Here is a 288,358-nt window from a genome sequence, read left to right as displayed (position 1 = left end):
TCTATTTTTTTGATAGTTTAGAAAAGAGTCTTAGTAGCCAAAACCTTACAACTAATAAGGGTTGCACAAAGTTTTCATTTAACGCGACTTAAGCTGTGGGTGTCAGCTAGTCAGTCATAAAATGAACATCATTTTATTTTTAATGTAAGTGTATTACCAAACCAACACGTTAATGGACCGAACATTGACGTAATTTAGAGTGATATGCAGCCCCTATATATGACCCTGTATATGTAAATTGACCGCTGTCTCCCAAAACTAAAGATAAAATTAATTACCCTAATTGACGAGGGTTGCGATATTTATACTAAATTATTAAAGTAGTGATAGGAAATTGTTTTGGAGCTTCAACGGTTAGATCTGTGGTGTGGGAGTAAATTAACAGCGGCTTTGAACTATGCGGTCGATTTGATCACATTGTCCAATTATTTACAATTAAACCTGTAGCTTTGAGTGGCGTAAACAATTTATATGACTGGTGTAAACAAGAAATAGAATGTATTGATTTCTAAGATAGAGCTATTTTTGGAATACAATATTTTCACATAATATAAAATATATAAATATTATTATAGATTTTAAAAATGTAGTAATTGTAAGGTTAGGATGTCACAGATAGTAGGTACGTAAATGCATCTATTGTTTACAGAGATGTTACAAAATCTTCTTATTCCGGTTTATTACGCTTTTTAACTTAATATAATTTATCCATCTCTACCATAGAACCATGTATCTGTAAATAACGCATGTTACTGTTTATAGTGCTACCTATCGCTAATCTATTCGAGTGTGAATACTTCATAATAACGCGATCCGATCGCACGTAACTCGAAAAATGCAATAAACTCCCTTGTACCTGCACATAAACATAGTTATTTACGATATGAGCTTCAATATCACACGTCGATCGGAAGTCACGTGATGTGTGACATTATAATGACAGTAAATAAATAAAAATACTTTATTTTACACACAGATGAAGTTGACAGAAAGACATAAAAAACAGCACAAGTTTACATGATTCTAGTAAAGTCTTGAATTTATTTTTTAAGCTATTGCATAGCTTCTATCGCGGGTCTTGAGCGCGGGGACTGAATCCAGAAATTCCGTAACGAAAAAACCTCACGCTCCCCACTCCGACGGGCGCGGAGGTGTGGCTTGAAGGCATAGCATGCAATAGCTTTACCGCGGCAGTCCCCGAGTGCCACACGTCTTTTTTTGTATCCGATCTCCTTTATAAAAAAATCTACACGTTTCATGTGTATGATTAATTGATTAGTATATAGGTTTAAATGCATTTAAAACGTTTTCAATCTCATCAAATGAAATAGCAGTAGAGTAATAAAATTGAAAGGGTGTAAATAATAGAAAAATCAATACCGTATCTAATATTCCTCATTGTCACTCAGGAATAGCTTATTTTTCTTTAAGTTTATCCATAATAAACAAGACAAATTAAATCTTTCCTTTTCAATGTGAAAAGGTACGGTCTATATTATTCTAAGAAATGTGAATAGTATCTAATAGCATGGATGAAAAGAATCTCGTAGAATGAAGGAATATAGCGATCTTCCACGTGTTAAGGATTATTATCATTTGAGTTCTTGATAAATAACAAATCCTTTTTAAATCAACGTTTTAAAACATCTACAGTAAATGTGGTAAGAGACTGGCTCTTCGCCTAACCAGCAAAATATGATTGCAATGAATACATCCATACTTTAATATTATAAATGCGAAAGTAACTCTGTCTGTCTGTCTGTTACTCAATCACGCCTAAACTACTGAACCAATTTTCATGAAATTTGGTATGGAGATATTAAGATACCCGAGAAAGGACATAGGCTACTTTTTTTCCCGGGAAAATGACGCAATCCCGGAAATCCCACGCGAACGGGAACTATGCCGGTTTTTCATTGACTGCAGCGCGGGCGAAGCCGCGGGCGGAAACCTAGTACTTTATAAATGTAGGTGTAGGTTAGCTGGTTAAACGACATATTTCTAAAAACTTTCTGAGAATTTACTCACAGTATGTGTGATAATTTTTTCCTTTTATAAGAAATTTTATCTCTCCCTAAGAAAACTGAGGATATATTATGCCGTACGATACGAAGCAGGTAAGTTGAATCAGTTATGTTAAAACTGTATGACTCATATTATGTTCTCAATCTATTCTGTCAAATAATTGTAGGTATAATAACAATCCTAATATTATTATTCGAACTAACAGATCTTAATAATTCGATTTCTAATATATCTTAAAACAAACTGGTATCATATTTGCCTGAAATTTAATATTAACGTCGATGTTAACTCAGTAAACATTTCGAAAAGCGTACGCTATTCTCAAAACATTAGACTACTAAGCTAACTAGTAAAATATGCAAATTCGATCGAACGATAAAGATTTACTCAATGAAATGAGACGGTTAGTTCCGTTTTTTGACTGAAAATAAATTCAGAAAGTTTTTAAGTTAAAGCTTCACCGGAATTATAATTGAAATCTCGTTTGAGCTTCAAATTTAGTGGTTTTCCTTTCCTTTTTACGATCCCCGTGAAAAAGGAACACGATATATATTTTAGTCTTGGGAATAAATATTGTTTTTAAGGATTTAAACATTAGATTCAAATCGGTATTTTACACGATACGGTGAACTTTGTGCTATGTTACAAATAGGCTATATTAGCGCATGTAAATTGTCTTTGTCTTGGTGCAGTTCTTGTTGTTTCTTTATAATTATTCTCAAAGAATATTGTGAAATTACCAGTACTAAATTTTATATTTATATTTTTTGTTTCACATGATGATGACATGAACATAATTACTGTACCTTTCCATTCCTCAACAGCTATTTTGTAAATCCTTTAAAATACTTCAAAGTTCACGGATAAATAAAAAAGAGGCACTAAAAATATACAATTTTTACCCATTTCTCGTTTTGTTGTAGGTACCTACCTGTTTTCCATCTTATACACGTTTGAAATAAGGAAAACGTCCCATGAAATGATCATTATTTTCTTCCAAACCTGACAAGCGAAATGGAGTGCTGTTGACACTCGACACGGCTAGGGCTATGTTTTACTCAAAAATTACTTATGATTTTTGAATTATTGAGTTAATTTTCAGGAAAATTATATAGGTACTTAAGCAATATACCTACACTATTCTGCTAGTATCTTAAGGTGATTGCAACGATCTGTTCCCAGCCAATATCCCGCTAGATGGCGCTGAATTCTACATTTCTAGTTTATTTGAGTTTTTGCGTAATTGGAATAGTCATCAAACCTAGGAATAGTCATGGCGGTTACTGAATATTATATTTTATTGAAATATGTTATATCATTGCCTTAAAATCCACCCAATTCGGTAAAATTATGCGTTTTAACATCTGTCATTGCATACAGGGTCGTTTACACACACAGACGTATACAAAAATGATAAAGATTTAACTCTAGATGGCGTGAATGTAAAGCGCGTCACACACGGTGAAGATACTACCTATAATATTTTATCTAATCTAGTAATATTTTATATTACAGTATCTTAAGGTATCCGGTATCAGCGTTCTGACCATCATTTTTCTTTTTTCGCTGTAGAACCGCCATCCTGTTACAAATGACCCACAAAGGAGAATGACCACGGGTGGTATCGGTAAAATTTTAGTTGTGCCACGTATTCGTTATATTGTTAATTCCTATTTGTATTTATAATGATCATATGTATCAATATTAAGTCTTAATTAAACCGGATAAATTGAAATAATAGTAAAAGTAAAAGTTTTTCTTTTGAAACATGTATGACTACGTATGGAATCGGTAAATACTAGTTGTGTCACGTGTTCGTGATATTGTTAATTCCTATTTGTATTTATAATGATCATATTTATCACTATTAAGTTGTAATTATACCGAATAAATAGAAATAAAAGTAAAAGTTTTGTTTTGACACATACCTATATCTATCTCTCTTGCAAACGTCATATGTCATAGTTTCTATTTGAAATGTCAAATGAATGTGTTCGACGCATTGTTCGATGTTATTTTGAAATAATGTTTAAATTACGATTTACTTTTCACATTTGTCTTGTAAATTAAAATATTACCTATGTAATAAATGTAAAACTTAACGTTCATCGTTAGTTTAAACTCGATTAAGTAGTTTTTTGAAGTGTTGAATAAAACTATTGTTTTATTTTTATTGTCGCGAACTGCGGCTTATTTACATAAAAACTTTAATCATATCTAAAAGTACTAACATCAAGCTTTAAATTGAGCTATATTTCATCTTGACACAATAAGTTTGATTGCGATACCAAGTGCCATAGTCACTTGGGCAATCTCCTGTGGTTTTCATTTTTCTGTATGGGTAGACAAAACTTCAAAACGCCACCTGCTACGGTTTATATTATTATGAACGATTAGCTTTCCGCCCGCATTTTCAAAAAAAAACCCGTATAGTTCCCGTTCCCGTGGGGTTTCCGGGATAAAACCTATTCAATGTGTCCAAGTTACGTTCTATATGTGTGCTAAATTTCATTGTAATCGGTTCAGTAGTATTTGCGTGAAACACACACATACACATCCTCACAAACTTTCGCATTAGTAGGAAGTAGGATTGTTATAAAAATAAAAGTTATATTTGTTGGCGTAAACTATTTTATTGTAATTTTGGGAAATAAATAATGTCAAAATTGATTACCTACAATAAAACGCAGTTTTATTTTATTACCTACATTACACTATTGTTTTTTTTTATCAAAACATGTATTTGAAGTAGCAAATATGATATTATGCTGATCCAAGCATTTTCACTCAAAACTAATATCACTAATGATTTGTAAAAGTAAATTATTTCAAAATACATTTCATAACCAACAAGTAAGAATAATTATTCATACAACAACAAATCAAAAACACTATTTACTATGGAAAAAAAACCAGGAAGGTGAAAAACATATTTACGATTTCGATGCACTCGACTTTTAGTAAAATAATAGGTAAAAATATTATTATGGTTTTGATCACAGACATATCTGTGGTTTTGATTTTAGCTACTAGTATCAGAAAGCTGCGTGTTCAATGCACGTAGGGGTCCCACAACTGTGGAGGAAGGAAGGTAGAATACCTCCATCGAATAAGTGAAGTTTCTCGACATACTCGATTTGCCGGCCGGCCTCAATGAAGATTGTCCGAAAGTTGTATATGTGCTCTGTAACGAAAAAATTTCGCTAGCGCGATTCAGAGTGAGGTGTCGTACAATTTACCTAATGAAGTTTTTCATCTTTTTATTTTACTGCAAATACAAAATAAAAATTAAACAATGGTAATGTAAATTCTAAACAAACTACTACCAAAATACAATTAGAACAAAAATCATTTGACTTGTTTATTTCACCCAGAGGCCAGAGGCGGCTCGTGACAAAATTGTATAGGTGTTCACTTGAAATAAAACAACGAAAATACAATAGCGTTCGGGATGATTTATTACAAAAAAATGAGCACCACATTTTATAAATGTCTATAACACTAAAAATTACAAAGTACAGGCTATTTCAAAACGAATTCAATGACTAGGTATCAATAATTAGTAAATCACCGAATTTGCATTCGCGAGCGTAGGTATCCATAGTGTTTGTCACTGACGGTCACTGACCTCTATAACTTATAGTTATAGAGGTCAGTGGTGTTTGTTGTGTAAACATGTATGTATTTGAGTAGTTAGTAGCATATTATATTCTGAATTTCTGATCCATGCCTATTCACTCAAAACTAATAACACTAATGATTTGTAACAGTAAATTATTTCAATAGGTAGGTATTTGAACATTTCCCAACAAGACGTAAGAATAATTATTCGTAGGTATACAAGATACAATAACAAATCTAATACACTATTTATTATTTTATTATTTACTAGCGGTCCGCCCCGGCTTCGCCCGTGGTACATGTTTACGTTTTCTCTCCATAAGAAGTAATAGCTAGAGAGCTAGCGCAAAGCTACCTGTATGTATTTGACCAGACCTGGATTTTTGTGTGTTGATTCCCCTATACCTCCTATACATGAGATGAGGAGTCACTAAGCCCAGAGTGGTGGACGGGGCGCGCGCTTAGGTAAGACAGGTGGAAATTTTTGGCGAACTTTGAAACCATTTGACCACGTCTGCCATTTTGATATTTGAAAATAGATTATTATTACTATCGGAAAATAACAATGGCAGACCATTATCACGCGGATAACATTCTGGCAGACACTTATGAAAGTGCTGAAAAAAATACAATTTTGAAAGTATTTGACCAGATCTGCCATTATATATACATATATTTTATTTATTAGGGTCTTAAAAACTTATTTTCGAAACGGCAGACATTTTCATTGCGTACAGACTTCAGCAGACAACAAAACTTTACAGACTTCAGCAGTCAACAAGACTTAGCTTCTACATGGTCAGATGTATATATGTATTACGTTCCCTGACCTTACATCAATGATTTACTTTATTAATAGGCCAGTAGAAATCGACACTAAAAAACCCTAAATTCGCAAAGCACGATGTAGATTTGAATTTTTGGTATGTTGTTTGGATCAGTTAGGGTGATGTAAATCCCAATTTGCAACTTCGAAAAAGTTGTGCTCGCTGCGCACCACGTGATAAACTGCGAAAATTTTGGACTTTTTTCACTTTTTGCTCTAAAAGTCATAAACTATGCGTTTCCGACAAGTATGATTCGATACATAAATTAAGGTTATTAAATTTGCAACAATTTAAGCCTAACCGCAGCTCTCTAAACCTTATAACGACTAAACTGTGGCCATTCGAAGATGGTTCATTTTTCCGGAAATATTGAAATTTTTAGTTTTGCTCCCGTTTGAAGCAAAATATTGGCAAAAACCGCTCGTTCTATGAGAAGTTCGTATAATAAAGTTGTAGTGCATTTAATTTTCTTTCATAAGAGCATAGAACAAAGTCTGTGAGACAAATAGTTCACTCACAATATCTGAAAAACAAAAAGAAGGTAGAAATAGATTTTTAAAGAATTGAAACTGAGGGCATATAAAATCATAAAAAGGATAATACTTTTTCATTTGCAGGATAGGTAATTAACAAAATTACAAAGATAATTAAATTTGCAACAATTTAAGCCTAACCGCAGCTCTCTAAACCTTATAACAACTAAGCTGTGGCCTTTCAAAGATAGTCAGTTTTCCCGAAATTTTCAAATTTTTAGTTTTGCTCCCGTTTGAACCAAAATATTGGCAAAACCGCTAGTTCTATGAGAAGGTCATAAAATAAAGTTGTAGAAAATTTAATTTTGTTAATTACCTATCCTGCAAATGAAAAAGTATTATCCTTTTTATGATTTTATATGCCCTCAGTTTCAATTCATTAAAAATCTATTTCTACCTTCTTTTTGTTTTTCAGATATTGTGAGTGAACTATTTGTCTCACAGACTTTGTTCTATGCTCTAATAAAAGAAAATTAAATGCACTACAACTTTATTATACGACTTTCTCATAGAACGAGCGGTTTTTGCCAATATTTTGGTTCAAACGGGAGCAAAACTAAAAATTTGAAATTTTCGGGAAAAACTGACTATCTTTGAAAGGCCACAGCTTAGTTGTTATAAGGTTTAGAGAGCTGCGGTTTGGCTTAAATTGTTGCAAATTTAATTAGCTTTGTAATTTTGTTAATTACCTATACTGCAAATGAAAAAGTATTATCCTTTTTATGATTTTATATGCCCTCAGTTTTAATTCTTTAAAAATCTATTTCTACCTTCTTTTTGTTTTTCAGATATTGTGAGTGAATTATTTGTCTCACAGACTTTGTTCTATGCTCTAATGAAAGAAAATTAAATGCACTACAACTTTATTATACGATCTTCTCATAGAACGAGCGGTTTTTGCCAATATTTTGCTTCAAACGGGAGCAAAACTAAAAATTTCAATATTTCGGGAAAAATGAACCATCTTCGAATGGCCACAGTTTAGTCGCTATAAGATTTAGAGAGCTTTAATTAGGCTTAAATTGTTTCAAATTTAATAACCTTAATTTACGTACTGAATGATACTTGTCGGAAACGCATAGTTTATGACTTTTAGAGCAAAAAGTGAAAAAAGTCCAAAATTTTCGCAGTTTATTATTTGCGTATAATCTTTTTTCCTACTTTCCCAAATTTTGTAATTTTGTTAATTACCTATCCTGCAAATAAAAAAGTATTATTCTTTTTATGATTTTATATGCTCTCAGTTTCAATTCTTTAAAAATCTATTTCTACCTTCTTTTTGTTTTTCAGATATTGTGTGTGAAATATTTGTCTCACAGACTTTGTTCTATGCTCTTATGAAAGAAAATTAAATGCACTACAACTTTATTATACGAACTTCTCATAGAACGAGCAGTTTTTGCCAATATTTTGCTTCAAACGGGAGCAAAACTAAAAATTTCAATATTTCCGGAAAAATGAACCATCTTCGAATGGCCACAGTTTAGTCGTTATAAGGTTTAGAGAGCTGCGGTTAGGCTTAAATTGTTGCAAATTTAATAACCTTAATTTATGTACTGAATCATACTTGTCGGAAACGCATAGTTTATGACTTTTAGAGCAAAAAGTGAAAAAAGTCCAAAATTTTCGCAGTTTATCACGTGGTCGGTGGTGCGCAGCGAGCACAACTTTTTCGAAGTTGCAAATTGGGATTTACATCACCCTAACTGATCCAAACAACATACCAAAAATTCAAATCTACATCGTGCTTTGCGAATTTAATGTTAATTTCCACTGGCCTATAATGTTTTTATGGTCATTTACATTTAATTTTGAAAACTATGGAATAAAATTTATAAATTTGATGATACAAAACTAAATATACATTTGTAAAGAATCTCAAATATAAAGTTGTGTTGCAAATAACAAATCATCATTTAAATATTTAGTTTATTTCTTTATTTAAGAAACAATTAACAATTACAAAACAACATAAAAAAACACGCATGCATTTATTGAAATGTTCATTCATCATCACTATCGTATGGCGTTGTGTGACTCGTCTTCATAATCCATTGAATCGGATTCTGTAAAAGTAAAACGTAAATTATATAATAAAAGAAATGAGTCATTATAAACTTACCTAGTAAGGCAATGCCTTTGATGTCGCACGATGCCGCCGCGCCGCCAGTGTAGGTACTTCTGCTGCTACATGAAAATATGCTAGGGTTGCAACAAATGGGAAATAAAACAATTGTGATTATTACTATTATGATGTAATCATTTATTCATATTATGTACATTCAAAACAATTGCTATTATTAAATCTGATGTAATTATTTTTTCATAAATATATAATTATTATTAATTACATAATATATTGCACTGTGAAATATTTACGTATCACTTTATTTTTGATGTTCTTAATTGTCTTTTATAAAATTTAAGTGACGCATTCGCATTGGGATCAACAATCCGATAAGAAAAGAATGGAGACAACATATACATAGCTTTGATTTCAATTCTACAGATACAAAATATACAATCTATCTAAAATGATACAACGGATGTTTCCTGCGTTTTCTCGTCAAAATACCGAAACAACGTAATTATTGTATAGTAGTTGGGCGTGAAAGTAAAAAAACAAATGAAAAGTGTTTTCCATATGATTATTTATTAAATTTACGCGATTAAGAATAATTTCAACGATACAATTTAGTAACCGAGAATTCAGAGGATTAAAGAAAATACCTGCCTGATCATTTTATCAAACTCTAAAAGAATTATGGTTATTTCGCATCACTCGGTTTATTAGTTTGGTAATAATTATTAAAGGTAGTTACAACCCTAGCCATTGAGTCGAACGGTAGGCAACACAATATCGACTTTGTGCGGGTACATATGGTATTATTCGACCAAGCCAACTAGACGCTCGGGTGGAATGCGGCCTCCCCGCCCGCTTACCGCCGCAGGTACCGCGTTCGCCCTAGTACGGTTCGCAGCATCGACGCATTCGTACGTTTCGCATCGCTAGTTATTTCTGTACTTTTTATTATTAATCGTTAAAGCTTGTTGTTGACTGTTAAGTTTTTCGTTGTTATTTGTTTAAGTTTTTACTGTGTTGTTATTCATAGACAGCCCTCGAAATGGGGAAAAATAAGACTATTCATAGCGGAGAGCGAACAGTGATATTATTAATATTTTTTTTTTGCTATCTGTACCCGAGACATGGGCGGGTGACGTCACAGTTGAAAAGGGTCTAGTTGGCTTGGTCACGTAGTACATTTCTTCTTGCTGTGAAGCGTAATTATTATTATTAAGATTTTTTAGGCTATTTTGAATCAGCTGTTCTAATTTAATTCTAGAAATTTATTAAAACGTGATTTTTTTAAAAGTATATTATGAGTTTATAAATACCTCAACCAATAGTTATTGTGTCCTATCCTCATTTCTTTATATCTTGGTAGTTAACTAAAGTGTTAAATTTACATAACCTCAACAACAACATTTACACTGCCACTGCACTAAAACTAAACTAACTAGCTCTCTAGCTATAAGAACCATCCTCGTACTTCAAGGGATATAATAAAAAAAGAATTATCGAAATCGGTTCAGCCGTTCTCGAGTTATGCGCTTACCAACACATTTTGCGATTCATTTTTATATTAGACTAGCGGTCCGCCCCGGCTTCGCCCGTGGTACATAATATTTACGTTTTCTCTACATAAAAACCATCCTCGTACTTCAAGGAACATAATAAAAAAAGAATTATCGAAATCGGTTCAGCCGTTCTCGAGTTATGCGCTTACCAACACATTTTGCGATTCATTTTTATATATAAGATAAGATTATGTGAAAATAACCAGGAAGGTGAAAAACATATTTACGAAAACATAGTAACATAATATGGCTGTCGCTACAATAATTATATTTCAATTTTATCTTTTTATACCTAGTAGAACTGGCCGACGAATAAAAAAAATCGTATTAGAATAAATACAATAAATTACGGAACAAAAAAAGGATTGTATAACTGAATTAGGTATGTTTGTTTCTGGGCGCACCGTTTTCGACGACGCGACGCGCGACGTAAGCGTATAGGTATAGGTACCTACTTTGCTAAAACAAACTAATAAAATTGTGTGTCTGTCTGAAAATTCGGAAAAGCATATTTTGCAAGTTTGTAATTACTTTGATAGTTTACCGATTTATAATAATTGTAATTGTAATTGTATAATATATAATTTGCAATGTGGTGAAATTTCATAAAAATCACGGGCCAATTTTTTGTTTTGAATCCCACCGAAAATATAATTGCGTTATTAGAATAATTAATTACTATACCTACCCACGATCAATTATTACAATATAGTCTCAAATGCATACTAGAGAAATATTGCAATTTGATTCAATTAAAATGCATAGCATACAAAAATAAATTCACAACACAAGAAATTCCGCGCGCAAATCATAGCGCGTGTCAATGAAATCAAGAATGTTTTATATCAAGCCGACGCGGACGACGACGCGACGCCGAACAAAAGTACCTACGACGGACGACCACGCTTCGAGTTGCCAAACAACATGAGTAATAAATTGTTTACAAAAAAAACAAGTTTTCCATTTTTCTGTATGAGTAGACAGAACTTCAAAACGCCACCTGCTACGGTTTATATTATGAACGATTGTTATAAAAATAAAAGTTATATTTGTTGGTGTAAACTATTTTATTGATCAATAATTTTGGAATTTAAAATTGTCAACATTGATTACAATAAAACGCAGTTTTATTTTATTACACTATTGTTTTTTTTATCAAAACATGTATTTGAAGTACCATATAATATTATGCTGATCCAAGCATTTTCACTCAAAACTTATATCACTAATGATTTGTAAAAGTAAATTATTTCAATATACATTTCATAACCAACATGTAAGAATAATTATTATTATTCCTACCTACAACAACAAACCTAAAACACTATTTACTATGGGAAAATAACCAGGAAGGTGAAAAACATTATATTTTTATTTACGATTTCGACGCACTCGACTTTTAGTAAAATATAGTAGGTAAACATAATATTATGGTTTTGATTTTTGCTACTAGTATAAGAAAACTGCGTGTTCAAACTACTTGTTTGTCTGTCTGAAAATTCGGAAGTACTTTGGTAGTTTACCGATTTATAATAATATTGTATATATCGTTGTTTAAAAAATATTCAAACACAATAAAATATGATATACTGATTTATCACTGGTTTCAGTGATGAACTGATGAGTCAATTATAGCCACTATACTTTCGTCATACGTGTGTATGATTGATGTGATTTGCAACGTGGTGATATTTCAGAAAAATCACGGGTCAAATTGTCCCACCGAAAATATAACTGCGTTATAAGAATAACTATACCTACGATAAATTATACATAATACAATATAGTCTCAAATGCATACTAGTGAAATATTTTATTTGAATCAATAAAATAAAAAAATAAATAAAAAATAATAATAATACAAAAATAAATTCACAACACAAGAAAATCCGCGCGCAAATCATAGCGCGTGACAATGAAATCAAGAACTTTCGAGCCGACGCGGACGACGAAGGAGCCTAACAAAAGTACCTACAATCATAGGCGGCTCGTGACAAAATTGTATGGCCGTGTTCACTTGAAATAAAACAACGAAAATAGGTACCTACAATAGCGTTAGCAGTACAAAAAAAATGAGCACCACATTATAAATGTCTATTTATACACTAAAAATTATAGAGTATTTCAAAACGAATTCAATTATTATTTAGCAATAATTAGAAAATCCCCGAATTTGCATTCGTGATCGTATTCATAGTGTTTGTCTACACTAATATTATAAAGAGGAAAACTTTGTTTGTTTGTTTGATTGTAATGAATAGGCTCATAAACTACTGGACATTTTACCAATGTTTGCAAGTTTGTGATTACTTTGATAGTTTACCGATTTATAATAATTGTATACTTATATCATTGTTTAAAAATATTCAAACACAATATGATATAGGTACTGATTTATCACTGGTTTCAGTGATGAACTGATGAGTCAATGTTAGCCACAATACTAATCACTTTCGTCATACATGTGTATGAACTATGATTGATGTGATTTGCAATGTGGTGAAATTTCATAAAAATCACGGGCCAATTTTTTGTTTTGAATCCCACCGAAAATACATATATTACTAATTGCGTTATTAGAATAATTAATTACTATACCCACGATCAATTATTACAATTTACAATATAGTCTCAAATGCATACTAGAGAAACATTGCAATTTGAATCAATTAAAATGCATAGCATACAAAAATAAATTCACAACACAAGAAATTCCGCGCGCAAATCATAGCGCGTGTCAATGAAATCAAGAATGTAATTTTATATCAAGCCGACGAGCGACGACGCCGAACTAAAGTACCTACAGTACCATTTACCTTCAGTGTACAATACAGTTTACAGACCTACGACGGACGAACAATAATGAGTAATAAATAAAAAAAAACATAGTTTTATTTTATTTTATTGTTATTTTCTTTGAACGATTGGAAATGAAATTTCTCAATTTTTACACAGAACTTTGATTTATTAGAATTATGCTCATTATGCATAAGATAACGAACGCGAATGCACGACATCTAGCGCGTCAATGTCTAAACATCGCCTTTCGTTTAGACATTGACGCGCTAGATCTGTAATAAGTATGTAGTCTATGCGCTAGATGTCGTGCTTTATGTCGTGTTTCGCTTGGCAAATGTCACGCACACTACTGTAGAAGTGTCAAATTTTTCCGGTATTTTACTGTTGTTTTTCTAAGTAAATATTGTAAATTATTGATTAAAAAGGTCGAACGCGCACACATTTCATTATAGAGAAGTGATAAAATGATTAGTTTTAAAGAAATAGTGTCTGTGTTAAGTGTTTAGAGGTAATCAAAAATGTATGGAGGGACGGTCGGAACATCAACCTTAATAAAGTACAACATAGTAAGTTTAATTATGATAAAATTAAATTTATATTTCCTTCTCCATAGATACTGCTTTCCGAATCGGTGGTAAATGTTAAAAAACGATTCAAAAGTGCTTTTATAAGAAGTCTAATTGAAATAATAAATGTTTGAGTTTTTAAGTTTTAACTGCTCCTAAATACCGAATTTATATATAAGTTTAAATTCGATTTCCAATAATATCTTAGGAGATATCGCATTTTTTAAATTACAAAAGTTTTAAGACCACGTGAACTAAGCCGCGGATGAAAGCTATATAAAGAAGAAGAAGCTATAATAGCTAAAAATTAAACGCTTAACTGAAAGTGGTCGATATAAGATAAGAAACCACAATCATTAATTAAATTCGGAGATTTGTACACTTGAAGTGGGATTGAGCTCTACAAAGAGAAATGGACGACATTGTAGGCTAAGGAATCTTCCGGACGGCTTGAATAGGTATTTAGGATAGATAGGTAACGATATAACAATCTAAAGTATTGTTTAATTGATCTCGATACATTACGATTTTCAAGTATCTGTTGAAAATCGAGAATCTGAGTGTTTATGTGAACCGTTAAATTATAATATTATAATATTTGCGTAGAACTACCAAAGTGTTGATGAAGGTACCTATATGTATTTTATACATCATATTTTCACATCAAAAGAAAAGAGAAGTTCAAATAACACAACATATTACTTATGTACATATTATAATATTCACAAAAATTGTATATTATAAAATGCGTACACTAACCCCGCACTGAAATAAAATATTCCGCTCGAATTCAATTCCGATGTTTATATACAAAGATGGCTTTACAATATTGAAGAAAAGGTATTCCGTCGAAGCTTTTTCAAGCATCCGATACTTAGGGAACAATGTGCTTAAAAGGGATCTTATAAAAGGACGCCCTTACAATATTTTTGACCACGTAACTAGAAAAAAAATTATGATTCTTCAGTTTTGTCAAGAACCTCGTGTGATTCAGATGGACACGTATTATCTTGAATTTATGGCCGATAAAAGGACTAATTGTGCGTATAAATTCTCATTACGACTTCAGCTCTTTGGGCTAAGGAAAAAACGATTCGTTTACAAAAAAGAATGGAAGGACAGTAATTTAATGGCTTACTTCTTAACCGTTGCTTTTAGTTAACCAACCTTCAAATAAATAAGTTCCTTATTTACATTTAATACCAAACAATTAACAAACCGTTATTAGACTATTCACATTGTAGAGTCCTATAGAAATATGTTTATTCATATTTTATTGGTAGCTATCCAACTTTACGTACAATTTGATCGCGTTTATGAAAGTAATTCAATTTATAAGCTGTCAAATTAAAGCGAAGCGTTTCATATTGGTAACATATGACGGATACCTACTGTGATTCTAAAAACAACATTTTGTGATATAATTTAAAATAATAATGTGAATAAAAGTATCCAATGAAAGCATTGTTTTGTGTTTGAATAAACGCCAGTATTACGCATATATTTATTTTATACAAGCATTTGATGTCCATAAGATTTTCAAAGGTGAAAAGAGTTTTTTCTTTTGATTCGTTCGCGATCTTGTTGTAAATATGTAGAAATAGAAATGAAATATTATGCATGATGATTTTGACGATAATCTAAAATTTATGGTAGTTCTGTCGTCATTTTTGTTTTAATATAAATCGTAAGTTGCATGAACGCACATCTACGTTCACAAATGTATAATTTTAGTTTTCAAAACGATATCATTATTATTTGTGCGATCAATGAGGAATCAATTATTTTTTAATTCCTAATTATAAATTCTAAATGAACTAACGTATCATGTAGATTGTAGAATGTAGATATTACCTCTAATATTAGAATACCAGTTTCATTGACCTGAAAGGGCAAAATGATATGTTATGTACAAGTAGGCACAAAATTAAGTATTTATATAACATCAAAATATCGAAAATAGTAGACGCTGAACGCGGTTGCTCTGCGCCTAATCTTTCTCCATCACGTAGGATTATGAGAGTTATGAATAGAGTGCAACTGTATTTGCACGCATACATACGCTCATAATATCGTTTTGCAGGTGACTAGTATATGTAGATTGGCCGCTGTGACACGACATCTATTTATACGCTATATTAACATGCAGCGGGTCGTCTTCTCTTACGTACTTAGATATTTCATCCGCGTATTAAAGCGATAGAATCTATATTAACGTTATTTTCGAATCGCCGAATGCATTTTGTTTATTATACAAAGTATATATTATATATAGCAATACGACCAATGAAGTGTAACTGAAAGTCGTTAGAATGATACAGTAGAATTTTAATCACATAGATTCTAGTTATAATACAATAATTTATTGGGATTATAAACTTTGGACATATTGTCAGCTTTACCAGTTCAGGTATTTATGACTTTGCTGCTTTTATAAAAGTTGGAGTAAAGTTAGAGTACTGAGGAACTTCCATAGAACCCCTGTTTTAAACTATTGAAAGAAGCTTATGAAGGTAAAGCTGAAAGACGAGGTATTTTTAATTCTATGTTACATTTTTCGCTCAAACACATTGTTTTCTTCAGCCATTATTTTTTATTGACACATTTAATCGCATTATTTTTACTTAATTCTTCATTAATTAGGTACCTAGTGCTCAGTAGTATATACCTAATACCTATAGATTACTTACGAAAACAGGGAAATACATATAATCGTATATAGTACTTCATAAACAGTACGTATACTTAAAATACTCACGTATAGAATCTAAAAATGTACCTACAATTTGTAACCCACATGTTACGACGGCAAAGCTATTTATTCGCCTATATTAAATAAAAACAATGCGTTCACGCGTGATATATGGCACATCTGCTAAGCTACATTTTTTGTTTATTTTGAAAGTATTAGTGTTGTTTTGCTACGATGCCCAGTAAGAGACTATCGGATTATTATGAAAAGCTTTTAAATCTGCTGAAACCGCGCGGGATTCAGCAGTGATTTATAGACACTTTACTATCTAAATTCATGAACACTACTCTTGTTTACTTGTTACTTAATAACGCTTTATTATACTTCTTTCTGTTTTAAAGTTAATAAGACAATAAAAAATAAACTTATTTCAGCAATTTGATGATTTTGTGTATTCTTTAAATAAAATTTTATATTCTGAGATAAGAAATTAATAGGTTTAGTAATTACTATGTAGTTGGGTTTTTATATTAAAAAATAAAATTTAGAAGAAAAAGTAATAACAGATTTTAATATCGTTTTATTAATTTACTCTATTAGACTATACATACATTTCAAAAGTTTAAAAACAAGATGAATCAATTTAAAATAAATTATAAATTTTTTGATATTTAAGATGAATCTATACTAATATTATAAGGAGAAAAGGTTTGTATGTATGTATGTATGTATGTATGGTTTTCACGCATAAACTACTGGACCGATTTTGATGAAATTTGGCACAGATAATCTTTAGACCCTGAGAAAGAACATAGGCTACCTTTTATTGCGAAATATATACCACGGGCGAAGCCGGGGCGGACCGCTAGTAATATTATAAAAACTTACCAAAAGTTAACTATTTTCCATAATGTTTTACTTATAAACTCTGAGGGATATTTTTTTCAGTAATAAAACTACGAATAATCATGTAAGTTATTAAAATTATTTCTTATTAAAGACACGTTTTCTTTGTGCTCTAAATGCTGTGTAAACCATTTAAGCCATTATTAATTCTATAACTATTCGTCTCTTTCATTTGGAAGTAATTTATCAAAAAAATTAAAAAGAGACATCAACAAAGAGTGTAATAAAATATCGTTACTCATAAAATAATAAATTTTATTAGGGTGGGATCGAAGTTTAAGAAACAATCATAAAATTCATACGAAAGCCATTGAGAATAATTCATTTCACTCAAATTTAGTTCCAATATTTCTATTTCTTCAAAACCTTAAAGATGACAAGAAAAGTTATTATATTTAGATTTTTAAGTAAGTTTTTTGATGAGCTTTGTTTTCTTTTCTTTTATTAGTTTTTATTAAAATTTTATTCACTATTTACGTATTTTATTAAATTCTTGGATATTTGTGTATTTCTATTATTTATAATAGCAAACAAATTTATAAATACTAGATTATTATGCTACTATTATATTAATTGTATAACGGTTTTCAAAACATATTTTTAAAATAATATTCTAAAAAATCCATCCAGTATTTTAAAAATCAGTAACCAATCATTCATCTTAATCTGTGTACTAGTCTTATTACTCTAGTAGGCCCAAAAATATCAATATCAAAGTTACTTGTGAACTAAGTCGCAAAGTGCTACGGAATTCGTAGCTACACTGTAGACGTGGCTACAGCACTAAACTTGCTAGAGTATTCATTTAACAAAAACAATAGAAATGGGTGCATTTCTATTGTTTTTATTTTTGGTTCTGCTATCTATGTGGTATTATGTTAATTTACTTTTTAATTCACTTGGACCACTCTATGAGAAGTATTACTAAAATAAACTAATTTCTATTGTGAAATCCACTTGTTTACTCATCACAAGCCACAAAATCCCTTTAAAACTACAGCTATACTATATATAATCTCTCTAATACAAAATCATGAAAATTATAATAAACTGTAACATACATAATATACATTATATGTATAAAATGAGACGTAAAAATGTGAATCGAGCAAAAGCTTAATAGCGCCTAGTAAAGCATATACGCTGCCTATGAACATTGAAAACGTGCTAACGACATCATACCTGGAATTACAACATAATATGGTATAAAAGGATATATCGCGGTATACAGGGATAAACCATATCGTAGTCAGCTTTTAATAATAAGAATCAATAGGAGCACTAAATGTGTATCATCATCATTTCATTTATTTATTTATATCAGGCAGCATTGCCCATATATTGTTAGTACTACTTATTCTAGTGTTAGTAAAACTACATATTATACTTATTTTTAGATTTCATTATCAGCCCATGTTTGTCCACTGCTGGACATATGCCTCAGTCATGACACGTCACTAAATGTGTATGTGTATAATGAAAAATGATAGTCTAGATGTTTATTAATTAGGGAGGGGGACATCCGGTACGTCTTAATAGATAGGTGTGTAAAGTTTGAATTAAAAAGTGGATCAAAATCGACTCTGAAGGATGTATGTAAGCATAAAATAATATAAGCGTGTTAAAGAGAAGGTACAATCTATAAACTTTAAACATATTAGCATATATGCTTAAGATCTTTAATTTAGATATAAAATTAATTATTGTATGCTTATGTTGACATAAAACACCATGACATGGTTACTGAAACGCACGTATCGTGCCAGATAAAAGGCAAAAGTGAAATGAACCAGAAATAAAAACCATAAAGGATACGCCCAAGCACTTACGGCTTTACCCTTTCTAGGAAATCGAAATTTTATCTAACGATTGACAGTTCATGTTTCCAAAGAAAAATTGTAACAACCGGCACCTACAAGAAAAGAAAAATAATAATACAGAGTCAAACAAAACATTTTTTTCCTTAACGAAATTGAAATTATTTGATTCATTAAAGATACAAATACACTGAGTTATTTCTTATTTGTTCTTTGTATATTTCCTTTGGCAGTAGTCAAATGAAATCAAAGCGAAACGCGAATAATGTAAGAGAGAAGGTATTTGAAGTTAATGTAACAAAATATAACACGACTTTGCGCATTTCAATTCGATTAGGGATTTGATTCTCAGTACGGAAGCTAAAAATAAAATGTAACTAATGGAAAAATATTGAACTGTTTCTTGCTATGTTTTGAAAAAAAAAATATTTTGCGTTATTGTCACACAAAATCGGTTGTTGTTTTTAGGTCATGTTTATATGAGGTAGGGTATTTGTTAAAAAACTATCAAGATTATTTAACAAAAAAGTAATAATGAATTAAGTAATACTTTAATCCTATACTTTAATCCTATAGATAAGGTGTAGATATGTGTATCATCTGTCTAACTGGTTTTGATCTACTGAAAAGTTTGTAACCAGTGTAAAAAAACTGTTAAAATAAACAAATAAGTTATTTAAACTCAGAATATCACCAACATAAAGCTCACGTTTCAATTATCTCAAGGTTCATAACTCGCGTATAAATCCAATAAAAAAAGAAAAAAAATGTTTTTGCAATTTACCAGATAGAACGGTGCCATAAATAGAGTATTACTGCATTTGAGTAAATTTCTAAAGCGTCTTCAACCGGCCACTCCTAATCCGGCTTAGAAAATCTTTTGCTATTTAAAAATAAATCTGAAAGCTTAAACTATAGTGAAGAATTTTGAATAGTTCTTATGAAATAGTTTACTTGCAATTTTCCCCGATTAAAACCACAGAATTGTATCTATTTTGTTTACAATGAAAACCACAAAGCTCAGACAAATGTAAGCATAATTGCCTGATATAAAATGTATTACATCGAATATTCTATGAATGTTGATTAAATACGGAGTTTGTAAGTATGCAATATAGTGGAATATCGTAACAATGGCTATATTTTCATAGTTTTTATGTTATATACGTATAGCCGATATCCTTGTTTCGTCAATTGGGTCATGCTCGAAGGTTGCTTCCCTTTAATATCGCGGAAATAACGCTTATATAATATTACCTACAGGGTGCAACCTTGTTCCTTTCCATTCAATTTAAAGGGAAATCAATGGGCAATGGTACTGACAGATCTTATTATCGTCTTATTTTTTCTGTACCAAGAAGAATGTGTCCTTCACTCAAAATTGAGGTTTTAAATAAATAAAAAGGATAATAGAAAGCAAAACAGTTTGTACGTTATAGTCTTGTTATAGTCAATAAAAACTTTATTATTTCTGCTAAAGCTTTTATATCGTTTCTCATAAATAGGTATTATATCGTAGGCATTAATCTTGAGCTTATTTTGGAAACCGTGCAAGCTTATTTTACTTTCCGACGTTACACTTTCCTTTGATGGCTAGATTCACAGTGCTGTTATTTTTTTCCTGCAAAGAAAAAAGTGCTGGAACAATTTCAATGATACAACTAATTTATGTTGTCTTGACTTGTTTTGATACGAAAAAAAATTGTTTGGCTAAATGGATTATTGGTACTTTATACTTTCTGACATGTGGACGTTTGATAAGAGACGATAATTTTACATAAACACAAACTAAACTTTTCTTTCATTATTTATGTTTAACAAATTAAATTACAACTAACGCACATTTACACAATATTAATAGTTTTTAAACCTTTATAAGGATTTAAAATATATGAATACAGAATAAAAGCTTTACTTTTCAAGGATAAAACAATCCTTCATAAACTGTAAAAGCAATGTCAATAAGGATGAATGTATAATTAATGTACGACGCTATTTAAAAGTAAATATGGCGATGAAGGAGCCACTATGAAATAATATTTTATGTGGGTACAGATACAAAAGAGCATATTGTGCCGAGCACACATGTCAGAAGTGAAACTTCTTTGGCTAGATACAAAGATACCAAAATCGTCGATTTACTCCATGACGCGGGCATGATGCGACCTTGAAAGTTTACTCTTAAAAGTTTCAGTTCAATAAAACATTTAAAACAAATGCAACCCTTTCCGCAATCAATTTAACTGGCAAAATCATTAGATTTATTTATTTGCTAAGAACCCGTTTATTATTCACAGTATTAACTAATCCAATTATTAATTGTTATTATAATCGGATTCTGCTAACGAAATCATTGAGCTATCAGCTAGCTAAATGTCATCTTATTGTGAAATCGAATCAAATGAACGTACAATCAAATATTATGACTACAATTATCTAATTTACATTGCATATGACATGCCAGTAAAATAAATTACTTACTACATACCGCGGTTTTGATTGCATGATATTTGATATACCTATCCCTGATAAAAAGCATACCGCACATCAATCTTTCCCATGAAACGTAAAGGATTTAGAAACCACCAAACATGTTCACATTAAAAATGATAACAGGGTTTCAACAAAGCTTTTTATTATTTTATTATGCAGATCGCTTCCACAACTTTCATACGAGGCTTGAAAGCCTTTTATTAACCCTAAGAAATAATTTAACAACAAAAGTTTCAAATACAATGTTTCTGAAAGCAAGAACGTATCTCGACAAACGGAATTAATTAATTAGTGCTCAGTATTACAAATTAATTCAAGAGTTTATTCAATTGAGAATAGGTGAAAATGATAGCGCGGCGTTCCCGAAGCAACTGTTAAGAACTCAGTTCGACTGTGGCTAGCGAGCGGTGTGAAAGGGCGGGAGAGATTTCCCGTTACATGAACAATATTGGATCGTAAAATCTAAAAGTGGATCTTGGTGATGTGAACTCTGTAAAAATCTTGTTGGATCCGCTATGAATGTGAGTTTGTATCATTGTTATATCTAGTCTGATAGTGTAATTATAGTTAAGATTGTTTAAAATGTATTGTTATGAGGTGATAATTACGGAGATTTAGATTTAATCAATCACGTAAGAAAAATATTTAACGTTATTTACAAAAGTTAGCATGATTATTTGGCTAATTACGAGCTAATTATTTAAATTTAATACTCCCTGGATAGTTTAATCACTGGATTTTGGAAACCATATTACCAGTACAAAAAATTTCTGCTTTTTTAACGACAATAATTAATGATTGTTGTTGGTCGTCAAGCTAGCTTCAAAGAAAGTGTGACCGTAGCGACATTGGGATTTGTTTATTGTAATGTGTTTATTTTTAGTTATGTTTACGTCATATCCGTTGACCACAACTATTTTATAAATCCATTGAGTACGTAATTTTTTTGTTATTTACCTACCTAGATATTTTCTTGCCTTGATAAAATAAAAGTATTTTATTGACTTTGAACATAATAAAATTATTTCATAACCTGCTGTATATTCCAATACATCGCACATAATAAATTATACTACCTACGACGAAATTCATTTCTCTTTGATGTGGAATTATGATGTGATTTTTGGGATACGTGAATTATATTGTTCGCAATGAAATTCTTTTGATATTTAAATTTATTTATAATGTAAAATTTTAGAAACATTGGAGGTTAATTTACTTTTTCCACGTTATTTATACTTACCTATTAATTACATCTTGCACGTTATATTTTACCCATACAAAACATTGTTTAAATTTAATCTAGCATACCATATGTTTTTAATGTCATATCATCACGAAGGAGGTAAACAAAAGATATAATTTACCATAAAAACAGACGGAGCCGCGGCGGGGCGTAAGGCTAGTTTCACAATCTTGCCTCGTGAAAGTGATATGGCAATTAATTATGGTTCCCGGCAATCTTCAATATTAATAAATCAGAATCCGAGTATATTGTATGGATACTTCCTTGGCACAAAGAATCGTCCCTGTTTTCAATTGAAATAATTTATTACAAATTTAATTTAATATGTAATGAATTTCTTATTTTGTGCACACATACAATAAAGTTAAAATATTTTATTATATTCTCGCGTATATTTAACGTTATCCCTGATAGCCGTTTCTCATACATATTTCAAACCTCGTTTCGATCCCAAAATGTTTGTTTTTTGTCACAATCCGAAGCCTGATGGCCTTTCCTAAGGTTTAGTCATCTGTAGCAAATTTAAAGGTTCAGTGGCTTAGCCGTGAAAACGTGTTCACATTAAAATTGATAGAAAGAAAGTTACTTTCACATAGATTCACCGATAGTTTATGAGTAAAAATAATTAATAATATTCATAACTAGAATAATAGAGCTTTACTCCTGATGAGGCATAAATGTACAGAATTATTTATCTGTATTTTCCTTCTGTTATTTTAATGAATATATTTTCATATTTAATTAATCGTTGATTAATAAACTAAGACGCCTGACGCAGTCGTTATTTCATCATGTTACTTCCTTCTTCCTTTCAGTTTATATTCGACACTATTACCACAGTATTACCATATTTCCTATAGGAAATAATATTGTAATACTGTGGTATTAGTGTATTACCACAGATCCTACTTATAATATTATAAATGGGAAAGTTTGTGTGGATGTGTATGTGTGTGTTTGTTACTACGGAAAGCTAGTAATATTATATAGCTATCGTACTAATACTAGATACACTTCGCTTGATATTTTTATTTTCCTGTTGTGAGTGTAGCGTTTAGCGAGTTAACATGATATAAATTGTATTGCTCTGTACGTGATTCTATTTGTAATCTTATATTTGTGTTATGTCATATATTTTATGAGGTATATTTAGAACTTCGCAAAGGTTTTTTTGGTATAAATAGGCAGCCTTGCTACGAGCAACCACTCGTATTCGACCTTAGTGAACTGTTATGTTTAGATTATATAGGTGCACATATATACAAGTACGAGGGTGGTTCTTATGAATGAAAAAAACATAAACATGTACGGCGGACCGCTAGTATTATATAAAAATGCTTCATAACTACTTATACGATGACTAGCTATAAAACTATTTCTTAAATATAATTTTGATATATGAAGATGGAGTACTTCTTGTTGGTGAAATATACCTACCTAGAAAGGGGTGAAATAATGTATGGAAATTTGTATCGCCAAAGGTTGTCGCGTGATAACAAAAAGTACAAAGGTAGTATGTTATGTAAAGACAAATGAAAAAATAATTGAAATTTAAGATGTTAGGTAATATTAGTAATAATATTATTTTATAGGTAATATTTATTGGCACGTAATGATATTAACTAATCGCTATCAAAAATCATAGTGATATTTTTTATCCATTATCACACTTGTCCGCTTGATAAAGAGCACTCCGAATTAAAACCACTCGTGTAAACATAGATTATCCCCGCTGAACACGAAGACAAAACAATTAAATGTGTCAGTGTCACCTGGCAGGAATCAGTTAAAAGTATTATAATATGAGAAATGAGAGCTCGCCATACAAACCATGTAACAAAAACATCGAATTTTCATTGAATAAAAACAATCGCCCCTGGTGGTATTATTATCCATACTAATATTATAAATGCGAAAGTAACTCTGTCTGTCTGTCTGTTACTCAATCACTGATTACTGCGGATGCTTTTGGACGTTTGTTTCTTTCTGTCAAGAAGCAGAATTTGTGCCAAAAATCGGGTTAATCAATACGAACTATACAATATATAATTTATTAGCAAAGTTCTAGATACACAGCACAAAAAAGTTTGATAAAATCTCCATATATAACGAAGCACTGGAACCACTGGAATATATAACGAAACATTTATTGTTTGTTTTCTTATAATCTATTACTTACACCAAATTTAATAACTGTCTCATCACCAACCAAATATGTGAACTTATATTTATAATAATTGAATTATAAACACATGTTTAATATCAAAAGAAGACTATCGTGTGGGTACGTTGTCTAGACAATAACTTTAGACTATTATCAAACATTCGTATCTCATTAAAAATACACGAATAAAATAATAAAATTATACTTTAACGATTCTTACCAATTACGCAGTAATTGAAGATGGTATAAAAGAGATTTATGACCGTCTAAATACTCAGTTTATGCGTACTAAAATATAGATTTGCGAAAATAGAAACCGCCAAGAAATACGATTACCAAACAAGGCAGCGTCAGACTAATCCAGGTTAATTTATTAGTGGTATCATAGCAAGCACATAAAAAGAGCCTATTGTTTTACGACATAAGTACTTTGTTTAGTACGTTCTGAAAATTTGTAATAAACGCAGTTGACTTTTGAATACATAACACGGTCTATAAACTTTAATATTACGTGTGTAAATAAGATTTGTTGTCACAAAATATTATAAAGATACATAGACATTCACGCATTGGTAGATATATTCAGTATGATTTGATGATAATCTATAATATAAAAATGAATCGCAAAATGTGTTGGTAAGCGCATAACTCGAGAACGGCTGAACCGATTTCGATAATTCTTTTTTTATTATATTCCTTGAAGTACGAGGATGGTTCTTATGTAGAGAAAACGTAAACATATACCACGGGCGAAGCCGGGGCGGACCGCTAGTCTAATATATAAAAATGAATCGCAAAATGTGTTGGTAAGCGCATAACTCGAGAACGGCTGAACCGATTTCGATAATTCTTTTTTTATTAAATTCCTTGAAGTACGAGGATGGTTCTTATGTAGAGAAAACGTAAATATTATGTACCACGGGCGAAGCCGGGGCGGACCGCTAGTTTAATATATAAATTAAAATTTGTATTGTAACCTCTTGTATTCTCCGGATTTTCGACCTTTTAAAATACCTATATTATTACAATGTACAATTCATAGGTTCATAGAATTTATTGTTATTCTGATATTTGATATGAGTCAGGTAAACAGTTACTTTACAATTTCAGAATTACGATTTAATCTAGCAATTTAATTTAAGGTGATGAATTAATTTTTCTAACATTTACGGCCCTTTTCAAACCTTCGTAATTTTTATATTATTAAAGTTGTCGTGATGAAAATTCTTGACAAGAAAGTTCAATAGTAACACAATACGTCTACCGTTTTAGAAACATGATTCCATGATATTTTCTCGATAGAAAAAAAATACAAAGTTCTCATTGTTATTTTTTTATAATCTCTGGCATCTTCAAAATAACAAACGTAAAGTTACGACTTTTTGGATATTAACTATAAAATATACAACCTATACGTCTACCGATATAGAATTTTGAAATATGCGATGGTTTTGAAATAAACAAGAAATACTTGAAATTAGCGCGCGACCAGCCAATATAGCGAGAGCCGCCCTGTACCTTCCTACCCCGATCGCTGCACGAGTCATTCCCGCTACGGCCGTCACACGGGGAACTTGTGTCGCTCGCGCAATCGTAAAAAAGGGTGACAACACGATAAGACAAAATGAGACAAATGGGGACAATAAAGAAAATAAGAAGAAGAAACATAAAGGTTGGAGAAAAAAGAATGCTTACAATTGGAACAAATTAATGAAGAAGTTGGTTTTATTTTAAATTTGATGATAATTGTATTATAGACGATGTTTGATATGTACCCCTGTTTTAAGTACATAACGAATGTGTAAGATTTTTTTCATTTATAGCATAGATAATCTTTTCAGAAATCCGGAATCCAGAAGGAAAATAAACCCACTGATTGTTCACAATGTGAACCCACTCCTTCGTAAGTACCTTTATTCAGTCAAAAATGTATGTTATCAACGTTCTACTGGTTTTATCGCATGATTCCATTTTTAGCAAAAAGCAACAAAGTGCAAAGAAATAAAAAATCATGGTGAACTTAGTGGAAGTATGGCGGACGTGATATGGAACAGGAGCTCATTGGAGTAGTATTATATTTAAAAAAAATACGAAAAAATTTCAAGAATTACATTTCTTAGTAGGTGGTAGATAAGTATGTTGTATAAAGAATTTGATGTTGATATTTATTTCATTTATACTTACTACACCTGTGCGGGAAATTGCTTAGTACTAAAACAGGTTTATATTCATATTTACATAGTAATGTGAGTTTTAATTTCGAAAAATTTTGTGTAAGTATATTAAATTGAGTTCCTGGGTGATCTGGAAACACAATTGGGCCCGGAAGATGGCGCTGCAGTCACTCCTCCTAATCACATGAACCGATTTGGATGAATATTTGTGTGCACATTTCATTGTTGTGGGATGATTGGTTGATTCGTTTTCACATTAGCTAATATTATGTATTTTTGTTGTAAACTTAATTTAATGTTTATAATACATTATTATTGGTATAAATAAGCCAGTGTTCGTCTCACATTGCTGTACCTGCCTATCTACCCTACCAGGGCCTAACTTTGTTCTGGCTATTTTATTTTGATTATTTGTAATGAATAATTACAATTATAATAGAGTGCAAAAAATAAATACATGCGTCAATATATTTTGTGTTTTTTTTAAAACAATTTTTCTATTTAAAAAAATATCATTCCGACCGCGGCTTTGCCCGCTTGGAATTAGGTTATATCGTGAATCCTGTTTTATCCCACAGAAGTGTTCAGTTCGGATAAAAAGTATCCTATGTGTAAATCCAGGCAATTAGCTATATTTTATCAAAATTGGTAATGTAGTCTTGACGTGATTAAGTAACAACTAACAAAAAAAAATACAAATTAACATCCAAAGTTTCGCATCAGTTTTACTGTATTAGTGATATCTTCCACTCTTGACTTTGACTGAGAAGAATTAGGGTTTATAACTTCTTTCAGAAATAGTACCTTTCATTTCTGGGCATGATGTAATATCTACGTCAGCATCAAATTCTATCTAAATCAATTCAGTAGTCCGCGTTATTGATTACCATTTTATTTTTTCAGAGTAACAATATTTTTTGTCATTTTAAAGATTATTTATAACCTGTATTATTTTGTAATAAAGTAAACATTACGAAATAATAATAATTATTAATAATGTCTAAGTAGTTGTTGGAAAGAAGATTATTTGTTTATAAGCAAGAAAATAAAACCAATAAATCAACAATTGAATAAATGTATAACAATATTATAACTGTATGACGACTCCATACATGTTTGTCCCGAGTCGGCCAGCGGCAGCGCGGCGAGTTTGCAAGAATGACTTCGCGCACACCCGCGTTCGCGATAGCGAGCTATTAGACTCAGCCCGCCAAGCAGTGGATTTTTTTTTGTGTATCGTCTTAAACTGAAGATGAAAAATAATATTCTATTTGTTTAGACATGACCCTTAATAAAATATATTAAGTATATAAGTATACTATTTGTCCCAAACAATGTATGATAGAACATTTCTAAACAATAAGGGAACGATGTGGATTCGATGTTTCGAAAATCTGAAGAAACAATACTAAAGCTCTGTTATGATTGTATGTTTTGTCTATTTATTCTGAAACATATTACCTATACCTAAATAAACTAAACTTACGAGCCTACATATTTATTAACTAAAGTATATATATAACATTAGAATTATGATAACCTATTAGATTAATGTACCTTAAACGTTTCGAATTGCTGGCTTGGAAAATTAACCAGTAATGAGTTTCTAAGATTCTTTTGACGAAAAAGTAATCCTATTGATCGAGTAATTTCTGGCCTAATAGAAAAAACATATCCAAATGTTTTGAAAATCGGTTCCAAAGCATAGCTAGAAAATATATTTACTTATTCGGATATATGTACATACTTACATAATATGAATGGTATATAAAATAATAAAAGTGATTACGATTATGAACAAACACATTTTTTTTTGTAAATAGCCTTCTCAAAATCATTCATAAAAGTTACAATCCCCGTATAACATAAACCCCGATTTTGCTTTTGACAGAACGACGTCTGTCGTGTCATCTAGTAAAAAATAAAAGCGAAAGGCGAAAGCTTTCCGTGCAATTATTTTTAAAATGCAAATAAATTGATCGACGTTAACTAACAGGCGCCTCGGTGTAAACGGTAGGTATATTTTTATCCCCAATGTTAGATTTGTGTTAAAAAAATAACAAATTCATGGACCACAGGTATTGGCTAGATTTTAGGAAGATTTTAGGTATGAAGTTTCATGTCAAATATTTTTTACAGCTAGTCAGTAAATAACCACCACCAGAAGTAACATCGATTATTTTACTAGCAATTTGTTTTGTTTCTCTTCTTCGATATAAATGTTGATTTATTTTCTAGCTTTAAAAGGAATAAATTTAGTTATGAGTCGTTAATTTGTTTACAGTTTAATATCTATATTATATAATATTAATATTATAAAGCTGAAAAGTTTGTTTGTTTGTTTGTTTGAACGCGCTAATCTCGGGAACTACTGCTCCGATTTGAAAAATTCTTTCGGTGTTAGATAGCTCATTTATCGAGGAAGGCTACAGGCTATATATCATCACGTTACGACCTACAGGAGTGGAGCCACGGGAGTGAAACCGCGCAGAGCAGCTAGTTTCATAATATGTCTACATAAGTAGAAGCGTAAATAATATGATCTTGCGAAATTTTAATCGAGAAAATAATAATGATATTCAATAGTCTTATGAAATAAATAAAGCTTCTTCTTTGATTATAAATTGTATAAATTTGTTGAATAAAGATATTTCTAGAATGGCTATTGACACGGCAAATTGTATTTATATAATGAAAATGTCTGTCACAGGTGAGGAAGTTTGCTCTCCAATCAGTAATCTAATTTTAATCCTTATAGTCTGTTGCTTTAGGTTGATTTTATTTAATTTTCCATTGAAGATATTGAAATATCTGAAAGGCGACAGATTTTAAAAATAATCAAATATAAATCCTTTTTACTTTCAACTAATGTTTACTAATAAATTATAATTTAAACGATATAAAAATAGGTACATTGAGCAAAGTTTGTTACTACGTGAGTTTGTTTATAGGAACTAATATGTCACGTTAGACTATAATATAATATTCTATATTTTATTTATACTAATATTGAAGTTTAAGTACGGAACCGACTTTGGACTTTCAGTAATACAAGATTTCAATAGTATTATGGGCCAAATTAAAATAATTTGGATGGAAATAGCCTGGTTGAGTCGCCATTAGCACATTAAACTTAGTGAGATTGGAGTAGGCAGATTTATTTAACATCTGTTGCATTGATTGGTTCTTTAAACGGCCTTCAAACCCTGCCATTTATTAGTCTCAACTCAGACATCTAAATCTAATATAAAGCTCACGTTTCCCGTGTTATCTCGGTAGTGGTGTTCTATGATTCGGTATAAATATTAGTTTAAGTACCTGGTTTTTGCCGAAAGGTGTGCCTATTAAGTAATTATAAAAGCTTCGAACAAAGCTGTAAAAAATTTAGTTTCTGCGAATTTTACTGAAAAAATTTACAGATGGTTTGACCGCATATAATTTTTAGAAGGCATAAAATTACACGAATAGAAGCCGTCAGTTCGATCCAATTTCTAGGAAAAAGACCTCGCCCGGCAAAAAGAACAAACGCTTATAACAATCGAATAATATTTATAGAGTAATGATTGAAGCGTAAAATTGTAAAATTTGAATTTGAATTGACGAAACAGAAAATTTATTTCGAGTAGATAGAAAACATACATACACACACCCACACACATGTACACACACATACACTTACGCACCCGCTCCTTCACAGCCTTTCTTAAGGCTTATACATTTATAATTAAGAACCTTATCATTAAGGATACATTATAAAAAGGTCAGAGTGGGTTTAGCGAGTGCTGTATTACAGGCCATGGCTTATAGTTCGGCAGCTAAAGCTTTCATTAGGTTTAGCCATTTTTTTGGATAAGTTCTTATAGATTTAAATAAAAGTAGGTAACTCAAAAACACTATATGTATACTTTGGGAGGCAATAAGCAATAAAATATTATTATTTTTTTACGTTTATTATTTACTAGCGACCCGCCCCGGCTTCGCACGGGTGCAATGCTGATACTAAATACACTACAGAAAAATTGTGAACGTTGTATAGGTATAAAAATATAGCGGCCCCTGTGAGCGGCCCGCTCCGGCATCGCACGGGTATAAAATACCTACATAGCCGGGCGGCCGCAAACGCTACGTCCCGCAATTGCACGCCTCATAAGCGAAGCGTTGAGGTGGGTACTACTGTCACTTCGCGCAAAACATCTGATTTTTCAAACTTAAAATGTCTTTATGTATCATACATTGCACTTGTAAGATAATACATACACACACATATTAAGAAAAAACACTATTTTTAACATTCATGATATTTTTGATGTCATTTTTGTTATTTAAACTAGTTAAAAAACAGTTTAAAAAAGTTCTGTCTTGGACGTCCGTGTGTCTGTATGTGCGGAGGATTTTCTTGTTAACACGATAGCGACCGAAATACTTTACTAATCGAGTCTTTTTTTTTCTCTTACGCTTGAGTATGCTCAGGAATAGAACCCTTTCATTTTTCAGGGTCTGATTCGATGTGGTTTAATTGTTATTAAATAAACAAAAATAATAATTAATAAATAATTATTAAAAAAAATTATGAGGCGTGCACTTTTGGATTTTCCAAATTTTTTTTAAATCTGTAATATCTTCGAAAATATTCACTTAAATCATACGGTGTAAAGGGCCATTTAGATCTATATTAAATGAACAATGTATTCCAGGTATTTAATTGGTTAAGGATTAATGCTGTATTGGTTAAAATCGCTTCGAAAATTAGCCATTATTTGTCGTAAAAAGTAAATGACAAAAAAAGTTATTGTGGGTTATCCATAAGAGATAGACATATACCATCGCGGACTTTTCTGTAGACCTTTTCAATGTGTACAATACTTAGTACATTATTTTGATAAAACTCGTAGGGTTCAGCCTGCGTTTGCAATGTAAGCGGAAAAAATGTAATTATTTACGACATCACATTAGAAACCTCAAAAATAACAGTACTTCTCCACTATTTAATGGATGTTATTATACATATAAACCTTCCTCTTGAATCACTCTATCTATTAAAAAAAACCGCATCAAAATCCGTTGCGTAGTTCCAAAGATTTAAGCGTACAAAGGGACATAGGGACATAGGGACATAGGGACAGGGAAAGCGACTTTGTTTTATACTATGTAGTGATAGTGATTTTTATTGATATGCCGAATACAGATAAGAGTACCGTAGCCTACTTTTTGGTATGTAAACCCAAATCCCACTGAGCCATTGAAATAACAAGTCCAATCATAACATATTTACACATTAATTCAACATGTTTTTATATGTATGTATACATTTTTGAATAATTCATGTGGTATATAAAGTGAGCGGGATTTATCTTTCATTTGATCTGTGACATGAAAAATTACAACTTCCTACGACATTCTCCTGACTCATATACCGGATTGTATACGTCATAAAAGTTAGATTTATGTATCTATATCATTTAACAGCTATTTAAAATATAACAGCGTTTGTGATTCATGAAAATGATCCATCATATTGTCGTGAGCTGAAAGCTCAAACTATTAGGATATTATTTAATTCGTTTATCATAAAACAAAGCATATTGTTACAATATTTAAATTTACATAACATACGGTCGAATCTCTTTTACAAGTATTTTAAAAAAAATATGTACGTAGTCTCGTTTATAAAGTGTAAAAAATTGCTCAGTGATAAAATATACAACATCTGAACAGCGAAGCTTTCATGCGAGATTAAATCTAACGTTTCCTTATTGAGTTTCCGATACAGATGTAATGTATTTTAACGTCTGATATTTGCACTTCAATGCCTGTTTTATTTTATTAAGATGTTCGAATAGTACAACGTAATTATAATGATGAGAGTATACCGTATAGTGTAGGTATGGCATTCATTTCCTTCTTCGACCAATCGTGATTTCAAATTATAGATTATATTTAATAGAATTATTATACATATACTTTGTCTGATTTTATATCATAGAGAAGTTATTTCAGAGCAAGCTTGGTTACATTTTTTTTTATAAAACATGCTCTTTAACTATTTTTATCATAACAAAGTCTAAATTAATTACGTTTTTATCTACGCGGCTCGCAGTCACGTTATTTCGTGGGAGTAAATTTGATTTCCCCTAATATCACTTATAATTTTATTCATGTTAATGTTGTTCCCAAAAATAGTGCTTAGTGCTTATACGAAACACATACAGATAACATTATAAATTCAATTACGCTCCTACGAGCGGCAGCATATAGCTCGTACATAAATCTTGTTACAATATTAAGATGATGCTTTCTTTGCAGCTCCTCGGAGATATTCACTCGAAACCAGTGATTCTTGCTCAAACATGTTCTTCATACCAAAGGAAGCTATGAATACTTATTGAGACTCGAGAAAATGGCTTTCGAAGAAAGCGCGACATCCAACATCACACAAGCCTTGACTAATTTGTTTGAGGAAATGTTGTTTGCGACCGAGAGCACGGATGGGAATAAGACTATTAATATGTCACAATTTCTCTCTGCTCTGAAGGAACGCTCAACGAAAAGTCACCACGAGTCTATTGATTTCGGCACATTGGTTAAATTAGTGGACGGATGGCGCTCGAAATTGAACTTGACAAAGGCCGCAGAACCGAGCTGTAATTATTGTGATGGCAACCTACGCGACTTGATCCTGGCATACAATAGCATACATGGATACATCAGTCTCATTGTAAGTATTATTTCATCTGCTGTCAATGTACCTACATTATTGAAATATAATATATTATTGTTTGGCGCGACGTCCTGTTTTACTGAAAATGCAATGATATATTTTCCATTGTTTTCTAAATGCGCAAACATATCAAAATGTTATTTCTATAAATACGTTTGTGAATCTACTATTATTTAACTTTAGGTGAATGTAACAACTGCGTTTTAACTTGTTTAACGTTATGATACTTTAATATCTTTGTCAGACGAGTTTTATAACTCTATTTAACTTAATGCTTCTGTTACGACCTATGAAAAATTAACTTTTAGTTGCGATGGAATGAAAGAAATAAAACCTAAAGCGAGAAAACTTTTAAGTGCAATTTTTCCATTTCAATTATTGCAGGGAAAATTACGTAAATTTTGATGTAATCAATATCTTGTCAACAACATGCGAGACCATGATTAGTTAAGTGTCAGGTCCTCTTACATTTTTTTTCCAAATTAAAGAGGTGTGTCCGTTCGTCAATGATAATGCAATGTCAATTTATCGATGGGTTTGTTCACCAATTTATTTTTTAATCAATCAATGACACTCTTCATTAACGTTTTGATGTTATCTAAACGTGTATAACTAAATTAACCTTACTCGTAGACGTACCTTATTCGAAAAATGAACTTCAATAAAATAATAGTAGGTAACTTTGTAAAATAGACGTTTTGCTGTGGAACATTTATTAAGAAGCTCATTGGTTTCTAGTATCTAAATAAAACAATCGCATCCACACAATAACTTTAAGATGGTTTATTAATAAAACTAGTGGTTAGGGAGCCAGGTGCAAATTTGGTTAATTATTTCCTCTCAAGAGAAAATTCGTCAGACGCATCAGAGTATAGTATTATAAAGCCTCGTGAACGTCAGCTGGCGCTCGGTTGGGGGGGGTGAGCGGTTGTAGCCTCCCACGCACGTAGGAAAAAAAAATACATTCAGTCATTTCCTCTCAGCTAAAAATTTGTCAAATTGTAGCTAACCCAATATCTCAACGAAAAAAAATAATCAGCTGGTTACAACGTGGTGTATTGTACGTCAGCTGGTGTCTCGAACATGAAAAAAGAACAATTATTTTCCGTGATTTCCTCTCAAACAAAAATTTACCTGATGATAGCTTATATGTAACTGTGGATAAATATATAAGTCAGCTGGCTGTATCTTGGTGGAAAAACCGTCAGCTGATACTTTGAAAGTTATTACATATAGGAGTTAGACAGAAGCATCTATTGCCAATTTATATGCATCAGCTGACTAGGTTTTCCTCAACTTATTGCTAGCTGATTTTTTAACCGACTTCAAAAAAAGGAGGAGGTTATCAATTCGGCCGGTATGTTTTTTTTTTATGTATGTTCACCGTTTACTCCGAGGTTTCTGAAACGATTGACGTGATTCTTTTTTTTTTGTTTGATGCGGAATGGTGTAGAATTGGTCCCATAAAAATTCGGATTCGGATTTATTCGGATAGGCCCAGTAGTTTTTATTTTATGAGCATTTTTGTCTAATCTCGATGACTTAATTGAAATGAAGCAAGTAAATTTGATTCACTTCCTGGTAACCGATTGAGCTGAAATTTTGTATACGTATGTAAATTGGATAGCGATGAAACATTATCATGATATAGAGCTGATTTGATGATGGAATCGGAAGGTGGCCATAGGAACTCGGTAATATATTGACTCAACTTTAGGTATCGAGTTTGGGCTCGTTGGATTCGTGTTGAAAAATACACTAAAAAGTATTAAATAAAAATAACTACGTTAATCATTGATCTTTTTTAGACGATTAAATCCGTACATATGGCAAACAAACTCTTCATTTAACATTTATTAACATTTACGAGAAATTATTTCAATCTGAATTTACGTTGACGTCCTGCAAAACTTACATCGTTGGTATTTATCGACTCTGATAAGTGATAATGAATCGGAAAGAGAGGAAAGTGACTCAAGCCAGAGCGAAAACGAATATATCATATTGTTCTCATTATCATTTTTTATCAAGTTTATATAATAAATATTATTTATCGAGTAACTAGTTCATTTATTGCTAATTGATTATTTAATTATTTAAATATTTAAATATATAAAATTATTTGATTACATACTTATTCGTTTCAAAAATATTGATACTGAATGTTTATTTCAACTTAAGTCTTATATTGAAGCGCAATGTCGAATAATTAAAGATACGTCATTTCCTCTCAGATGATAATTTGTGAGCTGATTGTTAATATACTGATGCGATAAATAAAAAAAATCAGCTAGCAATAAGTTGAGGAAAACCTAGTCAGCTGATGCATATAAATTGGCAATAGATGCTTCTGTCTAACTCCTATATGTAATAACTTTCAAAGTATCAGCTGACGGTTTTTCCACCAAGATACAGCCAGCTGACTTATATATTTATCCACAGTTACATATAAGCTATCATCAGGTAAATTTTTGTTTGAGAGGAAATCACGGAAAATAATTGTTCTTTTTTCATGTTCGAGACACCAGCTGACGTACAATACACCACGTTGTAACCAGCTGATTATTTTTTTTCGTTGAGATATTGGGTTAGCTACAATTTGACAAATTTTTAGCTGAGAGGAAATGACTGAATATATTTTTTTTTCCTACGTGCGTGGGAGGCTACAGCCGCTCATCCCCCCAACCGAGCTCCAGCTGACGTTCACGAGGCTTCATAATACTATACTTTGATGCATTTTACAAATTACCGCTTGAGAGGAACTTGGTCATAAAATCTGCTGCTGGCTCCCGGGCCATAGTAATACACGTACTAACAAACAAGTAACATAATTATACCAAAAAAAAAACTATAAATTCAATGAGGCTTGACATAATTAATCTATTGAGGATATACCGAGCGAAGATCTGAATATAAATGTTTATGTTTGTAAAGACTTTAAATTATTATTTAACAAGGATCATAAAATAAATTACAGACGGGATCAGAACAAGGCGTGACCGCAACTTGATATATTCCTGAGAGAAGTTTATATCACAGTTGACAGATATATACTACGTACATACAGTTAGGAAACTAAGCCCCTGCGATGAAATTATGACGTATAGCTATAGGGCTGTTACCTTTTTGATATTTAACCGACTTCAAAAATAAATGAGGAGGTTATCAATTCGGCCTGTATATTTCTGTATGCTTTTTTTTCACAGTCGATTTTGTGGTAATTTTGAGATTAAAACTCGTTAAAATACAAAAATGGTGTAGCCTAAATATGAATTTACAAGAAGAAACAATCCGAATTAATACACCTTGTAAAAGTAAATACCTTTTTATCAGTGCTATATTTCGAAATCTTGTTTTGTTATGGACGCCGAAGGTTATATTTTAATGTACCTAAATTATTTATAATGCTTGATATTTGTATTATACATATTCATCATATTCAATAATTATTTTAAACCAGAATTTACAATACTTGTATGTAGGTATACCTACTTAATTATTTTTAAAACGATAAATTAAATTAAATTAAAAAACACAAAATATACAGAAATAAATTAAAATTATTATTATACGAGCATAGAACCTCCACCTTTTTGTTTTAGGATGAAAAAGAAAATAGTTTGACAGGCTTAGTGCTTGACAAAGTGGTGATGCCACGTATCGATAAAAATACAATAATTACATATCTGTGGTGTTTGGTATATACCTCGTAAGTGCAAAAATGGCCATTTTTTGTTTTTTGGCCATCTATACTGATAAAAACGTCCTCTTTCGTTTGGTCTATGTCACATAAGCCTATTGATAGTAGAAATACCTTAAATAGGTTGTATCAAAACCACTTAAGTACAAAAAAAATATTTTTATTTGATACAAATATATTAATATAACTTAACATAGACTTGTAAAACGAATACTCAATCAACGAACGGCCATTTACAACGTAAGAGCACTTAACATAATTAGACCAAACTTGAATAATTATTATCATCACTTAACTTATTTGTACCAAATCAAATAAAATTATTTGTGAACTTAACAGGTCTTCTCTGAGTTCTCCCTTACTTAAATATAACGTTATTTGGCACATAATTTAAATCTTCAGACATTAGGTCTCAAGCCTATTATCTATAAAGAAACATGCATGTGATGCAAGATCTCTTAGACTTAGTGTGTTCAGAAACGTTTACCAATCTTTAAATCGATTTAAAGATTGGTAAACGTTTAAAAAGCCAAATAACGATACCTACATGCACTAGGTTTGATTCTTTGTCTCTTCAAATTCATTCTTTCATGTCAGATTAGAATAGATTTAGAAAAATCGGAGCATAAGGCAACATTTCACTATGAAACTAAAAGATAAAAGCTGTTTGTTTACAGATTCCAAATTTAACTGCATCTGTAGCCTTTTATAAAAGAAACTTTGGACTTTTAATTTAAAAATCCGCAAAGTTACTACTAAACGAACATTCCATTATGTTATGTATGAAGGAATAGCTCAAAGAGGTGTGGATGAAATCGCATCATGCTTATGGCATTTTATTAACCGTTTGGCAGAAGAAGTACCTAGAGTAGCTTATTTTATATTCAGTGTTTTCCAGGTCAAAAACGGTATAATATCTTGCCTGTTAAGCAGATATTGAAAGATTCATTCAAAAAAGAAACAGCACCATCTCCGTTCCCCGAGATAAATGAAAATGACCAGCAATCGCCATGATGTAAAATTAATTAATGAATCTGACTTCTTTTCATTTTCGAAACTATTGACTACCTACTCATTTTATCAAAAGAAATACTGCAACAGACAAAACTACATTTGGTTAGAACTGTATTTTCTGGTTGATGTATGAAAAGTCTAATGACGTAGATTTTAAATACTCTTTGATTGAAAATGAAGAGTTTCTGTATTTCTGGTTTAAGAAAAGATAGAATTCTCCGAAGTGGCTTTGCCATTGCCCTCTAATGAGCCTATCAATATCGATGCTCTGAAATTCAAAGATATCTTCGATCTCCTGCCAATAAGTGATCCAATTTATGATGGTTATTTCAAATCATTGTCTCATGGTCCGACTAGAAACAATCTTATGACTTTCAGTGACAGTGATGACGATTGACGACTATGAATGAATGTTGTAGTGGTACGTTTTACAAACAAATTTTATTTGACTGGATCCAGCTCGTAACTATTTGCAGGGTAAAGACATCTTCTCACAAGGAGAAGACATGAGCAGTAATCACCACGCTTGCTCACTGCTGGTTGGTGATTTCAGACCAAAATCCCGGTTGCCATCACGATGTTTTCCTGTTATTAGAAATGATGATGTTTTCTTGTTATAGAAGATATATCTCTGGTTATTAGAGAATCTACTTATGCATCCCAAAAAGACACATTGGTACATGTCGGTTGATGGGATCGATCCCGCAGCATCTAGCACGGCAGGCAAGCGAACTACCGTGACTTCTGAACCACACACACACACACACACTACTTTTAGGATTTTACTTTGTAGAGAGAGTATCAGAGAATTGCATATTGCACGAAAATCACAATATTTCCTGGCTTTTTTATGAGTACTTATTTGTGGCAAATCACACTCCTATTCGTTTTTGTTTTTATATATGGTTAAATCTATTTGTATGGAAAACGTTTCCCCATAATATTTGTTTTTTAATGTCTGTTTATGTCTCCGTCGAAAAAAAAAAAGAAAATTCCTTTCCATTAATGTAAAAATAGGAATAAATACTAATTAAGAGTACAAAAAAATATGCTCTAATCCACTTAAGTACACACGTTTTAGACATTTTCACATCATTTTCACATTTTTTCTTTTGGTACAAACATGTTAAGTAACAATTACTCTTGAACTAGAACATTTTTTTTATTTTTTTTATAAGTGTTCAAAACTTGAACATAATAGACATTTAAATATCATAAATTTGTTTTACTCAAGTGTTTATTCCGATCTGTAGCAACAGGGTAGCAACCGTGAAAACTTTCAAACGCTCATACCCAAAAATCACCATTTTGCACTTAAGTGGTACGTACCAAATACCACAGATATAATATCTACATATCTTTTATGTGATTATGTTTTAACATTTTGGTGAAATATATTATTTCAGTTTAATTTAAACACGTGCTTATAGATGAAGTTGATTTCGGCGATCATTTAAAAAATGCCACGTACTAATTGCGCAGTATTCGGCTGCTTGAATTCAACTATACCAATTATACCACCAGATGATTTTGTTCAATATGTCGAGAAAATGGATAACATTTTCGTTGCTGCTTTAAGAGATAACACATAAACTGTAAAGTGGCTGAATAGGCCAGTAGAAATCGACACTAAAAAACCCTAAATTCGCAAAGCACGATGTAGTTCTGAATTTTTGGTATGTTGTTTGGATCAGTTAGGGTGATGTAAATCCCAATTTGCAACTTCGAAAAAGTTGTGCTCGCTGCGCACCACGTGATAAACTGCGAAAATTTTGGACTTTTTTCACCTTTTGCTCTAAAAGTCATAAACTATGGGTTTCCGACAAGTATCATTCAGTACATAAATTAAGGTTATTAAATTTGCAACAATTTAAGCCTAATTACAGCTCTCTAAACCTCATAACGACTAAACTGTGGCCATTCGAAGATGGTTCATTTTTCCCGAAATATTGAAATTTTTAGTTTTGCTCCCGTTTGAAGCAAAATATTGGCAAAAACCGCTCGTTCGTGCTCTATTAAAAGAAAATTAAATTTTCTACAACTTTATTTTATGACCTTCTCATAGAACGAGCGGTTTTGCCAATATTTTGCTTCAAACGGGAGCAAAACTAAGAATTTGAAAATTTCGGGAAAAACTGACTATCTTTGAAAGGCCACAGCTTAGTTGTTATAAGGTTTAGAGAGCTGCGGTTAGGCTTAAATTGTTGCAAATTCAATTAGCTTTGTAATTTTGTTAATTACCTATCCTGCAAATGAAAAAGTATTATCCTTTTTATGATTTTATATGCCCTCAGTTTCAATTCTTTAAAAATCTATTTCTACCTTCTTTTTGTTTTTCAGATATTGTGAGTGAACTATTTATCTCACAGACTTTGTTCTATGCTCTAATGAAAGAAAATTAAATGCACTACAAATTTATAATACGACTTTCTCATAGAACGAGCGGTTTTTGCCAATATTTTGCTTCAAACGGGAGCAAAACTAAAAATTTGAAATTTTCGGGAAAAACTGACTATCTTTGAAAGGCCACAGCTTAGTTGTTATAAGGTTTAGAGAGCTGTGGTTAGGCTTAAATTGTTGCAAATTCAATTAGCTTTGTAATTTTGTTAATGACCTATCCTGCAAATGAAAAAGTATTATCCTTTTTATGATTTTATATGCCCTCAGTTTCAATTCTTTAAAAATCTATTTCTACCTTCTTTTTGTTTTTCAGATATTGTGAGTGAACTATTTGTCTCACAGACTTTGTTCTATGCTCTAATGAAAGAAAATTAAATGCACTACAACTTTATTATACGAACTTACCATAGAACGAGCGGTTTTTGCCAATATTTTGCTTCAAACGGGAGCAAAACTAAAAATTTCAATATTTCGGGAAAAATGAACCATCTTCGAATGGCCACAGTTTAGTCGCTATAAGATTTAGAGAGCTGTAATTAGGCTTAAATTGTTGCAAATTTAATTAGCTTTGTAATTTTGTTAATTACCTATCCTGCAAATGAAAAAGTATTATCCTTTTTATGATTTTATATGCCCTCAGTTTCAATTCTATAAAAATCTATTTCTACCTTCTTTTTGTTTTTCAGATATTGTGAGTGAACTATTTGTCTCACAGACTTTGTTCTATGCTCTAATGAAAGAAAATTAAATGCACTACAACTTTATTATACGAACTTCCCATAGAACGAGCGGTTTTTGCCAATATTTTGCTTCAAACGGGAGCAAAACTAAAAATTTCAATATTTCGGGAAAAATGAACCATCTTCGAATGGCCACAGTTTAGTCGTTATGAGGTTTAGAGAGCTGTAATTAGGCTTAAATTGTTGCAAATTTAATAACCTTAATTTATGTACTGAATGATACTTGTCGGAAACGCATAGTTTATGACTTTTAGAGCAAAAAGTGAAAAAAGTCCAAAATTTTCGCAGTTTATCACGTGGTGCGCAGCGAGCACAACTTTTTCGAAGTTTCAAATTGGGATTTACATCACCCTAACTGATCCAAACAACATACCAAAAATTCAGAACTACATCGTGCTTTGCGAATTTAATGTTAATTTCCACTGGCCTAGAATTAATTTACAACGAATTAAACATAATCAGTTACTTAAAAAAACTGTTCATAGGATTGAGAATATTTTACATTATAAAATTTAACAATAAATTCCGAATTAGTCGTAGACCGTAGTAGACGAAAGTATATTAGTTTTTTTTTTTCGAATAAAGGCATATTTATGTAATGGTTATTTTAATATCTATACATATAATAAAATCGTAGGAAAGTCAAAACTGTAGATTGAATATTTTTTTAAAAGAATACTTGGGACAATAGATACCGAAGCCAAAAATATAGTTAGGCTACAAACTGAAACAATCGATATCTGGGGGCACGGCAGTGCCCCCGCCAAGTCGAGCAAAAAAAAAGCGGCACGGCCGTACCATCCTTTTCTCGAAGCAATTCGGGCCTTTTTCGACCCCCTATAATTCGGTTGTGGATAAAGCAAGAAACCTGAATCTTCAGTAACTAATCCGGCATTGTATAAACACGGAATATTTAAAATTTCAGTCAATTTGAACCAGTAGTTTAAGAATGACAACTTGTTAAAGTTTCTAAATTTTGTCACTCACTGACTCACCGATCATCAAAAGTCCAAGGCACTTCTAGCAGACTTAGAAGCTTCATATTTGGAATACATATAGAGTTTAGTGTCTTAATCATGGGAAAACTTAAATATTTTGTAATTTCGGTCCAGTTTTCCAAATACACCAACTGCATCAATAACTTTGTAATCCCATATAAATATATGGGATTACAAAGTTATTTATGCAGTTGGTGGTTGGTGGTGGTTATAAATTTAATAGGTGTAGATAGGTACCTACCATATGAGGCAAGGGAGGGGGTATAGGGTGGGTAAGGGTGTGTTTAGCCCATGAAACTGAACAACATTATTACTTGTAAAATGGTCGACGTAATGAAAAACACATGATTGGACATGTCTTGAAGTACGAAAATCTAATAAAACAATATATTATAATTTAAATCTGTTATATATAAATTGTTGGCGCGACTAGCCTCCTTACAGACAGACTGGCCTCTATTTTACTCTATGACTGACAAGCAAAATATACGCCAAAATGACAGAACAATGAAATGTGAATGCCTTCGAGCGAGCGGCAGCCGCACGCATACGTGCGAGCGCCCTCATGCTGTTCGGATGTGCCTCGAAACCTAACCTATAAGTTTGCGATTTTCATTTATAATTTCGATTGATAAATTACATTTACGACTAAAAGGCTTGCTCATTAGTTTACTGATATTATTTGCTTACGATTGGGATGTTGTTTGGTTAATTTTAAGGAACTTACATAAATACCTTAGTCTTCAAATATAATTACTTAATAGTGTCGGTCGGAGGAAGACTACATATAAAAATAAGAAAATATCATAAGACCTTTAATTTTGAATTTCCGCGTTCGTTTTCTCGCGGAAATTCAACACCTTGTGGCCGAGCCCAACATCATTGGCCAGACAAAGGCGCAACGCCTCCGATGGCTCGGTCACGTTTTAAGAATGGGGGATGATCGGGCCGTGAAAAAGGCATATCTGGGCATTCCAACTGGCCGACGCCCCGTGGGCCGTCCCAGATATCGATGGAGCGACGCAACAGAAGCCGATCTACGCAATCTGGAGGCCGTCAATTGGCAAGAAACTGCGCGCGATCGAGGAAAGTGGCGTGAACTCGTGTCGGAAGCCAAGACTCTGTTTGGGTCGCAGAGCTAGTTAAGTTTTTTAAGTAAGTTTTTTTTTATAAGACCTTTAACAAAATTCGTTAGAAGTAGATGGTATCAAAAAGAAAGGCTCTACAAAAAGAAGTGAGATCCCATCAAAAACATCCTGTAAAAACCCAAGTCTCGCAGCTCAGTCTTTCTACCGTCAAAAGTTGTGAGATCCATGTAATACCAAGTCGGTTAATCTATTTAGTGTCTACTTGAAGGACCTTCTGTCTTAAGTTATTACATAAGTTATTATCATGCCAATATTAAAAATATTTAACGTTTTAAACAAATAGATCGACTTGGACATCGCATGAAAACAAAATGAATATTACAATATTATATTAGATTCTTTAGTCTCTCGCGCCTCACGCGATTGAAACTCTCGTTCCTGTTGGTCGCTGGCCCGTCGTGCTGTGTAGTGTGATACATACTAATAATCAAATCAAGCGATGTCCAAGTCGATCTATTTGTTTAAAACGTTAAATATTTTTAATATTGGCATGATAATAACTTATGTAATAACTTAAGACAGAAAGTCCTTCAAGTAGACACTAAATAGATTAACCGACTTGGTATTACATGGATCTCACAACTTTTGACGGTAGAAAGACTGAGCTGCGAGACTTGGGTTTTTTACAGGATGTTTTTGATGGGATTTATTTAACGTGAAGTCATTGACATCACTTTTCTATACTATGTATCTTTGTCATTTAAAATCTGTGGATGTGTCATCCGCTACTATCGATCCCCCTGAATACCCTCGTAAACACGCTTGATGGGGGGGGAGCCATTTCGAACATTTTGTATGAAGTTTCCTTACTGTATGTATCTGTATATTGTGTTTATATTTTGTTACAGTTTTGTATCTAATTTAAGCAAACTTTCCTTGCTATGTATTTTACGTGAATAATAAATAGCAATCTTTTATCGAGTGTAGGTACGTCCAATTTAATCGATTAAGCTGTTCCAGAAATTGCGGGAAAACATAATGACAATAAGAAAAAAGTTTATTTGTATCTCAATAACGTGTAAATATCTTAGTAGGTACAACAAACGGTTGCGAATTTATTTTCAGGCCAGCTCTTCTTTAATCAGTATACGGTATGTAAAATACATCTGCCCCTTTGAGACTTCAATCTTAATCAAGCTTTTTGGGTTCTTTTAGTTTGATATTCTTTAGATTTTTACAGTAATAGACACTTGCCTTGTTTAAATTATTTTATTTATTCTGCTAACTTTCTCTCCATGGAATATTATTAATTAGGTATAATTTATTATATATAACAGGCTTATAGTTAGTATGTTAAAAGGCAGGAAAAATACATGCGTACTAGTATTAATATAAATAAGTCATATTTATAATTCATAGTGAAATATGAAATAGATGAATTCTTTTCGGAGTAGTTTCCGAAATTATTTTTTACTAGATAATATTGTAACTTGAAAAACTAACTTTTTTATAGCTATTTATCTATTAATATCTTTTTATACTCGAATGTAAAGTACTAATATTTGATAAGAAACTTAGGTCACGTAGCCACAAATGATTATTAGGGTAATTAGGACAGTCTATAAATATATATGGTGATGATACCGGACCCACGCGAAAGTGCTTGCGTCAATTTCAACGCGTCAACTGAAAACATTACCTAAATCTTATATATAATAATAAAAAGTAAAAAAACTAAAACCCAACTACGACAAAAAACGACGCTGAAAAAGTATAAAACAAGATTTTCAGAATTCCACTATGTAGAGATAAATTTTCATGTTTGGAAAGGCGTAGTCACACGTTACATATATCTACCGTAGCACTTTGACAACGTGTGACTACGCCTTTCCAAACATGAAAATTTATCTCTACATAGTGGAATTCTGAAAATCTTGTTTTATACTTTTTCAGCGTCGTTTTTTGTCGTAGTTGGGTTTTAGTTTTTTTACTTTTTATTATTTGTACTATTTTGGTGTTAAAGTGTATTTGTGGCGCATAATATTAACAAAAGTTAAATTGATGAACTAATAAAGAAGCTATCAACGAAAAGATGTGAATTATATGCAATCAGCCCATGAATACAGGTAAAGTCACAAGCAAATGCTAATAATATATATATATTCAAAATGTGCAAGTAAAAAGCTTTCAAATGATACCAAACACGGCATATTTATCTTAACTTTATTTTTTTACTCTGTATGTTTTGTCCGCTAGAGGGCGCCACATTAGATTTTGTGAAACCCCATATAGCCTATAACCAGCGGACAATTAAGACGCTTCTAATGATATGTCATTTGTCGAATTCTGATAAGTAGTTTAGAAGTTACGAGGGAACAGATGAACATACATACATACATACATACATACATAGCCTGTCAAAATCATAACCCTCCTTTTGCTTTGCCGTAGTCGGGTAAAAATGAATCGCAAAATGTGTTGGTAAGCGCATAACTCGAGAACGGCTGAACCGATTTCGATAATTCTTTTTTTATTATATTCCTTGAAGTACGAGGATGGTTCTTATGTAGAGAAAACGTAAACATGTACCACGGGCGAAGCCGGGGCGGACCGCTAGTTGTAAATATAGTTAATGTTCACACATTATTCTTAATTGCAAATAGTTGTAACTTTCTACTAATTATGAAAAGCTTTTTAACTTGTTTTCAGCTTCAAAACAGAAGGCAAGGATGTGCCAAGAAAATCCAATTTCCAAATGATATTTTAAACTTTTCCCTGAATTTTGATGCAGTTATTATCTTGTTTGCGATACTTTAAGGGTGTTTCTGCTCGTTCAACTTTTGTACCTTTTATAACCTTTTTTATACCTTATGATATTAAAAAATACAATCATAATGTATGTAGGTATGAATATTATAATAATATGCCAAATATTTTGAAGAAGAAAATTATTGAATTGAGTACGGTCCGTGATGTTGAAAGAGGAGGAGGAGGAATATAAAGAATAAGAAAATAAGACGTTAGAAAACTTGATTTGTAACTGTCAAAAATTGATTTCGAATTTTTTGGTTAGTCTTAGATCTTTTCCTTTGTATGGATATAAAAGAAAGCGGAAAAATATTATAAGGACAAAAAATAATTTAAAGGAAAGAATTAAGAGGAAGAAAGGAATGATGTATAAAAGAGCTCAGGTTCTTTTTTTAAGAAAAATATTAATATTTACGAAATAATTAACGAAATACTTAACTAAAAGCATCCTTTGTAGAAGTAGGTAAAGTAAATAAAGGCTGTAAACACGGCACACATCCACATGTGGCTCTTAACAAGTTTTCAAGAGCAACAATATCAAATAACATCAATTAAGCTCGTTAATGCTTCCCTTCCGATTATTTGCTGATGAATTTCGAGTTATTGATCTACTTTTGTTATTTACTTTCAATTTATTTTACATAAGTATTGAGTACGATGTTTGTTTACATTTTAACGTTGGTCGCATAATATATCGCGTTTGAAATAACATTATCTCTTTTACAAAATACATCATCGTACATGTTCTTTTTTATGGTTGCCTGGAAGAGATTGCTTTAAACAATAAGGCCGCTTATTGTACACTTACTATGTTCATGGTTTCCACGTTAATCTGTTGTTACTACTGGTACAATGAAGTATCTTCAATAAATAAAATCATTTGTAAATCATTTGATAACTTTTCTGCATTCATTTGTTATTGTTTCGTGTCAAAATGAATAATGGTTTGATAAATTAATGTAACAGGAAATAATTATAATCATTTGTCTATGATCTCGATGCTCGGCTGATCGACGGATTGACATCGCCGCTCTCATATTTTTAATAGTCACGTTAGACTGACTGTGATTTATGATCAACTGCTTAGTCAGCTATTTTTTCCCCTATTTGCAACTCTTGCTTCCCATGAAGTTATTTTAAGCTTCTATGAACTTGCCTTAAAAAGAGTCTCCGATCTCTATCAAAATTAGAGAAACAATTTGTGTAGTAAACTTACCTTAAAGTTTATCAACTCGTACTTACCTTCTTTACCATTACTATTTTTGTTATTATTCCTATAATATCAAGAATGCTAGTAATCGCTTTTGACATGAAGTGATCGGTATGAAACCTTTGCCCAAAGTTTGGGATTGATAATTTAAGCCAATTTCATACAAAATTACAAAACGATGGCTACAGTCATCATCCGTGTGATTGAGTTATCTAAACTATTCAAACGTCTTGAGAATCTTCTCATTTACAACACCAGGGGGATGATACTGTCCCAATGAGCGATGGTGTTTGATGCGACCACAAAACGGCTTTACTGTTAAGACGGTCCCCAATCAAGACACAAGTCCTCGGTGTAAACTACAATCAACTGTAAAGTTCTATAATTGGATTTAGTCACAGCCACCACTTTGACAGACGCTAATGCGCATTAAATTTGCTGACGCACGCCCTTATTAGAATACCTTCGTCTAGACAAAAACACAAAAATATCGTAAAATATCTTAAACATCTAGATTACCATTCTCATTACCGGGCGATGCGATGCTGATAAATATCTTGTACATTCGTGTTTGGCGCAGCGAATTTCCTCTGATATTTTAAGTAGATAACGAATAAAATGTTTTTACGATGTAAATTTTTATTCGGATAGGTATATAAAATTGTATCATGGAACGAGAGAAAATTAACGGCGACTATACATTTCAGTTTAGATTAAGTAATTGAATTTCGCGCTTCCAAAAAGGTAAATTAGATAGACGTATTTGTTACGCTGCTATGTGTGTATTTTACATCAAAAAGCTCTTATTTGTTTTAAATATGGATTACTTCACACTAAAACTTTACCCTGTACCTGAAATATAAATTTAATACAAAGTTTATAATTTATAATTAGGTACAACATCTAAAATTTCTTTGAAGATTACACGCTTCAGTCGTAAATAATTCGAAGACCCTTTTGCTTTTCTTCTTTCATTCTGACTTGCTAATATATATCTATTAAAAATAAAGAGTTCATATTCAAGCTCAAATAACTTCTATTACTTAGTATAACTCTTTTATTTTATTTCTCGTTATCGATATGTTTCTTTTTTAGAATATTTTGCACCATTTTTATGATGGATATCAAGCCAAAATAGTATAGGATTAAAAAAATAACTTAGTTAATACAAAAACTAAGATAGCACTTCACGGAAAATATAATATAACTATAATATATTTTCATTGAGTGGCCTACATACACGAGTAGGAACTAGTGCAATAAGACTAAAACTATGTTAAACTCGTGTTCAGGTCGGATCGAATACAGTTCAGTGTGGAATTTCAATGATGAGATACATAGCTCTAATAATGTATCCCTAAATTGTGGCTGACGGACATAAAGAGCCATTACGAGTATGTAGATATTCCAGTGAAGCCTCTAAATTACGGCAAATATTTATATTTGTAAATCTATAATAATTAATAGGGCTTATAAGAAACGCGAAACAGAAATACTATTATTATCAATGATTTTTGGTGTCCATTAAACTTTTTTTAAATGTTGGTATGTTCTAACATAATTGTATAAAATGCTAATAAATGTAAATATAAAAGTAAATTATGGATGCAATCAAACGAGAATAGTACGTAGTTAGTACCTAATTAACAAACTGCTTCTTTTTGGTAGCGCTAAAATAATGTAGATAACTTTGAGCAATCGACATATAAAGTATAGAAACCTACTCTAAGTGTGGCAAAATTTCTTATTCCTTTAGTTCATTAGTAAACTTAGTTCGACTAACTTATACTATTGTTTTATTACAGTTCAGAAATAATTTCAGGCTAATAAAATATGTGAATATTATAATGAGCAAGAGACCGTTTGTTGATAACAAATTTCACACCACAAGAGATTAAATAAATATCGATATGACAGTATACAAATATTTTGAAGATACATTATTTTCTGATACAAGCATGAAATAATATTATAATTTTGTTACGTAATTTAAAATGTATCGAAGTTGTTTTACCATCATGAATATATTAATATGAATGGACTCAGAGATTGTTTATCTAAACTTTCAACGTAGCTGTGCTACGCCACACGATCTGGCTACGGCGTAACAGCCTGTAGTTCATACTTTACCATGAAATTTAATTGACCTAATAATTACGCATTCATTATACATGCAATTACAAAATAAGAGCTTATTACTGTGAAAATAAAGTGTATAATACTTTGGCAGGTTTGTTTCTTCGGTTCACTAGCAAACGCGTTGAACGTAGCGGTGCTGACTCGGCGCGACCTCGCTGCAGCGCCGATCAACAGATTGTTGAAGTGGCTGGCCGTGGCTGATGTGTTCGTTATGATGGAGTATGTGCCCTTCGCGATTTATAGATATTTGGTAAGTACTAATAGTATTCTGAAATGTATGCGGATAACATTTTGTGAGTCGAAGGTAGTGCAAATGTGTATGTAGTTTGATTTTAAACAAATTCACAGTATAGAGATGATTGTTTAACTATATTGTTTTAAAATGAACGCTTAAAACATAATAAATAAGCAGAATCAGAAGAAATACAATATAACATTACATGTAGACTGTAGATCCACATAAATGGCAATAGACTAATCTATTGGGTTTAGAGTTCAATCATTATATATGACGGAAGAAGGGCCCAAAGGCTATTTTTAAAAAGAGTGACGTCAGCAATTCTGACGTCACCATCATCAGAGCAGACGCTCATACTCGAAGTAGAACGCCTGTAGGTATTTTTACTGCCTTTTTAATTCACGTTGAAATTACTAATTTTAGAGAGAGCTCCGAACGCTCCAACGGCCGGCGAGTGAATGTGCTCTGTGCCGTCGGTCGCTCGTATTTAAAGCAAACAATGACTCACAAGAATTAGTTTGAGTGTTGCCACTCGAATTTTTACAATGAATTTTCATCAGTTTTAACAAACATTAATTATTTCGTTAATTTAATTATTTCATTAGTGGTTGATTAATGAATCAACCACTTATTTAAAAAGATCAAAGTAAACTTTAGCTAGTTATAATTATTTAGTAGTTTGAGGGTAGTCGTTTATCGTCGTTGCGCCGACACGGCCATACTGACAGGCGGTGCGCGCTCTGCACCAGCCTCGTTGTAAATGTCTCGTTGTAAAAGCAGGTCACTAATGCGCTGGACTGACCAAGTGAAATCTGCTATAGGAATTTGTGTATCAGACTGCACCAGACAGTCTAGTAACAGGAAGACATGGCGGGAGATCGTGCGGAAAGCTGTTTCCGCCTCCACTACCAATGTGGATGTCTCAACGTGACCACGACCACTCTGCCAAGAGTGAATCGACAAAGAAAAAGAGAACGATTCTCGGCGTATTTTGTGTCGGTTCTCGGAGAGTCTCGAAGGTTCTCGTAGATTTCTCGGAGGTTCTCGTAGATTTTAAGTCTAACACGGCCATACTGACAATCGTACGTCCTCGTACGCCTTTTCTCGTATTACAACACTACGGGAGTTCATCTCGGGATTTCAAAAACACACTGCCTCGGCCACACTGACTTTTCAGAATACTGAACACTCCACATGACAGACACAGTCCGTTCGCGTATCATGTGATCAACACCTACTCATTTGTGATATAGGCAGATTCTCGAAGGTTCTCGTAGATTTCTCGGAGGTTCTCGTAGATTTATGATTATCACAAAGAGAGGCGCAGCTCAGATAACACACACAATTCCTTCGATGAACTACACTCCCGTTACAATTATCCACGTAACAAACTTTTACTTTACACAACGCACGAAAAAACACAAACGCCAGTATGCCGTTACAAAACTACGTAAACGTTAACATTTAAAAATAGAGAGCTTGAATTCTATCCAACTTCTGATGACGGAAGAAGGGCCCAAAGGCTATTTTTAAAAAGAGTGACGTCAGCAATTCTGACGTCACCATCATCAGAGCAGACGCTCATACTCGAAGTAGAACGCCTGTAGGTATTTTTACTGCCTTTTTAATTCACGTTGAAATTACTAATTTTAGAGAGAGCTCCGAACGCTCCAACGGCCGGCGAGTGAATGTGCTCTGTGCCGTCGGTCGCTCGTATTTAAAGCAAACAATGACTCACAAGAATTAGTTTGAGTGTTGCCACTCGAATTTTTACAATGAATTTTCATCAGTTTTAACAAACATTAATTATTTCGTTAATTTAATTATTTCATTAGTGGTTGATTAATGAATCAACCACTTATTTAAAAAGATCAAAGTAAACTTTAGCTAGTTATAATTATTTAGTAGTTTGAGGGTAGTCGTTTATCGTCGTTGCGCCGACATATAGAGTCTGGTACGACAATATCAGCAATGTATTGTCAGTATTGTCAATATTGAAATCCTTTACCTACAGTGTAAGAACAAATAATGTATTTAAATTAAATTACCCGACCCTCGTTTCACTATCTCCCGTCTAGACGATATCCTTTAAAGTTCTTAAAACATTGACAATAAATCAAAAGGTTCTATCGATCATATTTATCGGTAGTCATAAGCGTTGCTTTTAGTAAAACAAACTGTAGAATTTGAGAAAAGTACTGCACCATAAACAATAATGCGAAGTGAGATATCTATTATAGGTCTAGACGCTAGATAAATAGCTACCGATTCCATTTGATTTATGTATCAAGAAGTTTTTTAATAAATACACAAAGTTCATGTTACAGCGTGCTGTAATAACAAACTCATGCGCTCTCAGATTTAAAGCAAATATTTATGTTGTTTGATTTTAATGCAGTTGTATTCATTTACTGCAGGTATTGGTATTTATTTCTGAATGAGGTTCGCATCTTTATTGCTTAATATAATAGAATAACTCAAATTATACAATTAAAGAATACTTAGGTAAAAATATATGTCATTGGAAAAGACAATTTAAGTTTCACATTTCTATTTTGCTCACTGTTAATAAAATAATAAAATCGATATCAGTTTACTTATAACAACAACTGTTTACTGATAAACTCATTAGTTAGACATCTGTTATTAGTACTTAGTTATTATAAATAAAATAATTTACATCATAAAATCTAAACCTAAATTACTGTATTATTATAACATTAGCTAAACCGCCAATTGCTTACTATAATATCCTGCTTTTGTCAAACGTTGTATGTGAAATAAAGAATTTATTAATAAATAAATAAACCATTAATCAATTGCAATCAATGGTTTCCATAAACTCGATATTTTCGATAGATATTACCCGGGCAACGTGAGATGCCGTACAAGTGGGCGGCATATCTCCTGTTCCACATGCATTTCGCACAGATTTTTCACACGGCGTCCATTTGTCTGACACTCTCGCTCGCTATCTGGAGATACGTGGCTATAAAGTAAGTGAATGTTTGATGGGCACGATCTGTAACTAAATTTGGATTTAGTTTATTCTTTTAGAATTTTAAAGTTTGTTTTCTACATGTGTTTCAAATTGGGTTCTGTTTAAGCTTAGCTCGAGGGTATTGATTTTGTGCATTTTTACGTTAGGATACATTGTAATTGATAATCTTTCTACAATTCATAAACATAAAATAAATAGAAATACTATTTTTACACTTCTCGAATTTGTGAAAATACTTTGAAAGCAAACAACCATTAACTTCCATTATTTGAATTTTAATCAAAAATGTGGGATTGATTCACTTAAAAATCCTTAATACATTCGTCTGAGTTTATTTTATGTAGATAAGTACTACGATTTACCGTCAATCGGCTTACTTAACATTTTACATAACATTAAAGTGGTCTAAAGATAACATACGATTTCTATTTATCTTTTGTCCTTTTTCCTGCTTATCTCTTTGAAATAGAACTGTGTATACGCCTACTCATAAGTATTACAGAATAAACTGAATGAAATTGTATCTACAAAAGGGTCTATCCTTTTCAATTCCATTCAACTATTTTTATATTTATAGAATCGCCACTTCCTGGAAAATTGATGAAAAAGATTTCATTAATTGAGTCGAGACACTTAAAACAAAGAACAACATGACTAAAAGTTAAGCATTTGTTTAACTCATAAATAAGAATTTAATATTTTGACCCTTAAAATGTAATAGGAAAACAAAATAACAAACATCTTATTTAAAATTAATTAAACGTGTTAGATAACTCAACTTTGAGATTGAGAGGAAATCTGGAGAAGAAGGAAAAAAATCGCGATATCCTTCAACCGCCAATTAAAACGAAATTCAGTTAGTCAACAGAACGATTTTACAGATTAATAATTAAGTTAATAATGATGTTGAGGATTAACTATCCCAAAAAACTGACTGACTGCAGTCTGCATGCTTTTATAGATTACTAGAGGTCCGCCCCGGCTTCGCCCGTGGTACATATTTCGCAATAAAAGGTAGCCTTTCTCGGGTATCAAAATATCTCCATGCGAAATTTCATGCAAATTGGTTCAGTAGTTTAGGCGTGATTGAGTAACAGACAGACAGAGTTACTTTCGCATTTATAATATTAGTACGGATTATAATCATGCCAGTGGCAAAAAATTAATACTGCTATAACAAAGGCATAGTTATAATAAAACAATCAAACAATTATCTTAATAATCAATCAGACACTCGTTTAATTATCTCAACAATACATCAAATAATAAGAAATAATAGATTAAGTTCTAAATTAAAATATGACCAAGCCATTTCTCGAATTCTCTCCGTCGGAGATCAGATTTGTAAGTTTTATGATATTGTGATGTTATTTATTTGTAATATTGTGGCGGGAAAATTTAATAAATGTTTCGATTCAACTTGTTAATTGTATTAAATTTCACGTTTCTATTACGAAAAATTTGATACAAAACCATTGATTCATTTAATTTCATTTCAATTAATTTTGTTTGGGAGATTGCTCAGAAGTATCTTTATAAGCAGATTTATGTATTATTTTATAGATTTGTATTATATTATTTTATAGATTTGTATGATATGTTATATTTGTTTAAATTTTGTATGTTACAATATTTCCTATCAGGTATTCGGACAGGAGTCATGTGCTGTGTACAGAGCGGCGATGTAGCACAGCTATCCTCAGCAGCTTCATATTACCGCCCCTTCTATGTATCCCCACATTCCTGGTGAGTACTTCGTGAGGAAAAATTTACAATTTACAAACGTTCTTTTAATTTGATTAATTGGATTGTGTCATTTGTTTCCAATAAATCAGATTTCCTTGTACCAAAATAATTAATGAGCACATTCTTGGGACTGTGTGAAAATATTACGATTACAAAGAACGGTTCAATTATTTATTTCCTCATTAGTATTTTCATGTCTACCAATTTATTTTTTTGAAATGATTGATCGTTCGGACCCAACGTCCGGACCCGTCAACTTTTTAAAAATAAATTAATCTTCTTAAAGATTAATTTTGTCTCATTGTCCTATTTTTCCGATATCCATTGATGTACGTATTGAACTGTCAATTTTCATGGAATTCGTGTAAAAAATTTTCATATCTACATTCGTTTTAATTGGTAAATCTGTCGTTGTTTAGTCGGTATTGTCAAATCCTTTCTGGTTGAATTGGTACTAGGAAGTAATGTGACTATTTTACTGTTAGCTCGGGATTGCCCGGCACGTAAATTAATTCTGAATAGCGCCAGGATAAAAGGAAGTTCGTGTCTTCGATTACGAGGACATATAACTACTTTTGGCGGCCCAATTTACAAAGTTAAATTTAGTAATAATTGAGAATTAGCACCGCTACCAGGAAGACGGAAAACAATTAATCGTGTTTAAATTAATTCATCGTTTTATATCTATTAAATTAATTCTTATTTTTTTTTAAATAATATATTTCCGATGTTTATATTTGTTTTAAGGTATAGAACAATTAATGTATTATTTACCACTAAGTTAATTACTAGGTTCATAATAATACAACGATGAACTAGAGTTCTATTGGAATTATACAAATATGATATAAGTAATAATATGCAATTTATATTCAACAGGTATTCGATATTCACACAGCGGTTGTGCTAGAACCAAATGGTCCCATGATACTTTATCACGTAGATTCCGATGAAGAAGGTCAATTATTCAAGATAAACTTCTGGGTGCATGCCGTCGTTATCAAATTGCTACCCTGCTGTATTCTGACGGTCATTAGCATCTGGCTAATAAGAGAGGTCTACAACGCCAATGAGCATCAAAAGAGGATACGTATAAACAATGCATGCGCTAATGAAAAGTCTATAAAACGTCAGTGCAAAGGCGACAAGAGAACAAATAGAACCACGAAAATGCTAGTGGCTGTACTGCTTTTGTTCCTCGTGACGGAGCTACCTCAAGCGATTCTGGGTCTTATGAGCGGGGCTTTAGGACGATGTTTCTTCAAACGGTGCTACGATCTGTTTGGCGAGCTGATGGATGCATTGGCGCTACTGAACGGGGCCATTAACTTTGTTCTGTATTGTTCAATGTCGAGGCAGTTCCGAATGACTTTTCGTCAGTTGATGTGGCGGGCGCATTTACACAGGTGGCCGCCACCGCAGCCCTCTCACTCGGATGGATTGAATACGTATGTATATTTCGTATTATAGCTTTACAACATTTCAAGAGTAGCAATACTCAATATAAGTACCAATGATGGTCAAAATATCGGCATAATAAATTGATTTTCATTTTTCAACTAATTACCATTAGCTTTTTTATAATCACTGCCATTAGCCATTAGCTTTTTTATAATCACTGTAGGTACAATATATTTTCAGTGTAGGTAATTCATCAAGCTGGACTATGGTCCATGTAATATAATAATATAAAACCTACTCTACTGTGAACTACCTATATACAATGAATAAGTTTGTTTCAAACAATCATATTTACTGTGTGAATAAGTAATACCTACATGGTGATAAATAATTAACGACGACAAAAGCCGATGCGTATATTATGTAGCTTTATTCTGTGTTGAATTATTGTTGGAATTTCATAGAATAGTCCGCGACCCTAGTAATCATTGTACTGGTTCAACTGTTATTTGTTCATGCTTCAGTAGTTTTCATGTTATACCAAAACACTAAATTTATTATTTTTTACAATTAAACGTTTTGCTTTTACAAACAATTCGGGATAAGCAGCTCAACACAATAAAACACATAAAACAGTGGCTAAATAAGATTTTTCCTAAGGTTAGGTGGGGAAATAATATGTTATATTAATATTTTCTCCTTCACTATTTAAAGTTATTTAGTTTTAAATTTCAAATTATGTTTAATTTAAACACTAAAGTCCTAACAATTTTATTTAACATTGAAAACGATAAATTTAATGTTCACATAAAGGAAATGAATCACACTTTATTAATTAATCTCCAGTTTGCTAATCTTCAAAAGCTGTTTACATCTTCCAAAAAGTGATTGGCATCCAAAAGACTGAATTCGTAGTACTGTTTACTAAAGATTGTTTTCGGACGGGTAACAGAAACAAACAACCGGTTGTTTATGGTAATAACAGTTTTAGTTTATTATAATTTAGCGAACGATATTGTCAATACAGTGACTTGTTTATTTTTCAGAGCGAAAACTTCGGTTCCGTGAGAGAAGATCGTACAAGAGAAACATGCATACGTCTTGCAGCAATTTGTCTAAATAACTGTATATAATTTGAGATAGGGTATCTTAAAATTCGTCCTATAAGTATTTAATACGTTTAGAAAATAATCTGCTATTAGATCTCACGTAATATATACATAAGACGTTAAATAATTCAGTTTTATATAACTTTTGCTAAACACTTCAAAGAGGCCTAATGAAGCTTATTACGCTTACAGAGAAAGCTTTTAATATTTCAATTTCAATAACAAACAATATAATAATTGATATAAGATATTCCCTTTGATGTTTCCTCTGAGATCTAAGGTTTTTATTATTTATTTGGCACTACAATATACATACATACAATAAACTATTATGTATTAGGATGGTATTAGGTTATATTGTTTTTTAATATCAATTATAATTTTAAAATTTAACTTTAATCATGGAACCGAATTAGAAATATTGGTATTTTAAGATCCTTAAATACTACTTATTCCTACTCTTATTGTTTCTTATTGTCACAATTATTACTTCTTTTATGAGTAGTATCAATAAACCAGGAGTGGCAGATTTGGGAAAGCACTGATACATACATATTACATACCCTGAAAATAAATGTGACTTTTTCTCAACGAATTAACCTTTATTATTATTCTATTATTAATGGGAGAATAAGCAATTATTGTGAACGGTTATCAAAGAGCGCGTATTCAGTTAAGCGGTCAGCAACCACAAATACAATTACAAATACCGCAGCATGCTCAGTTGCCCCTTTACAAACAATGAAGTGGTTTAACAATGTAATTACCGATGTATTTAATATAATACATAAGTAATTGTATCACTTAATAGGCCTATTCAGTTGTTCCATAACTGTAAACAAATATAATCGTGATATTAAATGATTACGTATAAATGTAAACGGGTAAATATTGAGGATTATTGAAACGAATTTGTTAAGTATCATAGATTAAATATAGTTTTAAGTGTATGATTAATGTAAATTTGATTTTATATGTTTGTATGTTTTATCAAGTTCCTAACTATGCTTGACTGTTCTGCTTAAACAGATGAAATCTTAGCATACCTAATATCGTTTTGAATATACTGAATAGGATAAATGACGTTATTCGCTCAAAATTACTTTGTTAATTTAGCAGATATTAAAAGACTGGCACAAAAGCGCATCCATTTATTAAATTAGCATTTACATTTCACTACAAATGAATACAAAAATATATGTAATTGTGTCCTATTTGGTGAACCGATGTCTAGTCTCAAAATATTTATGAATTTAATTATGATACTTTGAAAAGTTTTATTACTTTTTGTAAAACCAGTGAATAATTGTTATATGTTAAGTAAACAATACTATATAGCCTTTAAGTATGTACTATGTAGCTTAAAATGTAGCTTAAAAAAGGAAGTTTAAAAGATAAACCCATCGTTTCTCTTGTACGCGTTTTACTTCTAACGCAAGTTAATGCTCATTATTATTTTAAAATTAATGTAATTAATTACTCCTATTGTACATATTTTAAGCTAATAATAAATGTTTTACCTGGATGAAAGATATTTTAATCTAAAGCAATTATACACGAATTAACGTTAATCTTGGGTAGGTACTTAATTATTGTGTTGATGAGTTGAATTATTTCTAACGGTACTTGAATGAAGGATTAAGTAGATATATAATGTGTTTAAAAGACGCATCAATTAAAATATTACATTCATAAGAGGCGAAAAATTTGTAATAGTTTATGAACAACGCATTCCTTAAATTGAGAGTTCACAAAGCTTTTAAATATATCAATTCTATTATTATAAAATATGTTTTTTTTACGTCAATAATAAATGCCTTTCTTTGAAGCTCCTACAAGTAAAAGTGCTTGAAGGTGAAATGTTCGTTCGACGGAACATTGTAATTTTCCTTACATTCGTATTTCTGAATTTCAAGTTTGCTTGTGAAGTTCAAGAAATTGAAGCACAATTTAAGTTGGTAAAATGTTTAGTTCAAGTATATTGTGCTTTTTGGGTGTAGTAATAATGATTATTATGAAATGATTAAAGAATTGTGTCTATGTTCTTGCGCATAGGACAAAAATATGATATAGAAGACGAAATGTATCATGTTTTTCGTTACGTAGTCATTAAGACGATGTCTACCCTTATCCTTTTCCTGATCCCTTTAAATTTTACTTTGTAAATATACTTTGTTTTTTTTTAAATAAAGTTTAAATTAGCTAGCTGGGCGTATATTCAACCATAATTATTAATTTATATTTTTATGGATCTTGATGGATAATATAATATAAGGCAGTGAGGTACAACGGCGTCGTGATTATATGAAGTCAAGAGGCTTCTTTCTCATTAACAAGTGAGTTTTAACTTTTAAAGTAATTAAACCGTTCTTTGATAATTATTTCATAGAATTAATAATTTATTAAAATGCTTATCGCTAGAATAAAATGAAAATCTACAAAAGCAGGTAATAAAAGTGGTAATAAAGAATAGTGGACTAGAGTTAGAACATATTTCATAACACAATAGAAGTATCGAAACTCGAAAGACTATATTGTGCTGCAATCTTGCGTAATATCTGTAATGACAATTTGAGCTGGCGCGGTTGCATAACCACTTGACAATAGGGCACCTCAACTACTGCTCTATTGAAGCGTTGTTATGAGATAAAAATAGTTCTTTATTACCTGTAGCAACGCCAAGTTTGTACGGTCTTATGGTCATAGAAATGTATTGGAAACCCAACTTATAGGCAAGTATCGTCTCATGCCAAGTATGTCAAAACAATTACCTGAAGCATTCAGGAGAGGTAGCTTATTAATAAAAAATATGAAGGGATAATTTTTATTCCCTACCTCAATAAGTATATATCAATTATATATATCAATTTTAAGTATATATAAATATAGGAAATTTTTGGTTATTTTTATACTATTTTATATACTTATCGGAATATCTAAATCCCCTATATATTCAATATATGCAGTAAGGAAACTTAATCATAGAGAGAGCGCGTTTCCACTTGTCTTATTTACATTAATTTACAAGTAAAATATTACAGATAACATAACTAAATGCTGAATACAGATAATAACTGTATCAACTAAATAACGCTTTAAAACCAAAATAAATTTCGAAGAAAAATGGTTCCGATACCAACTTAATCTTGGGGTATGCTCTTGCACCGATAATGCTGAAAATAAAACCTCCATCTCATATTATTAAAACTCATATACAATACCTAGCTCTGACATAAATAATACGAAGTACCTTACCTTAACCTTCTGTTTAAGTGGAAATTATTTCTTACAAACAAGCACCTAATGTCAAAGAAATATCTTCATTATTTTTTTAGGGTCGTTAAATAGGGAAAAAATAGTGGAGGTGCATAACTATATTACCTTACACTAACATACACATACATTAGCTTACATTAGCATTATTTTATGATTACTACTTATATACTTATATACTCCCAGTAAAAATCTGTCTAAATAATCTATGACAACCTAACAATTAATATAGATTTATTACCACAGAGAAAAAGCTGACATTAATGTGACCCATGATAATGTCGTTTCCCATTTAAATCTATTTCATACTAGCTACGCCGCGTGGTTTCCTATAAAGAACCCACGGGTAAATCAAGTACATATTTCTATATCTTATGTATTACTGAAAAGTTTCACAAAAATCCGTTAAGTGATGTTCGCGTGAGAGTAACAAATAACAATCATACATTTCGATAATAAGTAGGATAGAAAAAATAACACAATATACATATAATAAAGAATACCCAATAAAACAAATATAACACGAATTAAGTCCCTTTTGACAACTTATAACGTGACTTGAGCTTTTTGTTAAATAAAGCTTTCCATGTGACTTGAGCTTTTTGTTAAATTAAGCTTTCCATGTGATTTGAGCTTTTTGTTAAATTAAGCTTTTCATGTGATTTGAGCTTTTTGTTAAATTAAGCTTTCCATGTGATTTGAGCTTTTTGAAAAATGAAGCTTTCTATGTGATTTGAGCTTTTTGTTAAATGAAGCTTTCCATGTGTTTTGAGCTTTTGTTAAATTAAGCTTTCCATGTGATTTGAGCTTTTTGTTAAATAAAACTTTCCATGTGATTTGAGCTTTTTGTTAAATTAAGCTTTCCATGTGATTTGAGCTTTTTGTTAAATCACCTTTCCATGTGATTTGAGCTTTTTGTAAAATGAAGCTTTCTATGTGAGTTGAGCTTTTGTTAAATTAAGCTTTCCATGTGATTTGAGCTTTTGTTAAATTAAGCTTTCCATGTGATTTGAGCTTTTTGTTAAATAAAACTTTCCATGTGATTTGAGCTTTTTGTTAAATCACCTTTCCATGTGATTTGAGCTTTTTGTAAAATGAAGCTTTCTATGTGAGTTGAGCTTTTGTTAAATCACCTTTCCATGTTATTTGAGCTTTTTGTTAAATTAAGCTTTCCATGTGATTTGAGCTTTTTGTTAAATTAAGCTTTCCATGTGATTTGAGCTTTTGTTAAATTAAGCTTTCCATGTGATTTGAGCATTTTGTTAAGTTTAGCTTTCCATGTGTTTGGGCCTTGTAAGGCAAAGTAAGTTAACCCCGCATATTTCCCGTTTCCGTGGGATTTCCGGGATAAAATCTTTTGCGCTTTCTCACGTCTCAAAATACCTCTGTGCCTTTATATCCAAATCCGTTGTGGTTTATGCGTGAAAAAGAGACATACATACAGCGTTACTTTCGCATTTATAATTTTAAAATGGATCTTTAAATATTTACCAGAAATATTGTTTTTTACGTGACAATTCGTAATAAATCGTAAATAAAATTTCTTTTTATCTTCTTTTTATCTTTTGAATTGAATAAAGTACAGGAAAACCTATTTCTTAATCTTATAACTTGCCATTCCATAATCCTCTCAGATTATCCAAGTTTTGATTGGCACAGATCCGTACACTTAAAGGCCAATTTACATTAAGCTCATGAAAAATTTTCATGAAAATTGAAAATAGCCTATTTTCATTGAAAACAGTCCATAAATCTGAGTTTTTAAAGGAGTAAAATGAAAATTAACTAATTCACTTTAAATTGAACTAAGTAACAGTTTGGCGACGTATTGTCTCCTCCCATCACGTTTGGCACAGCGTCTTGCTGATTAACGGCATTCTGCATTGTTACGTATTACATTGCTGCTATTGTTCTTTTTTTTCTTTTGCGTATGTTGCGGGTCATATACTTTTAGGTTTTGCAGTAATGTATAAAGTTCTTGTTGGCGTGTTGATTTGTGATGTCACAAAATGCTCTCAATAGCATATGCGCCACCTTTGCTCAGAGTAGCCATTGTAAAATTAATCTATTTAAGCTGAGTCACGGCATCATACGTGAACGGCTGGACGGATTTTGATTATTCTTTATTGTCGTGTATGTTATTATCAGGAGACAGATCTCATGAAAGAAATTGGTGCCAAAATTACTAATAAATTATAGGACATTATACAAAACTTAACGGCTATTTCAACTTCATCCGTTTGACAAGTTGTGTGAAAACAGCATAGACAGAGCGTCGGCTAGCCTAGAAAATAAAAAGAAGATAGATGGGATTATTACTGTTTTTATTCGATTTTAATTCCTTGGTGTGCAAGTGATTAATTTTATATGTACGACATACACAAGCAAGCAGGCTACAGCAAGTTATCGCTAACACACACTACAAACTATACCCCTGGAGGCGACATGTTGTTACATTTTACAGAATCTAGATTTTAATCACAATAGTGTCGTACAAACGCTGGCCAAAAAGCTTCGCACAAAGGACGGAAACGGTACGAGTCAACAATCAAACCGACCGACTCTGTGTCGACTCTGTTGACGTTTCGATGTAATGACTTTTGCACGGTACTTTGGTCTACCGAATTCAATTACGATTGGTTTCGTATGAATTTTTGCTATCAAACGATTGACAGATATAAGCCATTATGCAATAGTACACCCTCGTAGCTATCAATCTTTTGGACGTCTGCCAGTTGGAACGCTGTCTCGGATCTAGGCGTAAAAGGTTGTGAAGGTAAAATTTCATTATAGACTTTATTTTCGCACAAAGCTCACATGTTGTGTGGAGGATCATGTCAATCGCGATCCTGATGATATATGGTCTTTTTTACGAATGCTTGGAAGTATTAGGCCACTTAACGGGATATGAGGAAGATTAATTTTTGTTTTGACTGATATTCTGCTTTATCTTCTGATATTAATCTTTTACTTCTCTCAATGGGAAAAGTAATTCCAAGAAAAAATTACAAGATCTCTATTACCAGCCATTTGTAGTATAGCAGTTAAATTAATCACTAATATTAATAATTATAATCATAAAGCTATAATTCTGAACAACTGTATGTTTATTGTTCTATCAAACAAAAAATTATATGAATAACATACTTTTACCTCGAGCAAGAAAACTCAGGTGCTAAAGTTAATGTATTGTAGACTGTGTTCACAAAAAGGCATGATAATTTGTGGTAATTGAAAAAAATGCCAGCGTGAAATAATGCATATTCATATACAAGAGATTGTGTTGACACACATAATATTTCAACCTGTAATATTTATTGCGAGCTAGAACGCCTGCATAATATGGCCGGATCATTTTTCACTCTTTAGGTAAAGCCTTGTAAATCAGAGGGAGACATCCCGGAGAATGCTTAAACCCAGGGTAAGGTATCCGTGTTTCGGGAATTGTTGGAAAGACGAAACACGTAATGCGTTAATTAAGTCAGCCCTATTTACATAAATTAACACACAACGCAATTAACTACTAATTTGACAACTTCTTATCTCTCGCTCGTGCCGGGATAAAATGCAAATTTTAAAGTCTATGAAAATATTTTTCGACCGTATCTAAATTTTATTTTCTTAATTTACGTAAGAATATTGACAAATCTTCAATTAATAACAATATTAAACTTTACTTTCATATATAAACTACTTTGGTTAATTATGAAAAAAAGCAAAGCTTTTCTGTTCTAGCTTAACTCCGAAGCGGCTGAATCTGTTCTGGAGGTCGTTGAGATATGTTAATAAGCAAGAACATGGTCACTTTTTGAAGAATTACGGTCAATGCGATCGTTTTCACAGTAATAATTATTAGCTATGAAAATTTTGTAAATCAAAACAATATAAACTTTTACTTTATTCACAATAAGCTAACTAATTATAACTTCATAGAGATCGTGCGAAGAAATCATAAAAAAGCACACTAAATAGAACCACAAATCTGTGTGTTTACGAAAGCTTAAGCTTTAATGCAATTTATAGTGTCCTAAATAACGTTTACGGGCTATTTTCATAGAACTAACGAGAACCAATAGTAATAACTATAAAATAAACACCTAGTACCTTACGCTGTAAGTCTCCAATAGCGGTAGATACTTCTATCGGTATCTACATCTAAACTAACACTGTTATAGCTTAAAGTTTCGTATCTATGGTATGCTTGTGTGAAGTTTGATGAAATGTTAATCCGATTTCAGAAATTCCGGATTATGCATTACCTACTGATCTAAGAGCCCGTGGGAGATCGTCCTTCACCGATCTGATAGACCGACTGAGAGCCCGTGGGAGATCTGTCAGTTGTTATTCGTAGTTTCATATATTAGTAAATACACAGTTAGACAAATGTTGTTTGGCAATTTAATGATCGATTAAATAGAAACAACTGTAGTCATATAACTGTTTTATATAGTCTCAATGAACAATTGTTCCAAAGTGATTGCTTAAAGACAATCCATCAAAAAATACGTCAAAAAATAAAATAATTATATACTGATGTGATATGAGATACTACGATAACGGCAAACTAGTCTGTACAACATTTTTTTTTATTATAGTGAATGACAGCCTTCAATTCGTACGGATAATTTCAAAATATGTCTCAACCCTTACTTCAGCGATGTAGTTATGATTTGTAATAATTATTATTAAACTTGAAACCTAAGTTGGCTCTAGAGTATAAATTGCCTCTACTTTTTTGCCAGCACCCTTTCTTACACTATATCAAGGTTGTATGAAACTTTTTATCATTGAATCGCAAATAAGACACTTCACCTGATGCTACGCCCATAAGCACCCTCAACATTTTGTTATGATAGTCTCAGGATAAGGTACGAGTGGTAGTACAATAACAAGACGTGTTGCTCTTCTTACACATGTCTTACACGTATTATTGTCATTTTAAGAGCTTTTTGGTAACTTTCTAACATATAATTAATTTATATTTTGCATGATACATTTTGCAAACTATTAGGATGATGGACACTGCACAAATGCTTGCGCATATAATTGTTTACCTACTGTAATTATACATCCCATATTTGTTATTACTTTTTCAAATACTACAAAGCTGTCACTACAGTCCACATCTAATTAATTAACTATATAATTTACATAAATCAATTCTGCGTACTGAGGTATCAAATACCATAAACAGATTAATTAATTACATCGAAATTACGTATTTGAACAGCACAAGTTATAGGCCACGATAAAACAGTGGAGGAAATTTGTAACAGAGTCAATACAATTAATCTACCAGTATTTAAACAGTTTATTGACTCAAACCTACATTGGAGCTATAGTAGACATTCTCGTTTTCTATTTATATTTGGGAATGAACTTTTATTCGATATTAGAAACAAAGATATCTCATTTACAAAAACATACAATGGACACAGAATACTTAATAGTAGCTAACGCTAAGTATTAGATTAAATATGTATACGAATTGTCAGCTTTACAATTAATTATTAAATGTCATTGTTTTTATTCTTAAATAGGGAGATCTTTTTAATACCGCTAAAGCCGAATATAGAGTGAACAGTAAGAATTATATTAAATGTAAATATAAAATTAATTTGAAATACATACTAAAACACTATCATTCAAATTTTTCACAACATGCAATACTTTAAAAATATCTTTAAACTTTAAGAATTTAATGAAGGACAGGTAACTTTTACACCTTGGATGGGTGTTATTTTTTATTAAGTGAATCAATAAGAAATTCCAGTCGGTGTTCACTAAATTGAAGAAAATGTAAATTGGCCCGTGCCCAGGGTACAAACACGATCCGTGATAAGAATATCATCATCTATTTCTTATCAGGTACTATTGGAACTCGAATTGGTGAATCAGGTATTGTTTTTGTGCGTAATAAATCTCAAGATAACCAAAAAAATGTACTTAAATATACCTAAAAAAATTAATTCAATCGATTTCTAAATATTAAAAACATTGAAGATTCATATTTTTATATGAATTTAAAAATATAAACATTCACAGGCATACAATACAAACAATTTTGTTCGATCCTGAAATGATTGCCTATTGAAATAGTATCTAACTGAACGTAAACAAGCTATTTGCGCGCATTAGAAGTCAAGGCTCGATTCAGTCTCTCTGGGAAAAGAATATCCCACATATATTGAATTCTAAAGATATTTTCGTAACAAAGAAATAGACATAAATGGAGATCATTTTCCAGGACAGGATACAATTACCCTTGGAGTATATTATATTTAAATATCTCTTGGTAATATGTTATATTTATATACATTTTATGCTCAATTATTGTGAAAATAATCCCATTTGATTATGTTAAATGGGATAAAAGTATTAAATTTAACATTACACCGAAACTGTAGAAGGACATCTGATTATTTCTTCTAGTGTCCAATAACGGTCTCAATGAGTCGAGGAAGGAATTCAAGTAAGTAAGTACTTGTTGAGGATTAAAAGATAAAATCCAATAGTTACCCAATTTTATATTGAAAGTTTTCGGCGTAACTGAATGACCCTTTAAAAGTGTTTAACAACTGGACCCTTTAGGGCTCATTGCTTCACTCTACGCTTTAAACTTTTGACTGAAATTTAACCTCCTTTCTACATACTATTTAATAGACCTAAATTGAATATCCTTTATCAAACACAGACAACTGTTTTGTTTTTTTAGATCAGTAGTGTGATATCAAAATAATAACTTTCGAATTCAGAAGGTATAAAATTCTCATATTTGCTGTTGGTGTGCAATAATGAAATGTCTAGGAAAATAATTTGATCCTCTTGTATAATAATTATAAGAGTATGATAGTATTAGAGATTTGCCAAAAGCGGGGTGTGTAAAAAATAAATTTATTGCGGACATTAATGGTCCTCCTCTTGGCCCCGGTCCAGATGCCAGATGTATGCACGGCGCACTAATTATCACGCTCCGACGTAAATTACTCACCTTTATTATAAATAACAACAAAGTCTGTTCTATCTCCCTAAATAGTACCTATATATTTATAGATTTTCTGTTTGCTGATGGAATTACTATTTCTTTAACTTTAATAGAAGGATACGATTTAAAATTTTTAAAAGCTGACAAGGCATCGATATTTCTTTCTACAGGTATGAAATGTATTCTCATCGTCCCTCATGATCTAAATATATATATTTGTACTCTTTGATTCCCACTCTCACAACAAAGAATACTTTGCATGGTTCCATTTTGTAAAATCGAAGCAGGAGTGGGTTTCAATACCTTTTGAGAGTCACCTGACGTGCAAACGGCTCAGACACATGCGATTTACCCCGGTGTTGTCACGGCAATGCGCCCACGTATCTCACTCTCAATGTAAGGGTAACGACACTAAATTTTTGTGACAAATGTTTTGCATATTTTGTACTGGATGATAAACTAGCTGTTCTTCATTTTTTATTTTTATTTTACTCAGCTTCAAGTGAATGTCGTGTGACGCTTACAAAGGCATTTTACCTTTTTGGCATATTTCCCCTTTTTTATGTATCTAAGTAACATCATGTGAAGAACCTTATTATCATATCATATTTAATTTCATGACGGTTTTATAAATTTTAATTGGCATTTTTGTTGTTGGTAATTAAGTATATTGTTTATATAAATTTAGAAAAAGAAACGACTTCCTAATCTGAATTAAAAAAGTAATGAGAGGATTTGTCTTCACGGTCTTAATAAATTGGTGACATTTGTTACACTCAGTTTTTTTAAGAAACATTGTTTATCTAAACATTTATACGCAGTGGGTGGTATTCACAAAATATCCTTTCCCACTAAGAAAAGCACCTACATTTATAAATATATCGTTGTATATTTGAAGTGCTGTTTTGTTGTATTTACAAGGCATATAGTCGAATGAAGGTGAGACTCTAAATGAGAAGGTCGAATAACAATCGTCGGGAAATCCTAGTAATAATTACTTGTAGTTATGTTAATTATTATATTTCAAAATATCATTGAAGTCGCAAATAGAAGAAGCCTTATACAGGCTACCTACAATTTGATTTAATCCACATTTGTATTTACAAACAGTATTTACTGCTATTTAATTTTATATCATAACTTTGATCACATCACCATCATATAAGGATACTGTTTGTTGCTTAAGCATTTATTGCTTTATGAGTTAAAATTACACGATTACGTAATAACTGAGCTGTTTTCATGATATTATAACATACACTGTAACGCCCTTTGACTTCTAATTACACAAACCAGTTAACGCCTTTAATTTTGCCAAAGCTACATACCTATCAGAATTTGTTAATATGTAAATTGATGGTACCTACATAATATCGTATCCCAATATAGCCCCGCTAACAAAACGCGGGGTAAAAGAGAAATATTAAAACAATAGCTTTACGCTTCAACTATATTTTATTTAAATTGGTCAGTCGAGCTGTTGAATTTAGTTAGTTAAATAAAACTTTTTATCGATGATAAAATTGTATTATTAAAATCTATTTTTCTACTTTCAAAACGTAAGTTAAAATGAATAATATGAATTGTTAATTGTTAAAAGTTTCATTGATTTTTATACCATCTCGATTCAAAAATATTCAGTTGACTCGTAGTAGTGGTCTACTTACTAGGCATGTCTTAGGCCTGTCCTGGCTATCTGTTATTGGTCGGATTTCAACCGTTTATTGAAATCATGGCCCACGAAAGATAATAACATCATTCCTTATGTAACAATTGGTGTTTATCGGTCATTCAAGGCGTGACAACTTTTAATATTATTTGTTTGTGTTGTGTTGAAAAATATGTTGTTCAATGTTTCATCCTGAACTTATTTTTCTTTTTTATTTCTTCTTCCATATTATTTAAACAGATTCTTCATTTATTATATATCTACCAACCTATTTAAGATCAATTTCTATATATACATATTTTCAAATATTAACTGATATATTCGGCCCCTTTCATTGAATGTTATGGCTAATAAACCTTATAACGTAAGTATCGTGTTACAACTATCACAACTATGCCCGCAAAGCTTTTAACTATTGGTACATGTTAACTTTTCTCATTAGATGTTACACTGATCCCTTCTGAAATGCTTTCCTTGACGATACGTTTTATTGTTTTTACTTGTACTACGTCATATAAAGTGAAGTCCCGTGTCCCCAAGTGGGATAAGAGGCAGATGCATTATGCATACATTTGTTTCACTGATCGATTTCACACTACGTCATATGAATGTACAATTTTATGATAATTACACTTCAAATATCACCTGGAAATCGAATATCCTCTCATATTAACGACACATCGTTGCACATCGTTGCTTGCATGCATTTAACAAATCTGCATCTGTAACTTTAGGTACTTGGAATAATACTAGTACATACCAGATAATACCGGTGCATAATTATTAATTACTTATAAAAGGAACTTTAACTTACAATGAAAACATATTCTGCACAGGTATTTTAAATTTATTGTTTAACTAAATTAACCAGTGTCTCTAAAGTTGAACAAACGTATTTTTTGCTCATAACTTCTACTAAGTATGTAAAAAACTGAGCAAACGCCGTTGAAATTTTGCTTTAAATGTACCTTTTTCATCTAAAGGAGCTAGTGGAATATAATTTTTAACGTAATTTTATTTTACCACACAGATTTCTCTCAACTCTGAAGCTGACTAAATTAAGAGAGCTCTTGTCGCGCTCCTAAAAATAAACATTATAACGAGTGTAAAATTATTAGGGATTTAAAGAAACTCCTGTGGAAAATTCAAAGTGTTCTTCAAATGATACAATATTTATTTGTGTTCTTTCTGTTCTGCTGTTTTATTCTTGATTGATTTCCCTACATAAATCCGCTCAGTTCATTCCTTTAGATTTTTATAGTTAGGAAAATCTTTATAGTAAATGGTCTTATTATGACGTCAATTTAAACTTTAACCTGCAAGATGTGGCTGTCCTGTTAAAATCTAGATTGAAGAATTTAAATAACACTTATTTATAGATACATATGGTAGTTTCTTTCTGTTGTGTGGTATTAAAATACGCATGTCAAAAATAAGTCTTAAATATAATAATAAACAAATAAGGTACGCGTCAAGAGCATTCGTTAATTTATTTAATAACTTCTCCCTTTTCAATCAATATCCTATGAAAGAACATCGAAGGACTCAAAGGTTGTTGATGTTTAAGCATGAGGTAATTAAATTATAAGGGTCGGTCATTTCCTAGCACTTAATACTTTATAAAATTATTGCTGTATTTATAAACGAATGAATCGTGAATATTCGAGAGACACGGAAAATTTTGAAAGGACCTTTTAGAAAAATAACTTGGTAGAAAATATTATTGATTTATGGAACTTTTTAAGGTATGTCATTTCAATGATGTAAATAATATAAAAAAAAAAAACAAAAAAAAACAATTGTCTAAGTTTAAGTTATTTTCCACTATTATCGGATTTTAAAACAATTAAGCTCGAATTTTGTAATAAGACAACTCTATTGTTTCTTCCAAATTATTATTTTTGAGAACTGAGCAAAAAAACAAGGACATGTTACAAGGCTAAAAGCATTCGCATGAATTACATACGTTCACAACAAAAAATTATTATTTTGTATTATTAAGATAACTAACTCGTAAACGTAAATAGTATACCTAATAGTTCGTTGCGTAAATAAATAAGTAGGTAATGTATGTCATTACATAATACATATGCTTTGCTTAAAATGAATTAAATACTTCACTTCGCTCGTTCGCCCAGCATTTACATTACATTACATTTTACAAGGAAAATTCTTGTAAAATGACTCGGAAATATCGTCAAAAAATCGCCTACGACGAACGAGCACGAGCGGTGTGAAAAAAAGATATCCCACGAAGCGCTCGAACATTGAAACTATAGATTTTACGAAAAATATTGTGACGTGAATTGTAAATTTTCTTTACTCAGTATATTTTGTCAGAAGGCAAGAACAGCTTTACAATGAAATTTTTCCAATATGGTGATGCGAGCAGAAAAGATACTTCATACAATAATAGAAAAGTAGAAATTCGAAAAGGATATCAAAGCTAATAGATAGTTTTTTCTGATGTATGACATGCTAGAAAAAAGCGTTAGAAAAGTGAAGTTAAATGAATATGATGGATGATAGCAACGTGATAATTTTAGGCGTCTGAACCACAAAACGAAAGGTCCGTCTGTCTGTCTGTTAAATCCCCTTTTCTCAGAAACGCGTGGAGGTATCGAGCTGAAATTTACATCGAATATTCAAGTCTACTGCCCCTTGAAGTTGTGAAAAAATCAACTTAAATGTCTGTTTACTTTTTTTAATAAGCGTAGTTATGTCTGCAGGATGGAGCTAGTAAATTAATAAATCACTATTTACAATGATTACTCAAAAGAAACTTTAGAAAAGAGGAAGGCACTACAATCTAAGGTAAGGGAAGAGAGGGAAAAGGGGAACTTTGCCTACATAAAATATGATAAGCTCGTAGTAAAAGAAAACCCAAACTCTAAAGACAAAAGAAAAAGAGAAACCTCGTATTCCCCTCAAGAAGACGTGCAACCTAGGAAACAACAAACATTGACCTCAGCATCAACAAGCAGGAAAAATGCATTTGACATGATGAGAATTCGTTCTAACTCCTTTTCAACTAACCCGACTGTAATGAAACAATAGCAACTAAGCACCGGTGATCGGAAACATCAACTAAATATAAATCAAATTAACAAAGAAACGAAACAACCTCCCCCAAGCCGACCGGTCATCGTGGGGGAAAATGACCACGACCCTCTAAAGACAAAAACACTAACATCGGATATATATATAGCTACCTTTAATGCTCGATCATTACGAACGACGGAGAAACGCCTTGAACTCGAATTAGCCCTAGCAAACATTAAGTGGAATATAATAGGAATAAGTGAAATGAGAAGATATGGAGAAGGAATTAATGATTACGGAAACTATATCCTATATTATAAAGGTGAGACACAAGGTCAGTATGGTGTGGGATTTTTAGTTAAAAAGAATCTTGCTAATCGAATTGATGAAATAAAGGGAATTTCTGAAAGAATAACAATACTAAACATAATGTTACCTTTAAATAAAGAAGAAAAATGGTCGATCATCCAGGCTTATTCACCACCTGAATCAAATAAAAAGAAGGACGTTGCAAATATTGAAAAATTCTACGAAGATCTAAGAATGTCTATGCAATACTGCAACAAAAATGTAATAGTAATGGGCGATTTCAACGCACAAATTGGAACAAAAGTAAAAAGTGGAGAAGAGTATACAATAGGAAAGTATGGACAAGGCAAAAGGAGCAAAAATGGATCCAGATTAGTCACATTCGCTTTGGAAAACAAATTTAAAATATTGAATAGTTTTTATAAGAAAAAGAAAACGAAAAAGTGGACGTGGATGTCACCAAATGGCCTATATAAAAATGAAATAGATTTTATCATGTCAAATAATTCAAAAATTATCAAAGACGTATCCATAATTCACAATTTAAATTTCAATTCGGACCATAAAATGGTTCGTGCGACACTAACAGGAACACCAATTAAGAACAAATGACGATTCTGTACACATAACTCAAGAATTTTTTGTACCGGAAATATCACCCAACTCATAAATAATCTACAGGAACTAACTAATAAAGATATAAACAGATGTCAACCGATCCAGGAACAATACAAGAAACTTATAAACATATTGAAAACAGAAACAAAGAAAATAAACGTCAACAACAAAAGAGCCATCTCAGATGAGACAAAACAACTATTAGAAGAAAGAAGACAATTATTACAAAAGAAAGAAAATAAAAATTACCGTCATAAAATATCGGAGCTTAGCAAAAAGATAAATCAAAATATCAAAAAAGATAGGAAAACTAAAAGGAATATTACACTAAAAAATTATATAGAGAAAACTGGAGGCGTAAGGAAAGCAATAAAAGAGTTAAATTATAAAAGACATTGGATGCTTAAAACTAAGACTACAAAAGACAGTTATACAAATAAAAGAATCGAAATACTTGAAGAGGCTACAAACTATTATAGAAATTTATACCAAAGCAAAAACAAAAATAAAATTATAAATAAAATAAATAATAGTGTTACTGATTCTGAACCCATCCCCAAAATCTTAGTTAAGGAAACGATTAGAGCAATCAACACGCAAAAGATGGATAAGACACCAGGAGCTGATCAAATAACGAACGAACTTTTAAAATCGACGACATCAGTGATTGCTCCTATACTCACAGATATATTCAACAATATTATAGATTCAGAAATTATCCCAGCAGACTGGACAAAATCTACAATAACATTATTACATAAAAAAGGGGACAAAGGGGACATAGGCAATTATAGACCTATTAGTTTAATGTCTAACGTCTATAAAGTGTTCTCGAAAATAATCCTATCTCGTATTACTGCTACGCTAGATGCAAACCAACCTAAAGAACAGGCGGGTTTCCGGAGTAAATATTCCACAATAGACCATATTCATGTTTTAAGGCAAGTTCTGCAAAAATACAACGAGTACAATAAAATTTACTATCTGGGTTTCGTTGATTATAATAAAGCTTTCGACTCCTTAGAACATGATTACATTTGGGAAGCTTTGAATATTCAGGGCATTCATGGAAAATATATAAGAATTCTTCAGAATATTTACTCTAGAAGCACCGCCCAAGTCCGGCTTGAAAGTATGGGAGACATATTTCCGATAGAGAGAGGCGTGCGGCAGGGTGATCCTATTTCACCAAAACTGTTTTCAGCGGCTCTGGAGATCGTGTTCAGAAAGCTGCAGTGGGACTACGAAGGATTCTCAATTAATGGTGAAAGGTTGAACCATCTACGTTTTGCAGACGACCTGGTCTTATTCTCTGAATGTCCAAAGAGACTGGAAAAAATGTTACAACAACTGTCAGACGAAAGCGTGAAAGCAGGGCTCACCATGAATATAGCGAAAACAAAAATTATGACTAACGCTTCACAGACATAACAGTGAATACAGAGAAGATAGAATATGTAAAAGAGTATGTATACCTAGGTCAGCTTATAACGGTAAAAGATACTATGCACAATGAAATAGAAAGAAGGATAACAAATACATGGAGAAGATATTGGTCTCTTAGCGAAATTATGAAAAATAAAGATATGCCAATCAAAGAGAAAAGGAAAGTATACAATACTTGCATTCTACCATGCTTAACATATGGTTGTCAAACATGGGCGCTGACAGACAAACTTATGAATAAGGTGATGGTATGTCAGAACGGAATAGAAAGAAGTGTAATAGGTGTCAAAAGAAAAGATAAAATTAAACTAGAAGAAATAAAAAGAATAACTAAATTTAAAGACGTAAAAAAAGCATGTAAGATTTTAAAATGGCGTTGGACAGGGCATATGCTAAGGGAAACAAATGGGAAATGGACAAAAACAATAACAGAGTGGTATCCCAGGAATGGTAAAAGAAGTAAAGGACGTCAAATTAAACGTTGGGAGGACGATCTGAAAAAAGTGGCAGGCTCAGAGTGGATGCGAACAGCGAGAGACAGAGAGAGATGGAAGTCTTTAGAGGAGGCCTTTGTCGAAAGACAAACTGTTAATCATTGAAACCTATTAATAGAAAAAAAGTAATTGTTTAAGAAAATTGTAAATATTATTGTAAAAGATACGAAAGTTGTAACTATTGTAAAATATTTAACAGTAATAAAGGCTTATTTTATTTTATTTTATTTTATTTTATTTTATTTACATTGATAGATAACCACAAAATATTATGAATAGATTAAAAATTATAATTAATTCTCTGTTACACTAATTAGGTACCTTTATTTCCTCTACCTTGACTGAATAATGCGTTTTAAAATGCGCTTTTCGTATATTTTTTACCAATATATATCTTGATAACATCGTTAAATATATTCATAGATTGTGCAACTATAGTATGTTGATTTGTAAGATTTCATAAATAGATATTAATAAGTAATAGATTTTATTACCTCTAAAATCATTGTTAAAGCGGAAAATGAAAAAAATAAATAATCGTTTAATAATTTAAATAAACAAATAAATTTGTGATCAAGTGTGAAATAAAATGAACTGAATTCAAGCAGATATTTTTAAACTTTTAATGAGTTAGCTATATTTATTGGTAAAAATTTAAAATCGAAAAATCAGCCTTTTATATCTAAAACTCATTAATAAGTAATCTTCAAACAAATAATATTCATTGAGCATTAATGGATAACCAGATTAAGGTCAATACAAATTAAAAATATCTACCGAGAAAATGTATTTATGTGGAAACAGAAATCATTTTAGATACCTTTGTTAAATGAATGCTTTTGAGCATTAGACAATAAGTTACCAATACAACCCAAGCCTAATGTAACCCAAAAAACAACTTCTAATAATTATCAAAGTGTTATCACGTATTATAATTAATATACAGACAAATACAGAAACACACATACAGGAAATCTGATACATATGTCCAACATAAGAGTTCTTTGCCTTTGGGTTAACTCTATCAAAATTGAAGCAAGCAAAACGAGTCGTTTAACAATAAAGCAACGAAGCAAAACAAGTACTGAGTCCGACCTTCAAGTAACTTTAAGACATAACACAACAAACTAAAGATAAAGAATATAAATACCCACGAAGTTATTCGTCGCAATTAATGTTTAAGCCAAAGATAAATTCAGTAGTTAGACGCCAAACGAGGCATTTCCGTCATAACATCGACCTTGAACCTCAATCCAGTCCCAAAACTTCAAAGCATACAGTGCGGATTTAACAAAAGAGAGTAGGGTGTAACTTTTTCGTTGAGTCAACGCAACCCTTATCGTGACGACCTTAATTAAGCGACCCCACGAGCCCGTCTTAGTGTCAGTAATTAGCCTTGTCTAACAGCACAACTCACGGATAGCATTAGGCTGAGATTTAGTGCTGTAAAACAATCGATGATCCCACTATCGACATAGCACCTTAAGAAATAAAAGTATTTTGTATAGATATGTGATAGTTTTATAAGTAAATTAATAAATAATTAAAAGATTGCACTACACATGTAATGTGTCAGTATTTTGTTGTAAAATAAATCGTCTTGGGATACCTAATTCAAAGTAATTTTCTTTTGATTACTTGGATATGACAATAATGGTGTCGGAGAAATTTATCACCTTACTATCTAGATTAAACGGCCTCTAGGCGCTATTGAATTATCGACAACGTTTTCACAATTGGCTTACAACTCTACTGAGATTGCACTGAACGTAAAATCACGTAATCCACGCAATTGTAATCGTTTAGTTTTGCTGAATCATTTGTTTACATCCGTAGCTTAAAAGGTGATCATGATTATTCGTAATGACAACAATTTAAGAAAGGACAAAAAGTAAACGTGTTAAAATATGTAGGTACACATTTAGAGAAAAATTAATTTATTCAGTTTTTGTAATATAAAATAAACAATTAGTCATAACACAATTAATTATTATTAGTGAACAAAAAAAGGCTACTGAAAAAATGAATTTTCATATTCAGTTCAATTAGTAGAGACCTTGGAAATATGTTTTTATTTTTTCTCAATTGTTCTAATGTCTTAAAATACATTGTTTTGTTTCAATTCTTAGAAAAAATATTATGAGCTTGATTCATAAACGAGTATGAACTTTGGAAAATTTTGCGGACTTATGAAGGTTGTAGGTTAAATGTTAATCAACCTAGAAAATAATCACAACTTGTCATTTTTATAAATTGAAATATGTAGGTTATTTTTGTATTATAAACTAGGTAAACCTAATCATCATCATTCATTTGATTGTGTTGATTTTATAACATTGGTAGGTTATACTTCAGTTAGAGATACATATTATATTTATTCACGTACACAATAATATCTGATACTAGCGACCCGCCCCGGCTTCGCACGGGCACACGGGTGCAATGGCGGCAGGCTGGTACCGCCGCAAACGCTACGTCCCGCAATTTTTAAATCTGTAATATCTTCGAAAATATTCACTTAAATCATACGGTGTAAAGGGCCATATAGATCTAAATTAAATGAACAATGTATTCAAGGTATTTAATTGGTTAAGGATTAATGCTGTATTGGTTAAAATCGCTTCGAAAATTAACCATTATTTGTCGTAAAAAGTAAATGACAAAAAAAGTTATTGTGGGTTATCCATAAGAGATAGACATATACCATCGCGGACTTTTCTGTAGACCTTTTCAATGTGTACAATACTTAGTACATTATTTTGATAAAACTCGTAGGGTTCAGCCTGCGTTTGCAATGTAAGCGGAAAAAATGTAATTATTTACGACATCACATTAGAAAACTCAAAAATAACAGTACTTCTCCGCTATTTAATGGATGTTATTATACATATAAACCTTCCTCTTGAATCACTCTATCTATTAAAAAAAACCGCATCAAAATCCGTTGCGTAGTTTCAAAGATTTAAGCGTACAAAGGGACATAAGGACATAGGGACATAGGGACACAGAAAGCGACTTTGTTTTATACTATGTAGTGATCTACAGAATTTGACTAAGCCATGTTTTTAACTATAACTTCCCTACAACGTCCTTTAAATGTCACCATCGTCAACAGTATTCTGAATAACGAATTGAATCACCATACACATTAAAAATAAATATATACTTAACTGTTTATTCCGATGAATACTATCTATAAAAATGAAAACTGCTGCTGGATTTATATAAATCAATCATCAAGTGCCTATCATATTTCATCAAGTTATCTCATGTCAAAAGCAAACGATGTTACAATGAATTCTGACCCTTCGGAAAGATTGTATATTTATTTATTGTCATGAATATCAAAAGAGGAAAACGAATTGATTTCTTTGGATGAAAATTATTTACATTATAAGATAATAAATATCTCAAAACAATGTTTTTAATGTTATCTTCTGTTATTATAAAACTAGAGAATTACTTAAATAATACCGATTTTAATAATGTTCTAAAATATACATTTAACTAACTAATTCAACTCAAAAACACGTACGATGAAATAGAAATCAAGTCTTAATAAATTATTGTATGAAACAAATGAAAAAACTGACATAAAATGTTTTAAAATCTAAAATGTAGAATACTTGAATAATTTTAAATAAATTATGCCATCGTATGTGTAAAAATCAGCAAAGATAATAATTTACAACAAAAATAGATATATTTTATTAAAATAATTAAAACCATTGTTAATTTCGAGTTATTTGAGTATATTTTTTATTCACATTCAAACCACACTTGATATTTCTCACTAGAATTCCACTGCTAGTACAGTTTTTTTCTACAATGTAACAACGTACGTACTATACCTTACATAATATAAATCACTATGATTCACTAAACTGTATTTTAATAATAAGGAAAATATTTAATAAATAATGTAAATAATATGTAGTACCTACCATTCACTTTCTGAATATAATAAAAATCTTTTAAAATACTGGTTGATCCAAAAGTAATGATAATTGGGTATGTCCTGTGCATATAAAAATATAAAATAAATGTTTTTTGCTTGCTCATGTACTCACTAAGTTATCACAAAAAAATTATATCAATAGGCCACGTTTCCAAGTATTTACATTAATTTGAATGTGAACCGTGCGTGCCAGAATTTTTGCCGACAAAAAGAGGAAACAACAATTCGACATTTAGAGGGTGAATTTCTAAATTTTTAATGAGATCAGGATAATTTTTTGGCACGATTTGTTACCATGGACGTTACCCGGGCTCACCATGTTTATGCTGAAACCAAGAAACAATCAATGGCCTGGATGCGAGCTTCCAAAGTGACGATGAAGAAATTCAAAGTGAAAATTAGTGGGATAGATTAAAGCGGTAGTTTTTTGGGGCGCCGAAGGAATAATTATGGTGGAATATTTTAAGAAGGTAGCCACTACGTTGGGCTCTTACTATACAGACCAAATTAAAAGATTGCGGTTGGTTAGTAAGGAAAAGAGACATAGCAAACTGCGGGCTTGAATGTTGTTTCACTTCGACAATGCACCAGATCACAAAGCGTCAGTTGCAATGGCTGCCATTCAAAAATCGGCATTAATAATTTATTACCTGATTAATACAAAATTTGTCGAACATAAAAATTAAATAAAACAAAGTTGGCGGCGAACCGTAGGTACATGAATTACTTGACATTAATATTTTTCTGAATTCAGTCATTCGCGGTTTTTTAATTAGTAAATTCGAGGTTAGATATGAACTGCAGTAATCATACCAACATAGAAATATAGTGCAACGAAAAGCAAAGAATTATATTAAATTGAAATATGATAATTTATAAATATTGAATATAATATAAAGAAGCTGCTACACAAATTTCCACTTTTATCACCATAGCTCTACATAGTAATTATTGCATACAATCTGGAAGTACTGCTTTCAAAAGTAATTAAATTCCACTTATTTGTCATTAAAAAAGTGTACGGACGGTTTCAGATAAAACTCGCGAGAAGAAGGGTCGGTCTTGCCCAAAGCTTTTGCTAATATCCCGTTAAATTTGCGACATGTGTGCGTATATAAGTACGTCAAGATAATTGTAATATATCTCACACATAAACGAATTGAGGCGTGAAATGAACAGAAGAATTGCAAATGTTTCCAACGCTTTTATCCGAGTTCACATTTGAACATAGTAATGTATTAAATATTTGTAGTCCTTTGGCCGCGTGAAAGTGCTTTTTCTTCTTTGCGAGCCACTCACATTTGAATATTTTATGCACATCTCCATACAAAAGTGGCCAAAGTCCAATTTAGATTTCATCATAAGGTTCAGCCCAAGAAAAGTAATTGTGATAAATTATATACTTTATTGCGACAAACTGAATTTATTAATGTGTAGGAGTGTCATTCAAATTCTAGAATAAAAAGTACTTTGTGTACTGGAAAAAGTTAATAAAAACTTATTCACATAATTATAATTATTTTTAGAAATACCTTATCTTCTTGGGTCGAAAAATCAATATTAGATATGTTAAGACGTTAATAATACCGTATAACTTTGTTAAACAAATCAAATTGTGGATAAAGAATTAGAAAGGGGGGTTTGGGTACTTTTGTTAATACGTTTCGAGATTTTTGTCCATAATAACTTTTGCTCACACAATTGCTCTTTTAAAATATCCAAGTTTCATCACTGGCCGCGAAAGTTCATCACGACCCCAACTTTACCCAAAACCCCCTTTACCTACTTCACTTTAGCTGACTTATAAATCATAATTTCAGCATTGAGAGCAGGAACGTTAAAAATAACTTTTTATCAAAATCTCAAGATAAAAAAGCACAGCTGTTAAGATATTAAATTTATCTTATGCATACATCTGCAATTTAGGCCTTGAGATCATCTAATTAACCAAACCTTTTAAAAACAATTACTAATGATAACTGATTTTTTTATGTTAGTAATGTGAACAAATAATTATTCACTAATCTAAAATATTGGCACAATATTTACCTAGTTAATTACCTTTGAGTCAAATTTTTCACCGGCGCCGAATCTAAGTTTCGTAATTTATATCAACCTATATGGTTGGAAAATATGAAATGTATATTATATACCGTGTATCACAATACATGAATTTAACTAAAGGCCTTACTGCCAGAATAAGATCAAAAACTAATATCAAAGAGCGCTATTGTTACTGATATGAACTTCTAAAGACCCACAGACGTTACTCTGTTGTCATCTTTATATTGTACTTTTCCATCAATTGTAATCAATCATGCAAAAAACGTTTGTTCTAATGGTGCGATACAGTATTCGCAAGAGGCAATATTTCTTCTTATTTAGCATACAATTGATATATGTGTTCGACACTATACAAGTAATTTGTTAGTTACGAACGTTCCTTTTGATCTTGAAAATAGTTTATTGAAATGTTTTCGAATAATATATATTAACGAATACCATACCGTGACTATAGTTATGTGATTTTTCGTAAATGGTAATATATATTTTGTTAGAAAAAAAAAGTAGCCCGACCCTCATCAAAACAAATTTTACTTTGTTTAAAGTAAAATCGATTTACTTTTTTTTCATTTGCTGGATTGCTGGCTGTTGCTAGAGTAAATTTTTTAAATTATTTACAAAAATAATAATCCGTTTTTATTGTAACTGTATTTGCATAATTACACCAATGCTTGCATGTGCATAAACACAATAATATCATGTTTCGACAAACAACGTAAAGTCCAAATTAATTATTGAATAAAAACCAAAATATTCCCGAGAAAAAATGAAATTTTGAGATGAATAACGAATGGTATTGAATGCAAGATTTTTTTGGGTATTTTCGTTAATTAACTTCAGTTCAAAGTCAGAGACCGGAATACTTCAATCATATATAAAGACGTAGAATCATCTGCAGTAGCATAAGCTAAGTGTGTGGTGGATAATAAACATTGTGACTTCACTTTGTAGATTATTGTGTTTATAAAATATTAACCAAGTGGGTATAAAAGTATTATTTATTTATTTTACTCTATATTACAACTAAACAGACTTACATCATATATATATCATATATATATCATATGTATACAAAAATAAAAGCAAGGAGCAGTATAGTATATTTGGCGGCCTATCACTTAGTATTGATCTCTTCCAAGCAAAAAGTATATTTAGTTTATTCGTTTAAAATTTCTGAAAACCGCGATTTGCGGATGAAATACTTTTGTATTTAGTTGCTAGCTTAAACGTGATCAAATAATACTCTGAGTTGAAAATAAAAATTTATATAGAGCGCTTTGAAATGTGCGTGTCTGCATTTTATTGCATAAAATAAAAATAAAAATGTTCACATAGAAGCCTGGCTAAATATTTGACATTGCGTTTTCATTTTAAAGTCAGATAAAATAATCAAAATGGAGCTATTGAATTCCTCTATGACTCTATTATTGCTGCAGCTTTACAGAATTAAATCGTAACAAACTGGTCCTTGCGATATTTAGGTATAGTTTCATATTATATGTATATATATTTATTATTTGTAAATAATATTGCAATTATTTCAATTTGAATTTGTTAACTTTATAAAATGAAATACACCGTACCAATTAAATTAAAACACCAATTTCATCAACGTATTCAAAATATTAGTAGTTGAAATATTTAAGTACACTGTACGGATTACAGTAGAATTCCTTGAAATGACGAAAATAGAGCCCCATAAACCACTTCAATTGTTGTTCCAATGTGTAACATTGTTTAATATAGGCCGTTCAGAATGTTAAGAGCCCATGTATATACTGCCTATATCTACTGAGAATAGACGCGTTACTGACCTGCATATTAATGGCTTAGCCTGAAGGCTTTGATGCAAACATCCTTTCTTAATAAGCAATGCATTCAGAATAGCAATATAATTATGGGAAGTAAATCGTAGGTTTTAATTTAGCTTTTTTAATTAAAATTCAAATCGATGTTGAACATAAGAGATATCGAGAAGGTCAAAGTATTGTAAAGTGCTTGAAAAATAATTAGAATCTACACAACTAAATAAAAATGAGAATCCTTGTATTTTGTTCAAAACCAGAATTATTAATTGAAATTTGACCTCCCACCAAGCCCGGTTTTCAATTTTCACATTAAAACGCCTGTTGGAATAAGATTTAATTAATTCTATTTTAAACAACGTTTCCGTAACGTCTTTTGTTTTGTGAACAAACAAGTGAAGATATAAAGTAAATTGTTCGTGACAATACGTTATACAATCGGTTTCCTAGTAGAACCGGGAAATAACCTTTTCAGAGCAATACTAATATGTGACTCTTTATACGTTTCTGTTTAGAAAATTGGTAAAAGTATAAGATTTTAATTATACTTATCTACTTTGTTCAAAACTTCGACATGCACTAAGAAGAAATGAAGTACCTATTTTAAGATTTAAATTTTGTCTTAGTTCGAAAATCATTAAAAAAATAGTAATATTAAGAACAACTTATTAACAATCTTATCTTTACCATCTAAAAGTGATTCGAATATGTCAATGTTTTCAGAAATGAAACTCCTGTTAGTGCTGTGTGCTTTGGTAGCGTTCGTGGCTGCAAGGCCTGACGATCATTACAGTGACAAATATAATAACTTCGATATTGATGAGTTCCTGGGTAACGAAAGGCTGATGAAGTCACATGTTCTGTGCTTCGAAGATGAGGGCAAGTGCACCCCTGAAATGAGCGAAATGAAAGGTAGGTCATATTGGAATAATTAAGGAATTTGATTGAAATGTGTCTTTTGTGTCATTAGTAAAGACAAAGGGCTGATTTCAACTCTTGCTTATAATGTTCCTGATAGTCAATTTGACACTCTTTGACATAAATATTCATATACCATTTGTTATTTCAATTGATAGGTTAAAGCTTAACAGAACATCCAGAAGTTTTGGAATCAGTCATGAGAGGCTTATAATTTTTTCCTTAAAGTATTAAATCTTATATATCCAAAGCGTATGTGCATATGCACAAAACTAGCTCCTTATTAGCATTATAAAACGTAAACCACATAAATTTCAACTTCAAACGATTCTGAATAATCTTTCCTGAAAATGAATTTAAAATAAAGATTTATATAAACGAAAAGCTATGTTGTAATTAAAATTAAAAGTTGTTAAACTCGTTTGTTACAGAGTTGGCGCCTGAAGCAGTGCAAACGTCGTGTGCTAAATGCACTGACCAACAAAAGGTCCTCGTCGCTAAAGTGATGAAAGGCGTGATGGAGAAGTTGCCCGAAGATTGGGAGAAACTGCGCAAAAAGTACGACTCTGAAGGAAAATATGAAAATGACTTCAAGGCTTTCGTTGAAAAATACTCTGCTTGAAACGAGTAAATACTAATTTTGTTGCTATTATACTGAGCTATATGTGAAAAGTTGATTTAATAAAGCTATTGAAATAAAAACGTTGTTTTAATGATAAAATTAGATTGCCATTTTGTGATATGATAAAAATATTCATAATTCTCTATAATACTAGTAATTACGAGCTTAAAGCCCAAAAATTTTAACATTTATGACATTTTGCCTTAATCTTAAGAAGATACGTATAATTTCGGTTGAAGTTAATGAGGCATGGCAACGCTAGGCGTTTTTAGGCTATCGCCGGTTTATTGACCTTACAATGACGTATTATAGTTCTTTTGCCTAAACATTGACACGACTAAAAGCAGCCATGTATACCATGCAACAATGGAATTTCATATCACATTCCTTTACGTGACACAAAAACCAATTCGTTTTATTTACTTCTCGAGTTCAATACAGTATCGTATGAAATATTGTCACCAGCTGACTCTCGCCGCAAATGAAGAAAATGAGTGGTTTCATCAAATAGATATGAAATCAAACAGCATTGCGTAAAGTACATGTAATTATATTAACGAATCTTATTTCGTACCTTACTTGTACATGGGCAAATTGAATGGATTCATTCACAATATTTATTCATATTAAAATATGTTTTCTTAGAAACATAGAAATAGGTATATTATAATTTTGAAAATAAAAAAATAACTCGAAATCTACACTATTTTTATAGGCATTTAAATCGGTATAACTGACCACACTTATCAAAACAGACCCGACTTAATTAATCATAAATTTTATTTGGCTAGCTCAATATGTTAGTAGGTACTACATATTATAAGTAATTTGGGGCCATAAATTATTGTTGTAAACAAAAAAGCTCTGTATCAAAGTAATAAATAAACTGAAAGAAACTGAAATCCTTCCTTGACCGATTGCTTTTCCGACAATGGCCGAGGAAACTAATGCGGACTTAAGACCAGCCGCAGGGCTGGATCACGTTTACTGTTATTACATTTGTACATGATTTTCCCTTTTATCCTAGACTTCTACGAAAAGGATATAAAACAACGGAATGTCTTCTTGATTTTGAAATAATAAACTATTTAAAAATATATTATTTATGTTTTTAATTTTGTCCCTCTTCTGAAAATCGACCGTCAATTTATGAAATAAACATTAAATATTATCCTGTACAAAATTTTCTCTCATATAAAATGAAACAAATTAAAATTATCAGTATTGTTTACATTCAGCAATCAAGGCGTAGGTAATTTTAATATAATTTTTATTTTCCTGGTAGCGGATGTTATAATATAATTATAATCAGAGATAAGATCAATATGATGCTTGTTACGAAAGAATGTTACATATTACGTAAACAATTTTTTAAATATGGCAAATTTAAACAGAGAAAAAGATAATAGACTGGATAAGAATACCTACGTACAATATTTGAATATTAAATTGCATATTATGGGTTCAGTATTGAGGATTGATCAAATATAAACGATAACTTTCACGAATACAAAAGCTATGTTTAAATTACATTTTAATTTCATCTTTTTTATAGTACCTTGATACACGAATTAAATCCAGATATTAATAGGGATTATTGTATCTTACAAATATTACTAATACAGTGTAAAATCAAATACAGGGAAATCTGTGATATTACGGCTTTCCTCCCACTTATATGTTCTCGTAACTATGCGGTTTCTCATTACCGTCTCTCGTTTCAGCCTCCCTAAGCCGTATTTTCACGCCTTTCTATTGTGGTTTAATAATTGGAATCAGATTATATTATATGTATTTATATCTTCTAGTTGTAATAAAGTTATTAGCAGTCTAAAAACACACAATTACAAAAACAAATTATAAAAAAATACTCGTGTTTCACTGTTATAAAAACACACAATGCTATTATGCACTTTTTATGAAAAAACACGTGTAGCGTTTTAATAGAATAATTCAAATAATTAATCTTCATTTCAAAGAAATAGTCATGTAAAATTTAGATATATTATCTCATTGTTGTTGTTGTTGTTGTAAGAATATAAAATCGAGGTCTATATTACAACATGAACGGTAGATATGCATACTAGCTATACATAAATACTCTACTTCAATATGAAGAATTTCGGTTGTTGTATTTGAAACGCGAGAAAGCGTGATCAAAGAACGTAATTTTGTAAGAATTTAATACGACTTTAGTACTGGCGTCTTGGAGATGAACCGAGGTGCTTCAAACTTGATGACTGTCGCACTCGAGGCACGCTCAACCCTCTTCAACAACATGACCTATAATTAGATATTCCTATTTTTCTTTTTAAATTCTCATTAGAAAAGTGAGAAGCCAGTGTACCTCTACGTTCCTGAGCCAATTCAAGTGCGCATAATTTGCGCCTCGATTTCAACATTATTATAATTTCTTTTAAGCAGTGTTGGTAACATAATTAGATGAAGCCCTTATCCTGCAATGCAAGTTAGCGCCAACTCGGTAACAATTTGCTGAAATTGTATGGGTGAAATATGTCACCGCTGTGCGTCGCATAATTGTCAGTTAAGAAACTTTGGACATTGAATGTACAATAGATGAGTCCCCATAGAGCGAGCTGCTCGCTCTGTGGACCCGCTTTTAGCAATTTATTAAAGCGCCTTAAAAGATCCATTGATGAATATTAACATTGAATACTCGCTCAAGGCCGCAGTTCCATACACGTGGTTGTTACCCTTGTGATAATCCAGACTATTATATAATCTGCCTCTGTATCAAATTTGAGTCAGATCCGATTAGCTGTCTTTGCGTTAAAGGTTATAATAACTATATATCTACAAAAGGTATATATACGTACAAAGGGTAAGATACCTACAAAATAAGTACTATGAACTCCAATGACTCTGAAAATGTATTGAAAACAACTGCGTTTAAATAAAATTTAGACGACTCTACACACCCTTTTTATTATGAATTCGCTGAATTTAAAATGAATTATTTATAAGAGACCGCACTCATAAAATCACACGAGCATAATATCACATAACTTCAAACATAGAAAACAGGGTGTTTTTAAAACCATAACAAAATATATAATCATTATTTTCTGTAGAACGAAGATATAACACAGCATAAAAGACGTGTCCTAGTAAGTTTTAAAAATGAAATCTTGTGAAAGACACTATTCTTCCAACATTTGATCCTATAACACCTGTCTGCGACATAAAAAATAAAAAAATATAAGATTTTCTACTATGGTATAATATTTGAATACCAAGAAATAAAATAAATTGATACTATTTGCTTTTTCTTTTAAGGCATTTTGGAGGAATGAGTCTATTTAACAGACTTTTCCAAAAACAATGGAAATATTTATTTCCTTAATTGAGTTTTATTCATGTGTTGATCTGAGTTCTTAATAGCATTACCAAATATTGTCAAGATATTTTCAATAAATAACGAAAACTAAAATTAATTAAATACTAAAACTAAATTCGAAGAGAATGAAATATGGGATTAATGTTTACACGGGTGTGAAGAACCGGTAATGCGCGATAACATGAAATTCACACGAGTGAAACTATTGGCCGCAAGATCATTAAAAAATATTCAAAGACTGAAAATCAATCAACACAACAGGCTGTTCATTTCTTATAATCAACTGAACCGTTCCAAAATAAATAAAGAGTATTGAAAAATTAAAATCTATCTTTCACTTGCTTAATCCGATCGAGCGAGGGACGGACACGAGCTTCAATTAACGGATAATTAATAAATAATATAACTTAATTTAACGATGATAAAAGCATATTTTTTAAAGGAAAAACTCATCATACCATGTTTCAGGCGTGTTTCACCTTTTCAAACAAGGCAATTTCATACCACGCAGATCGTATAATTGACTTTTGCTTATTTTTTTCCTCTTACCCTTTAATATGTTTTTAATTCTATCCTTGAATGTAGATTTAGCATTTTAATCATTTCTTATATATAAATCTGAATAACTGATATGTTAACATTTAAAATTATATTTATCTTATTATTTTTCTACTCGTTACGAAGGCCTGCAAGCCAGCACTTTCTAGAAACATTGCCAGGGAACGGGAAGGAAATAAGATTAGGTTTATTTTCTTTCTAAAATAATATTTGCGAACTAAATATAATACGCATCATTAATATGTTTATTATAATTATATAAACCTATAAATAATATATTTGCATAGATAATTATCAGCGGTTTTTGGGGTTAATTATTAATAATAATCAGACAGCAATACATATTTATATATCCTTTAAGTTCCTTTATTTCTAAGTACTAACTTTGTTATCTTTGTAGACTTATTATTTTAAGGTAAAACTTAAATACTAACATTCTACAATTGTTTGAATTAGCCACTAAACATTTAAGACAAGATTTTCTTAAGTAAATCCTACGAAGTTTTGAAATATTAAATAGCCTTAATATTCTCAAATGAAGCCAGAATATCAATAGGGACATTAAAGTGGTGAATATTAAATTATTCATGATATAAGAGATGGAGAAGGACATTTTCATTCAATTTTATGTCTGCGCATGTTTGTTATAAACTGCAATTTGCAATGCAGGTCAAATGATAGTCAAATAAAACTGTATTTACGTTCATATCTTTTATTTTTCTCGTTCTAAACTGTACACAACTTTATATTATGTATGTATAATTTATAGCAAGTTTTTTTTTTCGTATTAGTAACTATGATCGTAGTATATAATTATTAGTCTGTGGTATAAATTGTAGAACAATTAAACTTTCCCATTTATCAAGTTAGTGCAGATTTAAGTTGTAGCTGAAAATCGCAAGTAGGTATTATAAATTTTAACGGAACAAGAAAATTAATAAGAACGATGCGTTTTTGGTTCGTATAGTGATCTATGTGTGAAGAAGCTGCTATAATTTTAGACTGGAGGCCAAAACAAGAATAATGGCTATCGCGAAGTTCCAATTAATCTCGAGAGGAAGTCGACCGGTTCCTGAATAGTAATGTATGGGAGCTTGCTTCGAATTTTGGGAACCGTGTCATATTGAAAGACCACATTCATCTTTAAGACATGAAAGCCTATACAAATCGTCATTTTCCTAAGAAATAATGATCTATAATATAACATCCTAAATATCCAATTAGAATGTTATATTGGATTAGATTAGAAAAGTATAATATCGAAAAGAAAATTAATTTTATTATGTTATACGGGAATAGTCAAGCTAGTTAATAAAGTATTCGAGCATCGAATCAATTCTAAGACCAATTGAATATGATCCCAATGTAACAACAGTTTTAATTAAATTTCTTTCCGATTCTAAAGATCTATTCGTGTAGAATTCCGTTTTAATTCGAACAAGCGCCACTGAAAATCTAAGGACAGCTATTCGAATTTTAATTCAGGTCCTTTCTTGAAGAATTTAAATTTAAAAAAGTTATAATTGATGAGAGCGCAAAAAATTTACAAGGCGCCCGATAATAAGCATTTAACGTTTAACTTTCAAGCTTTTTATTCCTAACAATAATGGCTTTTAATAGCCCAATCCCATAAGTCAATAATTGACTATATGATTATTTAAATAAAAAAAATATTGAATGTTTTCTTCTCTCAATTTTAAAGAAATATTAAAACTGCTTACTGCTAAAATTGAATGTGCTATGATTATGATCACATATTAACGCGTAAATGTAGAACGGAATGATAGGTGCCAACGCCTTAGAACACAAAGAGGGCACTCACTCGCACCATTCTATGAAAAAAAGATTGATTAACATCTCCAATGTTTAATGACTATATAAAATATGTGTGAAATAGCCGGACATCGAAATGTTAATTTGAATTCCTTCCTATTTCGATAGTCTATGCGTACAGTCTCAATTGGGAATCCAGAGGCGCGAAGCAATTCACGACATTGCATACATGAAGTGATAATAATTTCGCGTAGGCGTCCTCATTTCAATATCTATAGCTTGGCAGTATAAGTAAAAAGATTAAGGTCTATTAAGTTTAACGTTAATGATTTGTCTAGAATCTTAAATCCCCGGTGGGTCGTTATACCTATTTCTACGAATCATTTATATAAATAGTTATTATTAATTTTTAGATTCTATTATATTCGTAGCTTTTCTTAGAATATAAATCCATCCACAGACTGAAGAAAAGGGAAATTGATATTCAACGTTGGAAGTTTTCAACTATCGGAGATTACCTCAGAATAAGCGAACGGACTTGCAAACGTTGGAAATTCAACAGCAATCCGGTGTCCGGAGAGGTCAGCTGGGCGTGGTGCCAAGTCTAAACAATTGCTAAATGCACTCGGACAATTTTTTTTAAATGACCTCCGGTACAATAAAGCGGATATTACTACTATCTGTGATATCAGCGTGTGTGGAAACGGCTAGAACAGTAATCAGATTCAAGCAACAAATAAAATATATCGATTTTAACCATATGATATTGGTTCAAATGAAATATTTTGGAATTCATTATTACTTCGACAATTTAAGTTCGAACGAAGCCTTTGACGAAAAACAAAGCCTTTTGTCATAATGAAACGGGTTTTACGTACAGACGAATAATCCTTTTTTGACACATTACATGTTGGTATCTATGAGATGTGAAATAATATTATTGAATCAGTTCTCAACCCAGAGGATATTAATTAATTTAACTGTAATAATTTAATAATTTTCGTAATTTTAAACACATGACGTTTTACCAATCGTTTTGTTGCTATAATTCTTTATAAAAAAGATTATTATTACACATAATATATGTTTTTGTAGCTATTTCAGTATACTGTCTCGCGGCTATCTCCTATTCAGACAACAATTACTATCTAAAACAAAATTCATTATTCAGCACTAGACCCTCACACCTGGGAAGGATTTCTGAGATATTTCAAACTCAGTCTAGACGTCTTACACTAGACTTATAAAGATTCATTAGTTTAACTTTGAAGGGGTTCTAAAAATATCATAGAAGAGAAATACGAGACCACATTTTAAATATTTTGACATCTTTTAGTTGACGTTGAACAAAGGGATCTTCATTTGTAATTCATTTGGTTAGTCAGCAAATTCCCTGTTTACCTATGTTTCATAACTAATAAACATAACTTAGTAGTTGTGAAGTCGAAGTGGTTACTATAAAGCCTTGTTTAATCTTCTCATGTTTCGAAAGAAACTGTGATAGTAGAAATTTTATAAGTAAAAATCATTTGACCAGCATTAAATAATAGGTTTATATACAATTTCGATGAACGTCATAAAAAGTTTTGTACAAAAATAGTCATTTCTGCAAACAAGTGCGGTTAAATAAAACTTTTTGAAACAGAAGGTTTGTCACGTTCCGAAAGGTCTACTCTTTCGTCATTCACGTCATGACAGTTTATACAATGGATACCTTCTTAAAACCAGATAAATATACAATAATTAACAAATATAACAATTCATAATTAATAATTACAAAGAATATAACAACTTTGACACATTGCTCAATGTTGTAATTCTTTTTGTAATTAATAAAATTAAAAATATTTGTATTTTTAATTTATTTTTCAATATTGATACTTTCCGTTAAGTAGATAGTTGACCTTTTAACTAACATACTAGAAGAAGTTAGGTTAATTTCACTGCTAGCTAATCCAATCGATGTATGCATAATGTATTGACCTGTGAAAAGCACCTCTCATTCTATCAACTTTCAGCAAAAATTCCAATTAACATCATAAAAATCACCCAACTTGAGTTCAATGGTTTTGAAATAATGCGCTTACTTACGCATCTCTGACATAATTTATTTAAATTTTAGGTGTCAAACGCGTCAAGATAATAGTTGATAAGTTAAAAGTTGCTTTTTTGTATTTCATTTTTTCATTAATAATTAATTAAGAGCCACCAATATAAAATCGATGATAACTTTGTGATGGACCAAATGAAATAAGAATTCATTTTATACGAATACTTTTAATAAAAAGTCAACCGAATGTTGATTTCTTGGTAATTCTGAAAATAAATGAAAATTCGTACAAAGGTAATCCGTAACCTGAATAAATATTATTATTAAACCGATCCCCAGACACATGGATGAAACCATAGGACCTATTTTATTTACTTATAAACAATTATTAGATATTGAAAACCTAAACACCGATGTTAAAGAGATAAAAGGACAAAATGGGTTCGTTGCACGTAATTATAATATTGCCATGACGATTATGATAAATAATTTATTCTGGCGTATTTTATTGAGCAAAATAACTGTGCTTCATAAATATTTATGATATTTTTATAGCGAATGAGTGCATGCAATTCTAAACTAAAACAAATATATGCAAATTGAGAAAATGTACAAAGTTTTATCAGTTAAAATGTATTTTACATGATAGGTATCAGGTTTACTCTGCAGGTATTGCATATTACCTTTACTGCAAATTATCAAGTGGTTCCTTCCGATGGATAATTCTAAAGCTTAAAAATAATTACATAAATAGATAAACAACTTTCAAACGAACTCTATCCATTCTTACACAACAAAAACACAGTATATAAATATACCTAATATTTATTCTGTACGATTGCAAAAATAATAACTTCAAGTAAGTAATATTTGCTATTGCTCTTGTGTTATTATTGAGGCAAGATGATCAGTGAACGACTCTACGTGATTTTCAATTATTAGACATTCAAAAGATTAATAATATGGTGTAGAGTAAAATCACAATAAAATTTTATACGTATAGGTACATTGTTATATATTCTGCTACTTCTCAACTTCCGAAGCCTTCCTTACAACTTCCAAAGTTAATGTTTAAGTTAGAACAAGACTAAATTACTTAAGAATAATGGCTTGCTCAATTGCGTTTGTGTAAAAAATACCTAATATTTTTGAAATAAAAAATGAAATTAAATAACTCTAACATTAGTAACATTATAGCTAGTTAACGACTATAGTCTAGACTGTCTGTAATGAAAAGAATGAAAGGCCCTGAGGCAACAAATCCTAGATTAATTTTATTCATTTTAAAATTATAATATAATATAAATTCATATAAAGTAATGAATTGTTTAGACAGGAACAAAGCATAAAAAATGCTGATATTAAAACATACATTTTTTTCATTAAATTTTCAGGAAATTCAAAATAAAGAATATACAAGAGATACCTAAATAATTTCATGTACATAAATTAAACTTTCAGAAAATAACAAACACTATGAATCAACTCACTTTTCATACATATACAATTAGAGTCGAATGTCCAACGGCTAGGACGACAAGAGTCGGCCTTCTCACGTTAAAAAGGAATAATAGTGTCGTTGGAAAGGAAAGGTAAGGTGGCGAATTTCAAGCACTCTTATTCGTTTATCTAATTTATACACTATTGCTTTACGCTGACCCTTTGGGGAGTGACCTAAATACGACAAAGCCCATACACACCTTTTATTAACGCCATTATTGCCTGGCTATTTTTAAATACAGATATATTTATTCGTTCCCACTGCCGGAGCACAGGCATCTCAGGAAGGTCTAGACTTCCAATTAAAATATAAATAAATAAATTCAGAAATCAATCTTTACACGCTCGTAATCTCGAAATCCTCTTAGTCTGAAATCGGTTATTATTAAATACTTCATACTATAAAACCAAATAAAAAACCCAACGATAGTTTTTGCTCTAACTACTATAATGTCACCTGCATTGTTTTGCGACTGCCTACCCTAACATAAATTGGGGTTGAATACAAACTTTAATCGGACGATGTTGTGGGCAGTGCCTAGATTAAAGTCGACAGAACTAAAGGTATTCATTTAATTTATCTCTCTTCACTGGATTGTAAATGACCTTACAACGCACAGATGGACTTATTTTTATGCTTCCGGGAACTTAGAAAAGATTAACACGAGCAAAGTGACTTTTCAAGATGAATTCGATTCCATTGCTCAGTTTTCATCGGTGATTCTTATAAAATAGTAGCCGCTCCGCGCGGTTTCACCCCCGTGGCTCCTCTCCTGTTGGTCGTAGCGTGATGGTATATAGCCTATGGCCTTCCTCGATAAATGATCTATCTAACACCGAAAGAATTTTTCAAATCGGACCAGTAGTTCCCGAGATTAGCGCGTTCAAACAAACAAACAAACAAACTCTTCAGCCTTATAATATTAGTATAGATTAAACTTCGGATAACAATATTGCACCTTCGACTTCATTCAATGAGTTTTGCCCCAAAGAGTATAAATTACAGTCCACCCTTCACTATAATTCCATCTTCATTTAATCACAGTTAATACCAGTTCTGTTCAGCTACGCAGGCTTGAAAACGTAGCATAAACATAGAGTTAATTTTTCATATATAAGTTAATGAAATTAAATCAAAGTATTACAGCTAATATTCAATAGTTGAACACAACCTTCGTGCAGGCGTAGGTATGCAACTTTTTATTTTTACTCTTACTTAAACTCAAAATAAAAGCCTTTGTTTAAAATTGGACAATACAATATTATTCTTTATAATATAATAGAGCTTTTGGTTACATGAGATTTCATAATAATATTACATTAAAAAAATATGAGATTATTATGGATGAATGGGAATATATTTAATGATCCCCAGTTTACGTAGGAATAAAGTATCATAACAAAGGCAAGTTATAAATATACATCATTTCTTATAATAACCAAATATTTGTTACTGAAATATAACAAAAATAAACGAAATAAGTTCAGTAAATTATATTTTCGTTTAAGGTCAGCTAGATGATATTACAATGGACACATTGAGAGCCCTAGCAACTAAAGATTAAATAAACACAAGGTTATGAGCTATCAAAAGAAATGGTTGATATTATTCTTTTCAATAGCCTGATTATATAAGCTTTTGTGAGGGTTCAACGACATTGTATGGAATTGTATGCTTTTGAATTTGAGAATAATATTAAATAAATGAAAATCGTTAAAATATTTCGATTCTGTTTTTCAATTGCGAAATCAAAGGCGTGGTCTTAAATGTCAATAGTGTAATCACAGCAGTAAATAAAAATTTAGTAGAGTTCGAGCTGCATACTTTATTGAAACTATTACAAATATAACCTTGCATCTCTCCTTGCATATTCAAAAGATATTTCTTTCTCTTGTTTTATTTCTATAAACATTATGAACAACCACACTGCTATGGCTTCCTAAACATATCCAATCGTAATTTGTTTTCACTATATGTTTCTATTTATCTGGGGAAGGGTCGCAGTAACACAATAGGTGTTTTTGGACTTTTGTTTGTTTTGACAATAAAACTCAACATATAAATATAATAGGATTTTACTAATAAATAATTAATTAGTATAGGTGTTACTAATAAAATTATTACCAAATGTAAGCTGATGAAGCTATGATGAGTGACATATTTCAAAAAGGGAATACAAAATAAAAGTGCTCAAACAAATTTCAACATTTATTTTCTTTCTTATCTTTATTTTTTACGTATTCGTTGACATGGAGACATCTTATACAAATTATCAACTAGGTTTTTCCTGCTTGGATAGCGTTCTCTCGAAGCAATTTATGAAATCTATTTTTCTCACGAAGCAGAAAATGTAAAAAGATTATTAGAGTTTATTTATTCCATAAATTATTTTTATAATAACAATAATTGTGTTTTTGTGTTGGAATAGGAAATGCATCGAGAGTACGTAATTTACATGTTTATGTACATACATATATTTAGGTAATTGGTACATAATTTTCAATATTCTAACAATAAAAATTGTACATCGTGAATATAAATATTATTTAAATCACAAATTATTATAAACTAAAGCTCTGTAAGAAAATAAAAACGCTTGCATGAGTAGGTACCTACTCAACTCCCCCCATGGTCCAAGCCTTGTCGCGGCGGAGGGGCTCAGTAGCTTGGGGTGCAAGCCAGCACCTTGAGTGAAGCGAATATGGACCGAGCTGGTTGCTCTCTGTACCTCTCTCACTAGAAGAGTATACAAGAGATGCATGGCGCTTTGGCGCGTGTCTGTGGCTCAAAGGGGCCAGCGGAGCTTTTGCTCGCAGGATGGCAGACAGGGCCGGGAGTTCTTCGGGACTGCGGGGAAGACAACCCCTATAAAAAATTACCCCAATCCTAAGTCAGTGACACTCGGCGAGAGGATGAATGGTCGGTGGGAATCCGGCAGATAGAGATGTCTCAGGGGAGCGCCCCCTGGTTAACAAAAAAGCAAAAATGGAGGTCAATAAAACTAAAACTACTCCAGGAGGGTACCACCTCGCTTCGAGTGTGGAGAATCCCTCACGGGACTGTCCCGACGGGACAGTACCGTCAGCCCCATCGTATTCTGGAGGGGGCACCGGCCATCATACGGGTGATGCATCAGGCCCTAATGCTACTGAGCAACTGACCACTGGCAAACGACTAACGGATACCGATAAGCTTAGCGAAACGGAACGCGGGGTGGAGGCGCGCACCCAAACGGGGCGCGTTGAAACCAGAAGAAGGAAGACTGGACCCAGTGGGCTGTCCACGGCAACGTCCGTAGATAGTCTCATGACGGTCCAGTCATATGAGGAGGATAGACTGTGGGCCAAGCGAAAGCGGTCCTCTGGAGCGAGCTGCTCAGGCTCCTCCACGGAGGAAGGCCGAACGCGGCAGGCCAAGAAAGCCTCGAAAAGGGGCAAAGGGCGAGGGGCTGCAGCAGCTGGGTTCTGTGCAGGTACAGCCTCTGCAAGAAAGACCTTAGCGGACATGACAGCCGCTAGGAAGGCCTTGTCGCGCGTACGGAGGGAATCGGAGCTCGAGGCTAGCGAGGAAACGCAGGTCTCCCGAGCCTCTCGAGCCGGTACCTCTCGCGCTGGAGAAACTGGGGACGGACGTCTTGCCGACGATTCTACCGCGGCCCTCCAACGCCGTATAGAGGAGAGCCTGGATGCCATTGAGCAGGTGCGGGCAAAATCGACCAACCTAAGGGTGGCGTTCAAACGCTCCCTCAAGGATGCCTCGGACACCATTCAAGAAGCAGCGGTGCTTCTTGCACAGCGTACCGCAACAGAGGAGACGCGGCAGCTGCAAGCTGCGAACACTCAGTTACAGGCGGAAATCGCGGGCCTCCGAAAAGAGATGGGAGAGCTGAGGGCCATCATAGGGACCGCACAGCCCATGCAAACGCGAGTGGACTCCGAACTGACCGCGGAGATTTTGCGGCAAGTTGGGGGAATGGTGGACGCCCGGTTTGAAGCGTTGGAGGAGCGCCTCCCTCCAACGAGGCGTGTAAGGCCTCCATTGGCGGGGGATGGCAGGGTTGAGGGAATGGCGGTTGGGCAAGCCCCAATCGAGGACTTTCCTCCTCTTCCGCCGCCAAAGCCCCCTAATAGGGCGCCAGCGAAAGGTGCTGCCCCAGCAAAGGCGAGAAAACCGGAACAGCCTGCTGCGAAGCCTGCAAAACCGGATTCAGCTGCAAAAGCCAAGGGGAAGGGCAAGGGGAAGGCTGCACGGCAGCCGGAAAAGACCAAGTCAGCTGACAAGACTGTGCCCACCACTTCTTCTGCTCCCCAGTTGCAGCAACGTCTGGAGCAGGAATGGACGGTCGTTGGAAAGAAGGGCAAGGCGAAAAAGAAAAAGGGGCCGGCGCGAGTGCGCACGAGGGCGCAGAGGTTGCGCAATCCTTCGTCCTCGGCTGTCGTAATTGCTCTGCAGCCAGGCGCAGAGGAGCGAGGCGTCACTTATGCCTCTATAATGGCTGGATCACGTCAAAAGATTAATCTGGCGGAAATCGGCGTAGGTGCGCTGCGGTTCAAGCGTGCCGCGACTGGAGCAAGGATTTTAGAAATCCCTGGTGCCGCAAGCTCGAAGGAGGCAGATGCTCTCGCTGCAAAGATGCGGGAGATTTGGGACGAAAGCACCGTCAAGGTTTCCAGGCCGGTGAAATGCACTGAAGTGCACATCATCGGCTTGGACGACTCGGCGGCGGTAGATGATGTCGTGGCTGCGATTTCTCAGGCAGGAGAATGCCCTACAGAACACGTTAAGTGTAGTGGACTGCGCATGGGCTCTCGCGGCTTGACTTCAGCCTGGGTGAGCTGCCCGATAGCCGCGGCAAAGAAGGTGGCACAGGTGGGCCGTATCCAAGTAGGGTGGATCTCTGCAAGTGTCACGCTTGGCAGGGTGAAGCCGCAGCGTTGCTTCCGCTGCCTAGAGGTGGGGCACGTAAGAGCCACGTGCAAGTCGCCCGTAGACAGGAGCAACGTCTGTTTCCGATGTGGAGAAACAGGCCACAAGGCCGGGGAATGTTCTGCCTCCGCCGCTCGCTGCGTTCTATGTTCCGAGGCCAAGCTACCGGCAGGCCATCGGCTCGGGGGCCCGGCTTGCAAGGCTCCCAAGCGGAAAAGAGGAAATCGGGGACGCGATGGTCCAGGTACCACGCCGTGTCCTTGTCCCGCGCCCGTCGAGGCGAATGTGACGGTTAGCGAAATGGAAACGCAGTAATGGCTCCCCTCCATTTCCTCCAAGGCAATATCAACCACTGCGCCGGAGCTCAAGATCTTTTGCTCCAGAGTCTGGCGGAGTGGCGGATAGATGTGGCGGTGGTGGCTGAGCCCTATTTCGTGCCGTCCCGGGACAACTGGGCGGCCGACTTGGATGGACTGGTGACGCTAGTAACGCAGGGCGGCACAGTAATGGAAAGGGTAGTCCGGCGGCAGGGTTGTGTCTCGGCCTCGATCAATGGTAACACAGTGATCGGGGTCTACTTCTCTCCCAACCGTAGCCTGGATGAATTCGAGCGGTTCCTGGCAGATCTTGGGGAACTGATTGACCTCGCTCCTTCGCAGCCCGTGCTTCTGGCCGGAGATTTTAATGCCAAATCAATGGCATGGGGATCATCGGTGAGAAATGCGCGGGGTGCGGTGCTGCAGGACTGGGCGGTCGCAGCTGATCTCTCGGTCGTAAATCGCGGGAGTGAGCTAACATGCGTGCGGCAAAGAGGGGGCTCCATCGTCGACATCACCTTCGCTAGCCCCCCCCTTGCAAGGCGAATTAGCGACTGGAGGGTTGTAACTGATGTGGAAACGCTATCGGACCACAGATACATCCGCTTCAGCGTCTCTGCGCCATCCGCGTTTCACGGTGAGCCTTCCCTAAATGGTGGACGTCCACGTTGGTCGATTCGTAGTCTCGATAGGGAACTCCTAATTGAGGCTGCCATAGTTCAGGCATGGATCCCTGCACCGCAGATCGCAACAGTAGAGGACGATGCAGCATGGATGGCTGATGCCATGGCGCAGGTGTGTGATGCGGCCATGAGTAGAGTTCGCTCTAATCCGCGCAGAAGACCGATGTATTGGTGGTCCGCCGAAATTGCCCAGCTGCGCGCATCCTGCGTGGCTGCGAGGCGGGCGTACACCAGGCACCGGCGACGGAGTGCACGGGACGAAGTGGAGGAAGCGCAACTGTATGCCTCCTACAGGGAGTGCGTTACCTCTCTGAAGGAGGCAATCAGCAGCGCCAAGGATAAAGCATGGGAAGAGATGCTCGAGGGTCTGAACCGAGTGCCGTGGGGTCGGCCGTATAAACGGGTGAGGCAGAAGCTCCGCCCGTGGGCTCCGCCCCTGTCTCAGTCTCTCGAGCCCCGTCTGTTAGAACAGGTTGTGGTGTCTCTGTTCCCGGACCGGGGAAGATATTCTCCTCCGCCGATGGCGGCGACACCTGCGTCACAGGAGGAGTCTGCAGAAGAAATCCCTGCCGTTACCCATGAGGAGTTGGAGTCGGCAGCTACGCGGCTTAAAGGGAAAAGCACTGCTCCTGGACCTGACGGTGTACCTGGCCGAGCGTGGATGCTAGCGTTGGAAGCCCTCGGGCCCCGGGTGGAGCGGTTGTTTTCGGCTTGCCTTGAGCGGGGCCAATTTCCCCGTCGGTGGAAGACAGGGAATTTGGTCCTGTTAAGAAAGGAGGGGCGCCCGCGCGATTCTCCCTCAGCGTACAGGCCTATTGTATTGCTTGACGAGGTGAGCAAGCTTTTTGAGCGCGTTTTCGCAGCTCGCCTCGTCAACCATTTGGAGGGAGTGGGACCAGACCTCAGCGGGAACCAGTTCGGCTTTCGCCGTGGTCGGTCCACACTTGACGCGATATCTCGCGTGAGAGCCACCGCAGAAGATGCGGCCGCTAGTGGAGAAGTCCTCCTGGCGGTGTCTTTGGACATCGCCAACGCGTTTAATACCTTACCGTGGGACAGTATTCTGCAAGCTCTCCACTATCATCGCGTGCCGGGCTACATGGTGCGACTGCTGCGGTCATACCTATCAGATAGGACTGTTGCCTATCCAACCCGCGATGGATGGAGTGAGAAGGAAGTGTCGTGCGGTGTCCCACAGGGGTCAGTCCTCGGGCCTCTTCTGTGGAACATCGGGTACGACTGGGTCCTGCGCGCCACTAACCTCCCAGGTGTTGGCGTAACTTGTTACGCCGACGATACTCTGGTGACTGCGCGTGGGGCCACATACGAGGAGGCAGCTTTATTAGCTACCACGGGAGTTGAGCAGGTGGTGTGCCGCATCCGGCGGTTGGGACTACGGGTGGCGCTGGAGAAATCCGAAGCCATCTTCTTTCCCGGTCGCCGGAGGCTACATAGCGCAGGCTCAGAGATCCGGGTGGATGGGGTAGCGATCAGGGTCACCACCACCATGAGATATCTAGGTATCGTGTTGGATAGCCGATGGAGGTTCACGGAGCACTTCCGTCGCCTCGCCCCCCGTCTTGTAGGGGCGGCCGGAGCACTGGGAAGTTTGCTGCCAAACCTTAGAGGTGCTGGGGGTGGGTGTCGCCGGCTATACACTGGCGTAATCCGCTCCATGGCCCTCTACGGGGCCCCCATCTGGGCAGACACCCTGAGCGCCCGTACCAGACCCCTCTTGCGGAGGCCGCAGCGGGTCATGGCGCTCAGGGTAGTTAGGGCATACCGCACGGTGTCTTTTGAGGCTGCCTGCGTAATGGCCGGAACGCCGCCATGGGATCTGGACGCCGAGATGCTAGCGGACGTGTACCGCCGCGTCTCGGCGTCTAGGTCACATGGGGTGAATCCTTCCTACGAGGAAGTAGAGGAGTGGAGGGTCGAGGCTGCCGAGCGGCGGTTCCGGGAGTGGGAACGCCGGCTCGAGGAGCCCAGCGCGGGTGAGAGGACAGTTGCGGCCATACGTCCAGTCCTCCAAGAGTGGTGCGACAGGCGGCACGGGGCCATAACCTTCCGCCTTACGCAGATGCTGTCCGGGCACGGCTGCTTCGGGCGGTACCTGTGTAAAGTCGCGAGGAGGGAGCCCAGCATGGTCTGCCACTGGTGTGCCTGCCCGGAGGACACGGCAGATCACACTCTTGCCGTGTGTCCCGCGTGGGCCGAGCCCCGTGCTCGCTTAGTCGCGATAATTGGGCCGGATCTCTCTCTACCCTCCGTTGTTCGTGCAATGGTGGATGGCGACAGATCCTGGCGTGCGGTGATCGCATTCTCGGAGAGCGTGATCTCGCAGAAAGAGGAGGCAGAGCGGGTGCGCGAGAGGGATCCTCACGCGGACCCGATCCGGCGCAGACGTCTTATTGGGCGTCGTCGCCGTGTTGCGGCCGCTTTACACGGTCGCAACGTGCCTCCTTGACGAAGGGCGCCGGGCGGTGGAACGGGGAATGTAATCCATCGTCCGGTGCGGTGAGGCGGCTTGAGACGTGTTCCGCTCATGCCGCCAACGGGAGGGAAGAGCAGGCAAACTACCTTTCCTGTTCTTGGCTTGCGCCTGGCCTGGAGATGGGCTGCCGCCGAGGGGGTCGCGGAAGAATTCCAACAAATACCCGCGGCCCCATCATTAAAGCGGCTCGACGGAACACAGTGGGGTTTTAGTCGGTAAGAATCCGACATAACCCACGGCTCCTTCCCCGGGGGCCGTGGGTATCTTTGGAAGATTTCCCCACTATAAAAAAAAAAAAAAAAAAAAAAAGGTACCTACTCAACTATTCGAAACTTATCTATTATCTATTATCTTATCTTAAACACTATAAATGAAAACATATATAACGCTACAATATTATTTTACAAATATGCAAAGTGTTTAGGATTATGGCTTACTCAATAAAGAATTATTCGTATACAGCTTATTTAAAAATATAAATCTTTTCCTTAAATAATTACACATTTTCTTACTTTTGCAACGACTAGAAACTATTTGCTTAGTTATTAATTTTAACCAAGCTAACTCAGACATCAATTATAAGAAAAATTGTAACCAACAAATATAATTTTAAGAATTACGATTCAAAAACCAACATATTTCATACTACCAAAACATTGTAGATACCTACAGAATCTAGGGAACATACACGCATATTTACGATCGCACAGTTATTTTCTCCTTTTTTTTCGAAAATTACAACGGTTTTAAATTTATTTTGACAGTTAAACCCGATGTCAGTTATACAACATCCAGGTTTTTGTGCCAACTTGGCAAACAAACTATAAGCATTATTATTCATACCCAATTTAGCTTGTCGTTAAAAAAGACAACCTTATCTATTACTTATTTTTTATTTTAATAAATATAATATTAGACTAGCTTACGCATGCATTAAATTGTATTTAACGCATTGCCGCTTAAACATGTCGACTATTAGACAAAATTGTAAAAAATGGAAAGTATTAAATTAATTATTATTATGATTTACTGCCAAATTTAATTAATTTCATTTAGATTTAATCGATGATTTAAGAAAAACGAATTAAGATTATAAATAACAATCGACAGTAGATAAAATGAAGACCGATACGACATAACAAGTATACTTATTACCTAGCAACAATTCGAAAATAACTACGCCTTTTTATCCTTTCACATGACATTATAGCTCATTAATTTTCTATTGTGCTTGGACATAGAATACCATTTTTGTAAACAATAGCCGAACTAATGGAGAAAACGTGTGTATACCTGCACTATACATATTGGATTTTAGTGTGTGCGCTCACAATGACGCATGAATCGAGACGACATTCATTAACTCATAAACTCTCTTCTATATCACTGTTTGTGTCCATCATAATATAGTCTTACACTAAACTGTACAATACCCAAAAGTTCAAATTTTCGCGGAATAACAAATCACTCACATCATTTCTTAACAACATAATATTCATGTGTACAATACAAAACTTAAAATATGTATTTACAAAAACAATGCACAACTCATAAAAAAATCTTAAATCAATTAATTCACATAAATCATTTACACAGCTATTTTTAACACATTCACTGTTGAGTATTTAACAATATCGTCACAGGTAATGTTCACACACAACGGGAGCATTACCCTGCAAGGCTCGGCCTCAAGGTACTGAAGTTTTTGCCCTGAAACAAAAGAAAGTCATAAGATATCTTTAGAATAAAGATGTATTAATAGCCCGGTTATTTGTGACATTGTCAATGCGAATATGATACCTATTTGAGAGGCTATTGTCTTAAAAAATAGGACAAAGCTAGTCGTCCGCTAAACGGATGAATAAAATAAATTAGTCGTCCGATTACCGGATGAATAAAATAATTTAATCGTCCGATAACATCTATTTATCTATATAGTTAGGTTATCGGGGTTTCTTTAGAGAACTGCCGCACGTATTATAGGTTTTTTGTGGGGGGAGGAGGGCACACGTTGGTATTTGATTTTTTTTTTGCGCGTCGACGGAGCCCCGCTTCGCGGGGCTCCTATTTCTGTGTAGTTTTTTTTTTAAGAAACCTAACCTAACCTAACCTAAACTTGATTTTTTTTTTGCGCGTCGACGGAGCCCCGCTTTGCGGGGCTCCTATTTCTGTGTAGTTTTTTTTTTAAGAAACCTAACCTAACCTAACCTAACCTAAACTTGATTTTTTTTTGCGCGTCGACGGAGCCCCGCTTCGCGGGGCTCCTATTTCTGTGTAGTTTTTTTTTAAGAAACCTAACCTAACCTAACCTAACCTAAACTTGATTTTTTTTTGCGCGTCGACGGAGCCCCGCTTCGCGGGGCTCCTATTTCTGTGTAGTTTTTTTTTAAGAAACCTAACCTAACCTAACCTAAAGGCTAACCTAACCTAAACCTAACCTAACGAATTAAGGGCGAAGATACGGCCATTTTTGATTTTAGAGAAAAGTTGTTCCTATAAAACATGCTTATATTAGCGTAATCTTTACGATAAAATAATAATAAATAGGTGTTATAATGACACCAACTCCATCAAAAATTTTCTAAGTCCTGCGCCCCCTTTGCTTTAGTCCAACCCAACTAGCTTTAGTGTTAAAAGGTTATCTATTAATCCGAATAATCGGACGATTAAATTATTTTATTCATCCGGTAATCGGACGATTAAATTATTTTATTCATCCGGTAATCGGACGACTAATTTATTTTATTCATCCGTTTAGCGGACGACTAGACACTTCGTAAAAAATAAGGTTCAAGGTCTTTGTAAATGTAATGAGACATTATTTAATTTAAAAGGGGCCTGTCTCTTTTGCCTTTTAGTTATTTCGGCAACGGAAGACGGAAACAAAGTGGTGATTAGGGCTGAAGTTATATGTTTTGATTTAAAACTTCTGCTATTGTTTTCAATCCCAGTGCGTCTCTCATTTCCAACTCTCCGCATGACAAATCTCAGAATTTAACATAATATAAAAACTATATTTCGTCTGTTAAAAAAAAACTTGCCGTAGCCTATAGATAGATTTGTTAACTATTTAGATTCACAAAGAAGTGATGAAATCGGTCGTAACACTCAATTTTCCGTTAATCTTGCTATCCACTTAGGATCGAAACTACCGAAGCAGATTTACTAGACAAAGGGATCGGTTTAGCTAGGAAGTACCTATACAAAATTGTATATATTTAGTGTTAGTTACTTAATTAAACATCCTAATTATTTTTAAAATAAGTATGATAATAATAATTTTGGAATAAAAACATTTTCTTATCGTTATTACCCTGCCTAAAATGACTTATTTAAATAACATTAATAGTGTGTAAGCAATTTGCAGAGGATGGTTTACTGCGGAGTAATTTGTCAGAATTTTTTCCTTATACTACAGCAAGAAGGGTAGATGAAATTCGACAACTTGTCGTACCTTATTCTGGGTTTTACGAGGAATTTTTCATAAAGGACCAACGAATAAGTGACAAAAGGAGGGACATTCATAACCTATTTGAATTCTTTCTTCATTCATCACTTGTGGATTGTTTTAATAATGTTTTTCTTTATTGTTCACAATTGGTTTCAATTCGCCATTTGATAAAAACTACAGAAATACTTGGTCCTTCCTTCAATATAAATATTATTATTGAAGACAAGAGAAAGGAGCAGTTAAAAAATATAAAATTAAAATATTTTAGTTTTTGCAAGAATTTAGAAAATTCGTCAAATTTTCGTTTCAAGTGGAAATGGTCTTTTTATATATTTATGTGTTTCTTTTTTTTAAAGAGGATCTTGACGTTTTTGCTTAATTGAACAATATGCTGATTCTTAATCACCTGAATTAACCCGCTGAAGCTAGAAATATAAAATTTAGACGTTGAATTTCTTTAATGAAAAAATCATCCACTGAGAGTATCTTTAATATTCCAGCCTTGTTATAAGGGTTGAGAGGGTGTTTGTAATCCGCAGATTTTGAGGAAAGCCCTATAAAATCTGGCTCAAGGTTTTTAGCAAACAAAAAAGAGCAAGAGGGCAAAATGAGAAATTAAAAGTTGCGTTAAAATATAATTTTAAACAAAGCGCTGGAACTTTTACTTTCAAAATTTCCAAGTACTTTCACATAGCAAAGCAGGGGCATTTCTAAATATAATAATAATTTAACTATAATAACATAATTCAATAATCAAATAGCACAAGCATATTTGCCTTGAATCAATAAAAACGTGTAAATTTTTCAATTTCAATTAGGCACGAAGTTATGATACTTCGTAACATTCTACTAAGTACATGCTGATTAAACAGACTTGCAATCACATTTCCACATAAACAAAAAACTATGTAAGCTTCATGTTTGCAATTCATGAAAATAATCTTCATAGTAAATGTACGATTTACTCACATAGTAACTCAAATATTGGTGCTCTGCTGTAGTTATCTTTTTATCTTTTCCGTGTACCTGTAGGGAGGAAAATAATTTCTAAGCTAGCTTCTTCATTATAGCATATTAATTGAATTTATAGACTTAATTTATATTAGTTACATAGAATTTGAGTGACCATGCTTGCAGAAATCCTTTGAATTGACGATCTCAATATTTTTCATTATTACACAAAGTACGTAATTGATTTCTTCATGACTGGTGCATCTATATAAGCGAAGTGAATGAAGTGTAAAGCAGTAGGAATAATGTAGATATACTAACGTATTCTCCTTGTGGGTGTCTGAGTGAGAAGCAGTCGCCGGAAGGAATCTGCCGAAGTGTTTCTGCAGTAGCAACTGTCGGAACGTTTGCCGGAACTGCCGTGACATCGAGCAATACAAGATAAAGTTTATCGCTCCATTCAACAAGGCGAGGAAGTCCATCAATTCACCGAATAATCCGTAACAACGTTTAAAGAAACACGACCCCAGTAATCCACTCATAAGGCCCAAAATCCCCTGCGGTAATTCCGTCACCAGGAAAAGCAATAAAACCGCAAGCAGCATTTTAGTTGTTCTATCCGTTCTCTTATCGGCTTTGTGCTGTCTTTTGACCATTTTCTCGGCAGCTGGACAGGCGCTGTAATTCCTTAAATTCTTCTGATGTTGATTTGCATTATACAATGCTCTAATTAGCCACATGCTTATAACAGTCAGGATCGAACACGGTAACAATTTTATGAGAACAGAATGCACCCAAAAATTGGTTTGATATAAACTGCCTTGACTGTTAGAATCGACGTGGTAGACGATATCAGCATGGCCATTTGTGTCGCTGATGTTCTTTGTGTGGATGTCAAATACCTGCCGAATAAAAGAAATTGAAAGCATTCGATGATAATTAACATACATTGTATTTAAAGCAGATACATTCCATTTTGCGCGAACAATTATAATATTGCATTAAGTGCAATAGCAACTATATGATAGAATGTGTCACAGCATATTTAAGTCTTTGTAATATTTTAGAACTACTATTATAATTGATGTAAGTATAAAATTACTTTTTTATTTATTTATAATTGACATTCACGCGAAACTACCAGTGAATTAATAAAACGATTATTTCGTAACTAAAAATTTACAATTTGAATACTAAAACAATACCAAATCTGAATTAAATCACAGAGTGACATCTTCAATCTCCTAATTCATTTACGAAGGAAAACATAAATTCTACGTTTAATTTTCTCATACTACAGCTACAGTCTTTCTTTAAAATTAAGTTATCACAGTTCGGTCATCTTCTCATCTATTTAACTAGAACTTATAGCAAAAACTTTAGCGCTGAGTTTTTTAATTTAAAAGATGAGCCCTTTCCTTTCATCGAGAATCTATAGCCAGTTTAATTAAAATCTTCTCACTATATATTTGCGAATAAACAAAAGAAATGCATATTTCTAAAGCAATGGTCTCACCATGAACGTGGGAATGCATAATATTGGCGGTATAATGAAGCTGCTCAATATGGCCACACTGCAGCGCCTCTCCGTACATAAAATATGGCTTCTATCAGAGTACCTAAAAGAAAAAAATCATTGTTATACATTTTCTCGCTGCCTCACTTCATTATAAATCAAATTAATATTCCAAGAGAACAATAAAAACTTAACTCTTAACTTCGTTGTAACGGCTTTCTCTAGAATGAATTTTATGACTACTTTTTATATTCCTGTTGGAAATACGTAAAATAGATGCAAAAGCACTTACTTTATGGCAATGTACCTCCATATAGCTAACGAGAGTGTCAGGCATATTGAAGCGGTATGTAGTATTTGGGCAAAATGCATATGAAATAAAAGATACATGGCCCACGAATAAGAAAAATCCAACGTCTCTGGTAGTATCTGAAATTAAAATAATAAATCATTATATTTATTCTGACTTCAGTACATAATTCAACATTATTAGCTATTTTAGATACGAAATTTAATATTTGTCTCGTATGGTATCATACCTATTTATTTGTCAGGTTATTGTTAGGTTTGGTTGCTTTACATTTATAACTTAGGATTCATGAATTAATTAAGATACGAGTTTCATTTCAATAACAGGAACATATATCTATTGCACAGAACATAATTTTATATTAAATTGCATAACATTTGAAAATATTAAATAAGTATTCATATAGATTATAGGTAAATAAAATAGTTTACGCGCTCTAATTTTTTCGACCGTGAATTGAGATTTATCAAAATATAAAAGTGAAAAAGTGCATATCGTTCTTTCGAGGTCGGAGATATTAAAATTTTTTAATATTCCGTTTCCGTTATGCACAGATTGAATAATTCAGAATTCCTTTCTGAAAAAAATTATAAGGAATAAATGGCTATTTATTCCTTATGATTTTTCTACAAATAGAAATTTCAATAATGTCGAAGAATGATATTTTTTAATGACTTGATTTATAATCATTAAGATGATCATTAACAACGTCTTAAATTGATTAAGACGTTGATTTCTTAAATCTTAAGTCGTTTCAGAAGTAGGTAAACCGGCTTTAAAATAATAATTCTACAAGTGACTAAGTTTTCTTTAAAGCTGCGCATAACAGTATAAACGCATTTCAATAAAAATAAATGCAAACGCCAGTACCAAGTATTTATAAATAGCGAAAGGGACGTATTCAAGCATGACGAAGACGTCAGCAACAGCCAGCCATTTCAAAAGGCGGTTGATCGGCGCGGCCGCCATGTCGCGCCGCGTCAGAACTGCCACGTTCATCGTGTTTGCTAGGACACCTATCGTACATACCTGGAACAAAAAATATTTTTGGAAATATCGTATCGTAATTGTAACTAGAAATTTGAAATATCTAATCAAAATAATTAGGTATGTTACTTGTAGTGTATCTGGGGTTGGTGAGTAAAATCTCTCGTATTTTCCACTACGATATACCTTGTGTGTAAGTAGACTAATACAGATGATTTTTAATAAATATTTATAATACTAATAAGTAATAAGACGGTTTCTCAAATTGAACATAAATAGAAAAATATATATTGGAAAGTAACGAGTTAAAAAAACGTGTTTTCTTATAAATCAATGGGATAAAAAGTAAACTGCCTACGTATTCCTTCTAGGAGCTTATGGAATAAATTTAACAGATGTTGAAAATGTTATTTTATCCCTCGCAAAGGACTTATGAAGCGAACATAAACAAGTTCAAATGATTATCCGAGCTTTTCCACAAAAATGCTTTCGCTACGCAGGAAATATAGTTTGTAAAACTTAACTGTACACTATTTATTTCAATAGAGTGTGGAAGTGTGGAGTGAAAGATAAAATAAAGTGGTGTTGGTGAAATAATTTTATTATAATTATTTTCGCTAACGCAGAAGCCTACTGCTAGAAAATGAATTGTTTTAATATATTTTGTGTTCATATAGTTAATAAACATTTAAGGCGTATGTACTAATTGTTTTCAGAATTTCTGCCCTTTTTAGGAATCAATTAATGTTCCGAGTAGATTTAATTAAATGTTTCCACGAAAAATACCACAAAACTTTATTGCTTAGAGCAAAAAAAGAAATATATGTTTGTACAATATAACGTATAAATCTACCTATTGAAATTCATATATATTTACCACTAATCTTCTTTTTAAAAATAAACTGAATAAACTGAGTAATATTCTATTGATATTGAAAGATTAAAGACATACAAAGCGTATGTTCCTCTCGATGTCTATCTTTCTGTTTCTTAAGCTTTTATTATTCAACGTCATCTTTTAGCTTCATTATCTTTATTATTTCTCCATAGTTAAGACCAAACAGCAGCATCAATAAATATAAAAATGTATTCAACTGGAATTAAAATAATTTATTCAGAAGGAATCCTTTCGTGCATGGAATATTATGTAATTAATTAAAACCAGAACCTACAGCTAAAGCATAAATCTAGGGTAGAATCCTATTTTGCTATCCGTTGCCGGTATTTTTATATTAAACGGATATTGCTTTCAGTACGCTTTAGAATTTCAAATAAAATTGTTGAAAATAACATTTGATCCGTGAGCACTAGAATATAAATCTTCAATTAAAATATGTGTAAATAACGGCTAGTGACTGTTAAAAAAGCCTTTCTATAAAATTGAAACCGTAATGTTTTGACATTTGTTTTTTTTTGCATTTAAATAACAAAATGTATCAAAAACTCAATAGCAAAATGTATCAAACCGTAACGCAGTAGGATATCAATAATTTCGTCATGTAACTACATGAAATGATGTCTAGGCACTATCATGATTAGGTAGATACTATTAAGTCCAAAAAATATAATAGAATATTTCGTTATTCACGCTCTAAGTCATTTGTTAGGTGGTTTATATTAGATTGTCTTAAGATTTAGCCTTTAGATTATAAATACTGAAATTGTCTATTGTACTTAACAAAATGCTTGGAATATAGAATTACTAATGGTTAGTAAGCTTTGTTTGGTCGTGAAAATCAAATTTCTTTGAACAGACTCTAATTAATAATTATAATATCAAAGACCTTCATTTGAATAGTTCTTTGATATGAAATACATAAAATAATTTAATTTGGCGTTAGTCGTTACCTCTCACAATAATTCAAGGATAAAATATAATAATTAAATAAAATATATTCGAAAGCAACTTGTAACAATTAATTTAAACAAATAAATACCTTTAAGTTATTATGTGTATTTAAGTTATTAGGTATAGATTATGGTACTGAAAAATATAATGTTAGAATAATACACACAAATGCCGTGAATATATTACAGATTTGGGACCATAATAATTTGGTAAGTAAATGTCTCATAATATTTTTAATGTATAATTTTCAACGAATTCTCTAATAACACAAAGCAGTTACAAACCGTTCAGTGTTTTTAGATTATCATGATACTTTTTACTTCAGTTGTGAATGAATATCCTTTGGATGTATTCAGTAGGTTCGGAAAAACACTATTTTACATCTTTATATAATAGACTAGCTTTTCGCCTGCGGCTTCGCCCGCGTTTTCAAAGAAAAACCCGCATAGTTCCCGTTCCCGTCGGATTTCCGGGATAAAACCTAGCCTATGTTACTCGTGGATAATGTGGCTTTCGAATGGTGAAAGAATTTTTAAAATCGGTCCAGTAGTTTATGAGCCTATTCATTACAATCAAACAAACAAACAAACAAACAAACAAAGTTTTCCTCTTTATAATATTAGTGTAGATGTAGATGTAGATGTGTAAGTAAGATGTTACGGATGTCTGGAAAGCTCTGAGTCAGCGTTTTTCCTTCACTATCACTTGAATCGCGGTCACTCTTACTAAGCATTTATGTTAATTTTATAAAGCTTTTCTTCCCTTTCATCTCGTATTAACAACAATTAGTAAACAAATCAATATTGCGTAGGTTTACACGTGGAAGAAGCTCTTAACATTTTTGATAAAAGCTATGCGATACGATTAAGATATTACATGTGTATTACACATCGAGCAAATCCTCTTATATGTGTATCTATATCTATGTGAATGTTTTCAATGCATATATTATATGTTTCAGCATTGATAGATGGCATTGTTATTATTTTATGAGCAGTTTGAAATGCAACATATTATATATAATTTCCTTATCGATTAAAATTTAATACGTTTCACTATCCGTATATTATAAGTAGGAAGTATATATAATCTTTTAGGAAAAATTGTGATATCTCATTTTCATATTTTCTAAAACGTTAACTTATGAAGAAATAAATGTATCTATATGATTTCCTTTTGTTTACAATAGCAACAGTTCTATATACTTAATATATGATTAATACAACCCATATTTTATCAAAGATATAATAATTAATAGATATATTACAATAATATTTAACTATCCATACCGATTTATTAAATACTCCAATTTGCTATAACATTCCTCGTTATACAATTTATATTTCATGACGATCTGATCATAGAATTGAACACAAATTAAACAAAATTATATTATATACCACAATCATATTTAATGTGGTAACTATCTTATAATTAAAACCACTACTGGAAACTGTTATTGGATAATCGAATTGCTGTAAAAACTAGTCAAAGGTAATCGAATCACAATATTATCAAACAACACAGAAAAAAAACAGATAAAGAACAAGTATAACAAATACAGCGAGTTCGAAATCCAATGAAAGAAGTTATACGTCTTGTTCATGATATAGGTAACTAAATTTAAAATAATGGAGTTGTCGTTAACTAAAAGATCGATGTGTCTCACGCGACAAGATTTTCAACAAACATTTTCTTTCACTTACGTAATATGCTTTTATCCTTTCACGTTACACTTTACAGAGACCTAAATAATATATCTAGAACTTGAGAGTAATAGGCGCTATTATTCTAAGCCATATACAAACAGACTATAAATTAAGATTCCGTTTAATTTTATGTTAATGGATCGATGTAAGATACTACCATATTTGCGTTATCCGTAGTAAATTGTAATCAACGTGTGTGCGCAATGATAATTAAGGAGATACTTTGTTTTAACTATGTTTTCCTGACTTGTATTTAAAAAGTTGTATTAGATAACATAAAATCACGAAACAAGCAATAATACAAATGTTAATATCAATATTTACAGAAGCATTTTTATGAATGAGTACATAATAAATATTATATAAGTATAAAAATGAGATTATACCAGCAATTCCGGATAAATAGCCTTTCTGGTTAACAGATGTCTATTCGTACCTTTTCCTCGCTTACTGTCCTACAAGATCTAACGACATATATTTTCATTTACGAAATTTGAAACGAAGTCTTATCATGGCTTGTTTATAAAAAATTCGCTGGCAAAGACTATATTTATTTACCAATATTCGGAATATATATCTATTTAATATCTACATCTATTCCAGAAGTTATAAGAAAATAAAATCTCGAACATAATATGTATTTTAAGATATTATTATACATAATTTCAAAGTCAGACATCGTTTTTTTATGACTTCCTCAAGGTTATTATTATCATAAGTCTGAATTATAAAACATAAGACATTCTTGATTTCTCTACAACCTGACTCTACAAACTGCTGAAACTAGTTTGGTTTGAAATTTCAATGAGTACTTACTCAGTACCCGCCGCTATAGTCAAGTAATAAATAATTACTATATCGGTTGTCGGGTACCTACTAAAATATAAATGATATATGTATCCATAATCAGTCTTTCTTCAAATTCGAACTTCATTCATCATTTTAGCCTTTGTCAAATAAAAATATAGTCTACGGTCTACCCTTCATTTTAGTTAAATGCTAGATAATCACAGGTAGAGAAATGCCTAATTTTAATAGACCTTATTTAAATTTCATACGAAAATTAATGCAAAAGTAGAATGAACTTAGCCCAGTTTCCCGCTATTTGTGAGACTCTTGATTGCGTTGCGTTGTTGCAATCTCTGCGACGCTTCCTTTGAGACGCGGACGGTTAAAATGCAATTTGTTCTTGTTGAATATTTCACAGCACATTACACGGTAAGTATGTGTTCTTCACGGCTTCATCTCGTAAATTAATTACATTTGCATTGTTAAACACATTTTCCAGTGTCTGAATCAATCTGATGAATTCGTTAATTTATCATTGAAGTGTTTGTTTTTCTTAACATTGTTATTAAAATAGTCTGACACCTAGCTATACTTCGAGTTTCAGAACGGGCAACAGTAACAGCATTATTATCGCTAATACAATTAGTTTTTTTTTTTCGTTGCTTATGTATAGGTATGGTAGTTTAACCTAACATGATAACATAATATAATAAAATGATAGTAACCATCCCTAATTTTAATATTTTCCTTTTTGTGCATCTTTTTCGTGTGTAAGTAATTCAAATGGCATGTGTCTTAAGACGAATTCCTCATAAATATTCACAGCGAAGGAAGTTATATAACTATCTACCAAATATTCAAGCCAACATGTCTCATAATTAATTACACGAGCAGTAACTTGCACAGCGGACATTTTGATGCCTATTATAATAAATAATACTCATTCTAGACAACTTCCCTAGCACCGAATATTTCCCCTTTTATGAGCCATTCGCTTCTTTAAAAAGCTCCGCATAATATTGCGGTCATATTTTTGAGAAGCTCATTATGTTACATGTGAATATTCGTGAATAATTTTATTATTTTAATAGAACGTTAGAGGTTCTGAACAACGATACTAGAAAATTAGATTATAAGCGTTTATTTAAACTCTATTTTAGTGTTTAACCACAGACAATAGTATAAGTGGAGAATATTATAATGAATATAATGATCAATTTGAAAATGTACATTGTTCTGCATGTACTAGGGATTGTTTACATTTTAAGACAACAGAACAAAGAATAAAGACTGTACGTAGGTATGTGAGTATATACCTTCATGCATTTGACAAATTGCATAGGCTAGACAGGAAACAGTTGCAAAGAAGCCCTACGGAATAATTACGAAGTTACCAGGAAAAGCACTTTAGCTTTACTATCCTCTGGAACAAAAGGTAGGTAAATGGGTCACATCCGATTTTCCAATCTGTCAAGTAATCTAACATTAAATATTTTAAGGTTTCTCCATGATTATTATTATAATTTCGTGCAGTGAATCACACTGGTCATATAACATATTATATTATGCCTAATTATGCAATCGGAGTCAACAATCCTATTCTATAACACATACAATATAACATTAATGATTCATGGAAATAGAATTTAATAAGCGCGCTGTCGCATAATGAAATTCACAACACATACCAATAATAATGTATTCAATATCCATATAGTACGTACTAATTCGATTTATTTCAATCAACTTTTTCTCATTACAGAAAAAAAATAATTAAAAATGTTTGTAGGATCACACATTAGTGGCACAGTGGTTTGCTTTCCGTAGACCGCTAGGTTTCTTATCTAGTGTTGAAAGCTGTTTAGGACTTTTAAGTCTTTAAAAATATATGAATCAATTAAACAAAATGTATCTACACAACACGTAAGGAGATGATCTTAATCTTAATATAATTAACAAAAACATAACGTAAAACATATGTATGCATTTACGTGGTATTTACTTAATACCTATGAAGAAATGACATTTCTTTTCTATGGACATGGATATTAACAAATAAATGATAAAAGTTCGTACTCGGACAACAATAAGGATAATATTGAAAGACTACTTGATACAATTTAAGGACTTAAATATCTTGCATGAGTACCTACTCAAGGATGAGGACAAAATAGAAAAGTATTCACAGACTTTTATATTTTTCTTATAGGAACTTAGTCAGGGACTTAACAAAAATTTTCGTCCATATTATAAATAACTAGCTGTTGCCCGCGACTTCGTCCGCGATTAGGTCGTTTTTCGTCATTCGTCGTTTAAAAAAAATACGTGACACTTTATTTTTGAATGTTCTTAATTATTGTCTCTCATAAAATTTAACTACTTACATTAAAATTGAACACTCTGATAAGAAAATATTAAAATCTGAAGAAAACATGAATGAATGTGATTTAAATTTTACATTACTTAGTATCAAAATATAATAATCTAAATTAAATGTAGATTAACAGTTTGAGCACACCATTATAGAATATGTACTTAAGTATTAAATTACGTTAGTTAACATAGTAACTTTACTAAAAACACGATGACTTTCTTTCGCGCTCGGTACCACAAACTAAGCATGTTTGTGGTAAGTGGCCCGCGTGACGCGTCACTTGACCCCCCGCGAGTTCCCCTCCGTTGCTATGCGAAAATACATTCGTTGCTCTATTTTAGTAAAAATTTGTAATACTGTGGCCTGGGCGTTATAACACGTCCAGGGAGTTCCTGAGTGCCGATATCACCATCTTGAGGAAAAGCTTCTAATGTCGATTTAAAACTGCATACATACGAATTAACCTGTTCTAAAATTGTGAAATGAGTTCAGTTTTAAATTTGAGAAATATTGATTTCTTGAATTCTACTATTCGTTGTAGTCGAATACAAAATATAGGTATTTAAACAAACTTAGGTTGGCCTACAGGCAAAAGGGATCCTATCAAATGGTAAACTTGACCTTGTATCTTAAAAGTAAGCATGAACGGACCTTCTGATAATTATTGAGCACCAAAGGATCATTTGAAACGCGCTACTATTAAGAGCGAATATTGTCTAATAACAGTTTACATTGCACAGTATGTTCCTCTAAAAGTAGTGATTTCAAAGGTTCCGGTGTATCTTCAAATGAAAGCCGACTCCTTACTACACTTTAAAGCATTACAAAAAGAACATACTACGCCTTTACAGAAGATGATCTGTAATCAATTGTGAGGTTATAAGCAAACCCACTTTTATATTTGTCAGACCACACCACCGAATTCGTAGATTGTTTACCTCAAGTCATTAAGATTTAAGACTATGACGAAATCTGTCTGCAGTAAGACGGCCCTCTCGCTATTCGTCCGTTTCCAGAGACGGAATAGTTTCAATTCTTAAGGCTGCAGTCTAGCAAAATTGCGTTTTCAACAAGTTATTTGACAATTTTTTCCCGGCTAATGAAATGATAAACTGAATTTTTTTTTCTTGTTTATCAATTAGTGTTATATACGCAATGCGCGTGAATTTTTTCACATCTATAAAGTTACTTTATGTTACCTTAATCAGGCCTTCAAGATAAGTCTCTTTCCCCCAAAATCATTTCGAGCTAAGTTTGTGCACTCACTACGTTGCAACCGATTACAATTTACACAATCTGATCAGCGCATTATTATCCTTATATAGTCGTTATTAAAAACTGCTGAATAGAATTGCCGAAAAACTTATGATTTTCTTAATTAGAACGTTATAAATTCATGAAATTTCCCATTTTTTGCCTTACAAAATCTATTGATAAATACTGCTAAAAGTTATTTTTTCCATTAATTTATTCGATTTGGTTGAAGACCAATGAGTATTAATCCTTTAAAATTTTTTTTTTTTAATTTTGATAATTCTTTAAATATTAAAAAAATATTTAAAATAATTAGGAAAAATCCTAGCGAATTTCTTTAGTCGCGCTCCTTGGGCCGGAGCGTTCTGACGTGTGCTCTACGCTCGATTTTCCTTCATACCGAAGTGAAAGTTGCTCTACTTCATTAAATTTAATATTTTTGTTAATTGATTATTTTTATCTTAGTTTTGTGCAAATATTCGTATTTTTAAACATTTGATTTCGATATGGAAAATAAACGAAAAAAATACGCGTGTAACTACTAGAAAAAAAAATTATCTTCGAACATAAAGTTAATGAAACCAAATAGATTGCAAAGGTGATTGGCAACAATTTCTTTATTTTACGGGGTGTCAGTAAAGGGATGTATATTTCTTTAAAACTAAAGTAAGCTTATAAATTTTCTTATAATATAATTTTTTTGAAGTTCCAAAAATGTTTATTTTTCATTTGAGAAATACGAAATATAATATAAACTTGTATTGAGAACTTGAACTTCCCAAGTTCATCCGGGGAAATCCCCATACGGGGAAAATGATTTGTTTACTCCAAAATTGATCCGAGGTGTTTTAATTTTTTCTTCTAGTCATTTTCAACGTAGCGGCATGTTGTTTGATTATTAATTTTGTAACATAAATGCAGGATGTTGGTTTTATATTCTGATCTTACAGACGCGCTGACAAATTTAGTCCGCCATTTCTAGTTTAGTCTACCAACTCTAAGTACCAATATTAAAACGAATGGATTATCATCACATCATCAAAACTCAGATGTAATGGAAGATCACAATAACATAGAAAATTCAGTGGGTGTTGAAAACTAAACAAACAGAAGTAACAAAGACGCGAAGAATAAAAAAAGAGGACGAAAACGATAATTCGTTGATGCTTTCCCTTTTCGACATATTGTAAGGGTACATCACCAATCTGCAAAAAACAAAACTGATGATTCCCAATTGCTGATTAAAAATGAAAAACAAATAATTGACAACAGTGGTGAAAATTTGCTGATCACAATGAAACATCCTTCAGTGGTAGCAGATTTACTCATTTCAAATGTATCGGTGAACAGCGTAAAGGAGAGGAGGACAGGAAAATGAATGTGGATGGTGGATTGTATACAGGGTGTAATCGATAAGTATGTGCAGGCGATTATGACGTTATTATTGCAGGTATCAAAAAACTTAAAACTGATATCGAAATTACTTTACCTAATGAGCAAAATGACAATAATAACTTTTTAAAAGTATAACGAGAAATATCTAAAAAATTTACTTTATACACTCCCATATCAAAAAGGGAAAATGGGACTAGTAGAAGTTAAATGTCTAATTCTGGCAAAAGACATGAATGCGGAAGATGCGGTTAAAAAAAAATTAATATTTGAAATACAATGCAAAAAATAACACTTTTGTCATAGATAAGAATCATGACTATTTTTTCTAAATTCAGGGACAACTAAACGTTGCAGAAGCAAAAGTCTGCTTATTTGCTGTTTGGACTGGAGTGAATAATTCGTTAAAAATAGAATATATAAAAAAGTATGTAACGTTTAGGCAAAATAAAATGATGGACCATTATCAAGATTTTACATAAATTGCCTACTGTCAGAATTGATTGATTCGAGACTTCAGCATTCGATGCCCATCAAGGACCCATCCTATATCATTCAAGCGATTGAAAAAAAGAGATAAATCCAGTGCAACCGATAAAGCATCAGAATGCTAGCAAAAGATTTATTAGGTTTATCAATATAAATCTATATATTACACATAATATAATAAATCTGTAGAAGACGCGAAGACTGACATCCGCGCGGACGGAGTTGCGGGCGGAAGCTAGTCAGAAATAAATATTTTTTGTTTTCATTTAACACAAACATTACATTTTTTTTATTATATACAAAATTTGTTTATCCGTTTTATTAGTTAAACTGAACAACTTTCACTAAGAAACTTAGGTCGAAAAAAATGTATAGAGTTCTGCATTTTGTATGGAAAGCTTATTTTTTTTTAAATTTCGTCCAAATTTCTTTGTAAAAGTTGATCAGTTATATAAACATGAAGTTGAAGATATCAATAGAAAGTATTCGCAAATTTTGTGTACTGATAAAAAAAAATCACCCGGTGTAATTTTCACGAAAATTGTTTCAAATTGTCATTTTTGGTACTTATTACGAATATTAAATTATGCATACGAATGATTTAATTTTTAAAAATTAAGTGGAGCAACTTTCCCTTAGTACATTTGTATTATTTACATATAGGATGACAGGATGCATTTGTTTGCACTACTAGACCAAGCCCTTAATCTTTCATTAAACAAACTTATTAATCGTTCTTGTCTCATATAATTGTAATATTCGCGTCCCTACTCTAGTCATTGCTTATACTCATGTTCATCTTCAAGAGATCGAATAATATTATGATGCACCCTATCATTTGTCAAACGGTCTTCATATTGAGTAAAGTTTCAGATTCTCGAGATAAAATATGACTGTCGTGATCAGTAGTGAGACATAATTCCCTCTCAGTGAGGGTTTCGGTCTCACGGGATAGTACAATATGCCGTTTGCGATCAGCTGTGAGACGTCATACCCTCTCAGTGAAGGTTTCGGTCTCACGGGATAGTAAGGGAGACCGGGTTTGGTTGTCTCACGGGTTGGTTGTCACAGCGGTCTTAACACAAAACTGAACTATCGAATAAGTCTGTTGAACAGCGTGGCAAGAGCGATACAGTGACAACGCTGTCCCCACTTCGCGTCAGACCGCCCCGATCTGCCGTGAGGGCCTCACACGTGTTTATTGTTTTCGCACAGATTTTTTATGATATGAGGACCGAATATGCTCCTCATAACATCACTTTTTGTGAACGAAACGACAGCGCGGTTTAATTTAATGCCAACACCATTAGAAAAAAGGATTATTATTAATTGTGAAAAAATATCATGATTTACACTATTAACACTCTTTTAACATAAAATATAAGTCTGTGAGTGTGTAAAAATAAATCCAGCTAATTACACATCAAACTTATGTTTATAATTAGGTATACGACATGAAAATATATTAATTACCAAGCAATAATAATACAGATAAGCAGTGGTGGCTCAGTGGTGAGACCTCGGACTTCGAATCGATAAGTCCGGGGTTCGAGACCAGGCGAGCGCGCAGGAAATAAATTGATTTTCAATTTATCTGCGCATGTTGTAACATCACCACTGCTCGAACGGTGAAGGAAAACATCGTGAGGAAACCGACATGTCGAAGAATTAAAAAGTTCGATGACATGTGTCATCCGCCAACACGCACTTGGCCAGCGTGGTGGATTATGGCCTGTACCCTCATAGGAGGCCCGTGTCCCAGCAGTGGGAACGTATATGGGCTGATGATGATGAATAATACAGATAAATACTGAACATAAGTAGGTATAATAGATATTAAGTAGTATTAGTTAAAATATACTTTGACTGTTAGTCAAAGTTTATTTTTACTAACAACATGTAAATGAAGAAGAAATAATAATTACCAACGAACTAACCTTTTCTATAATACACACGGCACATTTTTCAAATTATCTTGCTCAACCCTGCTCAAAAAATTGAGGGTTTTGTTGGAACTTTAATATGTCAAAACTATGATATATCTAAACTACGATACAACTTGCTTGCGGAAATGCTCATTACAATTGTGAATCTAAAGAATAACTAACAACATACTATTCAATTTTATTGAGCTGATGAATATCTTTTGCCTGAAAGAAATCACCGTCGCCTAATAAATATACTGTGTTTTCTTATAAAACCGTTACATAATTTATTTTATCTACTTAAATAATGAAAATGATATTATATTTATAAAATATAAAACATATTATGTAAAATGATTAAAAATAAATAAATGAAGCAACTACGATTCAAAGAAAACATCTTTTTCAGTGTTAAAATGCTCTTAGCAATCCTGGATGATGAACTGTATCATGTACTCTGATCCCAGTACGGTCGGTACCTCGATAGCCATAACGATAAATATTATAATCAGATAACCGCAAAGTCAAAATAAAAACATTACTTGTACAGTTGTGAGTGCAAAATTTACGTTTCATTTGGAATAACATTTTTTTCGGTACTAAAACGTAGTCGTTTGATATGTGGTTGGCTGCCCCTCCTCTCCTTCCTGAAAAATATCCTCCAAAATTTCCCGAGATACTTCCAATGATTGAACCATTGGACGTTGGACATTAACTTCAGTCAAAAATTGACGAAGCGGATGATTACTAATTTTCACGTCTTAATCCTCGCTGCTACTATCTCTACCATCAAATCATCAATTTTCAAGTGGTGTTGTAAAAATATCAGCAGAAATCGTCTTCCAAAGGCGATATAATTTTATGAGCATTGAATCTGTAAATAACAAAATCAAAAGTTAACTGTAAATCTATAAAAAAAGCTACTTACAAATAAAATTTTATCAAAAACTACTGTTCCCAATGCACCTCAAAATAATAAAAGAATTCATCATTTTATTATTTCATTCTAAAAGTGTAATATAATACCTACCAACAAAAAACATGAATTGCTATCATTATAAATAATAAATACCTTTAAGTAACAACTTACTTTTTGTGGGAACGCATGATGGTGAAAGTTCACAAAACACGAAGATTGCATTTGATATTTTTGGTTTTATGGCATTCTATTGCTTTATAAATATCACTACATAGTATAAAAAAAGTCGCTTTCTCTGTCCCTATGTCCCTTTGTATGCTTAAATCTTTAAAACTTCTCAACGGATTTTGATGCGGTTTTTTTAATAGATAGACTGATTCAAGAGGAAGGTTTTAGTATATAATTTATTAGGTTTTAGACAAAGCGGACGAACCCGCGGGCGGTAAGCTAGTAAATTTATAAAATACGAAGATTTTTAAAATTGTAACTAATGAACGCAATCAATATTAGATTAACTGTAGATAATGGTGTCTAGTTTTACTTAAAATAATAAACATCTACCCTCACTTTAAAAAAATGTAGTATATTTATTATTTACACGAAATATACCTTATAGGGAAGGGAAGATATGGGCTAAAGAGTTAAATGAATAACATAATTATATTTAAATTATTAATTTCCAACTGTGTATTCAGTAGTGTTAACATCTAAATTGATTTGATTTTTACGAAATCTCATAGATGGCGCTGTTACAAAATTAACATTATACAACTTACATTCTTTAAACTATGTTTCTCTTCCCAAGTTACTTAAATGGCATAATTTTTATAGTGTCAATCTAGATATTGTCAAACAACATTTATATATGCGTCATTTGATTATTAATTTCCAATAGTTAACGTGTGTTTGATTTTTCTAACACTTCATAGATGGCGCTGTTTCAAATTTGTCTTTATACTGCTAAGATTCATTTAACTGTTTCTCTGCCCAAATTACGTAAATGACATAGTTTTTATTTTGTAAAGCTAGATAATAGCATGGCTTACTCGAAACCAACATTTAAACATGAGTCTTTAGATTGTACGCTGTCGTAGTACACGGAATATGTAAGAAAAATAAAGGCTCACAGCTCCTCCCCCGAAGGTGATATCATGATAATATGTTTAAACTATCCTCACCCGACCTCTTAGGAATATTCATGCAAAATTTGAAGTAAATCTATGCAGTACTTTTCGAGATTAGCTCGGTCAAACATACAGACAAACAGACAAACAGACAAACAGACAAACAGACAAAAATTCTAAAAACTATATTTTTGGCTTCTATATCGATTATAGATCATGGATTATGTATTCTTTTAAAAAAATATTCAATGTACAGTTTTGACTTTCCTACGATTTTATTATATGTATAGATAATCTTTTAAGTTGGAATTTTTCGAATTAAGATTTTATAAAATATGTAAGTACAAAATATTTTTTACCTTTTAAATACTCCGTCTCGTATCCCACGAGAATGAAAGTATTTAGAATCCCTTTAATTAAATCGTTATTATCATGTTATTGTAAAGGTAGTTGTGTCATAATATGTAAAAAAGGTATATATCTTATATATAAAATTCTCGTGTCACAATGTTAGTCTGCATACTCCTCCGAAACGGGTGGACCGATTCTCATGAAATTTTCTGTGCATATCGGGTAAGTCTGAGAATCGGCCAACATCTATTTTTCATATGTACCACGGGCGAAGCCGGGGCGGACCGCTAGTATCTATATATATTATACTTACACAAATTATAAACGTTAATTTTATTATTATCGTATCAAAGAAGTTAAACTATTCATAATTATTGTCATCCATCATATATAGTGCTTCACGGTAGAAGGGATAATGTTGATAAATGGTTGATACATAGAACTATTTAAATAAATGGAAAATAAAATATCTAGCTTTATCTGAGGCTATTGAGCGAAACATGGTGAGTGTTATGCGTTTTGCTACGTCGTTTGTATACGGTACGATAAGAAAAGGCGCCATTTCAAATATAAATCGTTGTGACCACTTTTCTAATGTCTTTAAAATGTATCTCCAACTCAGATTTATATCTCTATAGTGTAAGGGCTGATTTTTCAATCCTTGGTTAAAACTTATTCATCGAATAACGTATTAAACTACCATTTCAAAAATATATTATATTTTTCCGTATTTGACACTTTACAGGTGATATTTTAAAATGTTCGTGTAATAACGATTGAAAAATCGGCCCTAAGGGCCGATTTTTCAATCGCGAGATAAACAGTCTAATAACTACCCCTCGAATAGATTTATTCAATTATTTATCTAACTCATAACGGCTCGCCTATTTTTCAATCGTGATTTATTTGATGAATAACTATCTGACCAAATATTTCCATATTGGCAGCTCTGCTCTCGGAGTGGCGAAACAAAAATATTAAATTAGTCAGGTTAGAGCGGGATAGAGTCAACTCTTGCAATTTGTCAACAACCGTCATTGTGACTCACGTCAGGAGTGCATTTTAGTTTTTCTTGTATTGCTCTTGTCTTCTATGATTGTTGATTGTTGTTTTGATTCGAGTAAAGAGTTTGGTTAAATTTGTGTTTCAATTTATATATTTTACGATAGAAACGACATACTTAAAGGCAGCGTTCGGCAAATTTTTAATGGCATGGTCATCAGTACTATCAAAAACATCAATTTCAATATGATTTTAATTGATAATAATTATATAGAAAGAGGTTTAATTGTTAATAATTCTACGCTCTATGTTATGACATACGAAAATATCCCAAATTTGACGCGTCAGTTGTCAACTTAAACGCCTAACCGTCGAATAACGCGCTATCTGGCCGTTGGAGCGGCAAATAGATTTATTCCTCAAATAACGTAGTTATTCGATAGATAAGGCCTATTCGTCTATTGAAAAATTGAATATTTTGTTAACTGAAGAATAAAGTCTATCTAGCTGTTTATCTGGGCATTGAAAAATCGGCCCTAAGTCATATAAAATTCAGAATAAGTCGACTGGATTCATGGAGCGCTCATTCTATGCGTATATTGATATGATAGTGATGTTTTCCCAGAGGACGTCAATATGGAATTATGAATTTCAGGTAAATTTTAATAAACGTGCTATTCATTTTAACACGATGACTATTTATTTCAACTATCATAATATGTACGCTTTGCGAGCTACATGTTTAAAAACAAAATATAGCAAATAACTTAAATATATTGCTAATATTTAAAGCCGAGCAAATTATATTCACATTTATTATCTATACAAATATTATAAAGAGGAAAGGTTTGATTTTTTGTTTGTTTGTTTGTTTGTATGAATTGAATAGGCTCCGAAACTACTTGGCAGATTTGAAAAATTCTTTCACTGTTGGAAAGCTACATCATTTCTGAGTGACATAGGCTAGGTTTTATCCCGGAAATCCCACGGGAACGGGAACTATGCGGGTTTTTTTTTTTGAAAACGCGGGCGAAGCCGCAGGCGGAAAGCTAGTGACTTTATAAGTCTTATACTCTGGTCCTTTGAGACCTATGAACGTGTCCTACATATGAGTTAACTGATGTGAAAAATTATACTAGGCAATAAGTACGGGTTGATTAGATTCCACTAGGTACGCTAACTCAAAGGTCAATATGTTCCTTGTATAAATATAGATTTGAGATTTAACGGTGATATAGCCAAGCTATGATATGAGCTTTACTCTACATCCATGGTTTTAGTATTTTAGATTTATTTGAAAATAAATAAAATTAATGGCTCCAATTCTATACCAACGTTAATATAGGAACTAAAAATTAGAAGGAAAACAATATTGTAATACCGTGGGATAAAAAATATTAAAAATAAATATTTGTAAGCGTATTGATAAGCTGACATTTATGATATCTACATAGATGATCCATAACAAACTGTGAATGCAAAGATGTAGAAATTGTTAAAATATATAATTTTATTATAATCTATTATTGGTTGGAAATTGGAATATCGAAGCGATTAATATTGATTTTCTTTACCCTCTGTTCGTCTGTAAATAATGGGTTATATGGCAACCATTATGATTCAGATACTAATCACTGTCTGAACCGAAATACTACACGAATAAAAATTATATTTATAATATCTACCTATATGTATTTAATTTTTATTCTGCGACAGAATCGCAAGAGGTACCTAGTTGAGAGCATTCAAGTTTCAACACTTTCAACATAATTTCTAAACGACCATTTATTATGCAAACGATCGAAAGAATCAGTTATATGGCACGGAAAATTCATCTGATGAAGGAAAAACAGTTTAAACACAGATATTAAATTACGATACGTAGGTACATCGTGTATTATTTTACAGCTAATATCGAAAAGTAAAATATATAGCTAGCTAATTAATAAATGCGAGGAGTATTATTAAAGAAATGGCAGCTGTACTTATTACTTTTCATTTTTTTATATCCTTTTCTTTGGAAACATAATTTTGTGTTTTATCACGACACACCTCCTTGAAACATAGTTATAAGACTATTAAACTTTTACAGCATGGGCGTAGTCGTAGAGAACTTGTTAAATATAATAGCTTTAGCCTGCGGGTTCTCTCCTTTGGTACCTCGTAGCTGATGTAATAATCCGATAATATAATAGGATAATCAATGCCATTTTTTAAGTAACTCATTATAATAACAACTAGAAAATAAACACACATATTTTCTTGTAATTTTAGATACTTCATAAATAAATACTGAGAACATATAATGGAAAAGATATTAAATTATAAACCCAAGAATGACAATAAAAATAGAGTGGATGTTTACTAAATCTCCTTAAACGTTACCAGAAGCCAATACAAAGCAGGTATTCCGTCTTTAAGGAGCTATGTGGCCTAAATTGCTGTATGCAACGCAAGATTGAAGGAAATTCTCAGCTGACCTATTTACGTGGACACCACCGTAACAATAAATAAGCAATAAAAGTAAACTGTTCCATCTCCTTCGTTCAAAAACCCAAGTTAAAATAGAATAACTAAAAAGTAATGTAAACTTGGGTGTTTTGAGATCCACGCAATTAATAAAAAATCTCTGACACGTTTTTTTTCTTTGTGCTCATGGGCCTTATCTTATTATACGATGGTTTTTTTTTGTAAAATATAATGTCTCTTGATTTTTAATAATCAAACAGATTATAAATTATTGCTAAATGAATCCTCAAATGAATGAATGAAATCAAAATCGGTCCACCCCAAAATAAAAGATGATGATCAAATCTACCTAATTATAAAGTGCATTGAACAAAATCAAATGAAAGAAAACATTTACTAAAAACTTTATCTCATATAACATGAAACACCTCGTCTTTGCTCGTTTTTCAGTCCATGTATATGTGTTAAATGCAAAAGTTTGAACGTTGGAGGTATTTATTCAAGTAGCGCTTTGAAATGTTGTTGAAAGGCGGTTGAAAGCGTGGAAAAGGATCCAACTTAAAACGCGTCCATTGGGATAAAATCGGTTTCAAAATAAATACTAAAACATGTATATCCGTAGCGATAATACTAAATGTAAAAATCCAATCATTCAAAAACGCGTCCATTGGGATAAGATCGGTCTTCAAATAAATACTTGTACAGTAAAACATCTTTTATAAAAGCTTTCAATATTCTACGACGTTAAAGAGAAAAATCACAGAAGATACATAAAACCTCTTTATAGATTTCTATGGAGATATTCATTATCCATGTTTGATGAATATCAATTATCATTTGAATGAATATAATATGTATGTTATTTGAAAACAATGTAATTGATTTGCTAGTTGTCCAATAAATGTTTTTAAAATTTGGTGACATTCATTAATTATAAGATAATTATATTTAAACATAATAATTAATCGCAAGCTTTGTTTTTAATTAAATTAAACTAAAGTTTGTCCAAAGAAGAAAATAATGTCAATTGCCAAGACATAATATTAGTCCTCGTTGTTTGCTAAGTTATACGAAGTTATATTATTATAACGCTAGAACAATTTATTTTAATTGATAAACTCCAGACTTGACTTTATTAACTTTGAGTATTGAAATATTAACGAAAATAAACCAACAAATATGTTCTTAAATGTTATGACAGGGAATATTTATTGAACTCAATTTATTGCGTATTTGTGTTTATTTTTCCTAGTCTCACAATATATGGTAGCTGTTAGAGTTTTATTGCCACACGTCTAAAAATTGAGAGCAGAATAAGAATGATTTATGTACACGTATTAAATGCTTTCTACATCGTCACGTCGAATTATCACAACTCTGTGGGCAGATTTGCAAACGAATTACCCTTCGATGTTTTCCTTTTTGACGTAATAAATTGAATTTATACCGAGCTAACTTGAACCTTGTTGCACGGATTTTAGATATAACTATAGCGCCATTGTTTCTAATTAATATTTAGCGTCTATTCGCGTGTCGTGATGAAAACAACCTTGGCAGTTTACTCGGGGTTAAATAAAAATAACAGAATAAATCTGACAAATAAGATTATTGTCAACTTGAAAATGTCTGCTAATTTTGCTTATAAATAAACTGAAACAAACACGTGGGTTCGATTTGATCTCTGATATATAGATAGCCTTAGATACGCCTTCATATTTATTGTTTATTTTTGTTCCATACAGAAGATTAGCTTAAGAGCTAGGTCAACTAACAATTAATGACATGATTGTTCACAATCACCCAATTATATAAATTTCGATTACCCGTTCAACTTTGTGTGTGTGGAAACTTATTTACCTTTAAATAAATTACTAATAAAGAGTGTTTCTATTACCCTTATCAAAAATTTTATCGACACTATCTAAATCAAAACATCAGCATCACAGTAACTAACAATTAAGACTAACATGACAGCCATTTGATAACTTATCGCTTCCACGTTGAGATTAAACATACGGTAAGGTTTATTTTTTTCTTGTGTGTTTGTTATTTTATACGTGTAAGTATTGCACATTTATGAGAAAAATAAGTATTAAGTCTGAAATATACCACAAGTAAACAATATAATAGCTATTGTACGTCCGCTAACAATTTAATACATAAAATATATACTCTACTTACTATAAGGCTTACGTAGCCGTGAATGTTATTGTAGGCTTCCACAACGTCTCTGAAATCACCTTCACAATAACCACACGTATCTGGTTTCATAGGAATATTAAGCTTGGCATCGTTCACCACTTGCACGAGTACAGAACCAATGTTCTCTTTACTTCTCTCTTTCGATGCCTGCTCCTTTAGTACGGAGAGTATTCTGCTTTCATCAATGCTGTTTATATCCGAAGAGTTCCCGGATGCAGCAAGTATCTCGTTGAATATATCCAACAACGTTTGCGATTTGTTAGTCATTTTGGAACATTTGATACACTGCGGTTTATCTGAAACAAAATATAAAATTATACTGTAGAACTTCGTAGCAACGAATAAATTGCCCCCATTAAGGGTAAGGGCGTATTAATTAGGTACGCAAAAGTTTGTGAGGGATCGCCTTCCCTTGACGAATAATGAATTTATTAAAGTTTAAAGAAGAAATGATAACGTAAACATTAATAAGAAATCTCAAATGATTTAATTATTTCGTTTACAGTTGCAGGTTGAATCGACAGAACATGTAGATCAGTCGATTTATATTTCAAAATACTATGAAATAATAGAATAATAAAATGTCCTCTACACAAAAAACTGACATCGTAAAAAAATATAAGCTGCGACATTTTTTATTAACAGCTTTTTTCCGCTTAAAGTTATCTCTTCTAGTTTGCAAAAAACATTCAACATAAAAAAGTATTTCTCATAGTGGTAAGCTAGCGTCTAAATGTACGTATTAATTAATAAATTAATAAGAGAGACTTTTAATGAAAGTTTATGAGTACGAACATTATAATATGTTTTCTTTTTCATTTAGCTCGAAAGCTAGACTTCCCATTGATTATTATAACGAATTAAATTTATACCTTTATTCAAATTCAATACAAATTATATTATAATTCTTATTATATGTACCTACAATTGTACTGGTGGTACTCTAGTTATAATTATTTGTCGTTACAAAATCCATTCTGTTGAACATAAATTTAATATCAGCAGGTCTATTAAAGGAGAATTTGTAATAATTTAATCTCGACTACGAGAAATGTATTTCCATTTACTTAATAACTTGTGTCTCACATTAGCTCTGCGAAAATAATTAATGTTTAGATCGTGGATAAATATTTAACAGCTAAGCTATTAAACATAATATATACGATATAAGTTGTATATGGATTATATAATTTCCACTCGTGGCTTCGCCCACTTTAATAAAATAGGTTTTTATAAATCATACACTAAAACCTTATTCTCGATTCACTCTATCTATTAAAAAAAACCGCACCAAAATCCGTTGCGTAGTACATAGGAACATAGGTACAGAGAAAACGACTTTGTTTTATACTGTGTAGTGAAAAGAAAATGGAAACATTATACAATAAATGAAGTTATTATAAAGCCAGCTTGAATTATAATTGTATATCATAAGTTATTAGTTACTTTAATTATTGAAAGTTCAAGTTCTCAATTGCTAGTGTACATACAATACCTTTGAAAATAATTTGTTCAACACTATAAATAGCTTGGCGTTTAATTTTATAACAGATTATTGCAAATATCAAGTAACTCGCATCCGATGAACTTGAAACTTTTGTAGATAGTAATTGCATCACGAAGATGAATGCTTCGAAAGGCGATAATCGAACGATCTATCACTATTCACTTTATACATTTATAGAGTGCGATATATTTTATCTTATGTATTAGAAAAATTTGTGATATAATACTGCTACTGAATCGATTATTATTTATGTAGACGTTTGCTACAAATCGAAGTATGGTCATGTATGGTAAACGTAAATTTTTTTACTACTTGTATCAACTGCTTCTTTGGCTCTATCGTTAATTGACGTTAAATCGGCACAATTTCACTTTTTAAATAAAAAATCTATCGTAATAATATTCTGTGACGATCCTAATAATCATATTATCCTTCTTTACTAAACAAATAACATTCCTAAGAGTATCTTAAAAAGGACATTATTTTTCTAGACAATTATAATACCCAGTATCAATTAAAGTTTCTGCAGCAATAAACAAAACAGTACACAGTTAGTTCCAAGCTATATCTTAACCTTATCAACGGGCGCTAAGCCAACTCAGAGTTTATTAAGAATTCTCTAGAGCTTAGAAAATATTCAAATAACTCCTATTAGTTCTATTATTTTCACATAGTTGTTCGTTTCCCATTATAAAATAGCAGCATATCGGAAAATATATGAACTGTGTGTAAAATTTAGTTTGAATTTGAGTTTTTTATTGTTGTACAGTCACGAGCAATAATATATGCCTAGGGGGCGATGTGCAAAAATATCTGTCACTAGAACAAATTCAATAATATCTGTCTGCCCGTATACAGCAAAAATATCTGACATTAGTAGGCAGCATTATAAAGTGGCATCAAAATTATATGACGAAAATGTAGAGCAAATAATTGTGACAACCTCTCGAAGCATAAATATGTGACGTAACCTAGGAGGCAATAATATCTGACACAATTTTATATTTCTGTATTGTAAAATATAATTGATTCCTCACAAAAAGCATAAATATGTGACACTAGCTTTCCGCCCGCAGCTTCGCCTGCGTTTTCACAGAAATACCGCATAGTTCCCGTTCACGGCATAAATATGTGACATCAACTAGGTGGCAATAATATCTAACACAATTTCATATTTCTGTATTTTGCATCGATTCCTCACAAAAAGCATAAATATGTGACCTCAACTAGGAAGCAATAATATCTGACACAATTTCATATTTCTGTATTTTTCATCGATTCCTCACACAAAGCATAAATATGTGACCTCAACTAGGAAGCAATAATATCTGACACAATTTCATATTTCTGTATTTTTCATCGATTCCTCACACAAAGCATAAATATGTGACACCAACTAGGTGGCAATAATATCTGACACAATTTCATATTTCTGTATTTTGCATCGATTCCTCACAAAAAGCATAAATATGTGACCTCAACTAGGAAGCAATAATATCTGACACAATTTCATATTTCTGTATTTTTCATCGATTCCTCACACAAAGCATAAATATGTGACCTCAACTAGGAAGCAATAATATCTGACACAATTTCATATTTCTGTATTTTTCATCGATTCCTCACACAAAGCATAAATATGTGACCTCAACTAGGAAGCAATAATATCTGACACAATTTCATATTTCTGTATTTTTCATCGATTCCTCACACAAAGCATAAATATGTGACACCAACTAGGTGGCAATAATATCTGACACAATTTCATATTTCTGTATTTTGCATCGATTCCTCACAAAAAGCATAAATATGTGACATCAACTAGGAAGCAATAATATCTGACACAATTTCATATTTCTGTATTTTGCTTCGATTCCTCACACAAAGCATAAATATGTGACACCAACTAGGTGTCAATAATATCTGACACAATTTTATATTTCTGTATTTTGCGTTGATTCCACACAAAAAGCATAAACATGTGACATCAACTAGGAAGCAATAATATCTGACACAATTTTATTTTCAATTTAATATTGAATTAATATAAAATAAATAAATTTTATTTTAACTACGTTGTTTTAAAACATGATTACCATATTAATTAATATGTGCCGTCGTTGTATACACATATTGTATGTCTAGATATTATATCCTACTAGCTTAACACCCGCGGCATCGCCCGCGTTTTCAAAGAAAAACACGCATAGTTTCCGTTCCTGTGGGATTTCCAGGATAAAAGCTCTCATAAGCGTTAATCCAAGTTACCTTCTATGTGTGTGCCAAATTCCATTGTTTTGTTTTATTTGTGTGAAAGAGTAACAAACATCCTTACATGATACTCACGAACTTTCGCATCATCACTACATAGTATAAAACAAAGTCGCTTTCCCTGTCCCTATGTCCCTATTTCCCTATGTCCCTTTGTACGCTTAAATCTTTGAAACTACGCAACGGATTTTGATGCGGTTTTTTTTAATAGATAGGGTGATTCAAGAGGAAGGTTTATATGTATAATAACATCCATTAAATTGTGGAGAAGTACTGTTATTTTTGAGGTTTCTAATGTGATGTCGTAAAAAATTACATTTTTTCCGCTTACATTGCAAACGCAGGCTGAACCCTACGAGTTTTAAGTATTATACACATTGAAAAGGTCTACAGAAAAGTCCGCGATGGTATATGTCTATCTCTTATGGATAACCCACAATAACTTTTTTTTGTCATTTACTTTTTACGACAAATAATGGCTAATTTTCGATGCGATTTTAACCAATACAGTATTAATCCTTAACCAATTAAATACCTTGAATACATTGTTCATTTAATATAGATCTATATGGCCCTTTACACCGTATGATTTAAGTGAATATTTTCGAAGATATTACATATTTAAAAATTGCGGGACGTAGCGTTTGCGGCGGTATCGGCCGGCCACCCGGCTATCTATGTATTTTATATACCCGTGCGAAGCCGGAGCGGGCCGCTATGTTTTTAATTTTTATATACAACGTTCACAGTTTTTCTGTAGTGTATTTAGTATCAGCATTGCACCCGTGCGAAGCCGGGGCGGGTCGCTAGTTTATAATATTAGAAGGATATCATATCATGACAAAATTAAAGTATTCATATAATACCCACTTGGGTAGATCTATTTTATTTGAAGGTTCAGTGTAACCTTCGTGTATTATTTAGAAATTGTTTTGTTATATTTGACGTTAGCGACGTTTGACACGATTGCTCCGTTATTCATTTTCATTTACCTATAATATTGCTATTATTTTATTGAGTATCGAAAATTATGGCAAGTTATCAAATTATCGTAATTTCATTTAAATCCACACTAATATTATAAATGCGAAAGTAACTCTGTCTGTCTGTCTGTTACTCAATCACGCCTAAACTACTGAACCAATTTGCATGAAATTTGGTATGGAGATATTTTGATACCCGAGAAAGGACATAGGCTACCTTTTATTGCGAAATATGTACCACGGGCGAAGCCGGGGCGGACCACTAGTAAAAAATATTTACAAAATATAACTAATGTGTCTTTTGTTCATATTCTTACCCCATCAAAATACAAAACACTAATTAAATAAAAAAACGTTTGGCCTTTTTAATATCCTATCCTATCTTATCCTACTAGTCCTACTATAATCCTACTTCCTATCCTACTAATTTAGTATTATAAATGCGAAAGTATGTGTATGTGTGTGTTTGTTACTCTTTCACGCAAATACTACTGAACCGATTACAATAAAATTTAGCAGACATGTAAAGGGTAACTTGGGTTAACACATAGGATAGGTTTTATCCCAAAATTCCCACGGGAACGGGAACTATGCGGTATTTCTGTGAAAACGCAGGCGAAGCCGCGGGCGGAAAGCTAGTGTCACATATTTATGCTGTATAAGAGGAATCAATTATATTTTACAATACCGAAATATAAAATTGTGTCAGATATTATTGCCTCCTAGGTTACGTCACATATTTATGCTTCGAGAGGTTGTCACAATTATTTGCTCTACATTTTCGTCATATAATTTTGATGCCACTTTATAATGCTGCCTACTAATGTCAGATATTTTTGCTGTATACGGGCAGACAGATATTATTGAACCCGTTCTTATGACAGATATTTTTGCTAATCTGCAAATGGTAATATATTTATGCTTCTGACTGTACATAAATAAAAAGTAATGGTTCAGGCTGAAATACCAGAAATTGATTGAATAATTATTTTCTACATAATATCGTAGACAACTTATACATACGAAGTTTGAAATCAATAAATTACCGTCCGAAATTTAAATATAATTAAAAAAGATCCACAATTAGGTAAAAACTAGTAAGTAAACAACCTACATAAGTAAATTTTGTACAAATGCACAGGAAATGTGTAAACGGATCTAAACTTTGAAACAATTTCTCGATAAATAACGAAGCATTAAAGTTTTCATATAAAACTGCAATAAATAAGATGTACGTTTGCATTTTAAACTTATAGCAGCAAAGCACTGGCTGTTATAAGTTGGACAACTATGAAACTCTCACGTATCTGTTTATGTACCTAAGGAAGTTTCATGACAAGGTGCTTGATAATGTCTGGGTATATTTGTTAATAATATATTTCATCTACTTGTCGACGTTCTTTGGTTGGTTTGCGCGCAAGTTTAGAGGTGGTTGTGATATAGTTAAAATGCTATGGTCTGGTAGGACACAAGGTTAATCACCACATTAATCACCTATGTACTTGTCCGTAATGAAAATTGATTAGTGGAATAGATGTATGTGCATCTGCTGCATATTTATTTTCTACTTTTAATAGTTTATTTATAAGAAACGAAAGTATCTATAATTGTCTACATCACTGTGAGGACACTGTGATGTGTGCTATAAAAATGGTTCGGAGCATCCATACTTAATATTATAAATGCGAAAGTAACTCTCTGTCTGTCTGTTACTCAATCACGCCTTAACTACTGAACCAATTTGCATTAAATTTGGTATAGAGATATTTTGATATCCGAGAAAGGACATAGGCTACTTTTTATCCCGGGAAATAGGATAGGTTTTATCCCGGAAATCCCACGGGAACGGGAACTATGCGGGTTTTTCTTTGACTGCGCGGGCGAAGCTGCGGGTGGAAAGCTAGTACATAATAAATAAGAATATTGGTGGTTTTTTGACCCAATAATAAATGTAAATCAATAAAATGTTGTTATTTTGATAATATACATGCAATATGCATACTACTAGGTACTTACCCACGGACATGTATCAAGATAGACTAAGCGAGTGTATGTACTTCCCGTGTCCAAACTATGTTATTGAAACTTACTTGACGCTGGCCTACACTCAGTCCGCGCTTGCAGTTCGCCAAGGAAAGACGTGAAGCTGAATAAAGTAAAATGCCGAATTGCGCCGTTATAAACTGTAGAAACTCCACAGCTGTGAGTGGCCGAGTTAGCAGAGATGTTTCCTTCCACCGGTAAGTAATTTTCTAATCAGAATATGCACTATTTATTTTAAAATCAAATAAAGAATATCTGTGGAAAACGATCGTGACAAACACGGATACCAAATCATACGAAATGATTCGGAATACATTGCGGCTTTTACTTGGCACGGTAAAGATCGCGTCGTATGATAACAAGCAATGAATAGCGTCTTCTCATTTTTCTGTTCTCATTTTTCTGTCCAATTTTGTGGTTAGTGATGTTCATTTGATGCAACAGTTCTCGATTCTAATCGATTTTATAATCGAACAGAAAAATGATAATTTGTAGGAGCAATTTTTCAGAAAAAAAGGCATAGATTTTTTTTGTCATTTAATACGACTTGACCTAGAACTTTTAAGTATTTTAATACAAAGGTACTAAAAATAAATATTATGACATGGACGCCATTAGTTAAAGTGTCATCTTGGGAGTTTTTTAAAAAAACTCCTTATTGCTTAGACTATGTTTGTTTTTTCAGTTTTCCAAGTGACCCGAACATAAAAGGAAAATGGATCGATGCAACGGGACATAAAGATTGATTGATTGACAGTTTCATTACTTTCTTTCGATGGCCTCTCTAGTACGTAGTACATGGTAACTCAATGGGCATATGTAAGAAAAAGCTTAAACACATTAGTGTACTTGTTAGAATATTAAAAGGTTTATAACTTTATTTTATCATCCCTCTGTCTATGGTAATTATCATTTTTCTGTCTTGAATCGATTTAGTAATCGATTACGATTCATTTATTTGACTACCTCTTAGACATAGATCTAGTTTGATCTGATTTCTTTCGATTTACTTCGATGGGATAGGACGATACTAGAATCGCCGCGCGAGTGGCGGCCTAATCGATTTAGCGTAAAATGAAATTAACATCACTAAAAAGCGCTCGTGACGTCATAACGCGTCAAGGTCAGTACAAAAAATATGACACGGTTGGTTTTCATACAGATCGCGGTACTTGCGTTGTCTACTTAAATATACATGTCTGTGTACTTACCTCTTCAAAATTAAACATGTATTTTATGTTTAAGTTTAAGCTGTATAAATTTATTCATTTGTTTGTATGAGGCAATTCAATGCTAGCAGTCAATATGATTGATGACCAAGACCATCAATAATATTTATGGAGCAATGAATTTTACTTGCACATGTGAATATCTTAAATTTAAACTATTGGCAGGTATTCAACGTAGAAAAACTTTATTATACTCCAAAAATAGCGTGTTATTGTGGATGTTATACAAAAATAGTATATCCGTGGGAAGGAAAGTTTTTATTAGTGGTCGGAGTCCTTATATAAAGGTTAATGACTAGGTTCTTCTAATCCTTGATTAATGTGTGGTTCCATTAAGCTATAGTAATAGCTGTTGTTATAGTTGCTAACGACATCATTACCTACCTACTACCGGGACATGACTTGACACATTGCAATCAATTGGAGCGTAGGCTCTTGTACTTATAGCCTTTTTTTTATTTTTGCAAAAAAATATACCTACATATATTTCTTGACAAAGGAAACAATATATCGAAAAATTGCATAGTCATAGATTGCATTAAAAATAACAATGAAATTTATTTATATCATAGTCGATTTGTTACTATACTTAATTTCAATTAAACCCACCTTGCTCAACATTTTTAAGTATAACCATTGTATTATATTATCTTGGTATAAAGTAGTTAATCGTATAATTTATTTAATCTATTTATATTTTATTGTTTTTAAGAGATTTTCAAACTGCTAATTGGTTGGTACGCTAAAGTACTCTCTGTAAAACATTTTGCTTCTGTTCCAGCAAAAATAAAATTACGAAATCTTCGCTTAAAAACAATACAACACTATGAAATTAATGCAATCAACTATGAGAGTAGTAAAGTAAAATTGGAAAAGCAAATATTCATCCCAAATGAGAACACGAACCCTTTGTTACTGTAATGAAAGACTCGTTGAAATTCTTTTTCAAAGAAATCGATATTGTGAAGATTGATTGGCAGTGATTAGTCAAGTAGCCACTTTTGAACCTAATAACAATGTGACGTTCTAATAAGAATATGCATGTTAGGAGACAACTATCAAATAATACACTACAGGATATTTTAAAGCATAGCATTTAAAATGAAGTGTTGTAAAGTGCTGTTAACATTAAATATGTAAATCTGTCATTGAAAAAACAACCGAGGAATAAAAGCATCAATATCATTACACTTATTGTCACTTAAACGCTAATGTTTTATGCAGAATTGGTAGATGGAAATCCTCGTACTGAAGAAAATACGACATTCATTTAAATTGGCTTTTGCCGAATCCAAATAAAATTAGGTGCACTCAATAAATCTCGCTCTTAAATATATATCTCAAAGGAATCTAATTGAAACTCGACAAGAGCTTAATTAAATTTTAATCAATTTAGATTTTTATTAAAAGTAATATCTTGAAAATATGATTTTAAAATTCCACGAAATGAGAATTATCAAACAAAAACATGCATACAATTTTAAATGATTCTCTAGAAATACGTAGTACATTTCTGTTAATGTCTGGCGCTCGTTTTTTGTTTTCTACTTTATTAAAAGAAAGTAAATGAGAAACGAGATACAGTGTTAATTCCATTGAAAGTTCCTTGCGGTGGAGATGGATTTGAGTACAGCATTACCAACCTAATAAAAAAGTTCACAGTACATAACTTGTTACTTACAGATGTCGGCCCTTAGTGAACTAATGTAGGTACATTGACAAGCAATATGATTACATCAATTCAATCCGAGTTGTGAAACATTCTTTTCTTTATTTTTCCTAACTTGTCCTAATAACAGAATTCACAATTTATATCACAATTTCATTCCGACTGATTCCGAGAGATCTAAAAATTCTTTGATGTTTGAGGATTTTCTGAGGAAATTACATATTGCACCATTTCAAAAGCTTCGTACCTCTACAAAGCTTTTATATTTACATTAATTAATTGTTATTTTATGCTAATAATTATATTATAAAGTTTATACGGTCTATAAAACTAGGTAATAGGTATTAGGCTGTAAAGAAAAAAATAATGCCACACTCTTTATGATTGTAGGTAATGAAAATATATCTGTAGTTTTATCTAATACATACTTTAATTTTAAATAAGCTTAACAGGACTATATCCTATCATAAAATATAATTCTCATATCTATTCTGTAATGATTTTATTTGATTTGATTGATTCTACTACATGATATAGCCTAAAATCAATTTCATAATATATTGTTCACACACAAAGAGTTATAGTTAAATATTCAATGTTTGTGTTCTACCGCAATATTTACTTTGACTACTCCCGTTTCAAAGACACAAAAAATGAACGATCCATTCCGAAATTCCTTTTGTGGCACGTCAATATTTGATAGAAATTTCATTTGAAACTTTTATACGGAAATATTGGAAGAAGTTTTTCGCAATAGCTCTTCCTTCGCATTAAACTAATATGTTCTTCAAAATTGTTGCTCAATAAGTTAAATTCCTGGTCTTTATTTAATTCTGTCTACATGAATGTAACTGAATACGAGTGGACTGGATAATATAACTGTCACAACGTGAACGCCCTCAATAATCTCTATTGAAAAATTGGCGAGAGTGAGATTGTTGGGCAATAAGCTCGTTGGATTATGTAACTCCATTGTATAAGCATATAGTCCTTAGTAGCTACTGAACACTTCATTGCGAAACAACATTCAATTTCCTTTATGGAAAGAATGGCCATTTCCCGAAATGGCTAAGTAATAATCAAGGCAACATACATAGTATAAAAACAGTATTTAAATGACGTTATCCAAATGTACCTATGCCGTATGCTCATATAATAAAAACTATAACTATTATGTAAATCATGACAACACAACTTTAATTCATTTATTGAATGACGTAAATCGGTTCATTGAACTGGAAAAAATAATTTAAGAGCATTTTCTTAAGAAAAAAATGATGCAAATGTACGCTCTATTATAACATTAAGCTAGAGAATATGGAAAAAAATAATATAATAAAAATGAATAGACAAAAACTCAAGAACGGCTCGACCATTTTTTAGCTGTTTTGTCATTAAGGAACAAAATTTTCCTGTCTTCTCTCCATTAGAACCTTTTTTATTATTTATTTATTTATTTGTATTATGAAGAAAAAAACACGAAAATGGGGCAATTGAACAGAACAACTATTTTTGAAATACCGAAGTATGAAATATATCACAGAAATGATTATTATAAATAAAACTTAAATATTTATAGTTCTATAAACTTTGCATATAAATAACTACTTGACGTACCTAGTTCTCGCTTCTAGTAAATATATTTAGAAATAAACATTGCATTTTAATATCTTCGTACTAGTTGTTTCAAAGACGTAAAGCACTCTAAAGTCATATTAAAACTAGATGAAACATAGAAATGCAGTTTGAACTTACATGACGAAGTTTCATACATACTATTTCCGTTTATGAAATAATTTTCATGAAAATGTTATGTTTTAATCATAAATGCAAATTTTATACTTCCTTAATACAGAAAATAGTAACATGTAGGTGTAGGTATCGGTATTTAAATGCTATAAAAAAACGAAATATCAAATTCGATTCATTCCTAAACAACTTAAATGTCCATCTTAAAAAAGCCTAACCAATGTGTAAACTCTTTAAACGAATAAATTAGAATCCTTTTTGAAAAAAAAAATGTTATTGATCTTATTCGAGAAAATAATTTATAGAAACAAAGTTCCCGAAAACTGCTAGCCCATTCTCGTCAAATCGAATTTTCGTTTTGTGCTTTTCCTTCACACTTGCCTTCATCCATATCATTACCCTTGATATTTACGTGATATTGTCCCAAATATAGGCCGTATTCATCAACTCTGACATGTTAATTTCACAATGCACCCCCAGAGCTCGAAAGAAAATTTACATTTACCTTCATAGAATAACAATAAAGCAAGTGGAATATTCCTTGAAAATTTCATCTTATATTCTTTAAGTAAATGGGTGGGATAGGAGCATATTGAACTGAGTTACAAGAATCATATAATTTTATAGTCGGTACGTAAACTAGAGCTTCCACACAATGGACAATTCTGACAATGTGGTGAACAGCAGGTTGCCGCCGTTATTGTATGCTATTATGGCTTAACTTCGATTTGATTTATGAAATACTCAAACATATCCAACATTTTACTTTTCAATTTATTCGTCTGGTTCGTTTCTTTTTAATCAATAATCTATTGTTATGTTAACGTCTTTCATACCCTCATAATCCCCATGAGTAGCTTTAAATATCAGAAAATAAAATTTTACGAGCAGAAAAATAGTACAATTTATTTGAGTCTAACTTATTTTATATTAAATTTAAGCTTTGTTTTAAGGTATAATACCAATAAAAAATTCAAATTAAAAACAGAAGTTAAAGCGATGACAATGAATTTAAATATCACTAATCACATCTAATGCATTTCAATTCAGTTCGGTAGAGACACAGGGTTAAGACGTTATACATAATACAGTTGTTATTACTAACTAATTTGTATTCATAAATATGAAATTTAACTAAGAATCTACTAACTATAAAACCTTAAAATTCATGTTTACAGTTAAGCTTAAGCTACATTACGTTACCCAAGTCCAGCTCACAAACGATCGAGTTAAGTTTCATGTTTCTACTGTACTTAATAGTTTACTTAGTTCTTATTAAGTTCGCACCCACACAGGTGAACGTAATAAGAAGCTTTTGAAATTCCTGTATTACGAGTAATATAGTATGCTTCTGAAGTTACTATTACCTAAACCTGAACTAAATATACAGGGTGTCCCACTGTTGGTATACTAAGCTCAAAGGAGGTTATAGTTTTGCATACGCTGAGTATGTAAAAAATACTTATAAAATTCCAGACGCTTTTTTTTTCAACTAGATGAATTCTTAAAACTCTATGTGTACACCCATAACAACCAACTCGCCCAACTTTGCCACCAGCACGTGAGCTATCGTTGAAGATTATGTTTTCATAGACAAAATGCTCATTTAGAGAAGCGGTATATGCCGGCTGCGCGAAGCTAGAGAAGAAAACATGGATTAACAGGAAAAATTTAGCAAAAAATTGCTGATGTAATTTTGTTGTTTAAGTATTTTTCCCGTGATCAGTGTATGCAAAACTACAAGTCCCTTCGCGCTTAGTATACCGATAGTGGGACGACGGTTTCGTAAAAGGAATTGAAAAATAAAATTCATAGGTAGCATAAGGCTTTATACCTACTAAAATGTTCATGTTTGTCTAATTCTCTATCTTTCTGTATAAATAAATGCCTTGTATGTAAGCCTTTTGTACTACACAATTCTTCCTTAAACCTACAATTTTTAGCACATGATTGACATACAGGTGTAATTATGAATCATCTTTATAATAAAACACAATATTAATTAATAATAATTACAAAAAATATTATAATTGACATCCATAAATCATGAATCACATACATTTTCGATTCCTATTGTGATTTTTTTCAACACATCTATACCGATGCAATCAAGCAACTTTTTCCTTATAAACATTTTGATTTAATAAAAATTAATGTTTCATGATTTTTTTATTTAAATCAGAAACATAAATATGAAAACCAAATATCGACGACCGCAGAGACATATTATTCTGAATTGAATTTTAGGTCAATGTTTGCATAATAGTACAAATAACAGCATAGAGTTTAGACTATATCAAGTTAACGATTTTGGTTTTGTTGGGCACGAATTTAATTAGTTCTCTATACATGTGGTGCCTTTGCATTCAATAACTAATTGGTAATATTGGTAACATACGTGGGATGTTTTCAAGTAATTTGCCATACCGTGGAAAAGCTCACCTTCCGAGAAATTTAGGAACAGTCCATTTGAGGTGGGTATATATTATAGGTGCTCTTTAGTAATATGATTAAAACGATTGAATAAATATGATTTCAACGTAAACAGATCGTTTGTATATATAAAACAAAATCATTAATCAAGCAGTACCTATATCTAATGGTAGGAGAAGACACACTAGATTTAAATTGTTGTAAAATTTAAAAATTCCATCAACGAGAAACTGATAATACATAAATAACAATTAAGATTTATAAACGTATATTGAAGGTTTCGGAGAGACAATGCAAAATCCGCTCATAAAGATTATTGTGTACGAATTATTCCGCTCGAACATTCTCCCTTATTGTCTACCGCCCTAGGTTTTCAAGCTTAAGCGTAACGTTGCTAGTTGCTTCTCAATTCATATATTTAAAAATTCCAATTTCATTTAAAGAGCTCTTAAAATGGTTGAACAATTTGTGTCCACTCTCGAGTCCATTTCATGATCTAATTTCTTAACTAGGAATTTCTATTTTATACAATTTCGAACTACAACATAATACAAACGTTTATTGTATTCATAGATTGTAGACACGGTGCAATAAATCGAAGCGAACACTAATGAATTGAATATAATTTTAAAACTTTTGATTGATCCAGTCAAACCCTCATGTAATTGAAGATAATAAATACGAAGGGGTTTTATTATTCATCGTCTGCGCAAGTTGTATCCCAAAATAAGTTTCTTGGAACAGGTTTCTTTGAGGGAATAATTTCAATGGGATATATTTCACACAAATATAAATATTCTATGAGTCGATCTTTTCAGCTTTTGAAAACATTGTTCGATTACTGCGGGTCTTGTTTTTTGGAAACCCGCTTTTACTGTGTTGAAGATCTGAGGGCACTTCAAACGTAAATTTCAGCATCTTATTTACCTCTATCCATATTAAATAACTCCAACAAAACCTACTTTATTGACAGAAAGATGTCTTATTATATTATTTTTAAGTTCATGTTTTATTTATAATCATAATCTTGAACGTCATTTATTATTCGCTGAAATTAACAATTAATGAACAAATATGTTTATTTCAGATTCCATAAATAGTTTTGCTAGCAATTAATTAAATAACTAGACATGAATTTTCGTTTATTTTAAGTACATATAACCAGAGGCGCGTAATTGTAGAGAAACTGTGAAACTTAAAACGCAATCACTAAAGGTAAGTGGTTCCAAATCGAAGTCCTTTGAACAAGTTTTCGGAATAATTCCTCCTTGACCTATTATCTTGCTTAAGCGAGCCAGCACTGGAAACCTTGCTAATTGTTTCTAATTCACGGAGTTGGTAACTACTTCTCTACCTCCAGCAGGAACGGTAAAATAGCATTCATTCAGAGTATTATAGACAACAAGGTTATCCATCCATTGTATGTTTTTCAATTTAAATTTTATTTGCATTCTGTGCATTTTCTGTGAGATCTAGTTAATATTAGCCTTTATTCTATTTATAATAGTTTGTTAGTAGGATAGAGGGAACTCATATAAACGTATAGAGCGTTTTAAATAAAAATTAGATAATATATGTTCATATTCTTACTGAGTTATCTAAATTTGGCAAAGTAAATGGGTTAAAATAACAATTATTGTAACGCAAATGTTCACAAAGAATCCTTTCATCTAACCTTATTTCTTATTCAGAAATGGGTGTTTGTTATAAACATATAAATCCGAAATGATAATCTTAACAGAAACTTAACTGCATATTTATTTGTGGAAATTTAACAGCCGCTATCGCTCCCATGCGTCCACACACGACCGCAGATGCAACTGACGAAATTGGCATCACGAAATTCAAAATTTATTTCGGCCACGAACAGTATTCATATTTACATTTTTTAAACGAGAAGGTAAGCTAATTTTTTAAACTGAAATTTTCTGAATAGTAAAGAATTGTTAACAAACAAACAATACAAATAAGATAACGTTCGTTCCAGAATTGTCCAAGCGAAACCAAATCTCTGCAGTCATCCAAAATCCTCAGATCCCATAATCCCACCTAGATCCCACATACCCGATGTGGATGACAATACAATTAAATTACCTATGTCGCTAATGACCGGAAACCTTTGGGACACGTCTTCTCTTTTCTTTTTTATTACATAAAAATAATAGCCTTTACAATGTCGTTTATTGTAAAGGATTTGTGATTGTACAACGGCTATAAAAAACAGTGTCGCACCGCAAAAGTAATAACTATACGTTCTACTAAAGTTCTACTAAACTAGAGTTAATGGACATTTCCTTTTCTTATAATTTATTAGTCCCATATTAACGAAACATTTCTTATACTTAAATGCTATGCGGATCCCTTATAAAATAAGTACATTAATATAATTACATAGGGGAAGATTTGATTGTTTATCACTTTGAAAGTTTATAACAGAACTACTTTATTATAATAAGATGTGAGAATTATTACTGACCGACAAAGGTAACATATGTATTTATTTTAATTTATATGAAATAATACACCTCTTTTTCAGATCCATACTTTAAAGATAATAATCTAGTTCTTATAATAACTCAAACAATAACTAATTTAAAGACAGAGAGCTTTATGAAATCAATAACAAATACCCAAATAATCGGCAAATTTAGAAAATTGAATACTAGAATGTAATTTATGAGAGTTGACGAACCAATTTATAACATTACGATTAAGTTTTTATTAACATTATGCACCACATTATACTGCTGAGTAAAGTAATATAGTAACTATCATTAGCTGTTATTATTATCTACGAACTAATCTAGAGTACCTGGTATAATAATGAGCTGTAGGTACCCTATAAATGATACCATTCAGCCACTTAAATGTGCTATCTTCAATATTAAAAATAGATTGTCATATTTTTTATTTTATTCTTATCGTTACATCGTTAGAGCAAACTTATTTGATACTAGCTGCGCTCCGCGGTTTCACCCGCGTGGCTCCGCTCCTGTTGGTCTTAGCGTGATGATATAGTCTATAATAGCCTTCCTCGATGAATGGGCTATCTAACACCGAAATAATTTTTCGATGATGAGATGAGCGAGCTGAGATTAGCGCGTTCAAACAAACAAACAAACTCTTCAGCTTTATAATATTAGTATAGATGCTACAAAGCTTAAAGACATATTGATGGCGTAGTATTGTATTTTAATATTTTCATTATTTAATTAATTAACACACTCTAACAAAAGTCCATAATTGTTTATGGGAAGACTTATAATTATTCCATATTAATAGCATAACTCGAAAAACCATTGCAAAATTAGTGATTATTTTGTACCAGTGAATAAATTTCAACGATATGCATTATCATATAAATGACTTCGTTTAAGTTGTGTTTGATGATTCAAACGTGATTGCTTTATTATTTTGTCGTTCAATTTTCCTGCTCATATTCAATTATTATTATTTATTATTTTTAAATACTCGTTTTTTCTTCAACACGTGATTGCAAAAATGTATGAATCAGATGTTTTCGAACTTTCTTTTTGTACAGTTTCTGTACGTCACGGTAAAATGAAAAAGTTTTCCTTTTTTGGGCTCAAAATATGCCAACGCTACCAGCTGCCTTTACACACACTATCGCATTTTTGCAGAAATTACACTTAAAGCAATCACAAAACAAAATCATACATCAGTACATTTATTTCATTGATCTGAAGGAATTCAAAGAAAAACTTATTATCGTTTGCTCAGCTACAATCCTACAACTTGCTTCATCAAAGTTCTATTTTAAGGATAAATACAGTTCTCGTTGGTAATGTTGGTTACTAAGGCAAGTTTATTTAATAGATTGTATAAGATACTGACTATTTGTTCGATGTCTGTGTTACTAGTTAAAGGAAATACTAATACTGAAATGCTCTGAGGGAGTCAAAGTGCTAAAGTTGAAACTAGGTTCGTTAACTATCGAGTAGGTATAGCATTCACAACATAGCGTTCGTATTTTATAAAATAAATGAAGCTTATTATCTAAAGCACAATAAATTTACTGCAATATAAAGTAAGAATTTTTTAGAAATAACTAGATAATAAATAAGTATAAAAGAAATTCAAAAATCGATAGAACTTAACCAGAACATTTTTTTCATAGAAATTAAGGTTTTGTACTAACCATTAAGTTTCGTACTTTAGCTTCGTAATAATTATACCAGTGTAAAAATATGAAAACGTAGATATTATTTATCAACACAGGGCCCATAGAGATTAAAGTAGTAACAATGAACCGACATCACGTTTACGACTAAAATCGATTTTTAGATGAAACTGCATTGAATGTGAGCCAACCTCATCTTGAGATGAAAACAACGCTTATAACTCGCTTTTAAAACTACGAGATTTGTAAAAATATTCTTATTCCGTAATCAAAATTTGCATGTATGCAATTTTAATCAAGTTTTCATTGTTTCGACTTAACATGTAATCAGGTGCCGTTTTTAATATGAAAAATGTATTAAAAAACAATTTATTCGAGATATAATAAGTTGAATAGTATGAAATGTTCGAATCCGGTGATAAACAATCTTTTTTAATTCCAAAAAGGAAGCTCTCTCAATTTGGAAGAGTTTAAAGAGCCTCAAGGCATTTTTGAATGATGCTGAAAGTAATGTTGTACCTACAATTTTTATGCAAATTTTCATGAATTATTATATTTATTTTCATATCATATATAAGCTCTCGTATGTAAAGTCGAAGGAACAAGACGTCACAATGAGCTAATATCAAATAAATTTATATACGTGTTAAATAGAGCAAAATAAACATTGCAATAATATTTTGTTCCGTCCGGGTCCATAAATACAAACATGTCATTTTCCGAGATAAATATTTGTTAAACGTACGTAAATAGATGAAATAAACATAATAATATGATATATCGTTTTTAAAAAAGAAATTTTTAAATGTATGCATATGGTAAATGGTAAAAATATGCTATGTCGATTTAAAAGTGCTCCTAGAAGGAGTCTAATTGAATAAATAAATGTTTGAGTTATGACCGAAAGGTTTATTTAAGATAAGTTTAGTTTAAATTTATAAAATTAGCACTGTATCAAAATAGAATTTATAATATTATTAGCTCAAGATTATTCAACGATGCTCAGGTGATGGAATGGTGTACTACATCTGCATAAGTTTACGCCATTAGCTAAAATTGTTTATGTTCGCTGCAAATAGTTTGAAGCAAGACTTTAAATACTGTAGATGCTAGGATGTATAAAGGTATCTATTCAATATTCATATTAATCTTATATATAAAAATGAATCGCAAAATGTGTTGGTACGCGCATAACTCGAGAACGGCTGAACCGATTTCGATAATTCTTTTTATATTATATTCTTTGAAGTACGAGGATGGTTCTTATGTAGAGAAAACGTAAACATGTACCACGGGCGAAGCCGGGGCGGACCGCTAGTAAATCACTAAATTTAAATCTTGTGATCCAATCAAACGTACCTAAAAAACGTTAAGGATTGACTTGTGACTAAAATTCGACTGAGCTTTTTTGTTACCACTTCCAGCATGTAAAAGATCTTACATAGTAGGCGTGGTAGTGCGTAGGCACTGTAGCTATATAAAACAAAAACTTTTCAAATAACTTTCTTAATAAAATACATTTTTCAAAATAAAAGAAAAATACGTAAAAGGGATTTAAAACATTAATTATAGGTATTATTCATACTATTTTTTTTCCATTTTTCAGCGACCGTAGGTACCAAAACATTTCAATTTTTTAATAAGGCTATATTCTCATCAAATTATACACTAGAGTAATATTACACAGATTATAATATAAAGCTATTTTTAAGAGACATATAATTATTATCTATTTTTATCAACATTTTTACATTAGCAAACATCGATGCAGTAGATAAAATCTTTCCTCAGTTGTTTAATCCGCAATAACGACACCGATGTCTCTGGAGGGACGTGAAACTAGAATACTTCCGATCAACTGATTATATTTAGGCTTAGCTTTTCAGCTTGTGTAGGTTTTATTTTGTGGATTAGTTGTTCTGTATTGGATTTGGTTGTATGAATTTAATTTGTACTATGTGAAGGTGTCATTGTAGGCGTATCTAACAATGCTAATCTATACTAATAAGTAATAATAATGTTCTGCTCTTCAGGTTGTTTTTTAAAAGATCTCAAAAATCTTTTCACTGTTGAATATTTCGTCATCTCTGTAATTAAAATGTAATCACTCAAATTTAGTTTTCTCGTTTTTCTATACTTTGTCTTTGTTATATGTATTTTTAATTTTATGTAAGTTTAGCATATCTCTACACTTCTGATATTATGAATATAAGCTAAAAAGTAAAAACTGAAGGTAACCAATGAAGAAAGAACCAATGATAAAAAAAAAATATTAATAAAATGTGATTGATCTATAAAAAATAAAGATTCAATCCGAACATACTGGGTAGTACTAAAGTTAGCATAATAACGAACGAAATATCATCTTTATAACAAAAATGAATCGCCAAATGGGTTGCTAAGCAAAATCGCAAATGGGTATCGAAACTCGAGAACGGCTCGACGAATTCGGGAATTTTTTTACGTTTTTGTACTGGGAATGTTCTTACGGAGAGAAATAACGTAAAAGAGGCAGTAGAGCCTGAACAACATCTTCTAGGGCAGCTAGTTTGGCATGTATAATTTAATCGCTAATTGATTTGTAACTTTTATACCAAATACTTTAAAAGATTTTTCTTTGCAAAGAACGTTAGCGTTAACGTAAAAAGACTTTTCTTAAATAAAAAAAAATAACTAAAGAACAGAGTACCTAATGTTTCATTATAAAACAATGCTTGTTAAATTTTATTAAGTACCGTTAAATTTATTGTTTAAAAAAAATTGTGACCCAACAGTGTTCCTAACAAAGTACCTTTATTAATAATGTTTCTAATATTTATATTATAGGTCTGTACATTTTATCAACTGCAAAATATTAAAAATTATTCAAACAACCCGCCTACATCTGAAAGAAAACAAACAAATATACCTACACAAAAGTTGAAATGATAAGTTGTACGTACCTTTTCTCAAATTCGAATAAAATATTCACAACTACCAGGAATTGTAACATGAAATAAATTATGATCACTTTAATATTCTAGAGTTATTAACCAATTTTTATGGAGCCGAGACGGGAAGGCATGGGAGCGACCTGCTTCGACCGAACCACGCTTTCGACTGGAATAGTTAAGCGTTTCTAAGGGACTCACAGTCTGTCACCATTGAAAACATACATTAGCCATGACAATGACCACAACGCTACCAATTACCACGTCACACATGATAATTTTATACAGGGTGTCCCAAAAAGTAGTGATATACTGAAGCTGGGAGGTAGAGGACTTAGAGGGCTATCCGAATCACCCCCATGTGTGTTATGCGATTTTTCGTATTTTCGGAGTTATTACATTTTTTTCAATTTTTCATCTATCGCCGAGTACGATGAGATTTTTATTTATGGTGACGTGAATTATTGCGCTAGATGCTTGTTTTTTTTTGTGTGCTAAGCTGAAAGATAGGCCAATTCAGTATGGTAACATTTACTATCGTTAGATCTTCGAATGGAATAAAAAAAAGAATTAAATGCTATGAAAGATAAAATTACCCAGTATGTTCATAACTTCAAGGGCCCATAAAAAAATAAAATCACATAAAAAAGGTTTTCCATTTGGCTTTTAAAAACTTGCTCTATCGATCAGGTAGCTACCCTAAAAATTTCATTTTATTATTCTGAAGGCTTCAATCGAAAAATTGAAATCTAAATGTGGTAAGTGCAAAATTTTTATTAACATGATGATTATTAAAACCAATAAATAGGTGTTTAAAAATGAATTTTTTTTAAATAGCCCCGTTGTTGCTCAATGCAAGTGCGACATCACCGTAAAAAGTTGTCTTTTTAATGTCTGAATGCTCTTTTATCATTTTTAATGGTTTCTTCTGCTACTATGAATTTCCGGGTTATTTCGTCCAAATTGTGGCAGTCTCTCGTCTTTGTAGTATCCCCACGGAAAAAATTCAATAGGGTTTATGTCCGGAGACCGTGGAGGCCAGGCTAAAGGGCAAAAATACCCTGAAAGATGGATTGGTCGTTGCAGCCTGCGCATGCGCCGGTGACGCCTGCTTTAAAGCCTGGCCTCCACGGTCCCTCGAATAAACCCCATTGATTTTTTTTCAATGGGGATACTAAAAAGACCTCGGCTACTTGAGAGAATGCCCCAATTTGGACGAAATAACCCGGAAATTCATAGTAGCAGAAGAAACCATTAAAAATGATAAAAAAGCATTCAGACATTTAAAAGACAACTTTTTACGGTGATGTCGCACTTGCACTGAGCAACAGCGGGGCTATTTAAAAAAATTCTGGTAATTAAACACCTATTTATTGGTTTTAATGATCATCATGTTAATAAAAATTTTGCACTTACCACATTTAGATTTCAATTTTTCGATTGAAGCCTTCTGAATAATAAAATGAAATTTTTATGGTGGCTACCTGATCGATAGAGCAAGTTTTTAAAAGCCAAATGGAAAACCTTTTTTATGTGATTTTATTTTTTTATGGGCCCTTGAAGTTATGAACATACTGGCGTAATTTTATCTTTCTTGGCATTTAATTCTTTTTTTTATTCCATTCGAAGATCTAACGATAGTAAATGTTACCATACTGAATTGGCCTATCTTTCAGCTTAGCACACAAAAAAAATCAATCATCTAGCGCAATAATTCACGTCACCATAAATAAAAATCTCATCGTACTCGGCGATAGATGAAAAATTGAAAAAAATGTAATAACTCCGAAAATACGAAAAATCGCATAACATACATGGGGGTGATTCGGATAGCCCTCTTGGTCCTCTACCTTTCAGCTTCCGTTCATCACTACTTTTTGGGACACCCTGTATATACGTTTATTTCACGTACGAATAAACACAATACAGAATGTGCCTCGGTGACATCAAGTGTTTACAATATATTCAAGTTGACTACTGTGTAGTGAGTGATCTGATTTACTTTGGCGTCTACCGAAATTTATTGAACATTGACTTTGATAAATTGACATAAATTCTTAACACCACTGATTTAGTTGAGAATTGTAAATTGTAACTTAGCCTTAAAACGGGCAACTGTAAACAAAAATAGTCTAATCACAGATCTTCGTCTGCTCTCAAAAATAATATTGTTTCCCAGTTTTCACCTATTTCTTTGCTATGTATCTTCTCTCATTGGTCGTAGCGTCACGTTGTAGAGCTTTTCTCGATGAATGGAATAATAACATAAACACAATTATTCAATTTGTACCGGTAGCTCCTGAGATTAGTTCGTTTAAACAAATAATGATGAATTAATCAATCAAACAAAATGTTGTGCGTGCTTAGAGTATAAATAGTCAGTATCAATAGTAATATTCTTATTCATATGTCCAATAAGTTTGGCGAGACTATTATGCAGGAAATGTATAAATAACCCCAAATATTTACCAACAAGACTATAATCGGCAGTTGATTCGAACTTCCTAATTCGGTTATTTTCACGCGCACTCAATGCCAAAACTTTATCGGATCGTAAAATTCAGAAGCCACTTTTATGAAAGAATACCACCGCTTCGCTAAAATATTACGTAACGAGATTATGGTATACTATTATGACTTTATGGAACTTTATGAATTATGTTATCAGTATTTGCCCAGTGCGCTCTACATTTCATCAACCCTTCCGGTATACAATTGCTGGCGATTTATTTTTAGTCCTAACAGATTTTTCACAACTAGACATTTATTAGCTCTATGTTTACTACCTACCCACTGTTCTCTTTTGTTTTTGTTTAAACTAGTACCAATATAGTTTTTGCTGTCGAATTGTAGGTAGGTAAGTAAATATCTGCAATGCTCTTTTTATAGTAATGTTTTTTTTTACCTTCACATATTTGACCAAAATTATTTGATTAATTACTTTATAAAGAACAAATTACGACAAGGAAGATGTTAATATAAATTGAAGCTACTAACCGTTAAGGTTATTGCTCACATATTAAATTGGCGCCGTATCAGCGTAGCACTGCGCATCGCATGCCAAGTCTTGGATTTTCTGATATGACTCCCTTTATCTTAGTTTAGTAAGACAGTTATCCATCTTATAAATTTACTAAACAATCTATGCAGTATTCGTGATTATTATGGTAATGTTTCATAATTAATATGATCATCATCATAACTCATATGGGGTAAATGAAGTAATTACGGTAATGTGTTTCAATACACAGATTCGGGTTTTCTCCGCTTATGCTCATATATGAGAGCTTACGTAACTGCGAAAATGACAAATTATAGTAGGGGAGCCCAAGAGGGGATTTTGGGATTTAGACCAAGCGCGCACTACGATTTTAATTTTTGCGACACGATTTCAAAATCGCGCTGTAGAAAATCGCAGAGAGTACGGTGCGCGCACAGCGATAATTTAATAGTGATCATTACTCACTTTCATCATGGATTTCGTACAAGTTGCTTGTCTTTAGTTACTACTTCGGAGAATAAGAAGAAGAAAAAAAAGAAAATTCGTCAATATTGGACTCATCCTTTTACAGCAGATAGAATAGGCATGACGAAAGATTTTGAAATCCTCTTCCATAATGTGTGTATACGTTTACTATACAAGAAAAACCCTATATTTCGGTAATATACTTAAATTTAACGAAGATAAAAGCCATTTTCTAAAAAATATTTATTAACTGTGCCAAAACAGCTCGCAGGTGTCATGGCGTAGGCGTGACGTCACACTTTGGTAAATACGTAATTATTTGTACGCATTACGAAGAAAATTAAAAAAATATTTATTTAATATGTGTTATAGAAACGAATTTCAAAGTTTATAAGTGGTGTGCAGTATTGCAGTGTGAATCCACATAAAAATAATGCTCAAAAATGTGTTAGTAATTATTTCAAGCGAGAAAATAATAAGAAATGATTGTATAAAATTGGCGCGGAGAACCCCGAACCATGTATTCGTGAATTCGCAATTATATTTCTGTTCTGAGTCGATAAAGCATACGTGAAACAATAGAAAATAAATAAAAATGCGTATTCTCAAAATATTCATAACAACAAAAAACATCTGACGTGAGTTGTTTACTTAAGCGTGACGTCACGCGTGTTTTAGTCAAAATGGCCAACTGCAGTATTTCAATATTTTATTTTATTGATAATCTCATCTTAGATTATACACCTAATCTCATTAATCTTAATGTTTTTAAGATTTCTAAGTCACTATATGTAATTTATCTATTATACATTTTCCCTTAAAAACACTAATACGATCATTTATGTATACTGTCGTCATGCCTATTGTCAAAGGTTTCTTTTATCAGAAATACAATGAACTTGTGTATGGATACATGGAAGTTCATTGTATTTCTGATATGGATGTATCCCAAAAAATTCTTTGGCTATTATAGTAGTTATAAATATATATATTATATATATATATTTATAAATAAATAAATAAAAAATTCAAACTTTTGACAGATTACTGAGTTTATGTTTACCAAACAGTACCTATACCACTACGATGATTACTGTTGGACAGACGAAACACAAGTGAAGTGCCGGCTAGGGCCCGAGTGTGCGATTTTATTATCGCAGTGCGCGCGGTACCATACAATTTCATATTCTGCATTTCATTTTCGCGACAATCGCGTCGCGAGCAGTCGCAGCAAAATGTAACAAATCACAATTTTAAAATTGCTGCGATTATTTAATCGCATGTGCGCGCATTGTCATAGTAACTCATACGTTGTATTTCTGCGATAAAATAATCACGCTGCATAAAGTCGTGGTGCGCGCTAGCTCTTACTCGAGCGCGTCAGATTACTATAAGGGACGGTACCTTAGCTATTCATTAGTACCTCTAGTCAATATGAGCAGTTATGGTTGGTGGGTGCGCTCAGGGGCCCCGCTGAAAAATTTGAATAATCCATAATTCCCTAAGGTTGAGCTCGAATCGTCAGATTAGCGAAATGGGGACTTCTTATATTGTAATTAACCCCCCCATATATTAATCTGACGCGCTCGAATAATATTACTTTAATTTTTTACCCTTTCTTCATAGCGATTAAATCGCCACTTAAATCGTCAGATTAACGTATACTTTTTTTCAGTGACGTCCTGGAGCATGCAAAATATCAATATCTAACGCGCTTGAGTATTTCCAAGCCAATTTTTTTCTTTTTTAAATTAAAAAAAATCAAAAAACCCTTCCCCACCGCTAAAAGTGAAAACATTATAGGACCTTTTTTTCTCGCTATGGTCTAATCTACCAATTCTAATAGGTTCCCGTGACGCTCGAGTAAATCCACATTTAGCATCCTGGGCTCCCCTACTATTAAATTCATCGCGCTGGTGTCATGAACATCGAGAAAGTTATAGACTTAGTATTTTCGCATATATTCAATAATTATTTTACTTAGAAAATAAATGCAAACACGTCATTGCAACAGCAATTTTTTGTTTATTACCTCAAAAACGAAATCACCACTTGATGTTTTTATTTTAACTTTAACAATCCCGATCTCTATTCGATTAAAACTTTTGTCAGAATAGATAATGCTGAAAAAGTAAAAATATCAAATAAGGGTTTTAATAATAATTCAATATGACATAACTTAATAATAAATGTTATGTCATTTTCACCTGAAGTTTAATATTTGCGTTCAAGCCACCCAAATCTTCATCCTTCCTCAAGGGAATAATAACCCATCCACCCATGTGAAACCGCATTATAATGATTATCATAACATTTTCGTTAACCCAACAATTTTGCGCATGAATTTCAATTTTCTGTTTTTTCTCCAAGGATTACTCAGTAAATGTTTTACAAAAACATTGCTCTTGTTTTTTTTAAAGGAAGCAACGTAATTATATCCTAAAATAATGTATTTTCGGAATATTATTTATGCATAATATAGCGAAAAAAAGTTCGGAAGTCCATTAAAGATTTTCAAGATGAATATTTGATTCACGACTGAAAAAATGATTAAGGCAAACGGTAAAGGTTTATTTACAATGGACAGAGTGTAAATTAAAATTGTTGTTCGGATATCTATTGTAATCCGAGGATCAGCGGTAAACCGTTGGCTTCTGGAGAATTGCGACACAAATGAGATCCCAAGATTAAGACTGAAAACCATTGAACGTCCCATAACACCCTTAAGTTGGAAATATGTTTAGACCAAACATTCAGAAGGTACTATAGTGCTACAAAGGTCACATGATCTATTAAAAATTAAAATACTTCAATGAAAGTAAAAGTACTAATTTCAAATTATGCTCTACAAAATGATTTTTAATGTAGCAATTGCTTACAGCCACATCGCTTTAATACAGAAAAAATAGTTCTATTTACTGTGGTTTACCTCACCCATTTCACAAGTATTATTTACCTGTTTGATTCATTATTGAACGTAAATTTCTGTGCGTCGGCATAATTTTAATATTCATTGTGACTTGTTGTCTCTTGAAAGAAAAAATATATTTATATTTATAAGTGCTGGAAAAATTGTACCTTTTAACAACTCTCTGTGGAATACGAGAGTAGGTGTTCCATAAATAGAGTTCCATAAATAGAATATTGGGGAGATCATATGGAAAATTATTTTATTTTTATAAAATAATTACTCATTTGAATTCAAGACACTACCGTTACCGTTTTTTTATGGTAATTTAGAGTAGAAATATCAAATATGTTCGAGGTGTTGTTTTATTTCAGGAAGGTGAAAACATGTCAACCTTAATTAATCAGTCGCTCGTTTGTAATAAAATGAAATAATGTCTGTTATTATATAGCAGTCGATTTATGGTTCATATAATGGTAATATCTTGATATCAATCCTTTATTTCCATAATATATATTCATGTCAACAATGCTCTTCATAAAATTGTACCTTTTGTATTCCCGGTTATCTGTAAAAATATGGGTATAACAAATTGCAATAATACGTAGCAAAATTTTATATGAGATGCATTTTGAATACTATCCCGATGAATTCAGAATGAAACAAACAGATTTTAATAACGATAATATTTGATTACAATCCGGGAAGCCATTACACAGTAACAAACAAAACTTTGTCAACTCCAACTCGAATCGTGTCGGTTACGTTTCGTGTTATTTATAGATTTGGATTATTCTGAAATATTACAATTTAATCTTTATAAAATACGAAATCGCACATTAATAATTCAAAAGGAAATATAAGTTATGTTTCTGAAAAAAACAGTTAGGTACCTACTAGCCGTTGTTTCTGAATTTTTTATCCATCTACCAATACCCCATATCTATACGAATATTATAAAGCTGAAGAGTTTGTTTGTTTGTTTGTTCGAACGCGCTAATTTCAGGAACTACTGTTCCGATATGAAAAATTCTTTCGGTGTTAGATAGCCCATTCATCGAGGAAAACTATAGGCTATATACTAGTAGGTACGCTAAGACCAACAGGAGCGGACCCACGCGGGTGAAACCGCGAAGCGCAGCTAGTGTTAAATAATATGCAAAATAAGATAATTCTATCTGTGTAATAAACACAAAAATATGAACCTTTTAGAAGGAAACGCTAACTTCCTTTTGTGGATGAAATAGGAGATAAACATTTACATGTGGAACATCTGTCTCGTGATAACGTGACGAGTAGGTACACAAACAACTTTTGGTGAACAACTGGTGAAAAACTTTTGAGTCAGTCTTCATTTAAGCAGCATTTCTAGCATTTATTTTGCTTTTGTTACGCATGTTATTGTCAACATATTGTATGTAAAATCCATTCCAGAAATAAACTTCATTGCATATTTAAAGAAGAAGCTGAGGGAATAAGAAGTCAAGGAAAATCTAAGTATAGATTGATTTCAACAAGAAAAAAGATATTTTATTTATGAAATCCACAATAATATATGAGTGATAATCTCTATTAGTGATTTAAATAGTATTCATAAAAATAAGGCACATTTCATAACTTCTCACAGGCATGAAAGTAATTATAACGTAATACGTGTAACTCTCAACCCGTATGTAATATCAACACGAAACCTTAACAACCTCAAATTAAAGTTTCCAACAACTGATAAGTGTAAACTAAGTTTAGTCTTATCCAACAAATCTACAAGTTTCAATAAAAGCGCTTTTAGTTTTTCAAAGCTTTTGCTAGTGACTCTATTAATAGCTTTACAGCTTTTGTTTTTATATTGTCTCCCTAAATACACACTATACCTATTATATAGATAGTATTTTTGTATTTTAAAATGTTTATATATTACTGTTGGATAAATGTATCTTTGTCTACTGCCTAATCAAACATGTTACCCAGTAATTAAAACAAAAATATTATGTTCATATTTATCAATGATTTTTTTTTTTGTGAGAGGGGGCAACTTAGCAGACAGTTTAGCTTGAATCCTTGAAAAATTTTATTATTTTAATTTATAGGAATATGGATAAGGTAAAAGTACAGAATTTAAGTACAACTTTTAAAAAAATGCATTTAACTTCTAGCTATAAATTAGTATTCATATCAAGATTGATAAAAGAACCCCCATATATCAGATCTCTAGTGTCTCACCGACTTGTGATAGGGGTCAGAGACAGGGGATTTGATTAAAATGAGGAGATTTACCAGAGTTTATCTATACATACGAAGAGACTAGCGTCTGCCTTTGTTTGGGAGATGTCAATCAAACTTATTGTCTACACGGCTTCTAAATAAAACAAATTATATTAAATATAAGTATTAAGTAATTCGTTGTATTATTTAGGTTGATTTTAAATTTTGTGAGTATATGTATTGATACACGTATTAAAAGACATGGTTAGAAAGATTCTTAAGACTATAGGTTTTATTTATTTAGTTTTTTTTTTTATTCAGAATGATTACCTAACTTGTTGTCTTGCTGCTGCTTGCTGCAACAAGAGAACAATAAGTAATTGCGATGGAGATTGGAGACAAATATAAAAGGCTAACTTTTGCCGAAAGCTTCGCTCGCGTTCATATTGTAAATTTGAACGACGTATTCCCGAATCAAATCGAATTGCCTTAATGTTTTTTAATAAAATCAGTCTAGCCGTTTTGGAAGGAATCAGTGACAAATATGCGCACAGAAATACAAATATTGTTGGAGAGATAGGTATAAGAGGCAGACTATAGGTATTTCACTGATCAATGTGTCTGTATCGTAACAACAACAAAAAATCAAATCTATATAAAAAATATATTAATAAGCTAATGAGTTTGTTTGTTTGTTTGAACGCGCTCATTTCAAGAACTAGGTACGGATCAGATTTGAAAAAAAATATTGCAGTGTGAGATAGTCTATTTATAGAGGAAGGCTATTGGCACCATCACCATCATAGGTATCATTACGCTAAGACCAGCTAGTAAATAGGAGGTTTACCATGATAAAGTACACAGGAGACCAGAAAATATTACAACCACATATAATTTAGGTAGTTACCTACCAAATAGTTATTTGACTCAACAAAAATATTGAAGTAAAGGAACTATAAAATAAACATTTAGTCTTCAGAAAATATGTGATCCATGTGGGTACAGGGATCAATCACCATACCAAACTTCCAAACCAACATCCATCTAAATTCTTTACGAAAAAAAAACATCATATATCATATTTAGAAATAGATATATATTATTATAATAAGTTAACTAGATCGTATTACTCAAATTGGTTTTACTTACTACGTCAGTTATCTAAATAATGTATTTTTTCTCTTCTAAACTAATTTTCTAAGAAATTATTTTTTTATTTATTTTTTGTCAATCATTGAACTAAAAAAATTATGTACGGACATTATAAATTATTTTACCATTAGATAACCAGGATCTTTGCCGAGCAACGAAGGTAATCTACTTATACATACCTACCCATGTAGAGCAACCCAAGCGAAGCCAGGACGTTAACACTGTTTAACCATAAACGGCTAAAAAGTGGTATTTAACAGAGGGAGTCAGGTGTTTGATGAAAATGTTTGAAACTAAAATAGATTATCCCCCAAAAACCTTCAAACTTCGACGATGTCCATGATATAGAGCACATAGTAGGTATAAGGATAAGCAGATAAATAATATGAACCATCATTGCAATTTGCAGAAAGGGTTCCTCGATTAGATTGTCGCAATGTTAACATATCTTCAGCGATATACAACGAATATAATCTGCTAAAAACAGATAAATTATATTCGTTGAATAAAAAAAAATCGTTCTCCGTAATCCGTTTTATTGCTAAACACAGTTCTCCCAACCATACAAAAGTAACTCTGTCTCACTCTTCTTTACGCCTAAACCACTGAACCGATTTTTTTAATGTTCGTTTTGATATCAAGAATAATAATTTGTGTATTTAAAAAACAAAACAACCACCTGGATCTTGTTTAAAATACCCATTAATTTATAATAATTAATAATTCTCTATCGATTATTGCTCTATGTACCTACATATTATATATGTAATTAATATCATAATTATATACCTATCGAAAGCAACAAGACAAGACCCATTTAACTTTAAATGGCTTGTTGGGAACCCTTGTCAAATCTGAGCATATCTTATGAGTCATGACTAAAGGTAAAGAGATTTATTAGATACTATATTAGATAGAAATACTATGTTAATGTCTTTGATTAGTGGTAAAATATGAAGGTAATTTATATTACTATTTCTAACAAGTAGTAGGTATGTTACTTATCTATAGCTACGTAAGTGTTAGTTTTGAAGAACTTAAGTATTAGTTACCAACTATTTATTATTACCACTCGTTATTTAGGTTTCCAACATTTGAGTCATATTATGTAGTCGATATTGATGAAATTTGCAACAAGATTTTTACCTTACTTCCTACGATTGAGGTTCCGCCCCATCAATAAATCCCGAACACGCACGGCGCGCCCATTAAATAGCTAATATTCTCCGTTATTAGTATCCATTATTTTAATAAGATTCGTATTTTATGAACAAGCTAACATTAAAGAGCTATTATGCAATAGTCTCACTCTAGCCAAAAGTATCCTAGGTAGTAAAGAGAAATTTGGATTCAGGCGTTGGTTTCAACGAAACCGATTCACCTTACCTATACAAATTTAGAAACACATGTATTTAGAAGTCTTTTATAAAGTGTATTTTGTACAGTAACTTAAAAAAGAGAAGACTAAAAGTCTGAAATAATAGAATTTCACCGAATTACTTGGTAGGTAACTATAGGTACTAAACTCTCTTATAATACTCTATCTAATACCTAATGAAAATTCAATATCAGTCGAGCCTATAAAAAATAAAAATACTTCCGGTATGTCTTTGATCTAACGGAAAGACTAACAGTCTTTGTGTTGTAAGTTTTAATAAAGTATTGGAGTAGTAATAAAGATATCTATACTGAAACAAAATATACATAGTATCACCAAGCTCTATATCTGTATCGTCTTGAATTATTAATGGAAAGCTAAAAATAGACTCGGTTTAGTCTAGTCACACATGAATTCATAACAAGGCTTACATAATAGCGGACGTGGATAAGGGGTTAGTTTCAATTCTGATGATTCGATTATAATTATTATACGGCTATAATATTATCTATTTTACTATATTATGTGAGACAATGTACTTTTTATCGGTCCGTCACTTTTCCACAATCAAAATAGTAATCAAATTAGTATCTGCTATAACATATGTTGTAAAGAACAGAAATCATTAATTAAAAATTTGATTATGATGTAGTTAAGTAGTTAGTGGAAAAAATAAAAAGCAGCAATATTTCTCAACTATTTAATATTTATAAATTCATGGCAAATAAAACGGACCACCTTTCATCGGGCAATATAATATACATCTAGCATCATAACATAAATTAAATTCAATATTTACATAACTCATATTTAAAACCTGTACAAAAATATACCATACATGATTAAACAGCTGAAATATATAAAGCAGGGAAAAAATAATTATATCGATTAGCAAGTTCCAAAAATGTTTACCATATTCTTAAATAAAAAACCAAGTATATTGTTATACTTGGTTAGTATATTATTATTACATACTAGCTGTTGCCCGCGACTTCGTCCGCGATTCGGTCGTTTTTCGTCATTCGTCGTTTAAAAAAAATATGTGACACTTTATTTTTGAATCTTCTTAATTGTCTCTTATAAAATTTCACTACATTAAAATTGAATACTCTGATAAGAAAATCTTAAAATCATCGAAAATCATAAACATCGAATAACTGAGGAAAACATGAATGAATGTGATTTAAATTCTACATTTCTTAGTAATTAAAATAATAATCTAAATTAAATGTAGATTAACAGTTTGAGCGCACCATTATAGAATATGTACCTAAGTAATAAATTACGTTAGTTTAGATAGTAACTTTACTAAAAACACGATGACTTTCTTTCGCGCTCGGTACCACAAACTAAACATGTTTGTGGTACGTGGCCCGCGTCACTTTACCCCCCACGAGTTCCCCTCCGTTGCTATGCGAAAATACATTCGTCGCCCTACTGTAGGAAAAATTGTAATACTGTTGCCTGGGCGTTATAACACGCTCAGGGAATTCCTGAGTGCTGATAGACTTCCGTCTATCGGCATTTATACCAATTTTATATTAATATCACCATCTTGAGGAAAAGCTTCTAATGTCGATTTAAAACGCATTTATACGGATTAACCTGATGAATTAACATGTTCTAAAATTGTGAAATGAGTTCAGTTTTAAATTCGAGAAATATTGATTTCTTGTATTCGATTATTCGTCGTAGTCGAATACAAAATAATATATTTAAAGAAACTTAGGTTGGCCTTCAGGCAAAAGGGATCCTATCAAATGATAAACTTGACCTTGTATCTTAAAAGTAAGAATGAAAGGAGCATCTGATAATTGTTGAGCACCAAAGGATCATTTAAAACGCAATACTATAAGAGCTAATATTGTCTAAGAACTGTTTAGATTGCACATGTTCCTCTAAAACTTAAAAGTAGTGATTTCAAAGGTTCTGGCGTATCTTCAAACGAAAGCCGACTCCTTACTCCACTTTAAAGCATTACAAAAAGAACATACTACGTTAATATCGCCTATACAGAAGATGATCTGTAATCAATTGTGAGGTTATAAGCAAACCCACTTTTATATTATTTTGTCGGACCACACCACCGAATTTGTAGATTGATCTTCTATGTTTACCTCTAAGTCATTAAGACTATGTCGAAATCTGTCTGCAGTAAGACGGGCCTCTCGCTATTCGTCCGTTTAAAGAGACCAATAGTTTCAATTCTTAATCTTTCATTAAACAAACTTATTAATCGTTCTTGTCTCAAATAATGGTAATATTCGCGTCCCTACTCTAGTCATTGCTTATGCTCATGTTCATCTTCGAGAGATCGAATAATATTATGGTGCATCCTATTATTTGTCAAACGGTCTTCATATTGAGTAAAAGTTTCAGAATTCTCGAGATAAAATATGACGATCGTGATCAGCTGTGAGACGTAATTCCCTCTCAGTGAGGGTTTCGGTCTCACGGGATAGTACAATATGCCATTTGCGATCAGCTGTGAGACGTTATATTATATACCCTCTCAGTGAAGGTTTCGGTCTCACAGGATAGTACATGCCGTTCGCGGTCAGCTGTGAGCCGCAATTCTCGTTGTGAAGCGGTTTCAGGTTCGGCATAACACATGTTGTTTTCGGTCAATAGTAAGCCTCTTATCTCTAACGATCCTTGAGAACTCTTATTTCTCATTTTCTTAACTTTGCTCGAATTTCGATATATAAAGATTTTTTAGGTGGCACTGATGCGGGTGAATAAAAATTAAGTTAAAACGGACTAAGAGTGTTATAATCTCAATCATCATCATCAATACATATAATAAAATTGTGGAAAAGTGATGTCTGTACAATTAAAATATGTAGAAAAAAATTAGCAGGTGTTATTATTATCGAGAAATCGAGAGAAACCATTTTTTTCTCTTAAAAGCTCCCCCCATCGCACTTCCCGAACTCCGATTGACCGTAATTTATTTTTCCTTACATTTTTATCATATCCTTTTCTAATGGGTTTCATCCTACTCCGATTTTTTTTTGTTTCAAAAATTATCTACCCTGGTGTATAGGTAAATTTTCCACATAAAATGTCCTTTAAATTATGTCGTATTATATTTTTAACCCCCGACGCAAAAAGACTGGTGTTATGTGTTTGACCGCTATGTATTTCTGTGTGTGTGTGTGTGTCTGTCTATGGCACCGTAGCTGGCTAACAGGTAAACCGAATTAGATGCGGTTTTTTTTGTTAGGCAGAATATTTTCCGACGCTGGTTCTTAGATAAAGTGTATCAAAATTGGTTCATCCACTTATTATACCTACATAGGGGTAAAAGTGGGAATGAAAAAAATGAAAGTTATAATTCATTTTTAAAGATCGTCGGGAAGTTTATGAAATTATTTATTCCTTTATCTATACACTTTTCTTCGTCTCAACGGTTTAGTTACGTGCTCTCTCTCTCTTCAGCCTTTAGTTACGTGCGTGAGACAGGAAAGATCTAATTTGGATTTGTTTCTGGATTTGATAAAAACTGAGTATCGATTAAGCTGATCAGTGGCTACTGGCTACACCATAGATTATTAAAAACATCCGTTTAAGAAAGGAAGGAAATAGAATTTGCTCCTCTCCCCCCCCCCCCCTGGTTCCTAAAAAATAATATGACATAATTTAAAAGAAATTTTACGTAGAATTAGTTATAGTTAGGCATTTTTGATTTTCGATATTATATACTAACCATAATTTTTAATTACAATAATATGTAGTAACTATTTGGTATAGGTTAGGCATTTCATTTCTTGATTTTCTTTAATAATTTGGTACGTAAGTTTTTTAGCTCAGTTTAGTAAGAAATTTTGATAACAATTCTTTTAATTATTTATGGTAGTACAACAGTACAGTATGGTTGTACGTATTTACTCAATAATTGTATGTTAAGTAGTAATTCAGCATGGGCGTAGCCACGGTGGGGCTGGGTGGGGCGCTTACCCTGGCTTTGATCTGGTAGGTACTAATTGTGAAGGGGAGTGGGCGTGGGCGTGGGATTAGGACTGAACGTGGCATATGGCGTGGGAGTGCGAGTGGGCGCGGGAGTGGGAGCATGAAAATAAAAATGATTTTTTATTGTTGCCCCACCCTGAGCCCATGGTCATAGGTCCCATAGTCACTATTCCACGCGAACGAAGTCGCGGGGACAGCTAGTAGACAAATATAATCAGAAAGCTTTGAACTCCTAAGCTCAACCATAAAAGATAGACATTTATGATGTCGGGAGATATTTTTTATATAATAAGGAGAACATTTCTTTCATACTTGATTTCTGTGTAGCTTTAACCATTAAGATACACGCATTAAGAACGCACACGCGACGAAAGCTTAAAAATGGAGTTGCTGCTCTGCTCACGAATATGAAAAATAATTGTACCAAGTTTCGTTTAAATCCGTCGAGTAGTTTTTGTTTCTATAACGGTTATACAGACAGACAGACGGACAAACATTTTTGACGTCGATGTCGATCTCTAATCACCTCGTGATAGTTATTTAGGAAATATATTTCATGTGCAGAATTGACCTCTACAGATTTAATATAAGTAGGTATACATATATTTAGATTCCAATTTCCATGTAACGTTAAATTCGACTATACAATAACTAACAGACAACGCAGGTTACTCTCGTTTCCGTAAGTTGAGGCGGCTACATATTCGGTCCTAATAACATGACTTTTTGTGAACGAAACGACAGCGCGGTTTAATTCGATGGCAACACCATCAGAAAAAAGGAAATATTTTTAACTTTGAAAAAATATTATGATTTACACTATTAATACTATTTTAACATTAACACAAAATATAAGACTGTGAGTGTGTAAAAATAAATCCAGCTAGTTTCACATCACACTTATGTTTATAATTAGGTATACGACATGAAAATATATTAATTACCAAGCAATAATCATACAGATAAATACTGAACAAAAGTATTAACAGTCAAAGTATATTTTTACTAACAACATGTAAATGATGAAGGAATAATAATTATCAACGAACTAACCTTTTTGTATTAGAGTCCCGCCTCGTGATCGAATTATTAAAACACGAAGATTTTTAAAAATGTAACCAATGAACACAATCAATATTAGATTAACTGTAATGGTGTCTAGTTTGAATTAAAATAATATACATCTACCCTCACTTTTAAAAATGTAGTATATTCACACGAATTATATAAGCGCACCTTATAGGTAAGGGAAGATTTATTATGGGTTAAAGAGTTAAATAAATAAATAACATAATTATATTTAAATTATTAATTTTTAACATTGTGTTCAGTAGTGATAACATGTAAATTGATTTGATTTTTACGAAATCTCATAGATGGCGCTGAATCAAATTTGTCTTTATAGTACTAAGATTCATTAAACAGTTTCTCTGCCCAAATTACGTAAATGACGTAGTTTTTATAGTGTAAAGCTAGATAATAGCATGGCTTACTCAAAAACAACATTTAAACATGAGTCTTTAGATTGTACGCTGTCGTAGTACACGGAATACGTAAGAAAAGTAAAGGTTCACAGCTCCTCCCCCGGAGGTGATAGCATGATAATATGTTTAAAAAAACCTCACACGACCTGTTAGTAATATTCATGCAAAATTTGAAGTCAATCTATGCAGTACTTTTCGAGATTAGCTCGGACAAACATACAGACAAACAGACAAACAGACAAACAGACAAACAGACAAAAATTCTAAAAACTATATTTTTGGCTTCTATATCGATTATAGATCATGGATTATGTATTCTTTTAAAAAAATATTCAATGTACAGTTTTGACTTTCCTACGATTTTATTATATGTATAGATTACAAGTATTGGAATACAATAAAATTATGTTTTAATCCCTCTCATACTTCTAGTCTTCAGAGATTAAATCATCCAGTCAGTAATTATATTGCTCGCAAGAACATGGTCGTTCACAATAAAACATATCTATCATATCATAATTCTATTCATTATAATGTATAATCTTAATCTTAATCTTAATCTTAATCTTTCTTAATACTATTATAAAGGCGAAAGTTTGTATGGATGTATGGATGTATGGATGTATGGATGTATGGATGTTTGTTACTCTTTCACGTAAAAACTACTGAACCGATTACAATGAAATTTAGCACACATATAGAGGGTAACTTGGATTAACACATAGGATAGATTTTATCCCGGAAATCCCACGGGAACGGGAACTATGCGGGTTTTCCTTTGAAAACGCGGGCGGAAATCTAGTCTACTATATACAGAAATAAAAATTTATCGAAATACAACGGCAACACTACTAACATATAATAATTGATTTTAACACGTTCCCTTGATTAGATTCTATCTTGAGCCAATTTATACACTATACATGTACTCTATTTTGGTAACTATGGCGAGTTGATCCAATATTTATTCGTTGTTACAAAGTTCCGTTTTAAAATAATTAAATTTAAATAGATGAAATTAATTCCATAATTGACTTTATCCCTTTTACATAATTCGAGACAATTTTAAAAAGCCCTTTCACAACACTATTGAACCATTTTCCATTCTAACAGGCGCTCCAAACTGAAGTTACAGAAATATATAGATATTTAGAGAAGCTCAACAATCAAATTAACACCATATATACTTCGAAATAAGGCTCGAATTAATTCTCATACTACACTTGCTAAGAAACATGGTTGTATGCATTGCCTGTTTTAACTTATAGTTGAAACATCACGTAATATAATATATATGTTCACACATCAATAAACTATAAAAAATAAGGCCTTTACATTTTAGCACCGCGCCACAATTCAGTCTCTATCTCTTATGATTTATTCTAATCACAATAATCATGCCAGTATTCAATCAATTAAAATATATAAAAAATAATAACCAACGTAATCAGTTCTACGTATCTGCATTTTAACCATAAAAACAGACGGTCAAAGTAGACATAGAAAATAAACTCTTTTACGAATAGTCATCTTGATCGGAAAATCTTCTTGAAAAATATATAAAATTTATCCAACACTGCAGTTATTGCACTTACTTTCAAGTAGATAAGTAAAATATTTAACAAAATTAGGGTCGTACGTTCATACTTATTCAAATATACATTCTCCAACATAAAAAGTAAAAAATTGCAGCATACTAAAAATCAATATAATAACACAATATTAAAAATTACTTACATAATATAATTCCTTAAAAAATTATCTCGTCACTATAACAAACGATAATTTAATATCATCTTTGGTTCAAAACTTACGACATAGTATAACCATTCTGAAACTAATAACAAAAAAAACTTGATTTAAAACAAGTTTGTTACACTGTATTTCATATTACCTGTTTGATATAAGAACTGTATCGTGGTCCATATTACGAAAGAGTTTAAGAATGATTAGACTAGCAATAAAACCTCTTAAATTATCCTTAAAATTAAAACTTTAACTTACAATTGACATTAAAATTTCCATCGATAGGCAAGTAAACGTATAATAAAATTACGATATAAATCATCCACTATTATATTTATAAATTATTTTAAACTATCGCCTTACAAGCGGAGGTAATTGTAACAGACTCTCGTCGTCTGATTGCACTAAACACGAAACAAATCATATCTTATTGATATCTAAAGCAAATGCGTAGAGGAACAACAAAACTTCACACTTACACGCTTTTCCATTCGTGGCGCAAATATGAGTTTCTCACTAAATTCGAAAGATACATATTAGACATTAACATGTTTTATATATCTATTTCATATGTCAGATGAATACTAAAATAATTTTGGAAACTTAAAATAGAAGTTTTGTAAAGTTAAGGTTAATATAAATATTTATTGTTATATAAATTGATGTTTTAGTGTCCCACTATTACTAGTATAGAAAAGCTATTTTCTAACGAATTTACGTGAAAAACTCATGCCATTTTCATATTACAATCAACAATAATATTAATGCCTAAAACAAAGTAGACATACGTCAATCTAAAAGTGATCATTTTTAGTTCGTTCAGTCAGGAACTTTAAGCACCCGTCGCGTCCAAAAATCGTTGTCACCGGATTATATTTAATTGCGTTGTATTTCAAATCTTTTTTCTATATACAATCTATCTAAAAACTCTTAAAGATAAACACGATATTAGTCCAACTAGCTAATTAGAACGAACTTACTGTTTAATAGAGATAGATGGAGTATAGAATTTCGATTTCTTTAAGTAATTATTTAATATATGCACCTCGTACTTAATATACACGTCAGACATAACAATTAATATGATAAAAATTTAAGATAAGCAAATCTATCGTCAATTACTTTATTTGAGCTCTTCATGAATTTTAAAAACATTTGGGCATAAGAAAGTTCTGGACTTCTTGACGCACAAAATATTGTACATTACTTTGAAGTATTTGTTATTATAGCCACTAATAAAATTGTAAAACAGAGCGTCTTCCAAAACATTTTCTTTACAAATTTAATTAGGCCAAAAAATAGAAAACGAAGCCCTCATAATAAAAACTAAGTAGCAAAAAATTCTGTTACATATTGCACACAGCGTCGAATATTGTTGTACTATATTTTGAGATTACCAATGTTTATGAAGTTGACCCTGATTAATCTATAATTACATTAAATAGATTTTAATTGGCAAAGTCTTGATAATATTTTATTTGTATTCATCCATGAAACGTTTGCACATGTGCACGAGGTCTATGAACTTAGGTCTCATGTTGGGATCTAGCGCCCAGCAGTCTTTCATTAGGTGCCTGAAAATCTCCGAAGGACAGCCGTCTGGAATCTGAAAGCTGCAATAGAAATGGCGCAGTTTCATTAGTCGTTAACTCGTTCGGTATACAGCATACGGGGAGTCCCCGCAGGCGAGATAACAACCAATGAAAACAAGTTCCCCGCATGCTTAATACCGACCGTGATATCGACCAATGAAATTCATCGGTCAATATACAGCTTGGAAAATGGAGGTTCTCCCTACACCCCGCATGCGGGCCCTATCGACTAATGAAAACGGTTCCCCGAATGCTGGCCCTGTGGCACGCGTTCCAGAAATCTCTCGCACCCCGCATGCGGGCCCTATAGACTAATGAAACTGCGCCAAAAAGGAGGTATGATATTGACGATCAATACATACGTTTTATATTATGAACTTATTTTTAAATAGAGAGGCGTTATAAAGCGAAGTAACAGTTACATAAACTATAGAAATCATGCAAACGTTCGACAAGATCCAAAATGTGTCATTTTTTCTCAACTAGTGTCTTGAGTGTCGATCTAGAAACATGTGTTCAATAATGAAATTCTGAAGCGACGTTGCCGCTTCGCGGATAGAAGTTGATTGTTTCAACGCAAGATGCAATGGTCAATCGCCGTGGAAAGCATGCGCATGACGTGAGTATTACGCGGACAATATGACAAAGTTGTTATATTTTGTATGCAACAACAATAGCTATACTGAATTGGACATGGTATAGTTTTTCCTTGCGTTAAATTCAACGCGCCTATTATTCAGTCTCTACGTGACAACATCCGAAACATCACAATAAATAAATGACAGAGAAAGCACATACACGGCGCACAAACGCGGCTTTCATTAAGTCTTATCACATACACATCAACATTTTGAAAATTCGCGATAAATAACAATCAATGAATCGTGTTTAAATTCCGTCATAAAGACTTATATTTCATAGTATACTAGCTTTCCGGCGCGGCTTCGCCCGCTGTGTCCTTCCTCTTTAATTAATCAATCTCAAAAAAAAACCCTAATAGATTATAGATATAAATATTCCTCTTCAAACAATCTATCTATTTCAAATAACCGCATCATAATCCGTAGCGTAATTTTAAACATTCAAGCACACAATATAGGGACAGAGAAAGCGACTTTGTTTTATACTACGTACAGGTCGTGTCAAGTAAAAAGAACGCTGACGGTTAAGCTGCGCATTGGCGATTTATCGGTTTATTTGGTGTTATGAGGTGGTATAAGAATAACAAATAGGTAGTTGCGAAGCCACGATTCGCGAGCCTAGTTCAAAAATAAAATAATCGGCACATAGCTTTCGTGCAAAACTCGATATCCATGCGCAAACACACCCCATCACTTTCATCCAGCGTTCTTTTTACGTGACGCGTACCATAATACTTTAATTGAATGTTACCAGGAGGCCCGTTCCCGTGGCCGCTCGACGTCGAACTTGGGCACCTCAATGTTGGCGCGCGTGAGTATCTCCCACGCGGTGACGCCGAACGACCACACGTCGCTCTTCGTCGAGAAGTGCCACGGCTCCACCGCTGATTCTGGCGCGTACCTGGCAAGTGTAAATGCAGTGTTAGTTATCTAGCGTTCTATTCTTAAGTTATCATTATCTATACTAATATTATAAAGCTGAAGAGTTTGTTTGTTTAAACGCGCTAATCTCAGGAACTACTGGTCCGATTTGAAAAATTCTTTCGGTGTTAGATAGCCCATTTATCGAGGAAGGCTATAGGCTATAGGCATCATCACGCTAAGACCAACAGGAGCTGAGCCACGCGGGAGAAACCGCGAAGCGCAGCTAGATGATTAGTATATAATTAACTATTTTCAACGTTATATTTTTTCCTACAGGTTCACGGAAAGAAAATAAATGATTTAAAAACCTTTGGGTGGTTACCATGATTTAAAGCAGTTTTAACTTAAATAAAAGCACTATAATGGAAGTGATAGTGCTAAACGACCTGTATAGCTCTGTCTTTTTTCCACACAGGAAATAATACAATATCATGGTAGCTCCTACCCCTACCCTTGCTCTTTATTATGCCAAAATTTAAACGCTTATTACAGATACAAATCGTTTGACTTTCTAATAATTACGAAAACTACATAAGATTTATTATATAATACCATTTCTGTATTCAATACTATTATTCGCTATTCAACATTAAGTCTTGATATCAATTCAAATGTAAACATAAAAATAAACATACCAATTAATAGGCAGCAATCGTTCAGTCTTAATCCTATACGCGTTCTCCTCCTTGGGAATGATCCTCGCAAGACCAAAGTCGGAAATCTTGACGTGATATTTGTTAACAACCAGAATATTTCTCGTCGCCAAGTCCCTGTGTACTACATTCTTCGCGGATACATGGTCCATACCCTGTGAATAAAAAGTTGAATTAATTTATTACTTGTGTGCATTATTCGTTAAATATCGAAGGATAGATAGACAAAATACCAGAAAGAATCAACTATTTATCAACTATTTATCATTGTCTTCAACTCTTACGCAATATGCGTACAAAATAAACGTCGAAGATTGTGCTGATTTATCACTATTCTTATTGCTTTACAAAATTCGTAAGTAAAACGTACATAATTAATTACAAGTTCCAGAAATTACAAAACACACGGTTAAAATTCCTCGAGAAGCATGCCTACTTATAATACTTACAGTGGCTATATCCTTGCAGTACTTGAGCAGATGTGATAACCGGAGCTTATCTCCTTGAAACTTCAGGTAATAATTAAGTGATCCTTCTTCTAAGTACTCCATTACGATAAGCACATCCGAACCGTGGTCCCAGGAGTAACCGAGGATCTCCACTATGTTTATATGTTGTAGCGACTGTGCAAAGGAAACATGCATGTAAATATGAGGTTCTTATTGCACTATTTATTGATAAACTTGTTTATTTTTACTACCGAATAATTAATATGATTATAATTGAGTTAGAAATAAAAAATTAAAAACTCAAAAACTATTTAATAGAAATTGAACTTAACTTTTTCATGAGTAAGTGTATACATTTAGTAAAAATACATCTTGTCATAATATCTATCATGTCAATATCCTAATGTTAATACTGTTCTAACTTAGATTTTTAATATTAAAGATTAAGTAATTGTATATAGAATTATTCAAGTACCTTCATAATTTCCAATTCATTCTTAAAGTCTTCATACAAACTGCCATTTCTTTCTGACTCTTGACGGGTAAGCTTCTTAACTGCCACTTCCTTTCTTTGAGATTCTTGGTTATCACGTTCCATCCAACCTTTGAATACGTGACCGTAGTTACCCTAAAGCATTTTGCGGATGAGTTATAAAATATAAGTATAAAGTTGGACGTAAATCAATAGTAAAAGAAGTAAAAGAAGTGGAATCGCACAAAGCCCGTTGGGCTCGAGCGCTAGTGCGACTGGAAAATCTCCGCAAATTGCCGCAGTATTTGAATCCTTACATCTATATTCTGTAAGGTCTACAATAATTATTGTATTCACGCTACCATTCCTCTTGGTGAGTATAAACAGGTATTAGTCAGTTCTTTAAAGAAACGAATCTTCAATGGCGGCGCTTATCATTCCTTCTCGCTCACACACGGCCGTACGGTATGCAAAAAAATAGGGTAAAGTAAAATGTATTTAATTTTCCCTGTTATAATTTTTGGAAGAAGTGTACAAATATAACCCTCGAATTTAAGGTTTTTGTGGGGGGGAGGAGAGGGGGGAGTGGTGGGAATCCCTCCTCCAAAGGGGGGAGTGAGGAGTCACTTAGCTTCTGAAATATTGGAGTTTAAAGTTTTGAGAATTGCCTTGAAATTGCAAAAAAAAAAATATGGACAAGAAATAATATGAACTTTTCACAGAAATACCACCAAGTTTCAAATCGTATAAATTGATTTTTTAATTTATCTGCGCATGTTGGACTACACCATTGCTCGAACGATGAAGGAAAACATCCTGAGGAAACCGACATGTCGAAGAATCAAAAATTTGACGACATGTGTCCATGCCCACTTGTATAGTCCCAGCAGTGGATACTAATATGGGCTGATGATGATGATGAATCTCAAACAAAGAAATAAAGAAATATTTAAAGAAATGTATTGCTCAAAATTATAATTTTCAGATTTGACTACCTGTCGACCCCTATGCGAAACCCGATCATAAATTTAGAATGACAATTATGTATTTGCCATAGTAAATAATATTTTCTTTAATAATATATTCTTTGGGGAAAGTTGTTCAGTGGGCTAATTACGAGACTACGAGTATTAATGGGGATTTTGTTGCGTTCTGTATATGTCATTTGATAGTTAATATAAATACATAAATATCATAACAAAACAGTTTGTCAACAAACAAATTAAAATAATTAACAAAATAATAAATAAAATAATTATCAATTTACGTTATTTTTATTTTCTTTTTTGCTGATCCTACCATCTGTCAAAGTCAGCTTTGGCCGCCATTGAAGATTCGTTTCTTTATTGAACTACCTAATAAAACTTGACCTGTATCTCCATAAACTATGGTGCGACCGGCAAACCTACGCACATTGCTACGACATTTATATTATATATGTTACCGGAAATGTATGAAATCAAGGAATTGTTTACAATTCCTAGGAAATGTGTACAATTCCGATACCATTTAGGAAATGTATAAAACATTGTTTAAAAAACTATTTAATGCATGCATATCCTAGGAAATGTATAGTCTTCCTAGGAATTGTATACAATTCCAATATCGTATTAGGAAATGTGTAAAGTAAATGCTTTCTGTAATAAAACACGTTGTTATTTTTTTTTTATTATAGCTCTTATTGATACAATCGGGTAACAGTCATACCGTAAAATAGTAATGATAATATTATGTTCATATTATTATCGTACTAATTAACATTTTAAAAATCAACTATCTAACTTTTAACGTAAATATCACAAAATCAACTTATATTTATTCTTATAAAATCAAATTTTCATTTGGCAAGTAATCAGTCCCCTCGTCCCGCTGTCCCCGCGTATACTTGGCGCAGTCGGATTGTATAATCCGCCGTATTACATTACGGCTAGCTGTTTTAATATGCCGAAAATTCGTCTTTTTCCAAAATTCTACAAAAAGACGGTCGCGAGCCGACGGAGCCCCACTTCGTGGGGCTCCTATTTCTGTGTAGTTTTAAAAAACACGAACCTAACCTAACCCACCCCCTTATCCAAACCAAAAATTTTTGATTACGAATTATCGGCATAGTTACTACACAATGCTGACCGTTTGTAAACGGCCAGATTATATACAATTAGCCTGCGACATATCTTATATCTTAAATGTTTTACATTTCCGATAGCTATTTAGGAAATGTGTATAAAATAATTTATTTCATACATTTCCGTGCGATTTTAGGAATTATATACATTTCCTAGGAATTGTATACAATGACGGATTACATACATTTCCGGTAACATATACAATAAGAACTATAATAATAACTACTCACGCTGCCTATCTTCTTGGTAAGCGTTACGAGATACGTCTTCCCCTGTGACACTATAGACTCCATAAGCCTTGGTGCAGCACAGAACTCATCAGGCTCTAGCGCTAATGCAGCGGGTAAGCCCCCGCACACACTGCCGCGGCTACTGCGGCCTGACTGCGTTTCGTGACGTAATGCGTATGCGAGCGCGTTCTCGAATGAGTTTGAGCTTTTGTTGTCCGCAAACTGTAGCAATATGATTGACAATTAATATTAATAAATTAATAAAGTATTAGTTTTAAACTGCAAAATTACTTTCAACATCCACGAGTTGCTTAAGCAATGATGAAAAGGCGAGGAAATTTAATAATGAAATTGTGTTCATTAATGACAAGGATTTTCAATAACAAAAAAATGTTATGTCAATTTCATATGAAATGGCTCAATATTAGTAAGTCCTTTTGAACAATTATGCTACTTTTTTCATTAACCCATTGACCACCGAGCGGCCCGATCGGGCCGAGACACAATAGATTTTCTATTGTGTCTGTGATCCGAGGACTGACGGATTAATTAAAATTTTCAATGCCTCAAGAGCATTAAAAAGTTGTTATTGTACCAATAAAATTAAATTAAAATATGTACCAATAAAATTAAGATAAAATTAAACTTACGGGGTTATCATATTGATCTGACATAGTTCCGTTCATAGAATGTACGCTGCTGTCGACTGATATCAAGGATTTGTTGCTTCCCGCGTCGCTCAGTTCACTCGGTATAAACCTATCACCTGCAAACATAAATTACTTTAAGTTTCAGGAGCAAAATGAAATATTTCATAGAATTTGTACATAATATATTTTTTCCGGTATTTATTTTATCTTAATTAATTATATTAAGTATATAGATAAATAAATTCTTACTTGATACAGTATCCGCATGTTCCAAATGATCAAGTGAAATCTTTGGCTCCTCATACTCATGTATAGGTACATACTCTGAAATTAACAATTAAAAGTCAAGTTTTATAAAAAAGATAATTACCGTAGAATGCAAGAATCTGCCAATCCTCTGCACTATATTAGTGAAGGAATTCGAACTATTATCATATTAAATTGAGAATTTTACGCTTTATCTGCCCGACAATTCAAAACTACCCACCTCTTAAATTAAATAAAAAAAAAGACGGGTTGCACTCCGGGAGTGCCGGCAGAAGTGAAAACTTGATTATTAACGTTCAGCATGTTTGATATTTTGGAATGGTATCCGTCTTACGCATGGAATATAAGGGCTAAAAAAAAATCCGTCTTACGCTTTTTCGATCAGGCCACGTGTCCTGACGCGAGTTTAAGATTTTATACCCAACGCCGCTAAAGAAGTTTTCACTTCAAAAAAACATATTACCTCGATGCAACATATGGTTCATATCTCGCATGATTTCTTGCGGTCTCAGTGGTTCTGTCTGCCAACACTGCCGCATGAGAGCCCACACTTCACTAGGACATCGAGCTGGTCGTAGTAGTCTATCGCCCATCTCGTAACTCTATAACAATTCATTATTAAATTATTTATTAAATAAAGTAAAGGGAGGTAAGATATTATAATTAGAGGAACTGAATATGTGTTACTTTAAAAATTGGAATGAAATAAGATTTATTCCAGCATAATCAATACATTTTGAGAAGAATAATAAATATAAGCCGAATAGTTAAAAATAGACTACAAAATGATATAAACATAAAATTTGCGTTTTTGTGTATAGTATGGAAAGGATTCGGCGCCAATTTTTGATATTATCGGAATTTTAATACCAGTGAATATACAAAGAGACTACATTATAGATTGTAGAAAATAGAAAATTTATAATAACTTAAAATACGTACCCTTGCAGTAAGTACGGGATTCGTCTCAGTCGGCGATTGTCCATAGGAAAATACTTCCCATAGAGTCGTAGCAAATGCCCAAATATCACCAATTACCGACCGTTTTGCTAAACTCATATCTGGGAAGAACTCTACTGGAATCCAGTGAACACTAAAATATATATAAATATGATTTACTTCTTTTTTTTTTATTGTAATAAAGGATAAAAAATGCTTCTGGCATTGAAGATTCGATGATTGATATACAATTTACGATATAATATATACTTTATACTATTAAATGACCAGGAATTAAATAAAGGCTACTTTTTTCTAGGTATCAAATTAAATTATTTTATTATAGACTAGCAAACCGGGCGAACTCCGTTTCGCCACCAGAGACACCTTTCTTTGCTATAAACCTCACGGAGTGCAAAACCGTGGAAATCGGTTCGTGCGTTCTGGAGTTATAGCGTCAGGAAGGAAAACCCGGCTTATTTTTATATAGTAGATATAAACTTACTATTTTAAATAGATATCATACTTGAACAAAATATATTTGAACTCACTCTTGAGGCGTATACTGCCGTAAAGTAGGTCCAGAGAGCTTTACAATAATCCTATCAGATTGGTGGGAAGCGAGTAACAATCGCCTACAACGGATATCTCCATGCACCACTCCGGCTTCTGATAAATCCCATAGAGCTCGGGCTAACCCAGCCGCTACTTTCTTTAGATGTAAGGGCTTCACTCTCTCTTCGTTTTCTCTGTTAAAATACATGATAATATTATATTTATTACTTAGGTTTGATTTCGATTTTAATAGGACTTTTTATCAATACTCCTATTTATGTCAAGAATATAAAAATAGTTTACGACTCAACAATGTGTATATTCTCAAAAAAAACTTAAGAATCTGTCAAACCATAAGAGGAGTATGTAATAATATTAACGAATGAAACAGTAGGTAATTGAAAAATGATTACCTTAAATAAACATCAAAAGGTCCATATGGTAGATATTCTAGTACGAGAGCCGTTGGCGAACTGAGCGTAACACCATACAACCGTACTATGGAACTTGATTGAACGCACGCCCATTTACTCGCTAATTCTATGAAATCCTTTTAAAAAACACAATATTATAATAGTTTTTCCCAATAACATTCATATGCAAAATTCAAATTCATTTTTTATTATAAAAAATACCTTTAAATAATCATTCGCCCTTTCCCTCTGTAAAGTTTTAAACGCGACTAGAAGTTTCTTGGTTTCATCGAGCCTCCATAACGCCTTGTATGTGGCGGTTATATTTTCTGAACCCATTTTTTCCGATCCTATAAAAAAATACACATTGATAAATTCATTATTTGCGACTTTTAAAGCGTAATATCTTTTTTAACCATTTTCTAACATACCTGTGTATAATAAAATATCTTTATTAGGTAGACATCGGGGACTTTTGTTGTCTTTAAGAATATCTTGTAACTCAGCTTGATCGATCCTAACGCCCTTTTTGACAGGCTCGCCACAAAGAAGTAATTGTGACTTATCTGTAATGTAAAAAAATTGTATCATAGCTCTAAATGGAAGCAAAATCAAAGACGAGATGTCATGTTAAAATTTAGAAATACATCGCCGTATGTGGGGTTGTGTGTGTTTAAGGCTGGAGAGGTCCATAAAAAAATACATTGACAACATCTTTGAAGACGTAACTTCCGCTTTTAAAATTACTTTCAGGGGTTTCAAACGAAGTCAGTGACACCTTCAGTATCCACAAATTCAGGCAACGCATTTCTAAATTCAACCCGAAATCATTTTGCAAGTACAAGTAAACAAAGCTAAATAAACTGATATCTCCCAAATTGATAATGCATGCTCAATGTCAAATTACACTCAGATAATCATGTAAAATATTTATCACTTTCTTATCTCTCATAATTTTTTAACAATGTAAAAAACGTAATCTTCCTTTTTTTTTCTAAAGAAGATTTCATCACAAAAAATATTTACAAAATTATATTTTTTGCTCACCATATTCAGAAGGTGGTATACATTCGTTTAAAAATATCCTGCCCTCAGGGTTCTGATGGCAGCCCACTAGTCTTTCGATGCTAAAGTACTTTTCTTTGTTAAACACATATCCATCACCTTTAAATTCCAACCAATATGTTTCAGTTGTGCTGCAAAGTAATAAAAGTTAAAAAATATAGCGTTTGTACAAAGAGTTGGATTTGGCTTCTGTCTGTGTCGCCTGATCTATCTTTTTTTTTTCATTTAAAAAATACATATTTATAAATTTAATTAGAACTAAAGCACAAACAATAATTATGTTCCCTTAAATTTGATGAACATTAAAAGGAAGTTATCTACATAAATAATACACGACAAACCAATCAATTACCAAACTGCAACAAACATACCCATTTTTACTACAGACATCCAAATAATACACATTGTAGTCATCTTGACATTGCCGTAATATATAACAACCATGTTTTTTTCCACGTTTTTCCTCCAATTTGCGGTATGAAAATGCACCGCTGAAATAAAAACAACAATGAAAGGACTGATTGAGTATTAATGTGATTCAATGTATGAGATACATACATACAAAAATTGACAACAAAATTAGCATATATTATGCTAATACTTACCCAACTGGCCCGTGGCATTTTATCCTATGCAATTCTTTCAGGGACGGTGTTTCGTCATCTTTGGAAAGATTGAATGTCCATTTCACCATCAACCTGAGTATATAAAATATTATAAGCTGTAAATATATTTTTTTCATACATACACTGGTAAATATATTTCTAATATAGAAAATACTGATATAATTATTTACTAAATATTTATTCTAAAATAACTTGACTCTTTTATTGTCAAAAATTAAATATTAGTAACTAGCTTCCGCCCGCGACTCCGTCCGCGCGGATGTCGGTCTTCGCGTGGATGGCTTATTTCTCCATTTTGAGTAACTCTGACAATGATATCTTATAATTAATATCTATTAGACCCAAATACGGCTAGGCCTATAATAATACGCAACGTGTGTTCGCGGTTCTACAGAACAACGTCTATGGATAAAACTGAAAAATTAAGATTAATTTTTTTTCTACGTATTTTTTCCAGGATAAAAAGTATCCTATTTTACGCCCAGGATAATAAGGTATAATTATACCAAGTTTCATCGAAATCGAACCGTTAGTTTTCACGTGATGTCTTCACATACAGACAGACAGACAGACAGACAGACAGACAGACAGACAGACAGACAGACAGACAGACAAAAAATTTTTTAATCACATATTTGGGTTTGGTATCGATCCAGTAACACCCCCTGCTATTTATTTTTTCAATATTTTCAATGTACAGAATTGACCCTTCTACAGATTTATTATATGTATAGATTTTAAGCCAATTTCGAAAAAAAAAGTAACACTTTGTGATTATCACAGTTTAAGTACTACTTCACAATACATAACTACATAATTATACAATTTTTAAGATTGAATGAAAATTTATTCTCATATTGTTTTCATAATGACGCGGGTAAACCACAATCATGCTTTATTATGTACAAATTATTTATATCCTTGAATTAATATTTATATCATTATAGCTGCACTCAATGTTAATAAATGATTATCTGACCTCATGCAGCTTATAATCTAAATTTATTATTAATAGTTTAATTATTTACAACTGTATAACAATACAAATAATTATATATAAAATATTATGACACTATAAAAACTAATTAATTTTAAACATTCCTTGCTAGAAAATCTTATTTATACTAAAAAAGTAAAAATGCCTACTTAAAAACGCATGTCTATATTATATACCTGTAATAACCATCACAAACAGATATAAATGAAGTAAGTTGCTCTTCAGATTTGAATTTCAAAAAGAGTGGAGTCCCTCTTCTTGATACTTCCAGGGAATTGTCACCATTCCTTGTCAAATATATTAATTCTTCAATAGTACAAGCATGAAACCACTGCAAGATAAATAAGTTTATAACTTTACATCAATTTAACAAATACATATACATATTTGATTATCATTAACATAAAAACATGACAATCTCATTTCCTCTATTATTATTATTTTTTTTTTTTGTCAATGTTGCCTATTTCAAAAATTTATAGGCCTCGATTCCACTTCAATAAGTTGTCTTATAATCATATTTAACATTTTTTAACTTCCATCCAAAAGCCTAAATCAGGTATCATAATATTTCCCTTACATCTCGTTTCAAAGTGTTATATATTCGTATACCAGGCTGGTGCGGGTGAAACGGCGCCACCACGACCTTAACTGGTATACTCTCTGCACCATTCTGCCATATTGTGTCCTTGTATTCTTCCGCGAGATAGTTAGGAGCGAGGCCATATAATTGTTGCAGATACAGATTCTTCACATAGCTGAAAAATTTATAGCAGGAATGTAAACTGCTACTTGCTGTATTAATTAAGTAGAATAATAATAGTAATTGTTGTCATATCATACATCTTAATGAGAGGACCTTTGCAACACTTTTAGCTCACAATAATTGTATTTTGGGACAGCAAAATTCGAATAATTAATAGACTAATATTATTTTAAATGTTTCTCGATTTATTTAAAAATAAATTGTTTTTCAGTTATATTGATTGAAATGTAGAAAAAAAGTCTAAGCAAAACATTTTTTCTATATTGCAACTGAATAAATCATAAATTAAAAAAATAAATGCTTTACTTACTTAACATTATGGCCTGCTGAACATAATTGAGGCAGGCAATCATAGGCATGCTTCTTAGGAAATGGCCCATGCCTTCGCACTATCACTTTTGGTATATACTTTTTGTAATTTCTAACAACATCATTTAATTGTAATTTTTCTTCTAATATGGCCCGCATCCTAGAAATAAACAATGCAGTTTAAAATGTGTAGAAATATTAGAAAACTTGTATTTATAAATATCATCTCACTTTAATTAACTCATTAAGTCAATAATAAAACAAACACACATAAATAACATAGTCATTTTAATTGTGATATCTAAATTGCGCCATAATTGTAGCCCATTGTCTTACACTTGGACCAATTATTGTTATGCACAATTACTTGTATATCACAGTATAATTTACTTAGACATCCATATAATTAATTACAAGATCATGTTATGTAACCTGTAAGGTTATTGTATGTACATAAACAATAATACATGTGTAATTTTTGTCAATTATTCTCTATACTTATGTAATACTTATATTCAATATTATTTTGCTTCAAAATATAACAAAATAACTGAAATACAAATAAGATTACTACTAGTTAATAAAATAACCAAAAACATGCTTATTTGCGCATTTTTTCATACACATATTACATGCGCATTTTTTCATACAAAGTTTGAATTAAATTGTTTAAAGTTAGTAAAATCAACTCTAAAGGAGTTGTTTACATACAGACATGTTGGTTACATACCAACATACAGGTGAAGCTAATAAAATTGTGTTAAATATAAGATGGTATGTATATAATTAATCAATGAAGAAATTTTCAGCATAGCCATTTATTTATTTAAAACCAAAAGTAAAGTAAGCTACTTCTTCACCAAGTACTACAAGCTATATTTGGTTTCTCTTATCATATTGTATGTATCAATGTATCAATAGTTTGTTTAATATGAAATTTGAATTTAATATGAAATGAGAATTTTGTTTGAAGCATAGCAGATGGCTACCAGTCACTTAGTATAATATTATTTAAATAGAAAAAAAGTTATAAACTATATTACACATTTCACACAGAAATATTAATATACAAAACAATCCATACTTTATACTGATAATTATATTGACTCATATAGTCTAGTGATTAACTACTACTTACATATCAGCAATGCCCAGTCCAAGAAGTTCCTGCTTATGCTCAGGATATTTAATTTCAGGGATTCTATTCTCGTTTACATCATTTCTTGCTTGTTGAAAATAGTAATCATATGTAGTCATGTCAAGAGTTATCAACAGACTCAGCTGAGGTACCTATCGACCAGAAATAAATTATCAAAAAATAAGTCATCACAAATATTTAAAAACCAAAATCATATTCAAGGTTTTATTACTAAGTGATAAGTATGTTTCAATTCATGATCAGGCTGATGATGAGCATCAGGCTTTATTTTTAAAGGTAATTCACATTAATATATCACATCTATTATTTAGTATGATTTCATTGACATAGAATTAATGTTAGGAGTAAAAGATATATAGGTATAAGTGACATGAATAATTTAAATATGTGATAAACAGAAAATTAAATCATATATAGTAATTTAATAGAGTAACAGCAAATATTATCATTACATTTACCTTGAACCTTATTCTGAGTTCGTAATCTCTTGAACTGGAGAGAACTTTGCTGTTATCTTTGAGGAAATAGTCTGTTCCTTTGATTCGTAAAGCAAATAGTGTACGCGTCAGTGGAGGAATGTTATATTTCTTGCACATAAGTATACACAATTCTTCTGCAGTCAATGTACTAGAACATGGAACTACATTCGGCAAAGGATCTATTACCACGGCTACTTTAACTGTCTCATGTGCAGCCATGGTTTATTTTGTAAACTTGAACCACAAAAAATTAGACGCTAACAATGATAAGATTCGATCGAAATTAACGCATATAAAATGTAGTAGACATATTTATCCGAGTCTCGATCATCTTGTCTTAGGATCGTATCAAGTTATGCACAATAAATAAATCAATGAAATAACTAAAATGTTTATTTATAAACCAACTAAGGTCACCACTTGCCACTGCCAGTTGCCAGTTGCCACTATGTTTGTTTAGGGTTGTAGTCAAAAACTAATATATAAACGATTAAATCGATAAATCGATATTGTAGACTGTCGTTTTTTAATTGATAAATTAAAATTATTGTATTTTATAACTTTAAAAATAAATGTTATCTTAAAAGTAACTGCTTTAGGTTTTATTTATGTATTTATTAATGTAATTCTATCGGAAGATTGATTCGAATAGTATGTATCTTTAGTTTGTAGTTTGAATTTAAAATAAAGCACGTAAAATCAAGCAATGTAAATGTTAATAATAAATAATATTTTTATGATAAAATTTAAAATAATGCTATTTATAAAATAATAATGAATAATAGCTTAATGTCCAAAAGACTTGTATTTGATACAACTATAGTTTACAAAAAAAACAATAACAAAGTGTCATGTCTTTGCTCTTTGTCCACAATTTCATTTGCAACGCTCGCGCCAACTGCCAAAAAGCAGTAATTTTACTTATCGTCGCCATTCTCCTTTTCTCAGGAAATTGTTGCAGTTTTTTTTAGTTTTAGGCAAATAATTTCAAATTTAAGGTAAGGATAGAACAATGTTACGGCATGATTGATAGGATTGAACCTATTCAAAATGATTTTTTTGTCTTCCGCACGTGTGGCTTCCAAAGCCGGTACCTACCTACCATTAAACAATTTGTAATTCTGATAAAATAATGCAAAAATATATTTTATTGGTTACCATACATATGTGTTCATATGCTATTTTTAAAATTAAATAGGTAAAGCTTAATAATTAGAATAATTTCAAATTTGTGGGTAGAGTAAAATGTTGAATGTGCACAAAGGACCTTCCTACCTCCAATTTTTAATCTTTAACAATTTGTTTTAGTTTCAGATCATGGATGATGAATGGGACGATGCTTGTGATGTTGTAAGTAATACATATTCATTAATTTTACTTATATTATGTTATTAAATCAAAAATCTTATTGGACTTGTGCAAGTTAAAGTCATATTAACAAATTTTTATTTGCAAATAAACACATTATCTAAATTTTACTAGGTTGTGCCGCCGCCACCAACAAGACAATACACAAAGTCTTATGATGATGTTGACGAAGGTCACAGCTTATCGCAGGGAAGAGGTTTTACATCATTCATAGAAGATGAAGTAAATGGTAAATTCATAGACACTAAAAATATCTTATTATTTTAAGTTATAACATATATATTTGGTAACAAATTTATTATAATCAATTTATTACCTACATAAATTATTAGTTACTGTACTATGTTATATCAGTTTATTTTAATTTAAATTATGTACTTTGCTTACTATTTTATTCTTATGAATACATGACAAGCTTATATTGAAAGTTATGCGTTTGTTCTTCGCTACATTTGCAAGAAAACATATCGCTGAGATATTATGGATTAAAAAGTCCCAAATTCATATTTTAAATAAAAATGATTAATTAGCTTCTCTCTCAATATTATAGCATTATGTACATGTAAAATGTGTACTATAAGAAAAAAAAATGTTGTGTGGTTTTATGAAACCACGGTAAAAGTGAAACTTAGGCACAAAATTATCGTATTTGTACGATAATTATTATCATACGGTTCGGAACACTGCTTTATACCTACTCGGCAGCCGACCGTCACGCGACATGCGCTACACAGACCAAAAAGTTTGAGACGATGTAATAAAAGTTTCACTTTAATTATTTTTTAAAGATTTCGACAAAAATGGGTTCGGTGAGCGACGAGGCCGTGGAGGCCGAGGTGGCGGCAGAGGGCGCGGGGGACGCGGAGGTCGGGGGGGCTTCAGGGAACGGGGAGACTATGAATCCAATGGTGAGTCTTTGTATAACCAGCTTTCCAGCAGCGGCTTCACCAGCTTTGTTTAAAATATAAAAAAATTATATATTCAGATATTAAAAAAAAAAAAAAAAGATTTTGACTCAGTTGCATTATTTAAAGGGTAGACGGTGGGAAGCGATTTTGTTTTATACTTTGTATGTAGCACTTTTACATATTCTTGCCCTTTGGTTTGCATCTAAGTCAACCCTCTTATTGCAAATGCAAGGCAAATAGCGAGTGCAATGATAATATAATATGCATAGTTATTATACGCACAAAGAGAGGAGGAGAGATGGCCTGTGCCGCAATACCACATGAACATAATGAAGTTGATTTTGCAACCTCATACATTTCAATCAAGTCTTTTGTAACATGATAAGATAACATAAACAATAATGCAGATACAGTCTAAATATGGACTCCTTTCTTGGTAGTAGAGACCTTTACAGCTCTTTAGTGTGAATCGATATGTGCGCTTTTACTGAACTGTTCTAAATTATAATGAGATTTCGTTATAAATAAGAATTTTTTTTATAGAGTTAGCACTTATAACTTATTTAAATGAGCACTTATTATATTTCTTATTTTGATAAGTTACTAGAAGTACTTACTCAAGCAATATCTTAAAAAAATTCTAGCCATTGCCTATATGCTTGTTATAATGTTTTACGTATTAGTTTTATTTCTATCATAACAAAATGCTTGTACTTTATAACTAATAATACAAAATTATGTATAAAAAGTCCTTGTGTTTTGTATTGTAATATTTGAAGCACTTTCAATATAAATGGTTTCAAATTAACATTCATTGTAATGTAGAAAATTATAATGTGTTTTGAAGTGTTTTAAGATGACAGGGTCCATAAATTACTCTTAAGTGAGTGTTTAGTTTGTTTAGAATTTATGGCACTGCACATGTTTTGTTTAAAGAGCTTTTTTTATAAACAAATACAGAAAAAGGTCTTAGGTTCAACTTTTTGTTACCAAATATGGTTGCGTTTTGTTACATTCTATTGTATAAAAAAGGAAACATCAATTTACATTTTACAATTATTATTTGTATACAGGGTGTCCCAAAAAGTAGTGATGAACGGAAGCTGGGAGGTAGAGGACCTAGAGAGCTATCCGAATCACCCCCATGTATGTTATGCGATTTTTCGTATTTTCGGAGTTATGACATTTTTTTCAATTTTTCATCTATCGCTGAGTACGATGAGATTTTTATTTATGGTGACGTGACTTATTGCGCTAGATGCTTGATTTTTTTTTGTGTGGTAAGCTGAAAGATAGGCCAATTCAGTATGGTAACATTTACTATCGTTAGATCTTCGAATGGAATAAAAAAAGAATTAAATGCCAAGAAAGATAAAATTACCCAGTATGTTCACAACTTCAAGGGCCCATAAAAAAATAAAATCACATAAAAAAAGTTTTCCATTTGGCTTTTAAAAACTCGCTCTATCTATCAGGTAGCTACCCTAAAAATTTCATTTTATTATTCAGAAGGCTTCAATCGAAAAATTGAAATCTAAATGTGGTAAGTGCAAAAATTTTATTAACATGATGATCATTAAAACCAAATTAAAACCCATAAATAGGTGTTTAATTACCAGAAATTTTTAAAATAACCCCGCTGTTGCTCAATGCAAGTGCGACATCACCGTAAAAAGTTGTCTTTTAAATGTCTGAATGCCCTTTTATCATTTTTAATGGTTTCTTCTGCTACTATGAATTTCCGGGTTATTTCGTCCAAATTGTAGCATTCTCTCAAGTAGCCGAGGTCTTTTTAGTATCCCCATTGAAACAAATCAATGGGGTTTAGGTCGAGGGACCGTGCAGGCCAGGCTTTAAGGCAGGCGTCACCAGCGCATGCGCAGGCTGCAACGACCAATCCATCTTTCAGGGTATCTTTGCCCTTTAGCCTGGCCTCGACGGTCCCCGGACATAAACCCTATTGATTTTTTTCCGTGGGGATACTACAAAGACGAGAGACTGCCACAATTTGAACGAAATAACCTGGAAATTCATAGTAGCAGAAGAAACCATTAAAAATGATAAAAGGGCATTCAGACATTTAAAAGACAACTTTTTACGGTGATGTCGCACTTGCACTGAGCAATAGCGGGGTCATTTTAAAAATTTCTGGTAATTAAACACCTTGTTATTGGTTTTAATTTGTTTTTATTAATCATCATGTTAATTCAATTTTTGCACTTACCTCATTTAGATTTCAATTTTTCGATTGAAGCCTTCTGAATAATAAAATGAAATTTTCAGGGTAGCTACCTGATAGATAGAGCAAGTTTTTAAAAGCCAAATGGAAAACTTTTTTTATGTGATTTTATTTTTTTACGGGCCCTTGAAGTGGAGAACATACTGGGTAATTTTATCTTTCTTGGCATTTTAATTCTTTTTTTTATTCCATTCAAAGATCTAACGATAGTAAATGTTACCATACTGAATTGGCCTATCTTTCAGCTTAGCACACAAAAAAAATCAAGCACCTTCCGCAATAATTGACGTCACCATGAGTGAAAATATCACCGTACTCGGCGATAGGTGAAAAATTGAAAAAAACGTCATAACTCCGAAAATACGAAAAATCGCATAATATACATGGGGGTGATTCGGATAGCCCTTTAGGTCCTCTACCTCCCAGCTTCCGTTCATCACTACTTTTTGGGACACCCTGTATATATAGAAAGTACATTGTTTCATGTATGCTTTAATGGGAAAAAATTACTGCTTTGGTCTTTTTACTTGTATGAAAATCCTTCTGGCAGGATTAACTTTTAACTAAAAAAAAAATTACTTTCACTACCTATACATATAATTATTGATTCAAGTAGATAATAACAGTATGTCTATAGTGTTATGTTTAACCAATTCATGTTCAGAACGCGTCAATCGTCGCGCTTGTCTTCGTTAATTTTTATTTTAAACTAGCTTTCCGCCCGCGGCTTCGCCCGCTTTGTCTAAAACATGATAAATTATATACTAAAACCTTCCTCTTGAATCACTCTATCTATTAAAACACACCGCATCAAAATCCGTTGCGTAGTTTTAAAGATTTAAGCATACAAAGGGACAGAGAAAGACTTTGTTTTATACTATGTAGTAGTGATTTTCAAATGTGTGTCACTCAATGAACATATAATATACAATACATATATATCAGAATTATACAATGTATGTACATAATATTCTTTTTAATAAGTGCCCGTGCAAAGACAGGGCAGCTAACAATAAATCTTCATGTAAACATTTGCTGCTTTACAATAATGAATTGAAATATTATCTGTGTTCAAATTACAACTTTAGATTGCAAAGTGATATTTGATGACATTCAGAGAATCATAACTACATGAATTTAGTGTTATTTAAGTAACAAATTTTCAATATTTAAAACAGAAATAGAAGCAATTCTTTAACAACACCAAAAAAATACATAAATTTTCGTAACAAGTACAATTCTAAAACATATTATGTATACAAACAGCCATAGGTATATGTTGACAGAATTCTTAGCGAACCTTCAATAAAATAATAGAATTAAGCTTTTTTTTTTGTAAAATAGGCGATTACAACGATAGAGGCGATCGGGATAGAGGGGATCGCGAGGAACGCGGTGAGCGCGGGCGCGGTCGGGGCAGAGGCCGCGGGGGCGGAGGCCGAGGTGGTGGCCGGGGTAGTGGGGACGAAGCACCCGAAGGTGACGAGGAGAAGAAAGCGCCCGTGACTTACGTGCCCCCGGAGCCAACGGAGAACGAGCAGGAGATCTTTGGCAGTACCATCAGCTCGGGCATCAACTTTGACAAGTTCGACTGTATTGCCGTTAAGGTACTGTCAACTTGCTAAACAAATTTGAAGTATTTAACACCAATTCAAATAAAAAGAAACATCCTTCAATTTTAAAGATCATATCAATGTGTATTCCTATACTTTGTGTTATGATCGATTGACATTACGGTTGATTGATATTGAATAAATTTTTATTTTTTGCGTTTCCTTGATTGATTCATTTTATGCATACTAAAAATGACTGCAATTCATAAATTAATGTGCTTGTTTGATACATAGGTAACTGGCGAAAATCCTCCAAGGCCTATTGATAGCTTTGAGACTGCCAACTTGAGGAAATATGTATTAGACAATATCCTCAAGTCGGGATACAGAAAGCCGACGCCGATTCAAAAGCACGCCATTCCCATCATCATGGATGGCAGAGATTTGATGGGATGTGCTCAAACTGGGTCTGGAAAAACGGTAATATACACATTTTATATTCATATAATGAAAGATTCAATTTTTGAAGACTTAAATAATTCGTTTATGTTTTGTTTTTCAGGCTGCTTTCCTGCTTCCCATTATTAACACATTGCTACAAGATAATCGTGAATTAGTTGTTGGAGAAGACAGATGCGCTCAACCACAGGTAATAAAACCTGAATTATTTAAATATATTATTTTGAACTCTTTAATTAATACTGAGTTGTATATTTTTCTATAAAACTTTACACAACAATTTTCATTAAAAGTTTATTATGATGAACTAATTGTTATTCGTCTGTGCAGGTTATAATAGTATCACCAACAAGAGAACTTACACTGCAAATATTCAATGAAGCTAGAAAGTTCTCGTATGGGTCCATTATAAAAGTAGCCGTCGCATATGGTGGTACAGCAGTCCGCCATCAAGGTGACCAAATCTCTGTAAGTATTTATTTGGTTATTTTTCGTGACTTTGAGATGTCAAATTTATATTCGATCTTTATAATCTGTGTATGTGTGTGTGTGTGTGTGTAAGTTTAAATATTTTTATATATTAATATGGAAAAATTTGATGTACAAAATTAGCTGTACTGTAGGCTCTATACTGAAAACACATGTTCTTTTTTATTATTTTTCAGTAGTATCTTATCCAAACCTTCTAATACATAGGTCATGAACTACTATGTTATCACTTATCAAGTCGTCAATCCTCAATATTAAAAACATTATTATTTAATAAACGATATATTAGATGCAGTATGCTTAATTTTTGGTATGAATTTAACCTTTTCCCCATTTCTTGTCACAACAGAAAGGCTGTCACATCCTAGTAGCGACGCCGGGCCGTTTACACGACTTTGTCGATCGCAACCGCATCTCCTTTGAGAGCGTTCGTTTCGTGGTGCTTGATGAAGCGGATCGTATGCTCGATATGGGTTTCATTCCGTCCGTGGAGAAAATGATGGATCATGCCACTATGGTGCCTAGCGTGAGTATAGGCTGTGTTATATTTTTGAAAATTATTTGGTTATGTCGTAAATATAGAAATTGTCATGTTAATTATTATTTATTATGTTGCAAAAATGTATATTTTTATCCTTTTCCTACCTTCTAAGTTATCTTGATATCAAAATAGTGTGGCAAACATTTTAAAATGTTTATGAAAATAATCACAACTTACATAAACAACTTACAATAATATGAGTTGTATATGTAATCACATTCTATTATACTATTGTATTATTATGTTTGATCTTATCTCAATAAAGGCATCACATACACATAATTTGCCCATTTAGTCTTGTATACTAGGTGAAAGGTAAGACGACAGACGAATTTAGACAGGAGCTTCTACTCATGAAACTGAACAACTTTTGTTCTACAACTTTGCTGAATTCGTAAAAAAATATTGTACTTTGTAAGGAAACTTCGCTAATCAGCTGACCGATTTCCATACAAAGTCCAAATTTTTTTCTATGAATTCAGCAAAGTTGTAGAACAAAAGTTGTTCAGTTTCATGAGAAGAAGCTCCTGTCAAAATGCGTCTGACGTCTTACCAGTCACCCTGTATATTTATAGTAACATATATTTTCAGGATAAACGTCAAACGCTCATGTTCTCGGCGACATTCCCGGAAGACATACAACACTTGGCGGGGCGTTTCCTCAACAATTACCTGTTCGTGGCGGTCGGTGTAGTCGGCGGTGCTAGTACAGATGTCGAACAGATATTCCATCAAGTTGCTAAATACGAGAAACAGACTATGCTCAAGAAACTCGTGGAAGATAATGGTAAGATTAGTCATTTATCGTAGTATGGATTGGTTTCTGTATACACATGGATAGTTTGATTTAGGTGTGAAGATTTGAATGTGTGACTCGTAGAATTGTTTCAATATGAGTTAAATTCGTGTCATGACGTCACGTCATGGAGTAAGGCGACGATTTTGGTATCTTTGAATCTTACCAAAAAAAAAGTTTCACTTCTGACACGTGTTCTCGGCACACACGCTCTATTTTAATTTAAATTTTTCCATTAAATAATCTTACCTATTCACGAAGTTTACAATCACTACATAGTATAAAACAAAGCCGCTTTTTCTGTCCCTATGTCCCTATGTAAGCTTAAATATTTAAAACTACGCAACGGATTTTGATGCGGTTTTTTGTAATAGATAGAGTGATTCAGGAGGAAGGTTTTAATATATAATTTATTAGGTTTTTAACAAAGCGGGCGAAGCCGCGGGCGAAAAGCTAGTAAACAATATATTAAAACCACACGTTACTTTCAGATGGCAAGCGTATACTAGTGTTTGTGGAAACGAAACGCACGGCTGACTTCATTGCGTCACTAATGTCGGAACAACAGATGCTGACGTCATCGATCCACGGTGATCGCATGCAAAAGGAGCGGGAAGAAGCGCTGTACAACTTTAAGAGCGGCCGCCATTGTATATTGGTGGCTACCGCTGTTGCTGCTAGGGGATTGGGTAAAGTTATAATCCTACTAATATTATAAAGGCGAAAGTAACTCTGTCTGTCTGTCTGTTACTCAATCACGTCTAAACTACTTAACCAATTTGCATGAAATTTGGTATAGAGATATTTTGATACCCGAGAAAGGACATAGGCTACTTTTTACCCCGGGAAATAGGATAGGTTTTGTCCCGAAAATCCCACGGGAATCGGAACTATGCGGGTTTTTCTTTGACTGCGCGGGCAAAGCTGCGGGTGGAAAGCTAGTCTATATATATAAAAGAAAGTCGTGTTAGTTACTCCACTTATAACTCAAAAACGGCTGAACCGATTTAGCTGAAAATTGGCAGGGAGGTAGTTTAGAACCAGGAGAAGGACATAGAATACTCAATATGTACCACGGGCGAAGCCGGGGCGGACCACTAGTAATTTATAGATGGCAAATGAAAATATGTCGAGATAGAATATCTTAATACTATTATAAAGGCGAAAGTTTGTTTGGATGTATGGATGTTTGTTACTCTTTCACGTAAAAACTACTGAACCGATTACAATGAAATTTAGCACACATCTATCTATGGGTAACTTGGATTAACACATAGGATAGGTTTTATCCCGGAAATCCCACGGGAACGGGAACTATGCGGGTTTTCCTTTGAAAACGCGGGCGAAGCCGCGGGCGGAAATCTAGTATGTTATGAAGAACTCAGCTTTTTGCATAGACTTATGTGGGAAAAACACTGGTGATTTTGAAATTATCTTGATTACTTGAAAGTATTATTGACAAATGTTTTGTTCCCTTTTTCCAGTCCATGTTTACTTGTAAAACACCAGATAAGTACTAATTATCATAAAAAAATTTGCTAATATGCGAATACTTCTATGTGAAATACGAATATAATAAGAACATAGTTAATACCACACTTTGTCTCATTATTATTTTTCAATCCCTGGTTAAACTTATTCGTCGAATAACGTAAACTACCATTTCAAAATGTATTCTTATTGCCCGCAATTGACAGTTTACAGGTGACATTTTAATATTATCTTGTAATACTTTATTGGACAGATAAGTTTTAACCAGGGATTGAAAAATTGGCCCTAAATAGTTTCCGTTTATCCCCAACAGATATTAAGAACGTGGATATAGTTGTAAACTATGACCTACCAAAAAGCATAGATGAGTACGTGCATCGCATTGGTCGTACGGGACGTGTTGGGAACCGCGGCAAGGCTGTATCATTCTTTGATGACGAAAAGGTAAATTATTCTTTACATATTATGTTGAAATTGACATTTATTGTTTTATGGCATTCAAATGCTTTATAAATATAAATTTATAAAGAATAGAAAAAAAAATTCGATCACGGCATCCGCCCCGGAATGGCGCGAAAGGATGCGGTTTCGAGTCCCGCCTCGTGATCGATTTTTTTCTATTCTTTATAAATTTATATTCTTTACATATGTAATTAGGTCAATAGAATTACAGATAGATTATTAATCAACATGTATTGAATATAAAATGAAATGTGAACATATTTCTTGTACATACAAATATATTTTAGAACAAAACACATTTTTGTGTAGCCTCAAGTGAATAAGGTATCTTTGGAAAATGTATTTTGTTATATGGTATTGCCAGTAAAATTCATTATCGTTAATGAAATATGAATATGAGGCTTTGTAGCGACATTTTTTTGTACCTACATGATTTAATAATGAAAGAAGTGAAGAACTTAAAAAAAAAAAAACTAATCTATCTTGCCCTTTATAATATTAGTTTCGACAACGATATGTCTTGTGTGTAAGGCGATCGTAAATATTGCATTAAAAATTGGTTGTCTGTAAAGTCGGTTTACTGACGATAGTTATAGAACGTGACAACGTCCGATTGTGCTTCTTTGTCGCTCGTTCCGCGCTCTCGCTTGCACTTCAAGCCTTACATGGAACGCCTCAGAGCGAGGTAACGCCGCACGAGTCATGTTTTGCAGCCGGCTCTATCGAATTATAAGACGTTGTCACGTCAAAAAATACGTGTGGCACTCGGGGACTGCCGCGGTAAAGCTATTGCATGCTATGCCTTCAAGCCACACCTCCGCGCCCGTCGGAGTGGGGAGCGTGAGGTTTTTCGTTACGGAATTTCTGGATTCGGTCCCCACGCTCAAGGACCGCGATAGAAGCTTTACAATAGCTTAAAAATAAAAAATGTGTGCGTGTACTAGTGTACACACGTAAGAAGTCAAACTTCTTTATGACCTTATTTTTCAAAAAATAATTTACTGTATGCAACTTTACAAAAATACGTCAATCACGCGTGGTAGGGATAGAAACAAGATGGCGCGTAACGGAAAAATGTTACACTAATTTTTTTCCAACCCCAATAAAGAAGTTCACTTCATCAATTGAATAATACTCGCGTGCACACAGGACGCGGCGCTAGTAGCAGATCTATCGAAGATTCTGCGGCAAGCGGAACAACCGGTGCCCGACTTCCTGCAAGGCGGCGGACCTGCCACCTACAAGAGCAATAAATACGGCGGCAGCGATATCCGAGTGAGTACACTATTTATTTTATTTATTGTTTGTTTATTTAACACTTTATTGTGCAATAAACCAGGTACATAAAATAACAATTTACAATAAACAAAAGCACAAAGGGCGGCCTTTTCACTATGCAGTGATTTATTTATTTATTATACTTTATTGCATTGAAAATTCATAAATACATATAACAAAGACAACAGAAACAGCAAAGGGCGGCCTTATCGCTAGGTAGCGATATCTACCAGGCAACCCAACACTAGTGCATTAATACTTGAAAACGTAATGATAAATATAAAATCTATATAAGTATGTATGTCAATCTGTGATCTTCTGTAGCATATACTTAATGTCGAATTAAACAAATGGTTAGAGATACTTGAAAAAGGGATTAGTATGAAGCATACTTCAACGTGATGCTGTGTACATGAACAAAAAATTATTAGCGCAATTTGGAATCATTCAAACAAATTGCAAACAGATTTCTATTATTAAATTGTACAAACTATAAAATTTAAAGAATACTATGTATATAGTAATAATAATAATATGTAACTGATAAATTATTATCTCATATTATATCCGCTTATAAGTCGTCATAATATGTAGGCGACATAATACATTTTATTACAAAGTTATCACTTTTTAACGTATTATTTGTTTTCAATGCAAACAATAGAGGTCAACGGCCGATAATGAGGTACAAATATGTTTTAAATTATGTGCAAACTCCTATTCAAAATTTATTTTCCCCTTTAATTTCTAATTTTTAATCATACTATCAATGTATACTTTTTAAATCGGATGTTTGCTTTATATATATTATATATCATGGCATGCTTGATTTTGATTTGATTCTTGATTGCGTTTATGTATTTTTATTTAAGGATTACTTATTTTTGTTTAATTATCTAGTGCATACTTTCTTTGTATTTTGCATGTCCTTAGAAGCGATATACTTAAACCTGCAATCCCAGTTAATTTATTATCTATCAATATACTTACGTAGTGATTAATCATGTCATTTATAATTAAAATTTTTAAATGAAAAAAATTAATATAGAATTAGAAATTGCTAATAGTAATAAAAAAAATGCATGTCACACAATACAAATACATGCAACAAAGCGTATAGAGCTTAGGATTAACAGGCTTTAGCCGTGAGTCAATTAATGTTTAATTAATCGGTAAAGTTAGAAGGACTTTTTAATAAACATAATACAGTATATTTATTTTATATATTAAAATTAGTATGCATTATGCAAATAGTTATTATAATTGAATTATATATGAGAAGAGTTTATGTTTATTGAATTAATCTGCATATTTTACACATCACCAATACAATGAATAAAAATATCGTGACTAAACCATGGCATGTCCATGAACTAGAAAGAATGACGGCGGTTATATTTGCGAACTCACACTAGTGGATTATGTCTTACGGCCGTTTTCAATAACCTATCTCCGATTACAGATAGATCGCTATCCCCGGTTAACAGTAAGATCTTAACTATCCATAGTTTGCGTTTCACAAACAAGGATAAGTGCTATCTATCTGTGTTTATCTAACGATAGCTTCTACCCTCTTGAAACGTTTAGTTCCTTGCTGCGCAAATGTTTAATTCTAAAAACAAATAATAATTACATTTATTGTTTGTTTATGTTTGTTTTGTAATTATCATAGAAAAGTGAATTTATAATGAATCCTGTAAGTACCTATCTACATTTCTGATATATTTCACATTCCAAAATGCGTTCAAACTTTTAAAGATTTATTTTTTTACAGTCAACTATTAATAAAGCGGCACCAATGACCAAAGATGAGACGATGCTTCTCGTACAACTTGTGGTTGAAATAATTCCATATCGCTATCATCACTGCTAAAATATTCCATTATTTTAGAGCTAGTTATTTAATTACTTATTTTTGAAAGGCTATCTGTCCGCGTAACCGGCCGATGTTGACAGATAAACAAATGACGTTACCAGAGTTAGCTACGCCTATCGGCGAGTAACAAAAAACTTCTAATGAAATGTAAGTAAGATCGATTAGTATGGGAGTTCCTATCTCTAGTAGACTATCCGTCCTCCCAGCGATAGATAGATAACTTCGGTAGGAAATGCTATCTGTCGGTAGGTTATTGAAAAATAAGTAAGCGTAAAAGGATAGTTTTGCCTAACTGTAGTAACTAGAATTATGGATAGATAGGTTATTGAAAACGGCCGTTAATCGGTAATTGTAGATTATCCCTAGTTTGAAAAAACGTGTGGCACTCGGGGACTGCCGCGGTAAAGCTATTGCATGCTATGCCTTCAAGCCACACCTCCGCGCCAGTCGGAGTGGGGAGCGTGAGGTTTATTCGTTACGGAATTTCTGGATTCGGTCCCCGCGCTCAAGGCCTGCGATAGAAGCTATGCAATAGCTTAAAAATATATGTTTATTCGCTTTCAGCCCGCGATTACACCAGCATAGCGTAGTAAAAAGAAATTCTTTAGGAATTAGTAATGGCGCGGTAAGAAGTAGATAGATAGATAATTATTTATTGCACACACACAAGATTTACAATAAACACAGAAAAAGACAAATTGATGCAAGTATGTACAAATGGCGGCCTTATCGCTAGGCAGCGATCTCTTCCAGACTACTACTTAATATTAACAGGGAAGTAGACTGTATATAGGCACTTTACGTCATAACTATTTCCAGACACAAAAATCGTACTTACATCAAAATCACAATAAAAACACACGTGTCGCATTAATGATATGAGTTAGGGTGCACTCACACACATCAGTCACCGTCACGGCACGTCACCGGACAGGATTAAAAAAAAATATGTATCAATAGTTCTAGTATGACTCTGTTCCCACACGACAGTCGCCGGCACGAAATCTATCAGTGACGTCCCCGGTCAGGCACGTCAAATAATCTTTCCATACATGTATCATACTTTTATCCCCACTCACCCGGTGCCGTCACGTCTCAGTTCAGTCAGCGTCGTGCTACCGTCAGTTGCTACATGTTCTCTAGCGTGACACACGTCTAATCACTCACTAACTTGATGTATGTGTTCAATGATTCAGTCAAACCGGCGACGTGACTGACGGACAACATGACGGTGACTGGTGTTTGTGGATACGTACACAAACCGTCACCGATCAGTCATCGGTGACTTGACGGTGACTGATGTGTGTGAGTGCACCCTAAGGGTGATTATAAAATTCTGATTTTATAATTACCTTTATTCATTCAGACGACGCGGTTGGCGCAGTGGTAAAGTAACTGCCTACTGAGCCGACGGTCCCGGGTTCGATCCCCGGTCAGGGCAAATATTTGTGTGATGAACTCAATTATTTGTTCTTGGGTCTGGGTGTTATCTATATATGTATTTATTAAATATTATATTTATCGTCTCCTAGTACCCACAATACAAGCCTTAATTGAGCTTACTGTGGGACTAGGTCGATTTGTGTAATAATGTCCTGTAATATTTATTTTTTATTATTTATTTATTTATTTGTAATAATTGTTTCCAGAACTTCAACAACGTGAGCGCGCCCGTAGAGACTGGTCAGGAACCAGACGAGGAGTGGTAATGGTGCGTTATTGTTATTACGCGAATCATGTAAAAAGAACGCTGAATGAAAGTGATGGGGTGTGTTTTGGCATGTATCGAGTTTAGCACGAATTATTTGCTGCTTATTTTATTTTTGAAGTAGGCTCACGAGTCGTGGCTTCGCAACTACATATTTGTTATTCTTATACCACGTCATAACACCAAATAGACCAATAAATCGCCAATGCGCAGCTTAACCGTCAGCGTTCTTTTTACATGACGCGACCTATACACTATCCGGTGATTTTATCTGTGCAACGTGTGGTGCATTACAAATGTGGTGCTTGAGCTACAAATTTGTCTAATAGTGAACATTCTACTCGATATTACTCAAGACTGCAACTACTGTGACAAGTATTCTTAGTTATAAGCTAATCGTTAAGTTTTAACCACCAACATCAAACTGCACAAGTCCATCGATTGTGATACACACCATATGTTGTACTTATTAGCATAGAAGACCATTTTTTTTTCTCGTTTTTGTTTATTTTTTAAGTTTGTTAAGAGTGATTTTAAGTTTCCATTATAGGCATTAAAACTTATTGTTAAAATTACCAGAGCATGGCGATTATTGTATCTGTGATGTGTTGAAATTGCTCATTTTGAATTTATTGATTTTCAAAAATGTCATCATTGTGTTTGTTGCCGTGAATCTCATAGACACGCAAATAAAATACCTGCTTTTAATGTCCCGCAGCGAACTATAAGTGATTTAAAGCTGTTTTAAAAAATATATATTTAGATTATCATTAAATAGCGTACATAAACTTATCCTAACATCCTTAGAGTACAATGGGCCACACTTTCGCTTGTTAGCGATTTCTTCCATACAACCCACACATGTACAAATATAAACAAAATCATAGGTTTTATATAATATAGACTGTGATGATTACTATAAGTAGATTTGTCAAACGCCTAAAGTTTGATTGACTTAGAAGACCCCAGTGTGTCTGCATTAAAATTAAAACAAAATATAGCATGTTTAGTTCGTCTTTTCGCATGTGCGCGTAACTTGATAATAATAAGTATCATAAAAGTAAGAATATACCTAGTTTATAGTGATTACACTTCTTTATAAGCGTACAAACCCAACACACTCATATAATATTGCTAAGATATATTTTTCATTATTCATCTTTCACCATATGTACAAAGAATCGCGTAAAAATATTTTGTATTAAAATTTAAAATAAATAAACTAGTAATACATCAAGTTACTCACACATGCATATTTACCTGAAAATGTCAAATAGGTAAGCCACTTCAATGGCAGGTATTACCTATGTAATAGTCAGTCCCTTTTCTGTTAGTACAAAATATGTGTACATGTTATTACCAATAATTGACTAAGACACAAGTATATATAATTGATAAGATATAGATTTAAGATATTTTTCTGTTTTGAGAGAATACTTTAATAAAAGTACGAATTATGAATTTTGTTTTTTTTTTATGCTTGATCCACCCAATTTCTATCCTACTAAGTATTATAAATGCGAAAGTTTGTGAGGATGTGTGTGTTTGTTACTCTTTCACGCAAATACTACTGAACCGATTACAATGAAACTTAGCACACATGTAGAGGGTAACTTGGATTAACACATAGGATAGGTGTTATCCCGGAAATCCCACGGGAACGGGAACTATGCGGGTTTTCCTTTGAAAAAGCGGGCGGAAATTTAGTGACCCATATATGAAAGGCGTTAGTGTATTTATAACAGTTTATTGTAAAATTAAATTATATCTATCACAGCGCAATAATAAGTACAAAAATACTATGTACATATTTCCTAAATAACGTTCTACATTTATATTATCAATCTGAAGTTCCACTCAAGTTATCAGGTACATAACATTTGTCGAGACATACTTATCAATTAATAGTAGCCCTTAATAAAAAAGTGATAATACTTGAGAATAGAAAAATAATATTACATAAGTGAATCAAAAATAATCACTTGAATAAAATTATTTTACAATATCAATTATACGTATGTTATAACACTAACTTTTCGTTTGTAATGCTTTAATATGTATTTATTAGTCTAGGTATATATTCTCTCCTCAGCACCATATGATATCGGTACGAACTCGTCACTAAATATAATGTGCAATTCTCTATTGTCATAATTGCCGCTTGGTTAGGCATCTGTAAGAAATAATAATGAATATGAGTTATAATAAATTGGTAAAAAACAATAATTGTATAGAGAATTGGTATAGTATAAAAACACTCAAATAAGGCTAAAGCCTTATTATATAAGTGCTAAAGCACTAAACACTATACCTGGAGAATCGAACGTGTTGTACGTAATTCCTGTCGCTCGCCAATGGAAGTATTGAACGAACCTAAACAAAAATATTTAAAATTTGAATATTTTTTAATTAAGGGCTTGGTCTAGTAGTGCAAACAAATGCATCCTGTCATCCTATATGTAAATAATACAAATGTACTAAGGGAAAGTTGCTCCACTTAATTTTTAAAAATTAAATCATTCGTATGCATAATTTAATATTCGTAATAAGTACCAAAAATGACAATTTGAAACAATTTTCGTGAAAATTACACCGGGTGATTTTTTTTATCAGTACACAAAATTTGCGAATACTTTCTATTGATATCTTCAACTTCATGTTTATATAACTGATCAACTTTTACAAAGAAATTTGGACGAAATATAAAAAAAAATAAGCTTTCCATACAAAATGCATAACTCTATACATTTTTTTCGACCTAAGTTTCTTAGTGAAAGTTGTTCAGTTTAACTAATAAAACGGATAAACAAATTTTGTATATAATAAAAAAAATGTAATGTTTGTGTTAAAAAATTATAAAATAGAAAAATACGCAAATGAAAACAAAAGATATTTATTTCTGACTAGCTTCCGCCCGCGACTCCGTCCGCGCGGATGTCGGTCTTCGCGTCTTCTACAGATTTATTATATTATGTATAATATATAGATTTATATTGATAAACCTAATAAATCTTTTGCTAGCATTCTGATGCTTTATCGGTTGCACTGGATTTATCTCTTTTTTTTTCAATCGCTTGAATGATATAGGATGGGTCCTTTATGGGCATCGAATGCTGAAGTCTCGAATCAATCAATTCTGACAGTAGGCAATTTATGTAAAATCTTGATAATGGTCCATCATTTTATTTTGCCTAAACGTTACATAATTTTTTATATATTCTATTTTTAACGAATGATTCACTCCAGTCCAAACAGCAAATAAGCAGACTTCTACTTCTGCAACGTTTAGTTGCAGAAGCAGAAGTCTGCTTATTTGTATTTCTAAAGTGTTATTTTTTGCATTGTATTTCAAATATTAATTTTTTTATTTTTAACCGCATCTTCCGCATTCATGTCTTTTGCCGGAATTAGACATTTAACTTCTACTAGTCCCATTTACCCTTTTTGATATGGGAGTGTATAAAGTAATTTTTTTAGATATTTCTCGTTATACTTTTAAAAAGTTATTATTGTCATTTTGCTCATTAGGTAAAGTAATTTCGATATCAGTTTTAAGTTTTTTGATACCTGCAATAATAACGTCATAATCGCCTGCACATACTTAACGATTACACCCTGTATACAATCCACCATCCACATTCATAATGTTTTCCTGTCCTCCTCTCCTTTACGCTGTTCACCGATACATTTTAAATGAGTAAATCTGCTACCACTGAAGGATGTTTCATTGTGATCAGCAAATTTTCACCACTGTTGTCGATTATTTGTTTTTCATTTTTAATCAGCAATTGGGAATCATCAGTTTTGTTTTTTGCAGATTGGTGATGTACCCTAACAATACGTCGAAAAGGGAAAGCATCAACGAATTATCGTTTTCGTCCTCTTTTTTTATTCTTCGCGTCTCTGTTACTTGTGTTTGTTTAGTTCTCAACACCCACTGAATTTTCTATGTTATTGTGATCTTCCATTACATCTGAGTTTAGATGATGTGATGATAATCCATTCGTTTTAATATTGGTACTTAGAGTTGGTGGACTTAACTAGAAATGGCGGACTAAATTTGTCAGCGCGTCTGTAAGATCAGAATATAAAACCAACATCCTATATTTAAGTTACAAAATTAATAATCAAACAACATGCCGCTACGTTGAAAATGACTAGAAGAAAAAATTAAAACACCTCGGCATATAATTTTGGAGTAAACAAATCATTTTCCCCGTATGGGGATTTCCCCGGATGAACTTGGGAAGTTCAAGTTCTCAATACAAGTTTATATTATATTTCGTATTTCTCAAACGAAAAATAAACATTTTTGGAACTTCAAAAAAAAATATATTATAAGAAAATTTATGAGCTTACTTTAGTTTTAAAGAAATATACATCCCTTTACTGACACCCTGTAAAATAAAGAAATTGTTGCCAATCACCTTTGCAATCTATTTGGTTTCATTAACTTTATGTTCGAAGATAATTTTTTTTCTAGTAGTTACACGCGTATTTTTTTCGTTTATTTTCCATATCGAAAACAAATGTTTAAAAATACGAATATTTGCACAAAACTAAGATCAAAATAATCAATTAACAAAAATATTAAATTTAATGAAGTAGAGCAACTTTCACTTCGGTATGAAGGAAAATCGAGCGTAGAGCACACGTCAGAACGCTCCGGCCCAAGGAGCGCGACTAAAGAAATTCGCTAGGATTTTTCCTAATTATTTTAAATAATTTTTAATATTTAAAGAATTATCAAAATTCAAAAAAAATTTTTTTTAAAGGATTAATACTCATTGGTCTTCAACCAACTCGAATAAATTAATGGAAAAAATGACTTTTAGCAGTATTTATCAATAGATTTTGTAAGGCAAAAAATGGGAAATTTAATGAATTTATAACGTTCTAATTAGGAAAATCATAAGTTTTTCGGCAATTCTATTCAGCAGTTTTTAATAACGACTATATAAGGATAATAATGCGCTGATCAGATTTTATAAATTGTAATCGGTTGCAACGTAGTGAGTGCACAAACTTAGCTCGAAATGTCTTTGGGGGAAAGAGACTTATCTTGAAGGCCTGATTAAGGTAACATAAAGTAACTTTATAAATGTGAAAAAATTCACGCGCATTGCGTATATAACACTAATTGATAAACAAGAAAAAAAAATTCAGTTTATCATTTCATTAGCCGGGAAAAAATTGTCAAATAACTTGTTGAAAACGCAATTTTGCTAGACTGCAGCCTTAATCGTAAATAAAAAATAATATTTCAAAATCTTGAAATAAATCGGACCAAATAGTTTCATTTTATCTTAAATTATTAGGTCTTAGAAGTACCTAGGTAGGTTCCTAATTTGAAAGATTTTATTGTGAATTATTAAAATGGATTCTAGTTCAATATGATTTCATATATATGTATCTTATAATTTTTTGGAAGGCCAATAATACAGTCATTTTGATAATAAAGTTTTAAGTGGCCTTAAAGTCTTAAGCGTTATTTTAAAATTAAAATCGATTGATCGATCGTCGATCTAAATCCATAATTGTTTAACTTAGATTATAATAGATTTTTATCAAAATTAAAAATAAATATAACTTACCCTAACATAATGATACTTGCTGTCACAAGAACTATACTCAAAATGTATATAGCTCCAGGTAGCGTGGCCACAGTCATAGCATACACTGTATTGTATACTAATGGTACAGCTAACGGAGCAAAACTCTCAAAAGCGCATATTAATGCGAATATTTTCGCCACATCTTCTCTTGGAAGCGTTTTGCTTATATAAGATCTCAACAGCGCACTTGATAGCCCTTTGAATATTGAAATAAAGGAACCTAAAACAAGGTATACCTATTAAATAAATTAAGCTGTCGGAAACTGAAATGTATCACCTTACCATACCCTCAAACTTCCTTACTTACCCAAGTACATAAACAACCAGTCCACGGCTAGAATTTTCAAGACGTACTCAATTATGCTGGTCGATAAACCAAATATGGTGAAGGTAATATCGCCCAGTCGTAGTAACTTTTGTACAACCATAACTCCGAGGAATCCTCCCACAAAAGAAATGGATGTACTGACGGCTGAATATCTCGTGTAGTCTTGCAAGGACCATTGCAATTGTTGCCTCGTGAACAAATATTCCAATGTCCTTGTCCCATACATAATGGACACCAGAAGAAACTTCGCCATCGCTATTAATATAATTTGCTTCCTCCCGTTGTTTGGTCGTCGTTTGAAAGATTCTCTGAACATATCCTTTACGTGTAACAGGTCTAATACCCTGGTGAATCCACCCTGAAACATTCACTTATTTAAACTCCAGGAAGCTGGAAGAAGTATCAGCTCGGCATGTAACATACGAAAATGAAATTTCTAAATACGAAAAAATAAATAAAAATCGATCCATAGAGATAGATTTTACCTGTAATGCACCATTTAATGACTCCTTAATAAAAATATTTGTAAACGCATAAGCGAACACATTCAACGAAGCTGCTAATAATAAGAGATACACATTTCCTATGGACAATATCAAGTATGAACTTAATAATGATCCAATTACTGCACCCGAAGTTGTCGTGGCGTCAATCATAGTCATTCTGAAAATTCATTTTGCAATAAGTAAAAAAACCTATGATACAGTTATAATTCATTACATTGCGTAGGATTAATGCTATCGATTCTAATATGCACATGAAAGCAATAAAAAGTGTTTAAGTACCTTAGCGATATGTTTTCCTTAGAAGTTATATCGCTAACATAGCAATATGCTCCCGTAAACAATACTACGAAACCACCAGTAATGGAAAATGGTATCATTGTGATAATGTACCACCAAGGTCCCAGATTATCCAATAAACCGAATAGGACGAGTAGCATACTCGATATTGATGAACCTAAAATAAAGAAGACCTTTAAATTAATTATATTATTCTCTTACTTCATACGGGAGTATTTTACATTGACGATGCCAATTACATACTTTAATTATTGCATCTTGCATCCTATAAACATTAATATTCTCTATATGTAATTAAGTAAACCTATCTATAATTTACACGTGCGAACAGTCTACCCCCTTCTGTATTCCCGCACGTGTATGACTTAAATACCTTTAAAAAGAGAGCCTACATCCATCTTCGACAGCCGGTAACAGCTTTACAAAGGTAACTTTGTGAGTGCTCATGGGCGGTGGTGTCACTTCATTAGGTGATCTACCTGCTCAGTTACCTGCTCTTATATACATATATAAAAAAATACTGATTTGCATATGAGAAGTGCGTGAGTGTGTCGTATTTTCATAGGCACCTACCTAAAATAGCCCAAGCCATTAATGGTTTCCGTCCATACGTATCAGACCAGGCGCCAAGGAAAAATGATAGAAGTGCAGGAACAACTGCTTCGATAATCATATTCACTGTGTTTACGAATGTAGCATATTTTTGGACCTCGGCCTCAAGGTGGCTTGTCTCGTTGTTTTTTATAGGAGATAGGTATGGTCTGCATTCTGCCTCTGTGTAGTTGAGAGCGTGTACACATGTGCGGTAAAGTAATATATTACTTACTGCAGCACCTGTAATTATATAAAATTGATGGTGAAGCAATTACATAGGTAACTAGCTAGGTACTTAATTTAAAACAAATATGCACATTTTCCTCATTTTTTCCGCTAGGTATGGTAGATATTATGTGTTTAGTCTTAGAACATATTATAACAGTTTTCTCTATAACAAATAAACCTGTTTTCAAGTCATTATAACTAAGTACATAAGAATTACAGTACATAGGAACTTAAGAATTTATTAAGATTATACCTATAAGTACATAACTTGATACATATACGATTTCCAAAAATTAATAATCCTTGATTATTATACTTCATTTGATTAAAGGAATGTGAATAGGTACAAGAACCAATATTTCCTAGTACCTATATTTTATCGTAGATCCAGGGCAATAATAATTTTTATTTCTAAAAATAATATTTACAATATTAAATTTAGCCCCACTCAACTATTTCAAAATTTACCCAAGAACACATAGATCATAGAAATTATCTATCGTTAGGAGATTATCTCTATCGATTAATAAGGTCCAATATTCATTAGCAAAAGATAATTGCCGTTCACTCACAATTCACAGAAAGATAAAAAATAAGACATTTTTAAAGAAACACAGTACAACAAATGTCATGAATACATTTTAAAATTATAAAAATAAATAAAATATGTAGTTATATTACTGGTGAGTGCAGTAGACACTATGTACAGAAACAGCGACAATTCAATAGTGTTGCTTATAGATCTCTTCGCTGTCTTCACATTCACTTCCACAGTTCTATCTTCTTGACCCGACATTTTAGCACCTCTTCTCTTAACTTTCAATAAAAATAAACGTTTTTTATAAATTCCAATGCTTTTATATCTAATAGAATTACTCACAGGGGAAATTCTAAACTAAAACGCCTCTACATCTTTGATGATATACGTCGCATTCACACTGTATCAGCGATAAGTTTTATCGTACAATGAGTAACAGCCATCCATACTAAAAGCTGTGCCCATGACTCACTTGTCTATCTGTTACATTATATCAATGGTATTACGCGGGCAGCGGAACACTTTTCAACGCCATGTCGTGTTCGACAACTACATAAATAAAACATACCTACATCTTTTGTTTGATCCACGGGCATTCATTGCAATAAAACATGCTAGGTTTGGGTACGACTTACGAGACGGGCTCCCGTGGAGTGGTTATATTATTTTTTGCTTGGTTTACGCGCACGTTTTTGAACCTAATTAAATAGTCCATGGCGTGAAGTAGTTAAGGGTCTTCAAAATGTAGTATGTACAATTAGTAGCCCCATTCATTTGGTAGGTAACTAGGTACATAATAAGAAAAAATACATAAAGGTATTCATCCGTAAAAAAAATTTAAAAAGTAACGTCGTTGTTTACCAACCCAAATTGTAATTAGTAAGTACCAAATAACATCGTTTGGTGACCCGTCCGATTAGGGCCCTTCTGGCCTCCTCCACTCAAGCGACAGCCCAAGCCGAGGTTCGAGATCCCCGTCAAGGGGAGACGCCCTTGTGCATGTCGCTACCAGGGTGAACCTTCAGTTCACCCCCGCGTCCGCGTTAAAATGTAGAAGCCCTTCTGGCTAACATTGAGAAACACCGTACAAAAAAAAATCGTTTGGTGTTAGGCACAGTTACCTCCTTAATGGATTGTTAACAAGTCGAAACGCTAGCAAAACCAGTTAAAGAACAAGAATTGAGTAGGAGAATATAATACATACACGTCATACAATATTGTATGCTTAGAATAATAACGCAAAATATGTTTAAGCCGACTAGACGTCCGCGTCATAACTACGGATGCTTGTAATTAATTTAACTTTAAATGATGTACCTAAGTATTACATGGGCACGCAGGGAAGCTTAGCTACATAATATTATACTAACTAAGATTACGCATGGTATTAATCATATTAATACTAATGCGTCTGTGGGGCGTGGGCGGATGCTAGAGCACAAGTAGAGCACGGGTTTGTATTAGCTTATTGGTCAAGTTAGTGGTTTTTCTTTTTATTAAAATGTCTTCAATGAAAATATTTTTAACGTTAATCGTGATCAATTAAAATACCTCCCTTGCTCGCCTTGCCACGTCCTTTTAATATTTTTGTCTATATGAAATGTTAACACTATTAATAATATTTACAGTCGGTAATACAAACTGTTTAAATATTTGCAAATATTTCATATTAAAATGATAAACAAATTTATTCATAAAAAAAACATGAATTGCAACTTGCAAGTAAGTCACGTTTTTGAAGTGAAACTTCTTTAGCCCGTTGAGGGTAAAATTCAATCACAAAATATATCGTCACGTCATGGAGTAAGGTGACGATATTGGTATCTTTGAATCTTGCCAAAGAAGTTTCACTTCTGACACGTGTGCTCCTCACACACGCTCTTTTTTTAGATAGGCATAGACTAGATATATCCTCCAAAAATAATTAACTAAAATACAGAAGTGTTGATACTAGTATGTGCTAGTATAGATACTTATATGTACATACTATATAATTATCTGTGGTGAAGATAACAATTTAATCAGACTATAAAAATAAAACCAAGCATAATGTTTGCATATTTTATTGTGTATAAACTTATATAATTATAAGTTTACACGTATCGTACGTATCACAAAATGATTGAGTAAAAAAATTACATAAAAAAGCACCATTATTATGTTAGTTTCTAAAAATATAAAAGTACCTTATTTTCACTAATAAGGCGTCCATTCATGTTGACGATGTGTAAGAACATACCTATGTTATTATTTTCTATATTGTTATTCTTAATTGAACAACAATGAGGCGGCAAATGAAAAAACTGAAGTACCTACATAATATTCTGTTCCTAGACATTAAAAAAAAACATTTATTTTTCTACATAGAAAACGCAAACAAGGTTTTATTTTCTTTCATTTTATTGTCCTATTACAAGATACTAAATAAATCATAATTCATTTTTGGTCTAGATAAATATTTAAAAGTATTCCTTCGTGACTGGTTTATAGAATTAGCACTGGTTTATCAATAATACAAAGACGAATACAAAGACGACGAAGGTTTATCAGTCATTCACCCTCAGGTCTACAATTAATTACATATAGCTAAATATACATATCAAAAATATTCTACGGTACCTAGATTGAGTAAATCATTAAAAAAACATATTTTATATTGTAGGGGTAGTAAATAAGACTAACAAAATGGGATAATAATATAGGTAAGTACATAGTTACATTAGAAATAAAAATTCATGAATTTAAAATTCATTTACAATAAGTATCTTTACAAGTAATTTGTGATGTCATAGCTACGTCATTCTGCAGGTCAAGTTTATTGAGCATGAGCTAGAAAGTCGTAGTGAAACCTTTTAAATACTTTGGTACATACATACTAGGGTTATACGTCATTTTACTATCCTTACATGAATGGAAATTAATTTTCATTCAAGGTTTTAGTCTTATTAGTTAAGCAGTAGGTACTTTGCTACTTACGCACAAATGATATATTTTTCGACAAGTTTAACTTTTCATATATCACAGAAAATATTAACAATAATGATTGCATTAAACACAAAATAAATTATTTTTCTTAAAAGTAAATTCTTATCAATGCAACTTAAAGTTGGCAAGATGTAAATTATAAACTGAGAGATCGCTACTTTTTATTATAATTTGTGACACTGGTTTAGGGGTAACTGTAGTTAAAATAAAAATATACATATATAATTATGGTTAACCTACATGACAAAATATTCATAAGTCATCACATTCACAATGTTTTTACTTTCAACGTACTATAAGATCATTGTATACAAAAATAATGATAATTATTTATTATGTATCACGAAAATGCCAAGATTATATTATGATATGTACTTTAATATCGCGAATGAGAATAGCTTGGCGACAAAATTCCTCACTCACTCGTCAAATTCTGATACGCCACAGTGCTCGTCTTCCACCTGAGGTATTGCACAAACCTGGAAATAAATAATTTCTTAGTTATCTATATAACATAAAATTTTCAAATTTCATTGGCAGTTCATAACGCGTGGATTTTAAAACAGGTTCAGATTTTCCTTGGATTTTCCCAAGATTTTGGTTATTAAGTAATTATTGTTTCGGAACGCATACAAAAATGAAATGTTTCATCCTGTGAATGCAATGAAACAAACGAACCTACTGTTTTCTTATAGCATTGATCAATAAATATTATATCATTCAATTAGCAATGCTGATTTCTTCTATATATAGTCTAATTTGCGGTGTCAAGGTCAATACCACCTACTTATCTGGAAAATGTTCATTCTAAGAGCCAAGGTTGTCTAATGTCTTGTTACTTGTTGGATACTATGTGTCTCGTGATTTTATAGTTTACCTCATGAGAAGATAAATGACTCATATTATACTATCAGTGATAGCGTGGTGATAGACCTTGTGATAGACAACCAAAGACTGAGCAGAATTTTTATTTCTCCGATTTGTATTGGTAGGTTGCGTGTGTATTAACAATTTTCATGTCACTGTGGATTACAAACCGATTCAATATTTTTTATGTTCGTTTGCAGTATATTTGAAATGATAAGTTCTGGTTAATAACATGCATTTAATTTCCATCCGGCCTGTTGTTACGACATTTTATCTCTAGGAAATATGCAGTTGCATTATGGATACATTAACGAGGTAAATATGTAGGTATCTTGTATTGTGTAGATAATAAATCTGTAAACCTAATTTTGAAATGAATCGTGGACAAGTCTTGTTGTGTCTTGTTTATTGGCAAAACAGATATAAAGCAGGTAAAAATTACAATTTTTGGATAAGGCACTTAGTTTAAACAATTTTTATCAAAGGGGTCACTCGTATCGATTACTGATATTATATTTTTCGCCATAATATTCTATACGATATTCGATGTAAAACTATTTAAAACAATTTAATTATATTTGTTTTTACTTAAAAGCTTTCCATCTTTAATAATTCATAAAAAATATTCTGCTACTTAGGTAACTATTTTATTTGTTACTAGCAATGCCCTGCGGTTTCACACGCATAGATAGCGATATCGTTACAGTGAAAAGTCTATTATAGGTCGGACTATAGGTTTTATTTTTAATCACATGAAAATCACCTTTACCCCGTCCCGCACTACGGCCTTTTTTTTTGTTTTAGTGGGGAAATCTTTCATAGATACCCACGGCCTCCGGGGGAGGGGCCGTGGGTTATGTCGGATTCCTACCGACCAAAACCCCACTGTGTTCCGTCAATATTGGTAGAATTCCTCCGTGACCCCCGCACTACGGCCTGCTCGAACAGTATACCTACTATTTTCTGTAGATTGACACTTTTAAAAATTCGTTATATCTTTTGAATGGAATATCCAATTCTTTTCATTTAAAAAGTATTTTGCTGGTATTGAAACAGTCTATAATAAAACATCATTTAATGGGATAAGGATTAATATATGTGTATGGATAACATGGTTTGATTACTGTCGGCACTTCTATTTACTTTGAAAACGTAAAAAAGTTGTTGTAGTAACATAACTACTGAAGATGGACATATGGTATCGCGGACTTTCTTGTAGATATTGATCCATTCTATAATACCGTAGAACATTTTTTTGTTCTATCTTCAATAGATTCCGCAGCGCACGCGATGACAGAAGTTTTATTGAGGATTTTTTTACACCTTGGGTTACATTATTGCATTTTTGGTAAGGATCTCTAATTTTTTTGAAAATGCAATATAGCCTATGTTGCTCAGTAAAGATGCAGCTTTCTAATGGTGAAAGAATTTTTGAAATCGGTCCAGTAGTTTTTGCGTGAAAACCATACATACATACATACATACATACATACTTACAAACTTTTCCTCTTTATAATATTAGTATAGATGAAAATAGATAAGACTTATTTTTTATTGATAATAATTAATAACGAAGAGTTCAATATTTTCGTTTCGCATAAGTTTATGAATACGCAATTAGTGTACATCTCGTAAATCTCATATAAAAAAACTTTTTATCTTTCATAGTAGACTGATACATCATCTACTGATCTCCATAATAGGAGATATTCCCCGCTAATAAGAAGCTCAAATATCAACATGACAAAAACATAAATTTGTGATTTAGTGCAAGTCTGAGATATAAAGAATAGCGATTAAACACTAACCTATGTAGGTATACCTTGTTAAAACAAGATACCAAATTTTTTATTATTAAATTCAGTCCGAAAAAGTACGGAAGTAGGTAGCTAATTTAGGTACCTCTTTATTATTGTTCCATGGACATTGGACATGTACATAAAGATATTAAAAACTGAAACTGCATAATTACATATATCTTTTTTGCATCCTTATTGCATTTTGCCGTTATTTATAGAAAAGTCAATGTTCGCACTTTGTCATTTGGCAAGGTTTTGTGAAATCCAAAAATAACTCTACAATCGAAAGAACTTCTTTGTATCGACAAAAAATCATTTTCTACATAATTTCAATAATAATTCTACTCATATTATGATACCATGATTTCTTATAGCAGTAATATTTCCAGGGTGGGAAAGTGATAGCGATAGACGACCTATACAGCGCTGTCATTTTTCCACGTTAGAAATAATATTAAAGACATAATGGTACGAGGATCACTCAAAACTTTTCCATGTTTCACATCTGTTTAACAGGTGAATACTTCATACACTACAGAAAAAGTATATAGTTAATAATTAATTTAAGCAAATTAGAATTTATAAAAAAAAACTTACCCGAGGAACGTCACACATATCCCTGTAATCCCAACGCAAAGTAAATAGAAAGCTCCAGGAAACGTAGATATTGTGTAGGCGTATAGAGAATTATATATGACAGGCGAGATCAAAGGCGCTATTCCTTCTATAGCGCACATTAGAGCAAACACTTTGGCTATATCTTGTGGCGGCAGGATCTTGGTTATCAGAGACCGAATTAGCGGCGAAGATAGGTCTCTGAATAGGGATATACCCGAAGCTGAAACAAATTAATGTCTTAGTTGTTTGTTTATTGCAGGCACATAGTTGAACAGTAAATTAATTTTTGGCAATATTATGTATCATTCCTGATTAATAAAAACAAATCCCTATAACGCTCAATCCTTACATTATATTTTAAATGCGAAAGTTTGTTTGTGTTTATTTTATAACACAAGCGAGATTTTCATATGATATGAATGATGATTTTTCTGTCTAGAAATAGTCTGAAAAATCTAATCCTCATCGGCATTTTCGTTGTCCACGCAGGCGAAGCCAACGGCAGAAAGCTAGTATAAAGTAAAAGTGTCACGCTAAACGGCATCTACACAAACATAATATATGGCGATGTGTTCATGACTTTGATCCTTCCTGTAAAGTAATACGCTCCCACGGCGGAAAGCCAATTTGTTAGCGAGGAAGACCTTGACTTCTTTTACTACAACTTGTTTTACTATATAACAAAATGTACTACTTTTTAGGGTTCCGTAGCCAAAATGGCAAAAACGGAACCCTTATAGTTTCGTCATGTCCGTCTGTCCGTCTGTCCGTCTGTCCGTCTGTCACAGCCGATTTACTCGGAAACTATAAGTACTACAGTGATGAAATTTGATGGGAATATGTGTTGTATGAACCGCTACAAAAATATGACACTAAATAGTAAAAAAAAGAATTGGGGGTGGGGCCCCCCATACATGTAACTGAGGGATGAAATTTTTTTTTTCGATGTACATACCCGTGTGGGGTATCAATGGAAAGGTCTTTTAAAATGATATAAAGTTTTCTAAAAAACATTTTTCTTAAAGTGAACGGTTTTTGAGATATCAGCTCTCAAAGTCGTAAAAAGTATGTCCCCCCCCCTCTATTTTTATAACTACGGGGTATAAAATTCTAAAAAAAATAGAGGTGATGCATGCTAATTAACTCTTTCAACGATTTTTGGTTTGATCAAAGTATCTCTTATAGTTTTTGAGATAGGTTGATTTAACTGTAATTTATTATATTTGCTGCTACGGAACCCTTTGTGCGCGAGCCCGACTCGCACTTGGCCGGTTTTTATTCGTTTTGATTTCACGTGTTCAAATTGAACTTTAGTTTATTTATAAACACAATATAATATCAGAAGTAACAGGTGGATTGCAGTCTGCAGATACAAAAAGCGGTAAGTACCCAATACTGAATACACATGAGTCCATGACATTTAATTTTTGAAAATTTATATGCATTTGCCTTAAATTCAATCTTGTCGATGTAATAAATAAAATGTTAAAAAGAAAATAAAATCTTTAAGTAGGTAACCTCGTTGAAACATGAACAAGAGATTATTAATAAATTATCTTTTTGTTTCATTTATCAATTCCTAATTATCTACTTAGGTATGTTCTAAGTATCATTCCATCCTTTGTTATTTACGAAAAACGATTTTATGAAAGTAAACTCCAATGAGTTATAAAAATATCTCTATTTCTAATGCAGGTGAAATGTTTGTCTTTTACATTATAGAAATTTACAAGTTTACAAGTTTACAAGCATTAGACAAGATTTCAAAGGAATTAAAAGTTAAAACTCTAACGTCATAAAATACGTAGGTACTTCACTGGACTTAGTTCTCCGTCAAAAGAGATCGGATTAAAACATAAAGACAATTGTTATTTAACCACATGTAACTTCTAGATATTTTTAGCTCGACTTTTCAAGATATTTATAGCAATACGCGGCACACCCGCAAGCATCTTTAAATAAGTGCATTTTACGGAAGTTGACTTGGTTCAAGGATTATTTTATTTACTAGATTTCACATAATGAAACCGGTTGAACAGGTTTATATTATAAAAGGGCTTCAACAATTATTTTTTAGAGCGGTATCGTATTCATTTACGAAACCGTTTTTGACTTTCAAAATTTCGTGGTCAATGTCAAAAAGCAATATTTATGGGATAGGTACATAATATTATGACTTAAATTTTTAATTTATTTTTTAGAATAAAGAATAATAAAATCACGCGATTCAAGAAGCTCGATTTTATACTTGAAAAGGACATCCTATAATTACTATAATCCCATAATTTATACGGAAATTATCAATTTTCTTCATGTTTTAAAATTATGATAAAACTTTTTATTTCTACTCCTGCATTTACTAGGGTCTTAAAGTATTTACTATTTATAGAAGTGAGTAGGGCATAGGTATTGCAAATCTAGTTAGCGCTGGAATTTTAGAAACACCTTTCTACAGAATCATAGAACTAGTTGAGAAACATTCAAGTTTCCAGCCCTTGGTTTCACAATTGGTTTATATGTGCAACTGATTATATTATTTAAAACTTTTACTTCTACTGCAGCAACGTGTTTTTGGAGAGCAAACAATTTGTAAAATTATCCAGTAAAAGTGAATGATCAGTCGATATTCAAAGCATAACATCACAACATAACATGTTTGAGATAATAAGCTGACTTCATTAGCAAAATTTAATGAAACCCGTTCACAATATGCTAATTTTAAGGATAATAATACCGGTTATAAGTAAAATTTCTTACCCAAATACATATGCCAGGATGTGACAGCGAACGCCTTAATCGCATATTCGACGCCAGACGACAAAAAGGCGATTATGGATAGCACCAAATCCGATACTTTGAATATTCTCTGAACCAGCATTACACCAATGAATGAACCGAAGAAAGCTATCGTAGTATGAGCAGCTGAATACACTGTATACTGCTGTATGGCCCAATGTAATTGCTTCCTAGTATACATGTACCCTAAACTCAACGTCCCATACATTATGAATATTGATAAACTGTTAGCCACTGTGAGCAATAGTATTTGAGCTCTTCCATAATTTGGACGCCTTTTGAAACATTCAGCGATCATTTCCTTTATCAGTTTGAAGTCCAATACCGATTTTATACCACCCTGAAAACAATCAATATTTCAGTAATGTTGTTAATTTATGTCTACAACATGACTTTATTATTAAGTGGTAATGGGTGAAGGAAAATATCGTAGGGAAACCGACATGCTGAAGAATCGACGGTTCGACAATATATTTGTGTCAACTGCCAACCCGTACTTGGCCAGGGTGGTGGATTACGGCCTGTTCCCGAGAGGCCCGTGTCCCAGCAGTGGGAACATTTTTTTTTTTTATTAACGATAGCCAGGCATTTGACTGCATCCTACCTGATGGTAAGTAGTGATGCAGTCTATGAATGAGCATGCCTGCCTAGAAAGAGCCTATTCACTTTTACCCTGAACAGATCCGGATTATAGGTTTCTGGAAAGACAGACGCGGGCAAGGCGTTCCAGTCCCTCGCTGTTCGGTAATAATTACATAATTACTAAATACTTTTCATGTAAGATGATAAATTAAAAAAGCTTCTAAAAAACGTACTACCTTTATTTTTAGGGTTTATATATGTTACCGGAAATGTATGTAATCCGTCATTGTATACAATTCCTAGGAAATGTATATAATTCCTAAAATCGCACGGAAATGTGTGAAATAAATTATTTTATACACATTTCCTAGGAAATCTATACATTTCCTAGGAAATCTATACATTTCCTAGGAAATCTATACATTTCCTAAATAGCTATCGGAAATGTAAAACATTTAAGATATTGATATGTCGCAGGCAAATTGTATATAATCTGGCCGTTTACAAACGGTCGGCATTTTGTAGTAACTATGCCGATAATTCGTAATCAGAAATTTTTGGTCTGGATAAGGGCCACCCCCTTAGGTTAGGTTAGGTTCGTGTTTTTTAAGTGGGGCTCCGTCGGCTCGCGACCGTCTTTTTGTAGAATTTTGGAAAAAGACGAATTTTCGGCATATTAAAATAGCTAGCCGTAATGTAATACGGCGGATTATACAATCCGACTGCGCCAAATATACGCGGGGACAGTGGGACGAGGGGACTCATTACTTGCCAAATGAAAATTTGATTTTATAAGAATAATTTGATATTTACGTTAAAAGTTAGATAGTTGATTTTTAAAATGTTAATTAGTAATTATTTTCAATTTTTAACATTGCAAAGGTAGACGTCCATAGTCCCCATAGAACCAATATACCAGTCCATCTAACACCCCCTTCCATAACCCAGTTTTGTTCATTTCCATTTTTCTGCAATAGTCCTACATTGGCCGCGGACTGCCCAGGGCTGTATCTCTATAGTGCAGTCATGGGCAGGCTGCGGGCCTCTGCGTGTTGGACCTGTGTCCCCACGTACGCCTTCCAAAGGACCGGGTATCTTCCTTCTGGATCTGGTGGTACCCGTGTATTATGGAGAGAGATATAATAATATGAACATAATATTATTACAATTTTACGGTATGACTGTTACCCGATTGTATCAATAAGAGCTATAATAAAAAAAATAACAACGTGTTTTATTACAGAAAGCATTTACTTTACACCTTTCCTAATACGATATTGGAATTGTATACAATTCCTAGGAAGATTATACATTTCCTAGGATATGCATGCATTAAATAGTTTTTTAAACAATATTTTATACATTTCCTAAATGGTATCGGAAATTATTTATTTATTTCTTTGTAATCATACAGCATTACAATAAGTAACAATTTTTAATATATTAGTACTGAACTAAGAGCCAATTAAGATTACTACTTAGCTAAGTTAATTTTTTAAATGACATATTATCAGAAAGGAGTGTATTACATGTTTTGGTGAATTATATAATATCTTAAGAAAGGTTAATGAATAATTAAACAGTTAAATCTGAAATCTCCCTTTGTGTGCGTGTGTGTATGTGTGTGTGAGTGTTAGTGTGATGTGAATGTGTGGTTGTCTGGATTTGCATGTTAGTACTAAAGCCGAATTGTATGTGAATTTTGTTAATTTCTTTTATAAATCTTTGCTTTGATAAAAGGAAAACATCTAGTTCTCTATAGTCTTTATTGTATATATGAGAAATTCTACACATAATTCGATTCTTTGCGTAATTACTACTAGAATTAGGAGTGTAAAATAATGATGTGTGACGAGATCTAAACAGAGGGGTGTTGAAATACACCAGTTCTAGGAGTTCCGAAGAATCAATTCTTCGGAACTCCTAGATCGGAATTGTACACATTTCCTAGGAATTGTATACAATTCCTTGATTTCATACATTTCCGGTAACATATATATTTGTGTTATAAATTACCTTCGTAACATTAGGTAAAGACTCCTCTAAACAGCAATTTGTGAAAACATATGCGATTACACATAGTGATGCGGTTATCAACAATAGATAGACATTCCCAACCACTCTCAGTAAATAAGAACTTGCGAGGGAGCCTATAACACTGCCAACTGATAAAGATGCCTCTACTATTGTCATCCTAAAAACATATAAAATATTATAACTGAAAACACATATCTGCTTTAAATAAGGTTTGCATGCAATGATTCAGCATTTTTATAGTATTTTGGACTTGTAAACATTCAAGGCGTTTGGTATGTTCTACTGATGTTTATATTTTCCAATCTTAATGTTTTTAGATTAAATTGTGATGAGGAATAATAGTATAAAGTGAGGAATATAAAGTATATATAAACTTGAATATTTTATTTTTATGTCACTGTAGTATTGAAATATACATAAAGTATTTGTTTTTAAGATACCTATTGAATTGAAATAATTGTGACTCTACGAAATGATACCTCTTTATTGCATTTAATTAAAATTCATTGCAAAACAAAAACCTTGACCTTATAAATTTACATTAAAGTACAAGGGAGAACAAAGAATAATATCTTAATGATTCTTCATGATGACAAATAAATTACTTTTGTATAAATTTTATGGTAATTTTACTATTATCATTACAAGCATGTCCTTTTCATTTTTTTACTGGCGAACAATTTTTTTTAATAAATGAATAAATTGATACAATCTTTATTCGCTATATTTGTTTTTTAGTTCAATTTGTGTTATGGATTTTTTTTTATATTACCGTAGAGATCGTGTTTCTTTCGTTGTTATGTCGCTTAAGTAACAAAATGCACCAGTGAACAGTGCAGTGAAACCTCCTGCCATTGACATTGGTAAGACTGTCAATATAAACCACCAGGGTCCTAAGTTATCCATCATACTATAAATGACGGTAAGGCCTCCACTTATCGACAATCCTAAAAATCATCCAAAAACATTATATTTTATTTAGCTTGACTGTTATATAAATTAGCAAGAATAAAAATAGACTTTATCTGTGTTATTGGTATTGTGTATTGATTGTAATAAGTAATATAAATGTTAGTCACATGATATTAATGTGTATAGGTAATAATATAATCTAATCACTTATGAAAAGCACTTATAAAATTGTATTAATACAACAAAAGCCTGATAATTCAACTGTTGATCTATAAAGTATACATAATGACATTGATTACAATATTTTCATTATAAATTTTAGTGATATATTATAATTTTTTTTTTCTGTTGTTTTGAAATATCTAAAAATTATCTAGACTGTAGACTCTAGATTAAGCTATTATCTTACCAAATAAAGGCCACACAATGAGAGGCTTGCGTCCATGTTTATCAGACCAAACACCAAGAAACAAAGAGAGTACTGCAGGAGCCAACGATTCAAGTATTGTCCTAACTGTGGCCACAAATGCTGCATACTTTTGCACCTGCTCCTCTAATTCCTGGGATCCATTATTCCTTGCAGGTGACAAAAATACCTGACACTCTTCCTTTGTATGGTTCAATGAATGAACACATGTACGGTACAGAAGAATATTACTTATTGCTGCACCTACAAAATAGATTTAATTCCGATGAAAAACATTTTAAATTTTTTGAATGAATTTTGCTCTGGGAAGCTAATTGTCAAAATATTTAATAATTCACATCAGAACTACAAATATTCTGGGAAACACCAGAATATGTTTTTTTTTATTGTAAAATTATGTTTGTTCTATTTAATTCAGTAATAAAACGAAAGCCTAATAAATCAAGAGTTAAATGGATATGTTTAAAAGGTAATTAGTGATATAATATAAATTATAATGCGATAATTTATTTTAAGTTTAAAGTATTTAAAGACAAAGATTAGGTATGTAAACAAAGATAAAACAAAAAAAACTTACCTGAGAGCGATACTGATAGAATCGTAAAAAATAATGGAAATTCCATTGTGACCCTGTATGGTCTGGTAGTAACTACATTTGAATCATTATTAATATTCGGATTAGATTCCGAAATACATTCATTCTCTTGGGTCATTTTAGAAAATTTAAGTGATAAGTATTACAAATAGAAAATATTCTAATAATTTAGAATTATTATTAAATGAATTTGTAATAACATTGAGAGCACTGGTGTGGTTAAGGATCACAATTTTATAATTAGGCACATAATATATTAAACACGTATCTAAATAATTTACATTTGGCGCGGCACTATTTACTATGTTCGGTCTGCGAACTACAATCACGCATTTCAATGTGCGATAGCAATTTTCCGTCATTGTTGTTGTTGTGTTTACCTGACATTTTCTAATGTCTGGGTAAAATTCAGTCATCTGTCAGTACTGAATCTACTGAGATTTTGACGTTCTGGGCTTCGTTCTTAAATATAAATTTTTTAAGAAACAAAAACTATTGGGTAGCGCAAATTTGTAGAATTATAATAAAAAACAAATATTATTTTATACTAAATTAATAGAAGTAATATTATTTTCATGCATTTTTCAACATTGTGTTAACTTTTACGTAGTTGTGTGAAACTTCTCAATCATTATGGTTGCAAGTGCTCCGATCACCCAAAAATAAACAATAAAGCGTTCTCGACTCTCGTAAAAATATCAATTATTATGATATTTAAATGAGTTAAATAGAACTATGTAAATGTTAAAATGATTGCGTTTTTATGTGTTCTCACCTTTATAGCAATGCCTACGCCTAGAAATTTTTTGAAAATTCAAATTGTCTATGGTGATTTGTAATTGGTAAATCGCGAAGAGGACGGTGTCGGTGAGCTTTTTGGTTAAACATTGAACAAAAAATAACGTTTTCCACGCATTGCTCAAATTATTGATGATAATTAAATATACAAGAAATTAGGAAATTATCAAATACAGGTAAGAGTCCTATATTATTTTTAAAAATTTAAGTTTTAAACAGTCTACTAGTCTAAGTTTCAACAGAATATAATTTTGATGAGTCGTCTCCTGTCACATTACAATTTACATCCGCCGTAAGATAAAATGATGCCAATTCTGAAAAATATGCATCGTATATCTTAATTCGTACGATAAAGAAGTAAAAACTTTCTTAAACACTAACTTAATTTATTTATATTGAGATCCTTTTAAATAAAAGCTTGTTGAGATATATCTGACGACCTATTTTTAGATTGACTTTCTTTTTGTGGGTAACTATTAGCCGGTCTCGTAAAGATATTGTTTTTTATACCATTGACGCTGAATTTATATGGCTTTATTGTTATTTTAGACAAGAAAATAACATATAACTCACGATGGCAGTGAATGTGTACTCTACCAATGTCACTTCGGAAAATCTATCACGACATGATATGTTAGCGTGGGTGAACGATGCACTACAGTCAAATTTTGCCAAAATTGAAGAATTATGTACAGGAGCTGCATATTGTCAATTTATGGACATGTTGTTCCCTGGTAGTGTACCAATGAAGCGTATCAAATTTAAGACAAACCTGGAACATGAATATATACAGAACTTCAAAATTTTACAGGCTGCATTTAAAAAAATGTCCGTGGACAAGGTAAGGATTTATAATCAAATATAGTACGAGTAAACAAAGTCCAATAATTGTTGCTATGTAATGTACAGAGAGTTTATTTTCTAATCTTTGTATTAAAAGGTTAATCATTGTTTAATTCCATTTTTTTATTTTCATTTTATAATAAATTTGTTGTGAAGAAAATTTCTGGCTGATAAAAAATAAAAATAAAAATATCTTATAGATTAGTATTCCATGCTTCATAAGTTCATTTCTTTGAAATAATGATTGATATAGATTGAATGAGTCATAAATCAAACTACAAACTGGTGACTTTGAATTGGGTTCCAATGCTTTTAATTAATTATTATTTTTTAATTATAATTAAATGATAACAACAATGAAGAATCTTTCTGGAATTAGTCTGGATTGAAAATTTTGTTGTGTGAAATGTATTAAATCCAATAATGATGAATTTCATTTCAAGTTGTAATAAATGCATTTATAACTTAATGACCTTAATGCTTCAAACTGGGTCACTTTATATTTCTTATGAGGAGTTCTAGGATATTAAGATTTCCAAATACATCAAATTTTATAGGTAATACCTGTGGACAAGCTGATAAAGGGGAGGTTTCAAGACAATTTTGAGTTTTTACAGTGGTTTAAAAAGTTTTTTGATGCTAATTATGATGGAAGGGAATATGATGCATTCGAGGCCCGAGGCGGCATTACAATTGGATCAGGAGCCTGCGACAGTGGCGTACCGCTGTGTAGCGCTGCGCCCCCGCCGCGCGCTCGCCGGGCCGCTCCCCTACACCATTCCGGCAGTATGCATCCCCAACAACATTCTCAATTTATCACTATGACTCAAGTTTATTGACCACTTATATTTACACTGCGAGTCGTTATCATTGTTTTGTGCTCGTTTTCCTCGTAAACGTCGGTGGTCAATAACGCCACATCACGTCATATCCCCCACTCATTCCACGGCCGGTGGGCACCGTCAATGTCGATACCTTTTATTTTACTTTCCATTTTTTTGTAGATAGTACCTATTGACAGACTGGTGAAGGGTCGGTTCCAAGATAACTTTGAGTTCTTGCAATGGTTCAAGAAGTTTTATGACGCGAACTACAGCGGCGTGCCGTATGACGCGATGGCGCAGCGCGAGGGCCTGCCCATGGGCCACGGCTCGGCGGCCGGCGTGCCCCGCGCAGCGCCCGCCGTTAGGAAACCCGCCGCGCCCGTCGCTAAAGTCGCCGCTAGACCCCAAACCAGTACATTTCTTTTCTTTATTACTTTCAGTTTTACAGTGTTGCTATCGAGTTTATGTATTTATTGGTTATTATTATTTATGTATAAAAGAACCATTGCTTGATTTTGTATTGGGTGTCGAAGTATGTCTTCATTATGAACATATTATTTGAGTAATTTGTGTACATCCATCTTATATCGACATTGTCCGAATCCCGATCCTAACATTAAAAGTAACATTTTCTCGTACTCACATCATTCATTTTACATCATTTTTATAGTGTTATAAGTTAATAGATGTATGTATTTATAATGATTATGATAATTATAGTATGTTAGTATAAAGTATTATGCTTTTTATATTAAAAAATAGTGCAAAACTAACAAGCTTCTATATTAATTGGCAATTATATTTTCATTGATACATATAAAATGTTTTATAATATATGCTAATGTTAGAATATTTTTTTGTATTAATAACTTAGCATGTAAAATAATATTGGATTAACTTCTAAATACAGTAATAACATGGAAAATTTTGTGTATTTAAATAATGAAATATTTAACAATTTATTTATTTTATACATAAGCTTCAACTTTTATTAAAATGGTATAATATTTTTGACAGTTGGGAAAGCTAACAGCACAGTGAGATCTCCACCAGTTAATTTAAGATTGAATCAAAATGCGAAAGGAGATTCTAAGATTATTGAAGAGCTTAACCTTCAGGTAAGACATACTTACATTGCTGTGTCATTATGTCATGTTATAATCTTGATATTATATGGATTAAACTTATCTTTATGAAATATCTTGGAATATAAATCATTGTATTTAATGGCTTCTGTTTACTTTTCTAGAAAGTATCGATTATAAAGCAAAATACAAAATTAAATAATAGGTAATTTGTGAATGTAGCCTATGGAATGATATTATATTGATGATATTTCTTCCCAGATTAATGAATTGAAAGCAACCGTCGAAGGACTCGAGAAAGAGCGAGATTTCTATTTTGGTAAATTGCGGGACATAGAGGTTATCTGCCAGGAAATGGAAGAACAACACAATGGTCCGATCATCCAAAAGATTTTGGATATCTTATATGCAACTGAGGTATGTAATAACTAGTCATAAAAATAATTTTATAAAAGTTTATCTATATTTCTTTGTATATAAATCAGCTGTTAGTAACATGGTGTTCAAAAAGACAGATTACTACACTTTTTATTGTGTTAGTCATCATAATATCTCAGGAATGATGAAAAAGTTTATCTTGTGACACGAATTCGAGATATTAAATTATTTTACTAGATTGTGTTCTCATATTATCATAACCACTCAACCCATACTGGGTATTACAATATTTTTTTATTTAAATAAATTGTGCCCCATGATTTTCTCAAATATGTATGGATGCATTGTTGAAGTGAAAACTTATTTAGCGGCGTTGAGCACTTTTTCTGTAATGGGTATAAAATCTTAAACTCGCGTCAGAACACGTGACCTGGTCGAAAAAGCGGACGGATGGATATCAAACATGCTCAACGTTAATAATCAAGTTTTCACTTATGCCGGCACTCCCGGAGTGCAACCCGTCTTTTTTTTCAATTACTTTATTGCCGTATTAGTAATGTGTTTAAATAGACTTACTAATAAGTAATAAAACATTTGATAGGACGGATTCGCGCCCCCAGAGGACGTGGACGGCGACAACCCCCACCCCCCGGAGGAGGACGAGTATTGAGACGTGACGCGTATCATAGTGCTCTTTGTATATTATCTCGAAATTATATCGCTTCAATCATCGACAGCATCAAGTGCTTGGTATTTCACAGCCATTCTATTTTAAACACTAAGGCCCTTCGCACACGGATCGTGACATACTAAATATATTTCATAGCAATATTGATCATGTACTCAATTGTGTAATTCTAATACTTTTCAGCGACATAGATGTGTAGAGCTCGATAAATGTGAATCGTTTTTAGAATATTGCACGTAAAATGTAGTTTTTGATGACAGATTTATAACTTTTTGATAAGGGATTGTGTCTCTGAATCTTGTAATTGATGAACCTAATGTGTAATTGTGTATTGAGTTATGCAACTAACAAAGATGAGAAATATCCAATTTCTTGAAAAGTTATAAGTGAAAACAAATGTAGATCTGTTCATATCTTGTGCGAGGGAACTAATTATATAATGTTATTTAAAGTAAATATGTATAGGAAGACAGTGGCCCGAAAATGGCTTGCGAGAAGTTCCTAAATTATATATACTTACACAAATCTCTACCTACAATAATTATATGTATAAATTCATTATGAAATATTTATAAATGTATAATATGTGGCTGTGTCATACTTAAGTGCGGAACATATATCATATCGGAGCATAATTTCTCGACTGATTTCTTTTAATCCCGTATGTTTTACCATTCGCCTTTTCTCGTAATATGTTTGGACTTAGATGGTTGTTATGTGCAATGGTGCAAAACGAGTGTTCTATGTAATGTCTTGATTGGTCATCATTTTTGGGCCACTGGTGGCTGTTTAAACGTGCATTTAATAGGTTGTTATGATATGGAAGAGATTTAATGTTAATTGTTATAAGATTAGTTTGGCTGACGAATTATTGGTCCACAAGTAATAATTTTAATTTTTTGAAGTAAATTTCGGTGAAATTTTGGTAATAATTTGTTTGACATTATGTGTATGGGATTTGGGCGCGTCTTTTTGATTATTTGTTTTTACTAAATAAATTATTGCTTTTATAACTTTATATAATTAATTATTATTAAACATAAAACTAATTTCTATGTTTATGTTTCCAATTGAATCTATCGATAAACCGAAAAGTTTTCATAAGTAATGGTATGCTTAAACCCATACACATCTTGACATAAGTTGTATTATTTAAAAAAAAGTGATTTATCTAGATCTGATTTCTTGTGTAAACGACGATCAAGATAAACGTTCGGAATGAGTATTAATTTTGAAATTATGAAATAAATATCGAGGATAGCGTTGAACAATAACGTTATGTAGGGCCTTATTATGTGACCACACATAGGATAATCAATTGTGAGACTTTACATTTTATTTGCACTTATACTAACAATAGTAATACTTTATTTAATAAACAGGACACTACATTTTAAGTTAGTTTCTTAGCTATGGAAACTATTAGATACATACTAACGACATGTCGGCGAAAACGTATTCGCTGAATAAACTGAATAGATTAATTTATATACAACGTAATATGCAAATTGCCTTACTGCAGATATTAAGCCACTGGATTTTAAATTGTAAAAATCTTATAAATAAAATAACTTCATTTAATATAATTTGTTTCATTTATTTATTCTACGTTATTTTTAACTAGCTGCGCTTCGCGGTTTCACCCGCGTGGCTCCGCTCCTGTTGGTTTTAGCGTGATATATTATAGCCTATAGCCTTCCTCGATAAATAGGCTATCTAGCACCGAAAGAATTTTTCAAATCGGACCAGTAGTTTCTGAGATTAGAGCGTACAAACAAACTCTTCAGCTTTATAATATTAGCACAGTATTACCATTATTTCCTACAGTAGTGCGACGAATGTACTTGTGCAGAAAAACGGAGGGGAACTGGCGGGGGTCGGGCCGCGGGCGACGCGGGCCGCGAGGCAAACACGCTTAGTTTGCCTTACCTAGCGCGAAAGGATGACGCAGTCGTATTTTTTGTGTAATAATTTTATTATACATAGGTACTTACTACTTTCATATTCTATTATGGCGCGCACAAACTGTTCGGTTTACGGATGTAAATCTACATTGAAATCCCAGAAGGAAACAATATTTCAGAAAGATTGTATTAATTGTATCTGTTGAATTAAAATCAAAGCTATGTTTATGTTGTCCTCATTATTTTCTAATCAGATTGTACATCCCAATGCGAATGCAATACTTAGTTAAATGTTATAATATACAATTAAGAACATCCAAAAATAAAGTGTCCACGTAAATAATATTTAGCAGTGCAATATCTGTAATTATATATTTATGAAAACAAATAATTACATCAGATTTAATAATCGCAATTATTTTGAATGTACATATTATGAATAAAGATTTCATCATAATATTAATAATCACAATTGTTTTATTTCCCATTTGTTGCAACTTGCAACCCTAGCGTATTTTCGTGTGGCAGCGTAATTACCTACGCTGGCGGCGGCATCGCGCGACACTGTGGCGCGACATCAAGCGATTCCTTACTGTAGGAAATAATATTGTAATACCACAGTATTACCATATTTCCTACAGTAGTGCGACGAATGTACGCGGGCCGCGTAAAGCAAACACGCTTAGTTTGCTTTACCTAGCGCGAAAGGACGACGCAGTCGTATTTTTTGTGTAATAATTTTATTTTACATAGGTACTTACATATTCTATTATGGCGCGCACAAACTGTTCCGTTTACGGATGTAAATCTACATTGAAATCCCAGAAGGAAACAATATTTCAGAAAGATTGTATTACCTAATTGTATCTGTTGAATTAAAATCAAAGCTATGTATATGTTGTCCTCATTATTTTCTAATCAGATTGTACATCCCAATGCGAATGCATTACTTAGTTAAATGTTATAAATTATAATATACAATTAAGAACATCCAAAAATAAAGTGTCCACGTAAATAATATTTAGCAGTGCAATATCTATAATTATATATTTATGAACAAATAATTACATCAGATTTAATAATCGCAATTATTTTGAATGTACATATGAATAAATGATTTCATCATAATAATATCAATAATCACAATTGTTTTATTTCCCATTTGTTGCAACCCTAGCGTATTTTCGTGTGGCAGCGTAAGTACCTACGCTGGCGGCGGCATCGCGCGACATCAAAGGCGATTCCTTACTGTAGGAAATAATATTGTAATACTGTGGTAATACTGTGATATTAGTATGGATTAATCACACTTGGTCAGTTTACTGTACGCAGAGCATACGCAGAGCACTGAATGATACCAACTGACGGTCGGTCAATGCGTATCGTCACTCGTCAGAGCCGATGGTACGCACTACGCACTGACGGTCGGTGAAGCTCTGTAACCGGCCTTAGATATTTAATGGCCAAAATGGGGTCCTAACCTAACCTTGATTTTAAAACATGATAACTAGTTTCACATGTGAAATTTAGACTATATATTCAGAATTGAAAGGCCTTGAGTTTAGATTACCCAGTTATTATTCTATTGACAACAAAGGCCTGTGGTCTCTAAGGACCACTTGGTCAATGTAGCTATTGGTCGTAAAATGCAATGTAACGGTACCCGTATGATATTATAAGTACCAGCATGGGTACCAGGTTAGATTTCGATATGGTATCATTTAATACTATCTCCAAACAAAGGAAAAATCATGAATACTTAATATTATAAAATTGTCATGATGTGAAAAGAGTAACTGCAGTTTCTACCTATCTCTTCTCTGTAGAAAATGGTTAACCGGTTACCGGTGGTGGTAAATACAATACCTATTATGTATATAATTATATATGTTTTTTTACACCTACTTAGATAAACGGATACCTTATAATTTATATTCTAAACGTTTCATGGAAAACGAGATTATAATGATATATACAGATATATATACCTACGTATTACGTAGGCAGTGTTGGGTTCGAACTTCGATAAAACTAAAAATGGTCAAATGTGTCGACCAGTGGCACGATTTACGATCGATCACATGATTTCTAATAAACCTAGACCTACCTCGATCAATGTGCTTGTTAGTGCATACCTATACGTACTTACGTATACCTATACGTACTTAAATAACTTTATTTAATAGATTTATGTATATTCTTAGAGTAAGTACTTAAAATATACTTCCCAATATCAATACCTACTATAAATACAAAAAAATTTGTCTGTTCCAAATGCTCCCCACGCGTCTTTGAAAATATTTTCACGTGCAGTACACAGACAGTATTCTAATGGCTATACATATTTTATAGATGTGGTTCATTGCAATTTCCAAGTGCCCGGTTTTGATAAAATTTCAGTTGACTTGGTTATTAGCCATTTGGTTTATAAATAAAAGAAAAGTTCTTTTTCATTATTTAATATATTACAATAACATTATTTATAATTACTTGCATTATAATTAAAGTGACAGTATTAACTTATATAAGAATGGTTTAATTAAATCTAAACACATAATTTACTATTTAAAAAGAATAAGTTGTACATATAACAAATTAAATGTACCCATATAATTTATACATAACTATAAGAATTTACTTATTAGGTATTTCACTGGAAATATCCAAAATTAATTTGAAAAGTAATATGTATATTAAAATAATAAACTCTTTTTCGGTCCTGCCTCTTAATCTAAAATCATGATGCTATTTAAATATAAAAGAAGGTCAAGCACACCAATACTATGTCACATATTTACACTATTTTAAAGAGCGTCACACACGGTGAAGATACTATAATATTTTATCTTAAGATACTGTAATATTTTATAACCGCTATCCTGTTACAAATGACCCACAAAATTTCGGGTCAATTGTAACAGGATGGCGGTTCTACAGGGGTCTTAGTACGCAATGACAAAAAGTAAAATGATGGTCAGAACGCTGATACCGGATACCTTTTGATACTGTAATATAAAATATTACAGTATCTTAAGATAAAATATTATAGTATCTTCACCGTGTGTGGCGCGCATAAGAGTCACTGCATATTTCCTATAAACTCACTGACATTTTTTTACTCAAACTTCTCGTTATTATTATTGGTTCAATATTTTCTTTCGAATTTTCTAGCCTTTTCATTGATCTTAAACTTCTACCAGAAATGTTAATACTACTGTCCGAATCATGCGTGTTATTTAAGACTGATTGTAATTCTTTGCTTCTTCTTGTTTGTATAGTTGTTTTTGGCACACATTTGGTTTCTTTTGGAATGCTTTTTTTGTTTACTTTTGGTTTGACAGTCTTTGTTGGTTTAGCTGTATTTTCTTGTTTATTTTTCGTTTGGGTATTACTGTCATTTGATACATCATCAGAACAGGAACAATCTTGAACCTTCTTCGGGTTACGTTTAGATCTTGTATTAAGAACACCTTCATTGGGTTTTGTTGCAGCTTTTTTTGTTTGTCTTGGTGTCTTTTTATTTGTTACAGCCTTAGGTTTCGCAGGTTCCATCTCTTTAGGCACATCTACTTTTTGGGGGCTAGCTGAAGGTTTCTTTACCTCATTTAGAATTGTTTTATTGTTTATTTTATTTTTTAAGCCTCTTACTGTTATCATGCTACCCTTAGCTTTTCTCTTTTCAGGTTGCAAGATAGTTACATTGGGTGTTTCTTTCAATGGTTCTTTCACTGCAAAGAAAATGTTTATATTATTATCACATTGTGAGTTGATTGTGAAAAAAAAGGGTTGAATGTTCATTGTAAATTAGATATTTATCTGACAAATTTAAGTATATAAATTTCAAAAAGATATTTAATTGAAGAAGACAGGAAATCTATTTCTCGGTCATATTGGATTGCTATCAATTCACCACTGTTAATATGGTATTTGAATATTGTAGTGCTGTTTAGATTAATTTTCATTCACATTATGTTAACAATCTATACATTTAAATAAAAATTCAATTATTAATACAAGACATCATTGCCTGTTTCCATTTTATATCCATACTAATATTATAAATGCGAAAGTAACTCTGTCTGTCTGTCTGTTACTCAATCACGCCTTAACTACTGAACCAATTTGCATGAAACTTGGTATGGAGATATTTTGACACCCGAGAAAGGACATAGGCTACCTTTTATTGCGAAATATGAACCACAGGCGAAGCCGGGGCGGACCGCTAGTATTATATAAAATGATTTGCAATCATACCTTGATTGATGGTAGTTTTTTGTTTCCAGGCTGGTGTACTGAGATCCTCTATGTCACTCTCCATATCAGTATCCCAGAATGATTTAACTGCTTTCAACACTGCCCCTTTACTTATAGCTGAAATAAAAATTAATAGTGTTTTAATTACATACTACATAATATAGTAACTCAAATTATCATGAATACATGTGCAATTAAGATTTAATTTCATTTCTTTGAAACCAAAAACAATATTACATACTACTTGTTATATTAGTAGATGAGGATTCTGTATTCTGTTTTTGCAGAACAACCTTACAATCTCTTGTTGCAGTTTTGATGGCTTTACTTTCTTCTTTTTTCGCGGTATCACCTTTCTTCTTAATAGTATTATGTAAATTGAATATTTCTTCATCTGTATATGTATCGCTACCATCAGCACTGTTACATTTGGACACAACAGAGGCCACATCCCAATTATCATCTGGTACTTTGTTACTTTTATTTGTCCTCTTATTACTTGCAGTAGTTAAATTCATTTGATCGGCTGGTACAATTTTGTGTATCAGATCCAAAACATTATTTTCATCATCAACAACATCTCTACTGAGACACGATTGGGATGTTACTAATTTCCTTGTTTTATTCTTCTCTTTACATACATTTGATTTGGTCTGAGGACTTGGTGCAGCTAAATTGCTATTGAGGTTTTTACTCTCAAGGAGATCTAATTTTTGTGTGAAAAGTTTCCGTTTTATAAAGCTGGGTTTCATTGAAACATTGCTGCTGTTTTGAGAAATTACTGTTTGGTTGTTATTATCTGAATCTAAATCTTGTAAATTTTTGGGATGGCTGTCAGAGTCTTGGTTCATTTTTTGAGTAAGTGGTTGTGTTGATTTAGAAATAAGTATTTCAGTAACATCATGCTTTTGGGTCTTATTTGATTTGCGGACAGGCATTGATGGTTTCTTAAACATAAAATCATTATCATCAAAATCGGAATGCTGGTCATCATTTCGTTTACCAGATTGTATAAAATTATTATCAATTTTACTCCTTTTTCTTTCTGAAATACTTTCTTCCTCATCCAACAGCCTTTTCCTTTGTAAGTCTAAATTTGAATTTCCATTCGCCCTAACAGATTTTTCAGGAAATATTTGTTCATCATCACTATGTGATTGCACATTTATATTTTGTGTTTGCTTGTACATACTTTGTTTTGTTGTTTTTGGCAATATAGTACCATTCTTCGATTTGTCTATTGTAACATTTGGTTTAGATTTATTAAACCTCTGAGAAGGTAAAAGAAATCCTGTTGTAAATCTATCTTTCAGTGTCATAGTTCCATTTGGATTATCAAGCTCTTTTTGCATCTCTATAGAATTTTCTATGTGACTTGGCTTCTTATTTACAGGTTTTGGAGGAACAGGAAGGACATTCCTCAATGTGTTTTGTTTTATAGTATCTGTACAATCATTATATATGTCAGTATCTTTTATTGATGTCCGTAGCAAAGACTCATCAATTTTATTTGATTGTTGTATAGGAAATCCATTTCTATAAGACACGCTAGTTTTAACAGATCGACCGTCATCACTGCTAAGTGATGAATCACCTCCCTGTTCTCCTGAATCATATCCAGATTTTCTTCTAACATCTCTGAGAAATAATTTCAAATTTCTTCGTTTTTCAATTCTTTTCCTTACTTTATTTCTCATTAATTTTTGGTAAGCATCTTTAATAATTCTTAATTCATGGTTGTTAAATTTCATGTATTTAAATGCATTTGCAATATCCACAGCACTAACACTTGCAGTTGAATCTAAAAATATGAAAATGAATAAATTTTACAAAATGTACATAAATTGAATTGTTCAATATATATTGAATATAATGTGTTTACCTATACTTCTAACGGAAAGTGGTGATCCACTTCTTCCATTAATAAGTGACCTCTGTGAACTCATAGCTCGTGGATAATATGAGTTATGAAAATTTCGTGGTCCTAAATCGCTTCTCATGGACATTGGTGAAGTTCCTCTTCCATCGTACAAACTTCGTTGATCATATTGTAGATTGCCAAAACGGTGGCGGTGGGTATTCCCGCCCATATTTAACGTCGAAGTTAAAACGTTACTCCGAAAACTTAATCCTGTCATATTATTTTTGTTTATACCAGGCCCTCGCGCACTAATAGTCTGAAAATTATATGCAAATACATAAAACATTTGAAAATTTACATATAACTGGACACTTTCACAATAATTCATATTTACGAATACTTACTGTGTTTCCATTCTGAAATGTAATAACATTGTTTGTGAATATATTATCATCTTCGCTGTCGGACATTTTTAGGAGTCAATAATTAATACACAAGTCACTGTAAATCTAGGTCACTCTTAAAACAAAACTGTGTGTAAATAACCAAAAGTAATGCCTTAGCATCAAATTATTCATCTAAAACACTTTCAATTAAAACAAGAGCGTCTATTTTCATGCTATTTTCATTCAAAATCAGAATTAACGGAATTCGTACCATAAACATTATATTCAATGACAGCTGTCAATGCTTAATGCCATGCTTGATGCTTAGATCATTAAGTAATGGATAACACTCGCAGGCGTTTCCCCTTTTGCCGAGGTATAAGATTATTCGCATCGAAAAATCTTATGCTTTCATAAAAACTACTTGCGTAATCGATTACAAGCACTCTGCGTATTCGTAAGACATCGAAAGGACGTCTGCGAGTGCTCCGCTAAAAATGCCGTTTTGTACTGTCAAGTCTTGCAGAAGCAATTCAAACATGTCGAATATTAAAAAAGATGGAATAACCTTTCATTTGTATATATTTTTTTATTTTTTTAACGTACATTTCTAATTAAATGCAATTTCTAATAATCGTCGATGTATCGTTTAGCGATATGATCAAGACAAATAATCGAGTCATGTTTACTCGATCATTGATGCGGCCCCACGAGACTATCATGGAAAGAAAATATACAAATTTAATCTTTATGAACTAGGAGATAAAGTTGAATTTAAAACGCGTTAATGAACCGCATTCCTTACGAGACTATCTTGTAAAGAAATACAAATTTAATCTTTATGACCTAAGTGACAAAGTTGAATTTAGAACGTGATATTGAACCCCACTCCCCACGAGACTATCTTGGAATGAAATACAAATTTAATCTTTATGAACTTATTGATAGAGTTGAATTTAAAAACTCGTCGCTTAAAAGGTCGTAAATTTTTACGACTTTCGTGGCACAAGTTATTTTTGTGAATGTGTGATTATGTTTCATTGTGTTTCATCAGTGTGAGTTACCCTCCCCGCACCAAAATCAGCAGAAATTTTAGTTAGAACATTTGCCAGCGTACTCCATCCATTACTTAATGATCTAAGGCTTGATGCCATGTCTAGTCTATTGTGTCTATTCAAGACACAGAGGAGACACTGAATTGGCCTATTCAAGTAACGACAATGACGAGTTTACGACTTGACGTCATAGAATATATTATCTTTACTGATATATTTCGTAGAGTATATAATATACATACTATCTAAGGGCGTATTCAGAAAGAAAGCTAGAAACTTATAAGCGCTTATAAGCGCTTATAAGTTTCAAGCTTTCTTTCTGAATACGCCCTATAGTGCGAACAACGAAGTGGGAACAGTAGGCACAGGTGGGAACAACACGACGTTCCCACCGCGAGCGCTCGTAGTCGTGGTTGAGTGCTATCGAAGTGTGTTTCTCTAGGGATTTTTTTCATATTTACGAATAAACATGGTGAAATGTGCAGTTCGATCTAGCAAGAACGATACTAGAAAAAACACAAAATTGAAATCCAGTATCACATTTCATGGGTAAATCGATTGACGATTGTTGTATTTATTTTTATGAAAATAAATCTAGCATCGCGGGGGTGAAGGGGAAGTGGGAGGCGGACACGCGCAGGCTCACTCGCGCACCCTTCGCGCACCTCACTGCCGCCACGTGATCGTAGTGATGTGACTTGACCAACGCTGTACTCGATAGTTTACAAGAAGAACTATATTTTAACATATTATTTATTTAACTTTAAAATTAAAACTCTTTTAAAAATGTATAAAAAATAATTTTGTGGTGTGTTTTGTATGATACACTTTCTAATATTATGAATGCGAATGTATTAGTGTAAATGTAAAATATGTAATGTTACGATATTATATTTTAACCGCTAAATTGATTTTAGAAGATTTTGGTAGGTATAGAATTGATAAAATTGAATAAAAAAATTATTAATATTGTTTATTGTTTCATTTTAAATTATTAATTATTTCTTATTTTTAATTAACATTTTTTAAATACTATTATTATTTGATTTATTATTCAAAAAATAGTACTAAACCCGATCTTTTATTTTATTAACATTTAATATTTAAGAAGTCCATACGTTTTTCAGATATTCCAATTAAACATTTTCTTTTAAACTACTTATCGGACAATGTGAAAGGGCAAATTGTATCCGATATCGGATATCGGCTATCGGCGTCCGATATCCGATATCGGATCGGATAATGTGAAAACCACAGCGGTGGCGAAAACGCTATAAAGGGTGTTATGATACATTATCACATCATGTTTAGCCGTCATTCAACGGCATTACATTATTGATTAGATATACATTTTAAATATCTAAATTTTATTTTATTATAATCAATTCATTTGTTATTCATTCACATATTATTCACATAAATAACATTCAATCAATAAATAATATGATTCAAAATCAAGACGCAAGTAGACAATATTATTTACGAGTTTAGGTATTCTTTAACACTATAAAAACATTTCTGTTGAAGCCATTCATGAAGTTCTTTAAAAAATATTTTAGTATCTAAGTTTTTTAATTTAGTTGGTAGAGATAAACTACGATAACATGGCGCGCCCCTCCAAAATTCAAAACGATTGAAAGTATTTGTGAAAGTATTTACAATGCACCACCAAGATTCAGACCGCTGCTGGCCTGCTACTAAAGTACTAAAGGTAAAGACGAATACGTACAACTACATACAAACTCCTTCGTTAGGATGTCACTACACACATTGAAACAGTAATTTGGAGGGGCGCGCCATGTTATCGTAGTTTATCTCTACTTTATTGGCGATGCAAAGATTATCCGCACGCCTCTAGTGGCGAAATTTAGAAGCTGTCTTTATGTTTATATTAGACCGGGAGATATTGACACAAAATTTCGAGTCATTTGTAACAGGATGGCGGTTCTACAGGGTTCTTAGTACGCAATGACAAAAAGAAAAATGATGGTGTGAACGCTGGTACCGGCGGATTAGTCGCGTGGGCGTTAGTCGAACTCGTCGGAAAATAGCGAAAGTCAAACGATTTGTAACAGTATGGCACTTATTTTTCCTGTAAGTTTGAGGATCAACGAATATAAATACAAAATTTCAAAGATCTAGGTGTTGGAAATCTTCACTTATATAAATTAATACTAAATTAATTTTTCAAGTATGACAGCACTTTTTCCCCCTACTAGAAGTATGGCAAATATAATAATGGTCACATTTTATCAAATACTCTCCAAAAATCCAAATGCAATACTGGTACAAAAAGTTTGGCGAAATAAAAATTTTTTGCAGATTTTCGGCGGTATGGCGACCATTTGGAATCGTCCGAAAAGTATGGCATGGCGATTTTCGTAAATGGCTGCACGACGATGGTTACCTGTGCAAAAGTTTCAAACTCAAACTCAAACATTCATTTATTCAATTAGACTACTATTTAGTAGCACTTTCGAATCGTCATTACATAGTATTTTTAACATTTACCACCGATTCGGAAAGCAGTATCTATGGAGAAGAATCGGCAAGAAACTCCATAGTTGCTCTTTTAAAATAATGTCAATAAATTTACATAATATGTAACTTATATCTAACTACATAATATGCCAAAGAACTGTCCTGTGGTTTTTACGCGACAACCCTCCATGGGTCTTTATCGTCCATATATTCCTGAATACTGTAGTACGCTCTCTGAACTAGTACATTTTTTATGTAAGTTTTAAATTTAGAACTACTAAACTCTTTAATATTGTGAGGAATTCTATTGTATAAGCGTATACCTTGACCCATAAATGAATTTAGCCTGATACAAATGGTTGAATAATTGTTTTATTTAAATCAACACATTCGCGTCGGTATGGCGGGCTGTAAGTCACACCGGAAAAGTATGGCATGACACTACCGCCTACTTCTTTTTTATGGGCTATCTACATCGGTAAATTCTAAAATTTTTGTGTTACAAATCGTTTGACTTTCGCTATTAATCCGACGAGTTCGACTTACGCCCACGCGACTAAGCCGCCGGTACCAGCGTTCACACCATCGTTTTTCTTTTTGTCATTGCGTACTAAGAACCCTGTAGAACCGCCATCCTGTTACAAATGACTCGAAATTTTGTGTCAGTATCTCCCGGTCTATATGTATTATTCAGATGGATCACGATTATATACGGAAACCTGTAACTAATAAAAGCAGAAATACGAAATATTGTTGCGTTCCTCAATGTAGTACTTACGGAGATACGGGAATAAGTTTTCATTTATTCCCAAAAGACAAATTTATGAAGAATAAATGGAAGACTGCTTTATGAATAGGCAAGCCAATTTCATTTTCACCGTGAATGAGAGTTTGTTCTCATCATTTTCAAGCTTCAGACTTTTTTCCAAACAGTAAGTATAAGTATGTTTTAATTATTTTATTGTACATAAAATATATTTATATGTATTTCCTATGATCATTTAGTTTACGCTAAGGCGAGTTTCTCGTCAGATAACGAGATTATTTATTTTACTAAATATTATTTCAATATTTTAAAGCGGCAATAATTAGATGTACCTATATTATGTCAAGATTCAATTGACACTTGACATTATTGTTTATGCCCGAGGTTTATTCTGTGGGCGCTGAGTGTGGGCGAGACAGGGGCAAAATATTAGACATGCGCAAAACACTACGTCAAATAGTAATGCAACATCACGCATCTCTTCCACGGAAGTGATATTACTCCGTAACATCACACATTACCCGATCGATTTTTAATGAAATGATGACCGAGTAATGTTTAAGGTGATATACGTGAAGTATTACAGATCATATTGAAAAATAGCAATAATAACTGCAATACTTATTAGTTATTACATATCGTAAAATTACAATTTAAGTAAATATTTAAAAAATGTAGTTGATTTTCCTTCATACTTGGCCACGTACTTTATGTTGTTTGTTAAAAATTGTAATGAACGCAAGCAAATGTACAACAAAATAAAAAAAAGTGAGTGATGCGAGTGATGTTTGTAACTGATGCGTAATGCGTGATGTTGCATTACGTGTCAAAGTGATATTACTTTTGTACTATTACACGCATTACCTACCCATGTCTACAAAATATAATCTCATGCCTTTTTTATTTAAATATTTTGTGATAGGTTAAGATTTCAAAGTTAAACAAACCAAATAAAGTCATGCTTTATTAAATGAAAAGTATTTGCCGCGCATGCACACAAAATGACTTCAACGACTCGTTTATTTGTGGGCAATCTTCCAGAAAATGCAAATGAAGAACACATACTGGATGCATTTTCTTCATATGGAGATGTAACTAACATTGATATAAAGTGTAAGCCTGATGCAGAGAATGATAAAAAACGATTTGCTTTCGTTACTCTTTCCACAACTGAAAATTATATTGAGTCATGTAAGTCCTTTGATATTAAGTTCTGAGTACAAATAAGAAATAGAATAAAAATTAACAAATAAAATTGTTCCCCAGGCTTAAAGCATTTTTCTAATGAAGATTTTCTTGGTAATAGACTATATGTGACAAGAGCTCGGGAAAGTTTTTTAGAAAGGTTACAAAGGGAAAGAGAACAAGCACAGGGAATTAAAAAGCCCTCTGCGGAGGTTGGTATATGATTAAAATTTAATGTTCACTTGTTCTTGTACATTTACAAGAATAAATGTACACATCTGTATTATCATGATTATTGCATGTACATATATATTTTACTATTTTATTTAAGTCAAAAGTTCTTGTTTGTGATTTACATATTTTTTTAAAATAGTAAAATCCACTTGAATTTTAAATACCCATTTAAATTGTATTATTTCAGCCTGCTCAAAATGATTTTAGCACAAGAAATGATCATGTCTTTGATCAAAACAGAAAAAATAAAAGAAAATTTTTAAATGATGATGATTTGCATAGTAATGATATACATTTGCAAAGTAATAAAATAACAAAAACTGATAATTGTGAAAAAAATATTAAGCAGACACCACAGCTGATAAATAACGTAAATAATATAACAGATAAACCTGGAGATAAAAAGCAGGAGTCAGAAAAGAAAAGGTTAGAATCTATGAAAAGAAAAAGACAAGAATTTAAGGAAAAGAAATTGATCATTAAAACTGGTCTTACAGGAATTGTAAGTATAGAATATAGGTACACTGTATCTAAATATTTTAGTTACACATATTGTAATTTTCTTTTACTTTGTATCAAGTATAAAAAGCACATTTTTCTTACTTATATGGTGCCCTATTATCACCACACACACAACAACAAATAATAATACAATGCTACTATTTTATCAAAGAGTTGATTGTGTTATCTTGCCTTTCATACCATCATTCACATTTACCATTTTAGTAAGTATTATAAAGTGAAGTCCCATGTCCCCTAGTGGGGTAAGGGGCAGATGCATTATTCATCTGTTTCACTGATCGATTTTCTTTAGGGACAAGTAGGTGATCAACCTTCTGTGTACGACAAACCGAGACATTTTTTTATCTTTGTCTCCACCGGGAATCGAACCCAGGACCCCTTGGTGCTACGCTCACATGTCAACCACTGAATCAAGGAGGCGGGCATAAAGTATTATGTTAGTATACATAGGAGTTAAAGATAATTGTTACGCGCCATCTTGATTCGACGTATTTCTGTAAAATTGCATATAGTAAATTATTTTTTGAAAAATAAGGTCATAAAGAAGTTTCACTTCTTACTTACACTTAAAATTCTATACAGGATAAAGTATCAAATAAGAAGATAATATTTACTGACACGGGAGACGAAAAGATTTCTGAAAATGGTTCATCTAATATAAATAATGGACTCCAAAACAGAAATAACTTGTTTGACGATGAGGATAGTGATGATGGTATCAATTTTAATATAAAGGAACAATTTGAGGGCAAAAAAGGACAAAAGGTAATATTCTGTATTTTATGTAAGTTTTAAATTTCAGCTTTTAATGAAAGCCATGCTTTAACTATTAGCCTGAGTTTCTCAATATAAAATATAATGTAATGTTCAACCAATATATTTTATAAATGCTTGTAACAGTTTTATAAGCATTACTTATTGTAATGGGTTTTACAGGTACTTGATTTACAATCCAGATATAAATCTGACAAACGGTTTGTACTAGATGAAAGATTTGCAGAAGATTCAGATGAGGGTGATGCTGTAGCAAGTGAGAAACAACTTGAAGAAGACGAAACTGTTGAGTTAGAACGGGCTGACGAAAAGAGCAAACAAGTAAAAATATTACAAGATGTCTTAGGTGTTGCTATTCGATCTAACCACACGAAACCACAAGACTCTTCTAGTAAAACAAAGTGAGATAAAGATAAAAAAATTATTGATAATTTTTTTTTATTTTTTTTATATTAAATTTATTATTCTAGGGCAAAGCTTGGGATGTTACGATTTGATCCCTTACAACCTGACCATGCAAAGTTCTTAGCACCAGTGGAACCAAAAGAAGAAGTTTCAAAGAAATCTAAAAAGAAGAAATCCAAAGACAAGGAAGAAATACCAGAACCTCAACCATTGGTGGAAGTAGAGAAGGTTGAAGTGTCAAAGGAACAGTTTTACGAAGTCAGCGATGTTTTAAAAGAAGCTATTGCACAACCAACGTCATTTAGTTTACGTAGCTTGTTCTCTAAAAGCGAACATACTGAAGAAGGTAAATATTTCTTGCAAATCACAGCTTTAATTATATTACCAAGTTCTATTTACTTGTTCATATTGTTTTTGTCATTATATTATGTTTTGAAAAATAGTAATTTTTATGTACATAACTTTATTTTAATAATTCGTACCATTTTTTTAGAAACACCAAATGACACAGAAGAAAGCAAACCATTAGTGAAAACTAAAGATAAAAAAGTAAAACATCCCCTGGATCCTGGTGAAAAAAATCCCTTTCTGTATGATTCTTCAGAATCTGAAGATGAATGTGAACCACTTCATAAAGATACACTTATAACAGCGAAAGTTGAACCAAAGGCTGTTTGGAGGGAAAATTTATTTTTGTCCCTGTCTTTTGATAACAGATTGAAAGGTAAAATTATTAGAATATTATTCTTCAGTAGTAAATGTAAAGCTTTATAGAGGTTGTATTCATTAAGTATCCATAGCCTATAATCCCGTAACTTATCAAAATATTGTTATCTCAAGGTATCATCAGTACCAAAGTAGTTATTATTTCTGTTTTAATTTCTAATAGTTATAATACCTGTCTGTGGACACAACAACTGCATTCAATGTTAGAAATTTAATTTTTAATATTTTACTTTTTCAGAGGGTTTAGAATTCTTTAACCAGCCTTTAGAAGGCGAAATCCCGAAAGAAAGGCGGCAATTGAAATCCGTTATGAAAAAGCGACTGTACAATAAAGAGCGTAAAAACAAGATGTTCCAGAAAAAGATTGGTGGACGAAAGAAGACTATGAAAAAAAGTTATAATAAGAAAAGCTGATCTTGTAATATATTTGAAATAAAACAGTTGAATTCATTCTGTATTTTATTTATTAACTACAATTTCATAACCGGCATTACAAGTAATCTTAACGCCTCTTCCATGTAGGCTTCTTCCTAGCACCAGGCTGTCCAGGCTTCTTACGTTCCCTTCTTCTATGATCCCTTGTAAGCAAACCTGCCACTTGCATTGATTCAAGCATTGGTTGATCAACAAAACTACGTAGACCCCATGCTATTCCCCAACGAATTGCACCAGCTTGGCCAGATGGCCCACCTCCTTCAATATTACATTCAACATCGACTCGATTTTCCATTCCAGTAAAAATTAATGGAAATATCACTTGTTCTCTACTTTGAGTATCTTCAAAGTAGGTGATATCTTTTCCATTGATAGTTATTTTGCCTGTGCCTGGTGATCGAATGGTTACATCACCTCTAGCCTTTTTTCTCAAACATTCATAGGTGGTAATAAAAGAACGACCCTCTTCATCAAAACTAGGTTTAGGAATTTCCAGTGCAAATTTCTGAGTAGACAATGGTTTTCTAAATTTTTCAATAAAATCTATACATTTGTAGGCATATGGTAGTGATACAAGTCGTTCCATGACCAATTTGAAATTGTCATATTCCAAGTCAGTAATTTTCTCCACCAACATTACTTCTAATTGATCTTTAGTAACCCAAAGACTTGTAGCTAAGTCCAATTTAGAATTTTGGTCAGGAACAGCTTTTTTTCTTATAACTTTATCTTCAAACTTGTTTAGGTTTTCAATATGCTCAGCAGCATCATACAATAATTTGAAAAAATTAGGCTTTCCTGTGTAAAACAGAAAGTGATGAGGTCTACCAGCTTCATCAAATTCCGCGGCTTTCCGGGCTGGAAATACTTCTTCAGGTGGTTTCATCAAAGGACGAGCAGCAGGATCGTATATGCCACTTGGGAATAAGTATTCAATGGCTCTGTCAACATCTTTCTGTGTAAATGTCTCTGGGTCTTCTCCCATCATATTAGCGAGATGTCTTTTACCAATTTTATATTCGACTTCCTGTTTTTTCATAAATTCGTCATGTTCTCTAGCCCGTTCTAAGTAGGCCTTCATAGCTTTGCTGATAGTTCTTTTTCTACTTAATGTTTCCCAATCCGTAAATTTACTGAAAATATCATCAGCTTTTGTTGTCGCTTTACTACTGTAATTTCGTACATGTTTATAAAGCGAGTTGGATAAAATTGGATAAGAACACTTTGTAACAGGTATAACCTGCTTAATGGTTAACTTTATAATATTGGACATCTTGTAGTCTTTATATTACTTAGACGGACATAATTATCCACGTAAAATACAATTATGTTCTCACATAACAGATAGTAAGTATTAATTTATTACAATACAAATACAAATGTGCAAGCCTGTATTCATAAATCATAGTCCTAAAAATATCTCATCAGCTTGAGAGTTGAGACTTGAGACATAAAAATTAAAATGTCATTATGACTTTGACGTACCTACTAAAAAGTCTATGCCTGTCTATGCCGATTGCCGATTCATCTGAGGCGTGAGCTGTGAGCACAGGCTGTGAGCTGTAGTCCCATACTCCAATAATATCCACCAGGGGCTACCATAGGCCTACATTATGGAAATATATATCTTTGATCTAAGGCCTACATGGATAGATGGATCACATTTACGGTTAAAATTAGAGAGAGATTTTCTGATAATATTTCTTCATTTATCTAACCCGAAACGTGATAGTGAAGCCGTAAAATATCCTATAGGTACAGTACGTAATTGTACCTAGTATTTCTAAGTAGCGTTTTTAAACATACGACTAGTTCTACTACTCATCTGTTTTATATTCTTATGCGGCGATTACACCTAACGAGTACAGTGGCGAGTCAGTGTCCTCGGCCGAGTGCTCGGTTGGTATAAACACTTCAACGAGTGCTCGGCCGAGTACTCGGCCGAGAAGAGCGGCGAGACAGTCACTAGAATCCCAATTTGTTTACTCGGCCGAGTACCCACTCGCTATCCCGCTCGGCAGGTATAAACACGCACTCGTCGCGTCACTCGGCCACTCGCCACTCGTTCGTTTCGTCATTGTATTTTTTCAAAGTATTATTATTTTTATTTATTATTTCTAATAAATCCCACAATTCGTTAATAATATCTGGTAACAGCCGATTTAAAACCCGTTTAAATTCTTTTTTTTTTCGATCCATTGCAGACGTCCGCGTCGTGATCAAAACTGAACTGACTCGCCACTAGTGAAATACGTGTAAACACCCACTCGGTTCGGCAACTGTCTCGGCCGAGAGCGTATTTACTGACTCGCCACTGTACTCGTTAGGTGTAATCAGCGCATTAGTATTGATTAGGTACACCAATAACATAAATATATATCTAACTAGGTTTCTGCCCGCGGCTTCGCCCGCGCAGTCAAAGGAAAACCCACATAGTTCCCGTTCCCGCGGGATTTCCGGGATTGCGTCATTTTCTCGGGAATCAAAATATCTCCATACCAAATTAGGTAAAGTAGGTAGAGAAGGTATATATCGACTTCTTCTACAGACTTTACATAAGACAATATAGTCCGGGATACATCGCCCATTTTTGCAAGTGATTACTATCAAGCTAATTTTTCGTGAGTAGCTTTATTTTGATGAGATGCCCAATAATTTCATGTACGAAACTCTCGATTGTGGTAGCTACCAGAGGAAACAAGGATAAAATATTTTGATTTGATGGTTCTCAAATATTAATTACTAACTGAATGTTTTTTTTTTGTTCAATCTCAAGATAATTATCTAAATTATTCGAAAAAATATTTGTCCTACAAAATCTATGGTTTGATCAAAGAGTCCCCCTTTCCAATGTGTATCGATAACGAAGTCATCATAAATGATTACTAACCAGCTGATTTTTTTATTTTCACTTATTTAATACTTATATAATTCAACAGACATATTGTCCTACAAATCGCGTAATAAATATTTGAGAACCGTCAAATCAAAAATTTTTATCCTTGTTACCTCTGTAAGCTACCACAATCGAGAGTTTCGTACATGAAATTATTGGGCATCTCATCAAAATAAAGCTACTCACGAAAAATTAGCTTGATAGTAATCACTTGCAAAAATGGGCGATGTATCCCGGACTAATAATAGAGACTTCTTTTATGTAGATTGCACATATTGTGCGTTGCGGACTTGTTGAAAAAATTATGATTAGAAATTAATAAAAAAATTGTATATATTTCAAGCTGTTCATTTATTACACATACAGAAATAAAGTTAGAAATTAATTACATATTTATTTTAAAACATTGTGCTCAATGCAAATACACGGTAGTTAAAAAATACATTTTAAAATTTTAGCTAAGATTATTTATTGTATATTAATAATCGCACGATTTTTTTATTATGTTACAAGAAAATTTTTAACATAGTAAAATCATTAAATAAGAGTATAAATATATATTATACTATATACACAATTGAAAATCTACATAGCTATTAAACGCCGAAGCAATACTGTTAATACAATGATGTTTGTGTAAAAAAACGCAATAGAAAATAATATATAAATGAAAATATAAAATGAGTGAGAAATAAAACAAAACAGTTATATTCTATACAATACAAATATTATGTTAAACATTAATTTTAGCTCATCAAAAATATACAGGATGTCACACCGTCACGTTGGTGTACTAAACACAAAAGGACTTATTTTGCATACGCTGAGTACGTAAAAAATATTCATAAAATTCAAGACGTATTTTTTTATTATCCACTAGATGAATTCTTAAAACTCGCATGTGTAACTTTGCCTAACTGGTAAGTGGCAACCCGCCCACCTTTGCCACCCGTACGCGCACATAAGTTTTATAAGATTATGTTTTCAAAGTCAAATGCCCGCATAATCGGGGCGGTATAAGCCGGCTGCGCGAAGATAAACAATGAGTTTAATGAATTATATAATTTAAAAAATTATGCCATCGTTTTATTTTTTACGTAATCGTCGTATGCAATTATGTTTGTTTGAATTATTCGGAAAATATAGTCTTTTCTAATTACTTATTACCTATCATAACAATAATTGTCTATATCTTCAGTTTAGGAATTTTTAGTTATATGCATTTGAGAGTCAATAAAATAATTTTTTAACACCAAACACGGTCGATATATATTAGTTATGTTTAAAGCGAACAAACAATACAAATTATAGCAATTTATTTCATTTTCTAATAAATTGAAAACACCCAGAAGTTAAAAATATAAACTATGTATATCCATTGGAAAAATAATGTGATACATATGAAATATATAATAATTTATAATAAAGAAAATATACATCGTTACGTCATAATTTTTATTTATACACAATAAATTATTACTGATGGAATGATACGAAGGTCATGACTTATTTTTATATACCTATTTATTTCTCACTAAACGATGATAAATGCTATACACCATAGACTAGGAGTTACGATTTGTTTCACTTAAATTAGCTGTTTCAGTCTATATATTGTGTCGCAAGTGAAATTAAGAGTTTGGAAACATTTTTATTTGAGATATTGTAATTAAATATGAGATCATTACAAACATCAAACGTCGGCTTTATAAATTATAGCATAAGCACTATGATAACAAACAAAAAAGTAACAGTTTTGAAGGCATTGTCCATGTGATTTAAATAATAATTTAAAAGCAATAATGCATATTAATTTTCACTACCGTTATTGCTTTCTTCATAGAATTGATTAAGAAAGACAATAAAAGTAGACTTCAAGTAGTAGTCGATAAAACTTATATATGTATTTTAAAATGGATAACTTAAGTGATACAAGTCGACCAAACGCGGGTGTCACACAGCAAACCCGGTGCTTATAGTCACACTAACTTACAAATTATGTCTAAACAATATTGATGTGTTACGTAGGATCATCCGATATTAGTGCTTCTGATTGCTCGTCCAAATCCGATATATTTCGTATCGTCCTGTAAAATATATAAATATATTTGAAATTGTACATTTCATATTTAGGGCTTTATTTTAAATATTATCATCTTATTATTTTATTATTATAAATACTTTGAAGTGTTTTTTAAATTCAAGTACCATTTTATTAACGCACTTTAATAACTTCTGTGACGACTAGTGATAAGAATCCTTTAAGCAAAAGTGACTGTAGTTACAGCGCACAAGCGCTTTAGCTACCTTTTTTATGTGTCAACGCTGCCGATTTGAATAGCGCTGTACGCCATATTGCGGGTCGCCGCCGCAGGATATTTTGTGTGAACCAGTTGCTTGCCAGTGAACAATAAGCCGATGGGCGCGCGGTTGACTGCCGAAGTTCTAACGATCCGCTTCGCGTACCACACAATGTCGTACAACACTCACGTGAACCCCTCGGCGGCCCGCAGGCGCACGCCGAGCCAGCCGCCGGGCGGCGTGTCGGCGAGGGGCAGCGCGCCGGCCGCCCAGCCCGCGGCGCTCAGCGCTGCAGCAGCCGCGTGCCACGCGCTCGGCCCCGCGCGCCACGCCTCCACGCACGCCGCCAGCGGCACCGTGCTGGCCAGCACGCCGGTCGCCGTCTGCGACGACGTCAGAGATCTGCCCCTGAACGAGAAAGTGTCAATAATCAAGCAAACAATACACAAGAGTGTGTCAATGTACATAAAAAATAGTAGGATAAGTAAATTCTATTGCTGTATTAATAGCATCACTTTCTGTAACATATCATTATTGTTGATTATTTTAATAAATAAAGAAATACATCATAATACATATAAATCTCGTGTCACAATGTTTGTCCTCAATGGACTCCTAAACCACTTAACCGATTATAATAAAATTCGCACACCATGTGCAGTTCGATCCAACTTGAGAGAAAGGATAGTTTAAACATGTAGGTACCACGGGCGAAGCCGGGGCAGACCGCTAGTAAGTATATAGTTTTTTTTTATTCTCATCAATTCAGAATCAATATATTAATGTTTACATAAAGGGAACATATTATCAAGTAACAATAACTCACCAAAGCCATAAAGACTCCATAAGAAGGGGACTCAAGGCGGCATCTAGGAGTAACCAGCTCCATAATTTTGGAGATGGAAGCTCAGCTTTTTCAACTCCAGCTATCGCTAATACACCTCCGAATGTCCATATTAGACACCCACACGTACATCCAACTATACCTAAAATAATGATAAAATTGATGTATTAATTAAATAATAGAATCTAAACGTTCAGAACCTTCATTATTCAAAATGAAAACGGACTTTTCATTGCCACTGTCAAAAATAGTAATAATTTTTCGCACAGATAATTCAAGATCTCTACATCATTGCATTAATATAATATCAGTCTGTATTTTGAAATTACCAACGAGCAAAAAGGAGTTAATCCCGTCCCCTTTTCTCAACTCTCGTCGGAACATTAGCAAGTGCACTGCGTAGCATAAGGCGGAACCCAACGCCGACAATACCGCCAACCAATTACTCTGGTGGCTCTCAGATATACCTAGAACTACCTGAAATAGGATGTTTTGTTGAAATCATGAAATAATAAAAAAAAGACGGGTGGCACTCCGGGAGTGCCGGCAGAAGTGAAGACTTGATTATTAACGTTGAGCATGTTTGATATCCATCCGTCTTACGCTTTTTCGATCAGGTCACGTGTCATGACGCGAGTTTAAGATTTTATACCCATTACAGAAAAAGTGCTCAACGCCGCTAAAGATGTTTTCACTTCAAAAAGCAACAAGTAATTGGTATTCGCTGTCTATTCCTCTTCTCTCTATTCTTACATCTATAGTCTTTACCTAATTATAGTCTATCATCTAGTTTCTTTCTATGTATATAAGACTGTTCCACGACACTTCAACATAATTAATTTCGTTTATAGTATTTAATCGCAATACATATAATGTAACGCAGATGAGTCGCTAGAATGAGAATGATTAAAGTCGATTCTGAACTATACTAGACCGATTTAATTTCTTTACAAAAACACATATGTCTTTAAATTTACTATTGTAAGTTAAAAAATTTATAATACTTACAAGTCCACTCGCAGTAAGTAAAACAGCCACACATTTGGAGAAGTTAAATCTATCCGTGGGTACTTGTGCGAAAAGCGCGCCGAGCGTGAGGGCGAATGCGCTCGTTGTTGACGTGTATATTGTTGCTGAACAACTCGACGTGTGCAGTAAGCTCAAACGGTATAGGTAGTTTGATATGAACCACTGAAACGAGAAAGTGGAGATATTTGCATGATTAAATATATTATGAGAATAAACATTTGTAATTACACTAAATCTTTGTTGCGTTACTACAGTGTTGTATTTCTATATTATTATATTAAACAACTAGCGGTCCGCCCCGGCTTCGCCCGTGGTACATGTTTACATTTTCTCTACATAAGAACCATCCTCGTACTTCAAGGAATATAATAAAAAAAGAATTATCGAAATCGGTTCAGCCGTTCTCGAGTTATGCGCTTACCAACACATTTTGCGATTCATTTTTATATACAGGGTGTCCCAAAAAGTAGTGATATACTGAAGCTGGGAGGTAGAGGACTTAGAGGGCTATCCGAATCACCCCCATGTGTGTTATGCGATTTTTCGTATTTTCGGAGTTATTACATTTTTTTCAATTTTTCATCTATCGCCGAGTACGATGAGATTTTTATTTATGGTGACGTGAATTATTGCGCTAGATGCTTGATTTTTTTTGTGTGCTAAGCTGAAAGATAGGCCAATTCAGTATGGTAACATTTACTATCGTTAGATCTTCGAATGGAATAAAAAAAAGAATTAAATGCCAAGAAAGATAAAATTACCCAGTATGTTCATAACTTCAAGGGCCCATAAAAAAATAAAATCACATAAAAAAGGTTTTCCATTTGGCTTTTAAAAACTTGCTCTATCGATCAGGTAGCTACCCTAAAAATTTCATTTTATTATTCTGAAGGCTTCAATCGAAAAATTGAAATCTAAATGTGGTAAGTGCAAAATTTTTAGTAACATGATGATCATTAAAACCAATAAATAGGTGTTTAAAAATGATTTTTTTTTTTAAATAGCCCCGCTGTTGCTCAATGCAAGTGCGACATCACCGTAAAAAGTTGTCTTTTTAATGTCTGAATGCTCTTTTATCATTTTTAATGGTTTCTTCTGCTACTATGAATTTCCGGGTTATTTCGTCCAAATTGTGGCAGTCTCTCGTCTTTGTAGTATCCCCACGGAAAAAATTCAATAGGGTTTATGTCCGGAGACCGTGGAGGCCAGGCTAAAGGGCAAAAATACCCTGAAAGATGGATTGGTCGTTGCAGCCTGCGCATGCGCCGGTGACGCCTGCTTTAAAGCCTAGCCTCCACGGTCCCTCGACCTAAACCTCATTGATTTGTTTCAATGGGGATACTAAAAAGACTTCGGCTACTTGAGAGAATGCCCCAATTTGGACGAAATAACCCGGAAATTCATAGTAGCAGAAGAAACCATTAAAAATGATAAAAAAGCATTCAGACATTTAAAAGACAACTTTTTACAGTGATGTCGCACTTGCACTGAGCAACAGCGGGGCTATTTAAAAAAATTCTGGTAATTAAACACCTATTTATTGGTTTTAATGATCATCATGTTAATAAAAATTTTGCACTTACCACATTTAGATTTCAATTTTTCGATTGAAGCCTTCAGAATAATAAAATGAAATTTTTAGGGTAGCTACCTGATCGATAGAGCAAGTTTTTAAAAGCCAAATGGAAAACCTTTTTTATGTGATTTTATTTTTTTATGGGCCCTTGAAGTTATGAACATACTGGGTAATTTTATCTTTCTTGGCATTTAATTCTTTTTTTTATTCCATTCGAAGATCTAACGATAGTAAATGTTACCATACTGAATTGGCCTATCTTTCAGCTTAGCACACAAAAAAAATCAAGCATCTAGCGCAATAATTCACGTTACCATAAATAAAAATCTCATCGTACTCGGCGATAGATGAAAAATTGAAAAAAATGTAATAACTCCGAAAATACGAAAAATCGCATAACACACATGGGGGTGATTCGGATAGCCCTCTTGGTCTTCTACCTCCCAGCTTTCGTTCATCACTACTTTTTGGGACACCCTGTATAAGAAGATTAAAATTTGTCTTGTGTAATAGACAATGAATTGCAAAATCAATATACAGTTTTCATACTATATCAGATTGCCTTTTGCATGTATTTCAATATGATATAATATAATATATTACATCATACGTAATGTTCTTAGAAACATAGTCTAGGTGGATTTACTTAATTAACTTAATTAACTTAGGATTCACTTAATTTTTACTCGTAATTAACGTTTAAAACAACATAAACTCACAGGTATAGTAAACACAAGTGCTAATCGTATATGCCGCCTGGTGGCAGCAGCAGCCGCTCGCCGTTGCGCGTATTCCGTAGCGCGAATCGACGCGGACCACGAGAGGCGCGCCAATAGAGCCTCGCCCGCCATCGCCGCTGACATGACGCGGACCTGGCGAACGTTCCAGAATGTTCTAGAAATTCTTTCATGAATTTAAACCGTTATATGCTTCATAGTGAACTTTGTCATGTTTTAGTAATATTATTATAAATTATGATACTTAAACCAGTTTCTAAAAGTGTACTTTGGGACTTGTATAATATAATTATTAACTGAGTATCTTCTACATCATTTGTAAATGGAAGAAAAAAAGTTGTTAAAGATAGTAAATACATATTATAATAATCTTCTTTAGTAAGTAAATCTCGCATACTTATTTGTAACACAATTCTAAATCTAAAATATAAAATTGTGAAAATTTCAGACACATTTTTTCATTTTCCTAGTACTTACCAATTTTAAAGTAATGTCTGTATAGTACAGTCAGTCTGCAGTCATGATAGTAATTATTCAGAGTGCTAGTGGTATCTTGTATTCAAGGAACGGAAACGGCTCTTTTTAATATCGATAATAATATTATTATGAATGACATAAGTTAATCGTAATTTAGCAGGTGTAAGTAGTTTATTCCTTTACCTAAATAACATTTCTATGTACTATTAATCAATAGATTAAAAATATTACATACTAATCCATTACACGAAAATTCAATTAACAAATACGATTTTCAAATACCTTCAGTCATAGAGAGGATAGTAATTTAGTGATAAGATAAGATGATTTGTTTCCGCTGTAGTGTATACTTAATCATGTTTTTCTGTGCATGCTATTCAAACTATGTTTATTTTTTTATTGGACGTAAGTAACATACCGATTAAATTTATTTGTTTAGTTTGACTTTCTCTTATTTATTGTAAAATTATTATTAGTATACATAATAGGCAATATAATTGATTATATTGCATATGTGTGAAGCCATGATGCCGCAAAAATAGAAAACTAGAGAATTAGTCTTATTTACTTTTCGTAATTTATTTCGATTTAATGTCCACAAACGTTTCAAATAATATGAACGGTTCTACTTTTACTGTCTACTTTTACACTACTTTCATACATTTAAATTTTAAAGTCTATGCGTCAATTAGCGATTTTATCTAGTGCTCTGTGAGCACTCGATAGTACATTTAGGGCCGATTTTTCAATCCCGAGATAAAAAGTCTAATAAGTTAATAACTACCCCTCGAATAGATTTATTCAATTATTTATCTAACTCATAACGGCTCGCCTATTTTTCAATCGTGATTTATTTGATGAATAACTATCTGACCAAATATTTCCATATTGGCAGCTCTGCTCTCGGAGTGGCGAAACAAACATATTAAATTAGTCAGGTTAGAGCGGGATAGAGTCAACTCTTGCAATTTGTCAACAACCGTCATTATGACTCACGTCAGGAGTGCACTTGTCTTCTATGATTGTTGATTGTTGTTTTGATTCGAGTAAAGAGTTTGGTTAAATTTGTGTTTCAATTTATATATTTTACGATGGAAACGACATACTTAAAGGCAGCGTTCGGCAAATTTTCAATGGCATGGTCATCAGTACTATCAAAAACATCAATTTCAATATGATTTTAATTGATAATAATTATATAGAAAGAGGTTTAATTGTTAATAATTCTACGCTCTATGTTATGACATACGAAAATATCCCAAATTTGACGCGTCAGTTGTCAACTCAAACGCCTAACCGTCGAATAGCGCGCTATCTGGCCGTTGGAGCGGCAAATAGATTTATTCCTCAAATAACGTAGTTATTCGATAGATAAGTCCTATTCGTCTATTGAAAAATTGAATATTTTGTTAACTGAAGAATAAAGTCTATCTAGCTGTTTATCTGGGCATTGAAAAATCGGCCCTTAATCCGCTAGGATCAACGGTCGATTACCTTTGATGAGGGAAGGAAGCCATATTATCGTAATGAAAACAGGTGCAACACTTTTTAATTTCCTCATTGAGTATTTAATAGCAAATAGTAAAAGTTAGAAGTAGAATGAGAAAGATATTATTTCAAACAAACCTTAATAATTGTTTGGATCATTAAAATGACCCTACTAATATTATAAATGCAAAAATATGTCTGTCTCTCTGTTAAGCGCGTCACACACGGTGAAGATGCTATAATATTTTATGTTAAGATTCTCTAATATAAAATATTACAGTATCTTAAGGTATCAGCGTTCATTGGATTATCAGCGTTCTGACCATCATTTTTCTTTTTGTCATTGCATACTAAGACCCCTGTAGAACCGCCATCCTGTTACAAATGACTCGAAACACTGACACAAAATTTCGGGTGAATCAATTTAAATTACATTACGTACCGTCATATCCTCCAACATTGCCCGCTTTTCACAGTGTTTTGATCATATACAAGAAAAAACAAAATATGGACAGAATTGATGCTGTTATTTGAGTAGGGAATTGAATTTAGGATGAATATATATAATTGAAATAATCATATTCTTAATAGTTTCTCTAAAAATAAGGAAGAAAGAGGTGGGCGAAGTAAGGTGGAAAAGTATACAACTTTGCCCACCTTTAATATTTCAGCCATTTTAAGACTTACGTAGCTGTTTTTAAGAGACAAAGTACAAGACAAGGCAGAGATGCCGAATCTCTTACAAAAAATGATCCAAAATAAGTAGATCTTCATTAAATTGTATGGGCAAAGTTAGGTGTAATTTTCTCACAATCTTCATACAAAAATTTTTAGGGTCTAGGGTTGTCACAAAAAAATCAACTAGGTAAAGGATGAAAAAATTAAGTTTAATAAAATATGTAGGTGGGTAACAAGTAATAGGTAGGTACACATGCAATAATATTGCGTTCGTACTGTTTCTAGGTATATCTTTAAAATGAAACTGAAATTATGAATATTTATGTACCTATACGTAAATTCTACTACACATTTAAAAAGTACTTAGGTAGGCATACATACTCGTACAATCCTACCTAGGTACCTAAAAGAAAAAACATGCTGTGTACTTAATTTATACCTAAAAAAAATTACCTTGCTACCTATTTGTGAAAATGTGTCAGCCCTAGCACCTCAAAACGGTTGGGCAATGTTGGGATAGGTCACACTACATTTATTAACCTTACATTGCCCAGCGACAAAACTCCTATAATACTACGTATTTTTGCTTGTAAATAACAAATAACCCCCTTTTTTATATTCTAGTTTAATAAATAATAAGAAATATTCACGTATTCTAATTGATTCCCAGTGATCAGAGACAAGTTTTTTTAGAAAAATTTGGCACCACCAAAACACCTCCTTCTTTGTCGACATGTAGCAGCAGACTGATTGACGTTATACATGTGCTATCTAATCAGTGTTGCGAGAAAAGACTTTAATTTTCTACCAAAAAACAAAACAAGTCTTAAATGTCATGCTACTCCACATAAACACTCAGGGAAGTTAAAATTTCAATTTGGGCAAAGATAGGCTGGAAAGGTAATGTTGGAGGATATGACGGTATTAAGATATCTCTGGATCTGTTCACACAAATTCTAACTTGAAATCTGAAATAGGGGATGGTAAAAAGTAACATCTACAGTGCGGCAACATGAAATTCACCCAAGAATAGCCGCAAATGCAAACCGGGTATACAAAGATTACAAAGTATCTATTAGTAATATCATATTCCTATTAGATTTTATTTTGTGCATATAATGCTGTAAATTATGCATATTATACATAATATATGTCTTGTAAAATAATATACTTATATTTTTTAGTTAAAAGCTGAAACAACTGGCAATTATTTTATGACACAGAAATAATATTAAATGAAATAGGATTTCTTTTTATATTACTCTTACTTCGGAAAAATTTATGTTTAGAGCAGTTCCTATAACAATATTGACAAAAATAAACAAAGTTGTGCGTGGGTTGAGAGAAAAATAGTTATAAATAAAAGAATGATATTAACTATATTACCTCTGCAACTTTGTTAAAGCGTACAGCTCTTGGAGTTGCATCATCACTGTCTGTTGTTTCTCCCGGCCTTACTGGCACAAATGTAGAATCACCCTGTATAAATAAACAAAAACAATGTAATACAAATTGTATAGGAAATACATATATTGAAAATTAACATATGAAGTTTGCTCCATACGGCAGTAAAAAGGGTGGTAAGATTGTATGAAACTTACAGACTTGAAACTTACTATATTTCCCAGAGGCTAAGGCTCTGGGAAATATTGTTTAAAGTCCTGTGAAGAGTGTGGAGTCAACTTGTGCATGAATATGTATTTACTCACTTTCATTATTAGGAGAGAGAGAGACAATGTTATAAAGAACTGACCATACAAATAAGTTTTACACAATATACTATATGCAAATCATATATCTAATTGTTTAGGTAACATCACAGCATACAAAATTTAAATCAAATTTATAAATAATACTCACTAAACTATTTGTTGCCTCATTATAGAAATTTTCATCATCTGTCTCAGTAGTTGGTTCCACAAGTTGCTGTTAAAATAAAAATACTTTTAAACTGCATATAAAATTATTAAAAACCATTTAGTACCTACTTTAATTAAGTAGCATATACACTCACCGGCACGGAATCTTGGCCACTGCAAATTTTTGGGTAAAATAGCACTATTTCTTTTCTACTACAAAATTCAATAAAAATTTAATCAAAACTAGTTACTTTAATGTTTTTACTAACTTTTAGTAATAATTGGAAGTTTATAAGAAGTACTACCGCGTAGATATGAATTAAACAAGAATTTATGGTTTTCCTGTGAAATTTAAATGATTTCTTAAAAAATGCACAAAAATTAGAAAGAACGTTTCCATAAAAAAAATTGAACCTTTTAATATAGGGTGTTTCCTTCTCTTTCCTTAAACACTGTTTGCATCCAGTCTGGCATACTCTAGAAGACATTTTTGATGTCCACTTGAGCTATAGTATACCAAACGGCCCCAGCTGTATTTCTAAGCTTATCTAACATTGGTGCTGGGTTGGAATCGAACTTAATGTTTCTTTTAAGCATGTCCCAGATGTGTTCTATTGGATTAAGATCCGGGCTACGAGCTGGCCACTCCAATTTTTCAATAATAACCTCTTGAAGGTACTCTTATACGCATCGTACGACACGCGGACATGCGTTATAGTGTAATAGTAGCAAATTTTCTTCACTGATAAACCTGTAATAGGGCTGAACATGTTCCTGGAGAATTTCCTCAATGTACCTGATCAAATTTAAGGCATTATCTACGATAACTAACTCCGTGCGAACATCGGAACTTATACCTCCCCATACCATTATTGACCCTCCACGAAAAATCGCAGTTTGAGTGTGGTGATGGGTGAAAAACTCTCTTCTCGTCTCGTCTATACTGACTCTTGGCTATCAGAAGCTCGTAAAGTGCCTTAGCAGTCATCTGTAAACACCTCACGAGCGCACTGGCTGTGGGTCCAGTTTTCATGTTCTCGTGCAAAACGAAGACATGCTTCTCTGTGATGTCTGAGGAGTTCTGGACGGCGTGCTGGTGTGCAAACCTTCAAATTAACTTCCTTCATTAGTCTTCTCACCGATTGCTCACTCACATTTATTATCCTGGTGTTTTAGAGCCGGTGGTGTATCTCAAAAACTGTCAGAAAGCCATTTCTGAGTATTTCTTGAACAATAAAGGGGTCTTCTCGAGCTGATGTGCACCTCATGCCTTCATTTCCTGGTCTGCACGTGTAGCTACCAGTCTCCTGGTATCTTCTCCATGCATAGTGCACCGCTGAACGTGGTACGTACTGAACATTACGTACTTTACGTTGAGGCAGTCATTGGTCTAACATTGTGATGGCCTGAGCAGGTTGTTCAGATGTTAACGACATTTTTTATTGTTTGTTATGATCATTGACTACAGTACAACAATAACAATATCTTAAAACGTCATAAACGATATCGAAAAAAGTTTTAAACGAACAATTCGTAACTTCGGCTTAACCGCACAAATCACAAATTTCGAGTAACTCTTAAAAAGTGGTAAAAGATTATTCTCAAACTTAATGATTTCTTACCATAAAATTAAACAAATAATATGTTAACATATCTGCATACAAAAAAATCGTGAAAAACACTTCAAACTTTTTTTATCGGCAAATTTGTAAGTGGCCAAGATTCCGTGCCGGTGAGTGTATTAAATAATAAGATTTTTTCTATTCTGATAAGAAAGGAAATACTCAAAGGGAAACATGATACTAAAAATATTATTATGAGTTATATTTCAAAGATAGGTATATACTATATTATAACATTATTACATAGAATTTAGAACAACAAGCATTGGGATTAGATGACTTAAATAACGATTCTAGGAAAAGTTTAATAACAAAGAAGTTAGAAAGTGCTAACATTTTATCTTATTATTGTTCCAGTAAATTATAACATTATTGTATAAAAACCAACTATTTTATTGAAAAGAAATTATTTCCTTGAATAACTTATAAGGAAATATTCCTATCTTATCTCAAGGTAAGTTACAATTAAAATTATTTTTTTTAACTATCATCATCATCATCAGCCCATATATGTTCCCACTGCTGGGACACGGGCCTCCTATGAGGGTACAGGCCATAATCCACCACGCTGGCCAAGTGCGGGTTGGCGGATACTTACAGTGTAATCAGCAGGCTGGCATGGATCTTTTGTAGGTGGTGTAAAGCATAATACTAAAAGGTATATAAACAATAATGAGCTTCGTATATACGTCACAAGGAATGGTCTCTCTAATTTCTTCTCTGTGTAAATATACTAGAAAAAAATACAGTTATATTAATAAATAGATAGAATATGCAGATATTAGGATTATCACAAACTTAAAACTATGTTACCTTTGTGAGCTCTGAAGACACAACCCATAAAATAGCAACAAGGAATAAAATAAATATACCAAACGCATATTTTCTTCTACTGAAATCTTGTGCCTCATTTTTGCTATTTTTATTATTCGTCAACACGCGATAGTAGTTATGACATAGAGTCAACATTAAGATAAATTAAAAGAGTGAGAAAAAGGTAAACAGTGGAAATATAATCGAAATACTGATCGGTTTATGAAAAACCTATAAAATTTATCAAAGAATAACTAGTATAGCTTTTGATCATTATTTGTGTATCTATGAAAGTATATTACAGTTATTTTCCTTACAAACACTTCGCTTGTAACGCTTGACTTTTATTATTTCTATTAACTTAGATATTCACGGCTATCGTAGCGAATATTTTGCAAATATATTACCAAACAGAATTTCTGGTATAATATGAAACCATTTAACTGTCACTGTCAAAATATTTCCCTTATCTATCGACTGTCAATCAAAAATATAAAAAAAAATATAGATCGAGGATACCATTCACGCTAAGACTCAAAATTCGTCTATGTCTATTCAGCTTATAGGATATATTTATCTACATCACTTAATATCTACCTGTAATATATACTTTATGCTATTCAACATTATATCGTCCTTTTCTCGTTCTTCCTTTATTTTAATGATATTTAATATTTATATTTTTCACAAGTTTCTTTTCCTAGTAATCGATGTAGTCTAAAATTCTTAGGTTAATGTTAATTTAAATATTCATACTTATAGAGCGTGATCTAGTTAACACAGTAAACAAAAATCATGCTTAAATAATTATTTATTTTGACTGCACTACAAGCTGTGCGTTTGAGTGTGACTGTGACTCATTTTACCTATTCTGTGAAGTAAGAATTCTGCCCATGGAAATATTCTGCCCGTAGACAGATTAGTTTCTCTCAAGGTTTCTCTGAATACTCGTATAGGAGCTACCAACGTTGACAAGTGAGAATTTTAGTATAGTTGGTTCTTTGATATACTGTTCCTCTTGCTATTTCGGTTAGAGTCCGGGCTGTCTGGCTGGTCGCAGTGGTTGCGTTTAGTAGTGCGCATCGTATCTGCACACGATAATTTCCTTAATTTTAAGTCATTTTTTAACGCGTAATTTTTAATCTTTTGCCTTTAGATAGATCCATCAATCATAATTTTTTTATTGCAAGACGTTTTTTTCGTTGTTAAATAGGTGCCAGACGCAATTTTTAATTTCGTTTTTATAAAAAATTCAAATTATTTTAGAATGTCTGTAAATTTCATATTATGTTCTTCAAACATAATATAATCTAAAATTAATTAGCCAGACGCTAATTCGATTGTTAAGTATTAAAAAATGAGTATAAATAAAAAAAAGTAATGAAGCATGCAGCTCATCAGCTAGTGTATTTTAATTATGCGACAGGAAATAATTGCAAGAATACAATATTATTTACACTTGTTCTTATAAATTAAAAAGTTAAAATGAAAAAAAAAAACATAAAAGTGAAAAATAAATTAAAGTTACCATACATTAAAAAGAATGGAATAAAAACTATATCAATGAAGGTTAAACAATTACATTGTTAAATTTAAAAAGCCATCTTCATAATCATCATCATCATCATCTTCCCTCTCACAGTCAGAATTATTTATGTTATCGTCTAAGCCGTCTAAGGAATTGTTATTGTTTTCCAATATTCCATTATCTGTAACAAAAAAAATAATAATTCATTTATTCAAAGTATAATATATAATAATTTAGTTTTTCTTGATTAATGTTCTATTCAATACTTACTTTGAATAATAACATCTACAACTGTGGAAGGTGATTGCTCTCCCTCAAACCAAACAAAATCGTATTTATCTTTGTTGATGGTCCAACCAGAAGCAACTGGAGATAAAGCTGTCGGTTGTTTTTGGTGTGCATTTCTCCATAGCTTAGTCACATAGCGAACCCTTAATAAATGTTGAAGCAATTCAGCTTTACAGGGTGGTAAACTGGAAGAGTCGAAGTTTCGAAATTTTTTTGTAAAGTTTTCTTCAGATTTTTTACACTTGAAAGTACCTACTTACTTGAAAACAGATGAAATCGAACATCATTAAAAACTCGAAAAAAAAAAAAAAAAAAAACGAAAACTCCTACAACTCACACCTCTTTTGCTCATAAATTCTTCTCTTTCCTGGTTCCTTACTTATTTAATAAAATCAACATTAAATTAAATATTCTTAAAATGATTAGATGGAAATTAAAAAAGTCCCAGAGTTTTTGAAATTGGAAGCGAGACATCTAGAAAATTAGTTTCAATATTGATGTACACAACACACACACACACACACACACACACCAAACACGACACACACAAGTGAACACACACACACTCGCATGTTTAAGTTTGTATTGAATTTAACTAAAGTAGTTAGCATGAATTTATATAGGTATACTAGCGGTCCGCCCCGGCTTCACCCGTGGTACCTACATGTTTAAACTATCCTATCTCTCAAGTTGGATCGAACTGCACATGGTGTGCGAATTTTATTATAATCGGTTAAATGGTTTAGGAGTCCATTGAGGACAAACATTGTGACACGAGATTTATATATATATATTTTAGTATCAGCATCGCATCTGTGCGAAGCCAGGGCGGGTCGCTAGTTGAGTAATAAAAAAAATTGTTTTGTATAGAAGATTGTTGATGTACCCTAATAGTTTATTTTTTAACCTAAGGAATAAAATGTACCAATGGAAGGTACTTGTTCCCACAACACAGGGAATCCTAGAGTAGGAACAATTCAATTTCTATGTATCTTATATTTTCGAAAAAAAAAAGTTATTGTTTATTGTTATTTAATTTTCGCGGCCGACCCTTTCTATCTCTCTTGCACTTTAAACTATCTCTCCATATACACAATCATCAAATTGTTATACTTACCTACTTTCACTACGTTTTTATTTGTACATATTTAATACTTAACAATCGAATTAGCGTCTGGCTAATTAATTTTAGATTATATTATGTTTGAAGAACATAATATGAAATTTACAGACATTCTAAAATAATTTGAATTTTTTATAAAAACGAAATTAAAAATTGCGTCTGGCACCTATTTTACAACGAAAAAAACGTCTTGCAATAAAAAAATTATGATTGATGGATCTATCTAAAGGCAAAAGTTTAAAAATTACGCGTTAAAAAATGACTTTAAATTAAGGATAATTTCCTGTGCAGATAAGATGCGCACTACTGAACGCAACCACTCCGGCCAGCCAGACTGCGCGGACTCTAACCGAAATAGCTAGAGGAACAATATATCAAAAAACCAGCTATACTAAAATGACTTTTTTTTCAACGTTAATAGCTCCCGTACCAACGATACTGATACGATTCTGCCCCAATCGCTAGTGTCAACTGTCATAATTTATAACCTAGAAAAATAAACAAGGAATCTATTTAAATATAATTTTAAAATTATTTTTTGTACTATGGAAGCTATAAAGCTTGTTAGTAAATATTTGAATATTTCTGCGGGTTCACTATGTTATAATACAGACAAGGTAATTTAAGTGATAAATCAATGGCTCGGCTCTGCATTGTTACTTTTATATGTAGGTACTTCAAATAATAAAAAATAAACATTTATATATTTATTAAGTACCCTTTAGGTTTTAACAACAGTCATTGACAAGGAGAATGTGGAGGGATTCGTTAGTATAATATTACGATTGATATCAAAAAGTGGCATAAAAATGAGCCAGGAACAAATGCTACTAAGTTATCAGTGGTTAGAGCACATAGCAATGTATGCAAACCAAGCAAATTCGAATCCGGCATTTGCGAAAAATTTTCTTCAAGTGAGTTACCTATGTATTAAACTAGAAATGAATGTTTAAATTATTGTACAGTATATTTAAAACTATGTATTGTTGTAGTGCTCATTTATCTATTGTAAAGATAAAATAATTTGGAAAATCCAAAAGTGCACGCCTCATAATTTTTTTTTAATTATTATTTTTGTTTATTTAATAACAATTAAACCACATCGAATCAGACCCTGAAAAATGAAAGGGTTCTATTCCTGAGCATACTCAAGCGTAAGAGAAAAAAAAAGACTCGATTAGTAAAGTATTTCGGTCGCTATCGTGTTAACAAGAAAAAGGATCCGCACATACAGACACACGGACGTCCAAGACAGAACTTTTTTAAACTGTTTTTTAACTAGTTTATATAACAAAAATGACATCAAAAATATCATGAACGTTAAAAATAGTGTTTTTTCTTAATATGTGTGTGTATGTATTATCTTACAAGTGCAATGTATGATACATAAAGACATTTTAAGTTTGAAAAATCAGATGTTTTGCGCGAAGTGACAGTAGTACCCACCTCAACGCTTCGCTTATGAGGCGTGCAATATGAGAGTTGAAACCATTTTCATAACGAAAGGTTTTTAATTTTAGGGTATGAATAGAGCATTACAGAAGAAGAGCTACCTCACTGGAAATCTTTTGACTGTGACTGATATAGCTGCATTTTATGTGGTTTACTCGCTAGTTGTAAGTATAGAGGATTATAAACAAAAAAATTCTCTTTAAATTCCATATGACATTAAGTCCTTTTTTTAAAGTATTTATCACCACTATTTAATAAGTCCATTGTAAAGTAGATGTTTGAATATTGTTACAAACTGTAGTCATGTAAAACATGGAAACTTTTAAATGTACAACTTAAATTCTTTTTAATATAATTTTACCCATAAGACTATTTAAATCTTTCTTTCTTTGTTTTTATTTAATCTTTATTGCCATGCATTTAAGGCTCAAATGTTGAAAAATTTCAAAACACATTTTTTTTATTTTTCTTAACACTTTTACAGGAGCGGTTGACTGTACAAGAGCAAGAATCACTTCTACACTTATGTAGGTGGTGTAAGAATATACAAGCACAACCAAGAGTGTGTGCAAGCCGAGCCCCTCTACCACTAAACACTTTGACGCTATCAATACTTGCACCTGCCGTGCATTAATTCTATGTTTTATTGCTTATTATGATTGTAGTGCATACAATTTATTACTGCAATAAAGTTTTACCAAATGGATCTCGTGACGAAATTTTTTAATGCTCTTGTTTTATTTTTTGTTCTAAATTTGTTTTATGTAAGTTAACTTCTTTATTTTTAATATTATAACTTTCCTTTTATAACATTGTTATGGTTAATTGTTAAGTAAAGATTCAGTTAGCATGTACAAATTGACTGATTTTTATGAGGGATAACAATTTTTTAAAGTGAAACTTTTATTACATCGTCTCAAACTTTTTGGTCTGTGTAGCGCATGTCGCTTGTATCGCGGCAGCCGACCGTCACGCGACATGCGCTACACAAAGCAGTGTTCGGAACCGTTCGAACAGTTTCACTTTTAGCGTGGTTTCATAAAACCACACAACATTTTTTCTTTGTAGATTCTGTTTTTAACAATATTTTAGCACGGAAAATAAAAATAAAGCCAGCCCCACATATTAGAAGAATGAATATTTAATGTTTCCCATCATTTTTGACGTGACAACGTCTTATAATTCGATAGAGCCGCCTGCACGCACGAAAAAACATGACTCATGCGGCGTTACCTCGCTCTGAGCCGTTCCATATAAGGCTTGAAGTGCGAGCGAGAGCGCGGAACGAGCGACAAAGAAGCACAATCGGACATTGTCATGTTCAACTATCGTCAGTAAACCGACTTTACAGACAACCAATTTTTATTTTATTTTATTTCAGCCAGTGAATTCAAGGCCACCTTGGCACAAAATACCTTTACCAAAACAGTTGTTACCACATGAATTGAAAAATGCAAGTTTAGATGGACCTATAGTGTACCATCCTCAACCCTTTTCTTATCCAGGATATCCTATTATACTATACCTTTGAGTCAAAATACTAAGCCACTTAACCAAGGATGTGGTAAGAGAAAGAAGCATAATTTTTAATGCTAACAATTTTTGTTGACTTCTTTTTTATTCAATCTAATTATTTATCTAATAAATTACCCATGAATTCAGAATTTTACCCATCAAAATTACCTAAAATAACACGATACCTGATAACTTTTTTTAAAAATGTAGGTATGTTGATTAATTGATTGCTAAAACATCGGCAGTGATTCTACATATATAATCGATTATCATAATAATAGCATTAAAATGAAATAAACAGATTTATATGTTTAAAATATGTCTGATTTTTAGAAGTTGTATATTTAGCTAGAAAAAAGCCAAATTTGGCGCACTGAAAATAATATCCTAATGTTTTTATAATAGCAAATTTGCCGCATGCCACGTCGCGTCTTTCCAAACTATACAAGGCCAGTATGCAACGGTGTGAAACTAATCACGTATAGTTTGGAAATAACTTTTTTACAAAGTTCTTCCAATCTATACAACAGCAGTACGCAAATACTCGCGTATACTTTGTAGTGAAGTCAGTAAGAATAGCGCTCCAAAATATACAGCGCCAGTACGCATGCGGACTAATCGTGTATGTTTCGGAATTCGGAGTAAGCGTGGCGTCTTTCCATTGCTCGCGTTTATATTATTGTATTGCTGTTTTGAAATCTATTATTAAAATGCATGTGTATTGTGTATATAATGTTGCGTACTGATCGTTTTTGTATCGAGGATGCTTGTGTCTTCGTGCCCGACTATACTGCACGATTTACAATTGACAATAGTGCTAAAATGTAATAGCGGCAGTACACATGGGGCCAAGGCGTTGGGCCAACGTGTTGGGAAAAAATGAAGGATATCAAGATTCCTGTTCACACATTGGCGTACTGATCATTCTGCATTGGCGCTTCAAGGATGGACGTAGTCCGTAGAAGTTCTTGCAGCCGCGGCAATTTATTTATACAGTGCGTTTAATTATTACGTACATGTGCATCAATAACAATGAATGTACTCTGCCGTCTGCGATGATACCATTTTCCAATCTCTATTGTCCATTTTTTTATTTCTGTATAAATAAAACATTATTATGTTTAGATTTTTTCAAATGTTTAAAACGTGTACATTTTACAGTTAATTTAATTTAAACGAACAACGAACAACGAACAACGAACAACGAACAACGAACAACGAACAACGAACAACGAACAACGAACAACGAACAACGAACAACGAACAACGAACAACGAACAACGAACAACGAACAACGAACAACGAACAACGAACAACGAACAACGAACAACGAACAACGAACAACGAACAACGAACAACGAACAACGATCAACGAACAACGAACAACGAACAACGAACAACGAACAACGAACAACGAACAACGAACAACGAACAACGAACAACGAACACCGAACACCGAACAACGAACAACGAACAACGAACAACGAACAACGAACACCGGACACCGGACATCGGACACCGGACACCGGACACCGGACACCGGACACCGGACACCGAACACCGAACACCGCACACCGAACACCGAACACCGAACAACGGACAACGGACAACGGACACCGGACACCGGACACCGGACACCGGACACCGGACACCGAACACCGAACACCGCACACCGAACACCGAACACCGAACAACGGACACCGGACACCGGACACCGGACACCGGACACCGCACACCGGACACCAGAACCCGGACACCGGACACCGAACAACGAACAACGAACAACGAACAACGAACACCGAACACCGAACAACGAACAACGAACAACGAACAACGAACACCGAACAACGAACAATGAACAACGAACAACGAACACTGAAAAACGAACAACGAACAACGAAAACCGAACAACGAACAACGAACAACGAACACCGAACACCGAACAACGAACAACGAACAACGAACACCGGACACCGGACATCGGACACCGGACACCGGACACCGGACACCGGACACCGGACACCGGACACCAGAACCCGGACACCGGACACCGAACAACGAACAACGAACACCGAACAACGAACAACGAACAACGAACAACGAACACCGAACACCGAACAACGAACAACGAACAACGAACAACGAACACCGAACAACGAACAATGAACAACGAACAACGAACACTGAAAAACGAACAACGAACAACGAAAACCGAACAACGAACAACGAACAACGAACACCGAACACCGAACAACGAACAACGAACAACGAACAACGAACAACGGACACCGGACACCGGACACCGGACACCGGACACCGGACACCGGACACCGGACACCGGACACCGGACACCGGACACCGGACACCGGACACCGGACACCGGACACCGGACACCGGACACCGAACACCGAACACCGAACAACGGACAACGGACACCGGACACCGGACACCGGACACCGGACACCGGACACCGGACACCGGACAACGAACAACGAACACTGAAAAACGAACAACGAACAACGAACACCGAACAACGAACAACGAACAACGAACACCGAACACCGAACAACGAACAACGAACAACGAACAACGAACAACGAACAACGAACAACGAACAACGAACAACGAACAACGAACAACGAACAACGAAACACGAACAACGGACAACGGACAACGGACACCGGACACCGGACACCGGACAATGAACAACGAACAACGAACACTGAAAAACGAACAACGAACAACGAACACCGAACAACGAACAACGAACAACGAACAACGAACACCGAACACCGAACAACGAACAACGAACAACGAACAACGAACAACGAACAACGAACAACGAACAACGAACAACGAACAACGAACAACGAACAACGAACAACGAACACCGAACAACGAACAACGAACAACGAACAACGAACAACGAACAACGAACAACGAACACCGAACAACGAACACCGAACAACGAACACCGAACAACGAACACCGAACAACGAACAACGAACAACGAACACCGAACAACGGACAACGAACACCGAACAACGAACAACGAACAACGAACACCGAACAACGAACAACGAACAACGAACACCGAACAACGAACACCGAACACCGAACACCGAACAACGAACAACGAACAACGAACACCGAACAACGAACAACGAACACCGAACACCGAACACCGAACAACGAACAACGAACAACGAACAACGAACAACGAACAACGAACAACGAACAACGAACACCGAACACCGAACAACGAACAACGAACAACGAACAACGAACAACGATCACCGAATAACGAACAACGAACAACGAACAACGAACACCGAACAACGAACAACGAACACCGAACACCGAACAACGAACAACGAACAACGAACAACGAACAACGATCACCGAATAACGAACAACGAACAACGAACAACGAACACCGAACACCGAACAACGGACAACGGACAACGGACACCGGACACCAGACACCGGACACCGGACACCGGACACCGGACACCGGACACCGGACACCAGACACCGGACACCGAACACCGAACACCGAACACCGAACACCGAACACCGGACACCGGACACCGAACACCGAACAACGAACACCGAACACCGAACAACGAACATCGAACAACGAACAACGAACACCGAACAACGGACAACGGACAACGGACAACGGACAACGAACAACGGACAACGGACACCGGACACCGGACAACGAACAACGAACAACGAACAACGAACACCGAACAACGAACAACGAACACCGAACACCGTACACCGAACACCGAACAACGAACAACGAACACCGAACAACGAACACCGAACAACGAACAACGAACAACGAACAACGAACACCGAACACCGAACAACGAACAACGAACAACGAACACTGAAAAACGAACAACGAACACCGAACAGCGAACACCGAACAACGAACAACGAACAACGAACAACGAACAACGAACACCGAACAACGAACAACGAACAACGAACAACGAACAACGAACAACGAACAACGAACAACGAACAACGAACAACGAACAACGAACAACGAACAACGAACAACGAACAACGAACAACGAACAACGAACAACGAACAACGAACAACGAACAACGAACAACGAACAACGAAACACGGACAACGGACAACGGACAACGGATAACGGACAACGGACAACGGACAACGGACAACGGACAACGGACAACGGACAACGGACAACGGACAACGGACAACGGACAACGGACACCGGACACCGGACACCGGACACCGGACACCGGACAACGAACAACGAACACTGAAAAACGAACAACGAACAACGAACACCGAACAACGAACAACGAACAACGAACACCGAACACCGAACAACGAACAACGAACAACGAACAACGAACAACGAACACCGAACAACGGACAACGGACAACGGACAACGGACAACGAACAACGGACAACGGACACCGGACACCGGACAACGAACAACGAACAACGAACAACGAACACCGAACAACGAACAACGAACACCGAACACCGTACACCGAACACCGAACAACGAACAACGAACACCGAACAACGAACACCGAACAACGAACAACGAACAACGAACAACGAACACCGAACACCGAACAACGAACAACGAACAACGAACACTGAAAAACGAACAACGAACACCGAACAGCGAACACCGAACAACGAACAACGAACAACGAACAACGAACAACGAACAACGAACAACGAACACCGAACAACGAACAACGAACAACGAACAACGAACAACGAACAACGAACAACGAACAACGAACAACGAACAACGAACAACGAACAACGAACAACGAACAACGAAACACGAACAACGGACAACGGACAACGGACAACGGACAACGGACAACGGACAACGGACAACGGACAACGGACAACGGACAACGGACAACGGACAACGGACAACGGACAACGGACAACGGACAACGGACAACGGACAACGGACAACGGACAACGGACAACGGACAACGGACAACGGACAACGGACAACGGACACCGGACACCGGACACCGGACACCGGACACCGGACACCGGACACCGGACACCGGACACCGGACAACGGACAACGGACACCGAACAACGGACAACGAACAACGGACAACGGACAACGAACAACGAACAACGAACAACGAACAACGAACAACGAACAACGAACAACGAACAACGAACAACGAACAACGAACAACGAACAACGAACAACGAACAACGAACAACGAACAACGAACAACGAAACACGAACAACGGACAACGGACAACGGACAACGGACAACGGACAACGGACAACGGACAACGGACAACGGACAACGGACAACGGACACCGAACACCGAACACCGAACACCGAACACCGAACAACGAACACCGAACAACGGACAACGGACAACGAACACCGAACAACGAACAACGAACAACGAACACCGAACAACGAACAACGAACAACGAACACCGAACAACGAACAACGAACAACGAACAACGAACAACGAACAACGAACAACGAACAACGAACAACGAACACCGAACACCGAACACCGAACAACGAACAACGAACAACGAACAACGAACAACGAATAACGAACACCGAACAACGAACAACGAACAACGAACAACGAACAACGAACACCGAACAACGAACAACGAACAACGAACAACGAACACCGAACACCGAACACCGAACACCGAACACCGAACAACGAACAACGAACACCGAACACCGAACACCGAACAACGGACAACGGACACCGTACACCGGACACCGGACACCGGACACCGGACACCGGACACCGAACACCGAACACCGAACAACGAACAACGAACACCGAACAACGAACAACGAACAACGAACAACGAACACTGAACAACGAACAACGAACAACGAACACCGAACAACGAACAACGAACAACGAACACCGAACAACGAACAACGAACAACGAACAACGAACAACGAACACCGAACAACGAACAACGAACAACGAACAACGGACAACGGACAACGGACAACGGACAACGGACAACGGACAACGGACAACGGACAACGGACAACGGACAACGGACAACGGACAACGGACAACGGACAACGGACAACGAACAACGAACAACGAACACCGAACACCGAACAACGGACAACGGACAACGGACAACGGACACCGGACACCGGACATCGGACACCGGACACCGGACACCGAACACCGAACACCGGACACCGGACACCGAACACCGAACACCGCACACCGAACACCGAACACCGAACAACGGACAACGGACACCGGACACCGGACACCGGACACCGGATACCGAACACCGAACACCGAACACCGAACACCGAACACCGAACACCGAACAACGGACAACGGACACCGTACACCGGACACCGGACACCGGACACCGGACACCGAACACCGAACACCGAACACCGAACAACGAACAACGAACACCGAACAACGAACAACGAACAACGAACAACGAACACTGAACAACGAACAACGAACAACGAACAACGAACACCGAACAACGAACAACGAACAACGAACACCGAACACCGAACAACGAACAACGAACAACGAACACCGAACAACGAACAACGAACACCGAACACCGTACACCGAACACCGAACACCGAACACCGAACAACGAACAACGAACAACGAACAACGAACAACGAACACCGAACACCGAACAACGAACAACGAACAACGAACAACGAACACCGAACACCGAACAACGGACAACGGACAACGGACAACGGACACCGGACACCGGACACCGGACACCGGACACCGGACACCGAACACCGAACACCGAACACCGAACAACGAACAACGAACACCGAACAACGAACAACGGACAACGAACACCGAACAACGAACAACGGACAACGAACACCGAACAACGAACAACGAACACCGAACAACGAACAACGAACACCGAACAACGAACAACGAACAACGAACAACGAACAACGAACAACGAACAACGAACACCGAACAACGAACAACGAACAACGTACAACGAACAACGAACAACGAACACCGAACGAACAACGTTGTTCGTTGTTTCGTTGTTCGTTTGATGTGTGCCAAACCGACAACATTCGGTTGGCCTGCCAATATTGGCGCCAACTAGGCTAATGAAGCCAACATACCGCCAAGTAGCTCTCTACACGTTGGCCCAACCCGTTGGCCCAACACTTTCTAAGCTTACCTAATAATATTTTTATTCCATATTTTACTGAATCAATCAAGAAGAATAAAAGTAGATAGATTAGAAAGTAGATATATTTATAATTTCGCTCAAGCGTAAGTGGTGTAGTAGGTAGCTATATTTAGTTATACATATAACATATTTAGCGTACTGATCGTGTATAGTTTGGAACGAAGAAGCAAGCATCCGCGTTACAAAGTATACACGAGCAGTTTCCTATGGTTGCGTTCTGGCTATGTATAGTTTGGAAATACGCTGCCACGTCACTTCATTTGTACAGGACAGGTGTTCATGACTGTTGTTGTTCACATGTTCATCATAGTTAAAATTTTGGTTGAATTAGTTAGTGATACATATATGAACAACATGACAAAAGGCATTTACCGTTTATGAGCAATAATTGAAATAACAGGATGGCTTTTCCGCAATACTCTGAAGTAAGTATTTAATATGATCAATGAAAACACAAATTATACAAAGTCTTAGAATAATAATAAATAAAATCTAGCTAAGTATAAATGTTATTAGGTACTAAATTGATACATTTTTGTTTTCATTAGCTTTTTAAAGAAAGGCCGGCAAAAACTCCTCACGTAGATATTGCTTTATGTTTTTGATGATTTTTGGTGCATTGATTGGTCGTTATTGGATGCAATGAATGATTGACGATCTGTAAGGCGTAGCATCAAACATCGGTCTAATTTGTTAGAGTAAGAACATCCATCTTCTTCAGATTCTGTAAAAAGATAAAAAATTAACAATTCTTATCAAAATGCTAGTGCACTTTTAACCTAGTTCATTTCTGTGAAACCTTATTTTTGTGTTTAAAAGTATTACCTAAATGACTGCCTACCAGTCGACAAACTCGATAACATGACCTTAGGAAAAATGTAATTAGTTCCATTCCTTACATCAGATTTGTTTAATACTTTAATAAGTATGATGATTATACCTACCTTTGGAGTTTTGGAGTAAAATCTTTTGTTCCAACTACATTTGTACCGATAAATAACATTGTAAGTTAACAATTGTACATTATAAAGCTTGCACACCCATAAGACTATTATGACGAAATCTACTAAAGTACCCGTCACGAGAAGCTATAAATTATGTAAACAAACATCTTTTACTAAGTAAACATTTTATACTGCGAGATAATAATAAATTGACCATATTCAATCGACATGAAATATAGACGGGTTATATGAAAGTAACAACCTATTTAATTTAGTCGGATCATATTTTAACGACGCAAAGCGCTATCGTTTGTGTTTCTTGGTACCGGAACGCGTCCGTCGCAGGGATTGTGAACTATCGGGACGCCATTTTGAAATAAACGCATCATTCGAGTTTCGAATGCGTACGAGTTTGTTTCATTGCTTTGCATATATCGCGGATCTGGTTGTTATTGTTAATTTTGTTATTGTTTCGTTATCACTTTTTTATTGTTGTTACTTTAATTGTTGCGTTAATTTTATTTGTTATTACGTATAATGGAGCCAGTAGCCAGTACATCTAAGGAAATAAATTCGCCACGAAAAAAACGTCAAAAGGTGCGTAATACAATTTATCTAAAATATATAATAAGTAAAAAGAAAGAGTTGTTTGTTCAAACGCGCTAATCTTTGGAAACTTAAGGTTAATATTAGAAGTAGGTTTTAAATTGTGAAGTAATTGGTTAGGTTAATTGGTATACCTGGAGATATAGCTTGAGCTTCGTGTGACAAGTGACTACCGGTGATTTTTACAGGTGATTTTTTTACTTAATAATTTATTAAATCTTAAACAAATTCATTTTTTTTGTTGGTCCAAATGTTGTGAACTCCTGAACACTTGTTTACAAAATTTATAGCTTCTCATGACGGTTACTTTATGTTACTTACTTACGAAGGTGAGGTTAAAACATAGGAAAACTATTTAGTAATCTGTGACATAGGAACAAAAGTTACAGGTACCATCAAACATAACAGAGCACTTAGAAGTAGGTAACAGTGATACTTTTGTCATAGGAAGTGTATATACTATGTAGTATTTATAAAGTTGTAGTAGATTTCAGGTAGAGGTAGGTAGGTATTTCAAAATGCAATTGAAAAAAAAACTAGGTCATTGCGAAGACCTTGTTGTTGCTTGTTGGTAGCCTGATACCAAAGTGTGATCGGGATGCGTTTTTTTAGTGTAGATAATATAAGTAAATGAAGAAAAAATGAAGGTACATTTTATTCTGCGTCCTTTATCCGTAACCTTTATCTTGAAACAATCAGCCCACCTAGACAAGTGGCTTTCTATTAGCGTAAAGTTCAATAGAATAGATTATGAATGTATGAGATTGACGTTTGATTACGACGCGGACGACGACGACGATTGATTACGTCAATCTCATACATTCATAATCTATTCTATTGAACTTTACGCTAATAGAAAGCCACTTGTCTAGGGGGGCAGAACTTTAGGAGACTAATTATTAATTAATTACTTAAATATTTTTAATCTGTGATTCTTCTCCTGGTGGTTGAGTTTAGAATTTCTAGACTAGTAAAATTTGTAGATATCAAGTAGATACTTAAGTACGTTACAAAGGTGAATTTTTAAATTGATAATAATTTAAATCTAGTAAAAATGTTAGGTATACCAGTTTGCAACTCTTGAAAACAAGAGCGTAGTTGATCTCTCAGCAGGGTGCGCGATTGTTGTGAATTTACTGAAGTCTGTATTTTGTTCCACAACTCCGCTTCTCTGGGTATACCTTTGGAGTCGACCTGTCAACATTTTTATATATTTTTTCCTTTTGTTTAAATAGATAATATATAATAAGTTGGTAGTTTATTTTGAATAGACAATATTTCCAATTTATACTTACAGTTTGTAAGTTAGCGAACACGCATTGACTCAGGCACTAGAAGATAAAAATATTTACTTTGTAATGAAATCGAAAATAACAATTAAGTGTCAATATAGTACCTAGGTAATATAAGTAGCTAACATATTATTTCCTTAAATCTATATGAATATAAATTGTTGACAAACCATAAATAGCATTTGCGGTTTCTCATAACTACAGGTAAAGTAATTGCGTACTACGAGTGGATTCTTGACTCTCATCACTTATCATTTGACAAATGAATCATGGTCAGCATCAAAACATACTTATTTTTATGATGCTTTTTTATTCGAAAACTAATTGAATAACGACGCACTCATATTATTAAAATTGTGTTATGTTATTTATATATATATAGGTAGTTAAGGGGCAGATGCACTTTTAATATAGTGAACTGATCGATTTTGGCAAGTAGGTGTGATCGACAAATCCTTTCTGTGTTCGAAATTTTTTAGTCACCTGGATTTGAACCATGGTCCACCCAGTTCTGCGATCATACGTTTACCTCTGAACCCTGATGCTGTTTACTTATTTATTTATGTACAAATAAATAGTAATTATTATTAACAGTAGGTATATAGAGATACTTATTGAATTGTCAATAATATAATACAGTACAGGTTATGTACCTACCTGCCGCTTTTGTTTTGAAAATTCTGTGCGCAGTCATGAAGAGCTTAGTTTATAGTAGGAAAGGAATTTTCGCATTATCTATACTAATATTATAAAGAGGAAAAGTTTGTAAGTATGTATGTATGTATGTATGGTTTTCACGCATAAACTACTGGACCGATTTCAAAAATTCTTTCACCATTAGAAAGCTGCATCTTTACTGAGCAACATAGGCTATATTGCATTTTCAAAAAAATTAGAGATCCTTACCAAAAATACAATAATGTAACCCAAGGTGTAAAAAAATCCTCAATAAAACTTCTGTCATCGCGTGCGCTGCGGAATTATTGAAGATAGAACAAAAAAATGTTCTACGGTATTATAGAATGGATCAATATCTACAAGAAAGTCCGCGATACCATATGTCCATCTTCAGTAGTTATGTTACTACAACAACTTTTTTACGTTTTCAAAGTAAATAGAAGTGCCGACAGTAATCAAACCATGTTAAATCCATACACATATATATTAATCCTTATCCCATTAAATGATGTTTTATTATAGACTGTTTCAATACCAGCAAAATACTTTTTAAATGAAAAGAATTGGATATTCCATTTAAAAGATATAACGAATTTTTAAAAGTGTCAATCTACAGAAAATAGTAGGTATACTGTTCGAGCAGGCCGTAGTGCGGGGGTCACGGAGGAATAAATAAACATAAAGACATTTTAAGTTTGAAAAATCAGATGTTTTGCGCGAAGTGACAGTAGTACCCACCTCAACGCTTCGCTTATGAGGCGTGCAATAAATATAAATAAATATTATAGGACATTATTACACAAATCGACCTAGTCCCACAGTAAGCTCAATTAAGGCTTGTGTTGTGGGTACTAGGCGACGATAAATATAATATTTAATAAATACATATATAGATAATAACACCCAGACCCAAGAACAAATAATTGAGTTCATCACACAAATATTTGCCCTGACCGGGGATCGAACCCGGGACCGTCGGCTCAGTAGGCAGTTACTTTACCACTACGCCAACCGCGTCGTCGAATCCTACCAATATGCGTCTTGACGGAACACAGTGGGGTTTTGGTCGGTAGGAATCCGACATAACCCACGGCCCCTCCTCCGGAGGCCGTGGGTATCTATGAAAGATTTCCCCACTAAAACAAAAAAAAAAGGCCGTAGTGCGGGACGGGGTAAAGGTGATTTTCATGTGATTAAAAATTAAACCTATAGTCCGACCTATAGTAGACTTTTCACTGTAACGATATCGCTATCTATGCGGGTGAAACCGCAGGGCATTGCTAGTATTTAAATAAATAATGTACCTGATCAGAGTCATCTGTACCTAGAAAAGATTCGCTACGTTTATTTCTGTACGAACGAATATCGTTGCTGCTGTTATATTTATTGCCGAGCGCTGGACGTGGGATCGTCTTGATAAGTTTTTCACCTTTATCCCCAGCTCCGTATCCCAAATAATCATAATCTGTTCCATTTAAAACATGTATTTGATTTCGTTCAGTTGTATTACGACGTTCGTGGTCGTATATATTTGATTCTTGTTTCATGTTACTATCGATTCGAGGGTACGACTCGTTGTTGCTTCGACGACTCCTGTTACCGTATTTATTATTTTTAAATCTCTCTGTATTGATGGAGCAAGAACGTAAAGCTTCCTCTATATCCTCTTCCATGAGGTGGATGTTGCCCTCCCCAGTACATGATACAAGCGCTGTTAGTAATGGAACTAGAATAATCAATCTGTACATAGTAACTGATGTAGTGGGTCAAAATTGTGGGAATATAAGAGCTGTAGAGCGGAAGTAAGTCAATTATATGTGACACATGATTGGCGTGAATAATGATAGTACAAGAGGTTTTATTGCATTTTGACTACAATAGATATCCTGACAGAAACTTGTTTCTCGAATAAGCTTTGTAGGTTATTCAGGAATATATATAACTAGCTGCTCCGCGCGGTTTCACCCCCGTGGCTCCACTCCTGTTGCCCGTAGCGTGATGAAATATAGCCTATTACCTTCCTCGATAAATGGGCTATCTAACACCGAAAGAATTTTTCAAATCGGACCAGTAGTTCCCGAGATTAGTGCGTTCAAACAAACAAACAAACAAACAAACAAACTCTTCAGCTTTATAATATTAGTATAGATATAAAATATTTGAAAAACTGAACGTTAATACAATAATAAGTGGACCATTATACTTAAATGTGATTTATTAAATTGATCGATCAATCTGTCTTTAGTATTATGAGAAGAATGAATGATGACTATAACATTATCTTAATAAGTGTTTGTATTTATGCTAATATTTATGACATGATGTGTGTAGGCGAATATTAATAGATAATCGTAGACGTTGAGATAAATTTATTATGTTTAATTTAAAGTAAAATTTAATGCTCTATATAGTTAGCTCTTATTTTATTGATTTTTCGAAGGTTGTAAAAATACAGAGAGATTAGTGTAGATATATATTCCTCTATTACAGATAAAATACCTATATTGTCTATAATAGAGATGCAATATGCTGGATTTCCCACACGTATAGATAAGTTAATGTTCAATTACTTATTACTTCACAAACCACAAGAGTTCAAAAAACTATTAACATCGCCGGTAATTCTGATTTTATTGTATCAACTTTTTACTATCCAAGATGACTTATAATTCTTACAACATTAATAAGATTTGTTCTCACAAATAATTATAATTGTGGCAATTTTATATTAGATTTTATGCAAGGAAGGTAACATATTATATACATTTAGGGATCTCGTGTTTAAAATAAAAATCAGTTTTGGTTTGATATTTTAATAAAGTTCTCATCGCAAAATATATTTGTATTATAACTAATAACTATGTGCCATAAATGATTAAACTAATTTAAATTATCTCCAGCGCATATTACGAAAAGGTATAAGAATTACAGTTAAGTTGTTTTCATTTCCCCTTTCCATAGTGACCCCACTTGCCGTTACCCCAGCCACTCCAAACAGGACTGTTATTGGTACCAAATACTCTCACACTATTGCCTCCATACGATCCGTAGCCGCTGCCAGCATAATATGGTTTTCCGACGACGTTTCTAGTACTAGGTATACTAGCGTAGCTACTTCCAATCACGCCACTTCCCCCCAAACCTCCATAAGTACCAGTTAAATGGAATTGTACGGGTATACTTTGTAGACCATAACTTGCTCCAAATCGTGGCCAAAATGTCTCTGCGCTTTCCATAGACTCTTTGTCTAATGTCGTCGAAGTGTCCACTGGAAAAATTCAATATTGGTTAGTTTAGTATAAATAAACAACTAGATATAGTTGAGGTGTGATTGAAGTGAATTTTCTGTAGACCGCTGTCCAATACTGGTGCAACTCAAAACTTTGAATGTAAAAGATACCTATTAGATAAGGTAACGGCACCAGTGGTGGACAAGCATCCAGTAATGGACAAAATAAATATTAAATTTAAATATTAAGTCCAAAATTAACGTTATATAATTTGGCAATACTTAAAATAAAAGTTTGGTTCATAAGCTATCAAAATACGACATTTCATCTTATTCGGCCAAAATGTTTGGAGATGGCAGAACGTTATGTTTAGTTGCTGCGACTCGTTTCGAAGAAATCCGTTTTTACTAAGAAAATCCTTAAGGAAGTGAGGACACAATTTTGATATTACTTTTATTTATAGTAGTTAAGTGTACGAAATATTACACGATTCAGTATCATGATAGGTTATGTTGTTTAAATAAAATTCATCAGTGTTCATAACTGGATTTAATTCTATGGATATATCCATTTATGGACATATGTCGAAAATAAACTTTTTTTAAAGGTATTAATTACATGCGCTTTTCTGTATTGTCTTTTCTTTCTGATTAATAATATACCTATCACGACCATTTCAAATAAAGGGTTCCAATATTGTACAACAATTGTCCATGACTGGATTTGCTTTGGTTCCTATAATGGACATTGATATTTTTTGTTAAAATTACACTAATGGGTCCAACAACATAATATCTATCTAAACATGAAGAATATATTTTAGAACAATGGGTCATTATTGCTTTGCGACTCGTTCTCGGCTTCATTCTCTATCACTGCGTAGAAAAGTCGCATACTTATGCGTATTGTAACGCATCTATCATAGAGAGTTCTCTGATGAACTGTTTGGATCGTTGTCTGCTGCTAAATTTCACCACCATATAGCACACACGCTTAAATTTCATCCACACCATCTTGACAACAGTTTAAAAAAAGCTTTTTGTCTCGTGCTACAATTTGGAATCCATATCGATGGACCGATCAGATTAAGGCTGCTGGCGGATTCAGATTGGCGATTCACTTCACGAGTGTAGCGGAATGCCAAGAAACAGAGAGATATGGCGGAACATCGTGAAGCGGGTAACATCTACCCCCCTAGAGTGATATGACGAAGAAGAAGAAGTCCCAAAATGGATGGAATGGCAATACTTTTTTTAGTTATATTTTTCATCCCTGACTTATTGAGAAAAAAAACCATATTGGTGTAACTCGTATTTAACGATGCATTTGTCCAATTTTTGCATAGAAAATGGAAATTAAGACTGTTTTAAATATTATAAGTATGCAAAATAATTAATAAGTACTATTTTTTATAAATACATCTCCGATTTATTGTATTCCAATCATCATTTTCAAGATTCTATTGATAACTATAAGTCTTCTCCAATTGTAAATAACTGGAGAAACGACATTAGGTACAGTCCATAAATGGGTGTTCATAACTGGATGTTGTCCAAAACTGGGTGTCCATCATTAGATTTCTCACTGTCCAACACTGGTGCAAAAAAGTGGTTTTTTAATTTATAAATAACTTCATTATTTATGCATTGTAATCTTTTTTCTAACATTGGTTACGTTAAACTAACATTGAACTAAAGGTATAACTAAACAATATCCAATAAAGTTAAAAAACCTACGAGAAATTTGTAAAAAACTTCAATTTTTTCCTTAATCTGTACAAGACTGGTGCCGTTACGTTATATAATTACTTGTCATAAAATATTGTAAGCAACCAATGATGTAAACAATCTTCAAAAATATACGCCTATTTAATTCATAAAATGACTAACATAAAAAAATGTGACAGGTGTATTTTACGTGATTTCATACTTGTGTTACTGATTGACATTTCGATACGGATACGTATCAATTACAGTAGGTACCTAATAGTACGGATGCGTAACAAACATAACATTATAGAGTTACTTCATCAAGGCATCGACTATGAAACTTACATTCGTTAATAGCGTCGGGGTTTCCAATTGGGTTCCGTTTGGGATCTTGCTTCGGTATTTGCGACCATAATATTCCCGGTATATCGCCCGTAATAGGTGTGACAGGAGGGCTTGGAGCGAGGTATAGAGCTGGATCAAGCACTGTGCTTTCCGCTGGTCGTAAACTGCTGCAGAACCACCACATGAACATCTGAAATAAATGTACCTTTTACTCAATTGTGTGGCTCACTTGGCTGTCATTACCTAACAAAAATCTGGATACCTAACCTTTTAATTCTTAGCCGATACCTACATTTGCGTCACCGATGCTATATTTTTTTAGATGAAGCAATGAACTCGCATGAAAAATAAATATATAGGTACTTATACTATAATTCTGCTATGAACTGGCGGATTTACATACCTAATGTATCTAGTGCTGTAGGTATAAATTTATGCCATCTTTACCAAACTACAATACTTTGATATCTTTAAGTGTATCGCCACTATAAGAGACCTAAGCAAAATAAGACGTTGAATCTAATGGCAAATATTATCATATTTTCTCCAAGATGGTTGTAAGCAAATTTACTCAACCAGTTGGTAAATCTGGCGCCTCTCCCCATTGCTTTGATTAATAATAAAGCCTAAACAACATAATTTTAAAATAATGCTTCTATTCTTATACTACACACGGACATTTGTTTGATGTGTGCAGTGTGTAGGTATGTACTTTACAGAAATTAATCGAGATTAAACAAAATATTGTTTTATATTTACCTACTGGTAAAGACCGATGTTACAATACGTACCTATATCGACTCAGGGATAAATAACAACATTCAACAATTATTATAAAAATACAAGCAGGAAATCTAGGTTCAAGTTAGCGATGAGTTAACAAGTTATAATATAATTATCATCACAACCGTATCCTTAAAACATAATTAATGTAATAATTGCATGTTATTTGCGGTTATCGACTATATACATAACACTCATCAATCGTTCTTTATAATTATAATTCTATTCAAAGAACTTATGATGCATAAACACAAATTAAAAGTTAATTACAATATGAATAGTCTAATTGTTTGCAAGATAGTGAGACAGGATTGTGTTTCTCTCATACCTAAAGGATTTTATATTTACTTTGAGTGATAAACATTAATTAACAATTTATATAAAAAAGGTAATGAGTATTTAAAAATGCGTAATATAAACATTTACAATTAAAATTTTTACTTTAAGACAAAATAACAATTAAATATATTCTTAACTGCGTATGAAATAAAAAGGTACGTGATTTAAATAATTATTTTAAACCATAAAAAATGACGGTAGAAATAAAAATTAACTTACAAACATTTTGATATGACGATATTAACAAACTTAGCAGAAAACGAAGAAATGCACTTTTCTGTGAGGAAGTAAAAATTCAACTGAGTTTTGAAATGGGACACGGCATAGACCTTTCTCTGGATTAGAAATTTTATGAGTTCAGGTTCAAGGACGGCGGTGAAAGTTCCCCTTTTTTAAAGCTTGAAACGTTTTAAAGCTCTACGCCTGTAATTGCATTTAGATCAAACGAACATAGAGGATGAGCAAGCGATCTTTTAGTGTATCAGTGTTGTTCATTATTAGAACATTGCATAGAATCGAACTAAGCACTACGCCTGTTTTCACTAAAAGAATTTGGCATTGTTGGGTTAGAATGAGCATTCGCTCGTTTGATGTAAATACACCGTTATAAGGAAATAATAAAAATTCATATTACGTAAGATGTATTTAAAAAAATTAAAAGCTAATTACTAAGCTATCTTGTTACCCATTAATTCTTAAAATCATATCTCAATCTTAGCGTCAAATAACAGTAAAAATCGTTGGTAGAGAAATTGTAGAGCCTAGGTACGTCCATATAGTGAATGTTTATAAAATGAAATCTTTTTTTCTTTTCAATATTGCAATGACATTTTGAACCTGTTTGGAAGCAAAATTTCATAAAATAGGTACAATAATTTCCATACATCTGTTCAAAAGCTTAGAATTTGATTTATTTGAGTTTCTTAGAATTTCAATACACGTATATCTAGTTATCTATATTATACCGAAAAGTACTTACCTTAGCAGTCGCAAAAAATAAGACAAGTCATCTAAAATTTCATCACTTACGTTTTAAATTGTGTAATGTGTGTAACGTACAAGTAGAATAATGGGAAAACGTTTTGTTTCTGCGGTTTTCTGCAGTTAATGTGTTAAACATTTTCTAATTGAACATTGTGCACAGCTGAGTATTTCTTGGGTAAGTGCAGGTAGGTATATGCAATATAACGACTGCGTCTCTAGACGCAGGTTTTTCATAATATAAATTATGGTAATACCTATTTAAATACATACAAAATACTTAGTATTGTTCAGATATTCAGTTATGAAATTCGAGTGAATTTCATATTTTTTGCCTCTGTAGCTTTTTTTGGGGCATTATAGTATACACCAAATTATGAAATATCTATAATAACGTTGCAATACTAGGTAATAGAAAAGTGTCTGTAGTAGAGAATAAAAGAAAACAGTAGAGAAATAAAAGTATTTTTATTATTATTTACTTCATACTACTTCGTTCATATTATGTAATTAATAATGTCAAATGTGAAAAATTGTATGTAATTAAAAACACGTCCTTGTCAGGGGCAGCTATGTATCTTATACCACAAAAAAGATAAATAAAACAAGGTCATTTTTAATGTATCCTTCTATCCTAAAGATCACTTGCAGAACACGTAGAAATGCTGGGATATACCAAGGTTAAGCGGGTTCATCGGATGTTTCTTCAAAGAAATCTCAAATATAAACTAGTTTAAGCGTAATGCCAAGACGTTCTCATTGCTTTTGTGTTGACACTATGTTGTTTACACAGCTAAATTTGCGTTGTTTTAAATGGTATTTTTGATTTTACAATGAGTCATTATTCACACAGTTAAGTATCCGTCCACGGTAAGGCTGTGACACCTAGATGCGAGTTGCGACGGGTAAGCGTGATGCTATGAAATGACGAAAAATGATTTTATTTGTGAAATCATCATCACAATTTTACACTCAACTACCAATCATTTAAGGGCATCGTTTATTTGTGATATGTACATTGTACGTACATCATTTGTGCACTGAAAACGTCTCGTATTAGTTATGGTAGTAGGCACAGTAGTAGGTAAGTATCATTATTATTTACAAGAAAAATATGCCTTGAAGTTTCTGAAATTTAACAAGCTATTATAATCTATTTAAGTATGTCATATAATCTATGTATATAATCTATTTCTTTGGGTCTGAATTCAAAAACTTATCAGATGTTCTTTAAAATAAGTTTAGGTCTTTAATATTTTAGAGGTAGTATCCAAATGGTCATATCGCTTTTCTTGTAGTGGTCACTTTACTTATTGGTATAACAGATAAATATTTATATTCCTTTAACGGAAACCATAAAATAATGTACGTCAGTACTGTTTTATATTATTAAGCCCTATATTATTAAGATTAAAAAATATATCACAAATAATATGAATTATGAACTTGATTATGAACAATATAGGCACATTTATTATGTGGTACGTGACTAATCATATGATATTTTAAGGTGTATAATTTAAATAATTAAAAAATCCGGTTGTTTTTAAGTAAAGCTTCATAGATATCTACAATAGGTATATATGTAATATTCAATCCAATTGAAATTCAATCAAGTTTTGAATCAAAATCTACATGAAAGGGATACTCAATTATTTTTCTTTATACTATGGTTTTAGCAATATAAGGTAAGCAGTGCAAGGCGCAACGCGAGAAACTAGACGAATTAATTTTATAAAATACAGCTATCGAAGAAACTTTTAAAATAAACATATAATTTTTCGCAATGAGAAATGATAATGTATAAAGTTTTATCACAGTATTACCATTATTTCCTAAATAATGGTAATACTGTGGTTTTATTATTATGTATGTAATATTATATCCTTGAATGAAATGAACGAGTTTTATTATATTTAAGTATATTATTAAAGGCGTGGTTGAATATGAATACAGGAAATATAGTATCAAGATTAAAATGAACTGGTTTTATTATTTAAACCGAAAATGTAAATACTATAAAGGATCTAACTATTTAACGTTTGTTTGTAATATTTGCCAAAGTTATGATGTTTGAATTTAGCAACGCTGATTTTTCATACGAAGAAATGGAATGTGGATTGTGGGTATACTATAATTATCCAATACACAATAATGTGAAAAGTAGAGTTGTTTTTGATAAAAACTTCGATCAATATTTGTTGACCATAGTTATTTTAATGGCCATTGAATGAATATTCATTCATTAAACAAATCGGTAATTTCATTCAACCAATTTTTTTTATCGTACACGATATCGTACAAAATTAATACATATGTAGTTATATGATTAAAATTAAACAAAGGGCAGTTTTATTGCAGTCAGATATTTCTGCCAGGCAACCTTAACATTAAACAGGCAAACACACAATTTTTAAAACATACTATTTACTTAGGTATAACATGTATTTATGTACATCACAAATTTTAATTACCTGCCTGTATATTAACCGTGGTTTTGCTTATAGGTTTAAGACTTGTCGTAGAATTTTTATTTAAACCTAGGTTACATATATTAGGTATCTGTTAATGGAAGCTGACTCATAGCAACTATGTCATGGATGCATCCTTATCACACACCATCATATGGGTATTATTTACTACACTTTGTGTAATATGGAAAGTAAAAAATATATCTGTAAAAATATGAATATTGCACAATTTGTTGTCACCCTGTGCATCCTAGCTGAAGGTGAATAATATCCAAAACAAACAGAAATAATTTGTAAAATAAGACAAAAGAATTGGAAAATGTGTGAATTTTGTACCTACTTATAAATTACATATTGCGATTAATTTTCGCTCTAATTTTGAACGATGCAAAAACTGTTTAATACAGTAACAATAAACAAAGATTTTTTTAAAAGTTAATTATCATTTTGTAAAAAAGATAAGACGATGCTTTTAGTAGACTAAGATTCTAAATCTTATTAGAATAGATATTGCATGTGAATTTTGATGTTATAATTTGAATTTCTGTTCAATAATTGAGTGGCTTTATCCATTAAAAACAACATTTAAACTAGTTTTTCTATATATAAGTATAAGTGGTCAACCAAGACTCAGGAATGTAAAAAAATTATAATAAGTAAAGATGTTAGATAAGTATGTACCAAGATAAGTACGTTAAATTGTGTAAAATGTAATAATAAAATGCAAATTAAATTATTAACATAATAACAATTGCGTTATATTTTAAATTATTTAACAATTTATCTCATGTAGAGACACGCAACGTTGCAATAAAACAATGGATATTTTAAACGATATTTATTGTATATTCACATCACAGATCTAAGAAATACGTAAAGGTACCTACATTGGTGTATGGTTAGCGTCCGTAGCCGTAGCCGCCGTGGCCGAAGCCTCTGCCGCCCCAGCCACCGCCGTGACCGTAGCCTCCCCCGTGTCCCCAGCCACCTCCATGTCCATAACCGCCTCCATAGCCTCCGTAACCTCCATAACCTCCGTAACCTCCGTATCCTCCGTAACCGCCCCTCCAGCCGCCGCCGCCCCAATGGGACTCCTGGGGCTCTAACACCTCATCAGCGGCCTGAGCCTTAGCCTGGGATGGGCTTGGCAACGCAGATGCGTATGCCAGGCAAACGCACACCAGCAGAGCGATAGACAGAATCTGAAAAATAAAGAAAGTTAAGTAGGTAATTTCAAAATGAGGATAGTAAGATACTGTTTTTTGTTCCGGTTTTTAATTGAACATATTATTTTTATCTTAAGTGTCACGGGTCACAAAATTTATCTGATCAAATATAAAATTTAAATATTATGAATTTTCGTACACTTATACCTATTTAAATTTTAAGCACTGTTTGCAAAATAATGATTACTTAGTTGTAAAATAATATAAAATATTGGTTGGCTACTCACTGTTTTCATCTTGGCGAGTATCCGAGAATATGTTGGAGGTCCGATCTGCCGACCTATTTATACAACTTCGAACACACCTCCTCTTGTATAAGTTTGTGACTAATCTGCCAGGTAAATAACCCTCAACAGGTATACATATATGACGTATCTATACTAATCTATACTAATATTATAAAGAGCAAAGGTTTGTAATTACCTATGTATGTATGTATGTAAGTATGTATGGTTTTCACGCAAAAACTACTGGACCGATTTCAAACATTCTTTCACCATTAGAAAGCTGCATCTTCACTGAGCAACATAGGCTATATTGCATTTTCAAAAAAAATTAGAGATCCTTACCAAACATGCAACAATGTAACCCAACTCAAGGTGTAAAAAATTCCTTAATAAAAATTCTGTCATCGCGTGCGCTGCGGAATCTATTCCTTGAAGTACGAGGATGGTTCTTATGAAAAAAAAAAAACGTAAACACGGGCGAAACCGGGGCGGACCGCTAGTATAATAATATATACGCGTAATATGTGAGTTTTACTCATCTTATAATTTAAAAAAGATTGATGTTCATTAATGTCATTTATTATTTATGATATCAGTCATATATTTCCTGGTAAAGTGACATGCGGTTTGCAAATTCAAAATGCAAAATGCACGCCTAAGTAAATATTCCGTAATTATTGGGTTTTAGGTATTTGCTTTTATGTTTTGTACTTTATGTTCAAATTGACGTTTGATTTCAATTTACCAAATTAGTACCTAACTACTTCGCTTATAAATTAAATAACTAAAAAAATATATCTAATGAACATAATGTAGGTATCATAATATTATAGCCTCTATAACATATTTGGGCATCACGTTTTTATATTTAAAAATCCGGTTAAAAGACCGTAAGGTCTCGTGTTGAATATGTATTTACGTATACCTATGTTATTTTAGATTTAAACATAATAAAATAATATAAATATAAAAACCCGTTACGTTATTATTATTTTAAATTCTCACGTGACGTTCAAAAACGTGTCCTATTATTACCGACAAACCTACTTTTATATTGATAGGTACATATATGTAAAAATGTTATAAGAAGCACTTCAAAATACTATCAGCTCTAAAACATTAAGCGAGTATGTCAGATTTAAATGGATTGTTGTGGGAATTTCCTTTCAATCCACCAAACATAGAAAATTAAAACGAATGAAGATCAAAATAAATATTTAATATCATGCTGTGTAAATATTT

The 288,358-nt window shown here is 32.9% G+C and overlaps 16 protein-coding genes and 3 long non-coding RNA genes across 25 annotated transcripts; 7 read left to right on the top strand and 12 right to left on the bottom strand.

Annotated features, from left to right (window-relative positions):
- The first annotated feature begins 22,325 nt into the window (after nt 1–22,325).
- On the top strand, nt 22,326–58,092 carry LOC149481735 (G protein-coupled receptor dmsr-1-like). The gene is made up of 7 exons (XM_089704650.1): nt 22,326–22,439; nt 33,806–34,217; nt 50,409–50,567; nt 53,415–53,551; nt 55,200–55,302; nt 56,182–56,750; nt 57,750–58,092. The coding sequence occupies exons 2-7, from the start codon at nt 33,900–33,902 to the stop codon at nt 57,769–57,771; spliced, it is 1,308 nt and encodes a 435-aa protein (XP_089560776.1). The 5' UTR covers nt 22,326–22,439; nt 33,806–33,899; the 3' UTR covers nt 57,772–58,092.
- On the top strand, nt 26,503–27,972 carry LOC149481736 (uncharacterized). 2 transcript variants are annotated; one of them, XR_016316792.1, is made up of 3 exons: nt 26,503–27,046; nt 27,170–27,231; nt 27,306–27,972. It is a non-coding gene; the product is annotated as an uncharacterized LOC149481736 (long non-coding RNA). The 2 variants fall into 2 exon arrangements; XR_016316791.1 differs by having other exon boundaries at nt 26,503–27,231.
- A 24,467-nt stretch (nt 58,093–82,559) lies between the features above and the next one.
- LOC149481734 (allergen Tha p 1-like) lies at nt 82,560–85,052 on the top strand. Its single transcript, XM_089705047.1, has 3 exons — nt 82,560–82,649; nt 84,199–84,387; nt 84,825–85,052. Exons 2-3 carry the CDS (start codon nt 84,201–84,203, stop codon nt 85,013–85,015), a joined length of 378 nt encoding a protein of 125 aa, XP_089561173.1. The 5' UTR covers nt 82,560–82,649; nt 84,199–84,200; the 3' UTR covers nt 85,016–85,052.
- An 11,787-nt stretch (nt 85,053–96,839) lies between these two features.
- Nucleotides 96,840–150,907, bottom strand: LOC149481733 (G protein-coupled receptor dmsr-1-like). Of its 3 annotated transcripts, XM_089704826.1 has the most exons (9): nt 150,706–150,907; nt 129,718–130,034; nt 109,774–109,932; nt 108,886–109,022; nt 108,594–108,696; nt 107,399–107,979; nt 107,096–107,152; nt 102,990–104,385; nt 96,840–96,867 (listed from the first exon to the last, which is right to left on the bottom strand). In XM_089704826.1, exons 2-7 carry the CDS (start codon nt 130,003–130,005, stop codon nt 107,128–107,130), a joined length of 1,293 nt encoding a protein of 430 aa, XP_089560952.1. In that variant the 5' UTR covers nt 130,006–130,034; nt 150,706–150,907; the 3' UTR covers nt 96,840–96,867; nt 102,990–104,385; nt 107,096–107,127. The 3 variants fall into 3 exon arrangements, with proteins under 3 accessions (XP_089560952.1, XP_089560954.1, XP_089560951.1); XM_089704828.1 differs by lacking the exon at nt 107,096–107,152; XM_089704825.1 differs by lacking the exons at nt 96,840–96,867; nt 102,990–104,385 and having other exon boundaries at nt 107,122–107,979.
- An 11,578-nt stretch (nt 150,908–162,485) lies between these two features.
- LOC149481732 (uncharacterized) lies at nt 162,486–167,793 on the bottom strand. Its single transcript, XR_016316800.1, has 2 exons — nt 167,638–167,793; nt 162,486–162,777 (listed from the first exon to the last, which is right to left on the bottom strand). It is a non-coding gene; the product is annotated as an uncharacterized LOC149481732 (long non-coding RNA).
- A 267-nt stretch (nt 167,794–168,060) lies between these two features.
- On the bottom strand, nt 168,061–184,744 carry hop (tyrosine-protein kinase hopscotch). The gene is made up of 22 exons (XM_089705188.1): nt 184,290–184,744; nt 183,811–183,962; nt 182,674–182,832; nt 182,178–182,355; nt 181,774–181,928; nt 180,580–180,672; nt 180,346–180,465; nt 179,957–180,105; nt 179,341–179,475; nt 179,132–179,259; nt 178,910–179,046; nt 178,493–178,690; nt 177,945–178,095; nt 177,466–177,604; nt 176,985–177,059; nt 176,736–176,851; nt 176,086–176,307; nt 173,736–173,888; nt 173,261–173,434; nt 172,794–172,966; nt 171,986–172,135; nt 168,061–170,614 (listed from the first exon to the last, which is right to left on the bottom strand). Exons 1-22 carry the CDS (start codon nt 184,527–184,529, stop codon nt 170,476–170,478), a joined length of 3,336 nt encoding a protein of 1,111 aa, XP_089561314.1. The 5' UTR covers nt 184,530–184,744; the 3' UTR covers nt 168,061–170,475.
- A 424-nt stretch (nt 184,745–185,168) lies between these two features.
- Nucleotides 185,169–200,939, top strand: vas (ATP-dependent RNA helicase vasa). The gene is made up of 14 exons (XM_089705115.1): nt 185,169–185,308; nt 185,619–185,660; nt 185,793–185,907; nt 186,467–186,586; nt 190,170–190,432; nt 190,673–190,858; nt 190,941–191,027; nt 191,168–191,305; nt 191,676–191,852; nt 192,459–192,654; nt 193,155–193,352; nt 194,468–194,598; nt 195,766–195,891; nt 199,420–200,939. Exons 2-14 carry the CDS (start codon nt 185,628–185,630, stop codon nt 199,477–199,479), a joined length of 1,830 nt encoding a protein of 609 aa, XP_089561241.1. The 5' UTR covers nt 185,169–185,308; nt 185,619–185,627; the 3' UTR covers nt 199,480–200,939.
- A 199-nt stretch (nt 200,940–201,138) lies between these two features.
- Nucleotides 201,139–208,039, bottom strand: LOC149481729 (putative peptidoglycan muropeptide transporter SLC46). The gene is made up of 8 exons (XM_089704878.1): nt 207,728–208,039; nt 206,798–207,058; nt 206,207–206,381; nt 205,907–206,084; nt 205,401–205,779; nt 205,073–205,313; nt 201,790–201,851; nt 201,139–201,651 (listed from the first exon to the last, which is right to left on the bottom strand). Exons 1-8 carry the CDS (start codon nt 207,840–207,842, stop codon nt 201,644–201,646), a joined length of 1,419 nt encoding a protein of 472 aa, XP_089561004.1. The 5' UTR covers nt 207,843–208,039; the 3' UTR covers nt 201,139–201,643.
- Nucleotides 208,040–209,695: 1,656 nt separating this feature from the next.
- LOC149481728 (putative peptidoglycan muropeptide transporter SLC46) lies at nt 209,696–221,606 on the bottom strand. The gene is made up of 7 exons (XM_089704763.1): nt 221,185–221,606; nt 220,590–220,850; nt 220,041–220,215; nt 219,248–219,425; nt 216,611–216,989; nt 213,833–214,073; nt 209,696–211,048 (listed from the first exon to the last, which is right to left on the bottom strand). Exons 1-7 carry the CDS (start codon nt 221,318–221,320, stop codon nt 210,985–210,987), a joined length of 1,434 nt encoding a protein of 477 aa, XP_089560889.1. The 5' UTR covers nt 221,321–221,606; the 3' UTR covers nt 209,696–210,984.
- Nucleotides 221,607–222,017: 411 nt separating this feature from the next.
- On the top strand, nt 222,018–227,404 carry Eb1 (microtubule-associated protein RP/EB family member 1). 4 transcript variants are annotated; one of them, XM_089704764.1, is made up of 6 exons: nt 222,018–222,176; nt 222,550–222,841; nt 223,848–224,079; nt 224,685–224,785; nt 225,014–225,169; nt 225,732–227,404. In XM_089704764.1, exons 2-6 carry the CDS (start codon nt 222,575–222,577, stop codon nt 225,798–225,800), a joined length of 825 nt encoding a protein of 274 aa, XP_089560890.1. In that variant the 5' UTR covers nt 222,018–222,176; nt 222,550–222,574; the 3' UTR covers nt 225,801–227,404. The 4 variants fall into 4 exon arrangements, with proteins under 4 accessions (XP_089560890.1, XP_089560893.1, XP_089560892.1 ...); XM_089704767.1 differs by lacking the exon at nt 223,848–224,079 and adding an exon at nt 223,401–223,629; XM_089704766.1 differs by lacking the exon at nt 222,018–222,176 and adding an exon at nt 222,295–222,465.
- Nucleotides 227,405–230,188: 2,784 nt separating this feature from the next.
- On the bottom strand, nt 230,189–234,509 carry LOC149481726 (uncharacterized). The gene is made up of 5 exons (XM_089704698.1): nt 234,242–234,509; nt 233,859–234,153; nt 232,218–233,777; nt 231,977–232,093; nt 230,189–231,450 (listed from the first exon to the last, which is right to left on the bottom strand). Exons 1-5 carry the CDS (start codon nt 234,305–234,307, stop codon nt 230,816–230,818), a joined length of 2,673 nt encoding a protein of 890 aa, XP_089560824.1. The 5' UTR covers nt 234,308–234,509; the 3' UTR covers nt 230,189–230,815.
- Nucleotides 234,510–239,408: 4,899 nt separating this feature from the next.
- LOC149481725 (putative RNA-binding protein CG14230) lies at nt 239,409–242,821 on the top strand. The gene is made up of 8 exons (XM_089704815.1): nt 239,409–239,716; nt 239,792–239,922; nt 240,132–240,446; nt 241,049–241,231; nt 241,403–241,641; nt 241,711–241,991; nt 242,139–242,369; nt 242,610–242,821. The coding sequence occupies exons 1-8, from the start codon at nt 239,527–239,529 to the stop codon at nt 242,783–242,785; spliced, it is 1,746 nt and encodes a 581-aa protein (XP_089560941.1). The 5' UTR covers nt 239,409–239,526; the 3' UTR covers nt 242,786–242,821.
- On the bottom strand, nt 242,818–244,266 carry mRpS9 (mitochondrial ribosomal protein S9). Its single transcript, XM_089704840.1, has one exon. The coding sequence runs from the start codon at nt 244,077–244,079 to the stop codon at nt 242,874–242,876; it is 1,206 nt and encodes a 401-aa protein (XP_089560966.1). The 5' UTR covers nt 244,080–244,266; the 3' UTR covers nt 242,818–242,873.
- A 1,774-nt stretch (nt 244,267–246,040) lies between these two features.
- LOC149481723 (solute carrier family 35 member F5) lies at nt 246,041–259,569 on the bottom strand. The gene is made up of 10 exons (XM_089705399.1): nt 259,127–259,569; nt 258,912–259,046; nt 256,693–256,758; nt 256,219–256,311; nt 252,172–252,324; nt 249,856–250,038; nt 249,177–249,324; nt 248,830–248,989; nt 248,193–248,411; nt 246,041–247,789 (listed from the first exon to the last, which is right to left on the bottom strand). The coding sequence occupies exons 1-10, from the start codon at nt 259,280–259,282 to the stop codon at nt 247,723–247,725; spliced, it is 1,380 nt and encodes a 459-aa protein (XP_089561525.1). The 5' UTR covers nt 259,283–259,569; the 3' UTR covers nt 246,041–247,722.
- A 938-nt stretch (nt 259,570–260,507) lies between these two features.
- On the bottom strand, nt 260,508–261,189 carry LOC149481722 (uncharacterized). The gene is made up of 2 exons (XR_016316787.1): nt 260,925–261,189; nt 260,508–260,835 (listed from the first exon to the last, which is right to left on the bottom strand). It is a non-coding gene; the product is annotated as an uncharacterized LOC149481722 (long non-coding RNA).
- A 1,320-nt stretch (nt 261,190–262,509) lies between these two features.
- AIMP3 (aaRS-interacting multifunctional protein 3) lies at nt 262,510–264,244 on the top strand. The gene is made up of 4 exons (XM_089704732.1): nt 262,510–262,682; nt 262,791–262,979; nt 263,586–263,681; nt 264,002–264,244. The coding sequence occupies exons 1-4, from the start codon at nt 262,611–262,613 to the stop codon at nt 264,149–264,151; spliced, it is 507 nt and encodes a 168-aa protein (XP_089560858.1). The 5' UTR covers nt 262,510–262,610; the 3' UTR covers nt 264,152–264,244.
- Nucleotides 264,245–272,807: 8,563 nt separating this feature from the next.
- On the bottom strand, nt 272,808–277,553 carry LOC149481720 (uncharacterized). Its single transcript, XM_089704736.1, has 4 exons — nt 277,110–277,553; nt 275,131–275,166; nt 274,903–275,029; nt 272,808–273,009 (listed from the first exon to the last, which is right to left on the bottom strand). The coding sequence occupies exons 1-4, from the start codon at nt 277,551–277,553 to the stop codon at nt 272,879–272,881; spliced, it is 738 nt and encodes a 245-aa protein (XP_089560862.1). The 3' UTR covers nt 272,808–272,878.
- A 1,060-nt stretch (nt 277,554–278,613) lies between these two features.
- Nucleotides 278,614–282,491, bottom strand: LOC149481719 (uncharacterized). The gene is made up of 3 exons (XM_089705317.1): nt 282,431–282,491; nt 281,090–281,279; nt 278,614–279,073 (listed from the first exon to the last, which is right to left on the bottom strand). Exons 1-3 carry the CDS (start codon nt 282,434–282,436, stop codon nt 278,748–278,750), a joined length of 522 nt encoding a protein of 173 aa, XP_089561443.1. The 5' UTR covers nt 282,437–282,491; the 3' UTR covers nt 278,614–278,747.
- A 3,995-nt stretch (nt 282,492–286,486) lies between these two features.
- Nucleotides 286,487–287,232, bottom strand: LOC149481718 (uncharacterized). The gene is made up of 2 exons (XM_089705106.1): nt 287,117–287,232; nt 286,487–286,865 (listed from the first exon to the last, which is right to left on the bottom strand). Exons 1-2 carry the CDS (start codon nt 287,123–287,125, stop codon nt 286,563–286,565), a joined length of 312 nt encoding a protein of 103 aa, XP_089561232.1. The 5' UTR covers nt 287,126–287,232; the 3' UTR covers nt 286,487–286,562.
- Between the last annotated feature and the right edge of the window lie 1,126 nt (nt 287,233–288,358).

Source organism: Colias philodice, chromosome 16 (assembly GCF_061535455.1).
Source record: "Colias philodice isolate Cphi_HAF_F1 chromosome 16, ilColPhil1 Martin Lab GWU primary, whole genome shotgun sequence".
Lineage (NCBI taxonomy): Eukaryota > Metazoa > Arthropoda > Insecta > Lepidoptera > Pieridae > Colias > Colias philodice.
The sequence above is the reverse complement of the archived record's forward strand: the minus strand, read 5'-3'. Positions and strand labels throughout refer to the sequence as shown.

Excerpts from the sequence above, each read along its gene's own strand:
- LOC149481735 (XM_089704650.1), top strand. The coding sequence starts at position 33,900 with ATGGCTTTCGAAGAAAGCGCGACATCCAACATCACACAAGCCTTGACT. Across the intron at positions 53,552-55,199 it reads TGGAGATACGTGGCTATAAA|GTATTCGGACAGGAGTCATG; the intron begins GTAAGTGAATGT and ends ATTTCCTATCAG. Across the intron at positions 55,303-56,181 it reads TATGTATCCCCACATTCCTG|GTATTCGATATTCACACAGC; the intron begins GTGAGTACTTCG and ends TATATTCAACAG.
- LOC149481734 (XM_089705047.1), top strand. The coding sequence starts at position 84,201 with ATGAAACTCCTGTTAGTGCTGTGTGCTTTGGTAGCGTTCGTGGCTGCA. Across the intron at positions 84,388-84,824 it reads TGAAATGAGCGAAATGAAAG|AGTTGGCGCCTGAAGCAGTG; the intron begins GTAGGTCATATT and ends CGTTTGTTACAG.
- LOC149481733 (XM_089704825.1), bottom strand. The coding sequence starts at position 130,005 with ATGACTAACAAATCGCAAACGTTGTTGGATATATTCAACGAGATACTT. Across the intron at positions 109,933-129,717 it reads ACGGCTACGTAAGCCTTATA|GTATGTACGATAGGTGTCCT; the intron begins GTAAGTAGAGTA and ends TTTTTGTTCCAG. Across the intron at positions 108,697-108,885 it reads TGGAGGTACATTGCCATAAA|GTACTCTGATAGAAGCCATA; the intron begins GTAAGTGCTTTT and ends TTTTTCTTTTAG.
- hop (XM_089705188.1), bottom strand. The coding sequence starts at position 184,529 with ATGGCTGCACATGAGACAGTTAAAGTAGCCGTGGTAATAGATCCTTTG. Across the intron at positions 182,356-182,673 it reads TCAGCAGGCCATAATGTTAA|CTATGTGAAGAATCTGTATC; the intron begins GTAAGTAAAGCA and ends TAAATTTTTCAG. Across the intron at positions 176,308-176,735 it reads CAGATCAATATGATAACCCC|TTTGCGGACAACAAAAGCTC; the intron begins GTAAGTTTAATT and ends ATATTGCTACAG.
- vas (XM_089705115.1), top strand. The coding sequence starts at position 185,628 with ATGGATGATGAATGGGACGATGCTTGTGATGTT. Across the intron at positions 190,433-190,672 it reads TCGACTGTATTGCCGTTAAG|GTAACTGGCGAAAATCCTCC; the intron begins GTACTGTCAACT and ends TTTGATACATAG. Across the intron at positions 191,028-191,167 it reads ACAGATGCGCTCAACCACAG|GTTATAATAGTATCACCAAC; the intron begins GTAATAAAACCT and ends TCGTCTGTGCAG.
- LOC149481729 (XM_089704878.1), bottom strand. The coding sequence starts at position 207,842 with ATGTCGGGTCAAGAAGATAGAACTGTGGAAGTGAATGTGAAGACAGCG. Across the intron at positions 206,382-206,797 it reads AATGGCTTGGGCTATTTTAG|GTTCATCAATATCGAGTATG; the intron begins GTAGGTGCCTAT and ends TCTTTATTTTAG. Across the intron at positions 205,780-205,906 it reads CATTAAATGGTGCATTACAG|GGTGGATTCACCAGGGTATT; the intron begins GTAAAATCTATC and ends TGAATGTTTCAG.
- LOC149481728 (XM_089704763.1), bottom strand. The coding sequence starts at position 221,320 with ATGACCCAAGAGAATGAATGTATTTCGGAATCTAATCCGAATATTAAT. Across the intron at positions 220,851-221,184 it reads TCTATCAGTATCGCTCTCAG|GTGCAGCAATAAGTAATATT; the intron begins GTAAGTTTTTTT and ends TCTATTTTGTAG. Across the intron at positions 214,074-216,610 it reads ATCCTGGCATATGTATTTGG|CTTCGGGTATATCCCTATTC; the intron begins GTAAGAAATTTT and ends AATTTGTTTCAG.
- Eb1 (XM_089704764.1), top strand. The coding sequence starts at position 222,575 with ATGGCAGTGAATGTGTACTCTACCAATGTCACTTCGGAAAATCTATCA. Across the intron at positions 222,842-223,847 it reads AAAAAATGTCCGTGGACAAG|ATAGTACCTATTGACAGACT; the intron begins GTAAGGATTTAT and ends ATTTTTTTGTAG. Across the intron at positions 224,786-225,013 it reads TTGAAGAGCTTAACCTTCAG|ATTAATGAATTGAAAGCAAC; the intron begins GTAAGACATACT and ends ATTTCTTCCCAG.
- LOC149481726 (XM_089704698.1), bottom strand. The coding sequence starts at position 234,307 with ATGTCCGACAGCGAAGATGATAATATATTCACAAACAATGTTATTACA. Across the intron at positions 233,778-233,858 it reads ACTTTCCGTTAGAAGTATAG|ATTCAACTGCAAGTGTTAGT; the intron begins GTAAACACATTA and ends TCATATTTTTAG. Across the intron at positions 231,451-231,976 it reads AAAAACTACCATCAATCAAG|TGAAAGAACCATTGAAAGAA; the intron begins GTATGATTGCAA and ends TTTTCTTTGCAG.
- LOC149481725 (XM_089704815.1), top strand. The coding sequence starts at position 239,527 with ATGACTTCAACGACTCGTTTATTTGTGGGCAATCTTCCAGAAAATGCA. Across the intron at positions 239,717-239,791 it reads TGAAAATTATATTGAGTCAT|GCTTAAAGCATTTTTCTAAT; the intron begins GTAAGTCCTTTG and ends ATTGTTCCCCAG. Across the intron at positions 242,370-242,609 it reads TTTTGATAACAGATTGAAAG|AGGGTTTAGAATTCTTTAAC; the intron begins GTAAAATTATTA and ends TTACTTTTTCAG.
- mRpS9 (XM_089704840.1), bottom strand. The coding sequence starts at position 244,079 with ATGTCCAATATTATAAAGTTAACCATTAAGCAGGTTATACCTGTTACA.
- LOC149481723 (XM_089705399.1), bottom strand. The coding sequence starts at position 259,282 with ATGTTGACTCTATGTCATAACTACTATCGCGTGTTGACGAATAATAAA. Across the intron at positions 252,325-256,218 it reads GCTTTAACAAAGTTGCAGAG|GTCCGCGTCATGTCAGCGGC; the intron begins GTAATATAGTTA and ends AACGTTCGCCAG. Across the intron at positions 249,325-249,855 it reads TACTTACTGCGAGTGGACTT|GTAGTTCTAGGTATATCTGA; the intron begins GTAAGTATTATA and ends ATCCTATTTCAG.
- AIMP3 (XM_089704732.1), top strand. The coding sequence starts at position 262,611 with ATGGAAGCTATAAAGCTTGTTAGTAAATATTTGAATATTTCTGCGGGT. Across the intron at positions 262,980-263,585 it reads TTGCGAAAAATTTTCTTCAA|GGTATGAATAGAGCATTACA; the intron begins GTGAGTTACCTA and ends TTTTAATTTTAG. Across the intron at positions 263,682-264,001 it reads ATGTGGTTTACTCGCTAGTT|GAGCGGTTGACTGTACAAGA; the intron begins GTAAGTATAGAG and ends ACACTTTTACAG.
- LOC149481720 (XM_089704736.1), bottom strand. The coding sequence starts at position 277,553 with ATGTACAGATTGATTATTCTAGTTCCATTACTAACAGCGCTTGTATCA. Across the intron at positions 275,030-275,130 it reads TGTTCGCTAACTTACAAACT|GTCGACTCCAAAGGTATACC; the intron begins GTAAGTATAAAT and ends AAATGTTGACAG. Across the intron at positions 273,010-274,902 it reads TTTTCAAGAGTTGCAAACTG|AATCTGAAGAAGATGGATGT; the intron begins GTATACCTAACA and ends ATCTTTTTACAG.
- LOC149481719 (XM_089705317.1), bottom strand. Across the intron at positions 279,074-281,089 it reads CCCCGACGCTATTAACGAAT|TGGACACTTCGACGACATTA; the intron begins GTAAGTTTCATA and ends GAATTTTTCCAG.